This window comes from Caenorhabditis remanei, chromosome IV (genome assembly GCF_010183535.1).
Source record: "Caenorhabditis remanei strain PX506 chromosome IV, whole genome shotgun sequence".
Classification (NCBI taxonomy): domain Eukaryota; kingdom Metazoa; phylum Nematoda; class Chromadorea; order Rhabditida; family Rhabditidae; genus Caenorhabditis; species Caenorhabditis remanei.
The window spans coordinates 20,562,132-20,829,221 of NC_071331.1; the positions used below are offsets into that span (position 1 = coordinate 20,562,132).

Here is a 267,090-nt window from a genome sequence, read left to right on the forward strand (position 1 = left end):
ACTTTGGAACTGAGTTTTCAGAAAGAATACTGTGAAAACTAACTGAAAACAAGGATCTGGGGGTCAAATTGCTATAAAAACACAAAATTTGACCCATACTACCCCAAAATGCGAAAAAATTCAAAAAATGCAGAATTTCAAAAAAGTGGTGGTCGAGTGGTTAAGGTAGACACTACCAAAAATACTACCAAGGTTCGAACCCCATCGGTGGCAAAACTTTTTTGCTTTATTTGAAATTATTGGAAATGAGTCTGAAAATAGTAAAAATTATCTTAAATTCAGGTCTGGTTAGTTTTCAGCTTAAAAAATCAACATTGAAATGTTGAAGCAAAAAAACTCGCATAGAAATAATTTAAACAGGTCCGAAAATGACAAAAACATGAAATTCAACTTTTATCACCCTTAAAACACAAAAAAAACTTTAAAAATGGTTTTTCCATAAAAATTTCAAAAAGTGGTGGTCGAGTGGTTAAGGTAGACACTACCCAAAAATACTACCAAGGTTCGAACCCCATTGGAGGCAAATTTTTTTTGATTTTTTTGAAATTATTGGAAATGAGTCTGAAAATGCTAAAAACTATCTGAATCTCAATTCTTTATAGTTTTCAGCCATTTTTTTATGGTATTGAAGTCTAAAACTTGCCTAGAAATGATTTTATCAAGTCCAAAAATGTCAGAAACGTGAAATTTAACCCTTATTCTAAAATACAAAAAAATTTCGAAAAATGCAGAAATTTCTTAAAATTTTCTAAAAAGTGGTTGCCGTGTGGATGAGGTAGACAGGTGACCTATCAAAAAAACAACCAGGGTTCAATTCCTTCAGTGGTCAATCCTTTTTTTGCTTTTTTTGTAATTACAGAAAATGAGTCTAGGAGTATGTAAAACCTATTTCAATTCGATTTGAGTCAAGAAAACGTAAAATGCTCAAAATCTAGGGAAACATCACCGGAAAACTCCAATTTTTCAGCTCTAAAAACGCGTCAAACGTCACGCCAGCCTGTGCCATGCATTAGATTCAAATTTTTTTAAAGAAGGAGGGTGCCCGGGGGCAAAAAGGGTAGCAGGTTGCATGGCATGGGGATGATGAAGAGCACATGTCTCACATAGAGAGATTTTCAAGTGATCTCGGGCGGTTTCAAATTGAAAATAATGTGAGAGAGTATGGAAAACAGAGAGACGCAGAGATAACAGTGTAAAATATCTGAGGGTTCAGGGGTATAGGGGGGACCACACTAACTGAACAGTTGGCATATCTCTTCAGTGAGAGAAGAAGAAAAGAGTAGGAGGAGGCAAGAGGGATGCACTATTTATCACCCACTTGCCATTATGCGTCAAAGGCGCGCCAGCTGAGAAATTTTTAGAATTTTTGTAATTGGATCTTTCCCCCTCCCTTTCACCTTGAAAATCAGAAAATCACCCGAAAGCGCGCGCTGCTGTACGCCCTGGCGACAATTTTAATTTGTTGCACTGGTGGTCGAGTGGCTAACAACTCGGCTTTTGGATAAATGGGTATCAGGTTCAATTCTCACCGAGCTTATTTTTCTTTTTTCTTCTTTTGCTTTAAGTTTTAACTGATTTCTGATGGATGATCAGTCGTGTTAGAGTAATTTTCAATGTTCCAGATGTGTGAAAATCGAGAAAAAGCATAAACATTCAGAAAAATCACCGAAAAATGTGGAAAACCCTCGAAAATCCAAAAGTCTAGCTTTAAGGAGCCCCATAAGAATGAGTTGTAGGTCAAACCTGAGCATTTAAAAGCCATCTGACTCAAGCCACGCCCCCTACTCTCTCCGCTTTTTTGAGATTCGAAGGGGGCGGGGCCTGGTAGGCCTTTTTATGATTTTTATAGATTTTTCCTGAAGATTTTCTAGTTTTCTACGATTTCAGCAAGATTTTTAAGCATAGCAAGTGAAAAATGCAAAAAAAAAAGAACTGTTGAAATTTTTTTTTCGAAATCTGAAATTTTTTTTAAGTAGCTCAAATTTTTTCCACTAAAACCAATTTCATCTGATTTTTTTCTGGTTTTTTCTATCAATTTACTCTCGAATTCCCACGTTTTCTCCAATTAAAACCTCCTCCTTCTCCCGGCCGCCGTCCTCTCCGCTCTTCTCCGCCGGAGTCAGCAAACGCGCTCCATTGAGAACGCTCTATTTGCGAAGGGGAAACACCGAGATTTGGGGACTTTTATGGTTTTTTGTACGTTTTTAGCGAGTTTTTCGTGGTTTTTGATAAAAAAAATTGAGGAAAATCACGATAAAATGACGAAAACAATGGTATTTTATCAATTTTCCATGTTTTCCGGTGGATTTTAGTTGGATTTGCGGTTTTAAGGAAGACTATAGAGTTTTTATCGATTTTGTGCGAATTTATGAGTTTTTCGGGGTTTTTTCAAAAAAATAAAACTGAAAATCAGCAGTAAATCGTATAAACCAGTCAAACAAAGATTTGTCAAACTTTTTTCTCCAATTTTGGTGATTTTCAGCAGTTTTTTGAGGACTCAACACTGAAAAATAGTAAAAGCTAATTTTTCTACTAATTTTTCCTTTTTAATCGCAGAAAATCGATGAATTTTCAGCAGTTTCAGTGAATTTCAGCACTTTCAGCTAATTGTGGTACGGTACGCAAACCGTAACCCGCTGAAAACTTTTATACACGCCTTGTGTACTTTTAATGCATTAAACTTGACGACAATTATTTTAAAATCATCTTTGGAGATTTTTTGAAAGTTTTCACTCGAATTTTCCCATTTTCCCTCAATTTTCCCACCGGAAATACCAAATTTCACTCGAAAATCTCGATTTTCTCATCAAAATCATCGTTATCTCATCAATTTCCCGTCAAAAAGCGATTCGTTTCGCCCCGAAAAGCGGGCAATTAAAATGCGCACCGGAAATACTCAATTTTTATCGCTTTTTCCTCTTTTTATTCAAATTTTTTCACGATTTTCAGGAAGACGAATGGATCGGGCCGGTTCGAGCAAAGTAGGGAAACATTTTTTTCGGGGAAAATCGAAAAAACAATAATTTTTTGATTTTTTAGAATCCAGATGACCCTGGAAGGGCGTTCGATGAGAATCAGGCGAAGAAGGTGCCAGATGAGACGCCGCCGAGAAAAAGGGAGAGAAAGAATGAAGATGTAAGGGACACAATGTGTGGAGAAATATCAAAAATTCTGATTTTTCGAAATTTTTTTCAAATAAAATCTGATTTTCAACTTTTCAGCTCAAAAACTGGCAGAAAACGGTCAAAATTTGAAGATTTAAGCTTGCTAACCAAGTTTTTAGCTGAAAAAAGAATTAGAACCCGAAATTTCTGACTGTGGAAATACAAATATTCTGATTTTTCGAAATTTTTTTCAAAAAAATCTGATTTTCAGCTACAAAAAACACTTTTTCTGGCTCAAAAACGGGCGGAATACTCGTTTTTGTCGTCGAAAATTGGAGTTTTTAGCCTGCTAACCAAGTTTTTAGCTTAAGTTTTCCCTTTTCACTGGAAAAGTCATTTGGGACACTATTTTCAGCCATTTAACCCAATTTTAGGCATCGAAACCATGTTTTTCTTTATGAATCAATACAAAAGTGACTTTTTTGGCTGAAAAAAGAGTAAAAACTCAAAATTTCTGTCAAAAATCATTAAATCGAGAAAATTCTGGTCTGAAATCAGTTTTTGAGCATTAATTTCAGCATTTTTACCCAATTTTTAACGAAAATTCTTTGAAAAGTGACAGTTTTTATGTAAAAGTATAGTTTTCGGCTCAAAAAACCAATTTTTACGCTGAAAATTCTATTTCGAACTTGTTTTTCAGCTAAAAAGTGGATTTCCAGTTGAAAAATCATGTTTTTACCTCAAAATTCGCTGAAAACCTGTATTTTGACCAAAAATTGGCACTTTTTGTCATAAAAACATTGTTTTTGGCTGAAAAAAGAATTAGAACCCGAAATTTCTGACTGTGGAAATACAAATATGCTGATTTTTCGAAATTTTTTTCAAAAAAATCTGATTTTCTGCTACAAAAAACACTTTTTCTGGCTCAAAAACGAGCGGAATACTCGTTTTTGTCGTCGAAAATTGGAGATTTTAGCCTGCTAACCAAGTTTTTAGCATTAATTTACCCTTTTCACTGAAAAAGTCATTTGGGACACTATTTTCAGCTTTTTAACCCATTTTTAGGCGTCAAAACCATATTTCTCTTAATTTTTTAATCTCTTTGTCATATAAACACCGTTTTTGACTGCAAAAAGAGTCAAAACTGGAAAATCTAGCCAAAAATCAATTTTAATATAATTTTCAACCTTTTTATCTCAATTTAACCTTTAAAATCGCATTTTTTGTCGAAAATTCTTTGAAAAGTGATCATTTTTATCGTAAAAACCGTCAAAAATCAATGCTGATTTGCAGAATTTTAAAAATTCTGACTTAAAATCAATTTTTGAGCTGAAAACCCGTTCTCCAGCTAGCTTACCACTGAAAAAGTGGATTTCCAGTTTAAAAATCAAGTTTTTTTTACCTGAAAACCTGTATTTTGACCAAAAATTCACATTTTTGTGAAAAAACTCAAAATTTGGAACATTCTGGCGCGAAAAATTCACTGAAAAGTGACATTTTTGGTATAAAAACACTATTTTTGGCTGAAAAAGATGAAAAAAAAACAGTTTTTTGTCGAAAACCGGAATAACCAATTTTCGAGCTCAAAAGTCCCCCCGAGAGTAGTTTTTTAGCTAAAAATCAGATTTTTTATTGAAAATTCCCATTTTTTCACTCAAAATCGTACTAATCTCTTTGGGAATGTCAAAAAATGAGCTTTTTGGCTCAGAATCTATGAAAAACGTGATTTTTCGTCGAAAATTCGCTGAAATGTGTACTTTTTGACACAAATGTGAAAAAAAACCGCCGATTTTCGACCTTAAAATAGGTTTTTACGCTAAAAATCCTCTTTCCGACTAGATTTTCGGCTGAAAAAGTGGATTTTCAAAAACTATACTTTTACATAAAAACTGTCAATTTTCAGAGAATTTTCGTTAAAAATAGGGTAAAAATGCTGAAACTAAAGCTCAAAAACTGATTTCAGACCAGAATTTTCTCGATTTATTGATTTTTGACAGAAATTTTGAGTTTTTACTTTTTTTCAGCCAAAAACAATGTTTTCATTGATAAAAATGCCAATTTTGAAGCTTGAAATTGGATTAAATGGCTGAAAATGATATCCTAAATGATATTTACTGTTAAGAAGCTGAATTGAAGCTAAAAACCAGGTTAGAAAGGTGAAATTTGCAATTTTCGACCGTTTTTTGCTAGTTTTTCAGCTGAAAAAGTGGATTTCCAGTTGAAAATCATGTTTTTTACCCCAAAATTTGCTAAAATGATAAAAAATTCCCCATTTTTTCACTCAAAATACCCCTTACCATACTTGCAACGGGCCGGGCCGGGCCGTGACGAGAATTTCCAAGGCCCGGCCCGGCTGAAAAATTTGAACTGAAATTTTGAACGAAAATTTGAATTTTTTTTGATTTTTTTCCCAAAAATGTCGAATTTTTGACTATACTTCAGAATTCAATCAAAAGATAGTTATGCATCAAAAAATTGAAGTTTTTAATGTAAAATTTCAAAAAATTTGGTAAAAAATAGGTACCTTTTTTTTGAAGCCGGGTCTTCGGGCCTTGCCGGGCCTTGAAAATTCTCTACCGGCCCGGCCCGGGCCGGGCCGGGCCGTAAATTTGCAAGTATGCCCCTTACTAATCTCTTTTGGAAGCTTTTGAAGGATATTCCGGAAGATTCGGATGACGAAGACAATCGAGCAGACATTGGCGGATCAAGAAACTATCCAACGGCATTATGGAATAGACTGAAGAATCCACCCAACAATAGACCAACTATCGATGTGTGGGAATTCAAAATGGTAATGAAAAAGAGAGGAAATTGGAGGAAAAATGACAATTTTAACCTAAAATTGCCTAAAATAACAAGTTTTGAGCAGTTTTTGCCATCAAAATGCTTAAAAATAGCGTTTAAACTCAGAAAATACATGAAAATGGAGAAATTTGATGGTGTTTTGATGAAAACGGACTCAAATTGGTCTGAAAACGCTATTTTTGGGTTTTAACGCTATTTTAAGCCATTTTGATGAGAAAAACTCTTCATTTTGAGCATTTTTTGACAAAAATCGTGTTGAAAGTTCCTGAAAATTGTCATTTTAGCTCCGGGACATTCCGCAACGAATTTTAGCGCTAGTTTAGCATAAAATTGCTCAAAATGAAGAGTTTTGAACAGGTTTTGCTACCAAAATGCTCAAAATAGCGCTGGCGTGACGTTTGGCGCGTTTTTAGAGCTGAAAATTGGGTTTTCGGGTGGTTTTAGCTTAGATAATGAGCATTTTCCATTTTCTTGACTCAAATCGAATGAAAATCGGTTTTTAGATACTCCTAGACTCATTTTCTGTAATTACAAAAAAAGCAAAAAGGATTGATCACTGGAGGAATTGAACCCTGGTTGTTTTTTTGATAGGTCACCTGTCTACCTCAACCACTCGGCCACCACTTTTTTGAAAATTTTAAGAAAATTATGCACTTTTGAATTTTTTTGTATTATAGGAGTAATAAAAGTTGAATTTCATGTTTTTGGCGTCCTTGTGACTGATGAAACCTTTTCTAGGCCAGTTTTAGACCTCAAAACTTTAAAATTTGAATTTTTAACTGAAAACTAGAAATTCAGATAGTTTTTTAACATTTCCAGACTCATTTCCAATAACTTCAAAAAAGCAAAAAAGATTTACCACCAAGAGGGTTTGAACCCTGGTTGTTATTTTGATAGGTCACCTGTCTACCTCAACCACTCGGCCACCACTTTTTTTGAAAATTAAGAAAATTCTGCTTTTTTGTCGAATGTTTTGTGTTTTAGTGGTATTTTGAGGGTTTTTGACACTTTTGGATTTGAAAAAACCATTTCTAGGCAAGTTTTATGCTTCAATACTTTGAAAACTAGCTGAAAACTAGCCATATCTGAAATTCAGATAGTTTTTAACATTTTCAGACTCATTTCCAATCATATCAAATTAAGCAAAAAAGTTTTGTCACCAAGAGGGTTTGAACCCTGGTTGTTATTTTGATAGGTCACCTGTCTACCTCAACCACTCGGCCACCACTTTTTTAAAAGAAAATTTAAAGAAATTTCTGGATTTTTCGAATTTTTTCAGTATTTTAGGAGTAATAAGAGTTGAATTTCATGTTTTTGACTTTTCTGGGCCAGTTTTAGACATGTTTTCGGAAAGACGTTTTTTTGTTGATTTTTCGGATAAAATTTCTGGTGGTCCCCTTTCTGACTTCTTAAACAATACATTATCTGAAAGTTTGAGTCGAAATTCTTCATTTTTCCTGAAGTTTCCACCCAAAAACTATAATTTTCACAATTTTCAGGACGGAGAAGTGGTCACGATGACGTTTACATGTGATGGAGAGAAGTATCCAATGTATTTCACACCGAGAAGTGCTATGTGAGTTTCTCGAGATGAAAGAGGCTGGAATTGGTGTTGAAACTCTGAATTTTCAGCTACAATTATGAATTTCTGGCAGATATTCTGATTTGAACACAATTTTCATGTTTTTTGAGCTCAAAAACTCAATTTTTACACATTTTGAAGTTCAAATTCGAAATTTTCAGCCAAGAAACCGTTTTTTTAGCTGAAAAACTCGATATTATCCCTTGGAAATCGAATTTTTCAACTAAAAAAACCATACTTGCAACGGGCCGGGCCGGGCCGTGACGAGAATTTCCAAGGCCCGGCCCGGCCCGGCCCGAAGGCCCGGCTGAAAAATTTGAACTGAAATTTTGAACGAAAATTTGAATTTTTTTGAATTTTTTTGATTTTTTTCCCAAAAATGTCGAATTTTTGACTATACTTCAGAATCCAATCAAAAGATAGTTATGCATCAAAAAATTGAAGTTTTTAATGTAAAATTTCAAAAAATTTGGTAAAAAATGGGTACCTTTTTTTGAAGCCGGGCCTTCGGGCCGGGCCGGGCCGGGCCTTGAAAATTCTCTACCGGCCCGGGCCTTCGGGCCTTGCCGGGCCGGGCCGTAAATTTGCAAGTATGAAAAAAACAGTAGTTGTCAAGGCCCGGGCAAATTGGCGCGAAAGGCAAATTTTCAAATTTTTTGAATTTTTTTCAAATGTTTTCACGAAAAAGTCAAATTTTCGACTACCATTCAGAATTAGAAGAAATTCTGAAAAATCATCAAAAATTGAAAAAATTTCGGAAAAAAACTGGAAAAAAGGTCATTTTTGAAGCCGGACCTTGACAACTATGTAAAAAACGGTTTTTGGGCTGAAAAATGCATTTTCAGCCTCAAAAAATCTGAAATTTTCTCTCTTTCAGTGACTACCAAATGCGTTCCGGCTACTGGATTCCCCGTCACAATCCAATGTTCGCCGCGTTGAGAACTCGAATCTATTCACTTCCAAAGAATACAACATTCAATCGACTTGTTTTCTCTGTTAGTAGAGTTGGAACGGATGAAAATGACTGAAAAATGACAATTTTTGGCTCAAAAATCGTAAAAACGACTGAAAAATGACAATTTTTGAGTCAAAAATCATTAAAAAGACCGAAAATGACCAAAAAATGGGAATTTTCGGCTCAAAAATCGTGAAAAATATTTGAAAAAAAAGCAGTTTTTGGCTCAAAAGTCATGAAAAATGACTGAAAATAGCTGAAAATAGTCGATTTTCAGCTCTAAAACTTCACAAAATTGTCAGAATTCAGATTTTTTCACAATTTTATAAAGTTTTGGAGCTGAAAACCGAGAATTTCAGATATTTTCAGTCATTTTTCATGATTTTTGAGCCAAAAACTGTCATTTTCAGCGATTTTCAGCCAAAAACTTATTCAAATTCTCAATTTCAGAACACTCCTGAATGCGAGGCCGAAGATTGTCTTATCGAATTCATGTTTATCAAAAAATGGACGTGTAAACAGGTAAGAGAACACGCGTCAAAGGTGCGCCAGAAATTGGATTTTCGTCCAAAAACACAAAGTTTCAAACGCGCCATTGGTGCCACAGCCTGTGATCTCGAGAAAACGCGTCCCCGACACCCCAGACAACTCTTTTTGTGCTCCGAAACGCGCCAAAGGTGCCCCAGTCTGTGATTTCGAGAAAACGCGTCTCCGACACCCCAGCCAACTCTTTTTGTGCTTCGAAACGCGCCAGAGGTGCCCCAGCCGATTTTTTCTAAAATCTCGTTTTATTGAGTCCGGAAGAAAAAATGCGTCTACGGTGCGCCAGTTTCTAGTTTTTTAAACCAAAATTTCTCCAAAAATCTTGAAATGCGCGGCTCAGGCGCCCCAGCTACTCTCCAAATGAGTCGAAATTTTGTCATTTTTGTGCTCTAAAATCTATTTTTTCTTCTCGAATTATGCGTTTTTACATAGTTTGGGTCACTTTTTGTGCTTCGAAACCTATAAAAGCTCCCATAATCCAAAAAACGCGCCAGCGGTGCCCCAGCCATATTCCAAATCCCATTTTATTGAGTCTGGAGGAAGAAAAACGCGTCTTCGGCGCGCCAGACTGTCGTCGATTCAGTTTTGAGAATGCGCCAGAGGTGCCCCAGACACCTTTTCAATCAAAAATTCAAAACGCGGCTCAGGCGCCCCAGCTACTCTTCAAATAAGTTGAAATTTCGTTACTTTTGTGCTCTCTAAAATCTATTTTGAACTCTAATAAACGCGCGTCAGAGGTGCCCCAGACTCAACTGTTTTAGGCGTTTTTACATGCGAAAAACGCGCCTCAGGCGCCCCAGACTCTGTCCAATTTACCAAAAAACCCCAATTTTATTCAAAATTTTTTGAATTTTCCAATTTTTTTTTCCATTTTTTCCATTTTCAGTTGGAATACACTATTTGTACGGAATTCAATCAACCTCAACACCTTCGTAAACTCGTCCATATGTTTAAACCAATGGATATTACTGTAACTCTTAACTTTGGTCCATACAGCCCACCGAATCATCCGAATCACGGAGAAGTCGCTGTTCACAATCATTTGGCCGCTTGTTTCGATACAACTGTCGAATTGGAAAAAGATTTCCGTGTGGATTGTGCGAATGCGTTGAATGGTTAGTGAGAAATGACTGAAAATTGATAAAAATTGGCTTAAAATGTGGATTTCGAGCTGAAATTTATGAAAAATCGACTGAAAAGTGGATTCTGGAATGGAAATTCATGAAAAATCGGCTGAAAATAGATTTTGAGCTTAAATTAAAAAAAAAAGGTTGAAAATATGAATTTTGACCCAAAATCGATGAAAATCGGCTGAAAATCTGCACTTTGATCTAAAATCTATAAAAATTGATGAAAATTGGCGGTTTCCTGCTGAAATCTGGAAATTTTATAAATTTTCGAGTGTAGGTTTATCAAAATCCAATGAAAAATTCAAATTTTTGAACGCGTCTGAGTGAAGATTTGTCAAAAATCCATTGATTTTGAGCTAAAATAAGCCAGAATAATTTTTAAACGCGTCCGAGGCACGCCAGATGAGAAAACTGAACATTCTCTGAGTTTCAGCTCTGAATTACGATATTTCGGACTATTTTCAGCGAAAAATTGCAGAAATCAAACAGAAAATATGTTAACTTCAGATTGATATGTCTCAAAACCGAAATCATTAAAATTGATAGGAAATGGCTCAATTTATTCAGAAATCACAGTTTTTTTGCAATTTTGAGTGAATTCTGCACTAATATTGACTGAAAATGAAGATTAATTGATAAATCTAGAGACATATAGGGACATTTGGAGCTGAAAATGACACTTTTCGTTATTAAAAACTGAAATTTTCATGAAAATTCGGAAATTCCAGCCCTAATTGCCCCTAATTACCCCACCACCCAATTATAAACCGTTTCGTTAAGAGGTTACAGAACAACAAAAGAAGGAATTACAACATTTATATGGAGAGGCGGGTCGTGGAAAAGCATTCGGAGTTCAAATGCTTCGAACACTCACTGCACTTCGGAAGTTCGTTGTGATGATGGCCGATAAGAAAATGGCACAGACGAAGGGATTGAGCGTCAGAAAATTCATTGTCAAGTGAGTTTTCAGTGCGAAAAACGCGGAAAAATCATGTTTTTAAGCTATTTTTGACTGTTTTCCAGTTAAAAACGCAAAAAATTGACTGAAAATGCTGAAAAATGGCTGAAATTTGAGTTTTTTGGGTCAAAAATGACCTGAAAATCGCATTTTCAACCTTTTTTCCACTAGAAAATGACTGAAACTGCAGTAAAAATTGATGGAATTCAAGTTTTTAGCTGAAATTGAATGCTTTTGGCAGAATTTATATGTGAATTTCAGTCAGAAATGTGATATTTCAACTCAAAAATGCCTTTTTTGAGTGATTTTTGGCAATTTTTCCGTCATTTCATACTTGAAAATCGAAAAAATTGGGAAAAATTTGACTGAAAATGCTGAAAAATGGCTGAAATTTGAGTTTTTTGACTCAAATCGAGCTGAAAATTGCTTTTTCAGTCTTTTTTTCTTACAGAAAATGACTGAAAATGCTGAAAAATAGCTAAAATTCTGGATTTTTGATCCGAAATTGAGTGTTTTCGGCAGAATTTTATATAAATTTCAGTCAGAAATGTGAAACGAAACGATTTTCGAGTATGAAATCACTAAAAAAAATGGATTTTTGAATTGAAATTTCACATTTCTGACTGAAATTTTTATAAAATTCTGCTGAAAACACTCAATTTCAGCTCGTAAAATCCAGAATTCCATCGATTTTTAATGCATTTTCAGCCATTTTCTGGTGGAAAAAAGGTTGAAAATGCGATTTTCAGATCATTTTTGACCCAAACAATTCAAATTTCATCAAATTTTCAGCATTTTCAGTCAATTTTTTTCTAAACTGTTTCAAAAATGCCCCAAAAATCACTGCTTTCCCTCTATTTTCAACGATTTTTTCCAACTAAAAACGCGCCGCAGGCACCCCAGTCTCTGTCCAATAATTCTTGATTTTCAGTGGTCCAACTCATGACAAATTGTGTCCAAAACTGCAAATGCTATTCAAAGACGAAGGAATGGAAGAGGGAAATAAAAAACGAATCGCCTATGCGAATGGAGATAAGGTACGCGTCCAAAGGCACGCCAGACACCGGAATTTGAAAAATCTTGTTTTTAGGCTCAAATTTTGATTCAGAAACTGCTTTTTTTTAACTTTAAACGCGCCAAAGGCGCCCCAGATTCTCAAAAGCGCCAGAGGCACGCCAGATTTACTGAAAATCTCATCAGCGCGCCGCAGGTGCACCAGCTTTCGGAAAACACCGATTTCTATGATAAAAAATTGATTTTTGGTCGATTTTCCACCTAAAACAATTCAATTTTCCCTCCAAATCCGTGATTTTTGTCAATTTTTCCGTCATTCTGTACTTGAAAATCGGGAAAAATCGGGAAAAATTGACTGAAAAAGCTGAAAAATAGCTGAAATTTGAGTTTTTTGGGTCAAAAATCAAGCTGAAAGTGATTTAAAAAAGCGCCAGCGGCACGCCAGTTTCACTGAAAATCTCACTGATTTCTGTTATAAAACTCGGTTTTCAGTCAATTTTCCACCTAAAATCATTCAATTTTCCCTTCAATTTTGATGAAAAGCGCGCCGCAGGTGCACCAGCCTTTGCAAAAAACTGATTTTTCACGGATTTATATGACAAAAAAGTGATTTTTAATCGATTTTCCACCGAAAATCATATAATTTTCCCTTCAATTCTGATGAAAAACGCGCCAAAGGCACGCCAGATGAGTTAGTTGAATAATCTCGTTTTTCGGCTCAAAATTTGATTCAAAAACTGAATTTTTTGATTTGAAACGCGTCGGAGGCGCCCCAGATTCTCAAAAGCGCCAGAGGCACGCCAGATTCACTGAAAATCTCATCAGCGCGCCGTAGGTGCACCAGCCTTCGCAAAAAACTGATTTCTATTATAAAAACTCGGTTTTCAGTCGATTTTCCACCCAAAATCATTCAATTTTCTCTCCAATTCTGATGAAAAACGCGCTAAAGGTGCGCCAGATTCCCTGAAAATCTCATCAGCGCGCCGGAGGCACGCCAGCCTTAAAAAAAAAAAACTCATTTTTCACGGATTTCTATGATAAAAAATCGGTTTTTAGTTGGTTCCCAGTGGATTTCCACCCAAAATCATTCAATTTTCCCTCCAATTCGTGATTTTTGTCAATTTTTCTGTCATTTCGTACTTGAAAATCGGGAAAAATAGGAAAAAATTGACTGAAAATGCTGAAAATAGGTGAAATTTGGGTCTTTGACTCAAAAATCAAGGCTTTATCTGAAAAGTTTAAAAAAAGCACCAAAGGCACGCCAGATTAACTGAAAATCTCATCAGCGCGCCGTAGGTGCCCCAGCTTCGCAAAAGATTGATTTCGATTATAAAAACTCGGTTTTCCACCCAAAATCATTCAATTTTCTCTCCAATTCTGATGAAAAACGCGCTAAAGGTGCGCCAGATTTACTGAAAATCTCATCAGCGCGCCGGAGGCACGCCAGCCTTCAAAAAAAAACTCATTTTTCACGGATTTCTATGATAAAAAGTCGATTTTCCAGTAGATTTCCACCCAAAATCTATCAATTTTGCAGATATTTGTGTGTGTTCGAAGTGAGATGCGTCGTGCTTATAAATATACGTTGGCAATGCCTGCGACCGCATTCAAAATGCACATTGGAAACGATCAGCTGCTCACTTTCACCAAAACAGTCGGAACTTTTCATTGTCTTTTCCGAACGAATGTCGACGAGAGAGGAGTTGTTCAGTTGATATCGGTAAGAAAGAAAACTCGAGAAAAATAGGGAAAAATTGATTGAAAACGCTGAAAAATGGCTGAAATTTGAGTTTTTTTGGGTCGATAATGAGCTAAAAATCGCATTTTCTTCTAGAAAATGACTGAAAATGCAGCTGAAATTGAATGTTTTTTGCAGAATTTTATATAAATTCCAGTCAGAAAAGTGAAGTTTCAACTCAAAAATCCATTTTTGAGTGTTTTTTGGCAAATTTTCCGTCATTTCGTACTCTAAAATCGAGAAAAATTGGAAAAAATTGACTGAAAATGCTGAAAAGTAGCTGAAATTTAAGTTTTTTGGGTCAAAAATGATCTGAAAATCGTATTTTCAACCTTTTTTCCACTAGAAAATGACTGAAAATGCTGCAAAATATAGCTGAAATTCTGAGTTTTCAGCAGAATTTTATAAAAATTTCAGTCAGAAATGTGAAATTTCAACTCATTTGGCAATTTTTCCGTCATTTCGTACTCTAAAATCAAGAAAAATTGTAAAAAATTGACTGAAAATGCTGAAAAATGATTGAAATTTGGGTTTTTTGTGTTAAAAATCGCATTTTCAACCTTTCTTCCTCCAGAAAATGACTGAAAATTCATTAAAAATAGCTAAAATTCTGGATTTTTGAGCTGAAATTCTGATTTTTCGACAGAATTTTATATAAATTTCAGTTAGAAATGTGAAACGAAACGATTTTCGAGTATGAAATTACTCAAAAAATGTGTTTTTGAAATGAAATTTCACATTTCTGACTGAAATTTATATAAAATTCTGCTGAAAACTCAGAATTTCAGCTCAAAAATCCAGAATTTCAGTTATTTTTAATGAATTTTCAGTCATTTTCTGTAAGAAAAAAGGCTGAAAATGCGATTTTCCGCTCATTTTCGCCCCAAAAACTCAAATTTCAGCTATTTTTCATCATTTTCAGTCAATTTTTTCTTATTTTTTTAAATCAAAAAATGCATTTTTGAGTGATTTTTGCCAATTTTTCCGTCACTTTATTCTCGAAAATCGAGAAAATGATGAAAAATTTCACTTTTTTGCTTCAAAAATTCAATTTTTCTCAATTTTCTTCCATTTTTTCAGGAATGGCAACGTGGCGATCGCTCATTCGACGACGTTCAACTCCATTTGGATAAAGTGATCGAAACGAATTTCGTTGATCATTTGGGGGCGGATCATCAGGATCCGAAACGAATTAAAATTCGACGAGTGATGTATGTGCAGGCTGAAATTGAGCTGAAAATTTCAGCAAAAAGTGCAAAAATTTTTGATTTTTGAGTGATTTTCAAAGGAAAAATTAGCGAAAATCGGCTTTTAAATTAACAAAAATCAAAATTTTCTGCATTTTGTCGTCAATTATGGTGCATTCGGCGTTTGTTGAGAGCGGGAATTCAAAAATTTTGTTTTTTTTCATGGTTTTTTAGCCGAAATATAAGTTATTGCGATCTAAAAACCATGAAAATGAACCAAAATTTCAAATTCCCGCTCGCCAAGTTTCGTAAACACCGAATACGCCTTATCTGACGACAAAATGCAGAAAATTTCGATTTTTGTAAATTTTGAGCTGATTTTCGCATGGTTTTTCTCTGAAAATCACTCGAAAATCGAAATTTTCTGCATTTTGTCGTCAAATATGGTGCATTCAGTGTTTACGAAACTTGTGCGAGCGGGAATTTGAAATTTTTATGGCATAAAACCGTGAAAATTAATCAAAATTTCAAATTCCCGCTCCGCAAACACCGAATACACCATATTTGACGACAAAATGCAGCAAATTTTAGATTTTATCAATTTAAACCAATGTCAACCGAAATTAGCCGATTTTCACATACTTTTTTCTTCTGAAAATAACTCAAAAATCAAAAAAAATTCAAATTTTTTTTCGCAAAAATCAAAATTTTCCCTATTTTTTCGTTTCAGGAACGGCAAAAAGCTGACAATGTACATCGAACGTGAACGTCTCGCCACTCGTCATCTCTCTCTTCGTGTCATTGAGACGAAATAATTGTCAAATCTCGCAAAAATTTAATTTATTTTCATTTTATTATTATGATTAACCTCAAACAAATTGCCTTTTTTGTCTCATTTTGCGCCTTATTTATCGATTTTTATTATAATTTGATCATTTTTTGTATGGATAAACTATCAAATAGGACTTTTTTCTGCCAGAATACTCAAGGCTCAAAAAATGCAATAAAATCAACAAAAAACAAACAACTCAAATTTAAAAGACCGCCAAAAACCGCAAATGCGTCAACTGACTTGCTGGCGTACTTCTTGTGCATCGTGTTGACGCGTTTCCGGATACCGACGTCGTGTTTTTCTCATCATTTTCTTCGTCATTTTCCAGTCGTTTTTCCCCGTTTTTTCTCATTTTTTATTGGTTTTTATTGATTTTTATTGATTTCCTGTGGTTTTTCTATCAATTTCACATCAGAAATTGCAGGTTTTCACCCAAAAATCGACTCAAAATGAGCAGAAAGTGAGTTCCCATAGAAACCGCCGCCTAGAAATCAATATTTTAATTGTAGCATTCGCACTTTCCGTGATATCGGCGGTGATAATGACGGTCCGGATAGCGACGATTCGGGAGCCGACGTCGAGCGTGGACCGCCGCAAGAATTTTATGCTGGAAGGTAGGAAATCTGGAATTTTAGATGGTTTTGAGTGAAAAACACCAATAAACAGTTGAAAAATTGAGTTTTTGAAGCGAAAATCGATAAAATTTGAAAATTTGAGTCCAGAGTATGAGAAATATTTATTTTTTGCTTTTTTAAAAAATTTTCCAGAAATTTTTTTTCAATTTTTTTTCATGTTTTCTGGGATGAAATATCTGATTTTATCCACTAAACGCACTCCAGAAACCGGAAAGACTCAGTTGTACGACTGTTATCCAAGAAATCGATTTTTTGAATTTTCTAGAACATTTTTTCAATATTTTAGCAATTTTCTAGGTTTTCTAGAGCTGAAATTATTGATTTTACTTTTTTTACTCACTAAAAACACACAGAAAGTAAGTTTTATGGCCATTTGCAGAAATTTCTGCTATGAACACACCAGCAAGTGGGTAGGCCATAAATCTCTGAAATTTTATCTGGTTTTAAACAAAAAGGGTCATCATGTGGGCTAAAAACTTGGAAATAGAGTTTTTTAAGTGGAAATTGATAAAAATGACAAAATTTCGCTCTGGAATTTAGGAATTAGTGATTTTTGGAATTTTCCACTCCAGACATCAAAAAATGTCAGTTTTATGGTAATTTCCAGAGTTTTTTTTTTGAAATTTTGAGATTTTTCGTCATTTTCAGTGAAAAAAATGCAGAATACTTACGAAATCGCCAATTTTGAGCGATTTTAAGCAGCAAAGTTGCAAAAATATACAATTTTTGTCACAGATTCTTGATTATTAGTTGGAAATGACAGTTCAGATCAAAATTTTTGTAAAAATAGCTGATTTTTAGTGTTTTCATCATTTTTGAGCTTGAAAATACACGAAAAATGGAGTAAAAAGGAGTATTTTGTGCCAAAAAATTTATGAAAAACCTTTTTTTTTTTTGAAAATTCCCCAAAAAAACCAGGAATTTCCAGCGGACAAGCGGTGCAAGGACCACGTGGACCACGTGGCGGAGCATCTGGAGCCGAAGATCATATTCGGAGAATTCTTCAGGCCGCACAGGCTGGACTACCAGAAGAAGATGTCAGAGGACCCGGACAAAAGGAGAAAGTGGTGAGGATATGGCGAAAAAATGAAAAAATAGGGTTTTTTCGCACTAAAAAACGTTGAAAAACCGGATTTTTGCATCAAAAAAAAGGAGAAAAATTGGATTTTTGCCTTAAAAAATGCAGAAAACCCGATTTTTTGCCTTAAAAAACGCTGAAAAACCGCATTTTGCATCGAAAAAAACGGAGAAAATTGGATTTTTCACTAAAAAACGGTGGAAACCCGGATTTTTGCCTTAAAAAACGCAGAAAAATAGAATTTTTTCGCTCAAAATCGCTCTTAATCTGCACATTTTCAGACTCTGACTCTCCATTTGTGGACAGACGGTCTCTCAATTGAAGACGGACCACTGATGCCACGTCACGACCAGGCGACTATTGAATTCTTGGAAATCGTTGGGAGAGGGTAAGGAAACATCAAAAATTTCAGGTTTTAGTGTCAAATCTGGCGGAAAATGAGGATTTTGAGCAAAAAAGAGCTTTGTTTGGCTCAAAATCTATGGAAAACGTGATTTTCAGTCGAAAATTCACTCAAATCGTTCTTTTTTTGCTCTGAAATCACCATTTCGACTATTTTCGGCTGAAAAATTGAGTTCTGTGAATCAAAACTCTGATTTTATTCTGAAATCTCATGCAGTCAGAAGTTTTGGGCTGAAGTTATAGTCTTCCAGTGGTTAAAATCGTTTCTTTAGGGTATTTTAAGCTGAAATTTAAGTTTTTCAGCCCCAAATACCTCAATGAAGACACACCAAAGAAACACCAAATTTTTATAATTTTCTAGTCAAAAAACTCAAAAAGTGCGTCTAAAACATCATTTTTGGGTGAAAAACCGTGTTTTTCGATAATTTTTTTGAAATTTTCAGAGGAATTCCGCCATCACTGCTGCAACAATACGCGGGAAAAGACATTGATTTCAATGTGGATCGTCGTCACGAACCATTTCAACAACCAAAATTGAAACCATTCGGAGGAAACGGCGTCCGTCTTGGAAATGTCGTTCCAGTCGTTGTGGGCGGAGCTTCTTCTTCAGTCACTCCGCCTGTCGCAACTTCTGGACCGACGTCAGCTGAGGAAGAGGCGAAACGGTTGGAGGATGCGAAGAAAGAGTTGAATACTGATTTGGCTGAACCCACTACTAATGTAAGGGAGGCATATGGATGGAAATGACTGAAAATTCTAGAAAAATGCTTTTAAAAAATGCTAAAGTTTGAAGTTTTTAGGTCAAAAATGAGCTGAAAATCTCATTTTCAATCTAGAAAATGACTGAAAATTTTTGAGGAACATTGCCATTCGGAGCCTGCTATTTTTGAGGAAAAATGGCTTGAAATCTCTATATTCAGAGCAATTCAGATTTAGAGACCAAAAAATCGGACATTGTCGGATGAAATTGTCAGTTTCCGCTGTATTTTCGAGAAAATTTTAATTTTTCAGTGAAATTTTGGATTTTTGATTGAATGAGTATAAAATTCTGAACTAACAAAGGATGTTTTTCAAAAGTAGAGATTTTCAGACGAACTTTTCAGCTAGAAATCAGAATTCAAGACTGAAAATGAAGTTTCTAGCTGAAATTTTGGTTTTTCGGTTAGAAAATTGTCTAAAAACTCGAAATTCTACTCAAAAAACTGGTTTTTCATCTGTAAAATTAACTTTTTGGTAATTTCAGATTCAAATCCGTCTGCCGAACAATCAGCGTCTCGTCGGCGTCTTCAACCATTCGCACAATTTGGAGGCTGTTCGTAGCTTCATTTGCACGTAAGCTTGATAAAAAATATTGGATTTTGGCTGAAAATTGACTGAAAAGTAGCTCAAAATCGCATTTTCAGCCTTTTTTTACTTAAAAATGACTGAAAATGCATTGAACATCGCTGAAATCAAATTTCACCTATTTTTCTGCATTTTCAGTCAATTTTTGAACGAAAAATTGTTTTCCAGCCACTTTCAGCCCACATAACCTAACTTATAATGATTATTAGGTAGTTAGGTAATGTGGGCAAAAAATGGCAGAAAATCGATATTCCGTTCAAAAATTGACTGAAAATGCAGAAAAATAGCTGAAATTTGAGTTTTTGACTTTAAAATCGACATTTTCAGTCATTTTTTGAGTAGAAAAAGGCTGAAAATGCGATTTTGAGCTGAAATTTTTTCAAAAATCAGTGTTTTTTCGGTAATTTTCAGCCAAAATTATAATATAATCTAAAAATTCCTATAATTTTGCAGTGCTCGCCCCGAAATGATCTACGCACCGTTCGAATTGATGTCCGCCTATCCGCCAAAAGTGCTCATCGACGAGGAGCAGACACTCAAAGAGGCCAATCTTCTCAATTCGGTCATCGCCGTCAAAATTTTGCCTGCCAATTGATTTTTATCGTGTTTTTTTCATGTTTTTTGAGAGATTTTGAGTTGAAAAATGGGGAAATTCTGGTGGAAATTGACTAAAATCGTAAAATTCGGTATTTTTATGCCTAATTTCAGTCTGAAAACTCTTGTTTTCAATTTTCACCCGATTTTCTCTCTTTTTTTCACTCAAAATCCATGTAAATCGACTCAAAATACTCTCCAAAAAATCTCTTTCTGAAAATAATTGTAAATTGCCTAATTAATTGGCCTAATTATTTCATTTATTTCATCTTCCAATTCCAGCACCAAGTTTTTCTCCCATTGAATTCTCCGTTTCCTCTTTAAAAATCACTTGTGAATCACCACGCCGCATAAAATTTATTGGTTTTGTGTTAAATTTCAAGAATTTTTGGTTTTTTTTGTGAGTTTCAACACTCTATTATATCTTTTTTATACTGATTTTCAGGTTTTTGGAATGGAAAATTGTTGAGTTTTGGATCACAGAAATTTAGATTTTATTTATAAAATATCTAGTTTTCGGCTGATATTTCTTAGCAAAAGCTGAAATTCTGAACGAAATATTCCATTTTTATATCGAAATTTCTGGTTTTTCAAGAGAAAATACGAAAATCGTCATCAGAGTCGCGGATTTCTATTTTTTTTTATCACATGCGCTGTTCTAATCGGAAAATTTCATTTTCGTGTTGAAAAACAGGTTTTTGATAAAAATTTTGATTTTTTAAAATGGTTTTTGAACGATTTTCAGCTGAAATGTTCATTTTTACTATTGAATTCTGACTTCGAGCTGAAAAATCCTGCAAAAAACTATATTTTGGAACAAAAACTTCCTTTTCAGTTCAAATACGATTTTTAAATTAAAAATTACTTTCTTGGCTGAAAATCCGGTTTCTAGCGGGTTTTCTGATGATTTTCTATCTGAAAATAGTACTTATCTATCCAAAAACTCGATTTTTATCTAATTTTTCAGTTTAAAAATCGAAAAAATCATATTTTTCCCCACAAAACTCTCAATCGGTTTCAGATGTCTCTGAAAGCGTGGCTGGGAATCGACAAAATCCAAAAATTCGGACAAATCGTCAAGGAGATTGGCGGTGTCAAGGCAGTCCTTCGTAAACGTTACTTGTGAGTGGTGGAGGAGAGACGCTGGCGTGACGCGAGGCGCGTTTTTAGAGAATTAGTGAAAATTTTGAAATTCCGGCTCAAAACCAATGATTCTCATTGTCTGGCGTGCCTTTGACGCATTTTCAAAATAGTTTCGACTCGAAATTTATGAATGTATAAGGTCATGTGCGTCTTCGATGCGATTTCTTGGAGGCTGGCGCGCCTTTGACGCGTTTTCAGTGAATTTTATCTTTGAGATCGAAAATGCAATAAAAATACAAAGTCTGGCGCGCCTTCGACGTTTTTTTAACGTTGATTTTCTATCAGAGTCTGGCGCGCGTTTGACGCGTTTTCTGTGAATTTTGTGATTTTATCGTTGAAATGCGACTGAAAACATGCGATTTTCACAACGAATTCCGAATTCCGAAGAGCTGGCGCGCGTTTGGCGCGTTCTTGAAATAGTTTAAACTCGAAAATCATGACATCCTTCCATGTATAGAGTCTGGCGCGCCTTTGACGCGTTTTCTGGGAAAAAATTATCCAAAAAACTGGTTTTTCACCCAAAAATGATGTTTTAGGCGCACTTTTTGATATTTTTGACTAGAGGATTGTCAAAATGAGGTGTTTTTTGTTATTTACAGCGTCAGGCGCGCCTTTGGCGCGTTTTCAGAGAAATTTGACTGAAAATATTAAAACGCTTCCGAAATCTGGCGCGCCTTAGACGCCTTTTTCCCGTTGATTTCGAATTAAAACAATCGTGAAGTTTAGCGTCTTTTCTACAGTCAGGCGCGCCTTCGACGCGTTTTCTGAGAAATTTTTAAGTAAAAAACTGCGGTTTTTTCCCAAAAATGATATTTTCGTATTATCTGGCGCGCCGTAAGCGCGTTTTTTGATCTTTTTGACTAGAAAACTATCAAAATTGAGTGTTTCTTGCAATTTACAGTGTCAGGAGCGCCTTTGACGCGTTTTCTGAGAAATTTGACTGAAAATACTGAAATTTGTCATTCATTTTCAGGATGGACGTAACCCGTGTTGGAACACTCGTCGGATCCGATAAATTCGGCAATCGTTACTACGAGAATAACGAATATTTTGTGCCACGTAATCGTTGGGTCGAGTTTCCCGATAAAGTTTGGCTCGACTATGATGCGACTCAGGTGCCACCAGAGTGGTGAGTGACAGAATTGGCTGAAAATGGGATGAAAATTGCATACTTGTCAAATGAGGGGCCGGCCCCCGGGCCCGGCCCCTAAAAAGCCCGGCCCGGCCCGGCCCCTGGGGCCGGGCCGGGCCGGGCCTGAAAAGCTTCGGCCCGGGCCCGGCCCCTCAGGCCCCTCTTTTCAGGGATATGAGATTTTTGAGAAAAATTTTCAAATTTTTTCCACAAATTCAATTTTTCATGGGGAAAAATTTCCCAATTTACTCGTTTTTTATAGTTTTTTCATCATGATTTAGTATATTTTTCGAAAGATGAGCTGAATTTTTCAGCGAGACGCCTCCGGCAATGGAAAACTTGAAGGTGTAAATAGGTAAAATCTGATTTTTTCCCAGAATAATCTGTGTGTCTTCGTGAGTTCATTTTCATAACGAAAAAATATGAAAATTCGGTCGAAACCCCGCTGAGATCGAGCGGCGAAACAGTTTGGGCAATTAAATTAAACAATTAAAAAATGGCGAAAGTAATTATATTATAAAACTTGAAAAAAAATCTTTGAAAATTTTCTTTAGATATGAATATGAACTCAGACACACATGCATTATTCTATGAAAAAAATCAAAGTTGAACTTAGTCCAACTTTGCTCAAATTCGAAAAAAATTTTGAAAAAAATTTGAAAAAAAAAATTCCCTCCAAAAGAGGGGCCTGAGGGGCCGGGCCGGGCCGGCCATGGCCGGGCCGGGCTTGGGCCGGGCCGGGCCGGGCCTGAAGTTTTGGAAAAAAAGCCCGGCCCGGCCCGGCCCGGCCCGGCCCTTGACAAGTATGGAAAATTGGCACTATTTAACAGAAATATGTGAAAAATGACCGAAAAATCGGTCAAATTTCAGTGTGAAATGGTATAAACTAGCAGATTTTAGTGATTTTCATCAAATCTCACATGGAAATTGGGAAAATTGCAGAAAAATTGCACTGTTTGTAGTCATTTTTGACAAAATTTGATGAAATTTGGCAGAATTCCGTAATTTTCGAAGAGAGTTTGCCCGAAATTCGCATTTTTGACGGTTTTAAACAAATTTACATCGAAAGTTGCCGAAAATTGCTGAAAAACAAAATTTCAGATGTATTTTATACAATTCTTGGCCATTTTTACCTATTTTGTATTGGTTTTGTACCAAATAACCCAAAAAACTACGTCAATTTTACTCAGAAAATGCCTATTTTAACTCATTTTTTCCCGTTTCTCCATCAAAAATCCGTCCAAAATTTGAAAAAAAAACCGACGAAGTTGTCTAAAATTGTCTAAAAACCAAGAAAAATTAATCGCGGACTAGTTTTCCAAACATTTGGTTTTCTAGGCCACCAAATGAGAAACTAGTCCCCGGGCAGTTTTTAAGCAGACTTGCAACGGGCCGGGCCGGGCCGGAAGTAAAATTTCTAGGGCCCGGCCCGGCCCGGTCGGCCCGGAAGTTCAGTATTGAAAAAAATTCAAAATTTTTTTCGAAAATTTCCCGATTTTTTTTGAAAAATATTTCTTAAGAACAACCAGTGGTGGGCGCGGAGTGAAATTAGTGACTCTCCCCGTGGCGGCAGCGGCCACAGCGCGGGGGGAAGAGAGTGCGAGAGAGCGCGCCTCACCATTGCCGACAGCGAGAGACGCAGACATTTCTCCTCCCCCCGTGGATTTTGGAGTGAAGCTCACTAGGGAAGGATCCAGAGTCGAGATGGAGTTACAGGTCGAGATATATATCAGTAGAACGAAAATTTTGCGCTGATTTCAAATCTGTATTCTGTTTTTGCTGAACGATCTCGTGTAAAAAGTTATTCGTGTTTTTGTGGCTTCTTAGTGCAAAAATGGGCATTTTCAAGACTCCCAAAATTAACGTTTTTCTGATTTTTTTCAAATTTTTTTGTGTGGCACGTATGAGTACGGATAGAAAGATGATTTTTGCATAGTTTGATTTCAGAATTTATTTTCAGAAAAATTTTTGTGAAGTTTCTTAAAATTTCAAAAATGACACATCTACAAAAAATTTGTCTGAAAGTTTTCTAAAGTTCCAACACAAACAATACAATTTACATGATTGGAACTGCACGTACAACACAAAAAATTTTGAAAAAAACATGAAAAGCGTTAATTTTGGGAGTCTTGAAAATGCTCATTTTTGCACTGAGAATCCACAAAAACGCGAATAACTTTTTACACGAGATCGTTTAGCAAAATTGGAATACAGATTTGAAATCAGCGCAAAATTTCCGATCTACTGATACATATCTCGACCTGTAACTCCATCTCGACTCTGGATCCTTCCCTAGTCAGCTTCACTCGCGCCCACCACTGAGAACAACTTTTTGTAGGTTTCGAAGGTTGTTGAAAAATATACTTGAGGAAAAATATGAACAATTTTCAGAAAATAAATTGTTCGACAAAAAATTGTAGAGGAAAAAGTTCAAAAATTCAAATCCGGGCCAAAACCGGAATTTTGCAAGTCTGTTTTTAAGGGGTTTTAAAGTCGTTTTCTGTGGAAATTTTGCACTGAAAAGCAGATTTTCATCTCGTCTGGCGCACCTTTGACGCGTTTTCTTTAATTTCCTGCAAAAAAACTATAACACCTTTTTTCAAATGACGCAGGGACTAGCTTTGGTTTTCTAGGCCACCAGGTGGAAAACTAGTCCCCCGACTAAAATATTTGAGTTTTTCATTATTTTTTAATAAAAATGACTTGAATCATAGATAAATCGTCTGAATTTTCAGGCACTCGTGGCTCCACCACATCACCGACGACGCTCCATCGGTGAAGCCGCCACCAACTCAGAGTTTCGTGTTGGATCACAAGGAGAACACAACTCTCGACGCGTGAGTTTCCCCCCCGACTGGCGCACCTCTGACGCGGCGCTTTCTTGAAATTTGGTTTCCCAGACTCTTTACTCACTGGTTTTTCTGTAATTTCGGATCTGAAAACCTGTATTTTCAATTAGAAAACCCACAAAAACCCCTGAAAACCGAGAAAAATGAGTCGGGGACTAGTTTTCCTAAAATTTAGATTTCTAGGCCACCATGTGAAAAACTAGTCCCTCAACAATTTTTGAGTGATTTTTTTCCCATTTTTCTGAAAAAATCACTGGAAATCTGTTATTTTCACGTTTTCACCAGGAAAAATGCAGAAAAAATAGTGAAAACTGTCAAAAATGAGTCGAGGACTAGTTTTCTTCGAAATTTGGATTTCTAGGCCACCAAATGGAAAACTCGTCCCCAATTGTTTTTTTTTAAGTAGAAAACAATTAAAAACACAAAAAATCCTGTTCAAAATCACCAAAAACCATAAAAAATGAGTCGGGGACTAGTTTTCCTAAAATTTGGATTTCTAGGCCACCAGGTGAAAAACTAGTCCGCGCCTTTCTGCTAATTTTCATAACACTTGATGGCCTAACTTTCCAATTTTTGGGGTTTCTAGGCCACCAATCATAAAACTAGTCCCCGATATATTCTCATCTAATCTCATCCCATTTTCAGCGACAAAAAATACATCCCATACTCGACGACTCGTACCAAAGTACAAGGATGGACTCCCGGACAGAAGCCACAATTCGATTGAATAAATAAGCTCCGCCCACTTCTAGACTGTTCTGTGTCGCCTTCTCCAACTTATTCGAAATCCTAGTAGATGTTTTTGGTTTCTTCTATTGATTGATGTAAAATGAATCCGTTTTTCAGCGATTTTTCCTTTTCTTTTTTTTTTTTTGAAAAATGGGATTTTCAGACCTTTTTTCGTATATTTTTGATATTTTTTAAACGTTTTTAAAATTATTTTGTCGATTTCAGATGTCCGACGGCAAGAAGAGTGTTCTGATGGTTTGTCTCGGTAAGAAAATAGAGGAAAATCGGTGGAAAACGAGTGGAATTGGCCCGGGGACTAGTTTTCCCGAAATTTGGGTTTCTAGGCCACGAGATGGAAAACTAGTCCCCCGACCTTTCACTCGTATTTTTTCAAGTTTTGGATCAAAAAACCACAAGAAAACCAGAGAGAATCATCAAAAACAAGCAAATTTGGCCCGGGGACTAGTTTTGGTTTTCTAGGCCACCACTTATAAAACTAGTCCCCCGACTCGTTTCTCATATTTTTTTGAATTAAAACAAGAAAAACTCTATTCCGAACAAAAATATCACTGAAAACTCGTCCAAAATTGGAAAAGTTAATAAAAATTTGAATTCTCTAACTTTTTTTTCCATTTTTTTGCAATTTTTTTTGCATTTTAGTCTAAAAATCAGATTTCTCAGGTGCTAATCAACCGACAACCGTGAAAAAACCATCAAAAACCATTGGAAACCAATGAAAATAGGCCGGGGACGAGTTTTTTCAAAATTTGGTTTTCTAGGCCACCAAGTGAAAAACTAGTCCCCGGACTGTTTTTTTCTTGTTTAATAGGTGAATAATTATGAAAAATGCAATTATCAACAATAAAAATCTCAAAAACTATCAAAAATGACCAGAGCACAGTCTCCCAAACCCCGAAAAACAACTGCAAGCGAAAGTTCTCAGTGGAGCGCAAAGGACGCGCGCTACAGTAGTCAAATTTAAAAAAAATTAATTTTTCAACTGAAAATTTTGATTTTATTCAAATTACGAACAATAAAGGAAAGAAAAAGTGAAAATTGTCCATAACAAAAGACGGAAAAGGCAAAAGCAACATTTCGGAAAAAAGAAAACTATTTTTGGAACGAAAATAAAGGCGCTGATACAGATCGAAGTTTTGGCCTGAGAAATCAGTTTTTTCATTATTTCTCGAAACTTATTTGGCAAAAAAGTGACCCATCCGTCAGAAATGAAGATCTATTTATTGCGGATTTTTTGAGCTATAATTGAGATGGAAACGTCAAGAAATGGAGAGCTGGATACAGTTTGAAGTCGAGAATTCGCCAAAAAATTTTCAGTTGAAAATGGTGTTTTCTTTAAAAAATTATCAAATACAACACTCAAAAGACATAAAATCATGGTTTTTAGAAAAATAATTGTTTTTCCTTGATGTATTCATCACATTAACCTTTATTGAAGTGACTTGTTCATCTTTAGCTTTACGCTAAAAATTAAAAAATTCACTTTTAGACCTGCAAATTTCTCAAATTTTTCGTTTCGTGAGTGAAGATCGAAATTTTCCTTGCAGTTCTTACTCGGACTTTGGGAGACCGTGCAGAGGACTAGTTTTTCCAAAATTTGGATTTCTAGGCCACTAGGTGGAAAACTAGTCCCCTCCTTTTCACATTTTTTTTGAGGTTTTTCTTGTTGAAAATCGCATTTTTCATGATTTCTTATCTATGAAATAAGAAAAACCAGCCCGGGGACTAGTTTTTCACTTGGTGGCCTAGAAATCCAAATTTTGGAAAAACTAGTACCCGGGTCATTTTTGACAGTTTTTGATAGTTTTTTAAGGGTTTTCTTGTTGAAAATTGCATTTTCATCCTTTTTTACCTATTAAACAAGAAAAAACAGCCGGGGGACTAGTTTTTCGACACGTGGCCTAGAAAACCAAATTGTGGGAAAGCTAGTCCCCGGACTATTTTTGACCGTTTCTGATGGTATTTTGAGTCAATAATGTAATTTTATGGGTTTTCGCATCGTTTTTCATCGAAATTCTGAATTTCCAGGCAATATCTGTCGTTCTCCGATCGCCGAAGCGGTCTTCATCGACTGTCTAAAAAAGCGTGGAATCGAGGGGGCGTGGCTTGTCGACAGTAGTGCAATCATCGGATATCATACTGGAAAAGGACCGGATAGTCGGGCGATGGGAGCACTCCGAAAGTATGGAATCAACGATTATCAACATAGGGCGAGAGTTGTGAGTCCGGGGAGTGGAAAAATTGGAAACATTTGAGTGGGGGACTAGTTTTGGGTTTCTAGGCCATCAGGTGAAAAACTAGTCCCCGAGCTGTTTTTCCATGTTTCATAGGTGAAAAACCATGAAAAATGCATTTTTCAGCAAGAAAAACCTCAAAAACTGTCAAAAATGACACGGGGACTAGTTTCTCTAAAATTTGGTTTTCTAGGCCATGTCTTGCAAAACTAGTCCCTCTGAGTGGTATTACCCAAAAAACAAGAAAAAACTGTTTTCAGCTGCTTGAAAACCACAAAATTGAAAAAAAGCGGATAAAATTAGCTCGGGGACTAGTTTTCCACTTGGTGGCCTAGAAAACCAAATTTCGGAAAACTAGTCCCCGGGTTGTTTTTTGAGAGTTTTTGCAGTTTTTTGGGATTTTTTGATGTTTCAGAACGTTCTGGAACTGTTTTTCAACGAAAAAACCACTAGTTTTCTCGAAATTTGGTTTTCTAGGCCACCAAGTGGAAAACTAGTCCCTCAACAATTTTTGAGTGATTTTTTTCAATTTTAACGGAAAAATCACTGGAAACCTGTTATTTTCATGTTTTCACGGAGAAAAATGCAGAAAAAATCGTGAAAACTGTCAAAAATGAGTCGGGGACTAGTTTTCTACGAAATTTGGATTTCTAGGCCACCAAATGGAAAATTCGTTCCCCGTTGTTTTTTTTAGGTGAAAACCATCAAAAAAACAAAAAATCCTGTTCAAAATCACCAAAAACCAGAAGTTTTTGCCCGGGGACTAGTTTTGGGTTGCTAGGCCACCAGGTGAAAAACTAGTCCCCCGACTCAAATTTTCCAGTTTTTCGTTATTTTTTAGCGAAAAATGACTGAAATCATTGAAAAATGATGAAAAACTCAAATATTTGAGGGGGACTAGTTTTCCATTTGGTGGCCCAGAAAACCAAAACTAGTCCCCGACTCAAATTTTCAAGTTTTTCATGTTTTTTAAGTCATTTTTTTAGTCATTTTTCAGCCTTTTTCGACCGTAAATCTGATTTTTCAGACCACTCCGGATGACATCCGCCGTTTCGACTACATCTTCGGAATGGACGATTCGAATATCGAAGATCTTCGAGAAATCGAACAAAAAGTGCCAAAATCGGAGCGTCGTGCTGAAATTCTGATGTTGGGAAAACAGGATCCTCGAGGGAAATCAGAAGTACCCGATCCGTATTACGAATCGGGAAGCGCGCAATTCGATGAGGTCCTTCAGCAGTGTGTCAAATGTTGTGAAGCGTTTTTGGATAAGATTCTGAAATAAATGAATTTTTGAAGGTTTTGGCAAAATTTCAGCGAAAATTTGAGATTTCTGGCGAAAATTTGAGGTTTTTAGACGAAAAATTACGAATTTAGAGTTCCACTGGCGTACCTTTGGCGCGTTTTTCATTTTTGACCATTTTGATGGTTTTAGGCTAATTTCTTTGATATTTTACCACTTTTTCAGTTTTCTGGACCGTCTCAGAATCATTGAATCCGTTTTCAGTGAAAATTTGAGGTTTTTAGACGAAAAATTACGAATTTTGAGTTCCATGTCTTCGTGGCCTAACTTTGGTGGCCTAGAAACCCGAATCTCATCTACCAAATAATAATTTCAATTTGATATTCGAAGTCTCCATGCAATTTCCAAAGTTTTGAGCCCCATATTGACATATTTCTGAAAAAATGAAAAAATGGAAAATTTTGGTACCGTTTTTGGCTCAAATTTCAAAGTTTTCAGAATCGGGTCAATATGGGGCTCAAAATTTTGGAATTTTTAAGGAGAATTCAAATATTCTATTAGTGGGTGGCCTAGGAACCCAGAATTTAGTTTTTTTAGGCCACCAAATTGAAAATAGGCAGATTTTGATGCATTTTTTTCGAAATTTTGATTAAAAAAAAGATCGATTTTGAGCCAAACACTTTCAACTGGCGTGCATTTGGCGCGTTTTTCAGTGTTGGTCTGTTTTTGGATTTTTTGAAAGTCTGGCGTGCGTTCGACGCGTGAACAGTGTCAAAGTCATGGTTTGATAGATTTTAAGCCTAACCTGGCGTGCCTTTGACGCGTTTTTTCCAGTTTTCTTGTAATTTCACGCATTTTCAGCGCTTTTCACTCATCTAAACAAGATTTCTGGAATTTTTCAAATTCTGTCTGGCGCGCCTGGCACTCGTTTTTCAGTAAACTTCTGAAAACCTCAATTTTTCCAGAAAATTCTCCCATTTTTGATATTATTTTGTCTGAAATTGCATAAATTGTGTATCTATAATTTTCGTAATAAACTTTTCTGTGTAAAAAATTTATTCTTTCTGATTTTTTTCGGAAAAAACTTGTTGAATTCACGGGTTTCTATACTACTGTATATCTACAACTGTCATAATTTCAGATTTTTCGAAAATTCATCTCTAATTTCAGCCAAAACAATGGCCACGCCCACTGCCACTGCCACATCCTACGTGATGTATATAATCCTTCGTCGTGATCTCCAAACGAAACTTCAATGGCCGCTGGGAGCGGTTTGTACACAGGCGGCTCATGCCGCTTCTGCCGCTATGTGGATTTTTAGGTAGCTCTCAAAAATTGGCTCGAAATTCAAAAAATTCCAGAAAAATCCATCAAAAATGAACTATTCTAGCTTATTTCCAGTTTGGTGGCCTAGAAAACCGAATTCTGGGTTTCTAGGCCACATATCTGAATTCTCCCTGAAATTTCCGAAATTTTGAGCCCCATATTGACCCAATTCTGAAAACTTTGAAATTTGAGTCCAAAACGGTACCAAAAATTATTTTTTTCAGAAATATGTCAATATGGGGCTCAAAATTTTGGAAATTTTATGGAAAATTCGAATATTTGATTGAAATTCTTATTTGGTGGCATAGGAACCCAGAATTTGGATTTCTAGGCCACCAAATTGAAAATCGGCTAAAATTGACAGATTTTGATGAATTGTTCTGAACAGAACTCAAAAACCACTAAAATATCTGAATTCTCCTTGTAATGTCCGAAATTTTGAGCCCCATATTGACCCAATTCTGAAAACTTTGAAATTTGAGTTCAAAGGTACCAAAAATTCATCTTGTCAGAAATATGTCAATATGGGGGCTCAAAATTTTGGAAATTTTATGGAGAATTTGAATATTCAGATAGTTTTTAGGTTCCGTGGCCTAGGAACCTAAAATTTGGATTTCTAGGCCACCAAATGGAAAATCGGCTAAAATTGGCAGATTTTGATGAATTTTTTGGACAGAATCAAAAAACCAGTGGAATATCTGAATTCTCCTCAAAATTTCCGAAATTTTGAGCCCCATATTGATTCAATTCTGAAAACTGTGAATTTGGGCCCAAAACGGTACCAAAAATTATTGTTTTTTCATTTTTTCAGAAATATGTCAATATGGGGCTCAAAATTTTGGAAATTGCACGGAGAATTCGAATACCTGATTGAAATTCTTATCGGGTGGCCTAGTTACCCAGAATTTGGATTTCTAGGCCACCAAATTGAACATAGGCTAAAATTGGAAGATTTTGATGAATTTTTCTGTACAGAATCCAAAAACCACAGGAATTTCTGAATTCTCCTTGTAATTTCCGAAATTTTGAGCCCCATATAGACCCAATTCTGAAAACTTTGAAATTTGAGCCAAAGACGGTACCAAAAATTACTATTTTTCATTTTTTCAGAAATATGTCAATATGGGGCTCAAAACTTTGGAAATTTTATGGAGAATTCAAATATGTGATTGAAATTCTTATTTGGTGGCCGAGTTTAGAGTTTCTAGGCCACCAAAGTAATGCCATTTATCAATTTTCTCCAAAAATCGCCATTTTTCGTCTAAAAACCTCAAATTTTCACTGAAATTTGTCCAAAATCTCAAAATTTCCTTCCAGAAACGATCCGAACACTGAAATCTACACAAGCGACTTGGATAAAATGCATAAAGTCACACTTGGAGTGAGTTTGAATAATTAAAAATGAGTTTTAATCGACAATTTTCCAGGTAGATTCCGAAGAGGAGATCAAAAAAGTGACCGAGAAACTGATCGCCCGAAAAGTTGATCACAAAGTGTGGATTGAAGACGATATTCCAGTTTGTATCGCACTGAAACCGTATCCCAAAGAGGAAGTCAAAAATGCGTTGAAGGGATTGAAATTGTTTTAGAATTGGGAATAAATTATTGAGTTTTTTGTTGATCTTTCCGATTTTTGCATTCGAGCCAATAAATTATTGCATAATTTTCAAAAAAAAAACCGATTTTCAGAAAAATGAATATAATTTTTTTGGCAGAAAACATTTTCTAATAACAATAGCTGGAAATGTACTTGAGAATGCTCTGAAACTGTCTAAATTCAAAAAAAAAAATTTCTTACCAAATATGATCTGAAAACCATAGTTGTCAAGGCCAGGCCCGGGCAAATTGGCGCGAAAGTGCGCCCCACCGCAAACGAGAGAGTATCGGCGAGAGACGCAGAGTTTTTTCAGGCGCGAAACGAATGTTCGCCATTTTTGATCTATTTTTGCACAATTTTCTCTAGGAAAATGGCAAATTTTCAATTAAAACTTGTGAAAATAGATCAAAAATGGTGAAAATCTGTTTCGCGCCAGAAAAAAACGCTGTTACTTGCGGCATTCGCCGGCAAGCCGGCGCCGCTTATTTTCACGTTAATTGCATGAAAAGCAAGTTCATTTCCAAAACTTGCTTCCATCGCCGGTCTTCATTTCTAAACCGGCGTCAAACGCCGCTTTTTTGAGTATAAACTATACTGAAAATGAATGAAAATTATAAAAACCGGCGTTAAACGCCGGTTTTAAAAATTGTATTTGCCGCAATCGCCGGTTTCATTTCTGGCGTGGGCGACAATCGACGGAAATGAAACCGGCGATTGCCGCCCGAAAACGCCTGTTTTAACAGCCCTAGTCTCTCGCCGATACTCTCTCGTTTGCAGCGGGGCGCAGTTGTAACGAAATTGCTCTGCTAATATAACTTTGAACGTGTGCTACGGTGTCAAGAATTGTCATTTATTGCCAGTTTTTGTATAACATGTAGATCAAAAGTAGTATTTTATTTTTATAGTTGACTACTTCTTTGCTTGTTTCCTTCAAATACCCTGTCCCTTCATGTATTCCCCTTTTTTTTAAATCGTTTTTGAGATGAAGAATCATGCCACGAACAGCATCCTAAAAATTGATCTTTTTAGATTTTGTAAAAACGATTTTTTTCAAATTACCTTTTTTAAGAAAAAGAATATGCAGTTGTAACATACGAATGACCCCAGTTCCTGAAAATTTATTTTTTTAGTGGTAAAAACTATAAACTTTCACCTTTTCCATTTCTTGATACGCAGCTGTGTTGATGATGATGAAGAAGATATGAAAAAAAAAATGTTTTAGAGAAAAAACTTGAAAAATTACTTACCGGGGGCCCCCTCCCCGTAGAATAGCTGTGTAGATGATTCTGTAGATGATTATATTTCATTATTGTAGTTGAATGATCTTGTGCAACGTCTGTTCCCACACACCGGAATGTTTAGCAAGTTTTATAATTTTGACATTTACAACATGAAACGCAAACCAACGCGTCAAGGTTTAGAAGATGGTGAACCAGCACCAAAAGAAACTGGCTCTTGATCCATCTTCCACTTTCTCATTTGTTTTCTTTCGGTATCCCTGCATATACTTGATTCCTCCAAATTCCCTCCAAATATTGTTCATTATCCCCTTTTTTTTAAATCCTTTTTGAGATGAAGCCACGAACAGCATCCTGAAAATTGATTATCATTCTTATATATAAAAGACAAGTGGTGTTTGTCTGTTTGTCTGAGGCACTGTCCGCAGCGGTTTTGGAAAGAGAAGAGAAACTTAGTCAGCGGGCAAAACCGAACTGGCGTGCTTTGGACAACGACTGCCGCTTTAGACCACTCGGCCATGCGGGCACATTTGAAAGTCAATGACCACGTGAATGAAGAGAGACCAGCCGGCTCAACCGCCGAAGGCGGGGGAGACAGGCTGGTTTTTAGATATTGTAAAAACTATTTTTTTTCAAATTACTTTTTTTTAAGAAGACAGGCAGGGTAGTGATGAACCAAGTATCTGAAAATTGATTATTTTAGTGGGAAAAAAGCAAATAACTTTCACCTTTTTCCATTTCTTGATACGCAGCTGTGTTGATGATGATGAAGAAGAAGATTTGAAAAAAAATGTTTTAGAGAAAAAACTTGAAAAATTACTTACCGGAGGCCCCCTCCCCGTAGCTGCATATTGATGAATAGGGACGAATAGAGACGAATATGTGGTGGGGGGGGATTTTTTTTTTGTTTAAAAAAAAATTTTTTTTGGAGGACTGCGACTATCCTAAAAATATAAAACATTATTTCTACCACCCCGCAGTGGTCTTACCCATCAGTCCTAGAAATATGACTGTTTCCGGTGGGATTAGGGACCCCGGGTTTTCAAGAAGAAAAAAAAGACGGTCTATACGAAAAAAAAAAGATTTTTTTGGCATTTTTTCAGCAAAATGTGATTTTATATGTTTTTGACGCTTAGATTTATTTTTTCTAAAAAATGGTTGAAATTTTTTGAAAAAACGGTGAAAATCGATAGAAAAAACGTCTTGTTAAAATTCGAAAAAAAAAATTATATTCAAATTTTTGCCGCGGTGGTGTTTGCGGATTTGTTAACCGTAATCACGACTTTTTGCGCGGTTAATCAAAAATTGATTTTTTTTCATACCTGAAAAAAGGAAAAAAATACAAATTTTTGCATTTTTGTGTGTTTTTTATTTAAAAAAATTTAAAGCTAGATTGGGAATACTAAACGCATACAGAAAAAGCAAGATATTGTTGGGAAAAAGCAAGATTGGGAATACTAAAAGCATACGGATAAAACGAGACACAATTGGGAGGTAAAAAAAAAGAGTGGACAAAGGCGATGGTTAAAAAAAAAGGTTTTTTGAAAGAAGAGCTTGGGGAGGTAATAAAAGAAGAGTTACATTACATTTTTAGACTTGGAAAGAGGGCTAAGAAAATGGGTTAGTTGCGAAAAATGGTGAAAAAATAAGTTTTTAAAAAAAAAGTCTTTTTAGCATTCTTCGTTCGCGCCAACGATGACGTCATCCTCGTTGAGTAGGGGGTTCCTCGAAGCCATCCACTTCCATGTCTTCAGTGGTGCTCGTAGGCTGAAAAAATAAAAAGTTTTGATTTTTTGAAAAAATATTTGAAAAAATATTACCTCATCTGCTTCTTCTCCAACTACTTCTTCTTCTTCTTCTTCTTCTTCTTTTTCTTCACACTTTGTTTCCTTCAACCCTGTCCAACCATGTATTCCCCCTTTTTTTTGCCCTTTTGAAAATGAAGCGACCTCCTCGAACCATCACCTGAAAATTAATTTTTTTAGATTTTGTAAAATTGGTATTTTAAAATTACATTTTTTTGTGGTTAAGAAGCAAATAACTTTCACCTTTTCCATTTCTTGATACGTGAAGCTGCCCACTGCCAATGGAGGAGAAGAAGAGGAAGATTTGAAAAAAAGAAAAAATGTTTTTATAGAAAACAGTTGAAAAATTACTTACCGGGGAGGGCCCTCCCCGCAGAATAAATGTGTGGATGATTAGATGGTTGCACTGAGTAGATGATGGCATTGAGTAGATGATGGGGGGTAGGGGGTTTTTTTGTTTTTTTGTTTTTTTTTGGGACCCGGTGGAGGCAACTAGCCTAAAAAATATAAAACATTATTTCTACCACCCCGCAGTGGTCTTACCCATCAGTCCTAGAAATATGACTGTTTCCGGTGGGATTAGGGGCCCCGGGTTTTCAAGAAGAAAAACAAGACGGTCTTGGGGTCTCTCTAATACTACGCCGTGTCTCGAGACAAAGTGGTCGGCCACAGTTTTCCTCGCACCGGGGGGGCCGAACAAAAAGTGGGCACTAGAAAAAAGTTAGATTTTAAGAAAAAAAAGAGGGGAAAACTACCTATGGGGGCTGATGGCCAAATGTCCCCGGAGTACCGCCTTCCTATAGAGGAGGTACACTTGTACCTCCCCTAATCTGGCGAGACGGCGGTTAATGTCCTCTATAGCTCCGTCACGCCAGCGGGGCGCATGGATGTCAAGGAGTGCGGAGAGCATGTTCTAAAATAAAAAAGGTTCGAAACAACTAGAAAAATTTTAGAATGGACCTATTCTGGGGTAGCAAAAAATAGTTTTTTTTGCTATTCAGAAAGTAGAAAAAAAAGCAAAAAACTCCTGGTTTGGAGCTTGACCTTCTCTAGGCCATGTGTAGATTTACGGGAGCATTTTTTGTGATTTTTTCAGCAAAGTTCGGAAAAAAACATCAATAAAATCACGAATTCAGTTCAAAAGTAACGATAAAGTACATGGATGCTGAAAACATCACAAGACATTCTCTTGTAAATCTACACATGGCCTAGAAAAGGTCAAGCAAAAAATACCTCCAAACCACTTTCTGAATAGCAAAAAATAAGGAAAAAACTATTTTTTACTACCCCAGAATAGGTCCATATTGTGATTTTTCACGGTATTGAAGCCGGTATTTACCAGAGTTGTGAGGAAGTGAAACTTCAAAAAAAAGTTCATGAAATTAGTGTTTGGCTGAACAAAAAGCCCATTTTCTGTCCTGACTCCTTTTCAATGTATTTCTGCGAAAAGTATATATTCTTCCAAAATTCCACGGACTGGCAGAAGTCGGAATTCCGCACAACTCTGGTATTTACCTTTGTTCAAAACGGTATATCTTGGTTCCCTGTAGAGATATCGAAAAGTTGTTAACTAACAAAATATAGTTCGTATTTTATAGAATATAATGTCAGTTTATAAAAATATTGTATCTATAAAGCAAATCGAGATACTAGGCTTCAAACTTTTGCTACTAATGGGTGCACCTCTACTGTCAACATTGCTCCAAATCCATTAAAAGTTACATTTTTAGCAAATTCAATGTGTTGAGAGCTTTCAGTACAGTACCCACACGCCTAGGTTCTGACTATATTGGGTCCCATCACGAAAACTACAGTAACCTCCAACTTTCGTGGCCAGACCCAACATAGGCTGAATTCAAAAATTCGACTGAATATTTCAAAATATTTTAAACTTTTTAATACTCACCTTTTTTCAATAAAATAAATAAAATAAAAAATAAATACAGTAGTAATAAAATAGTTTAGAATTCAATAATAATCATAATACAAGAAGGGACAGCCATGTCCGGGAGGCCGTCTAATACATCTATAATAATGAGGAATCCGCAGGATACCTCGACACTTTATAAACCGAAGTGGGCGTGGCCTCGCGGACACAGTGGGGGGTCCAATGATATTTGGGAGGAGGTCTGACCACATGTGTCCCCCCGCCGAAAAGAGAAATCTCTACATCGATAGACGCCTTTTTGATTTATCTGTTTACGAAGCGATCGACCACTTTTGACAAGATACCGCCCAATTATATTGAGATGTCATATATTTGGTCTAGAATTCAGAGTTTTGCATGAAAGTGAAGATTTCTTATCCGGATATCGGAAGTCGGAAGTGAAAAAACGCCCGGAAGTCGGAAGTTGGAAATCGGAAGTCGGAAGTGGGAATTAGATTTTTTTCGCAAATATTCAAAAACTCCAAAAGAAAAGATCATAAAATTGGCGAAAATCAGTGTAAAATTAGTTTTTGGCTGAAGAAAAGCCTGTTTTCTTTAATTTTAGACCATTTTTCCATGTATTTCTGCGAAATTTACTTTTCCGAAATCCCACAATTTTTTAATGACGGAAGTCGGAAGTAAACATCCGAAAACGGAAGTCGGAAGTCGGAATGGAAAAAATGCCCGGAAGTCGGAAACCAGAGTACAGTGTCGAATGGAGAGAGAATCAAGAATTAGTTTTCGACGGGAACATTGGGAAATTCGCTTCCAAAATATGTAACTGTACACCAGAGTTATGCGGAATTCCGAGTTCCGACTTCCGTCATTTCCAAATTTAGGAAGTATTCATTTCGCAGAAATACATGGAAAAATGGTCTAAAAGGACACAAAATAGGCTTTTCCTTAGCCTAATTTTCCTTCTTGAAATTTTAAACTTTTTGCGAAAAAATCTACTTTTGTTTTAGAAAAAAACAATTCCGCACAACTCAGGAAGGGATGTAGTGTTTTGGATAATAATAACAAATGCAGTAGGAAAATCTTTATTAGCCCGGCCCGCGGCACATTAACGAATAGCCATCCGGCACATAGTAGGTCACGGACATAGAACTCGCCGAGATCTACATTTTGGTATATTTTTCAGCTCATAAAATTGAGTTTAAAGCGAGTTACGCGCCGGCACGTGTCGGCCCGTTTCGGCCCGGTTGACAAGTATGCTTTAAAAAAAGGCCATAAATAATGCGACACTTGCAGTTTTTAGTTGAAAATGGTCAACTTTGTGACTGTGACACGACCTCCCTGATATGTAGTCTCACAATATTGATTGTTTATGGAGTGTATAGATCACTAATATATCTTCATTTTTGTAGTTGACAACTTTTTTGTACGGGCACATCCTAAGAAGTTATCAATCGTCAAAGAAATTTTTCACAATTTTCGCCATTTTTCAGTGCTAAAAGGGGAAATTTTCGAGCAGTTTGCATTGACTGCCTGTAGATTCTTCGGATGTGTCCGTACAAAAAAGTTGTCAACTACAAAAATGAAGCTCTATTTGTGATCTACACACTCCATAAACAATCAATATTGTGAGACTACAGTGCGTCCAATAATGATAGGACCCCCCTAGATTTGAGGTTCCAGACAGAACCAGAACAGATACAAAAATTTGTGATGACCATTCGATTCAGGGTACAAAGAAACCCCAGGGGCCCGATTTTCATGATTCTACCATTTTTCTTATAAGCGTACCAGCAAAAAGTCATTTTTTCATCCGTCCAATAATGATAGGACCACTTCGAAATCGAATTTTCAGTTGATTTTCAAGATTTTTTTCTCGGAAAACTTTTAAAATCGATCAAAACATACTGTTCCTAATATTTTCAAATGATTCCATTATAGTTTTGATGTTTTCAACCCCAAACACAAATGTTTGTCATCTTCGAATTTTCACTCATCTGAAAAAATCACTGTTTACCAGTGATTTTTCACCGAGAAGGATAAAATCACCGAGAACCCTGAGGATAAGTTTTCAGAAAAAGAATATCTTCGCGAATCCATTGTTCATTTTTATCATGAATGACTTGATTTACTTTGCCGGAGAGTTTCAGAATGATACATGACCTGTGATAAGAGATACAGGTCTCGAAGTTCTGAAACAGTGATTTTTTCTGATGAGTGAAAATTCGAAGATGACAAACATTTGTGTTTGGGGTTGAAAACATCAAAACTATAATGGAATCATTTGAAAATATTAGGAACAGTATGTTTTGATCGATTTAAAAAGTTTTCCGAGAAAAAAATTCTTGAAAATCAACTGAAAATTCGATTTTCGAGGTGGTCCTATCATTATTGGACGGCTGAAAAATGACTTTTTGATGGTACGCTTATAAGATAAGTGGTAGAATCATGAAAATATGGCCCCTGGGGTTTCTTTGTACCCTGAATCGAATGGTCATCACAGATTTTTTGTATCTGCTCTGGTTCTGTCTGGAACCCCAAAATCTAGGGGGGTCCTATCATTATTGGACGCACTGTATCAGGGAGGCCGTCTCACACCCACAAAGTCGACCATTTTTAACTAAAAACTGCAAGTGTCGCATTCTTCATGGCCAGTACTGTATGTGTTCAGCAAATTGAAACGGTGTGAATGAGTATAATCATGCTCCGTTTTGGATAATTTAGAAAATGTTTAGGGTTGCGGCTGCGGAGGTAGGCCTCCTCATCGTGTGTTAGTAATCCAAAATCGTTACTGCGTGTCTCTGGTCAGGACCATCCACACAGGTAGACAGATTACAATCTTCCTTAGACACTATTTGCACTCAGAACCATCTCTTCCCCCTCCTTCTACTCTTTATTTATTTATCTTCCCTTGGACCACCACTCTCGACGTCTTCCCTGTGTCCCCCCTACTCACACAGTCCCCCGTCCTCTCGTGTATTATTATCGATTTCTCTCCGTCATAGTCATTCTCAAAAATGGAATTCCCATTGCTCCGCATCTCATTTGTCCCTCTTCAAGAGGTATTCAAAGCGATGCATCCATTCGAAATGTAAGTAAGCACTGTACTTGCGAACCGGGTTGGCGCGTAACTCACTCCAAATTGAATTTTATGAGCTGAAAAATATACCAAAATGTAGATCTCAGCGTGTTCTATGTCTGTGACATACTACGGGTCAAATGGCGAATCGTGAATGTTCCGCGGGCCGGGAAAATGTGCAGGAAAACGCGAAAATGGCATAAAAAAACTTTCTAGCCCGGTCCGAGGCACATTGACCTATTGCCATCCAGTTCGCAGTCAAACACGAATCAGGGCTGTGCGACAGTGTTGTTGGGAATTCCGACTTCCGACTTTCGGGTGTTTTTTACTTTCGACTTCCGACTTCCGACTTCCGGATAAGAAAATTTTCACTTCCCAACATCTCTGCTGTGCGACAAAACTTTTCCAAAAAATTATCGAAAAACTTTTTTTCCAAAATTTCGCTCCGAAAAACCGAAAAAAAATTTCAAGAAAATTGTCTGAAAAAAATTAGTTTTTCAAATGCAAAAGTCTTGAATGTTGTATGAAAACTGTGAATATTTCAAGGACAGACCACCAGAAACATGTTTTTGATCAGAAAATTAGAAAAAATTTCAGAAAAATCACAATTTTTGTTACTTATTTTTTTGACAATATCAGAAGAAATTTTCAAAATTTTTTGTCCGAAATTTTTTTTCGAAACGTTTGCTCCGAAAAATGTTTCGCCTCAAGATTTTTCGCACAGCCCTGGTCCGTGTCCGACTACGAGCTGGATGGCAATAGGCCAATGTGCCACGGACCGGTCTAGAAAGTTTTTTGGCGATTTTCACGTTTTTGGAACTTTTTTCCAGGCTCGCTGCGTATTAGCAACTTGTCATCCGGCCCATAGTAGGTCGCAGACATAGAACTCGTCAAGATCTACAATTTCGTTTAGTTTTCAGCTCATAAAACTCAGTTTAAAGGCGTTTTGTGGTCAGTTATGATATTTTCAAATCACAATGTATGCGTTTCGGCGAGTTCATTTTCATACTTTAAAAATTTTTTTAATTCGGTGCACAACCCGCTGAAAAAGAGCGTCGGAAAGTTGGGTCATTGAGATGGCCGAAGAAAATTGGGCGCCGTGACCTAGAAATTCGACTTCGAAAAAAAAAAATTCATTTAGGTAAAGCGTGTTTTTTCAGTATGCTGCTATTTTGATAGTTTTTAGTGTTTCTCTATCAATATTTGCCGTATTCTATCGAATTTATTGACGAATATAACAAAAATGATTTTTCTAGGTCACGGCGCCCAATTTTCTTCGGCCATTTCACTGACCAAACTTTCCGGCGCTCGTTCTCACAGGGGTTTGGACTAACAAGGGAACCTTTTAAGTGGACCATAATGCCATCAAAAATGGTCTATACAAATCGAAAGAGGATGTTTGAAAACCTAGAAATCAACTTTCAAAAGTTGCTTACGTGACCTGTAAGTGTCTGAAATCTCGACCTGAAAATTGACCAATTTTACCATTGATTTGCTGTATCTTTTACCACGTTTGTAAAGACTACGGCGACAATATAAAAACGTGTTCGAGTGGCGCAGGTGGTTAGCGTTTAGGCGGAGGAATGTTTTGCCCTGGTTCGACCCCTGCACCATTTTTTCTTTTTTCTTGTTGATTTTTCCCACTTTTTTTATTGGAATCTATCATATGAGTTTTTTGTACCACCATCAACGTGATTCCCTTCTGAATCCATTTCAAATGATGATTATAAGAAATTTCTGACAGATGAAAGTGCTGAAATTTATGATTTATGATAGATTCCAATAAATCATTGAAAAATGTGGGAAAAATCAATAAGAAAAAAGAAAAAATGGTGCAGGGGTCGAACCAGGGCAAAACATTCCTCCGCCTAAACGCTAACCACCTGCGCCACTCGAACACGTTTTTATACTGTCACCGTAGTCTTTACAAACGTGGTAAAAGATACAGCAAATCAATGGTAAAATTGGTCAATTTTCAGGTCGAGATTTCAGCCACTTATAGGTCACGTAAGCAACTTTTGAAGGTTGATTTCTAGGTTTTCAAACATCCTCTTTCGACCTGTATAGATCGTTTTTGTTGGCATTAGGTCCCACTTAAAAGGTTCCCTTGTAAATCAAAAAATCCTTGAAGTATGAAAATCAACTTGCCGAAACGAATACAGTACTGGCTATAAATAATGCGACACTTGCAGTTTTTAGTTAAAAATGGTCGACTTTGTGGGTGTGAGACGGCCTCCCTGATAGTTTCACAATATTGATTGTTTATGGAATGTATAAATCACAAATAGAGCTTCATTTTTGTAGTTGACAACTTTTTTGTACGGGCACATCCGAAGAAGTTACAGGCAGTCAATGTAAACAACTCAAAAATCTTTCCTTTTAACACTGAAAAGAGTAACAATTGCGAGAAATTACTTTGACGATTGATAACTTCTTAGGATGTGCTCGTACAAAAAAGTTGTCAACTACAAAAATGGAGCTCTATTTGTGATCTATACACTCTACAAACAATCAATATTGTGAGACTATCAGGAAGGCCGTCTTACACTCACAAAGTTGACCATTTTCAACTAAAAACTGCAAGTGTCGCATTATTTATAGCCAGTACTGCAATAATCATATTTTAACTCTCAAAATAGTCCAATTTATAGTAGTATTAGTGTTTTTCGTGACGGTGAGCATTAGAATTCATTACGTAGTGTACATTATGATATTAAAATATCATAACTGACCTCAGTACATTTTTAAGCACCGCCCGTCCCCTGAATGAAAGTTTTTCAGCATAAACTTCTCCCTGATCTCGAAACGAACCAAAGGGCTAACAAAGCAAATGACATTCCTATCGAGATATTCTATCCAACTTGGTTTTGATAAGGAAATAGACATAGTTATTGATGGAAATGGAAAGAAAAAGACGGGATTCTTTTATATAATCACATCAGATGAGGCAGCGAATGGAAAAATGGAAGAAAATGAGTGGCCTCAAGAAAAGAGCTACGAGAGATTCAGCTTCAAATATTCGGAGAATGGTCAAATAGAAGAATGGAAGTTGTGGATGGGCAGAGTTGCGGAGATATTCAATATGGAATCGATGAAAACATTAGCAATGTATACTGACATGTATGATATGGAATCGATAGTGGATTGTCTGAAAACTCACGTGAAATCGATTGAAATGTGTTCAATGTCTGAGAAGGAAGGTGGCAGGACGAATGGAGAACATGTTGCTCAGTTTATGAATAACATTATTATCAAAAAGGAATTACATCTCTTCTTGTCTCCGTTGAATAACGATTTCGATGCGAGAATTCCGAAGAATCTGAAAATGATCTCTATAAAAGACGCGAAATGGGTTGGATATGAGAAACTTCTGGAAATTGATTGTCGGAAATTGGTTCTCGATGAAAGTCTTTTAACAAGTGAAGAGTGGAATTCGTTCATCAAGAAATGGATGGCAATGGAGACTCATTTGAATCTGCAATTCTTAGAATTCTATCTCACGTCAATTGAAGAATTTAGACGACTCGTGCTTCATGATATACCGCACGAAGTGATAGATGAAGAAGTCTCGAGAAGATTGATAGGGTAAGTTGATATGTTTTTAGAATACCATATTTGCAAACAGGGCCGACACAGGCCGGCGCGTAACTCGCTTCAAACTCAATATTCTGAGCTGAAAAATATACCAAAATGTAGATCTCGACCAGAGATGTTGGGAAGTGAAAATTTTCTTATCCGGAAGTCGGAAGTCGGAAGTTGGAAGTGATTTTCCTTATCCGGAAGTCGGAAGTTGGAAGTGATTTTCCTTATCCGGAAGTCGGAAGTCGGAAGTCGGAAGTCGGCAGTCGGAAGTAGATTTTTTCGCAAAGATTCAAAAACTCCTAGAAAAAGTTCATAAAATTCGCGAAAATTAGTGGAAAATTAGTTTTTGGCTGAAGAAAAGTCTATTTTCTGTCCTTTTAGACCATTTTTCCATGTATTTCTGCGAAATTTGCTTTTCCGAAATTCCACCGTATGGAATGACGGAAGTCGGAAGTGAAATTTCTTATCCGGAAGTCGGAAGTCGGAAGTCGGAAGTCGGAATTCCCAACAACACTGATCTCGACGAGGTTCTATGACACTGACCTACTATGGACCGGACGGCTATTCGTTAATGTGCCGTGGCTAGAATGGCTTTTTTGGCCATTTTGGCGTTTTTTGGTACTTTTTCCCGGCCTATTAACGAATAGCCATCAGTGTTGTCAGGGCTCTTTTTTACTTCCAACTTTCGACTTTCGGATAAGAAATCTTACTTCCGACTTCCGACTTCCAATGGGCTATCAGAAATGTCGGGAAGTGAAAATTTTCTTATCAGGAAGTCGGAAGTCGGAAGTAAGATCTCTTATCCGGAAGTCGGAAGTAGGAAGTAGGAAGTAGATTTTTTCGCAAAAGTTCAAAAACTCCAAGAGAAAAGATGATAAAAGATGATGGGAGAATCAGTGAAAATTTAGTTTTTGACAGAAAAAAGTCTATTTTCTGTCCTTTTAGACCATTTTTCCATGTATTTCTGCGAAATTTGCTTTTCCGAAATTCCACCGTTATGGAATGACGGAAGTCGGAAGTGAAATTTCTTATCCGGAAGTCGGAAGTGAAATTTCTTATCCGGAAGTCGGAAGTCGGAAGTCGGAAGTCGGAAGTCGGAATTCCCAACAACACTGATCTCGACGAGGTTCTATGACACTGACCTACTATGGACCGGACGGCTATTCGTTAATGTGCCGTGGCTAGAATGGCTTTTTTGGCCATTTTGGCGTTTTTTGGTACTTTTTCCCGGCCTATTAACGAATAGCCATCAGTGTTGTCAGGGCTCTTTTTTACTTCCAACTTTCGACTTTCGGATAAGAAATCTTACTTCCGACTTCCGACTTCCAATGGGCTATCAGAAATGTCGGGAAGTGAAAATTTTCTTATCAGGAAGTCGGAAGTCGGAAGTAAGATCTCTTATCCGGAAGTCGGAAGTCGGAAGTAGGAAGTAGATTTTTTCGCAAAAGTTCAAAAACTCCAAGAGAAAAGATGATAAAAGATGATGGGAGAATCAGTGAAAATTTAGTTTTTGACAGAAAAAAGTTTATTTTCTGTCCTTTTAGACCATTTTTCCATGTATTTCTGCGATATGTACCATTCGTAAATTCCACTTTCCTTATCCGGAAATCGGAAGTCGGAAGTAAGATTTCTTATCCGAAAGTCGGAAGTTGAAAGTAAAAAAGAGCCCGGAAGTCGGAATTCCTGACAACACTGATGGCTATTCGTTAATAGGCCGGGAAAAAGTGCCAAAAAACGCGAAAATGGCCAAAAAAGCCATTCTAGCCCTGCCCACGGCACATTAACGAATAGCCATTCGACCCGTATAATATCAGTGACATAGTACTCGTCGAGATCTACATTTTGGGATATTTTTCAGCTCATAACATTCATTTTGAAGCGAGTTACGCGCTGGCCCGTTTCGGCCCGTGTCGGCCCGGTTTGCAAGTATTTAGAATACTGTAATCTTGACTTTATTATTTCAGTACTCGGTCTAAGAAGACATTGATAAAAGGAGGAACAGATATCAAACGGATCGATGGGAAAACGGCGACATTCTATCAGGGTTATGGTGATGGAATATTGATGAGCACTCATTGAATCTCTTGGAATGAGCAAAACTGGATTTTCGAAACTTTTAACAAATGATTTTTCAAACTATTTCCATTATTTATATCGAGATTTCATGAATGGCTTATTGTACATTCTATGGTTTTACAATAATCTAAATCCTTTATTTTTTTGATAATAAATTTTACATTTATCAAGTCTAGAACTCCTAATTTTTTGTAGATGAATACGGTTATTTCTGCCCTGCTATGATGTAAGTCCCTCCACAAATCCTAAAAATAAGGACTGGCTTAACTGATATTTCGAATCCAGATTTTTTGGAATTTTAGTTTAAAATTCATCTGAAACTCACTGATTTTTCCGCAAAATATGAAATATCATACAGTACTGGCCATAAAGAATGCGACACTTGCAGTTTTTAGTTGTTCACAATATTGATTGTTTTATAGAGTGTATATAGATCACAAATAGAGTGTTGTTTTTGTAGTTGACAACTTTTTTGTACGAGCGCAACCTAAGAATCTACAGGCAGTCAATGCAAACCATAGTTGTCCGGAATCCGGATTCCGGAAATTCCGGATTCCGGAATTCAGGGTTTTTTTGACATTCCGGTTCCGGTTCCGGATTCCGGAAAATGAAATTTTTCATTCCGATTCCGGATTCCGGTTTTTTGAATTTTTTCTCCGGAATCCTGAAGTTTAAATTTAAAAATTTTTTTTGAGTTTTAAAGACAACTGCATTTCAGTTTTGAACCTCAAAAGTAGTTTTAAACTTTATATATCATTAACAACACTCGAAAAAATGACTTGGCCTTGCAAATTTATCGAATCATTCCGGATTCCGAAATTCCGGAATTCCGGGTTTTTTCGTCATTCCGGTTCCGGTTCCGGATTCCGGATTCCGGTATTTGAAAAACTTCATTCCGGTTCCGGATTCCGGATTCCGGAAAATGAAAATTTTGATTCCGGTTCCGGATTCCGGGATCCGGTTTTTCGAAAAATGGCATTCCGTACAACTATGATGCAAACTGCTCGAAAATTTCCCCTTTTAGCACTGAAAAATGGCGAAAATTGTGAAAAAAATCTTTGACTGCCTGTAACTTCTTAGGAAGTGCCCGTACAAAAAAATAGTCAACTACAAAAATGAAGCTCTATTTGTGATCTATACACTCCACAAACAATCCATATTGTGAGACTATCAGGGAGGCCGTCTTACACTCACAAAGTTGACCATTTTCAACTGAAAACTGTAAGCGTCGCATTCTTTAAGGGCAGTACTGTATATGTACACCATTTGAAAACTTTAGTAGACATTTTTCAAAAAACATTGTAACCGTTGACTAGTCATTAATAAAGATGTCAATTGAATCATTTGTTACTGTTGTCCATTTGATGATCTACAAACTGCTCTCCGGATTCCGCAAGTGACAATAACAGTGAGACTTTGGAGAATTTGTTCATTTCAAACAATCAAATTGATTGAAACAACACAGATTGCTGTTTTATTCAGTCATAGATTCCATTTAAAACAATTATGGAAAAATGGAGATTTATTGTTTACTGGCGTTTTTCAATGATTCATTTATTATGCCTAGTCGCAAAAACGGAATTTGTAGTTGATATGAAGAAAGGAAATTGAAAAATAAGAGTGATTCAACATTTCTGATTTCTAATGACGAATTGTTACATCATTTGTTTATGAGAAGTGCAAAAACATCAAAGCTCTGAATTTACCGTAAATACTGTATTATAACGGCACCTGTAATAGAACGGCACCTGTATTATAACGGCACCCCATCTATACTCAGAATTCATGAATATGATTATCCCGGTGCTTTTTCTTGGTTCTGATTAGAAGGTACGTGATTAGCAAAGTTTAGAGCAAATAGAACTCCAAAAAAGTTTTTTCCGGTTAATTTTAATGAGTTTCTGAAACCACAAATTTTCTCTTGAAGACAATTGAAAAATATAACGGCATGTCGTTATAATACAGTATTTACGGTAACATATCAGTTGAAATATGTGGATAGTGTTGGCAATAGATATTGTGTCATGATTTAACCGTCGAAAGCATTGAATCTCCAGGTGTCACATTTTTGCGACGACAGAACATGAAATCTGAAAGTTTGAAGAAGTTTTAGTGACGAGTAGGGGGATTAAAGATAAACATCCGGATCTGAAAACGAATTTCCATCATGTTCAGGCGGAACACCGGGTTTTTGGTGGTTTTTTGAAATTTAACTTTTGGAATAACCAATTTTTTGATGTTCGTAACCTATTAAACATGAAAAACACCTCGGGACTAGTTTTTTCGACGCGTGGCCTAAAAAACCATACTTGCAAATTTACGGCCCGGCCCGAAGGCCCGGCTTCAAAATAAAGATACCTATTTTTCACCAAATTTTTTGAATTTTTTTGAAATTTTACATTAAAAATTTCAATGTCTTGATGAATAACTATCTTTTGATTGGATTCTGAAGTATAGTCCAAATTTCGACATTTTTGGAAAAAATTCAAAATTTCGTTCAAAATTTCAGTTCAAATTTTTCGGCCGGGCCTTGGGAATTCTTGTCACGGCCCGGCCCGTTGCAAGTATGTAAAAAACCGAATTTTGAAAAAAATCCCTTGTTTTTGATGGGTTTCTGTGTGTTTGCATAGTTTTTTTCATTGAAATTTTAAATTTTCAGTCAATTTATGCAAAACGAGGACTACATTTTCACCTGGTGGCCTAGGAAACCAATTTTTTGGAAAACTAGTCCCGTGACCGTTTTGATGCTTTTAAAGGTTTTTTCCAGACTTGTCGAAAATCGGCCCGGTCGGCCTGGATTCAAAAGTGGGTGCCCATTTTTTACTAAAATTTTTTGAAATTTTTCAAAAAAATAGAGTGAAAATGCTAAAATTATCATAAATATTCACGTATCGGCTGAATTTTAAAGTTTTGGTCAAAAACTATACTTTTTCTAAAAAAAAGCTCAAAAAATGTTTCAAAACGGGCCGAGCCGGGCCGGGCCGGCCCGTGACAAGTCTGCTATTCACTCTGTTAAACCACAAACGATCACAAGCGTTCATATTCACCAGTAACTGCTTGTTTGTAGCTTTTGACAATGAAAATAGTGGGCAAAGGATTCAAAGCCGGATACATTGCAATACTAAAATTGAGAATTTCTCCCAGAACTTCAGTGGAAGAATTGATAAAAATGGAGAAATAGATAGCAGTTGCTGGAATATGCATCGACTGGAATAATAGTTTGAAAAACAAGAGCATTGAATAGTTGAGATTGAAGATTTTTGTACTTTTGAGAGACAGATGTCACTCTCATCAATTCCTTCATTGTTTCATAACCTTTCAATCCGAAATATAACATTGTGGAAAACGAGAGAATCTGGAAAAAATCAGCAAGAGTTTCAGATTAATCATTTCAAAATAAAACTGACAATGAGTGTCAAAACAATACCAGTCCCTTCGAACGCAATCCAGTTGATATAAACTTCTCCATTTCTATTCGTCAAATAATAAAACGGTCCTCCATAATATAAATCTTCGAACTTTGTTCCATTTTTCTTTGTGGGCAGATAAAAATCTCTAAAAAAAAGAAGATCCCTTGATACTTTATAATCAGATTTTCATCAAACTTTACGAATCGATCTGAATCTTCTGTTGCTGCAAATATACCAGCCCCTGCATAAATCCATATTCCTGCATTTAAAATGGGAAACAACAGCCAGAGAATTAGTTTCCAATTGCTGAATGAATCGAGTAATTCACTACTGAAATTATGGTTTTTTCTTTTAATAGTCTGCAATTAAAGCCGTATATTTAAACTTTGTAATTGCCAGGTATCGGTAAATGAAATGAACAGCGAGCAGAGAAATTGACAGACCATAGAATCCAATGAAAACAACTGGAACAATGAAAATTATTTGAATCTAGTTTTTGAATTAGGACTGAAGTCTTTTTTTAGATTATGATACTAACTGCACTGACTCAAAAGGAGCTTTGGTGGATAAGATTTTCCCCCGGGACCGTGTAGTCCTCTCGGACAAGAACTTTCCACCATTTATATCAAAAAAATAGGAAAAACTACAGAAAATTGTTGGAAAAAATAGCTTTGAATTGGCTACACTGACCAAACATCTAAAAAAATTGTCAGTGTACTTTTGTCACTGTATTATTTTTGTTAGTGTAACATTAGAACGCGTCGAAGAGTTTTTAGAGTTTTTCTTATAACTGATCGGGAATTGCTAATTTTCTCCATACAAATTGAAAAAAAACACCAAAGTTTGTTTAAAAAAGTAAGGAAACGAGGAGAAATTGAACAAAAAATCTTGTCCGAGAGGACTACACGGCCACATGAAAAAAAAACTCTTCCACCTACCCTTCAGCCAGGGATGTGCGCAACGGAAATCGGAAATTCCGAAATTTCCGACTTTTTTCGGGACTGTTTTCCGTCGGAAATTTCCGATTTCAGAGAAATTTTTCCGGAAAAAAACTTTTTTTTCGAAATTTCCGTAATTCCATATATTTTCATGATGATAAAAAAGAGAATTTGTGCGGAATCGAATTTACAAAAATTTTAGTTTTTTCTGCATTTTTATTGGATTTTGACTATGAAAAGTTTGAAAAGCCGAGTTTCCAAAATTTCCGGAATTTCCGAAAAGAATAATTCGGAAAAGTTCCGAGTTTCCAAAATTTCCGAAATATTCATTTCCGCACATCCCTGCCTTCAGGTGAACGGGAATGGTACCGATTTCATTCCCAAATTTTTTTCATTCCCAAATTTTTTTCATTCCCAAATTTTTTTCATTCCCAAATTTTTTTCATCAATGATTGGTTGGCAAGAGGGAATCAAGTTAAAAAGAGAATAGGAATCGTCAACATGGATGTGGAGGATATCTTTCAACATTTAAAGAAAGTGGGTGTATCCGTGAGCTGGTAGCGGAGTTAAGAGAACAACGGGAATCCGACAGAAGAGCTGCTAGAAGAGCTGTTAGGAAAGAAAGGCAGGAGATCAAACGTCGTATTAGGTCACAGAAGAAAAAATGGGAGATGGTGCAAGAGGAGCTTCAAATTGCTAGGAAACGTAAGATGAGAAGTCAAAGAAAAACCAGGAAGTTATATAGAAGAAAGATGAAGAAAGCAAAAGATCGACATTGGCTAAAGTTTCGGGAATTGAAGTACAAGTTCGTGTTTTGTACTCGAGTAATAATGCGGCCGCCAATCTTGTGTGTTTCACCTGATATCAATCGTGTAAGGTCCTTGCTTGTTACTTTCGAAACTTCTTTTAAAGCAAGAAACAAGAAAAGGAAATACAGTAAATGAAGGAAGTTCACGTTTTTAAGGATAACGGACACGGACATATTGAACTCTCAACTCTTAATTTTCACGTACCTTGCGTGCGTATTCAAAATAAATAAATAAATAAATAAAATATGCGTGAATAATAAAATTTCATAAAATTGTCTGAAGTTTTTGACTGCATTATTCGAATTTCTCACGTATTTTCCGAAATTTTGAGCCCCATATTGGCCTATTTTCAAAACTTTTGATTTTTGGACTAATTTTGGGCCAAAAATAGTCAAAAATCGAAGTTACCCAAAATATGTCAATATGGGGCTCAAAATTACAGAAAACATGTGATTAATTCGAATAATGTGGGCAAAAACTTTGAAAAATGCATTTGTTGTGACTTTTTCGAGAATTGAAATTTTCTTTGAAATTTTTTTACAAAAAAAAAACATTTGAGACTGCTCTACAGGGGTATAAACTCAATATTCTCAATTTTCATTTTTGTTTGTAAGATTTCGAGCCCATATCGACCGGATTCCGAAATTTTTGAGTTTTTACCGTAATATACCGTAATACCGTACCCCCTGTGTCAAAACTTCCCCCAAAATAAAAATTCAGCCAAAATATGTCAATATGGGGCTCAAAATTCTGGAAATTTCGTGGAGATCTTGAGAAATTACGTTATGCGCCTCAAAAAACTAGTCTATAAGCCATTTTCAGAAAAACATAAAATTTCAGATTTATCGTAATCTGAAAAAAAAAACGACTTCAGTCCTCAAAGTTCTCTACCGTCCAGAAAAATGGATAATGTGACGGGAAACACAGACTCTTTTGTGTTTGTTATAATCAAAAAAGCGGAATCTTTTGTGAAAACATCCTGAAAATCACGCGAATTGTATCAAAGCAGTTATTTTTCAATCACTTACTGGTTTCTCTGCAACATACGCGATAGCATATGTCAGCTCCAAAAATGCAATATAAATCATGAGGTGTTTATAGGCGCCAATTGATTTCGGAGATTTTGTGATAATTAGAATAATTAACAATGTATTAATTGAGATTGCAAAAAATGCAGAAATATCAAGTGTCCAAGACTTGATTTTATTGATTAGTTTTGCATCAAAGTGCATTATGACGGTGAGTTGTTCGTTCTAGACAAATAATACTACAAATTCAAAGAGAATATTAAGTCTTTACTAGCTATTATGAATTCAAATTTTTCAGTGCTAGGAAAATCGCCACGTCTTCTTGCGGCGGCCACGCCCATTTCTTGTGGCAATGCTCCAACATTGAATCATTGAAATGGGAGTGGGCGTGACCGTCGCGAGAGGGCGAGCTTTTCTGAAAAATTTGAACTCATCACAAAAACCACGAGAAAGACAAAGCAACGCAGGGACAGACGGCAGTGAGTCTAGAAACTCAAACGACTTGTTTAGAAGAGTGGTTAAAACAAGGGGACATTAACTAAGGAAAGATCCCGGGTCGAGATGAAGTTACAGATCGAGATATACAGTGCTGGCAATAAATAATGCGACACTTGCAGTTTTTAGTTGAAAATGGTCAACTTTGTGAGTGTAAGACGGCCTCCCTGATAGTATCACAATATCGATTGTTTATGGGGTGTATAGATCACAAGTAGAGCTTCATTTTTGTAGTTGACAACTTTTTTGCACGAGCACATCCTAAGAAGTTATCAATCGTCAAAGTAATTTCTCGCAATTGTTGCTCTTTTCAGTGTTAAAAGGAAATATTTTTGAGTTGTTTTCATTGACTGCCTGTAACTTCTTAGGATGTGCTCGTACAAAAAAGTTGTCAACTACAAAATTGAAGCTCTATTTGTGATTTATACATTCCATAAACAATCAATATTGTGAGAACTATCAGGGAGACCCTGTCGCAGTCACAAAGTTGACCATTTCCACGATTTTGTGATAATTAGAACAATCAACAATGTATTAATTGAGATTTCGAAAAATGCAGAAATATCAAGTGTCCAAGTCTTGATTTTATTGAGGAGTTTTGCATTGATTTGTTTATAAATGAGAGACGATGAGTTTCTTGACGAATATTGTGTAATAAAGAGAAGAAGCTCTCTGTAATCATGCGGAAATAACCAAAAAATTAATTTCCTTAGGATGTCATGTGCTTTTCGCTCAGTGGGCGCAATCTTTTTCAGATAATAAAATAGAAAAAAACACATTTTAATTAAATCAAGGCATAGTTGTCGGCTCCAACCAGACATTTCGAAACCGCAAGGGCAAATGGACTTGGAATGTTCAGTTATTTATTTTTGATTAAATACAAAGTGTGAAACAATACAACTTGTTTTCAAAAAATTAGGCAGATGGAATCTCTGGAAGAGTTGGAACTTCTGGAAGAGTTGGAAGTTCAATTGGAATCTCTGGAACACTTGGGACTGGAACTTCTGGAAGTTCTGGAAGTGGAACAGGAAGTTGAGTCTTGAGAGAATCCAATAGGTCAGTGATTTGTTTGATAATCTCTCCAAGGGGCTGAAATAACACATTTGTAGAGTATATACAGTACCAGACCAGACAAAAAAGGTATCAACTTTGGCTGTTTTCAGTGGAAAATGACCAACTTTGAGAGTGTGCTATAGTAATTCTGAATGTCACACCATGAACATTTTTAATGAATCATATAGATTGAACGTAGAGCTCCATTTTTGTAGTTGACAACTTTTTCGTACGGACACTCCCTAGAGAGTTATGGTCATTTTAAGACGACAGCTCAAAAATCACACTAATTTGCACTGAAGTTGGTCGATTTGAAGGAGAAATTACTTTGTCGATATGTAACTTGCTAGGGAGTGTCCGTACGAAAAAGTTGTCAACTACAAAAATGAAGTTCTACTCTTATTCTGTGTGATCCATTAAAAGTTTTCTTGGTATAACATTTAGAATTACTATGACACACTCTCAAAGTTGGTCATTTTCCACTGAAAAAGGCAAAACTTAATATACTTTTGGGCGGTACTGTAGGCACAAATATAAGACATACACTTAGAAGACTTCCTCCGATATCTCCTGGAATTGGAAGAGCTGAAGTCAAGGCGAAAGAGACAACGACGGCAAAGACAACCTTGTAGAACATTGATTCTGAAAATATTAGTTAAATTAGAGGAGTCAGGTGTAGAAAATGTAGAAACCAGAGAAATTTTGATGACTTTTTGCTGAAACCAACTCACTATTATATACTATCTCGTTGATTTTTGGTGGCATTTATTGAATTAAAACTTCCGTCTATTTTTCCAGATAAAAATATGTTTTTTTACATTTCGATTCAATTCAGCGGCTCCTTCTCATAAAATTCTCCAAAACAGGCAATAGCGGAACAGAGAACTCTTTCGAGTGTTCCGTGTTATTGAGTTATGCAAATTATGCGGAAGAGGAACATTTCAAAGATCGCATAATGTTCCTGTGGTAAAAAAAACAAAATGTTCACATAATATTTCTTTGTCCAGTTGGAAGAATTGAAACATGAGCTTATTTTTCAGGCTTCAAAAATCTCAATAACACGGAACACTCGAACTGAATTTGAGAGTTTTCTGTTCCGCTATTGTGTGTTTTGGAGAGTTTTATGAGAAGGAGCCGCTGAATTGAATCGAAATGTAAAAAAACATATTTTTATCTGGAAAAATAGACGGAAGTTTTAATTCAATAAATGCCACCAAAAATCAACGAGAAAGTATATAATAGTGAGTTAGTTTCAGCAAAAAGTCATCAACTCCAGATTTTTCTACATTTTCTACACCTTACTCAAAATTGAACCACTATTTTCAGAATCATGTTCTACAAGGTTGTCTTTGCCGTCGTTGTCTCGTTCGCCTTGACTTCAGCTCTTCCAATTCCAGGAGATATCGGAGGAAGTCTTCCAAGTGTATGTCTTATATTTGTACTTATTCTCTACAAATGTATTATTTCAGCCACTTGGAGAGATTATCAAGCAAATCACTGACCTGTTGGATTCCCTCAAGACTCAACTTCCTGTTCCACTTCCAGAACTTCCAGAAGTTCCTGTCCCAAGTGTTCCAGAGATTCCAATTGAACTTCCAACTATCCCTGAGGTTCCAACTCTTCCAGAACTTCCAGCTGTTCCAGAGATTCCATCTGCCTAATTTCTTGAAAACAAGTTGTATTGTTTCACACTTTATATTTAATCAAAAATAAATAACTGAACATTCCAAGTTCATTTGCCCCCTTGCGGTTTGACAAACATTGTCTCCCGGAGTTGGAAATGGGGGAAAACAGAAGAAAATAAATCCGAAATATGAAAAATAGAACGGGGACTAGTTTTTCACTAGATGGCCTAGAAAACCAAATTTGGAGAAAGTTATTTCCCATACTTTTTTTATGGTATTTTCAAGGTTTTTCCTGTTGAAAATCACATTTTTCATGATTTTTTACCTATGAAACAAGAAAAAACAACCCGGGGACTAGTTTTCCACGTGATGGCCTAGAAAACCGAAATTTCGGAAAACTAGTCCCTGGGTCATTTTTGACAGTTTTTTTTTTGGTTTTTTCGGGTGTTTTCTGTTGAAAGCCGCATTTTCATGATTTTTTACCCATGAAACAAGAAAAACCAGTCCGGGGACTAGTTTTCCACCTGGTGGCCTAGAAAACCAAATATCAGAAAACTAGTCCCTTGTTGTTTTTTGTGGTTTTTGACAGTTTTTGGTGGTTTTTCAAGGTTTTTCTTGCTGAAAATCGCATTTTTCGTGATTTCTTACCTATGAAATGAGAAAAACCAGTCCGGGGACTAGTTTTCCACGTGATGGCCTAGAAAACCAAATTTGGAGAAAGTTATTTCCCATACTTTTTTTATGGTATTTTCAAGGTTTTTCCTGTTGAAAATCACATTTTTCATGATTTTTTACCTATGAAACAAGAAAAAACAACCCGGGGACTAGTTTTCCACGTGATGGCCTAGAAAACCGAAATTTCGGAAAACTAGTCCCTGGGTCATTTTTGACAGTTTTTTTTTTGGTTTTTTCGGGTGTTTTCTGTTGAAAGCCGCATTTTCATGATTTTTTACCCATGAAACAAGAAAACCAGTCCGGGGACTAGTTTTCCACCTGGTGGCCTAGAAAACCAAATATCAGAAAACTAGTCCCTTGTTGTTTTTTGTGGTTTTTGACAGTTTTTGGTGGTTTTTCAAGGTTTTTCTTGCTGAAAATCGCATTTTTCGTGATTTCTTACCTATGAAATGAGAAAAACCAGTCCGGGGACTAGTTTTCCACGTGATGGCCTAGAAAACCAAAATTTGGGAAACTAGTCCCCGTGCTGTTTTTGACAGTTTTTGGTGGTTTTTCAAGGTTTTTCTTGCTGAAAATTGCATTTTTCATGATTTTTTACCTACGAAACATGAAAACCAGTCCGGGGACTAGTTTTCCACCTGGTGGCCTAGAAAACCAAAATTTGGAAAACTAGTCCGCGGGCCATTTTTTAACAGTTTTTTGGTGGTTTTTCGAGATTTTTTCGAGGAATTTTGCATTTTTCTTCCTTTTAGTTCTACAAAAAAATAATAAACAGCTTGAGTGGCCTGGGAATGATGACCTAGAAAACCAAATTTTGAGAAAACTAGTCCTCTGCCACCTTTCGTTGTTTTTGTCCATTTTTGATGATTTTTTGTGTCAAAAATATATTTTTTTGTTTTTTTTTGTTGTATTTTTTACGATTTTAATATGTTAAACATGAAAAACAGCCGGAGGACTAGTTTTCCATTTGGTGGCCTAAAAAACCAAATTTCGGAAAACTAGTCCCCCGTACTATTTTTGACAGTTTTTGGTGGGTTTTGATGGTTTTTTTGATGGTTTGGGGTGGTTTTTAACGATTTTCCAACTGAAAATCTAAATTTTTCGAGTTATTTGCAAAAAAGATTGGTTTATTTATTTTTTGAAAGTTTCCATCTCCCCCCCTCCAATATTCTCTAAAAGTATACCCATCGCAAACTCTCCTCCTCTTTATTTTCTTTTTTTGTTCTCTTTTTCTCTGCGTCTCTCGCCCTCTCCACACTCTCTCGCTCTCCCTCTCTTTTCTCCATTCGATGTCTCTGTCTGTCGTCTCTCCCCTCCACGTACTCTCTCGCATCTCGTGTTTTCTTTCTCTCTCTTTTCTCTGCACTCTCTCCGTCTCCCACACTATTTCTCCGAGACACGCGCTTTGGACGGCCGGACGACCAAAGCGCTCTCCAACACAGCCCTCCTGCTGATCATATGTTTTCTTTCCCCCGTTTTCTCGTGTTTTCCGCGCTTCTCACCGCCCGTTTTTACCGGTTTTTTGGCTCCAAATTTTGTGGATTACTGTAGCTACAGTACCCCCAATACCTTGGGTAGTTTCTGTAAAAATTTGGAGAAAATCGGATGAGTTTGAAGGGTTTTAAGACGTGTTTTAGTGAAAATAAGAGGTGTTTTTTGATCTTTGAGCTACAGTAACCCAGACTACAGTAATCCAGGGGTACTGTAGTTTGTGGTACTGTAACCCAGTATACTGTAGCTAGCTTTCTGCAAAGTTTGGTGAGATTTGAAACATTTCAAGGCGCTTCGCGATGTCTCTGAAGTGAAAAAGTCGATAAATGCCTAGGATCGGGTTACGGTAGTTTTGGATCCTAGGAGAAATGTGGGTACAGTAACCCGTGGTACTGTAGAGAGACAATGAATCGTGTCTGTCTATGAAGAGTCTTTAAAATTTCAAAATTTCGAAGTTTCAATAATTTTTTAATTTTTTTAATGTTTTGGATCCAGGATCCAGGATCGGATTACTGTAGTTTTGGATCATGTGGTTACTGTAGCTACAGTAACCCACTTTTCCAAATTGTTGATCTGAGCAATCTTTTGGTCAAATTACGTCATTTTTGAGTGTTATTCCTCGAGTTGTTGTTTACTTTTTCACGTTTCGTAGTATTTGTAGTCTGGATTACTGTAGCTTAGGGGGGTACGGTAGGATGGTGGGACAGTAGTGGATTACTGTACCTTATGAGAAATTTTTGAATTGGGTTACGGTAGTTTTGAAATTTTTTTTGGGATTTTTGAATCCTGGATCTAGGCTCTGGGATCCAGGATCGGGTTACTGTAGGTGATCCTAGTTTTCAAATTTTAGCTTGTTTTCAGCGGTTTTTTTCGGATTTTTTTGGATTTTTTGGATTTTTTCAGCCAAATAAGTGAATTTCAGCACAATTGCCGCGTCACGCCCGCTTCCCCTTTCTTCTCAAGAACGTCGTCCCGAAATGAGTTCCGGGATACCACAAAAGGAGGAGCCAATCATATCTCCGTCGGCTAATACCAGTGGAAAACGACGAATTGAGATGGATGTTAAGAAATTGTATGACAGAGAAAACGATAACCTTCCTTTTTACAACACAGACATCGAAAAAACCGGATTTTTAAAGCGATTTTTTTGCAGAAAATCGACCGAAAATTAACAATTTCAATGAAAAAACTATTAAAAAACACGAAAATCACATTTTTGACACAAAAAAAACCATCAAAAACCGTCAAAACCGACAAAAAATAGTCCGGGGACTAGTTTTTTCAAAATTTGGTTTTCTAGGCCACGTGATGAAAAACTAGTCTCCGGGCTGTTTTTTCTTGTTTAATAGGTTAAAAATAATGAAAAATGCAATTTTCAGCAAGAAAAACCTTTAAAAACTATTAAAAACTGTCAAAAATGACCCGGGGACTAGTTTTTTTCAAAATTTGGTTTTCAAGGCCATCAAATGGAAAACTAGTCCCCGGACTGGTTTTTCTTATTTCATGGGTAAGAAATCACGAAAAATGCGATTTTCAGCAAGAAAAACCTCAAAAAATCATCAAAAACTGTCAAAAATGACCCGGGGACTAGTTTTTCTAAATTTGGTTTTTTAGGCCATGTCTTGCAAAACTAGTCCCCGTAGTGGTAAAACCCAAAAAACAAGAAAAAACTGTTTTCAGACAGTTTTTTCGAGTAAAAATCACATTTTAGGACATTTTTCAGAGAAAATTCTGGAAAAAAACTTTATTTTGCAGGATTGTAAAAAAGCATGATGTGCAAATGATGAACAACGTCAACGAGTTTGTCGTCAAGTTTCATGGCCCAAAAGATTGTGAGTGCACGAGAATTACAGAGAAATTTCAGAGGTTTTCCAAAAAAAAATTTCAAAAAAAAATTTCGAAAAAATTTTTGCAGAAAAAAAAGTTTAAAATTTTCCAGCTGTGTACGAGGACGGTGTGTGGAAGATTCGTGTCGAGTTGCCCGACAAATATCCGTTTAAATCTCCATCGATCGGTTTTTTGAATAAAATATTCCACCCGAATATCGACGAGGCTTCCGGAACAGTCTGTTTAGATGTCATTAATCAGGTATGGTGGACATCCGGACACACAGAAAATGGGATGGATGAATAGCTCTGGAAATTTTGAATATTCTAAATAAAGAAATTTTGAAAAAAGTTAATTCTGGACCCCTCTAGGGTGGCTAGACGTGGATAAATGCCAATGTCCGCGGTCACAGGGAGGGCATCAACGTACCGAGAGCACTTTTTTCAAAATTTCTTAATTTTTTCAAAATTTCTCAATTTTGTCAAATTCGGACAGATAGAAAATTAGATGGTTGGATGCCCCTAAAAATTCTCTACATTCTAGCAAAAAAAAATTTCAAAAAAAGTGAATTCTGGACCCCTCTAGAGCGGCTAGAAGTGGTAAAATGCCAATGTCCGCGGTCACAGGGAGGGCTTTAACGTATCGAGAGCACTTTTTTCAAAAATTTCAAAAATTTGAAAATTTTTTCTCAAAATGTCCCAAAACATGTAAATTTTGAATCCGACCCATTATTCCAGGCGTGGACCGCCCTGTACGACTTGTCCAACATCTTCGAAGTGTTCCTCCCCCAACTGCTACAGTACCCCAACGCAGCGGATCCGTTGAATGGTGAGGCGGCGAGGATGTATATGCATCGGCGAGAAGAATACGATCGAGTTGTTAGAGGTTCGTTTTTTCCGTTTTTTTGTTTAAAACCATCTTTTTACAACGCAGACACAGAAAAAACATGATTTTTTGACGATTTTTTGCAAAAAATCAGAAAATCAACCGAAAATTTGGAATTTCAATGAAAAAAAAACAATGAAAAACACCAAAAATCACATTTTTGACACAAAAAACCTTCAAAAAGTAACAAAACCATCAAAAAATAGTCCGGGGACTAGTTTTCCCAAAATTTGGTTTTCTAGGCCACGTGTCGAAAAACTAGTCCACCGGCTGTTTTTTCTTGTTTTACAGGTGAAAAATCATGAAAAATGCGATTTTCAACAAGAAAAACCTCAAAAAACTATCAAAAACTGTCAAAAATGACCCGGGGACTAGTTTTCTTAAATTTGGTTTTCTAGGCCACCAAGTGAAAAACTAGTCCCCGGACTGGTTTTTCTTATTTCATAGGCTAAAAATCATGAAAAATGCAATTTTCAGCAAGAAAAACCTTCGAAAAACCATTAAAATTGTCAAAAAAGACCCGGGGACTAGTTTTTCCAAAATTTGGTTTTCTAGGCCACGTGTCGAAAAACTAGTCACCCGACTGTTCTTTCTTGTTTAATTGGTTAAAAATCATGAAAAATGCGATTTTCAGCAAGAAAAACCTCAAAAAACTATCAAAAACTGTCAAAACGACGGGTTTTAGGAGTTTTTCAGGACTTTCAGATTTATTCGCGGTGACCTAGAAACCCAAATCGATGGAAAGTTAGGCCATGTGATGTATTCATGGAAAGAGGAGATTCTGAAGATTCTGGAAAATATAATTTTCACTAAAAAATATTTCATCAAGTTAATATATTGACCACTCAATAGTAGGAGAAGAGACACAATAGATAGAATGGTGGCCTAGAAACCCAAATTGCAATATTTCTAGGTCATGTAATATATTAATCGAAAGCTGAAACTTATGGCTACATCATGCATTTTACGGTTTTTGAAAATCATAATTTTTGAAAAAGTTACACTCATTTGAAGTTGGATGTCTCATTTCCACAATTTTTTGCCAATTCTCAACAGTGGCCTAGAAAACCAATTTTAGACATTTCTAGGCCATGTGATATATTAATCGAAAGCTGAAAATCAGGGCTATCCGATGGTTGTTCTGAAACTTGAAAATTGTCGACTCTCAAAATATATACACCACTTTTACACATTCGATGCTCCAACATGTCTGACTGACATGTGTGCACACATATGACCAACCAGCTGAAAACGTCGTAAAATTTATTTATTTTTTTCTCTATTCGTATCAATTGATAAGAAATCATCTGTCTTCTTCTGATAAGAAAAAGTAATCGTGATGATGCAATATATTTTTTGATGACAGATTTTTGGGCGCCAAAAAATTTTTTTTTGAGAAAACTTTTTTTTGGAAAAAAAGATAATCTATGAGAAGCGTCATATGAAAAGGGGCTTAGAGAAGAGTCAAAAACCGAAAAAAAAGAAGAAAAAACAGGAAAAATCGGCGGGGGACTAGTTTTGGTTTTCTAGGCCACAGAAAATTTAGCATTTCAACTTAAAAACAATGGAAAAACACAAAAAATCATATTTTTGACAGAAAAAACCCTCAAAAACGGTCAAACCCAACAAAAAATCGTCCGGGGACTAGTTTTCCCAAAATTTGGTTTTCTAGGCCACGTGTCGAAAAACTAGTCCTCGGGCTGTTTTTTCTTGTTTAATAGGTTAAAAATCATGAAAAATGCGATTTTTAACAAAAAAAACCTCAAAAAACTATCAAAAACTGTCAAAATCACCCGGGGACTAGTTTTCCACTCGGTGGCCTAGAAACCCAAAATTCGTGAAAACTAGTCCCCGGGCTGTTTTTGAGATTTTTGGTGGTTTTCTGTGGTTTTTCAATGTTCTGGAACGTTCTGAAACAGTTTTTCAACAAAAAACGTGGAAAAACATCAAAAATGAGTCGGGGACTAGTTTTGGTTTTCTAGGCCAAGTGATCAAAAACTAGTCCCCGACATAAACTTGACATTTTTACACTTCTCAACACTAAATATAGCCATTTTCAGACGATTTGGGTTTCTAGGCCACCGATTGGAAAACTAGTCCCCCAAGCATAAATTTTCGAATTTTCACTCAATTTTAAACATTTTCTTTTTCAGAATACGTCGCCCGTTTCGCCACGGAAAAAAAAACCGTCCGTCGACCCGTCGACACCTCCGAAAACCGACGAACCCGTCGCGTCGACGTCTTCTGATTCGTCGGATGAGCTGACGGAAGACGATGATTTTTCACTGAGTTCCCTTTCGGAATTCGATGAAAATGATCTCGCCGATTTTGACTCGTTTGAGCCCGACGAGGACGCTATTACAGTGGAACGGATGGAAATGTAGAAAAAATTTGAACTTTCTAACTTTTTTTCCATTTTTTTGTAATTTTTTAGTGAAAAATCGGATTTTTCAGGTGCTAATCCACCGGAAACCGTTAAAAAACCATCAAAAACCATCAAAAACCATCAAAAAACCATTGAAAACCAATGAAAATAGGCCGGGGACTAGTTTTCCCAAAATTTGGTTTTCTAGGCCACCAAGTGAAAAACTAGTCCCCGGACTGGTTTTAGTGGTTTTTCACGGTTTTTAGTGGTTTTAAACGGTTTTGAAGTCATTCTTCATAACAATTTTGCATTTTTTAGTTGTAAAAATCCGGTTTTTCCATGTGAACCTCCACTTTTTCTATTTTTTGTGACTTTTTTGAAATTTTAATTGAAAAATCGGATTTTTCAGGTGCTAATCAACCGAAAACCGAGAAAAAATCATCAAAAACCATTGAAAACCAATGAAAATCACCCGGGGACGAGTTTTTTCAAATTTTGGTTTTCTAGGCCACCAAGTGAAAAACTAGTCCCCGGGTTGTTTTTGAGGGTTTTTAGTGGTTTTCGATCGAAATTTTGCATTTTTCAACTAAAAAAAGAAGGATTTTCCATGAAAAATGCCCGATTTTTCTAATTTTTCTATTTTTTTTTTCTATTTTTTCTCTTCCGAAATACCCAAATTTGACCTCAACGCCCCGCCCCCATTCTTCATTTCACAATTCAGGACCTCTTTCCTATTTTCTTTTGTAATTTTCAAATTTCAAATTTCCCGTCTGGAAAATTTTTGCATTTCTCATATCTTTTCCCGTCCCGCCCGTTTCGTTTATTCATTTCCTATGTGCCCCCGTTTTTCGCGTTTTTCACCATGTTTAGCATTAGGAATGTCTGAAATAACTGTACATACATGCTCTCATCTCCCCGCTCTCGCTGCCTTTGCACTTTTCACCCCGATTTTCTGTATTTTTGTGTGTAAAAACCTCAGTTTTTTGTGTTTTCCTTGTATTTTCCGCTAGTTTTGTACATAATGAAGCTTTTTTCCAAAAAAAAACGAAGAAAAACGAAGAAAAACGGTGGGATTTGATCTACAACTGAATTATTTACACAGTGGGGTACGGTCAACAATGGCCTAGTTGTGCATTGGACGCAAACACCGCGGGCTGCGTACAATGTGCGCGATTTGACGCGCAATAAAGTTTTCAATGAATAATCAAATTTTCAACTCGTTTTTCATCAATTTTAGGCGATTTTTCTCGATTTTTTTTGATTTATAACATAAAAAATCTCAAATTATTCAATTTTTCACATTAAAATTCTCGAAAATTCACCGATAACCCGCTAAAAACTCAATTTGTGTGCTGCAGGGTAAAAATGGCGTCGGACGACGAGGAAGACTTCAAACAATTGCAAATTTCGCAGAATCGAAAGCATAAAAAAGCGGGAGGATGGCAGCAATTGGGTCTAGATCACTCAATCTTCAAAGCTATCGAAAAGAAGGGATTCAATCAGCCGACACCCATTCAAGTAGGCGATTTTTCGATCGGAAAATCGATATTGGCGCGAAAAGTGGAAAATCTTCGATTAAATGACGAAAATAGGGTGAAAAATCGTGGAAAATCACATTTTTCACCTAAAAATCATCAAAAAATCTCGAAAAATTAACTTTTCCAGCCAAAAATTATTGTTCTTGGCTGTAATTGTAATTTTTCCAGCTTTTGACGTTTTTTAGTGTTTATACTGTTAAATTTTATTGAAATTATCAGAAATTTTATGAAAAACTCATCTAAATTCATAAAAATAGCAAAAAAATTGTAAAAATTCGAATTTTCAGCAAAAAATTGGCTGAAATTCGAAAATTTTCGAAATTCAGTAAAATCTGCGAAATTTGAGCTGAAATACACAAAAATCAGCTAAAAAATATTATTGAATTGCATAAAAATGACAAAAAATGAAAAAAAATTGAAAAAAAAAAAAATTTTTGAAAAATTTTGGATTTTTAACTTAAAACATCTGAAATATAATTTTAGCTTAAAAATCACGTTTTTCGCAGTAAAAACTGTCGGAAATCTCTTTTTTCCGGTTTAAATCGATAAATTTGGGAAAAAACAGTTTACACCATTCCAAGCTCAAAAACGATGATTTTTAAAGTTTTTTGTTGGAAAACTGTTTCAGAACGTTCTGAAATACCGAAAAACACAAAAAACTGCAAAAAACCGGAAAAAACAACCCGGGGACTAGTTTTTTACACATTTTGGATTTCTAGGCCATCAAGTGGAAAACTAGTCCCCGGGTTATTTTTATCGACTTTTTTGCAGTTTTTTTCAGCGTAAATGCGTTTTTTTTCAGCCGTATCCGCCCAGAAATCTGGTTTTTTTGTTGAAAACCAAGATTTTGTTCAAAATATCGTGAAAAATACCATTTGCAGCCTGGAAAAACCCTCTGAAAACCCGATTTCTCTATATTTTTCAGCCTAAAACACCGTAATTCCTATATTAACTTTAATTTCAGCGAAAAACGATTCCATGCATAATGGACGGAAAAGATGTCGTCGCCATGTCACGTACCGGTTCGGGTAAAACCGCCGCCTTCGTGATTCCGATGCTTCAGAAGTTGAAGGGAAGAGATACGAAGGGAATTCGGGCGTTGATGGTATCACCAACACGAGAATTGGCACTTCAAACATTCAAAGTTGTCAAAGAGGTGAGAAATCGCTGAAAATTCGGCTGAAATCGGTTAAAATGGCGAATTTTTAGTCGAAAACTGGATTTTTCAGGTGCTAATCAACCGGAAACCGTTGTAAAACCATCAAAAACCATTAAAAACCATTAAAAATAACCCGGGGACTAGTTTTTAAAAATTTTGGTTTTCTAGGCCACCAAGTGAAAAACTAGTCCCCGGACTGGTTTTTGTGGTTTTTAGCGGTTTTTAGTGGTTTTTAAACGGGTTTGAAGTCATTTTTCATAGAAATTTTGCATTTTTGAGTTGTAAAAATCCGGTTTTTTCCATGAGAACCTCCACTTTTCTATTTTTTGTGACTTTTTTGAAATTTTAATCGAAAAATCGGATTTGTCAGATGCTAACAACCGGAAACCGTTAAAAAACCATTAAAAACCAATGAAAATGACCCAGGGACTAGTTTTTACCAGAATTTGGTTTTCTAGGCCACCAAGTGAAAAACTAGTCCCCGGGCGGTTTTTTGTCAATTTTTTGAGTTTTAAAGTGATTTTGTACTGATTTCAGCCAATTCTAGCTGTAAACCTTGAGTTTTTAATATATTTTAAACCAGAATTAGGGCTTTCTAGGCCACCAGCTGGAATACTAGTCCCCCCAACCGGTTTCAGATTTTTTTTTCTATGCTCTGAAGCGAATTTTATCAATTTTCATCACAAAAACAGCAATTTTAGCTGAGATCAATCAAAAAATTAAGAAAATTTACTGAAAATGAGCTGGGGGACTAGTTTGGCTTTCTAGGCCACCAGCTGGAAAACTAGTCCACCAATTCAGTTTTGGATGGAAAATCGAAGGAAAACGGTCGAAAAATCACCAAAAATTGATTAAAAACGACTAAAACAGGCCCGGGGACTAACTTTCTCCAAATTTGGTTTTCTAGGCCATCAAATGGAAAACTAGTCCCCAGACCTAATTTTTCTGAGGTTTTTGCTGGTTTTGAGGTAAAAAACTTGAATTTTCTTGATTTTCCTTGCCAAAATCCGAGTTTTCAGCCATTTTTTTCCTGAATTTTATTGAAAAAATCTTAATTTTCTCTGGTTTTTTTCAGCTCGGCCGCTTCACCGGACTCCGTTGTGCGTGTCTCGTCGGAGGAGATGTTCTTGAGGATCAATTTTCGACGATTCATGAGAATCCTGATATGTAAGTTGCGGATTTTGTGATTTTTTTAGGTGAAAAATGCTCAAATTTGGCTCAATTTCGACCAATTTAAGCTGAAAATTCGGATTTTGGCATGAAAAATCGTGAAAATCCGAGTTTTTTACCCCAAAAACGGCTAAAAACGGCTAAAATTAGGTCGGGGGACTACTGTTCCACTTGATGGCCTAGAAATTCAAATTTGGAGAAAGTTAGTCCCCGGGTCTTTTTTAGCCGTTTTTGATCAATTGTTTTGGTTTCTCGACTGATTTTTGACGTTTTTCGCTGATTTGGGCACCTTTTTTTGATAAAAATCGCAATTTTTTCAAAAAATTTTCAAATTTTCAGTCTTCTCGCCACACCGGGACGTCTTCTCCACGTCATCGTCGAAATGGATCTCCGTCTTTCATTCGTTAATTATGTTGTATTCGATGAGGCTGATCGTCTATTCGAAATGGGTTTTCAGGATCAATTGACTGTTAGTTTTGGCGGGAAAATTTGAATTTTGAGTAAAAAAAAAAAGAGTTTTTCGACTGAAAATTTGAATTTTGAGCCGAAAATTGAGTTTTTTGACTGAAAATTCATTTAAAATCTCAATTTTCACCTCAAAAACAACCCGGGGACTAGTTTTCCACTTGATGGCCTAGAAAACCAAATTGGGAAAAGTTAGTCCCCGGGTCGGTTTTAGTCGTTTTTGATCAATTTTTGGTGATTTTTTAATCGATTTTTTCACAGGAAACACTGAAACGTATCCCTGAAAGTCGTCAAACTCTTCTTTTCTCCGCCACACTGCCGAAAATGTTGGTCGATTTCGCGAAAGCTGGTCTGACTGATCCAATGTTGGGTAAGTGGCTTAAAAATTGATGAAAAACAATCAGAAATCGTGAAAATTCGAGGTTTTTACACCAAAAACGACGAAAATTGGGTCGGGGACTAGTTTTCCACTTGATGGCCTAGAAATCCAATTTTGGAGAAAGCTAGTCCCCGACTAATTTTTGACAGTTTTCATGATTTTTGAGCTTCTTTCGGTTGAAAAACTGTTCCAAAACGTTCTGAAACATCGAACAACAACAAAAATCTGCAAAAAGTCGACAAAACAAACCCAAGGACTAGTTTTTACACATTTTGGTTTTCTAGGCCACCAGGTGGGAAACTAGTCCCCCGGCTATTTTTATCGGTTTTTATCAATTTTTCGATTTTCGACTCATATTTCACGTTTTTCGCCGATTTCCCATCCAAAACTGATTTGGTGAACTAGTTTTCCATCTGGTGGCCTAGAAAACCAAAACTAGTCCCCCGAACCAAATTAGTTCATTTTCGGTCAATTTCCATGATTTTTATTCAATTTTTGAGTATTTTCCGTGTTTCAGACAGGTTTTTGCCTAAAAATCTCTTTTTTTTCAGTCCGCCTCGATGTAGACGAGAAAGTGAGTGAGAAACTGTCGATGGTATTCTGTATGTGTCGTCCCGAGGAGAAATTGTTCGCTTTGCTCCATTTGTGCAGGTAAGACGATGTAAAGTGACTGAAAAACGATTTTTTAACAAAAAAAACCATCAAAAACGGGCAATAACAACAAAAAGCAGTCGGGGACGAGTTTTTTCAAATTTCGGTTTTTCTAGGTGTTTTTCTTGTTTCACGTGAAAAAATCATGAAAAATGCGATTTTCAGCAAGAAAAACCTCAAAAAAACCACCCAAAACTATCAAAAATGACCCAGGGACTAGTTTTCTTAAATTTGGTTTTCTAGGCCACCGATTGGAAAACTAGTCCCTCGGAGTGATACAGCCCAAAAACAAGTTTTTGATCCCTTGAAAACAAAAAACTGGAAAAAGTCTATGAAAATAGACCGGGGACTAGTTTTCCACTTGGTGGCCTAGAAAACCAAATTTAGGAAAACTAGTCCCCGGGCCATTTTTAACAGTTTTGCTGACTTTTTGAGGTTTACGTTGTTAGAAATCGCATTTTTTCATGATTTTTCACCTATGAAACAAGAAAAAACAGCCCGTGGACTACTTTTTTGACACGTGGCCTAGAAAACCAAATTTTGAAAAAACTAGTCCCCGGCCCAAATTTTTCGGTTTTACTCGATTTTGAGTGTTTTAAAGAGCGAATTCTAGTCATTTTACCCCATAAAATCCATAATTTTCCAGACGTATGGACCGTGAGAACAAGCAGACGGTCGTATTCTGTGCCACAATGAAACACGTCGAGTACGTCGTCGGAATTCTTCATCGTGCCGGAATCGACTGCTCATTCGTGTATTCTCAGTTGGATGCGACCGCCCGTAAACAGAATATTCAAAAGTTTCACGAGAAACAGAATAATATTCTCGTTGTGACGGACGTCGCCGCTCGTGGAGTCGATATTCCGCTGTTGGATACGGTAAGGAAGATGAAGAAATCGAATTCTGATGGCCTAGAAACCCAAAAAATGTGCGAAAAAACCATCAAAAACCGTAAAAATCGGTTCGGGGACTAGTTTTTTTGGATCGTGGCCTAGAAAACCAAAATTTGAAAAACTAGTCCCTCGGTCATTTTTTACAGTTTTGATGGTTTTTTGTGATTTTTCTTGTTGAAAATCGTATTTTTCATGATTATTCACCTATGAAACAAGAAAAAACAGCGTGGGGACTAGTTTTAGACCCGGTGGCCTAGAAAACCAAATTGTGGAAAACTAGTCCCCGACTCATTTTTCAATGTTATTGATGATTTCAGAGGTTTTTAGTTTAAAATACGTTCTGAAACATCAAAAAACCGCAAAAAACCACAAAAAAAACACAAAAAACAGCCCGTGGACTAGTTTTTGCGAATTTGGGTTTCTAGGCCACGTGTCGAAAAACTAGTCCCCGGTCTATTTTTATCGACTTTTTGCAGTTTTTTGTGGTTTTCAGAGGTGAAAACCCAGTTTTTGAGTTATACCACTCCGAGGGACTAGTTTTCCAAGACATGGCCTAGGAAACCAAATTTTGGGAAAACTAGTCCCCGTGTCATTTTTGATAGATTTGGGTGGTTTTTTGACGTTTTTCTTGATGAAAATAGCATTTTTCATGATTTTTTTCATGTGAAACAAGAAAAAACAGCCTGGGGACTAGTTTTTCGACACGTGGCCTAGAAAACCAAATTTTGGGAAAGCTAGTCCCCGGACTATTTTTTGTTGTTTTTGTCCATTTTTGATGGTTTTTTGGGTCAAAAATGCCATTTTCAATGGTTTTTTCACTGTTTTCCCTCGATTTTTCTGCTAAAAACCCCTTTTTTTTCAGGTGATCAACTTGCATTTCCCATCAAAAGCCAAACTATTCGTGCATCGTGTCGGTCGTGTCGCCCGTGCCGGTCGTTCTGGAACTGCAATCTCTCTGATTGCAAACGATGAGTTACCGTATCTCACGGATTTATTCATGTTTTTGGGAAAACCCATCAATTTTGCATCGGACGCATCGGAATACAAGGGTTAGTGGTGGGAAAACATGCAAAATTTCAATCGAAAACGGCTTGAAAACCACGAAAAACCATTAAAAACCCTCAAAAACCGCCCGGGGACTAGTTTTTCACTTGGTGGCCTAGAAAACCAAATTTCGAAAAAACTCGTCCCCGGGTCATTTTTATTGGTTTTTTTATGGTTTTTTCACGGTTTCCGGTTATTTAGCACCTGAAAAATCCGATTTTTCGCATAAAATTCCAAAAAAGTCACAAAAAATAGAAAAAGTGGAAGTTCTCATAGATAAAACGGATTTTTACAATTCAAAAATGCAAAATTTTTATGAAAAATGATTTCAAAACTGTTAAAAACCATTAAAACCACTAAAAACTACAAAAACAGCCCGGGGACTAGTTTTTCACTTGGTGGCCTAGAAAACCAAATTTTGAAAAAACTCGTCCCTGGGTCATTTTTATTGGTTTTTAATGGTTTTTGTTTGTTTTTCACGGTTTTCGGTTAATTAGCACTCGAAAAAATCCTATTTTTCAATTTTCAGAAGACGAAACACTCATCGGACGTGTTCCCGATAGCATTGTCAGTTTGGAAACGGAATTTTTCAATTCAATTCATGATAATAATGAGGAAATGGTACTGTAACTGGGGAAAATACCCCATTAAGAAATCCTCTCATTTTCAGCTTGATTTACGTCAAAAAGCGACGAATGCAATGATGAAATACACGAGAACTCGTCAACCACCGTCAGCCGAGTCGGCGAGACGTGTCAAACAGGATATTCGGTAAATGGGGGGAAAAATTGAAAAAAAAATCGAGAAAAATGGGTTAAAATTGAGTTATTCAGTCGAAAATTGCAGGTTTTTAAAGTCGAAGTTCCATTTTTTGACATTTTTTTGAAATTTCAATTGAAAAATTAGATTTTTCAGATGCTGAATGACCGAAAACCGCGAAAAAAAACCATCGAAAACCATTAAAAACCAATAAAAATGACCCGGGGACTAGTTTTTTCAAATTTCGGTTTTCTAGGCCACCAAGTGAAAAACTAGTCCCCGGGCTGTTTTTAGTGGTTTTTAGTGGTTTTTAGTGGTTTCGAAGTCAATTTCGATTGAAATTTTGCGCCGAAAAGCAGCATCTCGTCTGGCGCACCTTTGACGCGTTTCTAAATTTTTGAAGGAAAAATTGCTGTTCTGGAGCAAAAATTGTTGAAAATTAGTTTTTTTCAGTTTCTGGCGCACCTTCAACGCGTTTCAGGATAGATTTTCTGCAAAAAAGCGCACAAAACTCAGAAATTCGACCGCCTGCCGTACCTTTGACGCGTTTTTTGAAAGCTTTTTTTTTGTAAAAATCATGTTGTTTATCAAAAGTTGAAGGTTTTCGGGCTGAAAATCACTTTTTGAGTCGTCTGGCGCACCTTCGGCGCGTTTCATAATAGATTTTCTGCAAAATTACATGAAAAAGCGCACAGAACTCAAAAATCTGATTGTCTGGCGCACCTTTGGCGCGTTTTGTGGAATCTTTGTATGCAAAAACTATAGAAAAACAAAGAATTTCAACACATTTTCATCCTGCTGCTGGTGCGCATTTGACGTGTTTTTGTAAGATTTTCAGCCCAAATTATTGAAAAGATACGGTATCCTTTAAAACGCGCCTAAGGCGCACCAGAGAGGTCACTAAATAATGCAAAACTGTGTGTCTGTTAATGTGTCCAGGTGTCCGGATGTACAGAGACTAGTCTGGGGCACCTTTGACGCGTTTTTCAAATTGTCAAAAACGCGTCAACGGCGCGCCAGACTTTGTGAAATTCTGGAGTCTGGCGCGTCTGCGACGCGTTTTTTGTCAGATTTTCACCGAAAATGGAGATTTTCTATTGAAAATCTTCACAAATTCTCTGTTTTTTTTTCAGAACGGATTCGGTCGAATGTGCTCCACATCCATTCCTGAAAGCAGAAGGAGACAAACAAAGTCACGATATTCTCAATCGACTTTCACAGTATAAAAGTCGAAATGTGAGTTTTTTGAATGAAACAAATCACATGTTCAGCTTTTTTAACTGAAAAATATGGTATTTTCAGCCATTTTTTACTTAAAAAATCTTATTTTTAGCTAATTTTGACTGAAAAAATCGAATTTTCAGCTTTTTAAACTTAAAAATTCACATTTTGCAGTTATTTTTCACCCCTAAAGTGACATTTTCAGCTAATTTCACTCTGAAAATCACCAACTATATTTTTCTCTTTTTTAAAAAACTATTTTTGGACGGAAAAATCGTATTTTAAACCGAGAAATAGGAGTTTAGACCGAAAAAATCGGTTTTTTGACTGAAAAACCGTACTTTTTGCCTGAAAATTGTATTTTTAAGTGAAAAAACCGTACTTTTTCGTCAGGCTCCAAAATATCACAAAGTCTGGCGCGCCGTTGACGCGTTTTTGACAATTTGAAACGCGTCAAAGGTGCCCCAGACTAGTCTCTGTACATCCGGACATCTGGGCACATTAACAGACACAATTTAGAATTATTTAGTGACGTCTGGTGCGCCTTAGACGCGTTTTTTGGACTGAAAATCCGACAAAAACACGTCAAAGGCGCACCAGCAGCAGGATGAAAATCTTGAAATTCTTTGTTTTTCTATAGTTTTTGCATACAAAGATTCCAAAAAACGCGTCAAAGGTGCGCCAGACAATCGGATTTTTGAGTTCTGTGCGCTTTTTCATGTAATTTTGGCTGAAAATCTATTATGAAACGCGTCAAAGGTGCCCCAGACGACTGACAATCGGATTTTTGAGTGAAAAATTACATTTTTTAACGAAAAAATTACATTTTCAACTATTTTTTTTCTCAAAAAATCACATTTTCAGCAAATTTTCATCCCTAAAACCTCTGAAATTTTCAGACAATCTTCGAAATGAACAAATCGCAAAAATCGCAAGCTCTTGCCGTAATGCAAGCGAAACGTAAAGCCCATGAACCGCGTATTTCTACAGTAACCGAAGAGAAACGAAAACAAAAAGAGGAGAGAGAGCAGAGAGACGCAGAGAAATCAGTGGAAGGAGAGAGAGAGCAAGGAGACGCAGACATTATCGGAGTGGATGAAGGAGAGCTGGAAGCTGTCTTCGGAACGGTCATCGGATCGACGAAACATAATGAGACGTCAGAAGAGAAGAAGAAACAGAAGTCTTCTGGAGGAGGAAAGAGAGTCGATAGGGCTGAGCAGATGAGACATGAGAGGGTAAGGAAATGGCAGAAAATTCCGTCAAAAATGAGCATTTTTGACTGAAAATAACAGAAAAAATCGTTAAAATTCGGTCGAAAATGAAGATTTTTGACTGAAAATGTCTGAAAAATTAGCGTTTTTGACTGAAAAATGGCAAAAAAAAAGGGATTTTTGACTGAAAATGACAGAAAAAAAAGTGGGAAAATTCTGTCAAAAATGGGTATTTTTCAGACTTGTCAAAAATCGGGCCGGCCCGGGCCGGGCCGAGATTTTTCTTGAGTTTGGCCCGGCGGGCCAAAATTTTTCCTGATTTCAAAAAATGGGAACCCGCTTTTACCAAATTTTATTTGAAATTTTTCGAAAAAATAGAGTAAAAATGCTTAAATTATCATACATATTCACATTTTTCATAAAATTTTCAAAAAAAAAAATCAAAAACTCAACATGTTTCAAAAGAGCTTGGCCGGGCCGGGCCGGGCCGGGCCGAGATTCTTCCTGAGTTTGGCCCGGCCCGGCCCGGCCCGTGACAAGTCTGGTATTTTTGACCACTGGCGCACCTTCGACGTGTTTTTTTCTGAAAAATCCAGTTTCCTTAATAAAACATCTTCGAAAACTCTGGTGCACCTTAGGCGTGTTTTGCCGGAATTTTTCTTGTGAGAAATTACTGCAAATACATCAAATATGTTGGCGTACCTTCGACGATTTTTGAGCGAATTTCTTGAAATTTTCTAAAAATAAAAAAAACTTGTTTTTGAATGAAAGTTTTTAAAAATCCGGGCAAAAACGAGTTGAAAAGGAATTTCCCGTCGAACTGGCGTGCCATTGACGCGTTTTTATGGAGAAAGAGCTAAAAATGGATCAAAAACTAGTTGAAAGTCAATCTGGGGTGCCATTGACGCGTTTTCTGATTTCAAAACGCGTCAAAGGTGCGTCAAAGGTGACTTCAAAACCGTTAAAAACCATTAAAAACCCTGAAAAACCGCCCGGGGACTAGTTTTTCACTTGGTGGCCTAGAAAACCAAATTTTGAGAAAACTAGTCCCCGGGTCATTTTCATTGGTTTTTGATGGTTTTTTCACGATTTCCGGTTATTTAGCACTCGGAAAATCCGATTTTTCGATTAAAATCTCAATTTTCTTCTTGCAGGAAAAGCACTACGTTCCATATCAATCATCGGATCACGTGTCCGAAAGACAATTGGCTTTGGATAAAGTTGATTTCGCGAGACAAGCCGAAGGTGCATCTGTCGATATCATTATGGACGACGATAGAGGAATGTACAATCAGAAACATGGTCAGAGATGGGATCGTCGACTGAAAAAATACGTTGGATTAAGTGGAAATGAGCCGGCGAATAAAAAGATTCGAACGGAAGACGGTACATGGCTTCCGGCGAGTTATAAGACTGGAAAATATGAAGAATGGAAACAGAAACAGAAGATTGGATTCAATCAGAAGGGAGCAGAGGGAGAAGGAGACGCAGACGAACAGGATTACGGTAGAAAGAGAAAGTGGAAAATGGAGACGAGCAAGGGAGGACCCAAACACTCGGAACTCAAGAATAAGGACCAGATTCTTAAGGTTTGTTTTGCGAATTTAATGAAAAAATCCCAAAAAATTAAGTTTTTCCACCGAAAAACGGCAAAAAACGACGAAAATTGGGTCGGGGACTAGTTTTCCAAAATTTGGTTTTCTAGGCCACGTGTCGAAAAACTAGTCCCCGGGTCGTTTTTTCTAGTTTCACTGGTAAAAAATCATGAAAAATGGGATTTTCAACAGGAAAAGCATCAAAAAAGATTTTTTGAGAAAAAGTATGATTTTTGACTGAAAATACATTGTTTTATGGTCGAAATTGTCTTTTTCAGCTTAAAAATAACATGTTTTAGTATTTTTAGACCACAAAACTGGAATTTTCAGTCTGAACTCACTTCAACAAGAGAAAATCCAATTTCCAGCTCAAAAAATAACATTTTTCATGTAAAAACATTGATTTTCAGCGGAAAATCGTCGAGTTTGAAAATTTTTGACCAAAAACCGAAAAATTCAAGAAAAAAAAAATTTCAAAAAAACTGTCTGAAAAATGAGTTTTTCGGAGGCGAAAACCTTGAATTTGTATGAAAACTGTAAGTATTTCATAGAAAGACCCCCAAAAATCTGTTTTTGAGTACAAAATTAGAAAAAATGAGAAAAAAAAACTAAAAATCGCTATTTTTGTTACTTAATTTTTGAAAACCGGTCAAAACCACGTTTTCTCATTAAAAAAGAAGGCTGAATCGAGTTTTTCGACACAAAATTACAAGGAAAATAGATTTTTGACTAGAAATTGCAATTTCCAGCAGCTGAATATAGAAAATGCTGATTTTCTTCTGTCTGGCGCACTTTTTACGCGTTGGACTTGTTCGGTAGAGAAAATTGCGGAAAAAAAGAGCGACATGAACCGAATTTTAATAATAAATTGCAATTTTTTTGACTAAAATTGCGTTTGCTGAATAAAAGTCTGGAAATTCGGCTTCAAATCACACAGAAAACAGCGAACCAATGACAGCTGGCGCATCTCGAACGCGTTTTCATAATTAGGTCTTTTATGAGATTTTTGTGAAAAATTTTGTACGAAAATTCGATTTTTCCCCCCCAGAAAATCGTTTTTTCAGCCCAAAAAGTCAAATTTTTATGCTGAAAATCGTCGAAAAATCCGTTTTTCAGCCCAAAAATCTCCATTTTTTCAGGGTCGCCGTAAACAAGAGAAACTCGAAAACTACATGGAGCATCGTCGTCAATCGAATATCAAAAAGAAGGCGTCGCTGGGCGGAGCCTCGTCGAGAGGGGGCGGAGCCTCAAGAGGGGGCGGAGCTTCGAGAGGCGGTGGATTCAGAGGAGGGCGTGGCGGAGGAATGGGCGGAGCCAGAGGGGGCGGAGCTTCCCGCGGAGGCGGAAAATTCGGAAAAAGACGTTGAAGGCTGGCGTGCCTTTGACGCGTTTTTGTTAATTATTAATTTGTTGATTTTTGTTAGACTCCGCCCACTTTTAAATTGTTTTTTTTGTTGTTGTTAAAAATGAACTATTTTTCGGTTTTTGGCGGATTTTTAGGCGATTTTACTGTAATTTTTACAGTTTTTATACCTTTTTTCTGTATTTTTTGACCAATTTTTCTTTTTTTCAGGAAAATAATTGATTTTCAGACTCAAAAAAGGCCTACAGAATAGATGAACTACGATGAATCGAATGCTTCATACGCAATCAGAACCGCAGACGTCGTTTGGGGTAAGAATTTTGACTAGAAAAATAGAGAAATATATTGATTACGTCATATTTGCAGATTTTTGACCGATTTTCATCAGATTTTCGATAAAAAATCTGTTAAAAAACTGTAAAAATCACACTTTTTCCATCGAAAATTGAAATTCTAGTCTAAAAATCTGATTTTTTAGGAGCTAATTAACCGGAAACCGTTAAAAAACCATCAAAAACCATTGGAAACCAATGAAAATCACCCGGGGACGAGTTTTTTCAAATTTTGGTTTTCTAGGCCACCAAGTGAAAAACTAGTCCCCGGGTGGCTGTTGAGGGTTTTTAATGACTTTTGGTGGTTTCGAATTCGTTTTCGATTAAAATTTTGCACTAAAAAGCAGATTTTCATCTCGTCTGGCGCACTTTTGACGCGTTTTCTTAAATTTTTTATCAAAATTGCTGCTCTGGAGCAAAAATTTTCAGCGAAAATTCTGATTTTTCGATAAAATCTCGTGATTTTCAGTGCATTTGCCGCAAAATTGAGACAAAAATCATCAAAATCCGTATGGAATTGAAGATTTTGGCTAAAAATAGCGAAATTTTGTTATTTTTTGATCAAAAACTCAGTTTTCTCTGGAAATTTCTAGTCAAAATTTCATATTTTCGCGTTTTTATCTAGAAAACTGACAGAAATTGCTTAAAAAGTAGAGAAATTCAATTAAAAATCAGAGTATTTGCCAGAAATCAAGTTTAAAACACGTCTAGCGCACCTTTGGCGCGTTTTCAGTCAAAAATATGCATTTTAGACGTATTTCAACTCTAAATTTTCAGTTTGAAAGTTTTCTGGCGCACCTCCGACGCGTTATTTAATTTTTAGTGAAAAATACGAATTTTAGCTCAAAAATCCTCAAAATTTAGTTAAAAATGAGATTTTCGGACTGAAATTGGCAGTAATCTACAATTTTCAGTCAAAAATTGGTGATTTCGATCTCTAGAAGTTGAAATCTCATATTTCCCTATTTTTGATCGTTTTCATCGAATTTTAAGCCAAAAAATTGACTAAAAAGAGCGAAAATAAGTGATTTTTCGGAAAAAAAAAACAGATTTCAACTCAAAAATTGGATTTTTTCCGATTTTTAGCCGAAAATCTTGATTTTTGTGGGAAAATGAAGTTAAAAACCACTAAAAACCCTCAGAAACAGCCCGGGGATTAGTTTTTCACTTGGTGGCCTAGAAAACCAAATTTTGAAAAAAACTCGTCCCCAGGTCATTTTTATTGGTTTCACGGTTTCCGGTTGATTAGCATCTGAAAAATCCGATTTTTCGCTTAAAATTTCAGAAAATTAACGAAAATTATCTCTAATTTTGCAGTCATCATCTCAACATATGCAACAACAGAGACAACAACAACAACAGCAACATAATCCTCATCAGAATCAACATCAACAACTCATAAATCATATACTTCACGCCACGTATGCCGATGGAAATGGAGCAGGATTTCTGAATCCAGCTCAGCAGAAGGTAGACACCACCACATCTTTTGGACTGAAAATTAGAGAAAAATGGTGATTTTTGAGTGAAAAGAGTGATTTTCTGATCGAAAATCCATCATTTTGGGGTAAAAAATCGGCTTTTTCAGCTCAAAAATGAGTATTTTTAGACCTCAAAACGGGAATTTTCAGTCAAAACTCACTTTAACAAGAGAAAATCAAATTTACAGTTCAAATAGTACAACAATATAGATTTTCTGCTGAAAACTGTCGATTTTTTGCCGATATGTCATATTTTTGAGTGAAAAATAACAGATTTATCGGGTTTTTGGTTGAAAATGAGCAAGAAATACCGTAATCTCAGCTGAAAATCGTCAAAAATACATCTGGCGTACGTTAGGCGCGTTCTGACTCGAATTCTTTTTAGAATTCTCGAAAAATGAGAGAATTTCGAACAGAAAATCGTGAAAACAGAGTCTGGCGCACCTTCAGCGCGTTTTGGAACCCAAAGTGTTCAAAAATACAACTGGCGCACCTTAGGCGCGTTCTGACTCGAATTCTTTTAAAAAACTTCGAAAAATGAGAGAATTTCGAACTGAAAATCGTGAAAACGGTGTCTGGCGCACCTTCAGCGCGTTTTGACGAAGCGTTTCTTGAGGAATCACTGGAAACCGTTCTTCTGGTGCACCTTAGACGCGTTTTTGTTTGAAAAACTGCAGTTTTAAAGTTGGCTGAAAATGAGCGCCAAAATTAAGATTTTTGAGCTGAAAGTTGCCAGAAACTTATCTGTCGCACCTTAGACGCGTTTTTACTGAAAAACTGGAAAAACTTCATTTTCTCAAAAAATTTTGACTCAAAAATCTAATTTTTAGCAGTAGAGAACGCAAATTTCAGGACTAAAATCTCATTTTTGTCTTAAATTAGAAGTTTTTTCATGGTTTCCGATCCGAAATCGACGATTTTCAGCCGAAAATGTGATTTTCTCTTAATAAAGCTAGTTTTGACTGAAAATTCCAGTTTTGAGGTCAAAAAATACTCATTTTTGAGCTGAAAAAGCCGAATTTTACCCCAAAATGATGGATTTTCTATGAGAAAACCCACTTTTTTCACTCAAACATCACCGTTTTTTCCAGAAAAATCTAGTTTTTAATCAAAAAAGTTCCTCACTAAACCTAATAGTTCCCCAAACAGTTTCAGTTTGATTTCCTTCCGAATCTTCAAGGACATCCGCCTCATTTAATGCAAAACGGAGGCGGACTCAATGGAAATCAACAGAGAAATGGAGGAAACCAACCGAATGGCGGCGGAACGAATAATGGAGTGAATACGCCGAAAAAGAATAAGAAGGGACAAGGACCCGGAAGGAGGCCTGCTCTTGATGCTAATGTAAGGCTGAAAATAGGCTGAAAATATGTCAAAAAACGAGTTTTTTGCATAGAAATTGTCTTAAACATGCTGAAAATCGAATCAGAACCATATAGAAACTTGAAAAATCGAGAAAACGCGTCCTAGGCGCGCCAGATTTCCAGCTGATTCGGTTTATGACGCGCCAGAGGTACGCCAGACACAAAATTAGCTTGGTATGGAAAACGAGTCAAAGGCGCGCCAGTTGTTTGGATTTGACGTTTTCTGGATCAAAACGCGCCCGAGGTGCCCCAGATTGACTTTTTAATCGAAAAAAAACTGAATTTAGTCAGAAATTCGTTAGCAGAACGCGCCGAAAGTGCGCCGCACAATTAAAAAAAAAGTCAATCTGGAGCTCCTTATGCGCGTTTTGATCCAGAAAATGTAAAAAATCCAAAAACTGGCGTGCCTCTAACTCGTTTTTCATATCAAAACTGAGCAATGATTGTGTCTGGCGTACCTCTGACGCGTCAGAAACCGAATTCTGGCGCGCCTAGGACGCGTTTCCACACAAAAATTCGCAAAAACTACCGATTTTCGGGAATTTTCCACCCGAAAACCACCTCTGGGGCACCCTAGACGCTTTTTGATTCAGAAAATGTAAAAATCCAAAAACTGGCACGCCTCCGGCTCGTTTTTCAAAACTTAGATAATTGGCGCGTCAGAGATCGAATCAGCTGGAAATCTGGCGCGCCTAGGACGCGTTTTCCACACAAAAATCCCCAAAAACCGCCGATTTTCGTCAATTTTCCACCAAAAAATCCCACAAATTTTGATTTTTCAGGGAATGCCAAAAGAGCGTCCATTCGTGTGTCCCCGTTCGGATTGTCAAAAGAGATTCTGTCGAAATGATCATTTACAAAGACATATGAGAATTCATACGGGACAACGACTATTTCAGTGTCGAACGTGTCTCCGTTCGTTCTCTCGTTCTGATCATTTGGCAAAACACGAGAGAACTCATTCAGCCGATAAACCGTATAGTTGTTTGACGTGTGCACGACGATTTCATAAACACGAGGAAAAGAAGAAGCATGAGGAGGTAATTATGAGTGGAAATTTTGATGGAAATTAGTCGAAAAATCATCAAAAAATGACTGAAATGAGAATAAAATGACTGAAAATAGTCAAAAATTGACTGAAATTGGGCAAAAAATGACGGATTTGGACCCAAAAGTGTCGTCTGGCGCAACTTCAGCGCGTTTTGACGGAATTTTTCTTGAAAAATTGGTGAAATTCATCAAGAAATGTAATTAGAGGAAATTAGTCGAGAAATCATCAAAAAATGGCTTAGGCTTAAAATGAGCTAAAAATCGTTAAAAGTGTCGTCTGGCGCACCTTCAGCGCGTTTTGACGGAATTTTTCCCTAAAAATTTTGGAAAATGAAGAATTTTGAACAGAAAGCCGTAACAACGGAGTCTGGCGCACCTGAGACGCGTTTTTACGGAACATTTCTTGAGAAATAGTGAAAATCATCAGAAAATCTTGAATTTCGACCATCTGGTGCACCTTCGACGCGTTTTTCTGAAAAACCCAATCTTCTCAATAAAATATTATCGAAAAACAGTAAAATTGGCTGAAAATTATCAAAAAATGTAGTAATCCGAGCAAAAAAATCGTCAAAAACACATCTGGCGCACCATAGGCGCGTTTTTGTTTGAAAAAATGGTAATTTTCTCAATAATACGCCTTTCGAAGCAAGTCAATTGTCTTATAATGAACCAAAATTGAGATTTTTGAGATGAAAGTCGTCAGAAACTCATCTGGCGTACCTTGAGCGCGTTTTCGCTCCGAAAACCACATCCGGAAATCGGCTGGCGCGCCTTGCGGCGCTTTTATTGTATCGAAAATTGTGGCAAACACTCAGTTGCTAGTAGATCATTTGCTATTTTCCCGTTTGCTATTGAGTCTCACTTGCTATAGAGGATCACTTGCTATATTGGACTCACTTGCTATGAAATTTCAAAATTTCAAAGTCTCATTTGCTATTAAAAGTCTCACTAGCTATTCGAAATCTCACTTGCTATTTTTTTGGCTCATTTGCTATTTGCAGGGTGATTTTTCCAGTTTTCGATTTTTGTCGGCGCTTGTTCCACACTTGCAAGCTTGTTATTATTGTGACTTCTGCATGTTTCGAGCTCACATGGAATGTATTTTGACTGCCCCACCCCTAAAGTACCTATTTTTTTTGCTTATTCGATGAGTTTTGCCAAGAAAAAATGAGTCACAATGAATTTTACTGTGACGTAACCTCGTTTTTGAAAAATTAAATTTTTTCGAAAAATTTTTTTTCATAAATTTTTTGGTTATTTTCCCGGTTTGTTCAGAAAATGAGTTAGTAACATAACTGTAGCAGATTTCATGTAGTTTTTGACCAAAATATGAAACTTGTGAAAAAATTTTTGGTCCTGAAAAAGGTGAAAATGTGATTTATCATAGAACTCTGTAATTTTGCTTACAAGCTCAATTAATTGAATTTCGGTTTCGATCTATGATTTCATCAATGTATAAATATTTTGTTCGAAACCACCGAGGAATATTAGAAAATAAGGTGGACTAGCCCCTTAAACATAAAAAATGTATTCTGTTAATCGAACAAGTCTCCTCTCAGTGAGGAGGCACTAGCGAGGTGTCGAGAGGAAGTCAAAGAAAAAGTTTGAGACGATGGTACAGGCTCAGAAATTGAGCAAAAGTTTTGAAACTTTGTGCATGAACAGATCAATCCTTGTACTTTAATTTTGTAGTTGGCTGTTTTTTTATGCAGGTCTTCCCTGGACTGTTGTACTATATTGAACGTGACTGAGTCTCTATGAGCTACAGTAACCCAGGGAGGGGTCATACAAAAAAGTGATCAACTAAGAAAATGATATGCTAGGTTTGAGCATTTTACTCACAAAATTTCATGTTTACCGGTCCATTTTTGAGCTCAGGGCTAGTTGTCGATCAACAAAAATGTATAGAGAAATAGTCGTTTCTCACTTCATAGATCGAAACCGAAATTCAATTAATTGAGCAAAATTACTGAGTTCTATGATAAATCACATTATCACCTTTTTCAGGACCAAAATTTTTTTTCACAAGTTTCATATTTTGGTCAAAAACTACATGAAATCTGCTACAATTATGTTACTAACTCATTTTCTGAACAAACCGGGAAAATAACCAAAAAATTTAAGAAAATAAATTTTCGAAAAAATTTAATTTTTCAAAAACGAGGTTACGTCACAGTAAAATTCATTGTGACTCACTTTTTTCTTGGCAAAACTCATCGAATAAGCAAAAAAAATAGGTACTTTAGGGGTGGGGCAGTCAAAATACATTCCATGTGAGCTCGAAACATGCAGAAGTCACAATAATAACAAGCTTGCAAGTGTGGAACAAGCGCCGACAAAAATCGAAAACTGGAAAAATCACCCTGCAAATAGCAAATGAGCCAAAAAAATAGCAAGTGAGATTTCGAATAGCTAGTGAGACTTTTAATAGCAAATGAGACTTTGAAATTTTGAAATTTCATAGCAAGTGAGTCCAATATAGCAAGTGATCCTCTATAGCAAGTGAGACTCAATAGCAAACGGGAAAATAGCAAATGATCTACTAGCAACTGAGTGTTTGCCGAAAATTGTTTGGTTTCCTAAAAAATCGAAGACTTCTAGTCCAACTTTATCTGGCGCACGTTCAGCGCGTTTTGACTTGAAAGCTGCACAGAAAATGGCGTAATTCGTTGAAAAATCATAATTTTTTTTGCCGAAACTAGTCATGGGGCACCTTCAGCGCGTTTTCAGTAAGAAAATTGCTTAAAAATCAGGATTTTTGCCAGAAATCAAGTCGAAAATATCGTCAGGCGCGTCTTTGACGCGTTTCAGACGTATTTCAGCTCTAAATTTTCAGTTTGAAAGTTGTCTGGCGCACCTCCAACGCGTTATCTAATAAATTTTTTGAAAAGTTTCAGAAATGTCAGCATAAATCAGAAGAACAACAAGGCGCCGGTGGAAATCGTCAACAATTGAATGTGATGGGCGGTGGAGCGCATATGTATCAGAATCCGGTGAGTTTTTTTTGATCTACTCGTTTTTAATCGTTTTTTCCGGCGGGAATTTCAGACATTGCAAGTGCGCTCTATTGGACTTTTTAAAAAACGCGCCAAAGGTGCCCCTTTTTTGCCGATTTCCGACAAAAAACGATGATTTTTCAACGAAAAAATAAATTAGTTAACGCGTCGAAGGTGCGCCAGATTTTTGATAAAAACTGTGGTTTTTTATTGAAATTCTTTAATTTAGAGCGATTTTTGTAAGTTTTCTTCCTGAAAACGCGCCAAAGGTGCCCCTGACTAGTTTTATCCCGATTTCCGACAAAAAACGATGATTTTTCAGCGAAAAAAAAAAATTAGATAACGCGTCGAAGGTGCGCCAGACAACTTTCAAACTGAGCATTTTGAATCGAAATACGTCTGAATTGCATCATAGTTAAAAAAAACCATTTTTGACAGAAAACGCGTCAAAGGTGCGCCAGATTTTCGGTAAAAACTGTGATTTTTTATTAAAATTTTTTAATTTTAAAGCGATTTTTGTTAGTTTTCTTCCTGAAAACGCGCCAAAGGTGCCCCTTTTTCAACGAATTTTTTTAATGAATTTTTTTAGTCAAAACGCGTCAAAGGTGCGCCAGTGTTCAATAGAGCGTACTTGCTTTTTGTCTGAAATTCTCTCGTTTTTGATGATGGCTGAATGTTGTTGTAATTTATATATATATATTTGCTTTTTTGATTGATTTGAGAATGATTTTTCTTTCTTTTTTTTTGATTTCTTTGGTATTGTGTTGTGTTGACATTTCCTCTTTTTTTTCGGTTTTCTCCGGGTGATTTTTGTGATTTGTGATGATGAGAGTATTCGTGGCTTAACCCCCCAAATTCCATTAATTTTCAGCTAAAATGAGATGGAAAATCTGGAAAAAACCCCCAGAAATAGCAAAAATACGCGGAAAAATTCGCGAAAATTCACGAAAATCGACACTTTTTGGGGATTTTTGTGTGAAAACGCGTCCTAGGTGCGCCAGATTTCCAGCTAATTCGCTTTCGGACGCGCCAGAGGTACGCCAGACACAAGATTCACTTAGTTTTGGTCTGAAAAACGAGCCAGAGGCACGCCAGAAGGATTTTTCTAAATCAAAAAGCGCCTAAGGTGCCCCAGATTGACTTGTTTTTTTAAAATTGTCTGGCGCACTTTCGGCGCGTTCTTGTAACGAATTTCTGACTAAATTCAGTTCTTTTTCGATTAAAAACTCAATCTGGGGCACCTCAGGCGCTTTTTGATCCAGAAAATTTCAAAAAAATCCAAGAACTGGCGTGCCTCTGACTCGTTTTTCAGACCAAGTTTTGTGTCTGGCGTACCTCTGGCGCGTCAGAAACCGAATTAGCTGGATATTTTTTTTGCTTTTTTTGAGCGGTTTTTGCAAACAAAAACGCGCTAATAGTGCGCCAGATAAGATTTTAGACAATCTGTATTTCACAGTGTTCAAAATCTTATCTGGCGCACCTTCAGCGCGTTTTTCTTTACCAAAATCGCCCAATCTAACCAAATAAACACTGAACTCTCGGATTTTGCGATGATGAAAAGTTTGTCTGGCGCACTTTCGGCGCGTTCTGTACACGGATTTCTAAGATTTCTTTGATTTCAAAGTATTTTCAAAACAAAAAACTGAGTTTTTAAGATCTAACTGAAAAAAGTCAATCTGGGGCACCCTAAACGCTTTTTTGATTCTGAAAATGTTAAAAAATCCAAAAACTGGCGCGCCTCCGGCTCGTTTTTCATACCAAGCTAGTTTTGTGTCTGGCGTACCTCTGGCGCGTCAGAAAAGGAATTATCTGGAAATCTGGCGCGCCTAGGACGCGTTTTCACACAAAAATCCCCCAAAAACTGCCGATTTTCCATTAAAAAAACCGCAAGAATCTATAAAAAGTCACTCTGGGGCACCGTAGGCGCGTTTTGGTCCAGAAAATTTCAAACTTCTATATGTCTGGCGCACCTAGGACGCGGTTTTCACACAAAAATCTTCAAAAAATGCCGATTTTCAGAAATTTTCCACCCGAAAACCACCTCTCTGGGACACCGTAGACGCTTTTTTGATTCAGAAAATGTCAAAAAATCCAAGAACTGGCGTACCTCTGACGCGCCAGTAACCGAATTAGCCTGATATCTGGCGCGCCAAAGACGCGTTTTCTCGATTTTTCAAGTCTATATGATTCTGATTCGATCTAGACGCTTTTTTGCTTCAGAAAATGTCAAAAAATCCAAAAACTGGCGCGCCTCCGGCTCGTTTTTCCTTGATTTTAGCTGAAAATTCTTGCCTGAATACCCGTCGCTTCTCCTTCTATCATCCCTGTAATTCGAATGAATGTACCAACACAATCCGTCTATCTAATTCTCTCATCTCATTTCAATTTCAAAAATGCAAATATATATATTCAGCAACAGAATCCATCCACTCAATCATCTCAATTCACATCATCATCATCAGCTCATTTCAATCGTATTGTAGATGATATTGAACGCTTCAATGCAATCGCCGAACTCCAACAACTTGATGATGATACAATCGACGACGACGGCTCCATTTAATAATCAGAAGACACCGAATCCACTTGAGATTCGATCACTCATCGCGCCGAATCGCCAATCTTAGACGGTACATTTTGACCGGAAAAATGGAAAAATTGACTGAAAATTGGCTGAAAGTGCAGTTTTTCGAGTCAAAAACGGCTGAAAATCGATTTTTTTCGGCTAAAAAATGACTTAAAATCGAAATACTGTATCTGGCGTACGTTTGACGCGTTTTTAGAAAAACACTGTATCTGGCGCGCCTTTGACGCGTTTTCCCAGCGACATCCGCTCAGAAACTGCGCAAAAAGATCCAGAAGCAAATTCAATCTGTCTGGCGCGTCGTCGCCGCGCCAGACGTTTTTTCATTTTTTTCCAAAAATGCTTAAAAATGCGGATTTTCATCTGCCTGGCGCACTTTTGACGTGTTTTTTCCTGAATTTCTTCACAAAAACTCAGTTTTCACTGACCATTCAAATCTGGCGCGACTTTGACGCGTTTTTCCAGCGAATTCCGCTCAGAAACTGCTCAAAAAGCTTCAGTTTCAACCTGTCTGGCGCGTCGTGGGCGCGCTTTCCCACAATTTTCATAGCTAATAGTCAAAAAATTACGATTTCCAGAGCAGAAGAACTATAAAAATGCGAAATTTCAGCGCGCCTGGCGCACTTTTGACGCGTTTTTTTTTGAAAAACTTAGTTATCACCTGCCACAGATCCAAGTTTCAGCCATTCTATTTTTGATTGAAAAAACCAAAACTTGTCTGAAAAATGGACGAAAATTGAGTTTTTCAACTCTAATTGTAAATCACAAGGAAAATCGATTTTTCTCCGAATAATTGATTTTCTGACTAGAAATTTTTAAAAAAGCGGGTTTTTTTCATATTTTTTCTGTCTGGCGCACTTTTTGACGCGTCCAAGGCACGCCAGACGGTTTTCAGACATGTTTTTCGGAAATCAATTGAGGTTTTCCGTGCGAAAACGCGCTCAAGGTACGCCAGACACGATTTTGACGATTTTCAGCAGCAAACATGTTTAAAAATGTCTGGCGCACTTTTGACGCGTTTTTTTCTTCGAAATTTCTCTTGAAAAACTCGGTTAACACTGCCAGAACTCCAAGTTCCAGTCATCCTTCAAAGCTGGCGCGCCTTTGACGCGTTTTTTGTTCTAGAAAATCATCAGAAAAATATAGCTAAAATCTGGCGTACCTTTAACGCGTTGAAGATTAAAACTCGAACATTTTCGGTAGAAAATTGCCAAAAATAATCAAAAGTGACGTTGTCTGGCGCACTTTTGGCGCGTTTTTAACATCTATCAGGGTTTGAAGCGGATTTTGGAGCAAAAGATGAGCAAAAGTGAGATATTTTGAGTACCTGGCGCACCTTTGACGCGTCGTTGTCTGGCGCACTTTTGACGCGTTTTCATTGAAAATACAGTTCAACGCTTTCGATGAGGATTTTAGACCAAAAAAGGCAAATTTTGAGTCATCTGGCGCACCTTTGACGCGTGTTTCCCTAAAAATTAGCAAAAATTGGTATATTTTCAGCTCTCCTCGCAACGCCTACAGTAATCCCATCAAAACTACAGTAATCTCATACACAACTCTATGTACAGTATCCCCATACAGTATCCCCCATTGCATTGTGTCTTATATGTATCGACTCCGCCCCCCTACCTACAGTACCCTCCTACAGTACCCCTCTGAATCCAAAAATTCTCAAATTCCACTTAAGATTTCTGCGTCTCTCTCTCTCTCTCTCTCTCTTTGTGTTTCCCCCCTCGCCACGTGTAATCTCTCAATTTCTCACAATTTCTGAAACTACAGTAACCCAGGAGGTTACTGTAGTTATCTGCTGCTAAGCCCCGCCCCCACCCACCTACAGTATACCCATTTTCAAACACCGTTTGTGCCTTTTCTTCAATTGCTTCTGTATTTCTTGTTAATTGACTATTAAATCCCGCCCCCAATTACGTTAATTGATTGCATAATTGTTTCCACTAATTCTGGCATTACAGTAACCCCTTGAATCTACAGTACCCCCCCCCCCCTCCCACCCAAAAAGATCCTGGATTGGGGTACGGTAGGAAAACATTTTTTGGAATTTAGTGATTTTTAAGCAAAAATTGATGGAAACCCCAATTTTTCCACCCAAAATTGAGTTTTTTAAGTGAAAAATCAATGTTTTTCTCTAAATTTGAGTTTTTCCTTCAAAAAACCGATTTTTACTGAAAAATCCAAAATTTCTCGAATTTTTCCGCTCAAAATGACTGAAAATCTAGTTTTTCCAACGAAAATTCGAATTTTAAGCTGAAAAATCAAATTTTCCAGTTTTTCTGCTCGAAAATCGCTAAAAATCGGCATTTTTTCAGCTGAAAAACCCATTTTTTGGAACGCAAAATTGAGGTTTTATTTGTAAATTTGACTTTTCGGCTCAAAATTTCAGTTTTTTGACCGAAAATTCAACTTTTTACAAGAAAAACCCAAGAAGTCGAATTTTCCAGCTCAAAATTACTGAAAATTCGAGTTTTAGGCTGAAAATCTCAATTTTTACAGTTTTTCAGCACGAAAATCTCTAAAAATCCAAATTTTCCTCATTTTTTTCCTACCGTACCTCTCCCTAAACCCCGCCCCCATGTACTTAATCACTTTCTTCTCTTCCAAATTTTCCTCATTTTCGATGGCATTTTCCTCCTGAAATCAAACATGAATCGAGTATTCTCACCTTCCTATAAGTGCTAAAAACGTCTGAAATTTGTGTGCTTTTTCTCTGTTTCTAACCGCCAAAATACAACCTATTTCACTTAAAATTTGTAATTTTCAGCCAATTTTTTTTTTCAAATTTTTGAAATTTTTTTGAGATTTTCTGAAATTGTTAAAGAAATTAGCTGAAAATTGCTTTTTTGAAAAGATTAATTAATTTCGACAAATAATGAATAAATTAATTGAATATTCACATATATATAGACAATTGCTGAAATTTTTTTTTCAGCCAAAAATTTTTTTTTCAAAAAATCAATAATTTTCAGTGATCAATTGGTGTCGGAGAGTGCTCCAATACGCTTTCCACTCGGCTTTTCGTGTTGTCATATGCTCGGAGTTCATCTGGAAATAATTTTTTAACTTTTTGAAAAAAAATTTTTTTTTCGAAATTTTCAGATTTTTTTCAGCCAAATTTCAGACATACATGACTCGGAACCATCGGAGCCATCGAATTCATTGGTGGAGTTGGGGCGGTGGGAAGGGTGATTGTGGAGATGTCGGATTCTTTCTGGAAAAAATGAGTTTTTTAGGCTGAAAATCTGATTTTTGACTTTTTTAATTGAAAAAAAATGAGAAAAATGTTCATTTTCAATGTTTTCGATGGATTTTTGAGTGAAAAATAGTAGAATTTGGTCAAAAATTGATTAAAATTACTGCAGTTTTTCGACTGAAAGTCCCTATTTTCCGAGTCAAAAAATGTCTGAAAATTGAGTTTCCGACTAGAATTTGCGATTTCCAGCACCAAAAGAACTATAAAAATGCGAAATTTCAGCTGTCTGGCGCACTTTTGACGCGTTTTTTAGAGCAAAAATGACCAAAATTGGGAAATTTTGATTATCAAATCATATGTTTTGTGACAGAACTCCAAGTTCCAGCCATCATTCAAATCTGGCGCGCCTTTGACGCGTTTTTCCAGCGAATTCCGCTCAGAAACTGCTCTGTCTGGCGCGTCGTGGCCGCGCTCTTTTCAACAATTTTCATAGTAAATAGTCAAAAAATTACGATTTCCAGCCAGAAGAACTATAAAAATGCGAAATTTCAGCTGTGTCTGGCGTACGTTTGACGCGTTTTTTGGAGTAAAAGTGACCAATTTTTGAATTTTCTGATTTTTGACTTTTTTAATTGAAAAAAAAATGAGAAAAATGTTCGTTTTCAATGTTTTCGATGGATTTTTGAATGAAAAATAGTAGAATTTGGTCAAAAATTGATTAAAATTACGATTTTCGAGTATTTTTCTCCTGGAAAAACACAATTTTTCGACCCAAAATTGAGTTTTTAATTGAAGAATCCAATTTTCGGCTCAAAAACTCAATTTTTAATTCAAATTCTTTCAAAATATCGGGTTTAGAGCTCAAAATTACTGAAAATCCAGTTTTTATCTATAGAAATTCGAAGTTTAGGCTGAAAAATCTCGAATTTTCCGTTTTTTTTCATTAAAAACTCGCTCTTTGGCTCGAAAAGTTGGATTTTTCGAATAAATATCTCTTTGGATACGTAGAATTTCAAAATTCAGCCGAAAAATTGGGTAAAAATGCGGTTTTAGTGGTTAAAATTGGGTTTTTTTGCAAAAAAAGGAAAAAATCTAGTTTTATCAATTTTTAGCGTGAACGGAGTATAACGATCTGAAAATACGTAAGTAGGCCTCTCTAAATCTGGAAATCTGAAGAAATTTTGTGAAAAAATCTTTTTTTTTCACTTTTTCACCTAAAATTCGTATTTTTCACTGCTTTTCCTGTTTTTTTTCCAATAAAAACTCTCATTTTCACCTTTTCGATAGCTTTTCTCTGCTCAGCCGACTTCCACGCAGGTCCGAAAATCGCCGCGTCGTGAGACGTCTCTTTTTTCGATTTTTGGTCCTAAAAACTCAATTTTTCCATGAAAATTATCGATTTTTCTCACTTTTTTCGCCGTCGTTCCACTTTTGAATGTTCCCACTTGAAATCCGCCTTCTTCAATCTCCTCAATCGCTTTAGTCCTCGCCAAATGCTCCGCCGGCGTCATTTCTTCGTATTTCTGTGATTTTTGGGCGGAAAAATTCGAAAAATCAGAAATTCCAGACGAACGGGCGGTCTCCAGATTGTGACGCATCTTTTCCTTCATTTTTGACACTTCCTAAAGCGAATAAGTAGTTTTTTTCGAATTTTTCCGATTTCTTACACTAGAATGATCTTTTTGAGATCGATGCCGGTCACGATCACGATCCCGACGGTCCTTATCATATCGACTGCTGGAAAATCGATTTTTCAGTCAAAAAATTTCAGAAAACGGTTGAAAACTCACGGAGAACGAGGCATTTTAGTTTTGAATGCGAAATAAATAGTTTGCGCGTCAAATTAAATGCCGTGTACGCAATTGTACGCAATCGGGAAATGCGTCAAGGGGAGGGTTGGCGTGTTTCTCGTTTTTTAGACTTTTTCGATAAAAACGTGATTTTTAGATGATTTTCAAAAATCCATTCTCGGTGCTTGCTAAATGGGACCACTGGCTACATTTTAAGTACAAAAACCTCGCTGGTCGTTCGATACGAATAGCTGCATGCTCGTTTGAAATTTCAAAATCCTAATTGTTGAATGAATTTCTGCGAAAATGGTTTTAATAACTTCAAAAGGACGCGGTTTTCAACAACAAGCAGATTTGAAGGAATATTATTTGTTTTATTAAAAAAAAATAAAAATAAAAATAGGAAGAACACATTTGTCGGTAGGATTTAGATAGAAAGAAATTCTTTGAGCTGAGAAACAGAGCTGCGCGGAAGTAAAATTTTCAAAAAAGGAAGTCGGAAGAAGGAAATGAAAAAAGGGCAGAAGTCGGAAGTAATTTTTTCAAAACGGATGTCGAAAGCTATTTTTAGGAACATACAAACAACACGCGTCGGAGCATCGTAAATTGATGGCAATTGACGGAATTCCGCACAGCTCTGCTGAGCACAGCTCTATCACTAAAAAAAATTATGTCATGACAGGAATTCCGTTTCCAAAACGCATGCGTCTCCTGCGAAGTTCGTTCGTAATTTCATCAATCTCTTCTTGGATTTCCACGATTATTTGATTATTCTCTTTTACTGTCCTCATCTTTTCCTCCAATGCTCTTCTCCGTTGTAACATGTTCAGAAGCTCATATTCACGAGCATACGGTTCATCGTCAAAAAAAATGCGCTTATCAATAGACCAGGTATGAATGAAAAAATGTGTCAAACCCCAAAATATACTCAGTATTTGCCTTTTTCGGTTTGCCGGTGAATTCACTGCGCTGAAAACGAATACGTTTTAGTGGAGACTGGACTGACACAAACTTACAGCAGAATGTTCCACGACTTTTCACGTTTTGATTGCAATACAACTAAGTCGTTGAACAGAACTTCGTCTGTTATTATTAATTGCTCATCTCTTTCAATTTGAATTCTATCGAATAAGTCGTTTTCAGAATTCGCCCAGAATAAAAGAAGTTTGTTGATGTCGACAACAGTTAATTTGTTCTTTCCAAGTTGGATCATACAATTTTCATTCTTGACTGAGAGAAGATGTTCCAGACGAATCCAACGAGCATCACAATAACGGACATCAGTGTACTGGAAGAGCTGTAATAATGTTGGTTCAAACTCAGTTTCAAAATTCCACCCACCGTCTGCGTATCACTCATTAGCATACTCTCTCGCATAGTATTTAGATAAATCAGGAAATGTTTTGAGATTTTCTGACATTTACACCATCAGAAAGTCATAAAAATCAAAATTTTCTTTCTGTTCAGAAAAAGTTTTGCGACCTCGAAAGTTGGAAACCCAGCTGAAGTAACACCGAAAAACTCAGTTTCTTCGGAAAGACTGATCATTCTTATCAGAGCTGTGGTAAAATTTTTGAAAAGGGAAGAAGGAAGAAGGAAGAAGGAAGTGAAAGGAAGTGAAAAAAGGCCCGGAAGAAGGAACTTGGGTTCCGAACCGGGAAATCGGAAGTTAATTTTGAAAATGACAAATTTGAGGAAACTTTTTTCTACTCATCTCTGAAAACGAATTCTGATGTTGTTTCATACAAAATTCCGTCAAAAACCACCAAAATTCCGCCAAAATTCCGTCGAAAATTATAAAATTTTAGTAAACTTTTCAACGGAAGAAGGAACAAGGAAGAAGGAAGTGAAAAAAGGCCCGGAAGAAGGAAGTCGAAGGAAGGAATTCCGGTGGGCAAAACTGGACGGACGCGCTTTGGAGTACGACCGGCGCTTTAGACCACTCGGCCATGCGGCACATTTAAAAAGGGGTGGGTACCAGAGTTGCATGGAAGTGAAAATTTCTTATCCGGAAGTCGGAAGCGATTTCCTTATCCGGAAGTCGGAAGTCGGAAGTGAATTTCCTTAACCGGAAGTCGGAAGTCGGAAGGGAAAAAACGCCCGGAAGTCGGAAGTTGGAAGTCGGAAGTCGGAAGTCGGAAGTCGGAATTACATGTTTTCTCAAACTTTCAAAAACTACAAGAGAAAAGATTATAAAATTGGCGGAAATCAGTGGAAAATTCATTTAGATGAACCGCCGAAGACGGGGCAGACAGGCTGATTTTGCATACAATACCACGAATACGAAATAATAGAGTATGAAAATTCACAAAATTATACAAAAAGTCTTCCTCTACACTAAATGGATATGCATTCTGAGGAAGCATTTCAGGAAATCGAGATATTGAAGCTTTTATGTGCCCGAAAAGGTAAAAATGTGACTTTTTTGTTGAGAGTTACTGTAGGCAATGCAAACGTGCCCTACGGCTAATTTTCTTCTTTTTTTGATGCTGTGTACCGTGAAAAATTGAGAAATGCAGAAAAATAGAGATATTTCACAAGAGAGAATTTTGGTGGAGCGCGGTTGCCAATACCGTTCAAGAATGATACTAGCACATCACTCTTTTCATTACCCCGCACTCTGTCAGAATTAAAGAAAATTGCGGGTAGAGAGACGTAGAGAAAAATAATATTTTTCAAGAGGCTTCCGGTAGGGCGCAGTTATGACAACAGTTCCGCGCTAATACATAAGTACTCTGTTTGAATGCAGATCGACCGGGCCGGACCGGAATACGACAGGTACAGTAGCGAGCATAAGTGAGTATACCTCCATACTTTCATATGTATCTCAGCTGAAACAAGTCCGTTTTGCATAAACTTTTTTTTCAAAAATAGCTGAAATATTCAGTAAAATTGACATACGTTTTTTGTCCGAAGTGATCAACTGATTTTTAAGATTATCGATTTTTCCTGATCTTGATTTCAAAATCCGAAAAAAAACTTTTTATTTTTGAACTGGACTCTATGATTTTTTGAGTTAAAAATGTTGAGCAACGTTCATAAAAATAAAATATGCTGTTAGAATGCTTCTGTGCATCTTGATCACCGTGCTACAACTCCAGAAGTCCAAAGTGGTATGCTTGGCTAAATTGTCATAACTCATCGAAAAATGGTTCAATTTGGTTGAAAATTGCGAGAAAAGATGCGTAATATGTTTAGTAACAATCTTATAATTAGAAATAATGTTTTTGAGAAAAATTTTGGTTTCCAACTTTTGCCCAATTTTTTATGTTTTTTGATTATAAAACAGTAACAATTTGCGAGTTTGAGTTGAATTTTACATGAAACATCAAATTTAAATTTTCATTAATTTAATTACAGCAGTTTCAAAAAACTTATGTCAATTTTACTGGATACTTCAGCTATTTTTAAAAAAAGTTTATGCAAAACGGACTTGTTCCAGCTGAGATACATATGAAAGTATGGAGGTATACTCACTTATGCTCGCTACTGTATGTGGTTTACTAGTGTGGTCAAACTAACATTCGGGTGGTAGTAGTCTTCTGGAATTTGCCCTGTGACTATATCCAAATCTTGATCTTCCCTGTCAAAGTCCATCACAGCATCCAGTTCATCTTTTTCAAATTTTCCTCCGTTCAAACATAACACTTCAAATTTTTGAAATTCCGAAATCGCCAATATCTCTCCAGCTGTAGAATTCAGTCCGGCCGAGACAATGTCCAATGTGTATGGACCACACTGGAACATGTTGTTAATCCGGATGAATAGTTGACGTGTGTTTTCGAGAATTGTTGATCTTTCAGACAACCTGAACAACTTGATATCAGAGTTGTTGGGAAGTAAACTCGGAAGTTAGACGGAAATGAGTTTTATTTCGACAATTCGAAACAAACTTCAAAAATATGAAGTTAATATGTTGTATTGATAGTATTACTACCCTTCGAGCATAAAAAATTCCGAAATTTTTCTTATCCCCTACCAGTAGACCCGAAAAAGTCTTCACTTCCGACTTCCGACTTCCGGGTTTCAAATTCGGCTGCTTTTTCGGGTCTACTGGTAGGGGATAAGAAAAATTTCAGAATTTTTTATGCTCGATGGGTAGTAAAACCATCAATACAACATATTAACTTCATGTTTTTGAAGTTCGTTTCATATTGTCGAAATAAAACTCACTTCCGTCTAACTTCCGAGTTTACTTCCCAACAACTCTGCTTGATATCATATTATATGTCTCTCAAAACCAGGGTTGGGAAATCCCGGGCTGGCCCGGCCCGGATTCAAAAAATGTGCACAATTTTTTCACATGTTTTTCGAAATTTTCATTGAAAAGTAATCAAAATTCTCCAAAATTCTCGTACTCTTCAGTTTTTATCGATATTCCAAAACATAGTCGAAAATTCGACTTTTTTGCAAAAAAAATTCAAATGCCCGGCACGGAATTTCCCAACCGTGCTCAAACCCCTGCAAAAACAAATTTAAATCAAGAGCATTTGCGACAACCCTGCAGTTGTATAACTCCTTCGGTGCTACCCGTGTTAAAAACTTGTCAACTACAAAAGTGAAGCTCTAGATTTTACAACACTTCAAACACTCACCATGACTTCAATTCTTGTTTCATCACTTTCGGTGAATTGGTAAGGTTTCGAGTTGAGGCCCCACAACAAATTATCAATTTTGGATTGAACAAAGAAATCGCCGTGTTTTCACCATTGAAAAAAATCGTTGCCTCTTTAATCCGGATATAAGACATTTTTACTAGGGATTCCATATACTTTGAGGTGATGGCTGTTTTTATTCTGGAGAAAGGAAATAAGAAAAATTACGACAGTTCCCATATTAAAATATCAAAAGACTCACATTTCATCAATTTCCATGGATCTAATCACATTTTTCAGAGGTAAAAAAGGTAGTTTTCTTAATGGGAAAGGCCGGGGTACCTGGTTCGCAATCATTACGATTATTGCGTAGAGAAAATCAATAAGTGCGAAGAGGAGGGCGACGTGGGCTGTGGACTCTCAACACAGGGTTTTGTGTGCGCAGTGGCCACTGGTCCCTACACCTCCAAAATCCTGAGGAGCTTTGTGACGTCGATCTGTCAACAAGGCGTACTATCCGTGCACTGACGCATTAGCGGTGTCTCTGCGTCTCTCGTTTTTACTCAGTCTTTCGCGTATTACAGCATTTCATTTTTTTTTTGATTTTTCGCCTTTTTAATGAAATTTATCAAAACCCTGTGTTGAGAGGCCACAGCCCACGTCGCCCTCCTCTTCGCACTTATAGATTTTCTCTCCCGGAAAGCAATAATCGTAATGATTGCGAACCCAGTACCCCGGACTTTCCCATTAAGAAAACTACCTTTTTTTTCTCTGAAAAATGTGATTAAATCCATGGAAATTGATGAAATGTGAGTCTTTTGCAATGTGTGCTGGCGAAACTTTTTTTTCGAAATATTTAAAATTCGAAATATCTTTCGAAAGATTTTCCGAAAGATCTTTCGGAAATCTCACGAAAAAATTTCGAAAGAGAGAGTTGTCGCCAAGTTTCGAAATTCAAATTTCATGAATTTTTAGTTATTCTTCCCAACTAAAAACACTGAACTGACACGATAAGTAGCGGAAAACGCACAAATATTCCTTGAAACTTTTTGAGATAATCTACCTCATGGTAAGTTATGGTGACGTTTTATCAACCACTTCGTGCGGCAGAATGCCATAAATGCGATGAGGAAACGGCTCTGGAAAAGAAGAACTCTTAAAAAACTGATGCGAACAATTAGAACAATGAAATAGGTAGTGAAGCGTGAAAAAAAAAGAAAAGTGACTTTTCTCAGTTAAAAAATTTAGGGTTCGATGCAAGTAAAGGAACAGCGTGTCTTGCAACAAAAAAGAGCAGTTCTATCTCTCTAGACTCATGTACCATAGTTGTACGGAATGCCATTTTCCGAAAAACCGGAATCCGGAATCCGGAACCGGAATGAAAATTTTCATTTTCCGGAATCCGGAACCGGAACCGGAATGTCAAAAAAAAACCCGGAATTCCGGAATCCGGAATTTCCGGATTCCGGATTCCGGACAACTATGTCATGGACCCATGAATGTTTCAGGGACTCCATCCACCCGTCTGATATCAATTTGCCCGATGTTAACCGTTTTTTTTTGATTAATAGAGTCTTTTATGCTAAAAATACAATAAAGCACGTCTCCCTAAGTCTATAATGGTTGTTTTATTGGAATTGACAAATTGGGAATGAAATACAGACAATTAAAACGATTTAATGAACACTCATCCAAAAATTATCAAATTGCGTGAAAAATGTTGCCGTCCTTCCATCGATTCGCCGGATGTCGATCCCTCCGTTTATCTCATCAGTTCGATTTAGAAAACTGAAATTAAATGGAACATTTCAGAGGAATTTGAAATCTCTGTTCTCTATGTTGTGAATATAATCAAAATTATTATGAACTTACTTTTTCAATACTCGTTTGACTCCTCCATCCACTACTTCATGTGGTATATCATGCAATACGAGTGCTCTGAATTCTTCCAAATGTTTGCGACTGAGTTCCAAGCATTCCAGATTCTGATTTGTTTCCATTGCTATCCATTTCTTGAGAAACGAATTCCATTCTTCATTTGTGATTCGATCACTTCTCAGAATTACATGCTTACTATCTATCTCCAGTAGTCTCTCATATCCAATCCATTGCGAGTTGCCGATATATAATTCTTTCAGATGTTTTGGAATTTTCCCATCAAAATAATAGTTTTTATGTGTAACAATGAAAATAATTTATTGTTAATTGTAATATTATTTAAGAAATAAGCAAAGTTCTCTTCTACGTTGTTTTCTTTATCCCATTGGAATAGGCTGCATCTGTTCACTGATTTTACGTTAGTCTTCAAAAAATCAATAATCGAAATGTTTTGATCTGCGAATGCATCCAAAACCATGAATAAATTATTAATTGTCTGCTTCTTGAATATTTCCAATACATGCTTACACAACTGCTTCCATTCGTTCACTGGATCTTTCGAATACTTGAATATTCTGCGAGTAATACATCGACTATATTTACTCTGCTCAATCTTTCCATCCATTTGTTTGTCTGATGTCATGAGATAACTACATGCCACCAGATAATTAGTTCCATTAATAGATATTCCCAATGTTTTCTCTATATAAAGGCTGATAGCATATTTTGAATAGAAGGTCATATTTTTTGCTACTGTTTTTGTCCGTTTGGAAATCATTGAGAAGTTGATTCTGAAAGAGATGCTTTTTTAAAAACGACTATAAGTTTTCCCTTTTTTCACCATCTGAGATGATATTATCCCTGACTTACATTTCGATTGGATCCATTGCTTTGAGTACTTCTTCAATAGCAAGAAACGGTAGACGGAGTATTGGGAACTCATTATTTCTACGGTTGCTAATCATTTTTATTCTGAAAATCTTAAAGTTTCTACCAAGAGTCTGACTATGAACTTACATTGAGTGCATTCCCTTAGATACTTCTTCCATTGCTCGAAACGGTATACGGAGAATTGACAATTGTTTTAAAGGTTTCATTCTGCAGGAGCAATCAATAGACGAAGGGGAAAGAGGGACAATGAATGAGTAGGGATGAGTGGTGGCAGGAGGCGGAGGAATGTTCGAGAAGGTTCTGAGTGGCCAGGGGGTTTTGGGAAACTAAACAATAAGAACAGCTGATTTACTAATTACCTGAGGATATGTGGAATTATTAGGTGTTAATTCACGATCTTGAGCATTAAGCCTGGTCCATTGCCATACTTACACATGATGTACCATAATCTACTCAAACAAAGAAATAATATTGAAATGAGCACTAACAACTGTGTGAAACGTAAACCGTGACTGGAAGTGCCCTCTCAAACTCCGCCTGATGACCTGACGATAAGGATCGCTTTTCATTCTATGCATGAAGCATGTGTGAATGCATGTGTGAAGAGGACGCTGTCGGAATTGGTCGTATCTTGAACATTCACTCTCTTGTAAACTGGCTTGGCGAATCCCAATCATACTCTAAGTTTGACAAAGGACTACCGTCTCCCAACAAGTCCCGGCACGGCTTTTCCCGACAAGGTGATAATGCTGATTTGTATTTGTGCTGAATAAAAAATTCCTCTTTCCGGGTATCAACGCAGAAGCCATCTTATTCCTGTTATAGAAATGATAGGTGGTTATTGGCAGTTAATTAGTATGATTATGAGTTTATTGCAGATGAAAAACGTGAATTATTGCATTGTGATTAAAAAATTGGGAGCACTGATATGATAGATAGAAAAGATTCAATGAATACTCATAACGAAACGCTCCACCAACAACATTCGGTAAACGAAGAATGTTGCAGTTTTTCCATCGATTCGTCTGATATCGATCCCTTATCTTATCTCTGCCTTTCTATTTAGAAAACTGAAAATAAATGGAAAATTTCAGGGGAAATGCAATGGGAATATTGATATTTTCTGCTTCACAAAAGGTGTAATTTCTGTTTTCGATGTCTTGAATAGACTTGAAAACATTATAATCTCACATATTCAAGACTCGTTTGACTCCTTCATCCACTACTTCATGCGGTTGTCATGCAAAATACGAGTGCTGTGAATGTGAATACGTAATGTCACTGTGCCATATGTTTAGGCCCATTAACCCGGAACTCTATTTCTTCATCAATGTCAATTCGAAATGAATATATTACCGGAAAATAGCGCTCGAAATGGGGCGTCCCACTTTTTTCCGGTAATTTCGGAAAACTGTCAGTTTTTGTCGGAGAATAGTGAAACTTTCACAGAATCGGAAGACATAGCTGGGGACCCGATTCCCAAAGTCTCAAAAATATACGTTTATTTTCAACCGTTTTATGACAATCCGGGACGCGCGGGACGGGGACGCGGGACGTCCCAACTCGTCCCATTTCGAGCGCTACCGGAAAATGCATTTATCATGAAATATAGGTTATTGGTGATTCGGTTTAATCGACGATTTAGAGTCTAGAAAAACAACAACTTTATTCAGAAAAATAACTTTTGGTACACAAATAGAGGGGAACAGAGGTTGTATGTATTTTGAGAAATGGAAAGTGAAATCTTTGAAAAGGCACATGAAAAACTCTGATAAGAGAACCACTTTGAAAAGTAGTCAGTTCAGAAAAGACATACCAACAGACAAAATGACAACGAGATAGAAAACAGGGTTAGTGAATACACATCACGAAACTGTCTCCAAATCCAGAACGAAGCACCAAGAATGTGGCAGTCTTCCCGTCGATACGGTGAATGTCGATCCCTCCTTTTTTCTTTTGAGTTTGATTGTAGCGGCTGAAAACACATTAAAATGGAAGAGATATCTAACCTCTATTATTCATTCGTTCATTTAGGGGACGGATGTAGGAAATATGGCCTATTGAGTAAGGAAAAATAACATTATCCACTTAATTCCTTCAGATTTTTTGGAATTTTCCCATCGAAATAATAGTTTTTAATGTGTAGGCAAGAGGCTAACTTATTATTAATTGTAATATTATTAAGGAGATATGCGAAATTCTCATCTACGTTGATTTCTTCATCCAATTGGTATAGAAAGCATTCGTCCACTGATTTCACATTAGCTTTTAAAAAATCAATAATCGAAATGTTTTGATCTGCGAATGCATCCATGTGCATTGATAAAACATCGATAGTCTGCTTCTTGAATATATCCAATACATGTTTACACAACTGTTTCCATTCATCCACCGGATTCTTTGAATAATTATGTACCTCTCGTTCAATGTGACCATTATATTCATTTTCCTCAATCTTTCTATTAATTTTTTCGTCTGATGTCATTACATAAGTGCATGATATTTTCTCATTAGTTCCATACAGCCCAATGTTCAGCGTGAAATTTCCAACAGAAAGATGAATTGAATATTTCGAATAGAAGCTCATCAATTTTGCTACTGCTCTGGTCCGCTTGCTAATCATTGAGAAATTGATTCTAAAATAGATTATTGGTTAAGTTTTTCTTTTCTTTTCACAATTCGGAAAAGTTTCAGTGACTTACATTTCGTTTGGATGCATCGTTTTGAAGATTCCTTCGATGGCGAGAAGCGGGAGACCGAGGATTGGGAATTTAATATTTCTATGATTGCTAATCATTTTCATTCTGAAAGGGACTGTTTTGTTTCTTTCTTTTTAACCTGGTATCATAAAATATCAATCAACAGTAGAGTCTGACTATGAACTTACATTGAGTGAATTCCCTTAGATACTTCTTCCATTGCTCGAGACGGTAGACGGAGTATCGGCAATTGCTGTGGAGGTTTTATTCTATAAGAGCCATCGATAAACGAGAAAAATGAGAATGGAGGACAATGAATGAGTATGAATAAGGCAATGAGTGAAGGTGAGGAGGGAAGAATGTTCGATAAGGATGTGAGTGACCAAGCTTTTCTGGGAAACTAAACAATAAGAACAACTGGTCAACCTATAGTAGAGGCGTAATGACTACACTCTCTAACTACTGAGATACACAAATAGAGACAGGTGTTACTAACTGTTCATAGAATAATGTATGTGTGTCTGTGACTTTATTTTCATATCGAGGAAATTGTTTCATTCGCTTTGAAACCCGCTGAGAGCTCAAACATTCTTCAAAAAAAGTACGTCAAATAGAGACAGATGTTCTTGGTTTTGTCAAATCCCATATCAACCAGTAACCCAGGAAAATCACGTTATTGTCAATGGATTAGTACAATGCATTTCAGGAGTTTCATGATAGACAACGTAAAATGTTTTCCTGAAATCAATAAGCCAGGCCAGTACCTGGACCGCACTTTCGCCAAGCCTCCCATAAGTCTTGGCCTGCTTTTACGTAACACTTGTGGGAGATGAGCGCCTAGACTTGTGGGAGGCTCGTGCTAGACTTGGCGACACTTGCCGAGACAGATATTCTTTGTACTTATTAACTTTCCTATTGGTCATGTAATTCGACAGTGTAGCTAACACACATTCACACCCATTATGACCAATATTTGACATTTCCATTGCAATCTATCTTGAGAAGAATCTTCTCGAACGTCGACCAGTTGGGTAGACCAGTTGTTCTTATTGTTTAGTTTCCCAGAACCCTTGGTCGTTCACATCTTTCTCGAACATTCTTCCCTTCTTCCACCGCCTATTGCCCCTCAGTACTACTCACCAACCCTTCCCTCATCAGTTAGAAGACTTCATCCCCGACTCTTGTTGTTGTAGGGATCCAGAAAGCTAGTTGTTAAGACTTCATCGGAAAACACGGTAGAACTGCAGAGAGTGAATAATCAAGAGACGATTTCATCTTCCTTATATGCACAGAATGTAGAGCAGATCCTTATCGTCAGGTCATCAGGTTGATACTCAAGGTCGTGCTTTGTGTCGCGTTGTCGAATTAACACCTATAAATTCCACGCATCCTCACGTAATTAGTTAGACCAGTTGCTCCTATTGTTTAGTTTCCCAGAACCCCTTGGTCACCTAGATCCTTTTCGAAGGTTCTTCCTCCTCCTCATCACACATTGCCTGATTCCTCCTCATCCGTTGTCTTCTCTTTCTTCTAGTCGATCGATTGCTCCTCCAAAATGAAACCTCTAAAGCAATTGCCAATTCTCCGTCTACCATTTCGAGCAATGGAAGAAGTTTCTAAAGGAATGCACTCTATGTAAGTTCATAGTCAGAACCTACAGTTAATATAATCTTTATGATTTTCAGAATAAAAATGATTAGCGACCGTAGAAAAAAGACGTTCCCGATACTCCGTCTACCGTTTCTTGCCATCGAAGAAATCTTCAAAGTGATGGATCCAATCGAAATGTAAGTCACTAAAACTTTCTCAAAAGGTGAAAAAGGATATCTGTTTCAGAATCAACCTCTCAATGACGTCCAAACGAGCCAAAGCAGTAACAGAAAAGATGACCTTCTATTCGAAATATTCCGTTCAACTTTGTGTAGATAAAACAATGGGAATAACAATACTTGGCACTAATAATCTGGTGTCATGCCTTTATCTAATGACATCATACAAGCAAAAACTTGAAAAAACTGTGGAAGAAGAACGTGATGGGTTCATTTTCCGGAAGGTATTCAAGTATTCGAAGGATCCGGTGGATGAATGGAAACAGTTGTGCAAATATGTATTGGAAATATTCAATAAAGAGACAATCGATGTTTTAACAGTGTTTATAGATGTATTCGTAGATCAAAACGTTTCGATTATTGATTTTTTGAAGACTAATGTGAAATCAGTGAACGACTGCAATGTGTATCAGTGGGAAGATGAGAATGACGTAGATGAACACGCCGCAGATCTCCTAGCAAATATCACAGTTGCCAATGAGCTAAATTTTCATCTACACATCAAAAACGACAATTTTGATGGGAAAATTCCAAAAAATTTGAGGGAGTTATTCATTAAACATGCGGAATGGATTGAATATGAGAAACTGTTGGAAATAGATAGTGTCCAAGTGATTATTGGAACACATCAAATTTCAAACAAGGAGTGGAATTCGTTCTTTAAAAAATGGATTGCAATGGAAACTCATTTGTATCTGGAATTATTGGCATTTGATTTCAAGCCAATTGAAGAATTCAGAGCACTTGTATTATATGATATACCACATGAAGTGGTGGATGAAGGAGTCAAACGAACCCTGATAACGTGAGTTGATAAGGATTAAGTCTAACCTTTTTGTACGATATCATGAGCTCTTACAGTCTGAGAAAGTTTTAAGAAAGGCATAACAATCTAAATGTTCCTGGTGCTATTCCCATAAAATATTCAATATATTTTCAGTTATCGTGATGAAAAGACAGAGATAAACGGAGGAATCGACATCCGACGTATTGATGGGAAGACGGCAACATTCATCGCACACTCTAATAGTTTTTCGATGAGTGTTCAATGAGCTTTTTCTTTTTTTTAAATTAAAACTTGCTTCCATGTGCACTCCTATCTCTCACCTTGTTTTATTCTCATCTTTTTGTATCCCACCCTTTGCCCTACCCTCGCGGGCGCCAAAGACTTCCCCTCCCCCACCAGTATATGAGGCCAAGCGCAAGCTTATTCAAATTCAATTTCCGTATCCCTAACTTGTTTCCTTTTCCTGTTTTACTTTGCTATTCCCTTTTCCCTCAGCGCCACTTTCATCTGTACGCTTCTCTAATAGTATTATAAATCTTCAATAAACTTCAATTCTGCACACCCAGAAAGATCTGGTTAATTTCAATATGGTTAGAAAATAAATTTCAGAAGCTTATGAATTATGGAAAACGTAAAATGTTTTATTAAAATTGATATAATGGGAATGACAGATATTTAAAATACAGACATAGTCAATTAAAGCGATTTAATGATGAACACTCTTCATGAAAACATTATCTTGCACGAAGAATGTGGCAGTCCTTCCATCAACACGTTGGATGTCGACACCTCCGGTTATCCCTATTCTTTCATTACAATGACTTAAAAAACAATGGAACATTTCAGAGGAAGTTGCAATTTCTGTTCTCTACATTTTGAATAAAATTGAAAACATTATAAACTCACGTTTTCAATGACTACTTCGTCCACCGCTTCATGTGGTATATCGTACAATACGAGAGCTCTGAGTTCTCTGAAACTCTATAACCGAGTTCCAAGAATTTCAGATTCAAATGCGTCTCCACTGCTATGTCCGCAATACTCTGTCCGCAATATTAGTTACATCTCTCTCTATTTGTGTATCTCACGTAGTGTAGCCATTACGCATCTACTCAAGGTAGACCAGCTTTTCTCGTTGTTTAGTTTCCCAGAACCCCGTAGTCGATCAGAATCTTCTCGAACATTCCTCCGCCTCCTGCCATCACAAATTGCCTCATTCATACTCATTCGTTGTCCCATATTATCTTTCTTCTCGTTTATCGATAGCTCCTGTAGAATGAACCCTACAAAACCGTTCTCAATTCTCCGTCTACCGTTTCGAGCAATGGAAGAAGTATATAAGGGAATGGTTTCAATGTAAGCCCAGAGTCAAACTCTACAGCTGTTAGAAATTGTATGATTTTCAGAATAAAAATGATTAGGAATCATAGAAAAAAGACGTTCCCGATACTCCGTCTCCCGTTTCATGTCATCGAAGAAATCCTCAAAACGATGGATCCAATCGAAATGTAAGTCTCGTATAGTATCTTTCCAGATAGTGGAAGAATAGAATATCTTTCAGAATCAACTTCTCAATAATTAACAAACGGACCAGAGCAGTAGCGAAGGTGATAAACTTCTATTCGGAATACTCAATTAATTTTTTTGTTGAAAATTTCACGCTAAAAATTTGGCTTAATGGAACTGACAATCTATCATCATGCCAGTATATAATGACATCAGACACGCAAATGGATAAAAAGGTTGAGGAGAGGGAAACGAATGGCTACGTTAGACGGAAGGTATATAATTATTCAAAGGATCCAATAGAAGAATGAAAACAGTTGAGTACACATATATTGGAAACATTCAAGAAGCAGACAATCGACGTTTTATCCATGCAAATGGATACAGATAGAGACCACAATGTTTCACTTATTGAGTTTTTTCCTATTATGTTTTCAAATCTTAGTTTTCAATTTCAGAGTATCGCTGTCTTTTTGCTCCCGGAAAACTCACTCTGTAATAAAAACACAACAAAAGGCGCCATTCAATGGACGTCTCTGTGTGTCAGAATTCCACAGCAATTTGTCATTCTGTACATTTCGAAATCGCGATTGTGTGTTGAGTGTCTGCGATTGTTCGTTTTTTCCCAATACTGAGAGAAGTAATTATATTAAAATGATCGGACAGTACGTTCCAGTTGAAGTACACCGTTCGGATGGAAATCTTGTCTTATACTGGGGAACACAGCGGATGGATTGAAAGATATAACTGACTATGTGACCAATCTATTCAATAATGATGTGTCAGAGGTCTGTGTATCTGACGATTTATTCAAAATGATTGAATGGGTGAACAGTAGACAAAAGACACCATTGAAAAAAGTGGTTGCCTGGGTTGCTTGCCCAGCAGAAAATAAAATTATATACCTCGTGAGGGACTGCGATTGCTTAGATATCTGGCATGGGCAATGGGTGACAATCGATAACCTATTAACAATGGATGGAATTGATATTATTCTGAAATCATCCACTCTGACTAGTAGTGATGTGAATGTCTTTCTGAAGCACTGGCTGTCTGGAGGGTGTCCTCGATTGAAACTATTCCGCGCTAGAATTGATTCTGTAGATATCTTACAAGTACTTGATGGTCTCATGCATAACGCCGTTTTTGTGGAGGATCGTCGTAACTACACCAGGTAATACAAAGTTTGATATATCAGTAGTTTCTCATAATTTCCTATTTCAGCCCATTTGGATACAACAGAACTTTGTCATTTGGATATGACACCAAACGTGCGGATGGTGTGACAGCTACAGTATGCGAACAGGGGAATGGAACTTTGGCTATTGCTGTTTGGCCAGAGACCACTTATAATTATAATTAAACGTTTTTTTTTAAATTTTGTTCCCTCCGTTTTGTTTATCCAACTACCTATGTTCAACTACAGTGGCAGCCACTTAAACTTTTTTCAATGTCTACCGTCTTATAATTTGTTTAAACAAGAATTGATCACGAATTTCACCAAATTATTATTATTAATGAAGATGATATGTTAAATCCAGAAATGACGATAGTGGTTTTTTGGGTAGGTTGTCAAATGTCATCCATCTACAATTGCCGATGGTTTTGCAATCAATTTTTCTAAAACTCACATTTGGAACACTACCCAGACGAAAAGCGTTCTGGGAAGATCAGAAGAACACAAATGATTTGAACAATGAGCTATTCGTTCAAGGATGGGAAGATGAGATATGAGACTGCGGGAAGCAAACAGAATGTGAGTGACATGGGAAAACTACAGTAGTCCATCTGTCTTACCACGTCATTCACACTCTGCTCTCTCTCCTATTCATCCATTTTCTCCAATTCAATCTCACCACGACTTCCCTCCCAGAATGACGTCTTCCTTCTCTTTCTTTCGTTTGCTCTTTTGGATAATCTCCGTTTTCTTCCAAACAATCAAATCATTGCTCATCCCGAACATTCCGTTACCCCCACCTCACTTCCCTCTTCTCCATGTCCCATACCTTCCGTTAGGCAGAATTATCGATTTTATGGATCCTGATGCATTGTGAGTTTCTTCTTATTATAATTTCAAATCTTAGTTTTCAATTTCAGAGTATCACTGTCTTTTTGCTCCCGGAAAACTCACTCTGTAATAAAAACACAACGAAGAGCACCATTCGATGGACGTCTCTGTGTTTCAGGATACGACAACAATTTATCATTCCGTACACTTCAAAATCGCAATTGTGTGTTGAGTGTAAGTAGTAGCTACGCATTCGTTACAAGTATGGAAAGAGAAGAAATGGAATACGTGAGAATGAACAGGCTGTATGTTGGAGTGTACCGTTCGAATGGAAATCTTGTGCTACGCTGGTATGGTGATACAACGGATGGATTGAAAGAGACCACCGATTATGTGACCAATCTATTCAATATTGATGTATCAGAAGTCTGTGTATTTAAAGATGCAATCAAAATGATTGAATGGGTAAACAGAAGACTGAAAACACCATTGAAAAAAGTGGTTTACACGAACTGGGGTGGCATTCCATCGGAAAAAGAATTGATTTATCTTCTGAGGGATTGTACAACTTTATCTGAAATAAGCATTCACTCAGAGGCTCCACTCAATTTCCGCTTCTCCAAAAAGTTCCGTAGAATCGATTACTTAGATATCTGGTACGGACCATGGGTGACAATTGACAACCTATTGACAATGGATGGGATCGAAATTGCTCTGGAGAATTCTACCCTCACTAACACTGATTTGAATCTCTTTCTGAAGCACTGGCTGTCTGGAGGGTGTCCTCGATTGAAACTATTTTGGGCCACGACTGGTTCCATCAATATCTTTCAAGTGCTCGCTGGGTTACTGCATAACGCTGTTTTTGTAGAGGATCATCGTGAGTATGCCAGGTGAAAATTCAATGTGTTTTAATTATGACAATTTCTGAATTCCAGCCCCTTCGGACACAAATGGACTTTGTGGGATGGTTATGACATTCGACGTGCGGATGGTGTGACTGCTACTGTATGTTATCAGCAGACTGGAATCTTGGTTATTGCTGTTTGGCCAGACACAGCTTATAATTATAACTGAACGTTCTTCATTTTGTTCTTTCTGTTCCGTTTATCTAATTGTACTCAAAAGACCTCTACCTTTCTCAAGGGTAATCAAAAATTTTGTAATTTATATTTCATGAAAATTTTGCCTATTTCCTAATTAATATAATAATATTACAATTAAAAATAAGTTAAACTCTTTTCTACACATTAAGAACTATTACTTCGATGGGAAACTTCCAAAAAATCTGCAGCATTTATCTATCTGACTAGCGTCCCCCGCCTCCCGGCGGGCTCCGCAGTACTCGGCTGCGCCTCGTGTGCGGTGCTTAGCAAGTTTTAAATTCAAAAATTAGCTTGCTCGATTTGAAGAAAAATGGAGAAAAATGGAAGAACGACCAGCTTTTGAATTCAGAACAGACACAACCGACTGATCCTATTTTACATACTTGCAAAATATCGGCCCGGCCCGGCTCGGCCCGTCGGCCCGGTAGAGAAAGTTGCAATCTCAAGGAGTCAAAAAATGAGCACAATTTTTTCACATCATTTTTCGAAATTTTTTAAAATTTTCATCAAAAATAGTCAAAAATCCTATGTACACTTGAGTTTTATCGATATGTAAAACATAGTCGAAAATTCAACTTTTTTGCGAAAAAATCAAAAAAATTTCGAAAAAATTCAAATTTTCAAATTTTTGTACTGTGACCCGGGCCGACCGGGCCGGGCGGGTGAAAATTCTCAAATCGGCCCGGCCCGGCCCGGCCCGTCGCAAGTATGCTATTTTACCCGTATTCGATCAGAACATTCGAAATTTTTACAATATTTCCTTTCATATTCATTTAGAAAGTTCATTCAAAAAACAAAAAAACAAAAACGAATAAGAAGGTTTCGAACCCCCACCCCACCGATTCTCACCCCCGCCCTCTTCCACTACGCCACTTGTGCACAGAAAAACGTGGTCATGGAGAGAATAGAAAAGAGGGGAGCTCCTCGCAGCTGTACAATGACACATACAATGACAAAATGGTCAGTGTATTCGATAAAAATGTCAGTGGAGATTCAGGTTTCTCCACAGAATTGTCCGGTGTCAATATTTTTTTATCGGACTTTTTGGTTCCATTAGATCTCCAAAAGTTTAGATCGGTGTCAAAAATTCAGAGCGATTCAGTGAATCCAGTTCCCAGGACAGCGAATGGAAAAAATCCCCACATGACCGAAAAACCACGAAAATCACAAAATCCGGTTTTCTGAAAGCTTTATCAGCTAAAAGTATCTTGAATTTTACATGTATCGATAGAGATTTTTTTTCTACACATTTTCTTTTTTTCGGATCCTGAAAATTTTCAAAACTGAGCGAGTTACAGCCGGTCAAAGTTTTGCGCAGAAAAAGGGGGATCGATCGATAATTGCTCATTTTTTGACTGTTTTTTGAGTATAACTCGAATGCATCATTTCCAATTTGAAATCTGTTTTTTTCTCCATCTTTTCCATGTCAAGTTTCATAACTGTACCAAATTTCAAAGCTCTCGGTTCAATACAACTCGAGATATCGAGAGGAAAGTGAACAATTCGAGAAAAAAAGTTGTCCCCCATCTTTTATGGCCATAAATCATATTTTTCCAGATTTCCAGATAATTTTTACATGTCTCGATAGCCAGATGTTCAGAGATCTTAAGTCCAGAATATCCCCCCGAAATGTTCAAAACTGGCGCCGTACGAAGCAGGAAAAGGCAAAAATTGTGAATTTCTCAAGCCATTTTTTTGAGTGAAAAAAGTTGCTCTTACTTTTGTGCTCATAACTTTTCCGCGAATGCTCCAAACCCACCCCCTGGCGGTCGCCACCGGCGCCCCAAGTTTTTGTATCTCCATGAAAAAGAATTTTTTGAAAAAGTTGAGCACAAAGAGAGTTATTAAGAAAAATGAGTGCGGACGTTTTTGTCGACATTTCTGTCGACATTTTTTTACCACAAGCTCCGCCCACTCCAAATCGGCACGAAGAGGGGCCGATTTAAGAAGAGGGGCCGACTAGCGTCCCCCGCCTCCCGGCGGGCTCCGCTAGAAGGGGCTTCGCCCCTTGCGCAGTGCTCAGCAAGCTTTAAATTTTTGTTCTACGACCATTTTGAAGCAAGTTATAAGCATTTTTCTATTTTAAGTGACCCAAGCAAGCAGTAAGTGAAGAGCTTTCGAATGGTAGTAAAATGAATGTTCTACGACAATTTTGAGCCGAGTTAAAAAAAACAAAAAAATTAGACCAGACAGAAACTCGAACCAAAAACCGCCCCAGCAACGCACCACAACACTGCCACTGAGCCACACACTCGCTGGTGTGTAGCCACCCAAATGGCGTTTAAGTGGTGGGAAGAGGCACGCTTGCTCCGACTCGACCAGTCGTCTCCTTTCAAAAATGTTCTTCGAAGTTTGGGACTCTATAACTCGGGTCAAAATCAATATTTTTTAAATCTGTTTTTTTCTCCCCTTAGATCATTTTTCTGGCTAACACATATCAAAAAACCATATTAGCCGGACAGAAGACACTCCAGAGCTAAGCGATATAAGCGAAAAACACGTTTTCTCCACAGCTCAGTTCCCACTGAACAGTTTTGGCTGAAACTTTGTATTCCATTAGATAATTCCGATTTGACCAACATATCAAAAAATCAGAACAACTTTAGTACAAAAAATTTTCAGGACAGCCAAAACAGTCCGGTGGAAGCCGACTTCAGCAAGGCGTTTTTTTTCGTTTTTCTGCAGACCACCGGCCGTACCGGGCGGGGGGTGGTTCAAAACAAGAATTTGACGTGAAAAAGTGATTTCTCGTCTAATTTTACATCTAGTTACCAATTTATATGAAAAAATATCGGGTAGAACTCGAGATAATCGAGGTGAAGCAAAAAAACCGAAAAATCAAAAAACCGAAAATTTTCTCAAAATTAAAAGTTGCCTCCATTCTATCGATTATAACTCGTTTAGAAGTATGGAATCTCGATTAGGGGGTTCTTAATAAAAAAATGGCCACAAAATTTGCTATCGATTAAAAAAAAGAAATCAAAATTTCATCGAGAATCGGAAAAGTTATTAATGGCGCAATTTGGGTATAAAATCTTGACATTTTTTTGTCGCTTTTTTCGCCTATTTCTGAGCATAACTCTGCTCTTTTCCACTCCAGAAATATGGAATTTGGCAAAAAGCAAGAAAAAGATATTAGCTAAGCAGCTAAAAAAAAATTATCGGAAAATATGAAGTTTGAACAAAGCTACACCGGCAAAACTGAAAAACAAAATTATCTACACGCGCTTAAGCCCCGCCCACTTTTTTTGGCCCAGCCATACCTACTACCCATTGGGAAAGAAGGTCGTGGAAACTCGCAATGAATTGGATATGACAAACTGTTGCAAATAGATAGAAAAGGGTCCTGGGAAGTAATTGGATCTCGGTAGAGGAATGGAATTCATTCTTCAAAAAATGGATTGCAATGGAAACAAATTTGAATCTGGAATGCTTGCAACTCAGTCGCAAACATTTGGAGACATTCAGAGAACTCGTATTGCATGATATACCACATGAAGTGGTGGATGGAGGGGTCAAACGAGTAATGAAAACGTGAGTTCATAATTAGAGACCGCAACATTTTTTTCAAACTCAATTTTTCATTAAAATTTCCATCCTGGCCTGTTCTTCAGGTAAATGGAAGTACATTCCCAAATTTTTTTCTGATAATATTCACTCTCTCCGAAGTTACAGGACCTTTTAGTCAGCCATGGTTTCTACTGAATTTCTCTTGGGGAATTCTTTTGTTTTCCTGACCACGCAAAAAATATTTTCTGTTTTCACGTTCAATCCGTCGAATTTTTGTAAAATTTGGGAAAGTTCGAACCAGAAACCGTTTGATTAAAAACCCAGCGTCTTATCCACTGAACTAAATGAGTACAAATGTGACGCTGATAATAGGAAAATATATTTTTGACGTGATTTTTAAAAATTGAAGTAAATTATTTGAAGGATTTTCAGCTTATTTCGAGATAAAACATCAAATATCTAAAGTTCTACAATACGGATTTTTTAATTTCTAAGTGGATCCAGATCGAAATTTTGCGTAGATTCTGATTCCGTCGAAAAACGAAGCGAGTCTGACTTGCATTAACCTGAACTGTCGATAAAACTACTTTTCTTTTTGAGCCTGTTGTCTTCCGACACCGAAAAAAACCACATTTTACGAATCAACGGCTTTCAAAATTTTGGCCCCAGGTACCTGAAGAGATGTCTAAGAAGAATATGTCAGAAAATAGATCGGTTATCACTGTAAATTTTTGAAGTGATGCCTCGAAGTTCAGCTGGCTCCCAAAAAAATTCGACAACACGAAAATTTAATTTTCTTTCAAAACCTATTAGAGTATGTCAAGAACTACTAGAAACAGTAAAAAAACAATGCGAGTCTGACCTAGAACAACCTAAACGTGACATTTTACTGAAAAAAGCAAAATGTTTTTTTCAGTTTTCTGAGAAAACTAAACATTTGGGTGAAACGAAAGTGTGTTCATCGGATTCTACGTACTCGATTACATAGGGGTCAAAAGTTTTCATTCTGTTTTAGCGTTCTGGGCTCTCAGGGCAGACCGCCAAACATTTCAATACCCTCCTCATGACGCCCCAAGAGAAGAAAATGAAAAACTCCGCCCACGTTCATTGCGGTCCCTATTCATAATGTTTTCAATTCGCCACCAGACATTTCGCCACCAGACGTTTCGCCACCAAAAAATGGAGAATTTCCTAAGCTTTATAGGGAAAAACACTTACCACTAGTACGTTTGATTAGGCTAATTAAAATGATGTATTTTTTCCCTATAAAGCTTTGGGAATTCTCCATTTTTTGGTGGCGAAATGTCTGGTGGCGAAATGTCCCGGAGCCTTCAATTCTATTCACTCATCTCGAAAACAGAATTTATAACTTTCTTTGATATGTTCCTTTTGTTTTCAGTTTTCTGAATACAAGCACAGAGGTAAGTGGAGGCATCGACATCCGACGTGTTGATGGAAAGACGGCAACATTCTTCGTACAAGATAATATTTTTGTGATGAGTGTTCATTAGACTATGTCTGTATTCTTAATACCTGTCATTCACAATATATCAATTTTAATAAAACAATTTCTGTTTTCTACAATCCTCCTGAAATTCGTTTTCCAACCACATTATTTAATCAGATCTTTCTGTGTGTGCAGAAGTAATGTTTATGTGTATTTAGCACTACCCTTCTGAGTGAAACTAACAACACGTTTGGAATCTTCTATTTTTCAGAATCCAATAAGCTAAATAATGGCCAACTTATGAGATTTTAAATGTCTGAGATATCCAAACAGGCAATGAAGCTGACAACCCTAGTGAATAGTCATTCCTACCGATTCAATCTAGACTCATGTACCCACGGAGAAGATGGCTGACGCAAAATGTTTTATTAGAATTGATAAACTGGAAATAACTGATATCAAACAACAGACAATGAAAAATGAAAAATTTAGATTTAATGAACACTCATCGCAAGAAATTCCATCTGAAATACGAAGAATGTTGCCGTCTTTCCATCAACACGTCGGATGTCGATCCCTCCGGTTATCTCTATGTGACTGTTTAGATAACTGAAAATAAATGAAACGTGTTAGAGGAATTTGTAATTTTTGTTCTCGAGGAACAGAATTGAAACAAATTCTCAACTTACCCATTGATGGTTCTTTTGACTTCCCCATCCACCACTTCATGTGGTATATCGTGTAATACGAGTGCTCTGAACTCTTCGATATCTCTATAATCGAATTGCAAGTATTCGAGATTTGAATGAGTCTCCACAGCTATCCATTTCTTGATGAACAAATTCCATTGTTCATTCGAGATTCGATTCTTTTCAATTATAACATTCTTACAGTCTATTTCCAGTAGTCTCTCATATCCAACCCATTGAGAATTTTCGATACGTAATTCCTTCAGATTTTTTGGAATTTTCCCGTCGAAATTGACGTTTTTAATGTCCAGATAAGAATATAACTCATTGTTGACTTTTAAATTGTTGAGAAGATATGCGGCGGGTTCATCTACATTATTCCTGTCTTCCGACTGAAACAGATTGCAATCGTTCACTGATTTCCAATTAGTCTTCAAAAAATCAATAATCGAAACGTTCTGATCTACTAATGCATCCAAAGTTATTGATAAAATATCGATTGTCTGTTTCTTGAATAATTCCATAACACATTTACAAAACTGTTGCCATTTCTCTATCAGGTTATCAGAGAATTTCCATACGAATAACTGATTCCAACCATCCCAAGTATTTTCCCCAACTTTTTCATCCATTTCTTCTTTTGATGTGAACATGTAATAGCATGCTGTCATATATTTAGGCTCATGAACCCAGACTTCTAGTTCTTCACCGATAATAAGTTGAATTAAGTGCGTTGAATAGGAGGTCATCTGCATTGCTACTGCTTTTGTCCGTTTGGAAATCATTGATAAGTTGATTCTGAAAGATCTCATAAGTTAGAGAGTTGATTCAAATGATATACTTGAGCTAATCAAAACCTTGCGCTGTTAACATTCTATTAAACTTGACTATTAAAACTTACTTTTCAAATGGATCCATCGCTTTGAAAACATCTTGAAGTGGAACAAATGGGAGACGGAGAATCGGGAATGGTTTTGGTGGGTCCATTTTGGAGGATCAATCGATCGACGAGTAATGGGAGAATGAGAGAGAGAGAGAGTGAATGAGGAGAAATCTGGGGAATGGGGGTAGAATGTTCGAGAAGATTCTGAGCGACCAAGGGGTTCTGGGAAACTAAACAATACAACTGGTCTACCTCTGCGTGATGGCTACACTGTCTAACTACGTGAGATACTCAAATAAAGACAGATGGTCTTGATCTAGTCGAACACCAACCAATCGCCCAGAAATATGTTGTTGTGGATTCTAGAAGGTCTTTTTGCTTTTATAGGAAAGATAGATAGTTATTGGCAGTTAATTGGTACGGTTATGAGTTCATTGCTGATGGAAAACGTAAATTGTTTTGTTATAATTGATGAACACAAATAAACAAATAGTGACAGATGGGAATTTTCTTTGTAAAAAAAATATTCAGATGTGCCAGATGGTCGAGAACTATCTGGCCTAACTTTCTCTTTGTCATCTACTGATTGATAGATTTTTCATCAAATGTCTGTTAGGGGTGATTCGATTCAATCGAAAATTTAAAGCCGAGGGAAATGACAACTTTATTCAGAATGTAACTTTTGGTAAACGAATAGAGGAAAACAGAGGTTGTATGTATTTTCAGAAATGGAAAGTTAAAACTTTGAAAAGGAACACAAACAGTCACATTGAAGTGAATCGTGAAAAGAGAAAGAATCAGTGAATACACATCCAGAAACTTCCTTCCCATATAGAATGACGCACGAAGAATGTGGCAGTCTTCCCGTCGATTCGTCGAATGTCGATCCCTCCGTTCATCTTTTGTGTCTGATTGTAGTGGCTGGAAACGTATTAACATGGAAGTTATATCTAAACTCTATGATGGCCTATTGAGTAATGAAAAAGAATAGTATCCACTCACCATGGCACAATTCTGGAAACTTCTTCACTAACCACTTCATATGGTATATCATGCAACACACGATCTCTAAATTCTTCCAAATCTGTGTAATCGAGTTCCAAGAATACCAAATTCTGATTCGTTTCCATTGCTATCCATTTCTTGAGGAATAAATTCCATTCTTTATTTGAAATTTCATCATTTTCTAGTGTCACATGCTTACAATCTATCTCCAACAGTCTCTCATATCCAATCCATTTCGAGTTTTCGATATGTATTTCCTTCAGATTTTTTGGAATTTTCCCATCAAAGTGCTTGTTTTTAATGTTTAACAAAGACAATAAATTGGCATTAATTGTGATATTATCCAGGAAATAAGCAGTATGCTCATCCACGTTCTTCTCTTGACGCGTTTGGTACAGATGGCAATCGTTCACTGATTTCCAATTAGTCTTCAAAAAATCAATAATCGACACGTTTTGATCTACGAATGCATCCATAGTCATTCTTAAAACGTCGATTGTCTGCTTTTTGAATATTTCCAATACATGCTTACTCAATTGTTTCCATTCCTCTATTGGATTATCAGAGTATTTCCATACGAGCAGCTCATTCCTATCATCCCAGTCACGATCCTCAACTTTTCCATTCTTTTCTTTATTTGATGTGAATATGTGAAAACATGCTGTCATATATTTAGGCCCAACAACCGAGACTTGTGGTTCTTCATCATAGTTAATTTGAATTGAATATTTCGAATAAAAGCTCATATTCTTTGCTATTCCTTTGGTCCGTTTGCTAATCATCGAGAACTTTATTCTGAAAGAGATTAATGTGAGAATTCAATAAATTACACTTTTCCTTTTTTAGACAATATTAGAAGTTTCCACTACCCATAGATTCTGACCATGAACTGCTAACTTACATTTCAAAAGGATCCATCGCTTTGAATACTTCTTCAATTGCGAGAAACGGTAGACGGAGTATCGGGAACTGTTTCGAAGCGTCCATTTTGAAGAAGCAAATCGATAGAATGAGAGAATGGGAGAAAATGAATGAGTAGGAGTGAGGGGCAATAGTCGATGGAAGGAGGAAGAGGAATGTTCGAGAAGAATCTGAGCGACCGGGTTCTGGGAAACCAAACAATAAGAACAGGTCGTGAGTAGATGCGTAATGCTACGTCTAATTTAGTGAGATACACAAATAGAGGCAGCTGTAGACGTCTTCTGGTGTCGCTTAGTGTAGTTGGTCTACATTGAGAGAGGACCTATCTATTTGTCAAAAGCAAGCATTTGCGAGCATGAAACGAGGCGAACATCTGTTCCAGACAATCCGAGACGAGACTTGCAAGAACTTCCATGGTTGGTCAGTAGCACAACTGCGAGGCAACTTACGCTTGGAATTCTCTACCTATCACTGGTTCCGCTGTCTGAGTATCTCCCGAGTGGTCGTTCAGAACTAAATATGAATCACGAAACTCAGAACACAAAATTTTAGAATCGTCTTTTTCTACAAGATGTTGAGCAACTTCCCAGTTGATATGATTTTTTGAACTTTTATAGCTTTGTAGTTGTAGCTTTCCGCTAATTTCTGGTCTAGAGGATAACAAGTCTGTGACCCTGTCTATGACCTACTACGGTTCGGATGCCGCGTGCCGTGTGTATTAGCTACACGGTCTAATTCCACGAGCTGAACTAATAGAGCCAAATGGTGTCCCCATCGTGTATAAGAATTTGATTTGATTTCGTTATAGATAGAGAACGTGAAATGCTTTATTGTAAGTGATAAATGTTAAAAATATTGAAAATCAGACATAATCAATCGAAAAGATTTAATGAATACTCATGGCGAAACGCTTCACCGACGACACTCGGTGAACGAAGAATGTGGCAGTCTTTCCATCGATTCGTCTGATATCGATCCCTCCTCTTATTTTTTTAGTTTTACTGCGTCTGCTGAAAACAAATAAGAAATATAATAATGTTTTACAAAAAATTGAATTCTCGAGTTTGTGAATTGAAACAAATTCTCAACTTACGTTTTCAATACTCGTTTGACTCCTCTATCCACTACTTCATGCGGTATACCATACAACACATGATGTCTGAATACATTTAGTTCTCTATGATCGAGTTCCAAATATTCCAGATTTTGATTCGTTTCCATTGCAATCCATTTCTGGAGGAATACATTCCATTCCATATCCCAGATCAAGTTTTTTCCCAGAATCACACTTTTACAATCTATTTCCATCAGTCTATCAAATCTAACCCATTTCGAGTTGTAGATAGATAACTTTTTTAGTTTTTTTAAAAGTTTCCCATGGAACTTCTCGTTCTCATAGTAAACATTGGAGTGAAACTCAGAATTAATTGTTATATTATCGAGGAGATAAGCGGTATGCTTATCTACATTGATCTTTTTATCTTGTTGATATAGACTGCATTTGTCCACTGATTTCACATTAGTATTCAAAAAATCAATAATCGAAACGTTGTGATCTACAAATGCATCCATTGTCATTTCCAAAACGTCGATTGTCTGCTTTTTGAATATTTCCAGTACGTGTTGACACAACTGTTTCCATTCATTCACCGAGTAATCCAAATATTTGAATACATTCCGATTAAGGTGCCGGCCACAGTCAGTCTCTACAACTCTCCCATCCATTTCTTTATTTGATGTCATGACATAAGAGCATGAGATCTCACTCTTTGTTCCAAGAAACCTGATTTCCAGCGTTTCATGTATATGAAGTTCTATCGAATATCTCGGACAGACGCTCATCTGCATTGTTATCCCTTTTGACCGCTTGCTAATCATCGAGAAGTTGATTCTGAAAGAGATTGTTCAATAAGTGATGAGGAAACACAAAACACTTCACTTCTTTTTAGGTTTTCACAATTTGAGAAGGTTTTAATGTCCACTATCTATAGATTCTGACTATAAATAGCTAACTTACATTTCAAACGGGTGCATCGCTTTGAAAACTTCTTCAATTGCAAGAAACGGTAGACGGAGAATAGGGAATGGTTTCGGAAGATCCATTTTAGAGGAGCAAATCGATAGACAAATAATGGTAGGATGGGGGGACAATGAATGAGTAGGAATGAGTGGTGGAAAGAGGATGAGGAATGTTCGAGAAGTTTCTGAGTGGCTAAGGGGTTCTGAGAAACTAAACAATAAGAACAACTGGTCTTACTGGGGTAGATGCGTAATGGCTACACTGCCTAATTACGTGAGATCTACAAATAGAGGCAGATGTAAACGTCCTTGTGATGCCGCTTAGTGTAGTTGGTCTACACAGAGAAAAACCTATCGACCGGCCAAAATGAACCCTCCTCCGCTACAGATATAAATGATAACTACAGCTTTTTAGTAGATGACAAAATGTGAGCAGACATGAAATATTCGATTTTCTCCCGCATTAAATAGAGAATAGTTGAAAGAGATCGAGACCTAATGACACTGTTGCACTAACTAGGGAATGATCCAGACATAATTTGGAGATCTGGGTCGAATTATACATGAATGGAAAGCTGAGAACGTGCTTTTTTCGAATATGTGTTCAAATTTTGCAGAACGATTTCTTGAAAAAAGTTATGCAGGCTTTTGTGAGATTTCAGTACTGAAAATTGAAACTTTGAAGTTACGTAAATCATCAAAAAAGTGATTTCTGCGGGATTGAAATGCGCGAAAATATGTTTTGAACGATGGGGAACATTTAGGAGGAGGAAGTACGTTCGAGAAGATTCTGAGCGACCAAGGGGTTCTGGGAAAACAATGAGAACACCTGGTTAGAGTAGATTCTGTATCTATTTGTGTATCACACATAGTGTGGCCATAACGCACAGGACCAGTTGCTTGAACGTCCTTCCTTCCTCTCCATCACTATTTTTTACACATTCATTGTCCCTCATCACCCCCTTCTCGTCTACCGATTTGCTCCACCAAAATGGACCCTCCTAAACCATTCCCAATCCTCCGTTTACCGTTTCTAGCAATTGAAGAAGTTTTCAAAGCTATGCACCCACTTGAGATGTAAGTTGTCCAGTGCTAAAACTACATCACTCTTCTTTTTCTTCAGCATAAATTTCTCTCTAATTTCTAACTGGACCAAACAAATTACAAAGAGTATGAACTTCTATCCGGAATATAGTGTAGCACTTGATATTAATAAAATCCTGAAGATAGCCATTCGTGGAACTGATAATATAGTATCAGGCATTTATAAAATGACGTCGAAAAAAATTTGGATGGAGTAATTGGGTATGTGGTTGGTGGCTTTAAGCTAACAGTGTTCAAGTACTCAAAAGATCCAATAGAGGGATGGAAACAGTTGAGTATATATGTATTGGACATATTCAACAAGCAGACAATCGACACTTTAACAGTGGATATGGATGAGTTCGTAGACTACAACGTTTCGATGATCGATTTTTTGAAGACTAATGAGATATCAGTGAACAAATGTAGTCTATTCCACTGGTATAGTAATATCAACATAGATAAACACGCCGCATATCTCCTGGAGAATATTAAAATCAACAATGAGTTCAATTTTTATCTACACATTAAAAACGTCAATTTGGATTTAAAAATTCCAAAAGGTCTTACGAAATTGAAAATGATCAATACGAATTGGATTGGATATAAGCAACTACTGGAAATAGATAGTGTCACAGTTGATGTGTATAAAAATCGAATTTCGTATAATGACTGGAACCTTTTCTTTAAGAAATGGATATCCATGGAGACTAATTTGAATCTGGAACTATTGGACTTTGTATTCGAATCAATGAAAGAATTCAAAGATGGTGTTTTGTTCGATATACCGTACGAAGTGGTTGACAGAGGAGTCAAAAGAGACATAAAGACGTGAGTTGATAAGGCATTTGATAACTTCAAGTCTCAATCATTTCCTAGTTAGCCTGAAATTCACCATATATTTTCAGTAGATCCGGTATTTCAAGAGAGTAAACGGAGGAATCGACATTAAACGTATCGATGGGAAGACTGCCACATTCTCCATTCATCCTACTGAATTGTGGGACGATTGTTTCATGATTATTCACTGATTTCAGTTATCAGATATCTCGTTATTCTACCTCATCATCTTAATCTGTCGTTCTTCAATAAAAGTTATAATTTTCTAGCAAATTTGATCCGTTTCTTGGCTTCTGTTAAATACTTCAAATATTACGGCTCCGCCACCAAAAATCCATTTTTAGGCCGCGATGAAAGTTTATTCCATAACGCAAAAACTGGGTAAACCTTGGTTTTTCACCGTTCTTCAATTTTATTGGTTGCTTTTCTTTATACATAGTACGATGTTTTTAATTGCTATCGTCTTTTCCGACAACATACTTTTATGTAGCTTTTGTTGAGGAGGTTTATAGTGCTGGTGGACCCAAACCACCTCAATGAGTGAGAGGGACAGTGACTTAGGAAACAAGACAACATTTAATACAAATGGTTTATCGTACTCCCAAAGGTCGAGCACCTTGGTTAGAGAGTTCTTGGATCCGGTGCTATTGTTGCAGTTGTTGGAAGCACGTCCTCTTGATGGTGTAGAATTTCCGGTAGGCGAGTAACTTCTGACGGTTGATCGGTGGATGGCTAACTTCCGATACTAATTGATTGCAAATCAATAGCTTACATCGACAGTGACACGTAGCATTATTTCCACGACAGCTTTCCACTAATTTTCGAGCTAGAAACTAAAAAGACGTGACTCAGTCTGTGTTCTACTACGGTTCGGATGCCGTGTACAGGGCTACACGGTCTAATTACATGAACAGAACTAGTAGAGTCAAATGGTGTTCACATCTTGTAAAAACTATTTTATGATAGAAAACGTGAAATGTTTTATTGTGAGTGATAAATGTTGGAAAACAAATCAGGCATAGCCAATTGAAAAGATTTAATTAATACTCATCGCGAAACGCTTCCCAAGAAGTATGAAATCAGTGTTTTTCAGTAAAAAAATAGGTAACTGTCCAAGAATTCTGACTTTTTGAAGAGAAATGACAATTTTCATTGACGTAAAATGTTTTATTGGGATTGATAAATTGGAAATAGTCAATTAAAGCAATTTAATGAATACACATCGCAAAATATTCAATTTCAAACGCACGGTGCGCGAAGAACGTGGCAGTCTTTCCATCGATTCGTCTGATGTCGATTCCTCCGGATATCTCTTCAGTTTCATTGCGTCTGCTGAAAATAAATAGGAAATATTGAAGTGTTTTGCAAAAAATTGAATTCTCGAGTTGAAGGCAGAGACTAAATTTGATAGAGTGAAACTTACGTTTTCAAGATTCGTTTAACTGCTCCATCCACCACTTCATGTGGTATGTCATACAATACAAGTGCTCTGAATTTGTCGATTTCTCTATAATCGAGTTTCAAGTGTTCCAAGTTTTGATTTGTATCCATTGTCATCCATTTCTTGATGAACGAATTCCATTGTTTATCCGAGATTCGATTCTTCTCAAGGATCACACTTTTACAGTCTATTTTCAACAGTCTCTCATATCCAACCCATTTTGAATTGTAAATACGCAACTCTTGCAGATTTTTTGGAATGTTTCCATTGAAGTCGTCGTTATTGTATACATCGAGACCTAACTCAGAAATAATTTTTATTTTGTCCAGGAGATACGCGGTGTGCTTATCTACATTGATCTGTTTATCCCTTTGGTATAGATTGCATTCGTCTACTGATATCTCATTTGCTTTCAAAAAATCAATAATCGATATCTTTTGGTGTACGAATCCGGTCAAAGTCATCGTTAAAACGTCGATCGCCTGCTTCTTAAATAACTCCCTGACATATTTGAACAAGTGTTTCCATTCATCAACCGGATCATACTTGAATACCCTCCGAGTAATGTATCGACCAAATGATTTCTCCATAATCTTTCCATCCATGTATTCGTTTGATGTCATTACATAAAAGCATGAGACCACATCATTCGTTCCATGAAGCCTTATTTCCAGCCTTTCATGTATATAAAGTTCGAGTTTATATTTTGGATAGAAGCTCATATGTATTGCTATTCCTTTTGTCCGTTTGGAAATCATTGAGAAGTTGATTCTGAAAGAGATTACTCGATAAGTAACGTGAAAACACAGAAAACTTCACTTTTCTTCCTTTTTCACACTTCAAAAAAGCTTCAGTGACTTACATTTCGATTGGATCCATTGCTTTGAAAACTTCTTCGATGACAAGAAACGGTAGACGGAGGATTGGGAATGTATTGGGAGGGTCCATTTTGGAGGAGCAAATCGATTGACGAGTGAGGGACAATGAGTGAAAATGAATGAGTAAGAGTGAGGGACAATAGGCGATAGAAGGAGGAGGAAGAACGTTCGATCTGAGCGACTAAGGGGTTCTGGGAAACTAAGAGATAAGGACAAATGGTCCACCCAACTGTTCCACGTTCGAGAAGATTCTTCTCAAGATTAGATGGCTATGGGAATGCCAAATATTGGTCTTACTGGGTGTGGATGTGTGTTAGCTACACTATCGAATTACGTGAGCTGTGGGAAAGTGAATGAATACAAAGAATGTGTGTGATGGAAGGAGGAGGGAAGAAGGTCCGAGAAGACACTGTTGACTTACGAGAGCTATAGGAGAGTGAATGAGAACGTTCGAGAAGATTCTGAGCGACCAAGGGGTTCTGGGAAACCAAACAACAAAAACAACAGGTCTACCTTGAGTAGAGGCGTAATGGCTACAATATCTTACCATACTTTTTTTGGCCAAAAATAACATTTTTTCGCCTGTTTTGGAACCAAAAACGGAATGTGTAAGGTAATTTAAGCATTTTTGTCATAAATTTAAAAATATTTTGAAAAATAGGTACCCATTTTTAAATACAGGGGCAATTTTTGGGAAGTCTGGGTCAGAAAAAGTGAGGTACACAAATAGAGACAAATGGTATCAATTTTTGCGGACAGAAGTTGTGTCAGATGGGCGAGAACTATCTGGCCTAACTTTCTCTTTGTCCTCTGCTGTAAAATATATTCATTATATTTGATTGACCATTAAAAGGCTTGAGAAATACAAACTTTATTCAGAAAAATAACTTTTGGTACACGAATAGAGGGAACAGATGTTGTATGTATTTTGAAAAGTGAGCAGTGAAAACTTTGAACAGGCACACAAAGAATGGAATAAAAGCGTGAATAAAAAAAGAATCAGTGGATACACATCAAGAGACGTCCATACCATATATGGCCAAACACAAAGAATGTGGCAGTCTTCCCGTCGATACGTCGAATGTCGATGCCTCCGTTTAGCTCTTTAGTACAATTGCGTCTGCTGAAAATAAATGAGAAATATTTAAGTGTTTTAGAACAAAATAAACTCTCGAGCAGGGTTCTCAACCGAAGGTAAAACCGATGAAAAACCGATTTTTTTTAACCGATGAAAATCGTTTCTCTCTCCGAAGAATTTTAACCGATTTCTCAAAAACTAAAATCGGTAGCAAATCGATCAACAATCGGAGAAGAATCGATTTTCTTCGATTGTGTTTTGAAAAAAACCGTTCGGTTTCGGTTTTTATCGGTTTAGAAACCGATTAAAAAACCGATTATTCTTCGATTTTTACCGATTTTCATCGGTTTTTCTGAAAATTCAAACACTAGGGCGGTTTGTCACGTTTCGATTACTTCACACGTTTTTTTCTATTTTTAAAGAAAATTTGAACAAAAATGAGAAAATATCTATTTTTACGTAAACTTTCAGAAAAACCTTGAACTTTCAGAAAAACCGATGAAAATCGGTAAAAATCGAAGAATAATCGGTTTTTTAATCGGTTTCTAAACCGAACAAAATCGGTTTTTTTCAAAACAATCAAAGAAAATCGAATTTTAACCGATTTTTCCCTGGAGAAAAACCGATTTCTTTTTTTAAAAACCGGCTCATATTTTCACCGATTTTTTAATCAATAACCGATTTTAATCGGTTTTGAAGTATCGGTTGAGCACCCTGCTCTCGAGTACAGTGAAGAAAATTTTAAAAAAATTCTTCACTTACGAAGGTTCTTTTGACTCCTCCGTCCACCATTTCATGGGGTATATCATGCAATACGAGTGCTCTGAATTCTTCAAAATTTCTATAAATGAATTGTAAGAATTCCAGATTTAAATGAGTCTCCATTGCAATCCATTCCTTGAAAAACAAATTCCATTGTTTATTCGTGATTAGATTCTTCTCAAGAACCACACTTTTACAATCTATTTCCAACAGTCTCTCATATTCAATCCATTCCGAATTCGCGATAAGTAAGTCCTCCAGATTTTTTGGAAATTTTCCATTGAAATTGATATTTTTAATGTATACTTCGTAACATAACTGAGAATTAATTTGTATATTATCAAGGAGATGGGCAGTATGCTCATCTACATTGATCTCTCTATTCTTTTGAGATACAGTGCATTTGTTCACTGACTTCAAATTGGCTTTCAAAAAATCAATAATTGAAACGTTTTGTTCTACGAATGCATCCATAGTAATTCTTAAATTGTTGATCGACTGTTTCTTGAATATTTCCAATACATATTTACAAAACTGTTTCCATTCATTTACGGGATCTCTCGAATACTTGAATACCTTTCGTGAAATTAATGGAACCGGTAATATGCTCCCAAAACATTATTTTTCCTCAATCTTTCCATCCATTTCTTTATCTGATGTCATTACATAAACGACTATATTTCTTGTTCCAAGAAACCAGACATAGTCAATTGAAACGATTTAATGAACACTCATCACAAAACCATTATATTGCGTGAAGAATGTTGCCGTCTTTCCATCGATACGTCGGATATCGATCCCCCCGCTTATCTCTTGAGTTTGATTGAAGCGACTGAAAATGAATATGAAGTATTGAAATTCTTTAAAAAACGTTGAATTCTCGAGTTTGTGAAATGAAAACATTATGAACTCACGTTTTCAATACTCGTTTGACTCCAACATCCTTTACTTCATGCGGTATATCATGCAATACGAGTGCTCTGAATGTCTCCAAATGTTTGTGACTGAGTTGCAAACATTCCAGATTGAAATCCGTTTTCATTGCTATCCATTTCTTGAGGAATAAATTCCAGTCTTTTTCCCAGATCCTATCATTTTTCAGGATCACACTTTTACAATCAATTTCCAACAGTTTCACATATCCAATCCATCGCGAGTCGTTGATATATAATTCCTTCAAGTTTTTAGGAATTTTCCCATCAAAAAAATATGTTTTGTGTAGCCAAGTCTCTAAACTATTGCTAATTGTAACATTATTCAGTAGATAAGCGACATTCTCATCTACGTTGTTTTGTTGATCCAGTTGGTAAATGAAGCAATCGTCCACTAGTTTTGCAGTAAAGAAATTAATAATTGAAATGTGGTCTACGAATGCATCCATTTGCATTGATAGATAGTTAATCGTTTGCTTCTTGAATATATCCAATACATGTGTACTCAATTGTTTCCATTCCTTCACTGGATCCTTAGAATATTTATATACTTTCTGTATAATGTTACCATTCTGTTCCTTTTCCTCACTTTTTTCATTCATTTTTATGTCTGATGCCATTACATAAATGTATGATACCATCTCTTTAGTTCCATAAAGCCTGACATCCAGAGTTTCATTTATATAAAAATCTATAGAATATTTCGAAAAGAAGCTCATCGATTTCGCTACTGTTCTGGTACGTTTGCTAATCATTGAGAAGTTGATTCTGAAAGATGTTCTATTTTCCTAAAATCTAGGATGATATTATATTTCTGACTTACATTTCGATTAGATCCATCGTTTTGAAGATTTCTTCGATGGCAAGAAACGGTAGACGGAGGATTGGGAATTTATTATCTCTTCGATTGCTAATCATTTTTATTCTGAAAATTATACAATTTCTATCAACAGTAGAGTTTGACTATGAACTTACATTGAGTGCATTCCCTTAGATACTTCTTCCATTGCTCGAAACGGTATACGGAGAATCGGCAATTTCTTTAGAGATTTCATTCTGCAAGAGCAATCGATTGACGAGAAGAAAGAGAATGGAGGACAATGAATGAGTATCAGTAAGGCAATGAGTGACGGGAGGAGGAGAGAAGAATGTTCGAGAGGGATCTGAGTGACCAAGGAGTTCAGGGAACTTAAATAATATGAACAACTGGTTTAACTGGGGTAGACGCGTAATGCGTGAGATACACAAATAGAGGCAGATGTAAACGTCTTCTGCTGTCTCTTAGTGTTGTTGGTCTACATAAAAAAGAACCTACCGATTTCCCAAAATGGACCTTCCTCTGCCAACAGATATACATGACAATTACAACTTCTTAGTAGAAGACAAAATGCGAGCAGAATCCATCACACTTGTTAAACCATAAACCGTTATGCGCTCAATAAGGATTTATACTATAAGAGAGGCTTAAAGATAAAAGTGGCGCTGAGGGAGAAGGGAATAACAGAGAGTAAATAGAAACTGGAAAAGAAAATTAGGTAGGGGTATGGATATTGGTCTTGAGTGAGCTTCCGCTCAGTCTTATATACTGGTTTGAGAAGGGGATGTCATTGAAGTTAGCGGGCGTAAGGCAAAGGATGGGTGGTCAAATGTTGAGACAATAATAATGTGTGAGAGATGGGAGTGCGCATGGAGACGCAGACAAATTATAATTATCAAAAAGAAAAGTTTAGTGAACACTCATCGAAAAACCAGTATAATGATCGAAGAATGTTGCCGTCTTTCCATCGATTCGTCTGATGTCGATCCCTCCGGTTACCTCTCGAGTGTTATTAAAATTGCTGAAAACAAATAGAACATTTCAGACGAAAAGCATATATATTTTTGTGCTTTACAAAAATTTTCATTTTTGTTCTCGAGGTTGTGAATAGAATTGAAAAACATTATGAACTTACATTTTCAATACTCGTTTGACTCCTAAGTCTACCACTTCATGCGGTATGTCATGCAATACGAGTGTTCTGAACTGTTCGACATTTCTATAATCGAGTTCTAAGTATTCCAGATTCACATGAGTCTTCATTTCTATCCATATCTTGAAGAACAGATTCCATTGTTCATCCGAAATCTTATTGTCTTTCAGGGTCACAGTTTTAGAATCTATTTCAAGCAGTCTTTTGAATCCAATCCATTCCGAATTTATGATATATAATTCCTTAAGATTTTTTGGAATTCTCCCATCAAAGTTGACGTTATTAACGTACACATCGGAAAATAACACAGAATTAATTGTTATATTATTGAGGAAATAAGCGGTATGCTTATATACATTGATCTTGATATCCGTTTGAAATAGCCAGCATCCGTCCACTGACTTCACATTAGCTTTTAAAAAATCAATTATTGAAACGTTTTGTTCTGGAAATGCATCCATTTGCATTGATACAGCGTCGATCGACTGCTTCTTGAATATCTCTCTGACATATTTGAACAACAGTTTCCATTCCTCTACTGGATCCTTCGAATACTTGTATAGCTTCCGTATAATGTAACCATTATGTTCCGCATCATCACTTTTTCCTTCCATTTTTTTGTCTGATGTCATTACATAAGTGCATGATACCAGATCTTTAGTTCCATAAATCATGATATCCAGAGTTTTATTTATATAAAGATCTATTGAATACTTTGGAGAGAAGCTCATCTGCTTTGCTATTCCTTTAGCACGTTTGGAAATCATAGAGAAGTTGATTCTTAAAAAGGTTGTTCAATAAATGCTGGGTAAAAACAAATTTTTTTTAACAATTTGAGAAAGTTTTAATGACTTACATTTCGAATGGGTGCATCGTTTTGAAAACTTCTTCAATTGCTAGAAACGGTAGACGGAGTATCGTGAACGGTTTCGAAGGGTCCATTTTGGTGGAGCAAATCGATAGAAAAGACGAGTGATGAAGGAGAATGAATGGGTCGGGGTGAGGGGCAATACGTTGGAGAGAGGAAGAAGAATATTCGAGAAGATTCTGAGTGACAGAGGGGTTCTGGGAAACTGAATAATAAGAACAACTGGTCTCACTGGGATAGACGCGTAATGGCTACATTGTCTAATTATAGGAGATACACAAATAGAGCCAGGTTTCTTTCTGGCAGTGCCGTTGGTCTACATAGAGAGGGACCTATCAATTTGCCGACGCTTTTCCGACAACAGATTTACATGACAATTACAGATTTTAAGTTAAGGAAGACACTGTTTTTTAGTTAAGGAAGACACCTAAAGACACTGTCGCACTAAATTTATGAATTTTCTAAACTTTTGGCAGTTTTTGAAATAAAAATGGGCAAACATTTTATAAGAATCTATCATATTATAAGAGAAGCATACAGATAAAAGTGGCGCTGGAGGAGAGGGAGTAACAAAGAGTAAGTAAAACAGGGAAAGGAAATAAGGTAGGGGAACGGAGACTGGCCTTGAATGAGTGACTAGTGCGGGAAGGTAAAGTCATTGGCGCCCGCGGGCACAGAATGGGAAACAAAATGGTGTGATCATAACAATGGAGAGAAATAGCATGAAGACAAGTTATAATGATCAAAAAAAAGTTTAGTGAACACTCATCGAAAAACCAGTATAATGCACGAAGAATGTTGCAGTCTTTCCATCGATTCGTCGGATGTCGATCCCTCCGCTGATCTCTTTAGTTTCATCGTGTATGCTGAAAATGAATAAGAAATTTCAGAGGAAAAGAACTTGGAACATTTCGTACTTTACAAAAGTTCTAATTTTTGTTCTCGAGGCTGTGAATAGAATTGGAGATATTATGAACTTACATTTTCAATACTCGTTTGACTCCTAAGTCAACCACTTCATGCGGAATATCATTCAATACGAGTGCTCTGAACTGTTCGATATTTCTATAATCGAGTTCCAAGTATTGCAGATTTAAATGAGTATCCATTGCAATCCATTTCTTGAAAAACACATTCCATTGTTCATCCGAGATTAAATTTCTTTTCAGAACCACACTTTCAGAATCTATTTCCAGTAGTCTCTCAAATCCAATCCATTGCGAGTTGTAGATACATAAATGCTGCAGATATTTTGGAATTTTCCCATCGAAGTCATAGTTTTCAGTGTATAGATAATGGGTTAACTCAGAAATTATTTTTATATTATCGAGGAGATAAGCAGTATGCTTATCTACGTTATTTATATAATTCGTCTGAAACAAATAGCATAAGTCTACTGATTTCATATTGACTTTCAAGTATTCAATTATTGAAACGTTTTGTCCCAGAAATGAATCCATAGTGATTCTTAAAACGTCGATTGTCTGCTTCTTGAATATCTCACTGACATGTTTGAACAACTGTTTCCATTCCTCTACTGGATCCTTCGAATACTTAAATACCCTTCGTATAATGCAACCGTCAGATTCATCTTCTTCAATCTTTCCATCCATTTTTATATCTGATGTCATTGCATAAAACCATGATACCATATCCCCTGTTCCACAAAACATGATATCCAGAGTTTCATTTATAAAAAGTCCCATTGAATATTTCGGAAAGAAACTCATCTGCTTTGCTATTCCTTTGGTCCGTTTGCTAATTATTGAGAAGTTTATTCTGTAAGAGAATGTTGGATAGGTGATGTGTAAACAGAAACAACTTCACATCTCTTCCTTATTCACAATTTGAGAAGGTTTTAGTGTCCACTGCCTATATATTCTGACTATCAACAGCTCACTTACATTTCGATTGGATCCAACGCTTTTATTACTTCTTCAATTGCGAGAAACAGAAGACGGAGAATTGGGAATGGTTTCGGAGGGTTCATTTTAGAGGAGCAATCGATAGATGGGAGGCAGGGAGACAATGAATAGGTCGGGTCGGAGTGAGAGGGCAATATGGAAGGATGAAGACTGTTCGAGAAAATTCTGAGTGACTAAGGAGTTCTGGGAAACCAAACAATGAGAACAACTGATCTACCGATGCGTAATAGCTACACTGTTCAATTAGATGAGATACACAAATAGAGGCAGATGTAAACGTCTTCTGCTGTATCTTAGTGTAGTTGGTCTACATAGAGGGTCCTATCGATTTGCCAAAATGTACGCTCTTATGCCAACAGATATACATGATAATTGCGGTTTTTAGTAGAAGACAAAATATGAGTATCCATCAATTTTCTCCCGCATTGAGCAGAGAATAGTTGGAAGAGATTGAGACCTTTTCCCACTGTTCCACTAAATTCATAAGTTCCTCCTTTCATCGAAAATCTTAAATTTCAGTGTTTTTACATAGAATTCACTGGCACAGTTGTTGTCGGTATGCACTTATCATGGTGTCTATTTTCTAATTTTTTTTTGCAATTTTCAAAATAAAAAAGCGAAAGTTTACGTTTTAAGAAAAAAACTAATTTTAATATGGGTTAATAAGTGAGACGCACGCACAGAGTAAAGTTTACGTGTATTTAGCTCACGCCATAAACCGTCATGTGCTAAATAAAGATTTATCATACTATAAGAAAAGCTTAGAGAAAGTGGCGCCGGGGGAAATGGGAGTAACAAAGAGTAAGTAAAACAGGAAAAGGAAACAAGTTAGGTGTCGTGGAATTAATAGGTCTTAATTCACGACCTTGAGTATTAAGCCTGGTCCATTGCCAGATTTACACAATTTACTCAAAACATAATAAATAATAAAATGAACACTAACAACTGCGTGAAACGTGAACCGTGATCAACCATACTGCAACCAATGCTGTTCTGAACGTGCTCTCCTAAACTCAACCTGGTGACCTTACGATAAGGATCTGCTCTACATTCTGTGCATAAAAGGAAGAGGAAGCCGTCAGAAGTCGTCGTCTCTCGATCATTCACTCTCCGATGTCCTACCGTGTCTGCCGAAGGAAACTTGGAGAATGGCTGGGTGGATCTCTACATGGAGTGCCGGCGGATGAAGCTCACAAGCTTGGATCGTGGTCAAATCCAACACCTTCACCGCCAACTACGGCAGCTCTGGAGAAGCCTAACTTCAAGAGAACTCTTTCTGGTATTCATGATGATAAAGTTGTTAGTTTTCTCCTCTTTCTGTTACTCTCATATACTAAGTTTGACACGGGCCCACCGTCCCTCAAAGGTGTCATTTCATTAGGGGTACGAAGATTAAGCCTCGAATGAGCTTGTATACGGGAAAGAAATGTTATTGGCGCCCGCGGGCAAAGGATGGGAAACAAAATGATATCATGAAAATGGGGAGAAATAGGAATGAGCATAGGGACAAGTTATAATGATCAAAAGTAGAATTCAATGAACACTCATCATAAAACCATTATCATGCGTGAAGAATGTTGCCGTTTTTCCATCAACACGTCGGATGTCTATCCCCCCGCTTATCTCTTTAGTTTGATTGAAGCGACTGAAAAGAAATTTTGAAATGCTTTACAAAAACGTTGAATTCTCGAGTTTGTGAAATGAAAACATTAAATACAACTCACGTTTTCAATACTCGTTTGACCCCTCCATCCACCACTTTATGCGGTATATCATGCAATACGAGTGCTCTGAATGTCTCCAAATGTTTGTGACTGAGTTGCAAACATTCCAGATTGAAATTCGTTTTCATTGCTATCCATTTCTTGAGGAATAAATTCCAATATTTTTCCCAGATCCTATCATTTTTCAGTATCACATTTTTACAATCAATTTCCAACAGTTTCTCATATCCAATCCATCGCGAGTCGTTGATATATAATTCCTTCAAGTTTTTAGGAATTTTCCCATTGAAAAAATATGTTTTAATGTGTAGCCAAGTCTCTAAACTATTGCTAATTGTAACATTATTCAGGAGATAAGCGACATTCTCATCTACGTTGTTTTGTTGATCCAGCTGGTAAATGAAGCAATCGTCCACTCGTTTTGCAGTAGCTTTAAAAAAATTAATAATTGAAATGTGGTCTACGAATGCATCCATTTGCATTGATAAAGAGTTAATCGTTTGCTTCTTGAATATATCCAATACAAGTGTACTCAATTGTTTCCATTCCTTCACTGGATCCTTCGAATATTTATATACTTTCCGTATAATGATACCATTCTGTTTCTTTTTCTCACTTTTTCCATTCATTTTTATGTCTGATGTCATTACATAAATGTATGATACCATCTCTTTAGTTCCATAAAGCCTGACATCCAGAGTTTCATTTATATAAAAATCTATAGAATATTTCGAAAAGAAGCTCATCGATTTCGCTACTGTTCTGGTACGTTTGCTAATCATTGAGAAGTTGATTCTGAAAGATGTTCTATTTTCTTAAAATCTAGGATGATATTATATTTCTGACTTACATTTCGATTAGATCCATCGTTTTGAAGATTTCTTCAATGGCAAGAAACGGGAGACAGAGGATTGGGAATTTATTATCTCTACGATTGCTAATCAATTTCATTCTGAAAATCATGAAATTTCTATCAACTGTATGGCCTGACTATGAACTTACATTGAGTGCATTCCCTTAGATACTTGCTCCATTGCTCGGAACGGTAGACGGAGAATAGGCAATTGCTTTAGAGGTTTCATTCTGCAGGAGCAATCGATAGACGAGAAAAAACAGAATGGAGAACAACAAATAAGTAGGAATCAGGCAGAGTGATGAAAGGAGGAGGGAGAATGTTTGGGAAGATTCTGAGTGACAGAAGGGTTCTGGGAAACCAAACAATAAGACCAACTGGTCTACCTTCTGCCTTTGTATGTGTATATCACGCATTAAGCCCAGTAAGGCAAGAAACAGTAAGAACAACAACTGGCCGCGTTCGAGAAGATCAGTTGTTCTTACTGTTTACTTTCCCAGAACCCCCTCTATCGCTCAGAATCTTTTCGAACGTTCATCCCTCCTTCTTCCACCTTCCCACTCATCCGTTGTCTCTCATCTCCCCTTCTCAATTATCGATTTGCTCCTCCAAAAAGAACCCTCCCAATCCATTCCCAATCCTCTGTCTACCGTTTCAAGCTATTGAAGAACTTTTCAAAACGATGGATCCTTTCGAAATATAAGTCTCTGAAACTTTCTCAAAATGTGAATAAGATAGAACATTGATGTTTTTTGTATTTCCACAGAACTTATTGAACAATCTCTACCAGAATCAACTTTTTAATAATTTCCAAACGAGTACTGAATCGTGTTCATTTTGCATAAAACAGCGCTGACTAGGGAAGGTCATGGACTCGGTCTGGAGTTATGGGTCGTGACCTATATCATTCGAAAACTGAGAAAATGCTGATTCCAAACATATATTCAGTTTTTGCCCTCGAGGCCTGGTATTCAAGAAAAACAAGGTCAAAGTTTGGAAAAATGACAAATTATTGTCTTTCTGACACGCGAGAAATGTTTTGAAATTTTTTAGCGATTTTTGCGCGTTAAAAAAACAATAATTTGTCCTTTTTCCGAACTTTGACCTTGTTTTCCTTGAATACCATGCCTCGAGGGCAAAAAATGAATTTATGTTTGGAATCAGCGCTTTCTCAGCTTTCGAATGATATAGGTCACGACCCATAACTCCAGACCGAGTCCATGACCTTCCCTAGTGAGGGGAGAAAAAGAAAAACAAAGAGTAAGAAAAACAGGAAATGAAAAAGTTAGGGGAGGGAGGGGGGAAGTCATAGACGTCTGCGGGCGTTGGGCAAATGGTAATTATCAAAAAGAATAGTTCAATGAACACTCATCAAAAAACCATCATATTGGACGAAGAAAGTTGCCGTCCGTCCATCGATTCGTCTGATGTCGATTCCTCCGCTTATCTCTTCAGTTTCATCATCATAACTGAAAATAGATTGAATATTTCAAGGGAAAAGCATCGGCATCTTTAGATTTTCATGCTTCACAAAAAATCGTCATATCTTATTATGATATCTTACAAAAAGGTGACACTTAATCATTATCAACTCACGTTATCAGGGTTCGTTTGACTTTTTCATCCACCACTTCATGCGGTATATCATGCAATACAAACAATCTGAGAACTTCCACTGATTTGAATTCAAATGCCAATAATTCCAGATTCAAATGAGTCTCCATTGCCATCCATTTTTTGAAGAACAAATTCAATTCCTTGTTTGAGATCCGATTTGTTCCAAAAGATACTTGGGCACTATTTATTTCCAACAGTTTATCATATCCAACCCAGTCCGCTTTTTTAATATGTAATTCTTTCAGGTTTTTTGGAATTTTCATATCGAAATCGACGTTTTTGGTGTCTAGATCAGAACGTAACTCATTGTTAATTTTGATATTTTCTAGAAGATAAGCGGCGTGTTCATCTACGTCATTTTCTTCTTCCCACTGATCCAGATTGCATCCGTTTACTGATTTCACATTAGTTTTCAAAAAATCAATAATCGAAACGTTTTGATCTACGAATACATCTAAAGCCACTCCTAAAACATCGATCGTCTGCCTTTTGAATATATCCAATACATATTTACACACTTGTTTCCATTCCTCAACTGGATCTTTCGAATACTTGTATACTTTCCGTTGAATGAAACCATTATTTTCATATTCCTCAACCATTCCATTCATTCTTTCATTTGAAGTCATTAGATAAATGCATGATACCAGACCATTAGTTCCATTAATTGCTATTGCCATTGTTTCACCTATACCAAGACCGATTGCATATTTCGAATAGAAGGTTATATTTGTTGTCACTGCTTTTGCTCGTTTGGAAATCATTGAAAAGTTAATTCTGGAAGAGATTACCCAATAAGTGATGTGTAAACACAGAAAGTTTCACTTCACTTCTTTTTTCAAAATCTGAGATAATACTATACATGACTTACATTTCAATTGGATGCATCGTTTTGAAGATTTCTTTGATGACAAGAAACGGTAGACGGAGGATTGGAAATTTATCACTTCTACGGTTGCTAATCATGTTTATTCTGAAAACCATAAAACTTCTATCAACTGTAGAATCCTACTATAAACTTACATTGAGTGCAATGCTTTAGATACTTGTTCCATTGCTCGAAACGGTAGACGGAGAATTGGCAATAGTAGATTCATTCTGTAGGAGCAATCGATAGAAGAGAAGAAAGAGAATGGAGGACAATGAATGAGTAAAAATAAGGTAATGAGTGATGGAATGAGTAGGAAGACTGTTCAAGAAGATTCTGAGCGACAGAAGGGTTCTGGGAATCTTAACAATAAAAACAACTGGTCTTACTGGAGTACCGTAGTGGGTACATGGTCTAACCAGACTTTTCCGGGCCAAATTTTGGAAAGTCTGGGTCTAACAAAGAGAGGTATACAATAGAGATGGTACTAATAATTACGAACAGAATAGGCAGATGTGTCAGATGGTCGAGAAACTACCACCTGGCCTAATTTTCTCTCTGTTCTCTGCTGTAAAATACATGTATTTTATTTGATCGACAATTTAAAGGCTAGAGAAATAACAACTTTATTCAGGAAAATAACCTTCAAAAACGGCCAAACGCGAAGCAGTGGTATAAATTTGAAGACTATAGCCTATAGAAGTAACAACTTTATTTAGGAAAATAACTTTTGGTAAACGAATAGAGGGGAACAGAGGTTGTATGTTTTTTCAGAAGAAAAGCGTGAATAGAAAAAGAATCAGTGAATACACATCAAGAAACTTCCATGCCATCCAGGGCCAAACATAAATAGTGTGGCAGTCTTTCCGTCGATACGTCGAATGTCGATGCCTCCGTTTAGCTCCTGAATACAATTGCGTCGGCTGAAAATAAATGTGAAATAGTGAAGTGTTTTAAAACAAAATAAACTCTCGAGTTGAGTAAAGAGAATTGAATCAGATTCTCCACTTACGTCTTGAAGGTTCTTTTGACTCCTTCATCCACCACTTCATGCGGAATGTCATGCAATACGAGTGCTCTGAATTCTTCGAAATTTCTATAAATGAGTTGAAAGTATACAAGATGTAAATAAGTCTCCATTGCAATCCATTTCTTGATGAACAAATTCCATTCTTTGTTTGAGATCCGATTTGTTCCAAGAATTACTTGGACACTGTCTATTTCCAACAGTTTATCATATCCAATCCATTCCGAATTCTTGATATGTAAGTCCTCCAGATTTTTTGGAAATTTTCCATTGAAATTGATATTTTTAATGTATACGTCGGTACATAACACAGAATTAATTTGTATATTATCAAGGAGATAAGCAGTGTGCTCATCTACATTGATCTCTCTATTCATTTGAGATACAGTTCATTTGTCCACTGACTTCAAATTGGCTTTCAAAAAATCAATAATCGAAACGTTGTGATCTACAAATTCATCCAAAGTCATTCTTAAAACGTCGATTGTCTGTTTCTTGAATATTTCCAATACATATTTACACAACTGTTTCCATTCATCTACGGGATCTTTCGAATACTTGAATACCTTTCGTGAAATTAATGGAACCGGAAATATGCTCCCAAATCATTGTTTTTCCTCAATCTTTCCATCCATTTCTTTATCTGCTGTCATTACATAAAGGACCACATTTCTTGTTCCAAAAAACCGGATTTCAAGAGTTTCTTTTATATGAAGATCTATTTTATAATTCGGATAAAATCTCATCTGTTTTGCAATTCCTTTTGTCCGTTTGCTAATCATTGAGAAGTTGATTCTGAAAGTGATTATTTGTAAAGTGATGTGTAAACAGAAAAGCTTCACTTCTCTTTCTTTTTCACAATTTGAGGTTTTAGTGACTTACATTTCTATTGGGTGCATCGCTTTGAAAACTTCTTCAATAGCTAGAAACGGAAGACGGAGTATCGGAAATGGCTTCGGAGGGTCCATTTTAAAGGAGCAGATAGACGTGAAATGGAATTATAAGAAAGAGAGTGAATGAGTGGTGTAGGGAAGAACGTTCGAGAAAATTCTTCTCGAGATTAGATTGCTAACTGAGAATGTTTGTGAAGGATCTGAGAGGCAGAGGGATTTTGGGAAACTAATGTAGGTAGCGTAATGGCACAGTAAGGCCAACTGTTCTTATTGTATGTTTTCCCAGAAGCCCTCGGTCACTCATATCTTTCTTGAACGTTCTTCCTCCTCCTTCCACCACACATATTCTTTGTACTCACTTTCCTATAGCACATTCATCCCCAGTAAGACCAATAATTGGCATTCCCATAGCAAGCTAATTTCGAGAATTCGTTTCACTCACTCCTACTCATTCTCTCTGTCTCTCTCTCATTGCCCTCATTTCTATTCATTCATTGTCTCCCTCATCCTTCCATTACTCGTCGATCGATTGATCCTCCAAAATGGACCCTCCCAATCCATTCCCGATTCTCCGTCTCCCATTTGTTCCAATTCAAGAAGTATTCAAAGCGATGGATCCATTCGATATGTAAGTTTGAAAGTCAAGTTTTGATACAATGTTAACTACGCAAGTTTTCTATTTGCTCAACTCATATCCAGCTCATGAAATTCTTCAGAATCAACTTCTCAATGATTTCCAAACGATCAAAAGGAATAACAAAGCAGATGACCTTCTATTCAAAATATTCAATTCAACTTAGTATCGGTGAAGAACTAGAAGTCACAATTACGGGGCCTAAATATATGACACAATGCTATTACATTTTCACATCAAAGGAAGAAATGAGTGGAAAAGTTGAGGACAATGCTTTTCAAGGTTGGAATGAGATATTAGTATGGAAATACTCAAACAATCTAGTGGAAGATTGGAAGCAGTTAAGCAAATATGTATTGGAAATATTCAAAAAGCAGACAATCGACCTTTTCTCAATGATGTTGGATACATTCAAAGATCATAACGTTTCGATTATTGATTTTGTAAAATCTAATGCGAAATCAGTAGACGATTGCCATATGTTTCAGGCGGAAGATAAAAATAACGTAGATGAACACGCCGCATATGTCCTAGAGAATATGAAAATTACTTTTGAGTTATTGCTTTGTTTACACATCAAAAGCGATGATTTCATTTCGAAAATTCCGAAAGATCTAAAAAAATTTACTATCCTCGAGTCGCAATGGGTTCGATATGAGAGATTGCTGGAAATAGATTGTAAAAGTGTGGTCCTAGAAGATGATCAAATCTCAGATGAAGAATGGAATTTGTTCATCAAGAAATGGATAGAAATGGAAACAAATCAGAACCTGAAATACTTGGAAATCGATCATAAAGAACTAGATGTATTCAGAGATCGTGTGTTGCATGATATACCATATAAAGAGATTGATGGAGAAGTCAAAAGAACCTTCACGACGTAAGTGGAGAATTTGTTTCAATTCCTTCGGGTATTCAACTTTTATTATCCATTTCCAGCAATATCAATGAAACTCTAGAGATAAGCGGAGGAATCGACATGCAACGTATCGATGGAAAAACGGCTACATTCGCCGTATCCTTCTCGACGCAGCGTACTGCTATGATTATTCATTAAATCTTTTCAATTGATTGTGACTCATTTTTGTTATATCGTTCATTTATCACATACAATAAAACATTTATTTTAAAGTGAAACCGAGGAGATCTCTGCAATCTGGCACAGTTTTCAATTCTGTCCATAATAAATTGTGTTTCACTTATTATGTGTGTCGCAATTAAAGAGTATGGTTTATGTGTATTTAGCTTAAACCATAAGCCATTATGCGGGTAACTACGGATTTATGATACTATAAGAGAAGCTTACAGACGAACGTGGAGATGGGGAAAAGGAGAATAACAAAGAGTAAGTAAAACAGGAAAAAGAGACAAGGTAGGGGTGCTGAAATTGGCCTTGTATGAGCTTGCGCATGGCCTGATATACTAGAGGATGAAGGGTCTCATGGTGAGAGATAGGAGTGTATGGAGTAAGGAGACACATAAAAGTTATTATGATGAAAAAAAAACTTCAGTGAACACTCATCGAAAATCCATAAGATTGCTCGATGAATGTTGCCGTTTTTCATCGATTCGTCTGATGTCGACCCCTCCGCTTATCTCTCTCGGACTACCATGACTACTGAAAATAAATAGAAAATTACAAAGGAAAAGCACCCGTAATGTTTAGATTTGGATGCTTCAAATAACTTTAAACCTCTATTCTTGCGTTTGTCAAGATTCAGCCATTATCAACTCACCTTATCAGGGTCCGTTTAACTCCTCCATCCACCACTTCATGCGGTATATCATGTAATACGTGATTTCTAAATCTAACTAGTTCTCTGTTATCGAGTTGCAGGCATTCCAGATTCAACTGAGCCTCCATCGTTACCCATTTCTTGATAAACGAATTCCATTCTTTATTCAAAATCCGATCATTTCTCAGGATCACATTTTTACAATCGATATCAACCAGCCTCTCAAATCCAATCCAATGCGAGTTGAAGATATATAACTCCTTTAAATTATTTGGAATTTGCCCATTAAAATCGTCGTTATTAATGTATATATCAAAATATAACTCGCTATTAATTTGTATATTACCGAGGAAATAAGCGGTATGCTTCTCTACATTGATCGCTTTATCCTTTTGAGATAGACTGCAGCTGTTTACTGATTTCACACTTGTCTTCAAAAAATCAATAACTGGAACGTTCTGATCTACGAATGCATCCATAGTCGTTGTTAAAATGTCGATTGTCTGCCTGTTGAATATTTCCAATACATATATACACAACTGTTTCCATTCCTCAACTGGATCATTTGTATATTTGACAACGCTCCGTAAAATGTTACCATAACTTTCATCTTTCTCAGTTTTTCCATCCATTTGTTTGTCTGATGTCATTAGATAAGTACATGCTACCAGATTATTGATTCCCTCAATTGATATTCCCATTGTTTTATTTATATAAAGACAGATCGTATATTTCGAACAGAAGCTCATATTTTTTGTTACTGCTTTGGCTCGTTTGGAAGTCATTGAGAAGTTGATTCTGAAAAATATTGTTCAATAAGTTATGTAGAAATACAAATAACACCACTGTTCTATCTTTTATTACAATTTGGAAAAATTTTAGTGACTTACATTTCGATTGGATCCATCGTTTTGAATATTTCTTGAATGCCAAGAAACGGTAGACGGAGGATTGGGAATTTATTGTTTATACGGTTTCTAATCATTTTTATTCTGAAAATCATAAAATGCCTATCAACTAAATGTAAAGTCTGATTATGAACTTACATTGAGTGCAATCCCTTATATACTTCTTCCATTGCTCGAAACGGTAGGCGGAAAATATGGGTTAGCGGTGGATTGTTCATTCTGCAGGAGCAATCGATTGACGAAAAAAAAGAGAATGGAGGACAACGAATGAGTAGGAATGAGGCAATGTGTGATGGGGGGAAAATGGTTTCTGGGAAAGTAAACGATAAGAACTATTGATCTTACCAATTACATGAGGTCGGGGAGTTGCCGTTGGCAAGGTACCCTCATAACCCTGTAGTTCTCCGAGTCCTCACAATAAATACGCAACGACACTCCGCCAAAGTCTCACGCGCCTACCGTAACCTCAGCGCGTCAGTTCACGTGGACACGTGTACGCCCCGTGGCGACAAGTAGTTTTCTGAAGTCGGTTGACTTTCAGAGTTAGTTCTAGTTTTAGCGTTGGTGTTTTGACTTTTGTTTCGTAAGTTTTACGCTCTCTTATTCTAATTCCTTGCAATAAAGTAGATTATTGTAAGAAACTGTGTTAATTGTCGTCTTTATTTATCCGGAACCGATCACCCCGTATTTATACGCGGGCAACTGGGGAATTAATAGGTGTTAATTCAGAACTGAGCTTGGTCCATTGCCAGACTTACAAAAGATTCTAGAATTCCAACCAATCACTCTGAAATATCTAGTTGTTGCCGATGGATTTGTAACGAATGGTTTAAATGCGTTCGCTAACTTTCGTTAGCGGGGGATCATGTTCTGTGGTATGATTATCCATGAATAGATTGATCAATCTTTACTATGACGTGGCGGTATGATTACTAAGACCGCTGTAAGAAGATAACTGAGAAAGAGGGGTGTTTTCTGTGTAAAGTAACGACAATTGGTAAGTGTGAGATGAAAAATTTTACGGATATTCTGTCACATACCAATTAGTACCATCTGTCTTTACTTGTGTATCTCACGTAGTTAGAAAGTGAGAGGTAAACCAGCTGTTTTTATTGTTTATTTCCCAGAACCCTTTGGTCACTCAGATTCTTCTCGAACAGTCTTTCCACCACTCATTCCTACTCTCTCTTTCACTCTCATCCTTCCATTACTCGTCTATCGATTTGCTCCTCCCAAATGGACCCTCCAAAAGCATTCCCGATTCTCCGCCTCTCATTTGTTCCGATTCAAGAAATATTCAAAGCGATGAATCCATTCGAAATGTAAGTTTTGTCAACTTTTGTTACAAAGTTAACATCGCGAGGTTTTCATTATTTCAAGTTAATAATTAGAATCGAATTCCTGAATTCATAAGATCTTTCAGAGTCAACTTCTCCATGATATCTAGACGGGCAAAAGCGGTAACAATGCAGATGACCTTCTATTCGAAATATTCAATACAAATTCTTATCGGTAAAGAACTTGAAGTCACGGTTGTGGGTCCTAAGTATATGACACAATGCTTTTACATAATCACATCAAAGGAAGAAAAAAGTGGAAAAATTGCGGAAAATATTTGGAATGATTGGAAACAGCTACTTGTATGGAAATACTCGAATAATCTAGTAGAGGAATGGAAGCAGTTGTGTATATATGTATTGGAAATATTTAAAAAACAAACAATCCGCGTGTTTTCAATAGCTTTAGATGCATACGTAGATCAGAACGTTTCAATTATTGATTTTTTGAAGACTAATGTGAAATCAGTGAACGGATGCAATCTGGATCAGTGGGAAGGAGAAAATGATGTAGATGAACATGCAGCATATGTCCTAGAGAATATCCAAATTACTTTTGAGTTGTTGCTTTGCTTACACATCAAAAGCAATGATTTCATTTTGAAAATTCCAAAAGAACTGATGGAATTAACTATGATCAAGTCGCAATGGGTTGGATATGACAAACTATTGGAAATAGATTTTAAGAGTGTGATCCTTAAGGAAAATGAAATGTCGGATGAACAATGGAACTTGTATTTCAAGAAATGGATAACAATGGAGACTCATTTGAATCTGGAACATTTGGAACTCGATTATAGAGATATCGAAGAGTTCAGAGCACTCGTATTGCATGATATTCCGCATGAAGTGGTGGATAGAGGAGTCAAACGAATCTTGAAAACGTAAGTTGAGAATTCGTTTCTACTTTTTTCACTCAATTCGAAACTTCAACTTTTTGTAAAAAATTTGAATGTTACTCGTTTATTTTTAGTTATTGTGATGTAAAGATAGAGGTAAGCGGAGGAATTGACATCAGACGGATCGATGGAAAAACTGCCACATTTTTCTTCGTTAGTTGGGCATTTCAAACGGTGAACTTTGCGATGAGTATTCATTGAATCATTTCTATCTATCATAAAGATCTAATTTTTAATCTATTATACACGCTTATCCATCACAATAATAAAAATATTTTTTATCACCAATAAACTCATAGAATAACTGCCCAATAACGACTTATCTTTTCTAAAGGAAAAGCAAGCGCCTATGTTTTTTCTTTCGACAATTTTTTTATTCTCACAGTCAGATTGTATATAATTACCAGATATTCCATTATTCTACCTCATCATTCAAATCTTTCGTCCCTAAATAAAAGTTATACATTTTTTCAAAGCTTTCATCAATCATCGAATGAGTCTAAAAAGCAAGCAAATGACAAGTGAGTTCAAGAGAAAATTAATGCCAGAAAGAGATCGAAACCATTTAATAGTGAGCATAGACTAGATTTATACTTTCATGTGTTACTCTACTAAATCGTGTCCGTTTTGCATAAAACGGCGCAGTAGGGAAAAAATTAATAAAAAAGAATAAGAAAAACAGGAAAAGAAAAAGTTAGGGGTCTGATGAGGGAGGGGGGAAGTCATAGAAGCCTGCGGGCGTTGGGCAAATGGTAATTATCAAAAAGAATAGTTCAATGAACACTCATCAAAAAGCCATCATATTGGGCGAAGAAAGTTGCCGTCCTTCCATCGATTCGTCGAATGTCGATTCCTCCGCTTATCTCTTTAGTTTCATCACGATAACTGAAAATAGATTGAGTATTTCAAGGAAAAAGCATCGAGATCTTTAGATATTCATGCTTCACAAAAATCGTCATATCCAATTATGATATCTTACAAAAAGTTGACACTTAATCATTATCAACTCACACTATCAGATTTCGTTTGACTCCTTCGTCTACCACTTCATGTGGTATATCATGCAATACAAACAATCTGAGATCTTCCAGTGATTTGAATGCAAATGCCAATAATTCCAGATTCAAATGAGTCTCCATTGCCATCCATTTTTTGAAGAACAAATTCCAGTCCTTGTTTGAGATCCGATTTGTTCCAAGAACTACTCGGACACTGTCTATTTCCAACAGTTCATCATATCCAATCCAGTCCGCTTTTTTAATATAAAATTCTTTCAGGTTTTTTGGAATTTTCATATCGAAATTGACGTTTTTGGTGTCTAGATTAGATTGAAACTTATTGTTAACTTTGATATTTTCTAGGAGATAAGCGGCGTGTTCATCTACATCATTTTCTTCTTCCAACTGAAGCACATTGCATCCGTTCACTGATTTCACATTAGTATTCAAAAAATCAATAATCGAAACGTTTTGATCTACGAATACATCCATAGTCATTGATAAAACATCGATCGCCTGTCTTTTGAATATATCCAATATATATTTACACAACTGTTTCCATTCCTCTACTGGATCTTTCGAATAATTATATACTTTCCGTTCAATGAAACCATTATTTTCATATTCCCCAACCTTTCCATCCATTCTTTCATTTGAAGTCAATAGATAAATGCATGACACCAGATTTTTAGTTCCATTAATTGCAATTGCCATTGTTTCCTCTATACCAAGACCGATAGCATATTTCGAATAGAAGGTCATCTTTTTTGTTATTGCTTTGGCCCGTTTGGAAGTCATTGAGAAGTTGATTCTGGAAGAGATTACTTACATACATTATGTTGAAATACAAAACACATCACTTCTCTTTGTTTTTTACAATTACAAAAGGTTTTAGTGACTCACATTTCGATTGGATCCATCGCTTTGAAAACTTCTTCAATAGCTAGAAACGGTAGACGGAGGATTGGGAACGGTTTGGGAGGGTTCATTTTGGAGGAGCAAATCGATAGAAAAGACGGGTGATCAAAAATAATGAATGAGCCGGAGTGAGGGGCAATACGATGGAAGGAGGGAGAAGAATATTCGAGAAGGATTTGAGTGACAGAGGGGTTTCTGGGAAGGCAAACAATAAGAACAGTCTACCTATGCATTATGGCTACACTGTCTACTTACGTGAGATACGTAAATAGAGACAGGTGGTACTAATCAGTATGGACAGAAAAGTGTGTCAGATGGCCAAGATCTCCTGGCCTAACTTTATCTGTCCTCGGCTGAAATATGCCTTCATGGATCATGAACAAAGAGAGGTTTGGGAATTTATTATTTCTACGATTGGAGGATTGGGAATTTATCATTTCTACGATTGTTCTATCAACTGTAGAGTCTGACTATGAACTTACATTGAGTGCATTCCCTTAGATACTTCTTCCATTGCTCGAAACGGTAGACGAAGAATCGGCAATTGTTTGAGAGGTTTCATTCTGCAGGAGCTATTGATCGACGCGAAAAAAGAGAATGGAGGACAACAAATGAGTAGGAATGAGGCAATGAGTGATGAGGAAGAGGAGGAAAACGTTCGAGAAGGATCTAGGTGACCAAAGGGTTGGGAAAACAAACAATAAGAACAACTGGTCTAACTAATTACGTAAGGATACGTGGAATAAATAGGTGTTAATTCACGACTCGACACTACGCACGACAGTGAGTATCAACCTGATGACTTCACGATAAGGATCTGCTCTACATTCTGTGCATAAAAGGAAAAGGAAGCCGTCAGAAGTCGTCGATCATTCACCCTTTGTAGATCTACCGTGACTACTGATAAAACCATGGCAACTGGCTAGGCAAATCCCTACACGGAGTGCCGGCAGGTGAAGTCCTCTAGCTCGGATGACAGACATATTCAGCACCTTCACCGCCTAATACGGCAGCTCTGGAAAAGTCTAACTACAAGTGGAAGAGCTTTTTTGGTCATTCCTGTTAATAAAGTTGAGAGAGGTTTTCTCTTTCTGTTACTCTCATACTGTAAATTTCACACGGGTCCACCGTCCCCCGACAAGTCCCGGTTCGGCTTTTTCAAGACAAGTTTGCTTCAGAATAACGAGATCTCAGACTTTTTTAAATGTTGATTTGTATTTGTGCTGAATGAAACAATCCTCTTTCCGGGAAAAAACGCAGAAGTCATCTTATTTCATTTATAGAAAAGATAAGTGGTTACTGGTAGTTAATTAGTGCAGGTATTTTGTGAGTTTATTGGTGATGGAAAACGTGAATTGCTTTATTGTGATTTCATTTTTTGTGGCTTTATAGATAGAAAAGATTCAATGAATACTCATAGCTAAACTCTCTGTCCAAAATTCACGGTACACGAAGAATGTTGCCGTCTTTCCATCGATTCGTCGGATGTCGATCCCTCCATTTATCTCTGTGCTTCTATTTCGAACACTGAAAACAAATGGAACATTTCACAGGAAATTGTAGTTTCTGTTCTCTGTGTTGTGAATAGAATTGAAAAACATTATGAACTCACGTTTTCAAGATTCGTTTGACCCCTTCACCCACCACTTCATGCGGTATATCATGCAATACGAGTGCTCTGAATGTTTCCAAATGTTTGTGACTGAGTTGCAAGCATTCCAGATTCTGATTTGTTTCCATTGCTATCCATTTTTTGAAGAATGAGTTCCATTCCTCTACCGAGATCCAATTCCTTCCCAGGGTCACACTTTTACAATCAATTTCCAACAGTTTCTCAAATCCAATCCATTCCGAATTCATGAAATATAATCCCTCTAGATTTTTTGGAATTTTCCCATCGAAAAAATATGTTTTAATGTGTAGCCAAGTTTCTAAATTATACCTAATTGTAATAGTATTCAGGAGATAAGCGACATTCTCATCTACGTTGTTTTGTTCCCATTGGTATAGGTAGCAATCGTTCACTGATATCTCATTTGTTTTCAAAAAATCAATAATTGAAACGTTTTGATCTACGAATGCATCTATTTGCATTGATAAATAGTTAATCGTTTGCTTCTTGAATATATCCAATACAAGTGTACTCAATTGTTTCCAGTCCTCTACTGGATTCTTTGAATAATTATATACTTTCCGTTCAATGCAACCATTCTGTTCTTTCTCCTCACATTTTCCATTCATTTTTTTGTCTGATGTCATGACATATGATACCACATCCTTTCTTCCATCAAGCCTGATTTCCGGCGCATTGTGTATGTAGAGATCTATTGAATATTTCGTATAGAATCTTATCAATTTTGCTACTGTTCTGGTTCGTTTGCTAATCATTGAGAAATTGATTCTGAAACGGATTATATTTTCTCACAATTTGGAATGATATTTCATTTCTGACTTACATTTCGATTGGATCCATCGTTTTGAAGATTTCTTCGATGGCAAGAAACGGGAGCCGGAGTATCGGGAATGTGTTATCTCTACGGTTGCTAACCATTTTTATTCTGAAAGAGACATACAATGTCTATCAACTGTAGTATCTGGTTATGAACTTACATTGAGTGCATTCTCTTAGAAACTTCTTCCATTGCTCGAAAAGGTAGACGGAGTATCGGTAATTGCTTTAGAGGTTTCATTCTGCAGGAGCAATCGATCGACGATAAGAAAGAGAATGGAGGACAAAGGATAAGGCAATTACTGATGGAAGGAGGAAGAAGAACGTTCGAGAAGATTCCGAGTGGCCAAGGGTTTCTGGGAAACCAAACAATAAGTACAACTGGCCTACTCAACTGACCCTCGTTCGAGAAGATTCTTCTCAAGATTAGATGGCCATGGGAATGTCAAATATTGGTTTTACTCATACTTGTCACGGGCCGGGCCGGGCCAAAATCAGGAAAAAACTCGGCCCGTTTTGAAACATTTTTGAAAATTTTTTTTGGAAATTTTTTTTTTGGAAATTTTTTGAAAACAAAAGAAGTTTTCGAATAAAACTTCAAAATTCAATAAAAAGGTAAATATGTATGATAATTTAAGCATTTTTACTTCTAATTTTCGAAAAATTTCAGAAAATTGTGTTACAAAATGAGTGTTGAATTACGTGAACTATGAATGTGCACGAAGACTTTGTGAAACAGAAGGAGTGAAGAAAGTTCGAGAAGTTTCGTATTTTTCAAGTCGTTCAATCATAGTCTGAATCAATTCTCCGCTAACAGACAATTCATAACAAATCTTCCAGCAGACAACATAAAAAGTGAGACCAAGGAAATCTCGGACATTTGGCACTGTTGCTGTTCATAATAGTTTGAACCATCTGTCTCTATTTGTGTATCTCCCGTAGAGTAGCTGTCGTCTTTTTTACAACATTTAAAGCAACTTCCAGAGTTTTCGGGGTTTTTGAACTTCCATCGCTTTGTGGTTGTTGCTTTCCGCTAATTTTTGGGCTACAGGCTAAAAAATCTGTGACACTGTCTGTGACCTATGAAGGTTCGGATGGGCAATTATTCTCGAGCCGGGATTAATAGCTTTACGGTCTAATTACGTGACCAGAAATAGTAGAGGCAAATTATGTCACCATCTTGTCACCACCTATGTCACCACCACAACTATTTTATTTATTATTTTTTTCATATAAATTTTTTTTTTGATATAAAACGTGAAATGTTTTTTTATGAGTCATAAATGTTGGAAAATGTTGAAAATGATGCATAATACATTTAAACGTTTCAATGAATACTCATCGCAAAAAATTGGATTCGAGATGTATGGTACACAAAGAATGTGGCAGTTTTCCCATCAATTCGTCTGATGTCGATCCCTCCGCTGATCTCTTTAGTTTTATTGCGCCTGCTGAAAATGAACAGGAATTATTGAAATGTTTTACAAAAAGTTGAATTCTCTAGTTAAGAGAATTGAAACAAATTCTCAACTTACGTTTTTAAGACTCGTCTGACTCCTCTATCCACCACTTCATGTGGTATATCATGCAATACGAGCTCTTGGAATTCTTTGATTTCTCTATAGTCAAGTTCCAAGTATTCCACATTTTGATTCGTTTCCATCACTCTCCATTTCTTGACGAATACATTCCATTCCTTATTTGAAATTGGATTATTCTTAAGAATCACACTTTTACAATCTATTTCCAACAGTCTTTCATATTCAATCCATTTCGAGTTGTAGATACGCAACTCCTGCAGACTTTTTGGAATTTTTGGATTGAAATCGTCGTTATTAATGTATGCATCGTAGCATAACTCAGAATTAATTTTTACATTATCGAGAAGATAAGCAGTATGCTTATCTACATTGATCTGTTCATCCCTTTGGTATAGACTGCATCTGTCTACTGACTTAACATTACTCTTCAAGAAATCAATAATCGAAACGTTTTGATCTACAAATGTCGTCAAAGTCATTGTTAAAACGTCAATCGCCTGCTTCCTGAATATTTCCATAACATATTTGAACCACTGTTTCCATTCATCAATCGGGTCATACTTGAATACCTTTCGTATAATGTATCGACCCCATTCCTTCTCCTCAATCTTTCCATCCATTTCTTTATCTGATGTCATGACATAAAAAGATGAGACCACATCCTTTGTTCCATGGAGTCTGATTTCCGGCATTTCATGCACATAAAGTTCTATAGCATAGTTCGGATAGAAGCTCATACGTTTTCCAATTTCTTTGGTTCGTTTGGAAATCATTGAGAAGTTTATTCTAAAAGAGAATGTTTGGATAGGCGATGTGTAAACAGAAACAACTTCACTTCCCTTCTTTCTTACAATTCGAGAAGGTTTTAGTGACTTACATTTCGATTGGATCCATCGCTTTGAAAACTTCTTCAATGGCTAGAAACGGTAGACGGAGTATCGGAAATGGTTTCGGTGGGCTCATTTTGAAGAGCAATCGAGCAACGTAAAATAGTAGAATGAGAAAGAGAGAAAGAGTGAATGAGTATGAATAAGGCAATGACGGGGAGGAGGAAAGGAAGATCATTCGAGAAGATTCTGAGCGACCAATGAGTTCTGGGAAACTGAACAATAAGAACAACCTGTCTTACTGGGGTAGATGCGTAATAGTTACACTGTCTAATTAGGTGAGATACACAAATAGAGCCAGATGTAAACGTCTTTCTGGTAGTTTAGTTGGTCTACATAGAGAGAGAGAGAGAGAGAGAGAGACCTATCGATCTGACAAAATGTACAATTTTCCGCCAACAGATACAAGACAATTACAGATTTTAGACCACATGCACTGAAGAAATATATTTCTCTATAATCGAGTTCCAAGTATTCCAGATTTAAATGAGTCTCCATTACGATCCATTTCTTGAAAAATGAATTTAAATTTTTATCTAAAATCCAATTATTTTTCAGGACCACACTTTTACAATCTATTTCCAACAGTTTGTCATATCCAATCCAATGCGAGTTGTGGATAGACAATTCCTGCAGACTTTTTGGAATTTTCCCATTGAAGTTCTTGTTTTTTATGTTTACCAGAGAAAGTAACATGACATTAATTGTGATATTATTCAGAAGATAAGCGGTATGATCATCCACGTTCTTCTCTAGTAGTTTCTTCTCTGAAGGGTGAGTTATGAAGAGAAATACCAGCACACACCAATCATGTTAACAATACACAGTGGCTATTAAGCACGAAGACTCGTTTCTAGAAAAAGTCTGTTAGCGTGTGTCCACAAGAGAAATTAATTAATTTTTTGAACAATAATAGCATTTGACAAAACGAAACGTTGAAGTTTGACTCTGTGTCGCGCGCTACGCCTTCAAGCGTAACGGAGAAAAAGGTGATCTTCGTCGTGGCTTGTTGTGACACTTGTTCGTTCGTATGTTCAGTAGCACAGACTTCTAGAACTAGAAATTCAGATGGTGAAGAGCTCAGATGTTGCTCTCAATGTCTCATCAATGAAAACTATATAGATTAGTTAAATACCGAACTTCATGAAATTATTGACAAAGCATGAACTATTATACTTATCAACCACCTTGTAATAACTAATCTGATGGTCTTTTTTTCTTTTTTGCACACCCAAAAAGAAAAAAATGAAATCGTAAAATATCGTAAATGAATTTCAGGAGGATTATGGAAAACGTAAAATGTTTTATTGGAATTGATAAATTAGGAATGACAGATATTAAAGGTACAGACTCAGCCAATTAAAACGATTTAATGAATACTCATGATAAAATATTCCATTTCAAACGCACGGTGCGCAAAGAATGTGGCAGTCTTTCCATCGATTCGTCTGATATCGATTCCTCCGCTTATCGCTTGAGTTTGATTGAAGCGACTGAAAATAAATTATGAAAGTTGAAGTGTTTTACAAAATTTTAATTCTCGAGGTTGTGAACAGCAAACATTATGAACTCACATCTTCAATACTCGTTTGACTCTTCCATCCACTACTTCATGCGGTATATCATACAACACATGAATTCTAAATATATCTTGATATCTGTTATCGAGTTCCAAATATTCCAGATTTTGATTCGTTTCCATTGATATCCATTTCTTGAGAAACAAATTCCATTCTTCATTCGTGATTCGATTATTTCTCAGGACTACATGCTTGCAATCTATATCAAGCAGTTTCTCATATCCAATCCAATGCGAGTTGGGGAGATATAATTTCTTTGGAGTTTTTGGAAATTTCCCATCGAAATTGTAGTTTTTAATGTGAAGATGCAAATTTAACTCATCATTAACTTTTAAATTATCGAGAAGATATGCGGTGTGTCCATCTACGTCATTCTTTTCATCCGATTGAAACAGATTGCATCTGTCCACTGATTTCACATTAATCTTCAAAAGATCAATAATCGAAACGTTTTGATCTACGAATGAATCCATATAAACTGTTAAAGCGTCGATTGTCTGCTTCTTGAATAGCTCCAATACATGTTTACACAACTGTTTCCATTCCTCTATTGGATCCGTCGAATACTTGAATACCGTCCGTATAATGCGACCGTTATATTTATATTCTTCCGTTTTTCCATCCATTTTTTTGTCTGATGTCATTTCATAAGTACATGACACAAAGTTATTAGTTCCATTAAGGCTAATTCTTAACAAGAGTTTATTAACAGAAAGATGAATTGAGTATTTTGAATAGAACGTCATCAATTTCGCCACTGCTTTGGTTCGTTTGTTAATCATTAAGAAGTTGATTCTGAAACAGATTTTATTTTTTGCAATCTTTTATGTTATTATAACTCACTTACATTTCGATTGGATTCATAGTTTTGAAGATTTCTTCAATGGCAAGAAACGGTAGACGGAGGATTGGGAATTTATTACATCTACGGTTGCTAATCATTTTTATTCTGAAAAAGACTGTTTTATTAAATTCTTTTTAATCTGGTATCATAAAGTTTCTATCAAATCGACGAGAAAAAAGAGAATGGAGGACAATGAATTCGTATGAATGAGGCGATGAGCGACCAAGGGGTTCTATGAAACTAAACAATAAGAACAACTGGTCTACCCAACCGACGTTTGATAAGATACTTCTCAAGATTAGATTGGAGAATGTCAACCATTGGTCTTACTGCGGCAGCCCGCGTGTGTTACTTACACTGTCGAATTACGTGAGCTAAAGGAAAGTGAATGAGTACAAAGAATATGTGTGATGGAAGAAGGAGGGAGAGCGTTCGAGAAGGTCCTTGACAAGATCAGCAAGCCTATAAAAGTCAATCATTGGTCTACCTGTACAGAGGGTTCTGTTGGTTCCACGATCACACGAGTTACACAAAAAGAGGTAGATGATCTCGATCTTGTAAACTAAGGACCCGTAAGATCTCGTTTTTGCCAATGGATTAGTACAATGCATTTCAAGGAGTTCGTGAAAAAACTAAATGTTTCTTTATCATAAATACATTTTATATCTAGACAGCTTATGAAATCATTTAAAAAGTTGATACATTTCTCTTTTTATCGATGTTTTTTGAATCACCTATCATGATATCTATTTTCTCAATTTTGAGCAATATTTGAAAGGAAAAGAGCACTAAATAAGGATTTATTATAGTGTAAGAGAAATATACAGAGTAAGTAAAACAGGAAACGGAAACAAGTTAAGGGTACGGAGATTGCTTATAATGATCAAAAACAAGAGTTCAGTTAACACTCATCGAAAAAACATTATATTGAACAAAGAATGTCGCCGTCTTTCCATCGATTCGTCGGATGTCGATCCCTCCATTTATCTCATCAGTTTCATCAGGAAAGCTGAAAATAAATGGAAAAATTCATGAAAGAGTGTGACTCATATCTAGACAGCTCATGATATTGTACAGAATGGTTGGACTTAATCATTACCAACTCACATTATCAGGTTTCGTTCGACCCCTTCGTCCACCACTTCGTGTGGTATATCATGCAATACGAGTTCTCTGAATCCATCTAGTTCTCTATAATCGAATTGCAAGTATTCCAGATTCTGATTTGTTTCCATTGTTATCCATTTCTTAAGGAACATATTCCATTCTTCATTCGTGATTTGATTATTTCTCAGGGATACATGCTCACAATCTATTTTCAGCAGTTTCTCATATCCAATCCAATGCGAGTTTAGGATATGTAATTCCTTAAGATTTTTTGGAATTTTCCCATCGAAATTGACGTTTTTAGTGTCTAGATAAAAATTCAACTCATTGTTAACTTTAAAATTACTGAGAAGATATGCGGCGTGATCATCTACATCATGCTCTTCTTCCCACTGAAACAGATAACATAAGTCTACTGATTTCACATTTGTTCTCAAAAAATCTATGATCGAAATGTTTTGATCTACCAATGCATCCATATGCAGTGTTAATACATCGATTGTCAGTTTCTTGAATATTTCCAATATATGTTTACTCAATTGTTTCCATTCCTCTATTGGATCCGTCGAATACTTGTATATCCTCCGTACAATGTAGCCATCACATCCATATTCCTCAATTTTTCCCTCCATTTGTTTGTCTGATGTCATTAGATAAGTACATGACACCAGACGATTAGTTCCATGCATTTCTATTACCAATGTTTCATCTATACAAAGACGGATAAAATATTTCGGACAGAAACTCATCTGCTTTGTTATTGCTTTTGCTCGTTTGCTTATAATTGAGAAGTTGATTCTGGAAGAGTTTACTCAATAAGGTCCGTAGAAATACAAAAAAAACATCACTGTTCTAACTTTTTTACAATTTGAGAAGGTTAAGTGACTTACATTTCAAATGGGACCATCGCTTTGAAAACTTCTTCAAGAGCTAGAAACGGTAGACGGAGAATTGGGAACGGTTTTAGAATGTCCATTTTGGAGGAACAATCGATAGACGAGTAATGGGAGGATGAGGGAGAGTGAATGAGTAGGAGTGAGGGCAATAGGCAATGGAAGGAGGAGGAAGAATGTTCGAGAACGATCTGGGTGACAGAGGGATTCTGGGAAACTAAATAATAAAGACTTCTGGTACTGTGCGTAACGACTACACTGTCTAATTTCGTGAGATACGCAAATAGAGACAGATGGTCTTGATCTTGTCAAACCCCAGGCCAACCAGAAACCCAACGAAATCTTTTTGTTGCCAATGGATTAGTACAATCTATTTCAGGAGTTCATGATTGACAACATAAACCGTTTTACTAAAATTAATTAACCAGTCGATTCACGTCGACTAAACCTCCTTCTCAATATTACCCTTTCTGAGTGAAACTAACAACACGTTTGGAATCCTCTATTTTTCAGAATCCAATGATTTCAAATATCCTCCACGTCGTTACTCTTTAGAAAACGTCCTTATCTTTTTATAAATCATTCTGGAAACAAATGATCCGGTTGGAATCCTTTAAAACCTTTCACGTCCCCACATTAGGGCTTCCATCGGGACAGGTTAAAATTCGGAGCCCCCTAAAGCCCTACTCCACATTGATTCGAGAAGATTAATTCGAGAGTAAGATACCAAATATCAAGCCAGATCGGATGTGGCGAAATGAATAACGTTTGAGATTTTCGTTGTGGCGCGAACAGCATGGCCTATCCTAATGACCGTCTTACCCTGAGGTCACACGTGGCAAGAAGATCTGCCAATATAAGAAGTAGAGAAATCTTAGTTGTTGATTCTTACCATGTAAATAAATGGTTTTATAATTCCCTTCTCCGCCACCAAATGACATAACAATTTTAAATGTTTGAGGCATCCAAACAGACAATGAAGCTGATAGATTTAGTGAATAGTCAATACTATCGATTCAATCAAAGACTCATATACCGATCAAGAAAATTTCAGTGACTCCACACAATAAAGAACGTGTCCCTAGGTCCATACAATTTACAATCCAAACAACAGAATGGTTGAGTTAAAATAGTTTATTGAAGTTTATAAGTTGGAAATAACATATAAAAGTCAGACACAATAAATTAAAACGATTCAATGAATACTCATCGCAAGATATTGGCTATAAAATGGACGGTAAACGAAGAATGTTGCAGTCTTTCCATCGATTCGTCTGATGTCGATGCCTCCGCTTATTTCTTCAGTTTTATTGTCTGTACTGAAAATAAAAAAGATATATTGAATTGTTTTACAAAACGTTGAATTTTCAGGTTTGTGAAGAGAGTTGGAACAATTTTTAACTTACACCCTAACGGTTCTTTTGACTGCTTCATCCACCACTTCATGAGGTATATCATGTAATACGAGTGCTCGGAATTCTTCTAAATCTCTATGATCGAGATGCAAGTATTCGAGATTCAAATGAGTTTCCATTGTTATCCATTTCTTGAGGAATATATTCCATTGTTCATCCGAGATTCGATTCTCCTCAAGGATCACACTTTTACAATCTATTTCCATCAGTCTCTCATATCCAATCCATTGCGAGTTGTGGATATATAATTCCTTCAGATTTTTTGGAATTTTCCCATCAAAGTAATAGTTTTTAATGTATAGCCGAGAGTCTAACATGTTATTAATAGTGATATTATTCAGGAGATAAGCGAAATCCTCTTCCACGTTGTATTGTTGATCCCATTGGTATAGGTAGCATTCGTTCACTGATTTCACATTGGTTTTCAAAAAATCAATAAACGAAACGCTATGGTCTACATCTGCATCCATTTGCATTGTTAAAACGTCGATTGTCTGTTTCTTGAATGTTTCCAATAGATTTATACAGAATTGTTTCCATTCCTCAACTAAATGCAATTTTACATTAAAAAATTCAATTTTTTGATGCATAACTAGCTTTTGATTGAATTCTGAAGTATAGTCAAAAATTCGACGTTTTTGGGAAAAAATTCAAAATTTTGTTCAAAATTTTAGTTCAAATTTTTTCAGCCGGGCCGTTGCAAGTATGGTCTAATGTAACCATTATTGCACTTCTCCTCACCTTTTCCATTTATTTTTTCGTCTGATGTCATTACATAAGTGCATGACACACTCTCTTTAGTTCCATAAAGCCCAATGTACAGCGTGGAATTTTCAAAAAAAAGATGAATTGAATATTTCGAATAAAAGCTCATCAATTTTGCTACTGCTCTGGTCCGTTTGCTAATCATTGAGAAATTAGTTCTGAAAAAAATTCTAATTTTTTCACAAACTGGAATGATATGCCATTTTTGACTTACATTTCAATTGGATCCATCGTTTTGAAGATTTCTTCAATTGCTAGAAACGGGAGACGGAGGATTGGAAATTTCTTTTTTCTACGGTTTCTAATCATGTTTATTCTGAAAGAGACATAACATTTCTATCAACTGTAGAGTCTGACTATGAACTTACATTGAGTGCATTCCCTTATATACTTCTTCCACTGCTCGAAACGGTAGACGGAGAATTGGCAATTGCTTTGGAGGTTTTATTCTATAGGAGCAATCGATAAACGAGAAAAAATTGAATGGAGGACAACGAATGAGTAGGAATCAGGCAATGTGTGGTGATGAAGAGGAAGAATGTTCGAGAAGATTCTGAGTGACCAGGGGGTTCTGGGAAACCAAACAAGAAGAACAACTGGTCTACCTTGAGTAGGTGCGTAATAGCTAACACTGTCTAATTACGTGAGATACACAAATAGAGACAGATTTTAGACGTCTTCTGGTAGTGTTGTTTGTCTACAAAGAGGGGCCTATTGATTTGCCAAAATGGACGCTCTTCCGACAACAGATATACGTGACAATTTGGAAGAGATCGAGACCTAATGACACTGTTCCTCTAAATTCCTCTTTTCATCGGAAAACTTCATTTTCAGTTTTTTAAATGCATATAACCAGCTCTCGCTGAAGCAGGTTTTATCGGAACATCGTTGCAGCTGAAATACTCAACGTGGTGCCTATTTAAAGAAATGTTAAATCAATTTTCGAAATGAAAAAAGCGCTAAATAAGAAATTATTATACTATAAGGAAAGCTTACAGATAAAAGTGGCGCTGGGAAAAAAGGGAATAACAGAGAGTAAATAAAACAGGAAAAGCAAGTTAAGGGTACGGAGGTTGGCCTTGAGTGAGCTTACGCTCGGTGTTAAATACTGACGCGGGAGGGAAAGTGACGCCCGTGATCGTAGAATGGGAGGTCAAATGATGAGATAATAACAATGTGTGAGAGATGGGAGTGCGCATTAGAGTGAGAATCAGTGAACACTCATCGAAAAACCATCATATTGGACGAAGAAAGTTGCCGTCCTTCCATCGATTCGTCTGATATCGACTCCTCCGCTTATCTCTTCAGTTTCATCACGATCACTGAAAATAAATGGAAATTTTCAAGGGAGAAGCATTGGGATCTTTAAATTTTCATGCTTCACAAAAAATCGTGATATTTTATTATGATATCTTACAAAAAGGTGACACTTAATCATTATCAACTCACGTTATCAGGGTTCGTTTGACTGCTTCATCCACCACTTCATGCGGTATGTCATGCAATACAAACAATCTGAGATCTTCCAGTGATTTGAATTCAAATGCCAATAATTCCAGATTCAAATGAGTCTCCATTGCCATCCATTTTTTGAAGAACGAATTCAATTCCTTGTTTGAAATTCGATTTGTTCCAAAAGATACTTGGGCACTATCTATCTCCAACAGTTTATCATATCCAATCCAGTCCGCTTTTTTAATATGTAATTCTTTCAGGTTTTTTGGAATTTTCATATCGAAATCGACGTTTTTGGTGTCTAGATCAGAACGTAACTCATTGTTAATTTTGATATTTTCTAGAAGATAAGCGGCGTGTTCATCTACGTCATTTTCTTCTTCCCACTGATCCAGATTGCATCCGTTTACTGATTTCACATTAGTTTTCAAAAAATCAATAATCGAAACGTTTTGATCTACGAATACATCTAAAGCCACTCCTAAAACATCGATCGTCTGCCTTTTGAATATATCCAATACATATTTACACACTTGTTTCCATTCCTCAACTGGATCTTTCGAATACTTGTATACTTTCCGTTGAATGAAACCATTATTTTCATATTCCTCAACCATTCCATCCATTTTTTCATTTGAAGTCATTAGATAAATGCATGACACCAGATCATTAGTTCCTTTAATTGCTATTGCCATTGTTTCACCTATACCAAGACCGATAGCATATTTCGAATAGAAGGTCATATTTGTTGTCACTGCTTTTGCTCGTTTGGAAATCATTGAAAAGTTAATTCTGGAAGAGATTACCCAATAAGTGATGTGTAAACACAGAAAGTTTCACTTCACTTCTTTTTTCAAAATCTGAGATAATACTATACATGACTTACATTTCGATTGGATGCATCGCTTTGAAGATTTCTTCAATTGCTAGAAACGGTAGACGGAGGATTGGGAATGTATTACTTCTACGGTTGCTAATCATGTTTATTCTGAAAACCATAAAACTTCTATCAACTGTAGAATCCGACTATGAACTTACATTGAGTGCAATGCTTTAGATACTTCTTCCATTGCTCGAAACGGTAGACGGAGAATCGGTAATTCGTTTTGAGGGTTCATTGTGCAAGAGCAAACGATCGACGAGAAGAAAAAAAAGGGAGAACAATGAATGAGTAGGAATAAATTGTAAAGAGGAGGAGAAAGAATGTTCGAGAAGATTCTGAGCAACTAAGGGGTTCTGGGAAACTAAACATAAGAACAACTGGTCTAACTAATTACGTGAAGATACGTAGAATTAATAGGTGTTAATTCGACAACGCGACACGAAGCACGGCCTTGAGTATCAACCTGATGACTTCACGATAAGGATCTGCTCTACATTCTGTGCATAAAAGGAAAAGGAAGCCGGCAGAAGTCGTCGATCATTCACCGTTTGTAGTTCTACCGTGTCTACCGGAAGAGGCTTGGCGGATCCCTACAACAAAGAGTTCCGGCGGGTGAAGTCCTCTAGATCAGATCCCAAACAAAATCCAGCAGCTTCCCATTCAACTGCGGAAGCTCTGGAGAAATCTAACAACAAGATCAAGAGATCTTTAGGTCATTCATGTTTAAAAAATTGATAGAGTTTTCCTCTTTCTGTTACTCTCATACTCTTAGTTTGACACGGGCTCACCGTCTCCCAACAAGTCCCGGTTCGGCTTTTTCAAACCGCTGATGATGAAACGCGGGCCAAACGCGGGCGAAGAACGAAATTAGGACCAAACGTGGGCCTAATTTCATCCCACGCGGCTCAAAGCGGTTTTAAGGATGAAACGCGAGTGAGATGCGGGCGTCCTCATTTTTGGGGGGATCTCAAAAGCGCCGAGGATGAAACGAGGATAAAATGTGGATGAGTTGGCACTCATTCATTTTCAATTTTTATTTCAATTTCTTCGATTGTTTCGTTTTTCGTGTAAGATTTTTTGCTTTTTCATTAAAAAATAACTGAATTTCAGTGAACTAAATTCAAAAACGTCTATCAATCGGAATGAATTAAGGAACTACGTTATTCAAAAGTCATAGAGGTGAGTTTCGTTTCGAAAACTGAAAATTATTGGTGATGGAAAACGTGAATTGGTTCATTGTGAGTGGCAAATAATGGAAAATAAAGAAAATGAATTGAAACATTTCAATGAATACTCATAGCGAAACGATTCGTCGAATATTCACGGTAAACGAAAAATGTGGCAGTCTTTCCATCGATTCGTTTGATGTCGATGCCTCCACTTATTTCTTGAGTCGCATTACCTCTGCTTTCGGTTATTTCTTGAGTTCTATTGCGTCTGCTGAAAAGGAATAAGAAATATTGAAATGTCTTACAAGAAGATTCTCGTGTTGAGTGTAGAGAGTAGAAACAAATTCTCAACTTACGTTTTCATGACTCGTTTGACCCCTTCATCCACCATTTCATGCGGTATATCATGCAGTACATGATCTCTAAATTCTCCGATTTCTATATAATCGAGTTCCAAGTGTTCTAGATTCTGATTTGTTTCCATTGCTATCCATTTTTTGAAGAACAAATTCCATTCTTTGTCCGAGATTAGATTATACTCAAGGATCACACTTTTACAATCTATCTCCAGTAGTCTCTCATATTCAATCCATTGCGAATTTTTAATTAATAATTCCTTCAGATTTTTTGGAATTTTCCCATCGAAATTGTCACTTTTAATGTCTACATAAGAATTTAACTCATCGTTAACTTTTAAATTATCTAGAAGATATGTGGCGTGTTCATCTACGTCATTCTCTTCTTCGGAATGAAACAGATCGCAGTCGTTCACTGATTTCACAATAGTCTTCAAAAAATCAATAATCGAAATGTTTTGATCTGCGAATGCATCCATGGTCATTGATAAAACATCGATTGTCTCTTTCTTGAATATCTCCAATACATGTTTACACAATTGTTTCCATTCATTCACCGGATCTTCAAAATAATGAGATACCCGTTTCTCAATTTTTCCATCAATTCGTTTGTTTTCCGAAACTTGTCCATTCATTTCTTCATCTATTGTGAATATGTATAAGCATTGTGTCATATATTTAGGCCCAAGAATCCGGAGCTCTAGTTCTTCATCAACTTCAATTTGAATTGAATATTTTGAATAGAAAGTCATCTGCTTTGTTACTGCTTTTGTCCGTTTGGAAATCATTGAAAAGTTTATTCTAAAAGATCTCATGAGTAGGGGACTCGATACAAATGATATACTTGAACAAAGCAAAAAAGCGCGCTGTATCAAAACTTGACTGTTAAGACTTACATTTCGAATGGATCCATCGCTTTGAATATTTCTTGAAGGGGAACAAATGGGAGACGAAGTATCGGAAATAGTTTAGGAGGGTCCATTGTGGAGGAGCAAATCGATAGACGAAAAGAGAGAACGAGAGGGAGACAATGAATGACTAAGAGTGAGGGCAATAGACGATGCAAGGAGGAGAAATAATGTTCGAGAAGGATATGAGTCACAGAGGGGTTCTGGGAAACTAAACAACAAGAACAGCTGGTCTACTTTGAATAGATGCGTAATGGCTACACTACGTAAGATACAAAGAGACAGATGGTACTAATTATTATGGGACAGATTAGGCAACTGTGTCAGATCTACTCAGGTCTCTAAATCTGCTGAAATTATTTAATGACTAGAAAAAGTAACACTTTATTCAGAAACTTAAAAAACAAGAAAACGAACCGTAAAAAAGAATCAGTGAATACTTATCAAGTCGTTTTTTCTTCATGCTAAAGCAAAAAACAGTCTTTCCTTCGATACGATAAATGTCAATGCCTCCTCTAGTTTTTTACTCTGAAAATAAATAATACAAAGTGACTATTAAGTACTGACTATGAGACTAGTGTTTCTCGAAAAAGTCTGATGGTGCGTGTCCACAACAGAAGCTAATTATCTTTTAAAAAACAATAATATCTTTTGACAAAAAGAAATGCTGAAGCCTGAATCCTTGGTCGCGCGTTACGTTTTCAGGCGCATCGAAGAAAAGAAAATCTTCGCAACGATGTGTTGTGACATTTGATCATTTGTATGTTCAGTAGCACAGACTTCTAGAACTAGAAATTCAGATAGAGAGGAGCTCAGATATTGCTCTCAGTAATGCAAACTATAAAGAATAGTTATATAAAAATAATAGAGAACTGTACTTCATGCTAGTAAATTATTGACCAAACATGATATACTTATCAACCATCTTGTAATAACTAATAGAGGCAGATGGTCCCGATCTTCTTTCATTTTCTGCACACCCAGAAAAATCTGGTTAATGGCAATACAGTGAGATTACATAAAACGTAAAATGTTTTATTGGAATTGATAATTTGGGAATGACAGAATATTAAAAATACAGAGACAGTCAATTAAAATGATTTAATGAACCCTCATAGCAAAACGATTCATTCCAAATATTCGGCACACGCAGAGTGTTGCAGTTTTTCCATCGATTCGTCGAATGTCGATTCCTCCGTTGAATTCTTGATTTTGATTGAAGCGACTGAAAATAAAAAAATTCTCGAGTTAGTGAATTAAAAACATTATGAACTCACGTTTTCAAGATTCGTTTGACTCCATCATCCACTACTTCATGCGGAATATCATACAACACATGAATTCGGAATATATCTAGGTTTCTGTTATCGAGTTCCATGTATTCCAAATTCTGATTTGTTTCCATTGCTATCCATTTCTTGATGAATAAATTCCATTCTTCTTCCCAGATCCGATCATTTGTCAGGACTACATGCTTGCAATCTATATCAAGCAGTTTCTCATATCCAATCCAATGCGAGTTGGGGAGATATAATTCATTCAGATTTTTTGGAATTTTCCCATTGAAATTGTCGTTTTTAATTTTTAGATAAAAATATAACTCATTGCTAACTTTTAATTTATCGAGAAAATATGCGGCGTGTTCGTCTACGTCATTCTCGTCTTCCGAATGCCACAGATTGCATTTTTCTACTGAGTTCACGTTTGTTCTCAAAAAATCAATAATTGAAACGTTGTGATCTACGAATGCATCCATAGTCATTGTTAAACGGTCGATCGACTGCTTCTTGAATATTTCCAATACATGCTTACACAACTGTTTCCATTCCTCTACTGGATCTTTAGAATACTTGAATGCCTTCCGTGTAATGAAACGATTACGTTTATCTTCTTCAGTTTTTCCGTCCATTTGTTTGTCTGATGTCATTTCATAAACACATGATACCCGATTTTTAGTTCCATTAATTGCTATTCCCAATGTTGTGTCTATAAAAACACATATAACATATTTTGAATTGAAGACCATCGCTTTTGTAACTATTTTGGCTCGTTTGGAAGTCATTGAGAAGTTGATTCTGGAAGAGATTGTTCAATAAGTTATGTTGAAATACAAAACACATCACTGTTCTATTTTTTTCACAATTTGAAAAAGTTTTAATGACTTACATTTCGAATGGATCCATCGCTTTGAAGATTTCTTCGATGGCAAGAAACGGTAGACGGAGGATTGGAAATTTATTACTTCTACGGTTGCTAATCATGTTTATTCTGAAATAGACATAAAATCTCTGTCAACTGTAGAGTCTGACTATAAACTTACATTGAGTGCAATGCTTTAGATACTTGTTCCATTGCTCGAAACGGTAGACGGAATATCGGCAATAGAAGATTCATTCTGTAGGAGTAATCGATTGACGAGAGGAAAGAGAATGGAGGACAATGAATAAGTAGAAATAAGGTAATGAGTGATGGAAGAAGGAGGGAGAATGTTCGAGAAGATTCTGAGCGACCAAGGGGTTCTGGGAAACTAAACAATAAGAACAACTGGTCCACGTTCGAGAAGATTCTTCTCAAGATTAGATTGCTATGGGAATGTCAAATATTGGTCCTACTGGGAGTGGATGCGTAATGGTTACACTGTCGAATTAAGAGAGCTATAGGAAAGTGAATGAGAACAAAAAAGGTATGTGATGGAAGGAGTAGGAAGACTGTTCGAGAAGATTCTGAGCGACAGAGGGGGTTCTGGGAAACTTAACAATAAGAACAACTGGTCTTACTGGAGTACCGTAATGGATACATGGTATAACCAGACTTTTCCGGCCCAAACCAAAATTTTTCTCGTCCCGAAACCGGGCCAATTTTTGGCAAGTCTGGGTCTAACAAAGTGAGGTACACAAATAGAGAAAGATGGTACAAATAATTACGAACAGAATAGGCAGATGTGTCAGATGGTCGAGAAACTGGCCTAATTTTCTATCTGTCCTCTGTTTTAAAATACATGTATTTTATTTGATCGACAATTTAAAGGCTAGAGAAATAACAACTTTATTCAGGAAAATAACCTTCAACAGCGGCCAAACGCGAAGCAGTGGTATAAATTTGAAGACTATAGCCTATAGAAGTAACAACTTTATTTAGGAAAATAACTTTTGGTAAACGAATAGGAATAAAAAAGAATCAGTGAACACACATCAAGAAACTTCCATGCAATCCAGGGCCAAACACAAAGAGTGTGGCAGTCTTCCCATCGTGACGTCGAATGTCGATGCCTCCGTTTAGCTCTCGAATACAATTGCGTCGGCTGAAAATAAATAAGAAATATTTAAGTGTTTTGAAACAAGATAAATTCTCGAGTTGAGTAAAGAGAATTCTCCACTTACGTCTTGAAAGTTCTTTTGACTGCTTCATCCACCACTTCATGAGGAATGTCATGCAATACAAGTGCTCTGAAATTTTCAACATTTCTATAAATGAGTTGCAAGTATACAAGATTTAAATGAGTCTCCATTGCAATCCATTTTTTGATAAACAAATTCCATTGTTCATCCGAGATTCGATTATTGTCAAAAATCACACTTTTACAATCTATTTCCAACAGACTCTCATATCCAATCCATTCCGAATTCTTGATATGTAAGTCCTCCAGATTTTTTGGAAATTTTCCATTGAATTTGATACTTTTAATGTATACTTCGGTACATAACTCAGAATTAATTTGTATATTATCGAGGAGATAAGCAGTATGCTCATCTACATTGATCTCTCTATTCCATTGAGATACAGTGCATCTGTCCACTGACTTCGAATTGGCTTTCAAAAAATCAATAATTGAAACATTATGATCTACGAATGCATCCATAGTCATTAATAAATCATTAATTGTATGCTTCTTGAATATTTCCAATACATATTTACCAAACAGTTTCCATTCATCCACGGGATCTTTCGAATACTTGAATACCTTTCGAAAAATTAATGGAACCGGAAATATGCTCCGACCAATTTCATTCTCCTCAATCTTTCCATCCATTTCTTTATCTGATGTCATTACATAAGCGGCCATATTTCTTGTTCCAAAAAACCAGATTTCAAGAGTTTCTTTTATATGAATATCTATTTTATATCTCGGATAGAAACTCATCTGCTTTGCAATTCCTTTTGTCCGTTTGCTAATCATTGAGAAGTTTATTCTGAAAGTGATTATTTGTAAAGTGATGTGTAAACAGAAAAGCTTCACTTCTTTTTCTTTTTCATAATTTGAGAAGGTTGACTTACATCTCAAATGGGTGCATCGCTTTGAAAGCTTCTCCAATTGCTAGAAACGGTAGACGGAGTATTGGGAATGGTTTGGCTGGGTCCATTTTGGAGGCGAGAATCGATAAACGAGAAGAGGTGATGAGGGACAATGAATGAGTGGGGAAGTGAAGAACGTTCAAGAAGGATCTGAGCGACCAATGGGTTCTGGGAAACCAAACAATAAGAACAACTGGTCTGCCCAACTGGCCTACATTCGAGAAGATTTTTATCAAGATTAGATTGCTATGGGAATGTCAAATATTGGTCTTACTGGATATGGATGCGTAAGATTAGCTAGCCTATATGAGAAAGTCAATCATTGGTCTACAGAGGGTTGTGTTGTCTTCACGATAACAAAAATAGAGGCAAACATATTTAATGAATACTCATCGCGAAACGATCGAAATCCGAAAAAACTTGGTAGACGAAGAAAGTCGCGGACTTTCCATCGAGACGTGTAATATCAATCCCTCCGTTTATTTCTTCCATTTCATAACAACTGAAAATGAATTGAAAATTTGAAAGGAGGTTGTAATTTCTGTTCACGAGGTTCTGAATAGAACTAAACATTATGACCTTACGTTTTCATTACTCGTTCGACCCCTTCATGTTTTAACTTGGAAGATACGTTGCGATTTGAATAAACTGATCAGAAAATATAAGACCTCCAATTGAAGTATCGAATAGTTTTCTATTCGAACTTTGACGAACAACAGAGAATGAGAAGATATCATTTGAACTGGATGTCGAGAGGACCAAAGATTCATCAGAGGATTGAGTTTCTCTTGGAAAATCAACCGGAGGTTCGTATCTGGAAGAGTTAATGAATAAAGTATTTCTTGATTAATAAGGACTCACCTTCCATCGATTCCAATATTCACATTCAGAACACTTCCAATTGTTTTCGTTGTCAGTTTAATTTCAGTTGAATCAGCTCCCCATGGATTCGATGGACCATTGTTCTTTCTCAGATTGTATGTTGTTCCTTGTTGTGAATCTAGTTTGTATCCAACACCGTCTTTAAAATAACACCATGGAGCATTCTTCTGAAAAGTCATTAGTTTACAATTTCAATTCAAAAAAGAAGTTGACAAACTCCAGAATCATCTTCTTTCCAGATGCATCCTCTTGCTTCACAAGCCCCTTGATTTCCATTTGGTTCAGGAAGACAATCGAATCGAGGGCCAGCAATTGAAGAGGATATTAAAGCAAATAAGAGAAGTATGGTAAGTTTACCCATAGTTCTGAAAAATTAATTGATATGAACCATTTTAAAACTTTTCAATTCTGTAAAGAAAAGAAGAAGAATGAGAAAAAAGAAAATTTCAATACGTGTGATGATTTTTGAAACACCAATACACTCAAGTGTCAACGAGAACGAAATGTTTCTCCAGGTCGTCAGGTATCACACGATAATTGTCCAAATGATAACGGAAAACGTGGCATAGGTCACTGATAGGAAGAAACGGAAAGGTATGCAAACATTAAGTGGCTAGAAAATACATGTGCACAATGTGCAACAGTCTAGAATGTATTCGAATGGAATTCCAGTAAATTCACGTGATTCCTTATATAAAACGCCTTTTTTCGTTGATGACAAGATACTAGAACTGTACAGAAACGGGATTTCTTCTCGTTATTTTCAGGATCCAGGGAGGATTTGAAAAAAAAGAAATCAATAAAAACAAAAACAAATGTTTTCATCATGTGTTCAATGGCTATTTGACAGCTGACCTTAGATTTTCCAAGGGATCAGAGAAATCAGATAAGAAACAACTATACTTGTATCAATGATTGTCACTTTTATAAATGACGGAATGGTGTAGAGAGAACAAAGTATATTGGGAGCATTTTCAGAGTTGATCATTGAGATCATGATTCCGAAAAAAATACCGTATTCTGATTGAAGCGCCCCTCCAATAAAACAGCACTCGGATGACTACTTTGAAAAATAGAAGCGCATCCGCTACACCTGGAGGGAATACGGTATGTTTAATTCTATGAATATTCTCTGAACGTTGAGATCAGATAGGCTTGTAAAGAATGAATAAAGTGAAAAAAATTCAAAGAATTCTTCGACAATTCCTATCGAGTGAATCTGCAGTACGACACCGCGGTTCACAATGTAACATTAACCTGATGTTCTCATCCAACCCGAACTTTTTTCGAACCTCACTATTTTTAGTTAGAAAGTGTTTTTTAGTTAGAAAGTGCTTCATGTGGAATATCATGCAACACACGATCTCTGAATCTATCTAGTTTTCTGTTATCAAGTTCCACGTATTCCAGATTTTGATTTGTTTCCATTGCTATCCATTTCTTAAAGAACGAATTCAATTGTTCATTCGAGATCCAATCATATTCCAGGTACAAGCTTTTACAATCTATTTCCAACAGTCTCTCAAATCCAAACCATTGCGAGTTGCTGATATTTAATTCCTTCAGATCTTTTGGAATTTTCCCATTGAAATTGTCGTTGTTAATGTATACATCAAAAGATAACTCAGAATCAATTTTTATATTATCGAGGAGATAAGCGGTATGCTTTTCTACATTGATCTCTTTATCCCTCTGATCAAGACTGCATTTGTCCACTGATTTCACATTTTTTCTCAAAAAATCAATAATCGAAATGTTTTGTCCTGGAAATGCATCCATTGTCATTGATAAATAGTCGATTGTCTGTTTCTTGAATATATCCAATACATGTTTACACAACTGTTTCCATTCATCCACCGGATACTTTGAATACTTGTATACCTTCCGTAAAATTTCTCGACCCCATTCAATCTTCTCAATCTTTCCATCCATTTTTTCATCTGATGTCATGACATATGAGACCACATCCTTTGTTCTATGGAGTCTGATTTGCAGTTTATTGTCTATATAAAGCTCTATCGCATATCTCGAATAGAAAGTCGTCTGCTTTACAATTTTTTTGGTCCGTTTATTGATCATCGAGAAGTTGATTCTGAAAGATTTATCTTCCTTTTTTACAGTTCGAGAAGGTTTTTAGTGATTTACGTTTCGATCGGATCCATCGCTTTGAATACTTCTTGAATAGCTAGAAACGGTAGACGGAGGATTGGGAACGGTTTCGGAGGGTCCATTTTGGAGGGGCAAATCGATAGACGAGAAGGGACAACGAGGGAGACAATGAATGCGTGGGAATGAGGGGCAATAGGCGATGGAAGGAGGAGGAAATAAACAATAAGAACAACTGGTCGACAAGTAATGGTAACACTACGTGAGATGCACAAATATAGACAGATGGTCTTGATCTTGTTAAACACCGACCAATAACCCAGAAAGATCTTTTCGTGGGATTCTAGAAAGTCTGATTATTATTATTGATGAACACAAATCGGCAAAAAAACAGATGGGAATATTCTTTGTGGAATGAATAGGCAGATGTGCCAGATGGTGTGTCCTCTGCTGAAAGATGCGTTTATTCTATTTGATTGATCATTTGAAGGCTTGAGAAATAACAACTTTATTCAGAAAAAAAAATTTGGTACACAAATAGATAAGAATAGAGTTTTCCTGTATTTGGAGCAGTGAAAAGTGAAAACTTTGAAAAGAAACACAAACAGTCACATAGAACTTAAATAAAGATTAGCGAGGTGAAGCGTCAAATAGGAAATAAGAATCAGTGAATACACATCAAGAGATATCGAAAACGACACACGAAGAATGTGGCAGTCTTCCCGTCGATACGTCGAATATCGATCCCTCCGCTTATCTTTTGTGTCTGATTGTAGCGGCTGAAAACGCATTAAAATGGAAATAATATATGGAAAAAGAACATTATCCACTCACCATGGCACAATTCTGGAAACTTCTTCACTAATCACTTCATATGGTATATCATGCAACACATGATCTCTGAATGTCCCCAATTCTTTGTGACTGAGTTGCAAGTATTTCAGATTCTGATTTGTTTCCATTGCTATCCATTTCTTGAGGAATAAATTCCATTCTTTATTTGAAATTTCATCATTTTCTAGTGTCACATGCTTACTATCTATCTCCAGCAGTTTCTCATATCCAATCCATTTCGAGCAATTTATATATAAATTCTGCAGGTGTTTTGGAATTTTCCCATTAAAGTTCTTGTCCTTAATGTTTAAAAAAGAAGATAACTCGGCATTAACTGTTAGATTTTCTAGCAAATACGCAAACTGCTCATCCACGTTCTTCTCTTCACGTGTCTGGTATAACATGCATATGTCTACTAATATCTCATTAGTCTTTATAAAATCAATAATCGAAACGTTGTGATCAACGAATTCATCCATAGTCATTGATAACATGTTGATTGATTTCCTCTTGAATAATTCCAATACATATTTACACATCAGTTTCCATCTCTTTACTGCATCTCTAGCATAACAATATACCCTCCGTATAATGTAACCATCACTTCCATGTTCCACAATTTTTCCATCCATTTTTCTTCTTTCTGATGTCACATCATAAGTACATATTACCGGACCATTTGATCCAATAATTTCTATTCCCAACGTTTTAAATACATAAAAGCGGATAGTATATTTCGAATAGAACGCCATCTTTTCTGTTACTGCTTTTGTCCGTTTAGTGATCATTGAGAAGTTTATTCTGAAAGAGATTATTTGAGAATGATATGGAAATAGAAAAGTTTCACTTCTTCTTCTTTTTCACAATTTGAAACAGTTTTAGTGACTTACATTTCGATTGGGTGCATCGCTTTGAATACTTCTTCAATAGCTAGAAACGGTAGACGGAGTATTGGGAACGGCTTTGGAGGGTCCATTTTGGAGGGGCAAATCGATTGACGAGAAATTATAGGATGCGGAACAATAAATGGGTAGGGAAGAGGGACAATTAGTAATGGAGAGGAGGAGGAAGATTTAGTAATGGAGAGGAGGAGCAAGGTGTTCTGGGAAATCAAACAATAAGGACAACTGGTCCACGTTCGAGAAGATTCTTCTCGAGATTAGATTGCTATGGGAATGTCAAATATTGGTCTTACTGGGTGTGGATGCGTGATGGCTACAGTGTCGAATTACACGACATATAGGAAAGTGAATGTGTACGAACAATTAGTATCACCCGTCGCTATGTGTGCATCTCACGTAGATAGACGATGTAGCCATAACGTATCTGTTCAAGGTAGACCAGTTGTTCTTATTGTTTGATTTCCCAGAACCCCTTGGTCACTCAGAATCATCCACATCACACATTGCCTTATTTATACTCATACATTGCCCTCCTTTCTTTTTCTTTCGTCTATTCATAGCTCCTACAGAATGAAACCTCTCCGTCTACCGTTTCGAGCAATGGAAGAAGTATGTGACGATTGGGGGTTCTGGCTCGCACTAACTGGAGGGACACTTTGTAGTGAAACCGAATATGACTCGATACCTCAAACTTGGGTAATTAAACCTTTATTAAAAGATAAAAGATAAGCTCTCGCCTCTGCTTTTATACTGGGCAGAGGCGGAGCCAAACAGAAAGTGTGTGGGTGAAGGAATTCAATTAAAACAGATAGAAAGAATGATTCAAGACTAAAAGCCTATGAATCATATTGGATGGGAGCGGGGAAAAGAAAGTGGGAGATGTACAAAGTATATCGAGTACACTCCCGGCTTTCAGAAAGAGAAAAGAGAGAGAGAGATAGTTACAATGATGAATTATCTTGTGGTTGAGCCATTCCGACGACGAAGTGGATGTAGTTGACTTTTGTCCAATTGTTTTCTTCTGTCCTGGCGGTATCATTGAACTGAATATCTCTCTGTGAAGAGAGAGGCTCCCGGCCGCAAAAGTGATTGGGTTGCGGATCCTTGATATCTCTGACCTTGCTGGTAACAGAGCGTTGTCCGGAACGATGGCCTGTCTCTTCTCGTTTGCAAATGAGGAGGTGGTGGTGATGCGACGATATTGTTGTCCGCAATTGTTGTTCCATCAATGGACGGCGTTGTCCTGTTGATGAGGTGATGGTGTTCTTCTGGAAGAAGGGAACCTTGTGTTCCATCTTCTTGGTTGGTCTTGATTGTCGTCCTATTGGTGGAGCGACAGGTCTTCTGAATGAGTAAAGAAACAGCTGAGTTTGGACCCAACTCCACTCTGTCCTTCGGGTTACGAAATGTTGTTTTCGTTTTTCGGATGACGTCCTTTCTTTGTCCAATTGTCCTTGATTGAACGGATCGTCGATGAGTGTCCAAAATGCTCGAGGATCTGTCGGTGTCCCAGCAGCATGATGACGAGAGGTGAAGTTTGAAGATGAGTTTGTGGGCTGCATCTTCCTTCTGACTGTTCTGTTCCTTGTGAACACAGCCTTAGGTGATCTTCCTTCGACAAGTCCTTCTTCCGACATCTTTGGAATACAGACTTGACGATCCCACAGCCAGATTGATGTACTATCCTTCACTGACCATGGGAATAAAACTTCAACAAAAACTTTATTGAAAGATTTGTTAAAGATTTATTAAAAGATAAAAGATAAGCTCTCGCCTCTGCTTTTATACTGGGCAGAGGCGGAGCCAAACAGAAAGTGTGTGGGTGAAGGAATTCAATTAAAACAGATAGAAAGAATGATTCAAGACTAAAAGCCTATGAATCATATTGGATGGGAGCGGGGAAAAGAAAGTGGGAGATGTACAAAGTATATCGAGTACAAAGTATATAAGGGAATTCGCTCAATGTGAGTTCATAGTCAGACCCTACAAAAGATAGAAATGCTAAGTCTCTTTCAGAATAAAAATGATTAGCAACCGTAGAGATAACACATTCCCGATACTCCGGCTCCCGTTTCTTCCCATCAAAGAAATATTCAAAGCAATGGATCCAAGCGAAATGTAAGTCACTAAAACTTTCTCAAAATGTGAAGTAGGATAAAACAGTGATGTGTTTTGTATTTCTACATAATTCATTGAGTAACATCTTCCAGAATCAACTTCTCAATGACTTCTAAACGGGCCAAATCACTCATTGTCCATCATTCCTACTTATTCATTGACCCTCGTTCTCTCCTCTCGTCTATCGACTGCTCCTCCAAAATGGACCGTCCCAAACCATTCCCAATCCTCCGTCTACCGTTTCTAGCTATTGAAGAAGTATTCAAAGCGATGAATCCAATTGAAATGTAAGTCAGGTGCTCATATATTTAATATTTTGGATTCCCACATAACTTATTGAACAATTTCTTTCAGAATCAACTTCTCAATGATTAACAAACGGGCCAAAGGAATAGCAAAGCATATGAGCTTCTGTTCAAAATATAAAATAGAATTTAATATACATGCAACGCTGGGAATCAGATTTTTTGGAACAAAGAATCTGGTCTCATTCTCGTATTTAAAGACGTCAATGAAAATGGATGAGAAGATTGAGGACGAAGAATGCGGTGTTTTACGGAAGGTAAAGAAGTATTCGAAGAATTCGATGGTGGAATGGAAACAGCTGTGTAAACTTGTATTGTAAATCTTCCAAAAAAGGCAATCAACAAGTTATCAATGCAAATGGATGAATACGTAGATCACAACATTTCGATTATTGATTTTTTGAAGACTAATGTAAAATCAGTGAACAAATGCAGTCTATATCAAAGGGATAAAACGATCAATGTAAATAAACATACCGCTTATCTTCTCGATAATATAAAAATCAATTCTGAATTGTATTCCTATGTATTCACTAAGAACGAGAATTTCAATGCGAAAATTCCCAAAAATCTGAAGGAATTATATATCAAAAATTCGGAATGGATCAGGTATGAGAGACTGCTTGACATAGATTGTAAAAGTGTGACCCTAGAGAAGACTCTACTCACAAATAATGAATGGAATATGTTCCTTAAGAAATGGATAGCAATGGAAACAAATCAGAATTTGGAATATTTGGAAATCGATAACATAAGCCTAAACTATTTCACGGGTTCTGTGTTGAATGGTATACCATATGAAGTGGTAGATAAAGCAGTCAAACGAAGCCTCAAGAGGTAAGTTGGGCATTTGTTTCTACTCTCTTCCCTCTACTTGAGAGTTTAACTTTTTGTAAAACGTTTCAGTGTTACCTATTTATTTTCAGTTATTGTGGTGTAAAGACAGAGGTAACCGGAGGAATCGACATCAGACGAATTGATGGAAAAACTGGAACATTCTTCTACATGTATCGGCCATTAAAGGTGAACTTGGCAATGAGTATTCATTGAATTGTTTTAATTTATTGTGTCAAATTTTTTATATCTGTTATCTGTTACTGCCTTATTTATCAATTGCAATAAAAAAATTTAATCTGAAAAGTCCATGAATCCATTGGCAGCAACTAGATATTTCAGGGTCACTGGTTGGAGTTTGACAGGGTCAAAAACATCTGTCTCTATTTGTGTATCTCACGTATTGTGTAGCCATTACGCATCGGTAGACCAGTTGTCCTTATTGTTTATTTTCCCAGAACCCCTTGCTCGCTCAGATCTTTCTTTCTTCCTCTTTCTTTCACCAGTCATTTCCCCTCATTTCTATTCATTAATTGTCTCCCTCATCCTACCATTACTCGTCTATCGATTTGCTCCTCCAAAATGGACCCTCCGAAACCATTCCCAATCCTCCGTCTACCATTTGTTTCAATTCAAGAAGTATTCAAAGCAATGGATACATTCGAAATGTAAGTCTTAACTTTTGATACAATGTTAACAGTGCGAGGTTTTGATTTTCTCAAGTAGATAATTTGAATTAAATTCCAAACTTATGAGATTTTTCAGAATCAACTTCTCAATGGTTTCCAAACGGACAAAAGGAATAGCAAAGCATATGACCTTCTATTCGAAATACTCAATTCAATTTAGCATTGGTCAAGAACTTGAAGTCATGGTTATGGGGCCTAAATATATGACACAATGCTTTTACTTATTCACAACAAATCAAGAAATGAATGGAAAAGTCGTGGACAATAATTTTGAAGGTTGGAATGAGATATTAGTATGGAAATACTCGGATAATCCAATAGAGGAATGGAAACAGTTGTGTATATATGTATTGGAAATATTCAAAAAACAGACAATCGTCCTTTTTTCAATAATTTTGGATACATATGTAGAGCAAAACGTTTCGATTATTGATTTTTTGATGACTAATGTGAAATCAGTGGAAAAATGTCATCTGTTTCATGCGGAAGAAAGGAATGATGTAGATGAACACGCCGCATATGTCCTAGAGAATATCAAAATTACTTTTGAGTTATTGCTCTGCTTACACATTAAAATCGATGATTTCATTTCGAAAATTCCAAAAGATTTGAAGAAATTAACTATCCTCGAGTCGAAATCGGTTGGATATGAGAGACTTTTGGAAATCGATTGTAAAAGTGTGGTCCTAAAAGATGATCAAATCACGAATGAACAATGGAATTCATTCTTCAAGAAATGGATAGCAATGGAAACAAATCAGAATCTGGAATACTTGGAACTAAAATACAGAGAATTGGGGACATTCAGGGACCATGTGTTGGATGATATACCGCATGAAGAGGTGGATGAAGGAGTCAAACGAGTCTTGAAAACGTAAGTGGAGAATTTGTTTCAACTCTCTTTACCCAACTCGAAAATTTATCTTGTTGTAAAACACTTCAATATTTTTTTTTCAGCAGTAGAAATGCGACTCAAGAGATAAACGGAGGCATTGACATTCGACGTATCGATGGAAAAACTGCCACATTCTTCGTGTACCGTGTATTTTCAACGGATCGTTTTGCGATGAGTATTCACTGAAATGTTTTAATTTTTCATACTCCTTTTCGTTATTTTCAATAATTCATCACTCACAATAAAACACTTAAAGTTTCAGCATGAAACGTGAAGTTCTGCTAATTGAAAAGTCGTCACAAATTTTTTGTACCTACCAATACTGGTTCTGTCTGGAACCCCGAAATCTGAGGGTCCTATTAATGTTGGACGCAGTGTATAAAAACATATCTCGAAAAAGGGAAAGTCATATACTTATACGCCGCCCTGTAGTTGTATTATTTCAAGTCGTTCAATCATAGACTGAATCAACTCTCCACTAGCAGACAATTCATTATAAAAGTGTCTTTAGCAAATGACAGGAAAAGTGAGAACGAGGAGACTTATTCTGTTCATATTATAAATTCACGACACTGCGCCGCATGGCTTTAAAGGCGCATCTAATTTGTTCAAAATGGTCCCAAAGCGAAAAACATTATTTGTATATATTTTTAGACTTTCAAAGCTCGAAAATACGGTATTTGATCATTTTCAACTACGAGACCGTTCCGCAAAATTTCTAATAAATTAGATGCGCCTTTAAAGCCATGTTGTGAATTTATAATAATAATTGGTTAGAGACAAGAAGGTGTGATGGGCAATAGGCGATGGAGTGAGGAGGAAGAAAGTGTTCGAGAAGATTCTGAGCGACCAAGGGGTTCTGGGAAACCAAACAATGAGAGCAACTGGGCTACCTTGAGGAGATGCGTAATGACTAAATTACGTAAAATACACAAACAGAGACATATACACATACAAATTATAATGATGAAAATGAAAAGTTCAGTGAACACTCATTGAACAATAATCATATAGCAAGAAGAACGTTGCCGTTTTTCCATCGATTCGTTTGATGTCGACACCTCCGCTAATCTCTCGAGTTACATCGCGATAACTGAAAATGAATGGAAAATCACAAAGGAAAAGCAATGGGATCGTTTAGATTTTTACTAGTCAAGCTGGCGAACTGAAAAATTGTGAGATTCTTATCTAGACAGCTCAGGATATCGTAACAATAGATTAGGCTTAATCATTATCAACTCACGTTTTCAATACTCGTTTGACTCCTCCATCCACTACTTCATGCGGTATATCATGCAATACGAGTGATCTGAATTCTTCCAGTGATTTGATTTCAAAGTACATTAATTCCAAATTCAATTGAGTTTCCATCGCAATCCATTTCTTAAAAAACAAATTCCAGTCCTTGTTTGAGATCCGATTTGTTACAAGAATCACTTGGACACTATCTATTTCCAACAACTTCTCATATCCAATCCAATCCCCATTTTCGATATATAATTCTTTCTGATTTTTTGGAAATTTTCCATTGAAATTGACGTTTTTAATGCGTAGCAAAAAATTTAACTCATTGTTAACTTTTAAATTATTGAGAAGATATGCGGCGTGTTCGTCTACGTCATTTTTTTCTTCCGACTGATCCAGATTGCATATGTCTACTGATTGTACATTAGTCTTCAAAAAATCAATAATCGAAACGTTTTGATCTACGAATACATCCATAGTCATCGATAAATTGTCTATCGACTGTTTCTTGAATATTTCCAATACATGTTTACACAACAATTTCCATTCCTCTACTGGATCCGTCGAATACTTTAATATTCTCCGTAAATTGTAGTAACTACTACCTTCACCTTCCACAGTGTTTTCCTCCATTGTCCTTAGATAAAGACACAATTTCACATTATTAGTTCCATGAATTTCTATTCCCAGTGTTTCATCTATACAAAGACAAATAGCATATCTCGGATAGAAACTCATCTGCTTTGATATTCTTTTTGTCCGTTTCGAAATCACTGAGAAGATGAATCTGAAAGAGGTTGTTTGATAAGTGATGTGTGAACAGAAACAAACTTCACTTTTCTTCTTTTTTCACAATTCGAGAAGGTTTCATTGTCCTCTAGCTGTAGTTTCTGACTATGAACAGCTAACTTACATTTCATATGGGTGCATCGCTTTAAAAACGTCTTCAATTGCAAGAAACGGTAGACGGAGAATTGGGAATGGTTTCGGAGAGTCCATTTTGGAGGAACAAATCAATAGACGAGTAATGGGAGGATGAGTAGGAGTGAGGGACAATAGGCGATCAAAAGAGGATGAGGAATGTTCTAGAAGGATCTGAGCTACCAAGGGGTTGTGGGAAATCAAACGTGTGAACGTCTTACTACTAATGTGGGTGGTCTACATAATGAGAGGACCTATCGATTTGCCAAAAGCGAACATTAGCAAACACGAAACGAGGCAAACATCTGTTCAAAACAATCCGAGACGAGACTTCTCTATTTGCGCAGCTCTTGTAATCAGACCACCTTGTTAGGCAGTGTAACTATTGTTTAGTTTCCCAGAACCCCTTGGTCGCTTATATCCTTCTCGAACATTCCTCATCCTCCTTCGATCACTCACTGCCAATTGTCCTATATTCCTACTCATTCATTGTCTCCCATCCTCCCATTACTCGTCTATCGATTGCACTTCCAAAATGAACCCTCCAAAACCGTTCCCAATCCTCCGTCTACCGTTTCTCGCAATTGAAGAAGTTTTCAAAGCGATGCATGCATTCGAAATGTAAGTTGTACAGTGTCAAAACAACAGTACCCTTCATTTTATTTCCAGCATAAATTTCTCGCTAATCTCTAACAGGACCAAACAAATTACGAAGATGATGACCGTCTGTCCGAAATATTCAGTTGCACTTGATATTGATAGAAACCTGCAAATAGACATTCGTGCAACTAATGAGACAATATCATGCATTTATGTAATGACATCAGAAGAAAACATAGACGGAGAAACTGAAGAAATAGATGAGGATGGTTGTATTAATCGGAAAATATGTAAATATTCAAAGGATCCTGTAGAAGAATGGAAGCAGTTGAGTGTATATGTATTGGAAATATTTAAAACACAGACGGTCGATGTTTTCACAATGTATATGGATTTATTTGTAGATCAAAACAAATCAATTATCGATTTTTTGAAAACTAATGTGAAATCAATAGACGAATGTATCCTATCTCAAAGGAAAAATGAAATAAACGTAGATGAGGATTTCGCTTATCTCTTGGATAATTTGAAAATCAATGATATGTTATATTCTATGTTAAACATTAAAGACGATAACTTCGATGGAAAAATCCCAAGAAATCTGAAGCACTTAGTTATGGAAGACGCTTTTTGGGTTGGATATGAAAAGATACTGGAAATAGATAGTGTCTCAGTTAATGTTCATAAAAATCGAATCTCGTATAAGGACTGGAATTTATTCATTAAGAAATGGATGGCAATGGAAACTCATTTGAATCTGGAATTATGGGACTTTTGTTTCGAATCAATGGAAGAATTCAGAGTACTAGCATTGCATGATATACCTCACGAAGTTGTCGACGAAAATGTCAAGCGTACTTTGAAGATGTAAGTTGATCAAGGGTTTATCGGAACTTTCTTGAGTATATCATGAGCTTGACCTTAAACTCATCATTCATTTTCAGTTGTTTCGATAGTCCGAAAGAGATAAACGGAGGGATTGATATCAAACGCATCGATGGAAAGACTGCAACATTCTCAGTTCATCATACTGAATGGGGAGACAATTTCTTCATGTTTGTTCATTGATTTCAATTACCAGATATTCTACCTATCTACTCTATCTTTCAAATCATTTACCCCGGAATAAAAGGTTCTTTCTTTCAAAAGCGTACTCCCATTGATTATTTTTGAAAAGGAGTCAAATGAGAACCGGGTCCATATTTAAGATATTTACCAGCATTGAGAATAGAAAAGTCAGGTAAAAAATATATTGAAACCATACTTCTATTTTACACACACTGATGGGAGAGGGTGACCTCAAGTCACTATCCTTCCTATACCGGCAAATAAATTATTGCAATCATACACTGAATGTACCTAAAACTGACAGAAAATTAGTTTTTTACACAATAAACTTATAGAATAACTGTACTGACAATTACGACTTATCTTTTCTATGACAGGAATAATATGTTCTCTGTGTTTCTACTCGGAAAGATGACTGTGTCAATCAGAACTTAAAGGTGTGAGGTCAACTCTGATGTTTTCATAGAATAATGTATGTGCATCTGTGAGAGTAAGATTTATATGTACCAGTCGGTTTACGTCGCCTTACGGCGATTAAACCTCCTTCTCAACACCACTCTTCTGGGAGTTACAGTGGGTCGCAATTGATCCGGAAACAAACGACACGTTTGGAATCCTCTCTTTTTTCCGAATCCGATGGTATCAAAAAATCGTTCACTTCGTCACTTTTTAGAAAACGGCCCGTATTTTTTATGACGTGTATCAATCTAGAAACGGAGAGCACGTTTGGAATCATCTATTGTTTCTGAATCCGATGATATCAAAAAATATTTCACGTCGTGACAGGGTTTCGAACATGCTTACTGTAGTTAACGTTGCTTAACTTGCCAAATCGGACGCTGCGACTCACCCACCTGATCCATGCTGCCCAAGGGAAACGACGCTTTGCCGATCGTCTCTCCCCCTTATTCTGCTGTCGATTCCAACATGCTTTATCACTGTTTCTGATTCAAAAGACGTCATTTTGAGAATTTTGAAAAATAAAATGAGCATCATTAAGAGAAAATTTCTGATCTTTTGGTCCAAGTTCAAAAAAAATCGGCTCAGTAGGAAAGGCGGTAGGATCGGCGACAGACAAACAAACATACAGCCGTTTGCGTTAGTTAATAGTAAATATTTAGCTTAACCATAAACCGTTATACGCTAAATAATGATGTATAATAATATAAGAAACATTTTCCAGATAAAAGTGGCGCTGGGGAAAAAGGGAATAACAAAGAGTAAGTAAAACTGGAAAAGGAAACAAGTTGGGGATACGGAGATTTGTTTCGAATAAGCTTGAGCTCGGCTTTATATACAGGTGCGGGGATGGGAAGTCATTGGAGCCAGAGGACGTAAGGCTAAGGATGGAAGGTCAAACAATAACAATGTGTGTGAGATGGGAGTACGGATGGAGACAAGTGATAATAAACAGAAAGAAAAGCTCAGTGAACAATCATCTCAAAACCAGTATATTGCACGAAGCATGTTGCCGTCTTGCCATCGATTCGTTTGATGTCGAAACCTCCGCTTCTCTCCATTTTTTTATCCCGATAGCTGGAAATAGAAGAAAATTCTCAAGGGATAAAGACCGGGAACGTCTTTATGATGATCCATCCAAGCATTGGGACTACCGTAAAAACTGTATTTGAGGTGCCCCTCTAATAGTGGTGCCCCCCGTCAGACTCTTTGAACAATAGAGGTGCACCCTCTAATTGAGGTGCCCCTCTAATACAGTTGTCCTCCAGCGATTTACAATTTTATCTAATTTCATCATTAACTGACTCCGAACTGTTCTCTCACATTACTATTTCAGCATTTTTGGGGTCAAAACGTAGTTTTCTATAAAAACTCAGAATTTTCTTCGTTTTTTACGTAAAAATTCGATGAATTCGGCATAAAAAACTAATGAAATCAAACAAATTCAAGAGATAGTTGGGTATCGAGGTCGGGCGAATTCGTTGACGGAAAATAGAGTTGCACCCTCTATTTGAATTGCCCCTCTAATAGAGTTGCCCTCCGACGGACCCGTTGAACAATAAAGTTGCATGCACCTCAAATACAGTTTTTTACGGTATATAGTCTGTGGTCTTGCTAAAAAACACCTGTTTTATAGGGTGATCTGTTAAAATTATCCACTTGGTGAACTCAAATTTCTGTCCTATTTTGAAACTTTAAATTTGTCAGCTGAAGTCACAAAACTTTAAACATTTTCTCGCGTTTGTCAACAGAAGGTGTTAGTTTAATATTAGTAGAACTGGAGAAATAAAAAATGGTAATACTTATACCTAGACAGCTCAAGATATCGTACAACAAGATTAGACTTAGCCATTATCAACTCACGTTATCAAGGTTCGTTTGACTCCTTCGTCTACCACTTCATGCGGAATATCATCCAATACGAGTTCTCTGAAATCTTTGAATGATTTTAATTCAAACTCCAATAATTCCAGATTCAAATGAGTCTCCATTGTCATCCATTTCTTAAGGAACATATTCCACTCTTCATTCGTGATTCGATCATTCATCAAGAATACATGCCTACTATCTATCTCCAGAAGTCTATCATATCCAATCCATTCTGCATTTTGAATAAATAATTGCTTCAGATTTTTTGGCATTGTCTCATCGAAGTTCTTGTTCTTAATGTGAAGAAAAGAGCTTAACTCATTGTTAACTTTGATATTTTTTAGGAGATATGAGGTGTGTTCATCTACGTCATTCTCTTCTTCCGACTGAAGCAGATAACATTTGTCTACTGATTTCACATTAGTATTCAAAAAATCAATAATCGAAACGTTTTGATCTACGAATGCATCCATAGTCATTCTTAAAACGCCGATTGTTTGCTTCTTGAATATTTCCAATACATATATACACAACAGTTTCCATTCCTCTACTGGATCCGTCGAATACTTGAATATTCTCCGTAAATTGTAACTATTACCTACACCTTCCACAGTGTTTTCCTCCACTTCTTTGCCTGATGCTATTAGATAAAGACGTAAAATCAAATTATTAGTTCGACGAATTTCTATTCCCATTTTTTCATCTATACAAAGTTCAATTGAATATTTTGAATAAAAGGTCATCTGCTTTGTTACTGCTTTTGCTCGTTTGGAAATTATCGAGAAGATCAATCTGAAAGACATCATTTGAAAAGTGATGTGTAAACAGAAAAAAGCTCCACTTCTCTTCTTTTCTCACAATTCGAGAAGGTTGAATCGTCCACTAGCTATACATTCTGACTAAGAACAGGTCACTTACATTTCGATTGGGTGCATCGCTTTGAATATTTCTTCAATAGCTAGAAACGGTAGACGGAGTATCGGAAATGATTTCGGAGGGTCCATCCTGGAGGAGAAATCGATAGACGAGTAATGGGAGGATGAGGGAGAGTAAATTAGTAGGAATGAGGGCAATAGGCGATCAAAGGAGGAGGAAGGATCTGAGTGATAGAAGGGTTGTGGGAATCTAAACAGTAAGAACAACTGGTCTACCCAACTGGTCCACCTTCGAAAGGACAATGAATGGAGTAGTAGTGATGGGGGAACAGGCAATGGAAGGAGGATGAGGAATGTTCGAGAAGATTCTGAGCGACCAAGGGGTTCTGGGAAGGCAAACAATAAGAACAGCTGGTCTACCTTGAGTAGATTCTATCTCTATTTGTGTATCTCACGTAGTGTGGCCATTACAAACAGGACCAGTTGCTCAAACGTCCTTCCTTCCTCTCCATCCCTCATTCTTACTCCTCCCATTACTCGCCTATCGATTTGCTCCTCCAGCATGGACCCTCCGGAACCGTTCCCTATACTCCGTCTACCGTTTCTGGCTATTGAAGAAGTATTCAATGCGATGTACCCATTCGAAATGTAAGTTGTCTAATGTCAAAACTACAGTACTCTTCATCTCCATAGTTTTTTTTCAGCATAAACTTCTCTCTTATCTCTAACAGGACCAAACAAATTACAAAGAGCATGAACTTCTATAATGAATATTCAGTTGCACTTGAAATTCATAAAAACCTGAAAATAGCAATTCGTGGAACTGATAATATAGTATCATGCATTTATGAAATGACGTCAAAAAAGTGTTGGAAGGAGTAATTGGGCATGTGGTTGGTCGCATTGAGGAAACAGTGTTCAAGTATTCGAAGGATCCGATAGAGGAATGGAAACAGTTGTGTATATATATATTGGAATTATTTAAGAAGCAGAAAATAGACGTTTTAACAGTGTATATGGATTGTTTTGTAGATCACAACGTTTCGATTATTGATTTTTTAAAGAATAATGAGGTCTCAGTGAACGAATGTTTACTAGACCAATGGGATAGAAAGATCAACGGAGATGAACATGCCGCATATCTTCTCAATAATTTAACAATTAACAATGAGTTAAATTCTTATCTATACATCAAAAACGACAATTTTGATGGAAAAATTCCAAAAGGTCTTAAGAAATTAGAAATGGTCGAGTCGTATTGGATTGGATATGAGAAACTACTGGAAATAGATAGTGTCATAGTTGATATTTGGAAACATCGAATTTCGTATAAGGACTGGAATATGTTCCTTAAGAAATGGATAGCCATGGAGACTCATTTGAATCTCGAATCATGGGACTTTGCTTTGAAATCAATAGAAGAATTCAGATGTCGTGTTTTGTTTGATATACCGTATGAAGTGGTTGACGAAGGAGCCAAGCGGACTTTGACCATGTAAGTTGATATTACGCTCGAGCATTTAACATGAGCTTACTAGGGAAGGCCTCCAGGTGATTGTGGAGTTACTGGACGTGACCTATGTCATTGGAAAGCTGAGAAAACGCTGATTTCAAATATATATTCAGTTTTTGCCCTCGAGGCCTGTTATTCGAGAAAACGAGGTCAAAGTTTGGGCCGTTGACGTGTTAAAAATATTCGCAGAGTGGTAAGGTAATGACTTGTCAACGGTCCAAACTTTGACCTCGTTTTTCTCGAATACCAGGCCTCGAGGGCAACAATTGAATATATATTTGGAATCAGTGTCTTCTCAGCTTTCCAATGACATAGGTCACGCCCCGTAACTCCACACTTACTCGGTTGTCTTCCCTTGTTAGCCTGAACTTCGTCATTCATTTTCAGGAGTTACGGTAGTCCAAGAGAGATAAACGGAGGGATTGATATCAAACGAATCGATGGAAGAACTGCCACATTCTGCGTTCTTCTTACTGAATGGGGGGATAATTTCTTTATGTTTACTCATTGATTTTGATTTCTTCACCTCACTATTCTATCGTATAAATTTGGCTGAAAACGATTATCGAATGAAACTGAAAAGCAAGCAAATTTCAATTGCCTCCCGCATTGAGCAGAGAAAAGTTGGAAGAGAATCTGGTTTTTCCAGACTTGTCAAAAATCGGGACGGCCCGGGCCGAGATTTTTCTTGACCGGGCCGGGCCGGGCCGAAATTTTTTTTGGCCCGTATTCAAAACTGTGTACCCATTTTTACCAATTTTTTTTTTGAAATTTTTCGAAAAAAAGAGTAAAAAAGTTTAAATTAGCATATGTATTCACATTTTGATTCAATTTTAAATGTTTGTTCGAAAACTATACTTTTTTCAAAAAAGTTCAAAAAATTTCCAAAAATTTCCAAAAAAAGTTCAAAAACACAAAATGTTTCTAAAAAATGTTTCAAAACGGGCCGAGCGGGCCGGGCCGAGATTTTTCCTGATTTTGGCCCGGCCCGTGACAGGTCTGGGTTTTTCATATGAAAGATAATTATTTTTATGCTACAAAAATTATTTCAAACACTTTTTGAATTTGAATTTCCCCACTCGTCTGGCGTACCTTAAGCGCATTTTCTTGAAATTTCTGAAACCTTCTTGTTGATCTCCGACCATGAACCAAAAGCAAAGAAAACACTCGGTAATCCCTCCATAAAACTCTGCGTCTCTCATTTCCTTCACACTATTTCCCTCCCTGCTCACCCCCTAAGGCGAGTTTTCATCAGAAGAAGACCCCCCGAATTCTGAAGCAGAAGAAGACGTTGACCAGAAAAGAAAAGAAGAGAAACTTTTTTTCATTTCAATCTCCCCTCCTCTTTTATATCCCAAATCTATCCCTTCTTTCAATTCGGAAACTTTTTGTCACTTTTTTCTGTCACATTTTGTTTTACGCGCGGCTTCTTTTTTTGAGTGCAGTGACGTCATCTGGATTCTTCAAACTCTAATTTTTGGATTTTTAGTTTTTTGAAAACAAATCGTTGTTGCTTTTAAATAGTGGTGGCTATAACTCTTACAACTTTGACTGTTTTCAGTGGTTACTGGTTGTCCCACAAAGTAAATTATGTATAAACCATACAGAACTAAGGTAGAGCTTCATTTTTGTAGTTAACAACTTTTTCGCACGGACACTCCCTAGAGAGTTATGGTCTTTTTAAAGGGACAGCTTAAAAATCTCTCTATTTTGCACTGAAATAGGACGATTTGAGGTGAAAAATTACTTTATCGTTGTATAACTTGCTACAAAGTGCTCGTACAAAAAAGTTGTCAACTACGAAAATGAAGCTCCAGATTTAATATACATACCTACCAAATCCGACATCATAAAAGTGTGGCCACCACAATTTTGGAATAATTTTAAACCTTTGAAGCCTATGATTGATCAAGTTCGATTTTCCCGTATTGGACTTAAATGAATCTTAAAAACATAAATTTTTGCTAATTCTAAGAATTTTCTTGTCCTGAAAACTGAATTTTTACACTAAATTGTTTTAACAAAGCCGAATTAAATCAGGACATTATGGTGTTAATGAAATTGTATATTGTTTAAAAAATTGTAATTTACACTTCTGTTAATTTAGAAATGTTTTTGGCACAATTTCCGGCACAAAATATCATTTTTCATACATGTCAAGGCCCGGCCCGACTCGATTTTTCATCGAAAATGTGAAAATTTTTAATAATTTTTCAGATGTTCTTCTAATTCTGAATGAATAGTCGAAAATGTGACTTTTCCACCAAAAAAATCCGAAATTCGTAAAAAAAAACTGAATTTTGAATTTTGGCGCCAAGTCCTCGAGTCTTACTAGGGAAGGATCCTGAGTCAAGATGGAGTTACAGGTTGAGATATATATCACTGGAACCGAAATTTTGCGCTGATTTCAAATCTGTATTCTAATTTTGCTAAACGATCTCGTGAAAAAAGTTATTCGCGTTTTTGTGGCTTCTCAGTGCAAAAATGAGCATTTTCAAGACTCCCAAAATTAACGTTTTTCTTATTTTTTTCTATTTTTTTTTGTGTTGTACGTGCAGTTCCAATAATGTTGATTGTATTATTCGTGTTGGAACATCAGAAAATTTTCAGACAAATTTTTTGTAGATGCGTCATTTTTGAAAATTTAAAAAACGTCACAAAAATTTTTCTGAAAATAAATTCTGAAATCAAACTATGCCAAAACCATCTTCACATCCGTAGTCATACGTACAAAACGAAAAAATTTGAAAAAAATGAGAGAAACGTTATTTTTGGGAGTCTTGAAAATGCTCATATTTGCACTGGGAAGCCACAAAATCGCAAATAACTTTTTTCACAGAATCGTTCTGCAGAAACAGAATACAGATTTGAAATCAGCGCAAAATTTCGATTCTAGTGATATATATCTTGACATGTAACTCCATCTTGACTCGGGATCCTTCCCTAGTTAATTTCGCTGACACGACCCGGCCCGGGATTCTCAAGTATTCAACTTTTCTTTTTTTTTCCATACTCTGACGTTGTGGTGACAAGAAAAGGTATTTTTAAAAATCGGGGCTTATTTTTTGGAAAAAAACCTTTCACGCTTGATTTTCATAGATTTTCACTATAAAAAATTTCAATTTTTTCAACATTTTTAATTCTCGTAAATGCAGTTGTTTTTTTTTCCATAATTGACGTCACAAAGTCCCCCATCTCAAAAATAATCTTTGAAAGTGACTGCAACTTGATCTCTTTTGAACAACTGCTCCTCCTTCAGGGTCTCTCTGCCCTGAGGGACTCAGTCTCTCAGAGAAAAGAAAAAAAATAGTGAATGTTCATTGAGAGTGTGGTCAACTAACAAACTTTTTCCCCCTCGTACCCTGCTCTGCTCATCAAAAAAAGAGACTACATGTTTCAGAGAAAAAGAAAAAAGGAGCGGTCCCAAATGTGTGAAACTTGTCGAAATTGTCGAATTCTCACGGGAATTACATACATTTCGCACTTTTTTTTGTTTCTTGTTGGATTGGAAAGGTGCCATTTTGGTTAATTTCATTGGTTTTTTGGGTTTTTTTGGGGGGGGAAATGAATGAGAATTGGAGTGTCAGGCGTGCCTTTGACGCGTTTTTCATAGTTTTCTTGAAATCGAGACTTACTGAATGTATTCATCATGAAAATTATATGGTTTATTGTCAATTTGAAAGCTATTTTACAACTTAAAAATTTATATTAGCCGAAATTTCGACTTGGCATAATTTTGGGGCGGTCTGAAACTTTGCAACAGAGTTGCGCGGAATTCCGACTTCCGACTTCCGGGCTGTTTTTCACTTCCGACTTCCGGATTCCGACTTCCGTTTTGAAAATTTTACTTCCGACTTCCGGCTTCCTACTTCCGTTTTAGAAAAAAACCACTTCCGCGCAACTCTGCTTTGAAACTTGATATCTTTGTTTCAGCAGGTCCCAGAATTCTCAGGTTTTCTGAAAAACACTCATTTTCCCACAAAATTCCATTTTAAGAATATAATTTGAAAAAAACGTCATGGGATTATTCATGACATGCAGGTTTTCCAAAAATTTAACTGAAAACTAATTTTGGCGTTGTTTTCATACAAAACTTATTCAAAAACTACCTTCAGCCAAAATTTTAGTCGAAAATTCAAAGTCCACAATTTTTGTGAATCCCTTTTTCACTTGAAATTTATTTTATTTTGACCAATTTCGAGACATCTGGACATCTGGACACACAGACAGATTCTCTATATCTCAAATATCGAAATTTTCTGGACATCCGGACACACAGGAAACACAGAGGAACAATCTGGGCTCAAAATTGTAAAAATCGGTTTTTTGCCTATTTCTTGCTTGTTTGGGGGATATCCTGAAAGCCGGAAATCAGCATTTGAGTGAATTTCTAGATATCTGGACATCCGGACACACAGACAAACAATCTGGGGCCATTTTCATGCAATTTTCACACATTTCACCTACCTGAAATGTCATTTTTTGGCGGAAAAAACGTTTTTTTTTTCGATAAAAATTGTCAAAATTTTAGTCGCAGTCACTCAGAAATGTTGTACCAAAACGTCCTAGAATGCTCAAAAATTTTTCTTGAAAATGTCTCTCTTTTTTTTACAGAAAAGCCATCTTTTTGAACACTTTTCCCCTAAAACATTAAAAATATTCCGATTTTTTCAAAATTAATTTTTTCAAAAAACTGTCAATTTCTGTCCCATGTACTAATCCTTTTTCTCTATTGTTTCCAACTTTTTCCGTGCGTAATTACAGTGTGAAACGTGCGTAATTGATGACGCAAGACATGTGATTCCCAATTCTCTTTTCGGAATCGGCGCTGATTCTTATCTTCAGAAAAATTTCCCGATAAAGGCAACAAACAAAGGGAAAAATACAACGTCTCTACCGATTTTTGACCAATTTTCTATTGACTGGCGTGTCTTCGGCGCGCTCTTAAACTATTTTAAGACTTTGATTTTCCTTTGACATTATTGACTTAAATCCTTAAATCTTCTGGATTTCTGACGTCCCAATTGTGGGTCTTCTATTCAGTCTATATATGTTTTCTGATGCCCGAAAAAAAAAGTTGTTGAGGAGCATTTTTTTGCCGTGTGCTCTCCCCCGTCCCGCCCGACTAAAAAATATTTACTTAATATGTGCGCACATCTGAATAGACGACGACGGAGGAGGAGACCACGTGTCCCCGGACAGAAGATTTACCTTTTTTGGATATTATTTTTTGGGTTGAATTTCGAGAAAGTAGGAATAATTCTATGTTTTTCGAAAAAAAAAAGTGATTTTTGAATTTGGAATTTAGGAGTCAATTCTATGTTTTTCGAAAAAAAAAAGTGATTTTTGAATTTGGAATTTAGGAGTCATGAGGTTAAGTGTAGACTTACGATGCATTTGTTGATTTACGGAAATTTTTTTTACCTGTGGGTTCACGGGGTAGATTTTACGTCAGATGGCTATGGCATTAACATTTTCAGCTAAATTTTCCAGTTTTCAGTTGAAATTTGCCGATTTTTTGGTACTTTTGAGAGAAAAACCATATTTTCGGGCTAAAAATGTGTATTTTTTCTCAAATTTTTCAATTTTTACATACATCTGTATCAAATTACGGGAATAGTTTTCCAGTGTGGATTTACGGGGTAGATTTACGACAGATGGATTTTACTGGAATGGGATAAAATAACGGTGGATTATAACTTGATTTACAAAGATAAAGCTGTTGTAAATTTGCAGTGCTATGGGACTTGTGTAGATTTACGAAACCATTTTGTGTAGATTTACGACTGTGCACGTATGAAACGTGTTTGTGTACATTTACGGTAGTATGTTTGTGGTTTTACGGGGTTCCCGCGATCTTATAAGGTAGATTTACGGAAGATGTAGATTTACGGACCTTACAGTAACCGGTCTACGTGTGAGTTTACGTGAGGGGTGTAGATTTACGAATTACGGGCTCTGCACAGTTCTTACAACTGCGCTCCACCGAAATGCCCTTGAAAATGTCTCTTTTTCTCTGAGTCTCTCAATTTCGCACACAATTTTCTGCGGTTTCGGTAGAGCGCGGTTGTAAGAAGCGTGCCGTGCTGATTTTTACATTTTTTACTCAGAAAATATTTTCAAATCCTAATACCCATAATTTTCAATATATGTAATGCCAAAGTGTTTTCTCAGTAAGCACATATAAATGTTATGTTGTTGTTATTTATCGGAATGAAATTCAGGCGGGGTGGGGGCTAATCTCTTCATATTTTTCATATTTCCCCCTTCATATGCTCGAATGAACACCTTCTGACTGACTTCTCCACCTTTTTTTGGTCACAAGGTGGTTTTTTTTGAGTTTAGTTACTTCATACTTACTAATTTTGAAAAATATTTGCTCATTGTGGCGTTTCAGGCCGTTTTTGAGGTTTCTGAGAAATTTTTTAAAAGGAAATTTGAAAACTTGGGAAAGATTTTTTTCATTTTTCAATCTGAAATTCCTGGCATCCATCTTCTACTGTTCTGTATCATTCACTATATACACTCTACTTATAATAATGCTTCTAAAAAATTGGAAACAATTCAAAAGTGCCTTTTTCCACATCGTCATTGCCGACTCTATTTGCAAGTTTCACAAAACGCGTCAAAGGTGCGCCAGCGATTTCAAATTCTGACTGTAGGTACCTGACTAGTATAGTTATTGTATCATTTAATTAAATACCAAAAAATGCGCCGAAGGCGCGCCAGATAGGACAATCCGGGAACTTTTAGAAAAACGCGCCGAAGGTGCGCCAGCGGTGTAGTTTTTTGGTGTTTCAGAGCGTTTTTGAGTAAAAACACTACTTTTTAAGCGTTTTCTGAGATTTCTGAGTAAAAAATAGTTATAGAAAATGCGCCAAAAGCGCGCCTGATAGGTCTACCTCAAAGTTTCAAAAACGCGCCGAAGGTGCGCCAGCGGTGTGATTTTTATGGTGATGCATCATGTCTGAAATTTTGGCGCTTTGGTGGTTTATTGTATATTTGTTATTTTCTGCATTTCGGCAATGCCTACATTGCGTGAAAAATCACCCGGGAGACGCAGAGAAACGAGAGTGTCTCGTTGTCTGCGTCTCTCTCGCCCTCTCTTTTTGCGGCTTCTAACCTTTGAAACGGTGTAACTCCTCAGGGTAAAATCCAATCAAAAAATAGTCAACTACAAAAATGTAGATCATGAAATTTTGCACATTTTTTTAGTTGATAACTTTTTGATAGCTATCAGCCTTGCAGAGATATGTCGTTGAAGAAAAGTGAATTTTTCTCCCCCTCAACCTTTGCTCTACGCCTCCTTGAATCTCAAAAAACTTTTTTTTCGTGTTCTTTGCAATTCCTCTTTCCTGCATACACATTCACATTCACATTTTCACATTCATCCTCTCGTTTTTCTGTTTTTATTTGATTCTTCTTATTTCTTCTCCTTTTCCTTTTCCTATTTTCTTGTCCTCTTCCTTGTCTTCTTCCCCTCTTTTTCTTTTTTGTTGATGCTCTTTTCCGATGTTCTGTCTAAGCCGAAGTCCTTTACTAGCTATATGTGCATTTTTGTTATTATGAGTATAATGGTTTTTCCAGAAAAAAAAGAGGATGTCAATTGACAGAGGACGTGCCGGCACAATGGAGCGAAGACAACGTCTTCATGATTTGGTGGATTTGAGAGAGGAGTTGAGAGATCTACAGGCTAATTTGGTACGTGTGTTGGGTTACTGTAGATTACTGTAGCTTCGAAAAGGTTACTGTAGCGATTTGAGATGTTAAAATTTGAAATTTTGGGTTTCAAACGTTATTTTACTTCGCAAAAAGTTTTTTTGTTGAATTTTCAGCCTACCATAATGTCATTTTTCAATCTGAAATTTCTGATATCCTTCTTCTATTGTTCTGTATCATTTATTATATACCAGCCTGGCTGCCGGCCGCCTTTCTTTCTCATTTCTCAAAATTTGCGGACATTGGGACAGATGGACAAACCCCACATGCGTTTTATATATAAGAATGATACTCTATTAGCCGAGCAAATTCGTTACAACTTCGCCCCACCGCAAACGAGAGAGTATCGGCGAGAGACGCAGATTTTTTTTCTGGCGCCAACAATTATTTTCACAGTTTTTGACCTATTTTCACTATTTTTCGAAAGTTTTTATGTAATTTGTTCTTAAAAACAGCGAAAATAGGTCAAAAATGGTAAAAATATTTGTTCGCGCGAGAAAAAATTCTGCGTCTCTCACCGATAATCTCTCGTTTGCGGTGGGGCGCAGTTGTAAGAGGGGGTGGGCCGCTAATACTTATAATAATGCTTCTGAAAAATTGGAAAGAATTCAAAAGTGCCTTTTTCCACATCGTCATTGCAGACTATCTATTTGTAAGTTTCACAAAACGCGTCAAAGGTGCGCCAGAGATGTCAAATCTTGGCTGGAGGTACCCGACTAGCACAGTTATCATATCATCTTTTTCAAAACCAGGAAAATGCGCCCAAGGCGCGCCAGATAGCACACTATTGAAACTTTTAGAAAACGCGCCGAAGGCACGCCAGGTTTTTATTATATTAGAGACACTAGTCAGGTACCCGCAGCCAAAATTTAAAATTGCTGGCGCACCTTTGACGCGTTTTGTGTGAACTTACAAATAGATAGTCGGCAATGACGATTTGGAAAAAGACACTTTTGAATTCTTTCCAATTTTTCAGAAGCATTATTATAAGTAGAGTATATATAGTGAATGAAGCAAAACAGTTGAAAAAGGATACCAGGAAATTGAAAAATAACATTGTGATAGGCTGAAAATTCAAGAAAAAAAACTTTTTGCGGAGTAAAATAACGTTTGAAACCCAAAATTTCAAATTTTGCAATTTAAAAAAGCTACTGTAACCTTTTGGAGATACAGTAATCTACAGTAACCCATTATAAGTAGAGTATATTTAATAAATGATACGGAACAGTAGAAAAAGGATACCTAAAATTTCAGATTGCAAAATGTCATGAAAATTTCTGAAAACATTTTTTCATAATTTTTTTTCCAGGAGCACGAAGAACTGCGATTCGCGGACGCCGTGAAACAACGTTCATCTATAATGAACAAGAACGATCCCCAAGAGGGTGATTCAGAAGACGAGGACCACTTTTTGGAGAGTCTTCGGTTGACCGAGGAGAGCATTGTGAGTTTTAATAAAAAATCTGAAAATTTGGATCTGAAAATTCCAAAAATTTCAGCACCACCACCGTCAAAAAATCATGGAGATTCAGGGCAAAATAATCGATAAGAAGGAGAGTATTCTGAGTCTGGAGATTCTTGTGAAACTTGAAGAAAATCGATAATCTGCTGCCGCCGTTTTGGATGGTTTTCGGGTTCTCTTAATTTTTCTTTTTTTTACTTTAAAATTTAAAAATTTTTAATTATTTTCTTTTTTTCAATAAATCCATTTCCCTATCACAAACCACAATTTCCACCAGCACAATCTATAATTTCAGATGATTTTCAGAGATTTTCAGACAAATGACTCATTTTAGGCGCCTACTGGGAATATACTAATGGCAGGGAGGGGAAAAATAGAAAAATACCAATTAATCTGGTTCTAGCACATTCTTTTCAAGACAGGTTTTTTTTCAGATTCTGACTGTACACATATCATTTTTTGGTCGAGTCCTGCTGGAAATTTTTTCTAGTAAAAAAATACAGTAATCCTAGCTACATACCATTCTGGGGTACTGTAGCTATACGGAAGGGGTATGGTAGTCAAAGTTACTGTAGTAGGAGGCGGTAGATGTAAAAATTTTTCCGGGTTACTGTACCTAGGATCCAAATTTTATGGTTTTAGGATCCGGGTTACTGTGCCTAGAATCCAAATTTTTTGTTTTTGGGATACGGGTTACTGTACCTAGGATCCAAATGGTTTGTTTTGAGCATCCGGGTTACTGTACCTAGGATCCAAATTTTATGGTTTTAGGATCCGGGTTACTGTGCCTAGAATCCAAATTTTTTGTTTTTGGGATACGGGTTACTGTACCTAGGATCCAAATGGTTTGTTTTGAGCATCCGGGTTACTGTACCTAGGATCCAAATTTTATGGTTTTAGGATCCGGGTTACTGTGCCTAGAATCCAAATTTTTTGTTTTATGGATCTGGGTTACTGTACCTAGAATCCAAATGTTATGTTTTTGAGATCCGGGTTACTGTATCCAGGATCCAAATGGTTTGTTTTGAGCATCCGGGTTACTGTACCTAGGATCCAAATTTTCAGTTTTTAGGATCTGGGTTACCGTACCCAGAAGAGATACAGTAAACCTTCGTGTCAAATCTACAGTAATCCGGAGTACTGTACTTTTTCAAAGTCACTGCACTCAATGTTTTCTCAGAGAGGGTTACTGTAACCTATAGTAAAAAAAATCTTTAGAAAATTCGAATTCAAGTGTTTTCGATTTCTTATGGATCTACCCACGAAGAAAACTTGTACCATTTAATGCAATTTAATTCTATTCACGAATGCAATTTAATTCATTTTTTGCATTTTTGTTCCATAAAAATGCATTATTTTGCGTTCGTGGGTAGGCAAGTTTTCTTCGTGGGTAGATCCATTACAGTATTCCAGGGTTCCAGTATTTTTCCTGAGTTTCGGTACTGTTGGTTACTGTAGTTCCGACCTACGCAGCTGAAAAAATCGTCGTATCACAACGCCCATCTAAAGGTCACATTGACTCAGAAAATATCTGAAATTTTTTTATATTACGCGTGTTTTTTTGTCTGCAAAATGCTCAAGGTGCAGGTGAAAATAGTTCCAGACACTCTGATAACACTAAAAGGGTATAATGACTACAAAATGAGAAGAGTTTTAATTTGAAAGTATAAATTGAAGGATATATGAGTCAATTTGGTTTTTTTCTTTAACATTTTACAAACCCGTTTTTAGTTTTCTGAAGAGACTACTGTACTCTACCATTTTAAGCAATTGCACCAAGAGGTTACTGTAGCTACAAAATTAGCATCGGGTACTGTAGTTTTCGATTATAGCTTGCATGGCTGAGTAACCGTTATTAGGATTAGGTTACTGCTGGATTACCGTACCTTGCCTTAAACTGCAGGTACTGTACTTAGGCTAAATTATGCACAGCATATTACCACGGTACCACAGTACCTTGAGCGCATACCGTAAGAAATTTTTTATTTTTTCGATTTTTCGAGACCCGTTTTCTTTAGCATTTTTAGATCTAGCTACCGTACCCCCGCAAAACTGTAATTTTAGTACTACTACTGTACTTAGCTGGGATACTGTACTTTCAGGTTGTTTAAGAAAAAAATTGAAAACTTGTGATCTATCCGGAAACTGTGAGTGTTTCTATATTTGTTTCTTACTATATATAGGGTTACTGTACACGGAATCGGGGTACTGTAGCCAGCCATGACAAGGTTACTGTAGTCTAGGCTACAGTACTTTAAGCGCTGCGTTCATAAAATGTACCTTTGTTTTCCATTCAATTTTTTATAACTTTATTATTGTTTTCACTTTTTTTTCGTTTTTTGCTGCTTTTTTTGGTAAAAACTTATATATTCATCTGTTTTTCCTCTGTAATTTTACCCTGCTGTTCCACTCCGTCTGATATTTTCTTGGTCTGTCTAGGTAAGTGCAACAAAAAGTACGAAATATGAATATAAAAGTCTTGGGGATTTTGGATCAATTGGTTCAATATTTTCGAGACGGAACCGTGATATTTTGAGTATTACGTATTGTGACATTTATGAAGAGGTGGGGGAATTGATGTTTCAAATTGTGGGCTTTGAGCAGTTTATGTCGTCAAAGTACTTGGAATACCGACTACAGTAGTTAGTTTTTTGAGAATACGGTTTTCTAAACATTAAGTAGATGTATTGTTACTGTACCTGCTCATCTAACTTCTTTACAGCTCGGCTATAACTAGTGATTATTTAAAGTCGGGCAATAAAATTTCGGCTGAATTTAAAAACTATGGAATGACCCTGGCGTATTTTGGGTATTTGAAATAAGAGCTATATGGGTATATAGTTCAATATTTGAAGATTTCAAAATTCTTTCCATTTTTGCAGAGCGCCTCGAGCAATCGAGCAAAATGAGCTCTACGTTTAAAGGGGGACTGAGGTATTACCAAAAAATAGAGATTTTTATATGAATCTACTCAGAATTTTGCGGAAAAGAGAAAAGTCTCTTGGAGCCAGGTCTGAAAATTCGTCTGAAACAAATTATGAGGCCTCGAAGTGTCAAAAAGGGCCTCTCGAAGTGAAGATTTGCCTTATATTTTAAAGTATAATTCTCTCGCCGTGAACATGAAACAATTTTGAACTAAAAGGCAAATCTTCACTTCGAGAGGCCCTTTTTTGACACTTTGAGGCCTCATAATTCGTTTCAGACGAATTTTCGGACCTGGCTCCATGAGACTTTTCTCTTTCCCGCAAAATTCTGAGTCGATTCATATTAAAAAATCTCGATTTTTGGAATACCGCAGTCCCCTTTAACCATCGGAAACTCGACTTTAAAGTTTCGATTTTTAATACTGAAATCTTACAAATAACGTTTTTCACGAAATCGTTTTGCAAAATTGGAATACAGATTTGAAAAGAGCGCGTTCTTAGCTTTTCATCGATATATAGTTTGACCCACATCTCCGAAATACGTCATGTGCAGATACAGTAAGATAGCACTATAGTCAATTTTAAACATCCTCAACTACATTCAAATTAAGCTACCATAACACATCTTTATTCCCGGATCTAAAAAAAAGTTGTCTAGACTCTGAGAATTCACGAACACTTTGAAATTGTCTATTTTTGCAAAAAATGTTATTGTTCGACATCAAACATTATAATTGTCACCTAGGGATAAAAATTGTCATAGTCTGGTACATAAAACTCAAATTTTCATATTTCTCGATTTAAGCATAAAACACTGCAAGATATATAAAAACTGTTGTGTTTTAAAATTTTTTTATAAAAATTCAGTATAAATATATAAATAGAAGTGCTAGAAGCTTCTGAAAGGTACAGTAGCCATTTACTTTTTTCAATCCTACTGTATGGTTACTGTAGCAACTGACTTCAGATACTGTCACCGATGATTTCGCCCCCATTTTGCACCTGAAAACCAAAAAATTTTATCACCTGTCAAATTTTTGTCAGTCAGGAAGACTTTTTTTCTTTTTTCTGTGACTTTTGTTGTTTTTTCAGTTACCTAAAGCCTAGAGCTCTTTGATCTGATTGCTCCCCTCTGTGAACTTCCTGATAATGAAATTCCGGCGACAAAAATTAGTGTGGGAACACAATCAGGTCTACACCAGAGAACACATTTTACTAATAATTTTAGCAAACATTTAAATCCCCTTAACCTACCGTACTTCAAAAAATAAACTTGACCTAAAAAATTGTTTTCCGATTTTTCAGACAATGTCATTTTTCAATCTGAAATTCCTGATATCCTTCTTCTACTGTTCCGTTTCATTCACTATATATACTCTACTTATAATAATGCTTCTGAAAAATTGGAAAGAATTCAAAAGTGCCTTTTTCCACATCGTCATTGCCGACTATCTATTTGTAAGTTACACAAAACGCGTCAAAGGTGCGCCAGCGATTTCAAATTTTGGCTGGGGGTACCTAACTAGTGTAGTTATAATATCATCTGTGGGAATACCCAGAAAAAAACGCCGTAGGGGCGCCAGCTAGTACAATCCGGAAACTTTTAGAAAAACGCGCCAAAGATGCGCCAGACATTTTGGTTTTTTGGGTGTTTCAGAGGGTTTTCGAGCTATTTGCCTCTATTTTTTGCGTAATAATTTTTTAAAACGCCAACACATTTATTCATGCAAATAAAGTATCTACAGTAACCCGGCCAGGCCGTTTTTAGAAAACGCGCCGAAGGCACCCCTGACTTTTTGTATTTTTGGTAATTTAGAGTGTTTTTCAGGATTTTGACTCAAATTTTTTGCTTAATCAAGTTTTGAAACAGTCTAGCGCGCCTCCGACACGCCAGCCACCTTTTCCTGATTCCAGAACCTTCTAACATGGCTGAATTCAATGATAACCCTCCGCCTACCGAATGGAACTTGCAAAACATGCATCATGTCTGAAATTTTTGGCGCTTTGGGCAAAGATAATCAGTATACCGGTGGTTTTTTGTATATTTGTTATTTTCTGCATTTCGGCAATGCCTATTTTCAATATTCGATGGTTACGTTGATGTCGTTGAACAGGATGATGAGCATATTTGCGTATTTTGTGAATGAAAAAGTAAAAATCAAATTTTTCATAAAATTTCCGAAATTTTGAGCCCCATATTGACCGTTTTTTAAATATTTCGAAATTTTGGGCCGAAATGGGCCCGAAATAAGGCTCAAAACTTAACATAGTCAAAATTAGGTCAATATGGGGCTCAAAATTTCACAAATTTTACTGTAATTTTGACGAAAAAATTTTAGATCTGGCAATTCCTGTTCCCCATCTCCCTAGCTACCGTAATCCTATGCGCCGTGTACTTCACTCGGACTATTCTGGAAACTAATCCGTATTATGTGTATAATGAAGCACTAGATATGTATAGTATTACGGCGGACTCTGTAAGTGTCATTTGACTTACAGTAATCTGCAGTAACCCAAAGAGTTTAGAATATCCTCCCAGCCTATTCCAATGTTATCAACTTCATGGCTATCGCTGTCGTCTCCTCAATTCTTCTCAATACAGTATCCGTGATTAAACTCAAGCTTATGACTCAAAATTTATCGACAATTGAAAGAAACTTGCTGTTCTCTACTATAGCGTCATCAGTGATACAGTGTGCTGCAGCGGGGAATACGGCATGTCTCGGATATTTTTGAAGAATGAACATTTCAGCAAAATTGTTGTTCTATTTGGAATCTCTGTAAAATTTGGTGAATTTTGAGCCCCATATCGGCCTACTTTTGACTGTTTTGGTTTTCGGGCCTTATTCCGGGCCCATTTTGGCAAAAATTTCAAAAAATTTCAAATATGGTCAATATGGGGCTCAAAATTTTGGAAATGTCATGACAAACTTGATTTCAGCAGTTATTTTCTGTAGAAATGAAGTTTTCATTCAAAATCCGATCCGAAACAAAATTTTGAGAAATTTTGAAATATTAAAATTTTATGAAAATAATGTTTTTAGGGGAAACCAACAACATATTCAAAATTGTCGTAAAATTTCTTTCCAACATTTTGAACCCCATAATGGCCCATTTCTGGCATTTTCAATTTTCGGGTCTTATTTTTGACCCTTTTTGGTCAAAATCTCAAAATTCACTAAAAATAGGCAATATGGAGCTCAAAATTTTGGAAATTTTACAAAAAAAATTATTTCAGCAATCATTATCCGTGAAAATGAAACTTTCATTCTAAAACCGGTCTAAAATGAATTTTTCAAAACTTTTGAAAAACGAAAATTTTGTGAAAACAGCGTTTTTAAGGGAAACCAATAACATTTTTAGAATCTCCGTAAATTTTCCAAAATTTTGAGCCCTATATCGGTCTATTTTTGACTATTTTAGTTTTCGGGTCTTATTTTTGACCCTTTATGGTCAAAATCTCAAAATTCACTAAAAATAGTCAAAATGGGGCTCAAAATTTTGCATTTTTTGTGTAGAATTCAAATATCATACTCATTTCTCATAGAAATCCTTTTTAGTTCCTCCTCCAACTCGACCGAAGCCGCACTACCGTACTCGGCCAACTCGGACAACTGTTACTCCCATTTTTCAGCGATTTTTTGACAATCAGTCAACCGTATATACTGATTTTTTTGAGTTCTAAGGTACCTACAGTAATTTTTCTTTTAATTAAAAAAATTAATTTTAAAATCTTAAAGGTCCGCCTGGAAATGCTGAAAATGTATTTTCCAAAGTTCAAAGCCGTCAAAGTGAACTCAATTATAGTTAAGACTCAAGGTAGGTCAAAAAAGTGGGCGGGGCCTCCTGAATTTTTTTATTTTTTTAGGATCAAGGACTTCTCAAGTGCAGAGGATATAATTTTTTAAGGGGAAATTTTTTTTTGAAATTTTTTTGAAAATTTTTTTTTCACTAATAAAGATAAGATATTTGATCTACTATTCGTACGTCATTAAATTTTTGCACTAACATCTTTCCCCCAAGCGGAAACATTTCCTTGTCTACCACAGCGTGTAGGTACCTCCCTCGAGAAAAAAAATATTTTTGATCTACAACTTTATTTTTATTTTTTGAGTCATATAGGTATGTATCTGAAAAAAGCACCTGCTGAAAATGGAACCTCCCCCCCCCCACTCATAAAAATTTTCAGCCAAAAAAAATTTTTTTCAATTTTTCTTTTTTTTTTGTCTGTCTATTCAAAAAATTTTCCTTCTGATTTCTCACCCCGCCCACTTTTTGAATTTCATTTTTTGGAAATTGCACTTCTCATGTTATACTTCTCCTTCCCTGGCCGTCTGAAATTTCAAAAATTTTTCAAAAAAAATGTTTTCAGAATTTTTCATGTCATTTTTCAATCTGAAATTCTTGGTATCCTTTTTCTACTGTTCCGTTTCATTTATAATATATACTCTACTTATAATAATGCTTTTGAAAAATTGGAAAGAATTCAAAAGTGCCTTTTTCCACATCGTCATTGCTGATTATCTATTTGTAAGTTCACACAAAACGCGTCAAAGGTGCGCCAGCGACTTCAAATCTCGGTTGGGGGTACCTGACTAGCACAGCTATCATGTCTTCTGTAGAAATACCCAGAAAAATGCGCCAAAGGCTCACCAGATAGATACAATTTTGGAACTTTTAGAAAAACGCGCCGAAGGTGCGCCAGCGGTGTAGTTTTTTTTGGTGTTTCAGCGCGTTTTTGACTCAAATTTTTTGATCGATCTTATTTTAAAACACCCTCAGCCAACCCAGAAGCGCCTCCGACACGCCATCCACCTTTTCCTGATTCCAGAACCTTCTAACATGGCTGAATTCAATGATAACCCTCCGGCTACCGAATGGAACTTGCAAAACATGCATCATGTCTGAAATTTTCGGCGCTTTGGGAAAAGATAATCAGTATACCGGTGGTTTTTTGTATATTTGTTATCTTCTGCATTTCGGCAATGCCTATTTTCAATATGGAATGATTACGATGATGTCAGTGAACAGGGCGACCAGTATATTCTTTTATTTTATTAATGAGAAGGTGGGTTTTAGGGGGAATAGTGTTGAAATGGGTGGATTTGAGTGAAAAATTTGAAAAAAGCGAGAAAAATCGACTAGACGCAGAGAAACGAGAGTTTCTCGTTGTCTGCGTCTCTCTCCCTCTCTTTCTCATGGAGGAATCAAATCTTTGAAGCGTCGTAACTCCTCGGGATAGAATCCAATCAAAAAATAATCAACTGCAAAAATGTAGATCATAAAATTTTGCACAATTTATTAGTTAACAACTTTTTGATAGCTCTTAGCCTTGCAGAGATATAGGCGGTTGAATTTTGGATGTGAGAGAGAAGGAGGGCGCAGACGACGAGACACCCTAGCTTCTCTGCGTCTCTCCACGTGAAAACTACAGCAAGAAAGCGCTAACTTGGTTTAATTTTTTCCACAAAGTATACAGTTTTGGGAGAGTACAGTAGGAGTTTTTCCGGTAGATCAAATTTTGATTTTTGTGATTTTTGCAAGAATCACTTTTTCTGACATGTCATGGTTTACGCTCTGATAACCTCAAATTTGATCAGAAACCAAAAAATTACAAAGTAGATCATATGAAAATCATACGGAAATCCAAAACTCATCTGGCGCTCAATTGGCGCGTTTTTCAAATTTTTCCAAAAAAATATTCAGATCTGGAAAATCCTATTCCCGATCCTACTCGCTCTTGTCATTGTGGTTACTGTATTTGGGACGCGGACTATTTTGGCTACAGTACCCTATTACACGTTCAATGAGGCGCTGGACATGTATACGATCAAGTCAGATTCGGTAAGTGTCAGTTACAGTAATCCTGGATCCTGGATCTGGGGTCTAGGATCTAGGATCCATCATCTAGGAGCGGGCTACAGTAACCCGATCCTAAATTTTTTGGCTAGGTTACAGTAGCCCTATTTCAGCTACAGTACCCCTTTCCTTGTCCCTCTAGGATCCAGCTACAGTACCCTCAATCCTATTATTCCAGAACATTCTTCCCGCCTACTACAACGTGATCTACTTCATGGCCTTTTCAGTTTCCCTATCCGTTTTTCTCAATGTGATATCTGTAATTCGTCTCAAAATCATACAACACAAAATATCCACTGTTGAACGGAACCTCCTATTGGTCACCATTTTTTCATCGATTATTCAGTGTTTTGCCGCAGGGAATACGGTAGGTTTTGGTCAAAGTTGAAAATGAGTGTGATATTTGGATTCAAAAAAACGAGAGCTTTCAGAAAAGTACCCACAAGCCTAGGTTTTGAGCAATTTGGGTCTCGACACGAAAACTACAGTACCCTTCCCCGTAAATCGTGTCGAGACCCGAATTACCTCAAACATAGGCTTGTGGGTACTTTTTTAAAAGCTCTTGACCTCCTGAATTCAAAAATCACATTTTTAGCCTTTAGGAACCTGCCAGAAAAGATTTTGAACTCAATTAAAAGATATATTTTGCAGTTCGTCCTCCAACTCGACCCAACGCGTACCACTCTGGCTGGACAGGCCGCCCAAGTTATCCTACCATTTGCCAGTGACTTTTTGACTATTTCTCAACCCTATGTACTCATTTTTTTGAGCTCAAAGGTATTTTACTTTTAAAAATTTTACCTTTTTTTGAAATTAAATAATTGAATTTCAGGTTCGCTCTGGTTTTATCCGAATGTACCTCAAAAGATATGCTAAGCAATTCAACGGAATGGCTTTCACCAAGACTAATGGTGAGTCCGGGTTACTGTAGTTTTCCCGTCGAGACCCAAAATTCAAAATTAGTTTCATATTTGAATTCAGGTAGTCGAGAGCTTTCAGAAAAGTACCCACAAGCCTAGATTTTGAGCAATTTGGGTCTCGACACGATTTACGGGGGTTACTGTAGCTTTCGTGGTGGGACCCAATGTGCACGGAACCATGGCTTGTGGGTACTTTTCTGAAAGCTTAGAACGAGCTGAATCTGAAAAATTTGACATTAAAATTTTTTGACTGCAAGAAAAAATTTTTCAGCCAAATTTTTTTTTACAGGATTCAAATCTGGTGTAGCCTCCCGCTCAACGTCTCAAGTCACTCGGTTCTAAATTTTTTTTTCTTTTCTTTTTTTTCTGTAAATTTAGACTTTTATGATTTGCTTTAAATTAAAAAATTCTGAAAAAAAATTGCAAAAAAAAATTTATTCGAGAAAAATGGGCTATAATGCAAAAAAATCGATTTTTTCAATTATTTTGGAGAATTTTTTGAAAGCAAAAATGGGAAAAATTATAGTTGAGGTTCGGGAAAAGAATATACACAAGTTACAGTGGTACATACAATTTTTGTACAAAAAAAATTTTTTAGATTTTTTTTTTGGAAAATTTTAAAAAATCTAAGCGGTTTGCTATTGGGTGATAAATGTACAAAAAAGGCAATTTACAGAATTATTTTCAAATTTTAAGAATTTCAGAATTCGGAAAAAAAGTTTTTAGGCACGTTGCCGAAGTTGAGCACGATGTTGGCTTCTCTTCTGAAGCCAATCGTCAGATGTCGATGGTTTGAACGATTTTTTTGGGATTGTTGGTTCTGAAAATTGGATGACTAGGGTACTGTAGGATTACTGTAGAAATTTGCGAATTTTTGAGCTAAAAATCATAAGAATCGGGTCAAAATTCACAATTTTAGACCGGTTTTTGTGATTTTTGGCCTAAAAATTCAAAAATTGTTTTGGCTTACTGTAAGTAGGAATCTTGCATGGAAGTGGTGCTTTGTACGCGATATGTTTCCGGCGTGGAGTGAATTTTGGAAGTTGGCGGGTATGACACTGATCGGTGGGTTTTAAGGCGCTTCTCATTGATTGGCTCGCTTTCTGAAAATTTAGAAATTTAAATTTTGTCTGTCTGTGTGTCGAGATGTCCATGAAACCACGATTTTTGGAATCAGGGAGTCGGGAGCTTTTAGAAAAGTACCCACAAGCCCAGGTTTGGGACAATTTGGGTCTCGACACGATTTACGGGGGTTACTGTAGTTTTCGTGGTGGGACCCAAGGCGCTCAGAAGCTAGGCTTGTGGGTACTTTTCTAAAAGCTCTCAGTATTTTGAATCTGGATAAAACAATGAAAACTTGGAAAATGTGGGTCTAGGTGAGAAAAAAATGTTTCAACGTTTTCTTGGGTTCCTACGCAAAGTTTTCTGATTTTTATTATAATATTCGAATTTAGCTTGCCAAGAGCTTTCAGAAAAGTACCCACAAGCCTAAGTTCCGTGCAGATTGGGTCTCACCACGAAAACTACAGTAACCCCCCGTAAATCGTGCCGAGACTCGATTTCAACCGAATATAGGCTTGTGGGTACTTTTCTGAAAGCTCTCGACGCCCTGAATACAAATTTTTTATTTTCAGCCATTTCCTGCCACTCACCTTCCCACAAATATCATATTTCTCTGTGGTGATCACCGGTTTCGACTTCTTGAAGTTTCCCATTCCTCTCTTCTTCTCCGTATAAGTGAATCCACGTGGCATTACAGTATAATTTGGCGACGTATTGTAGATCACAGACGGCAAATTCTTCTGACACGTCCATTTCGATTGATTGACGTGGACGAAGCACGGCTGATGACGTGGCACCTGAGTTTTTCGGACACGGCGTGGCGAGAATGGAGCCGGAGGGACCGGGGCGAGGGCTCGACACTGAGCCCGTGATCTAGCATGAATCTGGGAGATATTGTGTTGGTAGTTGAGCCAAACGTCGAAATCTACTTTGATTTTTGGGAATTCTTTTGGGATTTGCGAGATTTTCACTGGTTGGAAATGAGGAGCATCGGATTGTCTTCTCCAGTTGTATGATCTGTTGGTGAGCATCTCCAAGACTTCGTAGCATTTAAGTTGAGGTGCTCTCTTGGTTTCACGCTGGAGGATGTTCTCGAGAAGGCGGAGACTGTTGCGGTCGGACTGGAAAATTGGAAATGTGCAAAACAGATTGAAAAACCGGATTCAGCTCGTCGAGAGCTTTCAGAAAAGTACCCACAAGCCTGGGTTCCGTGCAGGTTGGGTCCCACCGCGAAAACTACAGTAACCACCAAAAATGGGTTACTGTAGTTTTCGTGGTGGGACCCAATCGACACGGAACCTAGCCTTGTGGGTAATTTTTTGAAAGCTCTTGACGCCTTGAATCTAGATAAAACAATGAAAACTTGGAAAATTTGGGTTTGGTTGAGAAAAATTGCTTCAAGTTTTGCTTGGGTTTTTTCAATTCAAAGCACAATTTTTCAGATTTTTATTGTAATATTCGAATTCAGCTCGTTGAGAGCTTTTAGAAAAGTACCCACAAGCCTAGGTTCCGTGCAGGTTGGGTCTCACCACGAAAACTACAGTAACCCTCAAAAATGAGTTACTGTAGTTTTCGTGTCAAGACCCGAATCGCACTAAACCTAGACTTGTGGGTACTTTTCTAAAAGCTCTCGACGCCCTGAATTCAAAATTTTCAACTATTTCATCTCCTTACCCTCTGTTTTCTTCTCCATTTCCTCAACTCGGCACTCTCCTCCTCAATCTTAGTGATCCATTCATTCATCGATGGATAGCTCTGCAGGCTATCAATCATATGAAGATCAGATTGGACACCATGACTGAGACGATGATTCTGGTAGGTCAGAATCCACGAAGTGAAGATGTCAGCCAATGGGAATATCATAAAGAACATGATGACGGCGAGAAGCATACGGCAGACACGACGAGACTCGATGGGGTCTGCTGGAAGAAAAAATTGGGGTTTTGGGGATTCAGTGAAGCCTACTGTAGCAGGAAAAATACAGAAAGTTGAGACTAGAAGCTCAAAATTTAAGATTTTCATGGGATTTTGAAGGTTTTTGGCTTAAAAGTTAGACAATTCAATGACGGATAAACTTGGTCTTAAAAATTATTATAATATTCGAATTCAGCTCGTCAAGAACTTTCAGAGAAGTACCCACAAGCCTAGGTTTGAAGCAAATTGGGTCTCACCACGAAAACTACAGTAACCCTTCCCCGTACATCGTGTCGAGACCCGAATCGCTCCAAACCTATGCTTGTGGGTACTTTTCTGAAAGCTCCTGCTCCGCCGAGTTCAAAAATTTTAAAATTTTAGTGATAATTATGAAACTGAAAAAGATACAGTAGTAATAAACGGTGTCTAGTTTAGGAAAAGTTTCGAAAAACTTTTCTTTTTTTTTGCTTCTCGCAGGTATTTTTGATAGTTTTAGTGTTTTTTAATCAATATTTGCCGTACTCCATAGAATTTATTGCAGACTACAAGAAAAATGATAGAAAAAACTGTCAATATTAACAAAAAAAAGTTAATTTTTCGATTAAAAAATTTCGAATTTCTCTATCGATTTTTTTTTGGTTTTCAGCTGTTTTTACATTCAAAAATTGAATTTTCTCAAATTTTTTAACCTAAACACTTAGAAACCCTCTATCATGGTCCTCTCTAAGCCGATTTTTTTGATTTTAGGCTCAAAATAACCGCCAAATTCAAATCTATCGCAATTTTCATACCTAAAACGGTTAAAAACCGCCGATTTTTTCGATTTTCGGCTCAAAAAAACCGTAAAATTCAAATCTATCGCAATATTCATACCTTGAACCTCTTCATCCAACCAGTAATCCTGTTCCTTGCACGCTCTAATCGCCTCCTCCGTCTCCATATCATCAGTTTCAGCAATGATTTCTTCAACAATCTCCTCCTCATCACTCAAATCAGAATCCTCCGAATCGATGACGTCGTCGTCTTCAGATTCTTCAACTTCAGATTCCTCTTGAATCGCAATCTCTCCCTCTTCAACAATATCATCTTCCTCTTGTTCAATATCAGATTCTTCCTCCTCAGATTCTGAATCCACGGAGACGTCAGAGTCTTCAGAATCCTCGGAATCTGAATCCAACGACTTCTCTGATGCGGTGTCCTCATCCTCATCAGAAGTGATGGGCTCTTCGACAATCGGCTCAGCGGTCTCAAGCTCCGCCCCCTCGTTGTCAGTGGAGTTCAAAGAGAAGTCATCGTCAAGGCGGTCTTCTGGAAATTTTACGGTTAATGGGTTACTGTAGGATTACTGTACCTTCTACAAGAGACCACGAATCGGTGGACGTCTCACTGTCACGACGTTCTCGTCGGGACAACATTATTATGCGTTTTGGTGGGTGAAATTATCCAATTGATCTGAAAATCTAGAATTTGGGGGACATCGGGACAAACAGATGGACAGAAAGAGGAGAGAAAAGTGACATCAGTGTGTGTCTGTGTTCAAAAATCGTGTTTTCTTGTTGTAAATCAAGAAATCATTAATGACAGTCAACAGTCAACAGTTCAAATGTTCTGTCTTGTTGTTGATGGCATTGAATAAGGTTACGAGGAAACAGATTACAGAATATTGATATTTTTGTGGAGGTGAGTAGCGGGAAAATGATGAAAATGTGAAATTCGGATTCAGGGCGTCGAAAGCTTTCAGAAAAGTACCCACAAGCCTATATTCGGTTGAAGTTGGGTGTCGACACGATTTACGGGGGGTACTGTAGTTTTCGTGGTGGGACCCGAATCGCTCAAAACCTAGGCTTGTGGGTACTTTTCTGAAAGCTCTTGGAAAGCCAAACTTAAATATTATAATCAAAATCAGCAAGATTGTGTCTTAAATTAGAAGAAAACCCTATGAAACTTTGAACTAGTTTGTTTTCCCAATTAGACTCACATTTTCCAAATTTTCATTGTTTTATCTAGATTCAAGAGGTCGAATGCTTTCAGAAAAGTACCCACAAGCCTAGGTTTTGACAAACTTGGGTCCTACCACGAAAACTACAGTACCCCTAATACGTAAATCGTGTCGAGACCCAAATTGCTCCCAACCTTGGCTTGTGGGTACTTTTCTAAAAGCTCTTGACTCCCTAAATCCAAAAATCACAGTTTCATAGATTTCCCGACACAGAGACAGACAAAATCTCTGGTTCAAGTGATAAAGGGTTTTGGAAATATACATAGGCTTAAGAGTTGTAACAAAACCTAGTCTTAACAGTCTCAAAATGTCAATTTCAGAGAAGAAACTGGAAATTTCCTGTTTGGAGAGCGGGTTTTTAAGCTAAAAATTCGATTTTTTCTATCCTAACAATCTGAAATTCTCAATTTCAGCTGGAACTCCGCAAAGTGATGCTCCGTCGAGCCCAGATCAACGGAATGAATGATTCGACGGGAATTTAAAAAGAGTAACTGTGAAAATGATCTACACGAAATGTCCCACATTTTGGTATAAAAATCATATCCCAAGTCCCCTAAGGGTGCCCAAAGTCCAAAAAAATCAAATTGAAAAGTGAAAATAGAAAAAAACCCAATCAGAGAGATAAGAATCATTGAAAAAAGACAAAAAACCTCGGCGTCTTTTGGTCATTTATAACATTTTGACTCGGTTCAAAAATTCATAGTGTAATACTGCGCAGTTTCTCTTCTCTTCACTCTCCACCTCCAGATGCCAAGGGGTCATATGATGAAGAGAAGAAGGGAAAGGTCACTTTTGTCTTCTTCTTTCTCTTCAGAGACAGTGCGAAAGAGAAATGGAATAGAATTAGACAGGTTTATGCCATTGGAAGCAGTAGAAAAAGAAGAAGGGGGAGACGCTTCATGTCTGCCATATGGGTCACATGGGAAGAGAAATCAGATGATTTCAAATGAGAAGGTCATGACAATGGAACTGTTTGGTTGGAAGAAGCTGAGGGGGAAGGAACAAAGGGATGGAAACTATTGCAACATGTTCTAGTAAAATGAAATAGGAGCGGGATTCGTGAAGCAGAGAGAAATAATTTTTGATGGATGGGGGTTATCATACACAAAAAGGACGAATTTTTGATAGTTTGAACAATTTCTCTAGGTGAAATGGTTGCAGAGATATGGTAGATTGAAGAAACTAATTAACAGATGATTACTCCGAAATTCAGCATATTGGACCGGAAACACTATGTTACCCGTTCGTGATGATTCTGTTTTTAGTTTTTAAGGAAAGTCTTTGGAGACGCCACTTTCAAACGAACGAAAAATTTGGTTATAGGTATTTTCGACCACGACGAGTCCACGAGTCCATTTCTGTAGTCAAAACCTGCTAAATATGTCTTCGAGCCGAGTTATGAGCTCTCAAACTTTTCATATGGTTAATCCTGTCTGCATGTAATTCCAAATCGACAAGTAGTATACGCTAGATATTCTAATTTTTGCAATGTACAAACACAGGTAAACCGTTGGGGAACATAAATGAAACCGCTTGATGATGCATATATGGCCGATAAGAAAATTAATGTGAAAAAGCTTGTCCATATGAAAAGTTCGAGAGCTCATAACTCGGCTCGCAGAGACATTTAGCAGGTTTTGAGTGCAGAAAGGAACTCTCCGTTGTCGAAACTGCCTATGACCAAATTTATAGGCCGTTTGAAAGTGGCGTCTCCAAAGACTTCCCTTGTTAGTTGATTCAGTTAAAAATATCTTTAAACAGTTAAAAACGCTGAAAATTGTGCCAAATATACCAAAATGTAGATCTCAACGAGTTTTATGTCCGTGACTTACTAAGATCCGGATGGCTACTTGTTAATGTGCCGTGGGCTTGGCTAAAGTTAAAAACATGAAGATCGTCAAAAAAATCATTCTAGCTCGGACCGCTGAAAACTGCCAAACAAGATTGTGCGATTTAACTTGGTCACTGTAGTTTCGTCACTGAACCCCAGAATTCGGATTTCAGAAAAAATTGAAGAATTTAATATCAATTTCAGTGTTTCTGGTCTATTAGAGTGGATACGGTAGCTGTATGATAACTTATAATTATAACATCTTTAAAGTCCCCCGACAGTTCCGGTGACACGAGGGTTTAGCACTCACATTGACTACTCAGGTGGGTTGGGTTCCTCGTGACTAACGATTTATTTTTCATATAGTTGGTGGCATTATGTTGTAAAACAAAAGCAGGGGGTTTAACTATTGAATAAGTCCGAGTCAGATGTTTGTTACGCAAAGAATTCAGTGTATAAAAAAAGATTGGAGCCACATTACGAAGGGAAGTTGCTAGTGAAAATACAAATTTCTCAAATCGAACTAATCATCATAAAATTCCCCATTTTTTTTCAATTAAAAACTAAATTTATAGCTAAAAAATCTTAATTTGGGATCTAATCAGTCAACTGCGATTCAAAACCAGTGACTAGTTCTAAGAAAAGGATGAAATACTTCAAAAGAGACATAAAAAATGCAAAATTCTAAAACTACAAACTACAAAGTTAATCAAAACGAAATTTTTTGTATTTTGTTAAAAAAGAAATCATATTTTCAGGTGACCTTCGACCCTATCCAAGACTCACTAATATAAAATCACGTTTCAGAACTTGAGGGGTCGGGAGATATGCGCCTTTTGGGCCGCTGTATTACTAGCTTATATAGCTTTAAAAATTGCTTTACGAAATACATATATAATCTACATGAAATTTTCTACATTTTGGTATAAACATCGTATTTCTACATTTGCTGGTTCCAAAGTTACACCTCTACAAACCTTGGCATGCCCAAAAAACGCTAATCAACCTTTAAAGACCCATAACTCCCTCAAAACTAATTATATCAAAAAACTATAAACTACAAAATTTATCTGCATACAATTTGCTACATTTTGGTATAAAAACCATATTTGTACGCCTGCTGGCTCCAAAGTTAGATCCTACAAAATAACTTTCCGGAAACAAGCCTAAACTACAAACTACAAAAATTCGTTTGTATCTCAGAAGCCATGAGCGCTACAAACAAATGGTTAACTACAAAAATGATCTACATAAAATTTGCTACAATTTTTTCTAAACTTAATTACACTAAATTACAAAAAAAAGCGATAACCTTTTCAAAAAAAAAAACAGGGTGTCTTCTGCTGCCTACTCTTGTTGATTGGCCACTACTATTGGACACCTCCCGCCCGCCAACTGGTACCCTCTCTGTGTCTTTTTTAAATAGAGGGGGACCGGAGGGGGGCAGTCATAGATCAAAACATAAACAACTGGAAAGTGAGAGAGGGGAGAGACGCAGACGACTCCCTCATGATGATGAGGGGGAAAGGGGAATAAAAAAGTGTATTTTTGTCATATGACACCTTTTTTGAGTTGACACAGAAGAGAAATGGATATTATAAAGGAAATTTGAAATACTTTAGTAGCAAAATCCAAAGTTGTCAACGTCAAGGCCCGGAAAATTGGCGCCAAATTCAAAAATTCATTTTTTTTTCGAATTTTTTTCGCGAAAAAGTCAAATTTTTGACTATCACTCAGAATTAGAAGAAATTCTGAAAAAGCATAAAAAATGGTCACATTTTTGATGAAAAATTTCAAAAATTTCAAAAAAAAATTGGGAAAAAATAATCATTTTTTGAAGCCGGGCCTTCGGGCCGGGCCAAGCCTTGAAAATTTCCACCGGCCCGGTCCGGCCCGGGCCTTGACAACTATGGAATCTTTATCAAATTATCTACAATTTGGTATAAAAATCAACATATTAGCACTTCAACTTTATGAGCTACACTCCACTGAACTTTCAGGTTCAAGTCTCAAAGTGGGACTGCAACTAGAAAACGGTTTATCTGAAAACTGAAAGGTGCTATAAGAATTTGGTTAATCACAAAAATGATAAGCACAAAATTTCCTACATTTTGGTATAAAAATCATATTTCTACGTCTGCTGGTTCCAAAGTTACGCCTCTACAAAAAAAAAATGCTCTTAAAGCGCTAACCATCCTTTAAAGACCCATAACTTCCTCAAAACTAATTTTATCAAAAAACTACAAACTACAAAGTTGATCTACGTAAAATTTCCTACATTTTGTTATAAAAATCATCTCCGTAGCACTCCAACTCCTAGAGATATGAACACTACAACTTGCACCTCGAAACACAGGAAGTACAAACCTAAAGTACTTCCTCCCATCTCTCTCCGAACAAACCAACAAACGCCAGAAACCTTCAAGTAACAAAAAAACCAAGAGAGAAGGTAAAAAGGGCTCTCGAACCGGTCGCGGGCATATACAGGAGAGGGCGCCCTCTCTCTGTAAACATGCGACAAGTGAGAGAGTGTGGGAGTGGGAGAGACGCAGAGTGAGAGAAAGATGCCGAATGGCAAAAGTCATGTGATTTTAGACTTTGTGTTAACTATATGTGAATGACTGTTTCTGTTTCAGTTGGCAGAGGGGAATTTTTGAACTTTGGAAGAGGAGGACTCAAAAGTGGGCGGAGCTAAAGAGCTGGAAATGGATCAACTGAAAATTTTCTTTTCAAAAAAAAATGTTTTTCGACATTTTTTCAGTTTTTTATCGAAAGTGTGAAGATTTTTGATGATTTTTAAGAATTTCTTCTAATTGTCGAAAAATTGACTTTTTCGCGAAAAAAAAATTCAATAAATTTTTAAATTTTGAATATTGGCGGGTCCTTAATTTTGCTAACAGGAAAATTTTGATTGCAAAATTAATTTGGATGAAATTTTCTACATTTTGATATAAAAACCAAATTTTTATAACAACAGAGTCCGGAGATACAGGCTATTGAAGGAGTGCAAAAGCTAAGGGATATGGCAACGATTAGAAAATGAGCGCTAACTTGGAAATCTGGAATCCAATCAAAAAACAACAAACTACAAAAATAATCCACATAAAATTTCCTACATTTTGGTATAAAAATCATATTTCTAAGTCTGCTGGTTCCGAAGTTACACCTCTACAAACCTAGGCATGCGCTTAAAACGCAAATCACCCTTTAAAGACTCATAGCTCCCTCAAAACTAATTATATCAAAAAACTACAAACTACAAAAATAATCTACGTAAAATTTCCTACATTTTGGTATAAATTTCACCTCCCGCTCATTCCAACTCAAAAAGTTATGCGCATTTAAAATTTTGTCCAGCAAAAAAGCTTAGTGCTCATACCTCTCGGACCTGAGTACCTATCTGATACCTTTCTAAAAACCGTTAACTAAAAAAAAATTTCAGCATTTGAACCGTCTGACCCACACTCTGGGGTCTGAAACCACCCGAAAATCGGATTTCCGTTTTTTCAGCGCCGCCGGAAGTTTTTCTAGTCAAAACAAGCAAAAAACGGACCATCAAACAAGGAAAAAAGACGAAAGGAATTGAAGGAAAGAAAAAAAACTCGAGGGGGGTCTCCCCCTCCTCCAGCTCTTTCTCTCTCCATCTCTTTTTCTCGTATTCCCTGTGGCAAGTCAGCTGAGAGAAATAGAAATAACCGGGCCCCGAAAGAAATGAGCCATCTCAAATTGTCTGCGTCTCCACTCGTCCTCATCTCTATCTCCCCCATCGGGTTGAATGTGACGTACCCGCGAGGAAATAGTGTAGATGGGTGGAGAGACGCAGACAGTCCCCCCGCTAGAAGATGCAATTGTTTCAATGGATCGAGGCACCTCCTGGCGCGGAGCGGGGGGACGGGATCGAAAATCGGAAAGAAAAGAGAGAGTCAGCTGAGAGGATTAGTCGCGTAGATTACACCTATTGATATACCTGAGGAAATCTACACCGGAAAAAAGGAAACTCAAAAAATGAAGGGAAAATTTTCCAGGGTCTAGGGGTGAGTACTGAAATCGTATGCGCTCCACTAGACATTGGCCGCAAATTCAAATTTTAATTTTTTTTCAATTCGACCTTAAGCATTACGTTTTGATACGCAGCTTAATCGACCACTTTTCGAGCCGATTTATGCCAGTTTTCGCACATTTTTGGCCAATTCTTCGAATAAAACAATTAAAATGTTTAAATTAAAAATTTGTTATGAATTTCGCGCTACAATTTTTTGCAGGCTTCAGCGGAGCGCGTTCAATTTCAGTACTCATCGCGAGACCCTGTGGGAAAACACAAATTTAAGTGAAAAATTTGAATTCCCGCGTGACCAGATACTACAGTACCCCTACTGGCTGAAAACCCGTCAAAATAAAAAATTAGCCAAGATTTTTTCGGTAGAATTGACAAATTTTCCACATTTATAGACTTGAAAACCATGGAAAACCAGCTAAAAACAGATAAAACAGTTTTTCCACTCGAGATCCACAACTTGAGAATTCGACATGCGCCTTTAAGAAAGTACCGTAACCTGAAAAATGTGAAAAGCGTTGAAAATATGGAACTTTTTGCATTTTTCGAAACTTTTTTGTGATGAATAAATCAGAAAATATTTTCGAATTTTTACTGGGAAAAATGATATCAAAAAAAGTTCTGAAAAACAGCCGAAAACCTCCAAAAATTTTTGAAACCCTTTACACAATTTCTGCCATGCGCCTTTAAAAATGTACCGTACCTTCACTTTTTGTAAAAACTCATTTATTCACCATTTTTCTCAATTTTCATGGGAAATGCAAAATTAAATCAATATATTTCAGTTTCCGGTTTTGTTTTGTAATTTTCCCCCAGAAAATTCATCAAAAACAATATTAAAGTACCCAAAAATCAGCAAAAAACGTTTCCCCTCGAAACCCGCTAAACAATTTCCGCCATGCGCCTTTAAAGATTACTGTAGAATTCGATTTTTTTTTTTTTGCATTTTTCCACCTCATTTTCCACCAAATTTCATGTAAATTCGGCGCGTAAAAGTGCAAAAATATTAATTTTATTCAATTTTTCCGATTTTCAGACTGTCCACTACCCGCCAATCACATCAAACTGTCAGTTTTATAGCTGTCCATCACTTTTTTTTTCTTTTTTTTTCGCTCTTCCACGGAAAAATATCAACTTCTCTTGAAATGTTTTCCTTATTTTCCTCTATTTTCCTCTATTTTAAAAAGGGAATGTTAGTACACGTTGACCTAGTGAAATTTTCGAAATTTCGCAACGTTTTGACTCCTAAAAGTGGGCGGAGTCTTACTTTGTCCTCCAAAACGACTGAAATGTTGTTTTTGAATTTTTCTTTTTGTTTTATAACTTTTTTTCAACAAATGTTCCGTAAAATAATTTTAAAATAAAAAAATCGCAAATTCCGATTTTTTGGGTTTTAGTTGAAGAAATAGAGTTTTTTGGCATTAATCGATCTAGAAAACTTAGAAAAGTGATTTTCTGAGTTCCGACAGTTGCGTAATCAAGAAAGTATCAAGTTTCTGTCATTTTGTGCTCTTTTTTGCAGAAAAAAGAGTTCAAAAAGATGAAAAATTATTTGTTCTTTTATATTTTGCTAATGTTTTCTAAAACTTGAAGATTTTAATTGAAAAACTCTGAAAAAGCCTAATTTCTCTGAAAAAAATGTAGTAAATTCTAGTTTAGCGGATTTTTAGTGCCAAAATCTTAAAAAAATGAGTTTTTACACGGAAATTCAGAGTTTTTCACTCAAAAAATGGGTTTTCTGACTCAAAACATTAGAATTTTTAATAAAAATAGCATTTTTGATGTCAGAACATAATTTCTGACTGCGACGTAATTCGACACCTGAAACGGCTCGTCCGAGAGGAGTACACGGCCGGCGGCCTAGGAAATGCACACGCGGTAATTTGAATTACAATTTTTGAGAGTACTTTTTTTTAAAAAGAAAAATACGATTTTAATTGAAATTTCGGAGGGAATGAAATATTTTCTGGTAAAAATTTCGAATTATCATGTAAAAAAATCAATTTTTGAAAAAAAAAATTTCGGTTAGTCGAAGGATTGCGGACTGAAGTAAACCTATGATGATGAGATACATAGTTGTCATAGTTGTCCGGATTCCGGAAATTCCGGATTCCGGAATTACGGGTTTTTTTGACATTCCGGTTCCGGATTCCGGATTCCGGAAACTGAAAAATCGCATTCCGTACAACTCTGATATTTGTGTTGGCTATTCGGAAAATGGAGTCTATCCAGACCAGGCTTGGTAATTCTCCTACTTCTTTTTCCGAAACAATTTAGATTCTCCGACCAAGCCTGATCTAGACACAGCGTCAATGTAATGACAGTGTAGCTATAATGAAGATCTATTGCAAGTGAGTATCAATCTAGATATGGGCGCCATCAGTATATTTTTTTTTTGAAGTTTTTCACTGTTTTCTTAAAGTTTAGTGATATATATCTCGATGAAAAACTGAGAACGTGCTCTTTTCAAATCTGTATTTCAATTTCGCAGAACGATTTCTTTGAAAAAAATTATTCGGATTTTTGTGAGATTTCAGTACTAAAAAATTTTAAATCTTCCAAAAAGTGGATAAGGGATTGAAATGAACCAGAGTTTGTTTCAAACGGCGGGAGAAGTTTCAGCCGTTTTTTGGAGAAAAAACTGTTCCGGCGAATTAAGAAGTTTTTGGTGCATAACCGGACAAGAATTGTTTTCGAATTCTTTTTCAAAAATCGGATATCCGAAATTTTCTCCAACTTTTTTTTCTCGCAGAATCAGAGAATTTCGGATAATTTCTCAGAGAAAAAAATCGGAGAATAGGAGAAGTCGAATATCCGATTCTCCGACTCTGACCAAGCCTGGTCTAGATAGACCCCATTTTCCGAATAGCCAACACAAATATGTATCTCATTGTCATAAATTTACTTCAGACCGCAGTCCTTTGACTAACCGAAAAAAAAATTTTTTTTTTAATTTTCAAAAATTGATTTTTTTTACATGATAATCCTTCATTCGAAATTTTTACCAGAAAATATTTCATTCCCTCCGAAACTTCAATTAAAATCGTATTTTTCTTTTTAAAAGAAAGAAGTACTCTCAAAAATTGGAATTCAAATTACCGCGTGTGCATTTCCTAGGCCGCCGGCCGTGTACTCCTCTCGGACGAGCCGTTTCAGGTGTCGAATTACGTCGCAGTTAATTTCTGCCACGACAAAGTGTATTTTCACCAGAAAATGACGATTTTCAGGCTAAACCTCATTTTGTGACTGTAAAACTCCGGTTTACAGTCAAAATGAATGTTAACTTCTGTAAAATTGACTTTTATTCCGTTAAATAATGTTGAAAATTTACTTTTCTGATAAGAAATCGCGTTTTTTTTCAATTAATTCCATTTAAATTTACCGCTAAAAATTGAAGGAGTCCAATACAGCGCATTTGCCTACTTCCCTGTTTTTCTATCAAAAAATCACCGGAAACTGGTTTTTCACATCGGAAAATAGGATTTTGTACGTTTTATATGCAAAAAGCTTAATTTTCAGCTTCTGGTCATCAGTTTCATTTTTTTTCCACAAAGAAGCGACCAAGGCACGCCAGACTCCAAATCTGCTCATTCTCATCTAAAAAACGTGCCAAAGGCGCCCCAACTCATTTCTGTTCGATTTTGGTGCCAAAACTCGGAATTTCTGAGGATTTTCAAGCTAAAATGACGGGATTTTCGAGTTTTTCGCTTAAAAATAAGCATTTATAGCATAAAATTGATTGGAAACCAAAAAAAGCACTTTTTCGCCTCAAAAACCCCCTGAAATTACCCATTTTCGCCATGTGATTCTCCCATGTTTCGATCCAAAATTCGACTGTTATGTTTTTAGATCAAAAAAATGCAATTGTATTGAAAATTCGAATGTTTTGAGCCGGAAAACTCGTTTTTTGAGTGAAAAATCTGAATTTCTCTGTGAAAAATCATTTTTTGAGATTTTGACACTAAAAGTTCGCTTTTTTCGGCATAAAAGCTACCAAGGCACGCCAGACTCAGAATCTGTTCATTCTCATCTTAAAAACGCGCTAAAGACACCCTTATGTGCTTGAGAACGCGCCAACGGTGCACCAGATTGATTTTCCTATCTGAATACGCGCCAAAGGCACCCCAACTCATTTCCGTTCGATTTTGAGGCGAAAACCCGGAATTTTTGATGATTTCTTATTCTAAAAATGACGGGATTTTTGAGTTTTTTGCTTAAAATAAGCATTTATAGCATAAAATTGACTGGAAACCCAATTTTTAGGCATAAAAATGTCCAATTTTTTCACAAAATCTTACTTTCTGAGCCAATAGTTCATGTACTCCAAAAAAGCGCCGAAAAAGCCCAATTTTCCTCCCAAATTAGCACTTTATTCAGAAAATTTCGAAATTTCTCATTTTCGCCCGAAAACGCGTTCAAGACGCACCAGACATTGAAATTCGAGGAAACTGGCGTGCCTATGACGCGTTTTTGATCAAATTTGTGAATTTTCGATGAAAGTTTCGTATGAAAAACGCGTCAAAGGCACGCCAGACTTCAAAAAAGCACTTTTCAGCCTCAAAAACCCCCTGAAATTACCCGTTTTCGCCATTTGATTCTCCAATGTTTCGATCCGAAATTCGACTGTTATGTTTTTTGATCAAAAATGCAATTGTATTGAAAATTCTAATGTTTTGAGCCGGAAAACTCGTTTTTTGAGTGAAAAATCTGAATTTCTCTGTGAAAAATCATTTTTGAGATTTTGACACTAAAAATCCGCTTTTTTTCGGCATAAAAGCGACCAAGGCACGCCAGACTCCGAATCTATTCATTCTCATCTTAAGAACGCGCTAAAGACGCCCTTATGTGCTTGAGAACGCGTCAACGGTGCGCCAGAATGATTTTCCTATCTGAATACGCGCCAAAGGCACCCCAACTCATTTCTGTTCGATTTTCGTGCAAAAACTCGGAATTTATGAGGATTTTGAAGCTAAAATGACGGGATTTTTGAGTTTTTTGCTTAAAATAAGCATTTATAGCATAAAATCGACTGGAAACCGATTTTTGGGCATAAAAACATAATTTTTCACTCAAAAAAGCACTTTTTCGCCTCAAAAACACCCTGAAATTACCCATTTTCACCATGTGATTCTCCCATGTTTCGATCCGAAATTCGACTGCAAATAAACATATTTTCAATTCGATTCATGAGTGGGGTGTCCCGTGTGTTGGTGTCTTCTGTTCTCTTACGCTCTCTCTCCACTCTCTCCGTTCCACGTGCTCTCTCGTCGTGTTCTCTCTGGGTCTCTTGTTATTCAGTACTCTCTCTCTTCGTACCGCTCGTTGTCCGTCTCTCTTCCCGTTTTCCGCCGTCGTAGTCAAAGCAAGAGCGACTTATTATTCTCTCTCTTTCTCTATCGGTTCTCTCTCTCTCGATTCGGAAGAAATTTTGTAGTTCTGACCGTCGTGTTTTATTATTTTCACTCACACAGTTTTATTATCAGTTTTTTGGGAGGTTGAAAATAAACTGAAAATGACGAAAAACTAACTGAAAATATGATTTTTGAGCGTCGAAATAGAAAACGCGTCAAAAGTGCGCCAGATTCGATTTTTGGAGTTTTGAGATTGAATTTCGATTGAAAATGTTGAAAATCAGGAATTTTAATCACAAAAAGGCGACCAAGGCACGCCAGACTCCGAATTTACTCATTTTCATCTTAAGAACGCGCTAAAGACGCCCTTATGTACTTGAGAACGCGCCGACGGTGCACCGGATTGATTTTCCTATCTGAATACGCGCCAAAGGCACCCCAACTCATTTCTGTTCGATTTTGGTGCAAAAACTCGGAATTTCTGAGGATTTTGTGGCTAAAATGACGGGATTTTCAAGTTTTTCGCTTAAAAATCATCATTTATAACATAAAATTGCAGAAACTCAAATTCATGATGCTTTTAGTGCTAAAATAGCGGGGAATCTCAAGAATGATGATTTTTAAGCGAAAAACTCGGAAATCCCGTCATTTTAGCTTTAAAATCTTCAGAAATTACGAGTTTTTGCACTAAAATCGAACAGAAATGAGTTGGGGTGCCTTTGGCGCGTATTCAGATAGGAAAATCTAAATCATTCTGGCGCACTGTTGGCGCGTTTTTAAGATGAGAATAAGCAGATTCGGAGTCTGGCGTGCCTTGGTCGCTTTTTTGTATCTAAAATTTTTGATTTTCAACATTTTCAGTCGAAATTCAATCTCAAAACTCCAAAAATCGAATCTGGCGCACTTTTGACGCGTTTTTTGATACGAAATTTCTAAAAATTTTACATTTTTATGCCAAAAAAAACGTATTTTAGTGCCAAAATCTCAAAAAATGACTTTTCACCGAGAAATTCAGGGTTTTCACTCAAAAAAATGGGGTTTCTGGCTCAAAACATTCGAATTTTTTAATGAAGCGCATTTGGCTACTTCCCCGTTTTTCTATCAAAAAATTACCGAAAACTGGTTTTCCACATCGGAAAATAGGATTTTTAGAGAGTTTGCTCAATTTTCCGGTCTCATGTGTTGATGTCCTCATTTTCAGCGTTGTTTCAACCACAAATGCAGCTTTAAGTCTGAAAATGACTTTCTACATCAAAATTAGCCGTTTTCTGGCACAGAATTTCAGTCGCTACTGCAATTACTGGTCAGCAGACTCGTTGTTACTGAAAACCAGAGTTTTTATTTCGAAAATTCTCATTTTCATGTCAAAAATACACTTTTTCATGCCAGAAATTATGTTTTTAACTCAAAAATTCTAGTGTTTTGAGCTAGAAAATCCATTTTTTTGAGTGAAAAACCCTGAATTTTCGTGTGAAAACTAATTTTTTGAACTTTTTCCTCTAAAAATTCGTTTTTTGAGTCATCATTCGACTAAATTCAGACTGTTTTTGTTTGAAAATGGCTGAAAAAACAAAAATGAGAATTTCCACTCGTTGTTCCATCTATTTTCAGTTTCTTCTTTGGTCTTCGTCATGTTTTCGGAAAACTGAGTGCTTCTGAGTCATATATTGAAAAACCGACAGAAAATACCATTTTTCTGTACTATTTTTTCGTTAGAAATAGGTTTCCCGAATAATTTCCTGAAAAATTACTTTTTTGACTAGAAAAAAACGCGTCTAAGGCGCGCCAGATAGTCGGAAAACCCAGTTTTCTGCAATTTCTTATCTAAAAAAGGGATTTCCGACGCAAAAATCAATCAAAATCACTAAAAATGCGTCAAAGGTGCCCCAGATTTTGAAACCTGTTATTTTCGTTATTTATTGTCAAAACAAACTTTCTTGACATTCGGTGTTTGCGGACCTAAGTTCCCGCGCTTAAAATAAGCCACGCCCTCTTTCCGTTGTCTCGGCTATGATATTAGTCGAACTCCCCGATCTTTTCTATGTATATAGCCGAGACAAGGGACAGAGGGCGCGGCTTATTTTAAGCTCGGGAACTTAGGTCCGCAAACACCGAATGTCAAGAAAGTTTGTTTTGACAATAGAAGTCTCGAAAACTACAATTGGCGTGCCTTTAGCGCGTTTTGAAACGTTTCAGGGTTGGGCACCTTTGACGCATTTTTGATTGATTTTCGCTTCGGAAATCTCGTTTTTAGATAGGAAATTGCAGGAAATTCAGAAGTAAAGACTACTGGCGCGCTTTTAACGCGTTTTTCTCATCAAAATGGGAATTTTTGCGAAAAGATTCGAAAAACTTAAGCTTTCGCCTATTTCCAACGAAAAACCGTACAGAAAAATGGAAATCTGGGGCACCTTTGACGCGTTTCAGCCATTTTTCGTCGATTTTTCTCGAATTTCACGTCGTTTTCGCCCATTTTTGCTCAATTTTCACTATTTTTCAGCGCGAATCAAACTGACATCAAAAATGGAGTTAGATCATCATCAAGTGGATCCACTCCATCCATCAGACGACGTTCTGATTCAGAATTCGGGACAAGTCGAAGAGATTCACTCACTTCCAGCCACTCCACAAGCTGTTCGAATCGTCGAAGTCGTCGAAGAAGTTGATCATTCTTTCGAGTTGAACACAGAACTACTCGAACAGATTCTTTTGAATCCGAAAGTTGCTGATAAAAAGGTACGAAAAATTGGGAGAAATTTTTAGTCATTCTTGCTGAAAATTACTCGAAAATTTGTATATAACTGTTATTTTAGACTCATCGATCAAATTTTAGACTTTCTTCTGATCAGAATGTGTGAAATTTTGAGGAAGATTGATCAATAAATAGAAAATTACCGAAAAATCTGTTTGGAATGAAAAACAATTCCAGTCTGGAGCACATTCTACGCCTTTTTAACTCAAAAAACAACGGAATAGTCTTCTAGGCCTTCTAGTGTGTCTTCCACGCGTTTTTGAACTATTAGAACAATCTGGCGTGCCTCAGACGCGTTTTCTGTTGAAAATTCGGAAAACTGTCAATTGGGTTGCCTGAGACGTGTTTTTGAGCTATTTTCACTATCTGGCGCACCTGGGACGCATTTTTAAGCAAAATAGGCTATCTGTCAGCTATTTTTAGATCAAACCGGGCTGGATTTCAGTGAAAAGAGTTCGTTTTGATCGAAATGGTTTAAAATGTCAGAAAAGCATCCAAAAAATCGAGAAAAAATAGGTTCAACACATAAAAAACTGATCAAAATCGAAAATCAAAGTAGTTTTCACTAAAAATTGAATCAAAATCTTTTAAAACTCGGAAATTGAGCGAAAATCAATCCGCTTGAATTTCAGATATTCAGTACAGAAAACTGGATTTTTTGCTGCATTTCAGTCGAAAACGCTCTGTTTTCACTCAGAAAACTTGAAAATTGCTGAAAATCCCCAATTTTCAACCCAAAATCCCATTAAAATAACTCATCTGTTCAAGGTTGCCGTAATCGGTGTCGCCGGAGCCTACCGTAAGGGAAAATCGTTCCTTCTCAACTTCTTTCTTCGCTATTTGACATGGAGATCGAAGGCTGATAAGGTTATGGGAGGTGAGTTGATCAAACGTTTTTTTTCTGCATTTCGTGAAAAAAAAAACTGCCAAAAAATCGAAAAATTTGTGAATTTTGATTAAAAAACAGTCAAATCCGGCTGCTTTTTTGAAAAAATTGGGATAAATGGACGCTAGCGCACGTTTAGCGCGTAGTTTTGTAGTTCGAAATTGTCTGGCGCGCCTTCAGACGCTTTTTTAATTAAAAAAAAAATGAAAAAAATGGCGCATCTTTGACGCGTTATCGACTGGTTAGAACAATCTGACGCGCCTAAGGCGCGTTCCTCATTTCAAAATCGATAAAGCTGAAACCTGGCGTGCCGCAGACGCGTTTTTGAGCGGTTAGAACAATCTGGCGCGCCTAAGACGCGTTTTCTGCCTAAAGAGTAGAATATTCAAGTCTGGGGCACCTGTGACGCGTTTAGGGTGGTTAGAACAATCTGGCGCACCTCCAGCGCGTTTTTCCTTTCAAAAATTCACAAAAAATATTGATGATTGGCGCACCTCTGACGCGTTTTCGGATCAAAATCCGGAAAATTGACAGCTGGGGTGCCTGAGACGCGTTTTTATCTTAAAATAACGGAAAACCGTCCTCTGGTGTGTCTTTGACGAGCTTTTTTTCTCGTTTCTTACAATTTGGACCGGTTTGGCGCACCTTTGACGCGTGTTTAACGCAAGAAAGCAGAAAACTGTCAACTGGAATTCCTGAGACGCATTTCTGACCAATATAGACTATCTGGCGCATCTTTGGCGCGCTTTCTGTTCAAAAACGAGAAAACTGAAGTCTGGGGGGCCTGAGACGCGTTTTGTGCAACTTCCAAATTATCAGACCGCGTTTTATGCCAATCTAAACTGTATGGCACGCCTTAGACGCGTTTTTCTTAAATATTTATGCGAAAATTTGGATTTTAAATACAATTTTTTTGCAGAAATCGACTTGGAGAACTCTCAATGGATGTCGCCGAATTCCCCGTTATCCGGATTCTCATGGCGTGGTGGAAGTGAGAGAGATACGAATGGAATATTGATTTGGAGTGAACCATTTCTGATGAAAGACAAGAACGGAGAGGAGATTGCAGTCCTTTTAATGGACACTCAAGGAGCATTCGACTCACAATCGACTGTCAAGGATTGTGCCACAATCTTTGCGTTGTCTACGATGATTTCTAGTGTTCAGGTGGGGCGAAATTGGGGGGAAAATCGAGAAAAAAACGAAAAAATTCATGAAAATCCCGTTTTCCCGAGGTTTTTGGCCTCAAAATGAATATTTTTATATAAACGCGTCGCAGGCGCGCCATTTCTGCCCGAAAACGCGTTCTAGGCGCACCAGACATTGAAAATCGAGTTTATTAATGTCGAACGCGCCAACGGTGCGCCAGATAGCTCATTTCCAGTACGCCGCATTCAGAAACGCGTCTGAGGCGCGCCAGGAAGTTCGGAATTTCCCATTTCTACCCCGAAAACGCGTTCTAGGCGCACCAGACATTGAAAATCGAGTTTATTAAGGTCGAACGTGCCAACGGTGCGCCAGATAGCTCTTAAACGCGTCTGAGGCGCGCCAGGTGCATCTGATAGTGGAGCAATCTGGCGTGCCCATAGTTGTCAAGGCCCGGCCCGGGCCGGGCCGGGCCGGGCCTTGTCGGCGAAATCAGGGCCCGGCCCGGCCCGAAGGCCCGGGCAAATTGGCGCGAAAGTCAAATTTTCAAATTTTTTCAAATTTTTTGAATTTTTTTGAATTTTTTCGCGAAAAAGTCAAATTTTCGACTATCAGTCAGAATTAGAAGAAATTCTGAAAAATAGTCAAAAATGGTCACATTTCCGATAAAAATTGAAAAAATTTCGAAAAAAAAATTGGGAAAAAAAGGGTCATTTTTTGAAGCCGGGCCTTCGGGCCGGGCCGGGCCTTGAAAATTTTCTACCGGCCAGGCCCGGCCCGGCCCGGCCCGGCCCGGCCCGGCCCGGGCCTTCGGGCCTTGCCGGGCCTTGCCGGGCCGGCCCGGGCCTTGACAACTATGGGCGTGCCTATGTGTTGAAGCAAGGAAAAACGCGCCAAAAGTGCGCCAGATTTGGTTTTTTGGAGTTTTGAGATCGAATTTCGATTAAAAAACATTGGAAATCAAAAATTTACGTCCAAACGAATTCCCACAATTCATAATTCTCCGCACCCCAGGTATTCCAGTAATATTGTTTTCTGGGGAGGGTTTTCTATTAGCACGGTACACTTCTCACAACCGCGCTCTACGGAAATCGAAGAAAATTGTGGTCGAAATTGAGAGACTCAGAGAAAAAGAGACATTTTTCAAGGGCGTTTCGGTGGAGCGCAGTTGTATGAACTGTGTCGAAATAATATGTTAAATTTTTTTCCAAATATGGGCTAAAAAATTCTGACACAGGTAATTTTCACTTTTTTGACGAGAAAAACGCGTGAAAGGCACGCCAGAAAGACGATTTTCCTGCAATTTCTTATTCAGTTCATTTATTTCATTCCTCAAGTTTATTCATTATTGGATTTACAATACATTCAATACATTCACAAGTAAAGGGATACTACTTCTATAAAGAAAGTTCCCGAATTAATATCAATTATTGCAAAACGGCTTGTCCGACAATGGAACTAGCCTTCTGAGTGGTAGCTTCTCCTTCCGCCTTCTTATCCTTTTCCATTTGTCTCTCTGCCGCAAGTTCTTGTTCCACTTGTTCATTGAACGCCAAGAACATCGCCTGCTGTTCCTTCAACTCTTCATCCCTTCCCAATTTGTAATCCCAATTCAGCTTATGAGCGACGGCCATTTCAAGCCAATACGATTGGCGGGTCGTCTGGATTGCGTGCCAACGAGCATTTTTCAATAGTTTAAGTCGATCGACCCATGTGCCCGATTGATCAAGGATAACGTCTTCGGAGACAGTATGAATTCCGATGAATGTCATTGTACGCCCGATTCCACTCGAGCAGTGAACCACCACTGGGCTCTGGAAACGTGCTGGGATCTGCAAAAAAAGATGATTTCCGTTGAATTGAGCCCAAATTTTGGAGCAATTTGAAAATTTCGGACCGGTGACCTAGAAAATGCGTTTTCTAGGCCACCAAACCAAAATGATCAGAGATGGTTCGAAATAAGCCGATATGGGGCTCAAAACTCGTCAAATCTGATAAAGATTCTGAATGTGACATCTATTTCGAACTTGGTGACCTAAGATCCTCGGGATGAGTTTTCTAGGCCACCGAAAAAAATTTTTGGCGCTTGTCTTTAATGAAATAGATTATATTTCCTTTCAAAGCCCAAAAGTCCAACAGGAAATGCCTAAATCCGCTAAAATCAGTCCGTGGCCTTAAAACTCAAATTTTTGGATTTCTAGGCCACCGAGTCTCAAAACATGGAAATGCTCCAAAATATCTCAATATGGGGCTCAAAACTTTAGAAATTTCATAAGGATTCTAAATTTGAAAATAGTTATTACCCATTTGCTTTCGAGTTTCTTCATCAACTTATACAGAGCCTCGTGTTCTCCTCTCGGCGGACACTTTTGATCTTTCCAGCCAATGTGTTGGTAGTGGGTGATGGTGCGCTTTTTGAGTTTGTTGCTGAAAGTAAAGAAACAATTTCTGCATTAAAACTTTTCCGAGTCTTTTCTTACGTCGTATCCCTAATCATCATTCGTCGAACAATGATTTCTTTGAATTCCATGAAGATTCCCGGCTCGGCGAGCAGCGAGATCTCATATCTTCCGCATTTTTTGGGTTTGTCAACCGCAACCGGATAGTATTCAGCCGACTGGACCGAACCTGAAAATTTAGAATTTTTTGCGGAAAATTCTGAAAGGGAGGAAACTCACCGCCCTCAACGCAACGACACAGCATCACCACTTCGTTGCAGCGCTCTTTCACGACCATGTGCCAAAAGTCTTCTGTCGTGTCGTCGTGATTCTTGGATTTGTCGGTTGGCGCCTGTAAAATTTCGGAAAAATTCGAGAACATATCGAAAATCCGGGTTAGAAAAAAGGAGAGCGTAGAAATATATGGGGAAAAACTTTCTCAAATTTCTATGTTTGCATGTTTTTTCCAAAAAATTCGGTAAAATGGTAAAATTCCGAAGAAAACTGAGATTACATTGCTTTTTCTAACTCAAATTCTCTTTTTTTTAACTCGGAATCAAAAAAATTCAGAAATTTTAAAATCCGAAAAAGTCCATTATTCATCATACTCAAGTTTCTTTGTTCTATTTCATTTTGTTTATTTCTCCCAAAACATTTCGAAAAATTCAGAAATTTCGAAAATTCGGGGTAAATCCCAGAAAAGAAGTAAAAAAAGAAGGTTTTTTTTTCTGAAATCGGGTAAGAAAAATGGGAATTTCAGTTAAAAACTCCTCCTTCTTACCCAAAAAATGTTCTTTCCCTTACCCGGATTTTCGGGAAACCGTACCTGACAAGCGATGAACCTCTTCCCATTTCTCGATTTGACGAAGTTCGCGTGAATCGCCATCTTCTTGTCGTCTTTCATCAGTTTTTTCAGTGCGGTCTCCGGGTTACACAGGATTTCGGGATTTCTAAAAATAAGTTGAAGAGGAGGTATGTTTCTACACAACTGCCAACTAACCGATGCTTTCTTTCGGGCAGATAAGCATACGATTGCCTCTTCATCTGTTCTATTAATTTTTCTGTCTCGATGGCAATTTCGTTCAAATACCCGTCGTGGCAAAACCGACCATTCTTCGCACTCAGATATCTTCGTCTATTGATCCAGTGTCTCAGATCATCTTTGGGGGCTCTTATCATTACATACGCAAAGGCTGATACGGCGAAAGCTAAAGCGACAATAAGTGCAATGAGAACTCCGTTTAATATTCTTCTGAAAAATGGGTATTTGATTTGGAAAAAGAAGAAAAAGAATAGAAAAAATGCGGGTGTTCTTCTCTTTATAACCCAGATTTCAACGAAAATTAAAATCCGGGCATATATGTGTCTAAAGTCTGGAGAATCGGTTTAAAAAAGAGTTCGAGGTAAACATTTCTGAAATTCCAGACTAAAAGAAAAAGTTGAAAAATAAGATTAAACTCACTCGGTTGTTGCTGACGGCTCCGTTTGCTCTCCCAAACGTTTATTATCATAGTTACTCGAATCTCTGTCCACATAGGAGACCTCTGGTGTTGCTTTCCCAGAACGGGGAGGAGGAGCTCGTGTCGGTTCGATAGAAAACTTGACCAAGAAATCGTAGAGAGACTTGAGAGCATTTGGAACCTTCTGGAAGTGAGAGACGTGACTTGAGAATGTGAGATCCAACGATTCCAGATGTTGCAACGTCTTCTTGATCTTCTCCAACTCGGCAGGTGCCTTTGTCGATGAAATGAGTGCATCCAGTGCCTCAATCTTGGCCTTCACATCGATCTTCACATCTTTCATCGCCTCGAGATTTGTCTTCATCGCGGTACCGTAATCCTCGAATGTCTTGATCTCAGCCAACTTCAGACTCGTACTAATTGTATCGATTGACTTGCTGGATGCTTTCAGATCGGTTATAAACTTGTTATGGTCTCCCCATAAAGTTTTGATCCTCGTCTGCTCTTTACCTTGCTTCATAGCTTCAATCTGTATCTGAACGGGCGCATCAAACTTATCAAGCTCTCCAGATGACACCAACGTCTTAAAGTCATTAGCATGGGACAACAGAGCCACAGACTGTCCGATTTCTCCAGAAGACTTCAGCGATTCAGGCCATTTGTTGATTTCCGTTGTGATCTTTTTGGCATACTTCTTCATCGAATCCGGAATCGAGCCAAGGGACTTCAACTCATTTTTCACCGAAGCAACTGTCGATGCCAAGTTTTCCACGTTTTGAATTGTAGCCGAGTCGATACCACTGAGTTTTCGCGTCACACCGATTGCCTTCTCAAACTTCTCGAACTTATCATTCAGTTTCTGAAGACATGCGTGCATTTCACCCTCTTCCTTAAAGCCATCAGTACTAATAGCATCTTTCTGGGAAGTTATATTTTTGACATCTGCCTTCAGAGCCTTTTTATCGATGTTGAACCCATTTTTGACGCCAGCAATCAGTTCCTTGAACTTCTTCAATGTGTCCGTTGTCTTGATTCTCTTCATCACTGCTGGTATTTCCGCAGGCGATGTTGTAGCATTTTTGATGTCCTAAAATTTAGATGTTTACCGTAACGTACAATGAAATATAATCTTACCTTGAATCCGAGGAACTTTATAAAAGCATTCATATCCTTCTGATGTTGATCGATATTGATTCTTTTCACAGCTGCAGCCAATTCAGCAAACACTTTTCCCACTGCTACTATCTTCTCGATCACTTTTTTTCCTTTTTCGTAGTTGGCTGGACCGATTTTTTCGGACTTCTCCATACACGTAGCGATATCCGAGAAAATATTCACCAACTCTGCTGACTTCTGAGGCATCTTTGACACTTCTTGCAAGACGTTTTTCAAGTAGGCAATGGATCTTGGATTGTTGTTTGTGGAAACAGGCTTCAACTTATCATCAATATGAAGTACTTGATATATTACATTCAAAAGTGTTTGTATACCATCAGCCAATCGTGAAGTTGATATTGAATTGCCCGTAAACTCCTCAATCCACGGATCCCGAATTTCCAAAGCCAATTTTTTCAGGTCTCTGATACCGTTGTGGAATCCAGATGTGTAAATTTGCTTATTGAAGTCAGGAATGATTCTGGAGTGTACCAGAGAACTTAGACCTTTGATTTCTGGTTCGACTGGTTTCGAGATCAGATCGGTGAGCTGCTGGAAATTGTTTCCAAGAGCTTTATGTATGCTTGAAACCGTAGGGGCCTCGAGTTCGTATCGAATGCTGATGAGCTCGATCATGGTTCCGAATGGTGCAAAAGCTGAGTGACTGTCTATCAGAATCGTGTTATCTGTGAAGATTTTTGCAATTTTTTGGACTTCTTTAAGCTTCCCAATAGCAGTTCCAAAAAAACCGGGAAGAGCAATGAATTTACTGAGGTAAATATGCTTCAAATCGTCTAATTGAGGCTTTTCTTTGATTTTCAGTTCTTCGATGTCTTTCAGCTTCGATAAAATATCATTGAGAGCCGTATCAGCTTCCTCAAAGACATCAAAGTCAAAGCTTTTCTCATAGTTTCCGAGAGCCGTGAAGTATGCCTCTTTCTGAGTAAGATTAGTGACACCTTTGACTGCTTCTGACTTTTTCCTCAATTCGTTCCATCCCAATCCAGCGTTTTCCAATTCAATGGTTGACTTATCCAGAGAGGTCGGCAATTTTTCCATCTTTCCAGTCAACTCCTTCACCAAATCCACATTGAATCCAACGACATCCGAGACCTTGAGTGTTCCAAAGTTCAGTAATTCAGCAACAACGTCCTCAATCTTGATGGATCCATCCATAAGACCAGATTGGAGAGCGATTCCATTGGATATTCTTGCCAGGGTTGAGGATTTGTCGATGAGTTCTTTCAGCTTGTCGGGAATAGGAGCTGTAAATCATAAATTGTTCGAAAGTCTGTCTGTGTGTCTGTTCATTCTCACCATTTCTCTTAGCTCGCAAGAATTCTCTAGAACTATTCAAGTCGAAAGGATCGTCGTTCTCGATTGAGTCGGAAGAGTTGTTGTCGTCACTGCTACCGTAGACTGAAAATTGAAATAAGGTGCTGAAAATGCGCGCTCCATTGCTAATCGACATACCATGTTGAACTATTAGTTCTTTGAATGCATCAAGATATGATGGAACATGAGAGTTGTTGTTTGAAGATAGGGAATGGTTGATCGGGGCTGAAAATGACAATGTGAATTCAATCCAGGGAAAAAATTTTTAAAAGTCGTGTCAAAAACCGACAAAAGCCAACGAAAAGAGTAAAACCGTGGCAGAAGAAGCCCGTAAATCTACACTTGTTGTCTTACTGTAAAATTTTTTACTCTACATTTTACTTACAACTGTTCAGCAAATCAACACCACTGCTCGTAAACCCACATCGACCTCAGTAAACCCACATTTAACCCCGTAAATCTACACGAACAATTTGTAAATCGAAAACAGAACCTTCACCCTATAAATCCACAACGCTATCCGTAAATCTTCACCACTAACTTTTTCTTGTAGATTTACGAGCTTACCCCCGTAAATCCACCCCCATCCAATAACTCACCACAATCTGAATTCACCAGAAGCAATCCGCATATCACCATCCGAGTTAACAATCGTCCGATGATAGTTATCATCATTTTCTTGTTGCACACCAACGATTGCAATCAATAAAATTGTATCGATTGATTTTTAATGGGGGGTGGAGAGGTCAGTAGGGCAGTGGATTATTTCAAGGGAACGGGAAGAAAAGGGTGCCACGTGGGATATTTGTTGGTGGAATTTTTCCCAAAGTTGACCTCTGACCTTCCATGTGGATGAAAAATGTTTTTTTTTCGAAAATGTTACAAATTTTTCCGCGTGGTTTTTATAAGAAACGAGACGAACGGACTTGACTGGAATCTCAGAGAATTTTTTGAAGCGAAATTAACTTGTAGTCATGTATTTGAATACATATATTACCCATCCGCCGATGGCTGACCACTCGCTCAAAGTTCTACCCTCCTTTTTATGCTACTCTCCTTTTTATGCTACCCTCCTTTTTATTCTACCCTCCTTTTTATTCTACCCTCCTTTTTATACTACCCTCCTTTTCATATTTATTCTCATTCCCCGTTTCCTATGTATCATGTCATCCCTATTTTCTACTCGAGACTGTCTCGTGAGGGATTGTTTCTAGTCTTTTATAATCTATATGGTTTCCTTTTAGTCACAATAAATTTAATTTAAATTTAATTTAAGTTCGGCCCGGGGTCGCGGAGTGGGTCTCGTTGCGGAATTTCGATTTACGACCGCTCTCGACCGTGCTTTATCCATAAAAAAGTTTTATACTACGGTAGTCGCGTCGAGACCCACTCCGCGACCCCGGGCCGAACTTTAAACGAGTGGTCAGCCACCGACGGATGGGTAATATACACCTTATTTGTCTCTAGCGGAAATCCTCAGGCAATGGCGCCAATAAGATGATTTCCAGCTTGTCAAATGCTCACGTAGAGTCTCGACTATCCTATGCAGATGCGCTCTATTGTCAACGGGGGTACACATTTTCGTTGCGGTGAACTTTAGAACTTTCTGTGCATACCGTGGTGAACATTGGAATTTATTCGACGTTGAAAAATAAATTCTAATGTTCACCACGGTATGCACAGAAAGTTCTAAAGTACATCGCAACGACAATGGGTACCCCCGTTGGCTATAGAGCGCATCTGCATAGGTTAGTCGGGACTCTACGTGAATACTGAAAATCGCAGAAAGTCCATTTTCAGACAAATCTTCGCCTGAAAATGGCTCAAAAACTCAAAATTTTCAAATATATATAACCGATTTATTATTTGACATCAGAAATAACATGGCACAGGGAGGAAACAGAAATACGAATGTCGGTATAGACCAGTGTGAGGTAACCGGAAGGATTCGGTAAACTTACCGGAAAATATTACCGAGAGTTATCGTTCCGAATAGTTGTTTACCGCTAAAATACCGGTAAACAGCTACTTTTTTGTAGTTTTTGGCTGCCTGGTGAGTGTTTTCTATCTTAAATTCTTTTTCCAAATATGGGCTAAAAATTCTCACACAAAAAACACAAATTCATTTATTTCATACCTCAAGTTTATTCATTATTGGATTTACAATACATTCAATACATTCACAAGTAAAGGGATACTACTTCTATAAAGAAAGTTCCCGAATTAATATCAATTATTGCAAAACGGCTTGTCCGACAATGGAACTAGCCTTCTGAGTGGTAGCTTCTCCTTCCGCCTTCTTATCCTTTTCCATTTGTCTCTCTGCCGCAAGTTCTTGTTCCTCAAAGGCCAAGAACATTGCCTGCTGTTCCTTCAACTCCTCATCCATTCCCAATTTGTAATCCCAATTCAGCTTATGAGCGACGGCCATTTTAAGCCAATACGATTGGTGGATCGTCTGGATTGCGTGCCAACGAGCATGTCTCAGGTGTTTAAGTCGATTGACCCATGCGATCGACGTATCTTTGATTACGTCTTCAGTGACGGTATGAATTCCGATAAATGTCATTGTACGCCCGATTCCAGTCGAGCAGTGAACCACCACTGGGCTCTGGAAACGTGCTGGGATCTGCAAAAAACGTTTTTTCAAAATTGTTTCTTTCAAGGAGAGATTTTTCGGGGTAGAACGAAATTTCCGTTGATGCGTATTAATATTTTGAAAATATAAAATTAAACAGGATGCCGACAAATATTCAGAAAATCTGAATCTTTCAAGAAATCGGAGTGGCTTCGCCGAAATTCTACATTCTCGAAACCCCATGGAATCACAGAGGTCAAAGGAAATGAATATTCGCGTGGCAACCGTAAAACCTAATCCACATCATGAAACTCAACCCTTTATAAGATTGAACTCATTGATAAAGTTTAGTTCTAAGTTTGCTTTTGGCAACGAATAAACGCTCTTTGACTTGTAAGTTTTAGTTGTGTTCTTAGTTCTCGAAGTCTGTTTCTGTCCTAACCGATAGAAATAGATAACTTGGGGGCCGAACCAAATTAGTTGTATTAGCAGAAGTCAGACGCTGGTGAAGGTGATAAGACCTGACCCGAGCTCCTTCGCTATTAGAACTATTTCCTCTCGTTGACTAAAAATCAGCGAACGTACTGTTCCTGTCTCGGAGATCGAAGATCGAAGAGTCGGAAAAAAAAAAACGGTGAGACCGTGGTGAGATACTTTGGTGTGATATTGGTGAGACGGTGGTGAGAAACGGTGATGTCGTTCAGTACGGAGAGAATTAAAGAGAGAAGCTCGAGTGTTACTTCTTCCGAGAAGTCATGGGCTGTCCAAATGAACGAGGTGAGACTGAAGGAGAGACGCAAGTTGGTGAAGGGATTCACTGACTTTTTGGAGTCTTCGGGTCGTATGGAGAGTGATATGTATGAGGCACTCAAGGCGGCGTGCAAAGGCAATGAGAGACAGTCAGAAGTGCTTGTAGAGCCGGTGAAAAAGTACTGTCATGAGTTGCGAGAACGATTTGAAGAGCTTGGCGGAGAGAGATGGCCGCTAGAGATTATTGGAGTAATGAGGGAAAATGGAGTGGAAACGGTAGAAGAGTTGCGTGAACTCTGTGAGAAAGGTGTAGAAATGGTGCCAGGTGGCATCGTGGAGAATGCCAAAAAGGCCCAGGATGAGTTGGCATTGTTACAAGATGCTTGGAATGAGGAGAGAGAGACGTTGTTTAGAGAATTGAACAAGCTGAAAGAGGAGAAGAGATTGGCTGAGGAGGCTGTCTCGAAATACAAAAAGACGCTAAAGGAGGAGCGTGAGGCAAGTAGCGAGTTGAGAGGACTGCTCAGAAAGCAGCAAAGTGAGCTTAAGAAGGCTGGACAGGCCCGTGATACTAAGGAAGTTCCGGTGCCCTCGAGGTTGGAGGTGGTCAGAAAGTGGTCCCCAAGGGATTCGGATGACGAATTCTCGATGCATGGCAGGCGTGGTGACCGGAAAACTGTAGGGGAGAGAAGAGATAGTGGAGCGAAAATGAAATGCTTCACTTGTGGAGGAATTGGACATGGTTCCTGGCAATGTTTATCGAAAAGAGTCGATAAAGTGCAGATCCAGGAGGGGACTGTCGAGAATGCTGGGGTGGAAACCGTGGAAATGGTGGAGATGTTGGGACAACGGAGACGGGTTGTCATTGATAGTGGGGCAGTCGTATCGGTGATATCGACTACTGCTTATGAGAGGTTGAAGGCGGGGTGTCGTGACTGGGAAAAGGAAGTTGAAGTGTTCGGAAAGCCGACATTCACAGTTTTGAATGCGTCAAACTCTAAGATGAGAGTCAGGGGGCAGATCAAAATTCCCATGGTGGTCAGAGGGCGGAAAGTGAGAGTAGTTTTCCAGTTGGTTGACAATTGGGTGGAGAGGATACTGATAGGAACTAATGCTTTTGAGAGCATTGGCGTTGAGCTGAAATGGAAAGATCCATATGGTTTGGTGAATGCCGAAGAGAACTCGGCAGAAGTACAGTTCATTGGAGGTGAGAAGAAACTGGAGAGACCAGGAGAGAAACTTCGGAAGGTTCCGACGGAGGTATCAGAGATACAGTGCAAGAGCGTTGCCGTGCGTGGAGAGAGGGGGAGAAGGGCAAGCACGGGTGACGTGGGAGAGGTGTTCAAGTCGGAAGGGGAGGAGAAGGAAAGAAAGAAGGTGAAGATTCGGGCGAGTGTGGCGGTCATCGGACCTAGATTGGAGGCGAGGGGGCCAGGTGTTCTCGAGTATCGTAATAAGACGATAACGGGGTGGACTCAGAAGTTCGATTGGGGAGAAGTGAAGGAGGCAGTGGTGCTTGTTGAGTACACTGATAAGGAGGATGAGAACAGCAAGAGAGTTGAGTTCGTAAAATCAGTTGCGAAGGAAGTGGAGAAAGTCTGGATGACGCCGAGAAGTCTACAATGTGAACTCGGGGACGTCGACAAGGTGGCCAAACAGTGGAAGGAATGGCTGAAGACATCAGCGAACGTGGAAGTTGTGGATCCGTTGATGCCCGTCGGAAATCACAAGACACCGTTGATCTTGGAGAAATGGCATCGGAAGTCGCTGGATGGTCTACAGAAGTACTTGCACAATGCGTTGCCGAGCCATTCAGTCAGATGTCAGTGGGAGAAGAACACAGACAGAAGACCACAATCTGGATTGAAGAAAGACCTCGGAAAAGGATGCCCGATCGCCGAGAGGAGGGGGAAGTGGCTTCGCCGAAATTCTACATTCTCGAAACCCCATGGAATCACAGAGGTCAAAGGAAATGAATATTCGCGTGGCAACCGTAAAACCTAATCCACATCATGAAACTCAACCCTTTATAAGATTGAACTCATTGATAAAGTTTAGTTCTAAGTTTGCTTTTGGCAACGAATAAACGCTCTTTGACTTGTAAGTTTTAGTTGTGTTCTTAGTTCTCGAAGTCTGTTTCTGTCCTAACCGATAGAAATAGATAACTTCGGCAACAAAATTCGAAAAAGTAGCGAACTCTTAAAAACGTTAAAAACCGATATTTAAAAGTCGTCGGGTGGCCTAGAAACACAAATTTTAAGATTTCTATGCCATCAACCTCGAAATGCTCCAAAATATCTCAATATGGGGCTCAAAACTTTAGAAATTTCATAAGGATTCTAAATTTGAAAATAGTTATTACCCATTTGCTTTCGAGTTTCTTCATCAACTTATACAGAGCCTCGTGTTCTCCTCTCGGCGGACACTTTTGATCTTTCCAGCCAATGTGTTGGTAGTGGGTGATGGTGCGCTTTTTGAGTTTGTTGCTGAAAGTAAAGAAACAATTTCTGCATTAAAACTTTTCCGAGTCTTCTCTTACGTCGTATCCCTAATCATCATTCGTCGAACAATGATTTCTTTGAATTCCATGAAGATTCCCGGCTCGGCGAGCAGCGAGATCTCATATCTTCCGCATTTTTTGGGTTTGTCAATCGCTACCGGATAGTATTCAGCCGACTGGACCGAACCTGAAAATTTAGAATTTTTTGCGGAAAATTCTGAAAGGGAGGAAACTCACCGCCCTCAACGCAACGACACAGCATCACCACTTCGTTGCAGCGCTCTTTCACGACCATGTGCCAAAAGTCTTCTGTCGTGTCGTCGTGATTCTTGGATTTGTCGGTTGGCGCCTGTAAAATTTCGGAAAAATTCGAGAACATATCGAAAATCCGGGTTAGAAAAGAGGAGAGCGTAGAAAAGTATGGGGAAAAACTTTCTCAAATTTCTATGTTTTCATGTTTTTTCCAAAAAATTCGGTAAAATGGTAAAATTCCAAAGAAAACTGAGATTACATTGCTTTTTCTAACTCAAATTCTCTTTTTTTTTAAACTCGGAATCAAAAAAATTCAGAAATTTTAAAATCCGAAAAAGTCCATTACTCATCATACTCAAGTTTCTTTGTTCTATTTCATTTTGGTTATTTCTTCCAAAACATTTCGAAAAATTCAGAAATTTCGAAAATGCGGGGTAAATCTCAGAAAAGAAGGTTTTTTTTTCTGAAATCGGGTAAGAAAAATGGGAATTTCAGTTAAAAACTCCTCCTTCTTACCCAAAAAATGTTCTTTCCCTTACCCGGATTTTCGGGAAACCGTACCTGACAAGCGATGAACCTCTTCCCATTTCTCGATTTGACGAAGTTCGCGTGAATCGGCATCTTCTTGTCATCTTTCATCAGTTTTTTCAGTGCTGTCTCCGGGTTACACAGGATTTCGGGATTTCTGAAAATAAGAGAACAAGTTGGAATGTTTCTACACAATAATCAACCAACCGATGCTTTCTTTTGGGCAGATAAGCATACGATTGCCTCTTCATCTGTTCTATTAATTTTTCTGTCTCGATGGCAATTTCGTTCAAACGCTCGTTGTGGTAAACCCGACCATTCTTCGGAAACCGTTGTCCTTTGATCCAGTGTCTCAGATCATCTTTGGAGGTTCTTATCATTACATACGCAAAGGCTGATACGGCGAAAATTAAAGCGACAGTAAGTACAATGAGGACTCCGTATAATATTCTTCTGAAAATGGGTATTTGATTTGGAAAAAGAAGAAAAAGAATAGAAAAATTGCGGGTGTTCTTCTCTTTATAACCCAGATTTCAACGAAAATTAAAATCCGGGCATATATCTGTCTAAAGTCTGGAGAATCGGTTTGAAAAAAAGTTCGAGGTAAATATTTCTGAAATTCCAGACTAAAAATCACCTATCAATGGGGTAAGAAAAAGTTGAAAAATAAAATTAAAGGCGTATTGTCGTCTGTTGTGATGTTTTCATATCATAATGTATGAGTTTCGGCGAGTTCATTTTCATAGTTCAAGAATTTTTTAATTCGGTCACAACCCGCTGAGAGCGAGCGCCGGAAAGTTTGGTCATTGAGAAGGCCGAAGAAAATTGGTGGCCGTGGCCTAGAAATTCGACTTCGGCAGCGTTGATTTTTTAAATTTTGACGGTATTTTCGATTATTTTTGTTGTATTTCTTCAATAAATGCGATAGAAAACGGCAAATATTGATAGAAAAACACTAAAAACTACCGAAAATAACGCCAGAAATAGCAGAATACTGAAAAAAAACAACTTTACAGAAGTACAATTTCTAGAAAATTCTCGCTGGCCAAACTTTCCGTTGTTTTTTTCAGTATTCTGCTATTTCTGGCGTTATTTTCGGTAGTTTTTAGTGTTTTTCTATCAATATTTGCCGTTTTCTATCGAAATTATTGAAGAAATACAACAAAAATAATCGAAAATACCGTTTAAATTTAAAAAATCAACGCTGCCGAAGTCGAATTTCTAGGCCACGGCCACCAATTTTCTTCGGCCTTCTCAATGACCAAACTTTCCGGCGCTCGCTCTCAGCGGGTTGTGACCGAATTAAAAAATTCTTGAACTATGAAAATGAACTCGCCGAAACTCATACATTATGATATGAAAACATCACAACAGACGACAATACGCCTTTGAACTCACGCGTTTGTTGCTTCCTCCTCTATTCCCTCTTCGAAACGTTTATTATCATTGTCACTCGAATCTCTGTCCACATAGAAGACCTGTGGTGTTGCTTTCCCAGAACGGGGAGGAGGAGCTCGTGTCGGTTCGATGGAAAACTTCACCAAGAAATCGTAGAGAGACTTGAGAGCATTTGGAACCTTCTGGAAGTGGGAGACGTGACTTGAGAATGCGAGATCCAACGATTCCAGATGTTGCAACGTCTTCTTGATCTTCTCCAACTCGGCAGGTGTCTTTGTCAATGAAATGAGAGCATCCAATGCCTCAATCTTTTCCTTCACATCGATCTTCACATCTTTCATCGCCTCGAGACTTTTCTTCATCGCGGTACCGTAATCCTCGAATGTCTTGATCTCAGCCAACTTCAGACTCGTACTAATTGTATCGATTGACTTGCTGGATGCTTTCAGATCGGTTATAAACTTGTTATGGTCTCCCCATAAAGTTTTGATCCTCGTCTGCTCTTTACCTTGCTTCATAGCTTCAATCTGTGTCTGAACTGGCGTATCAAACTTATCAAGCTCTCCAGATGACATCAACGTCTTAAAGTCATTAGCATGGGACAATAGAGCCACAGACTGTCCGATGGCTCCAGAAGACTTCAGTGATTCAGGCCATTTGTTGATTTCCGTTGTGATCTTTTTGGCATACTTCTTCATCGAATCCGGAATCGAGCCAAGGGACTTCAACTCATTTTTCACCGAAGCAACTGTCGATGCCAAGTTTTCCACGTTTTGAATTGTAGCCGAGTCGATACCACTGAGTTTTCGCGTCACACCGATTGCCTTCTCAAACTTCTCGAACTTATCATTCAGTTTCTGAAGACATGCGTGCATTTCACCCTCTTCCTTAAAGCCATCAGTACTAATAGCATCTTTCTGGGAAGTTATATTTTTGACATCTGCCTTCAGAGCCTTTTTATCGATGTTGAACCCATTTTTGACGCCAGCAATCAGTTCCTTGAACTTCTTCAATGTGTCCGTTGTCTTGATTCTCTTCATCACTGCTGGTATTTCCGCAGGCGATGTTGTAGCATTTTTGATGTCCTAAAATTTAGATGTTTACCGTAACGTACAATGAAATATAATCTTACCTTGAATCCGAGGAACTTTATAAAAGCATTCATATCCTTCTGATGTTGATCGATATTGATTCTTTTCACAGCTGCAGCCAATTCAGCAAACACTTTTCCCACTGCTACAATCTTCTCGATCACTTTTTTTCCTTTTTCGTAGTTGGCTGGACCGATTTTTTCGGACTTCTCCATACACGTAGCGATATCCGAGAAAATATTCACCAACTCTGCTGACTTCTGAGGCATCTTTGACACTTCTTGCAAGACGTTTTTCAAGTAGGAAATGGATCTTGGATTGTTGTTTGTGGAAACCGGCTTCAACTTATCATCAATATGAAGTACTTGATATATTACATTCAAGAATGTTTGTATACCATCAGCCAATCGTGAAGTTGATATTGCATTGCCCGTAAACTCCTCAATCCACGGATCCCGAATTTCCAAAGCCAATTTTTTCAGGTCTCTGACACCGTTGTGGAATCCAGATGTGTAAATTTGCTTATTGAAGTCAGGAATGATTCTGGAGTGTACCAGAGAACTCAGACCTTTGATTTCTGGTTCGATTGGTTTCGAGATGAGATCGGTGAGCTGCTGGAAATTGTTTCCAAGAGCTTTATGTATGTTTGAAACCGCAGGGGCCTCGAGTTCATATCGGATTTTGATGAGATCGATCATGGTTCCGAATGGAGCAAACGCGGAGTGACTGTCTATCAGAATTTTGTTGTCCTCGAAGGATTTAGAAGTTGCTTGAACTTCATTGAGTTTACTAACAGCAATTTCCAAATAATCGGGGAGAGGATTAAAGTTACCAGTGTGATAACTCTTCAAAACTATTGGTTCAGGCTTTTCTTCAATTTCCAGTTCTTCGATTTCTTTCAGCTTCACTAAAATGTTATCGAGAGCCTTATCAACTTTTCCAAAGACATCAAATTTGAAGATGCGTTCATAGTTTTCGAGAGCATTAAAGTATGCATCTTTCTGAGGTAGATCAATCACACCTTTGACTGCTTCCGACTTTTTCCTCAATTCGTTCCATCCCAATCCAGCGTTTTCCAATTCTATGGTTGATTTATCCAGAGAGGTCGGCAATTTTTCCATCTTTCCAGCCAACTCCTTCACCAAATCCACATTGAATCCAACGACATCCGAGACCTTGAGTGTTCCAAAGTTCAACAGTTCAGCAACAACGTCCTCAATCTTGATAGAACCATCCATAAGACCAGATTGGAGAGCGATTCCATTGGATATTCTTGCCAGGGTTGAGGATTTGTCGATGAGTTCTTTCAGCTTGTCGGGAGGTGGAGCTGAAAATCGAAAATTGTTCGAAAGTCTGTCTATGTGTCTGTTTATCCTTACCATTTCTCTTAGGTCGCAAGAATTCTCTAGAACTATTCAAGTCGAAAAGATAGTCGTTCTCGATTGGGCCGGGAGAGTTGTTGTCGTCACTGCTACCGTAGACTGAAAATAGAAATAAGGTGTTGAAAATACGCTCCATTGCTAATCGACATACCATGTTGAACTATTAGCTCTTTGAATGCATCAAGATATGATGGAACATGAGAGTTGTTGTTTGAATATAGGGAATGGTTGATCGGGGCTGAAATTAACATGAAATATAGGAAAAAGTAGGCGGTGTAGTGGCAGGAAACCCGTAAATCTATCCTTGTTGATTTACGGTAAAACTTTTTTCCCTCGTAAATCTATATCAAAGTCCGTAAACCCACAAAGACTTCCGTAAATCTACATCTGACCACGTAAATCTACGCCTTCTTTTTACAAATCTAAATCGATCCTTGTAAATCGATTGTTAACCCCGCGTATCCACAATTTGTCGTGTAACTCCACATTTTGCCTAGTAAATCTTAACAACTGTTCAGTAAATCAACACCACTCGTAAACCCACATTTAACTCCGTAAATCTACACGAACAATTTGTAAATCGAAAAGAACTCTCCGTGAATACACTTTCCACCCCGTAAATCAACACCAGAATTCTCAAAACATCTGAGCTTGTGATTCTACAGTAACCCGAACTTCTGCCAAAACTATACTTTAAAAGATTTGGTAGTTTTAGAGAACCTTCCCCCTGTAAATCCACAGCGCCCTCCGTAAATCTACACCACTAACTTTTTCGTGTAGATTTACGAGCTTACCCCCGTAAATCCACCCCACCCAATAGCTCACCACAATCAGAATGCACCAAAAGCAATCCGCATATCACCATGCAAGGTAACAATCGTCCGATGATAGTTATCATCATTTTCTTGTTGCACACCAACGACTGCAATCAATATAATTGTATCGATTGAATTTTGATGGCGGTAGGAGAGGTCAGTAGGGCAGTGGATTATTTCAATGGAACGGGAAGAAAGGGTCGCCACGTTGGATATTTGTTGGCAGAATTTGTTTTTTTAATTTGAAAGTCGACCTTCCACGTGGATGAAAATTTTCCAACTTTTCACATGGCAGTCTCCCAAATACTTTTTTTCGAAAATGGTCACTTTCTAGTTTGATGATCACTATGAGGCCAGGACTACTGCATGCAGTCGCGCTCTATTGACAAGATTCTGACACCGGTGTCTTTGGCGTGTTTTCAGACAGAAACATCAACACTGGCGCACCGTTTGCGCGTTTCAAGGATATTTTTATGAAATTTATCTGAGAATCACCGAATCACAAAGTTATTTGCCGTCGGTATGATCTGGGGCGTCTTAGGCGTGTTTTCAGATTGCAAATTATCAGATCCGGTGTCTGGCGTGCCTTCGACGCCAGTTTTAGACATAAATGTTTGATTTTGACAGAATTTTTTTTTGATTTCCAACGGTGTTCCTATCAAAATTCGATCCCAAAACTCCAAAAATCAAATCTGGCGCATCTTTGGCGCGTTTTTTGATACGAATCTTCCGCCGAAAAGTTCACTATTTCGATCAAAAACGCGTCATAGGGACGCCAGATCCAATTGAACTGGAACTGGCGCGCCTAAGACGCGTTTCTGAATACGTTGGGCTGAAAATGAGTTATCTGATGCTCCTGGGACGCGTCCCATTTCAAAAAATCAAACGTTTTGATTGAAAATTTATATATTTTCTCGATTTCTGGGCAGAAATGAGAAATTCTGAACTTCCTGGCGCGCCAGCGACGCGTTTACATCGAAAACATCCATTTGAGATTGCAAAAACCGGAAAAAACGACACGTTTTATGTATTTTTGAATAAATCGGCAGAAAAGCATTAAAAGCTGCAAAAAACAACCCAGGGACTAGTTTCTAGAACTTTTGGTTTTCTAGGCCACCAAATGAAAAACTAGTCCCCGGGCCATTTTTATTGATTTTTTGCAGTTTTTGAGGTTTTCAAGCGGCCAAAAACAGTTTTTTTTGGGTTATACCACTCCGAGGGACTAGTTTTCCAATCAGTGGCCTAGAAATCGAAATTTAGGAAAACTAGCCCCCTGGTGATTTTTGATAGTTTTTGATAGATTTTCGAGGTTTTTTTTTGTTAAAAATCGCATTTTTCATTCTGTTTTTTCCATGAAACATGGAAAAATAGCTCGTGGCCTAGAAAATCTTGAATTTTCCTCTAAAAAACTCTGTAATTTTGCAGATCTACAATCTGTCTCAAAACATTCAAGAAGACGACTTGCAACACCTTCAACTCTTCACAGAATACGGTCGTTTGGCACTCGAAGATTCCGCCGCCAAACCGTTCCAATCGTTGCTATTCCTGGTCCGTGATTGGTCGTTCCCTTATGAAGCGGAATTCGGATTTCAAGGGGGTCAACGAGTATTGGATAGACGGCTGGAAGTGTCAGAGAAACAGCATGCCGAGTTACAACAACTCAGACAACACATTCGATCGTGTTTCGAGGATATTCGATGCTTTTTGATGCCACATCCTGGACTCAAAGTGGCGACCAACCCGAATTTCGATGGAAAACTTGTTGGTAAGCAGGGAAATTAACGGATTTTGGGAGAAAATTGTCTGAAAATAGACTGAAAATACCTCACTCAGGCAACTCAATATCAATCTAATTAGACGCGGCAGCAGTTAGATTAGCTTGAATGTTGGCATGATTAGATTAGTGCCGCGTCTAATTAGATTGATGAGCAATCTTGTAAGATTAATGCGCCGTCTCATTAGATTAGGGTGAAATCTTGTGTAACTTGTGATAACATTTGAAAATTCTTTAGGTAAAAAAGAAATAGTAAGTTTATTCAAATAAAAAACAAGAGTTTTTACAATAGAAAAGTACAAAAAATATAACACGGGGTAACAGCGATAAACCTCAAATTCCTCTCGTAAATCGACACCGAGAGAGATGCGTTGCGTGCGCGTCGCGGCTCCCTTTCAAGTGATAAGCCGCGAAGCTCGTTTTTCTTCGAAAAAGCTCAATTTTTTCATTTTTTTCTCGTTTAAAACCGATTTTTCGTATATTTACTTTGTTTTTCGTTCGAAAATAATATTACAGAACCGAAAAAATCTATTTTCAGTCAACTAATGCAGCGAAAAATGGACAAAATCAGCCTACAAGTGAAGAGGAACTTTTCAGGTTATTTTTTCCACGTATTATTTTCGTTTAGACAGTTTTTCCGTAGAGTCATGAATTAAACTTTCAGATTTCTTCATCTACGTCTTGTCAGCAGCTGAAATTGTGAATTTTCGGCTCGAATTCACCTCTAAAACGCTTCTTCGATATTCAGTGTAAATTTTTCATTATTTCTCAAATGTTGCTTTGTTTTTATACTATTTTAATAAAATTGATGCTGTTCGAAAGTTTTTTTTGATGTAAACGTCACCAGTTGTGAGTATTCTCATAATTTTCCTTGTATGAAATCTTATTGAAATTCTTCGTCTTTCTCCTATTTTTTAGTGCCTATATATTCAAAATGGCTGTTAATAAAACAGTAAAAAGTAATTCTAGTTAAGTTTAACTTTTTCTTCAAAAGAAACGCCTTTTTATTATGTTTTAGTGAAGGAAAGGAGTTTTTTCATCGCTCCCAGCGCCGTCGGCCGCGTCGCGGCTTATTTCGTCCGAGGCGACGCGGCTCTCGTATCAACGGAGCGCGCTTTCGCGAGGTTCATCGCTGTTACCCAGTGATATAACACAAAATGAAAATTGAAAATTAGTCGAAAATCCATTGCACGTGGTAAATGACCAAGTTGTTCTCTGTCCGGCTGCTGTCCATTGTCGTCCACTCGGCGAATTTTGCTGTAAAATAAACGAAACTATCAAAAACTGTTCAATTTCTGAACTCACAAAAGAATCTTCGTTCGAAGCTTATATGGAGAGCGCTGATGTTGAAGAAGTAGACAATTACACCTGAGCAAGGAACTATTATTCACAGTTAATTGTAAAAGAAACAATTCGCTTACCAAAGAATTTATCCACTATTTCATCGCAATTTTGCCTTTTCTTCCAAACCAGATGGAAGTTTGGAAGACTGAAGAGTGCAGTTGAAGACTTGGAGAGCCATAGAAACCGAAAAATACAATTTTCAATAGTGGAAAATAGTGAAAAAGTCGGTAAAATCGCAAACGAAATTAGTTCGCAACGGTTTCAGACTTTCGAGACATAAATAGAGAATTAAAACTTAGAAAAAAAAAACATTAAAATAAAAATTGAAAGAAATTTTGCGCGTTTTGTACTGACTTATTCGTGGATCCTGGCGCGAACGAAGTGTGCGCAAGCAAAATCCACTAATCTAATGAGATTGCGATTAGATTGATGCGGTTCTAGGATTAGACTAATATTGAGTTGCCTGAGCATTTCAGAAGAAATTGATTGAAAATTGATGATTTTCAGCCAAAAAAACATTGAATTCTAAGCATTTTCAGTTTTTTGCCGGAAACTTATAAAAAATCTGAATTTTGGAGCCATTTTTCGGTTTTTTCAGCTGAAAATTTGCAATTTTCAAACATTTTTCTCAGATTTTCTTCTGAAATCAATTCATTTTCAGTCCATTTACAGACAATGTTTTTTTCAAAATCAGTCATATTCTCTCCTTGAGAAATCGTTTATTCATAAAAATCTCAATTTCGAGCTGAAAATCATGGTTTTCAGCCAAAAACTCATTGAATTTCAATCATTTTCAGAAATTTTATAAAAATCTGAGTTTTGTTGTCATTTTTCGGTTTTTCAGCTCAAAATCATCAATTTTGAATAAACTTTTTGCGGTATTCCAAGTTGTAATTCATTTCAGATGAAAATGAGAAAAAAAGTCAATTACAACTAGGAAAACCGCAAAAAGTTTATTCAAAATTAATGATTTTGAGCAGAAAAACCGAAAAATGACACCAAAACTCAGATTTTTATAAAATTTCTGAAAATGATTGAAATTCAATGAGTTTTTGGCTGAAAACCATGATTTTCATCTCGAAATTGAGATTTTTTTGAATAAACGATTTCTCGAGTAGAGACAATGACTGATTTTGAAAGAAACATTGTCTGAAAATGGGCTGAAAATGAATTGATTTCAGGAGAAAATCGGATAAAAAAAAGTTTGAAAATTGCTGATTTTGAGCTTAAAAACCGAAAAAAGACAACAAAACTCAGATTTTTACAAGTTTCCGGCAAAAAATCTGAAAATGATTAAAGTTGAATGTTTTTTGGCGGAAAATTATCATTTTTAGATAATTTTGAGCTCGAATTTGAAGTTTTTAGATTACAAATTATCAGAAAACTCCAAATTTAAAGTGGTTTTCACTTAAAAACTGTAGAAAACCAGCCTGTCTCCCCCGCCTTCGGCGGTTGAGCCGGCTGGTCTCTCTTCATTCACGTGGTCATTGATTCCCGAATGTGCCCGCATGGCTGAGTGGTCTAAAGCGGCAGTCGCTTTCCAAAGCACGCCAGTTCGGTTTGCTGGCTCAGTTTCTCTTCTCTTTCCAAAATCGTTGCGGACATCGCCTCAGACAACGCCCAATTGTCATTCTTATATATAAGAATGATAACAGATTTTCAGAATTTTTCTAGCCAAACACTGCAAATCACTGTTTTTGACCTGAAAAAGCTGAAAAAAGGCTCAAATTTTCACAAAAATCAAAAATTCAAATTTTAGCGATTTTTAGCTTTTTTTCAGTCAGAAATGAGCGGTTTTCTGAAGTTTTTCGTCCCGATTTTGTATTTTCTTTTTTAAAAAAAGTTACACTGAAATCCTATAATTTTAAGCAAAATTTTCAATTTTTATCGGTAAAAATTCAGTTTTGAGTCGAAAAATTGAAAATGTAGCTCAAAATTACTGGTTTTATGTCTTTTCTCGCTCCAAATTCTTATTTGCGGACATCCGGACAAACAGATTTCCAAAATTCCGGGTTTTTGTCAAAAATCCAGAAAAATGGTCATTTGAAGCCAATTTTCCGCTATTTCGGACATCCGGACACCCTGGGCACACAGACAGGCATCATTGCAATTTCCAACCAATTCTCCACCAAATCCATTCAAATTTGCAGACATCGAAACGGAATTCCAACAACAACTCGGCGTAATGATTCCACGTCTTTTGGATTCTCACGCGTTGGTTCATAAGGAGATTAACGGACAGAAGATGACGTGTCGCGAGTTATTGGAGTACTTCAAGGCCTACATGCGCATTTTCAAGGGTATTAAAGAATTTTGACTGAAAATTTGGAGAAAATCGGTTGAAAATGAGCAAGATTGGGTCTAGGCGGCAAAATATCGGTATTTTGTCCAATTTTGTCAGTTTTTTGTCGATTTTTCGAGTTTCAGATTGATTTTAACCGGATTTTTGAGAAAAATTGAGTCTAGGCACCAATATCCGCGACCAGAAGGAGGGGATCGGCGAGGTGTTCCGATGGTTTCGATAAAACTCATAAATTTCAAGTTTGAGCTCATTTTCAGCCGATTTTTTCCTTTTTTTTACCTCTTATGAGATTTCCACTTGAAAAATAAGTTTTTTTTTGGTTTCAGAAAGCATTTTTAATGCTTAAAATTGAACATTTTGATTTCCTGCTCATTTTCATCGGGTTTTCTCGTGTTTTTCGTCTCGGAGCAATCTTTACTAGATTCCACTAAATTTTTTTTATTAAATATCCGAGAAAAATCGACTAAAAATGAGCTAAATCGGCAATGTCCGCAATCAGAAGGAGGGAAACCGTTGACTGAAAATTGAGTTCAAATTTCAAAATTTTGGCTCATTCTAAGCCGGTTTTTGTCCATTTCATCGCATTTTTCCTGATTTCCCCTCCCCAAATTCCAGGCCAAGACCTTCCGGAGCCAAAATCCATGCTAATGGCCACCGCCGAAGCCAACAATCTCGCTGCCGTCGCCTCGGCTCGTGCCGTTTATCAACGTGAAATGGAGGAAGTCTGCGGAGGAGATACTCCATACATGTCCACAAATGAACTACTCGAACAACACGAACGCGTCAAATCCGTCGCCATTCGCGAATTCAGAAACGCCCGAAAAATGGGCGGAGTCGAGTTTTCGCTCCAATTTTTGGATCGGTTGGAGAGCGATCTGCAGGTGAGGAGAGAGGAGTGGCTGGCGTGACGTTTGACGCGTTTTTTGTGGGGGGGAATTAGATGGAAGTTAGAGAATTTCAGACTCGTTGAGTTGAAACTCGTATTCACAAAATCTGGCGCGCCTTTGACGCTTTTCTTCAAATTTTCCATCTAAAACCATAAAACGCCGCGTGTCTGGCGTACCGTTGACGCGTTTCCAGAAAAACTGAATTTTAAGCTTAAAACCAGCAATTTTCAATTAAAAATCCGAGATTTTACTAGTCTGGCGCACCTTTTACGCGTTTTTTGACTCCAAAATGTCAAAAACTGAAATTACCAGGCTGGCGCGCCATTGGCGCTTTTCGTTGAGCAAAAATTCAGAAAATTGTAGGATCTGGCGCTCCTTTGACGCGTTTAAAAAGTTTTTTAGAGGAAAACTTTCTACAATTGACGGTTTGTACCGAATTTAAAAAAAAAAAAATAGAAATTTCATATCTGGCGGTGCGCCGTTTGACGCGTTTTTGAGAAAAATTTTTTTAAAGATTTTCAGATTTTTTCGCTGGAATTTTCTCGTTTTTCTCGCATTTTGGACCACCAGACCAAATTCTGACGCACAGATCCCACACTTTACCAAAATTTAAATCATCTGGCGCACCTTTGGCGCGCGTTTTACCACTCAAATTTCTTAAAAATCGAATTTTCAGCTGAAAATCTTGGAACCCGCTGTTTTCACATTAAAAAATTCCAAATCTTTAAAAGTCTGGGGCACCTTTTACGCGTTTTTCGATTCCAAGATGTCAAGTTTCTAGGCTGGCGCGTCTGTGGCGCTTTACATGAATTCTTTTAAAATGTGAAAAAAATTGAAAAAAGTCAGAAAATTGTAGAAACTGGCGCACCTTTAACGCGTTTTACCACTCAAATTTCTTGAATTTCATCTTCAGGAATCGTACGAAAACTATCTGAAAGTGAATAACGGAAAGAATTTGTTCAAATCGATGCGTACACCGACAGTTCTCGTCACTTTGATGATCATTGACTACATCTTCCAAGAATTCTTCCAGTTGATCGGTTTGGATGTGATTGCTGGTGAGTTTTTGACTGAAAATCCCCTTAAAAATGACGGTTTTTGACTGAAAAAATGGTGAAAAACCCTCAAAAATGACGGTTTTTGCGCAAAAATAAGCTGAAATCGCTTAAAAATTACGTTTTTTCCCCTAAATTTTGCTGAAAATCCGCTGAAAATCACATTTTCCAGGACTCTGCTCATCGGTATTGTGCATTGTGATCGGTGCTCTCGGCGTGTGGGCGTACTCTCGTTATTCTGGACATTTGCGTGAGGCTGGTGGATATGTGAGTTGGAAAATTGCAGTTTTTTGCTGGAAAAAGGCCTGAAAATGGGCCTAAAATTATGAAAAATCACTTGAATTCACTAAAAACAGGCTGAAATTGTTTCAAAACGGTTATAGACAGTTTTAAGGCGACTTCAGACCTGTTTTGAGGCCGTTTTAGGCCTCCTGAGGTCAGTTTTTTAGTAAAATTACTGAAAAGTCCATTTTCAAACAAATTTCAAAAAATTTGGTTGAAAATGCCATCAATAAGTTGATTTATAGCCTTCTAAAATGCTGAAAATCGCAGAAATACCTATTTTCAGACAAATTTTTTGGCTGAAAATGGCTCAAAAACTCAAATTTTGCAAAAATATAAATAACCGATTTATTATTTGACACCAAAGAAATAGCAGGGAACAGTGAGGAAAGAGAGAAATACAGATATAGGTATAGACATATATACATAGTGAGATTTCAGCCAAAAAAAGTTTCAGCCAAATTTTTTTTTTCAAAAATTTCAAAAAAATATTTACTAATTTCGTTTAATCTGAAGGTGGAAAAATTCTGGGAAAATTTGAGCCATTTTAAGCGAAAAAATAACAATTTTAAGATTTTGGGTTACTGTAGCTGGATCCAGGATCCAAAACTCTAGATCCAGGATTCCGGGTACAGTAGTAGAGTACATGGAAAGTTGTAAATCAAAATTCCAATGGAACTCTTGGATTGGGTTACTGTACCAGGATCCCAAATATTGGGATTTTGGGTTACTGTAGCTGGATCCAGGATCCAAAACTCTAGATCCAGGATTCCGGGTACAGTAGTAGAGTACATGGAAAGTTGTAAATCAAAATTCCAATGGAACTCTTGGATTGGGTTACTGTACCAGGATCCCAAATATTGGGATTTTGGGTTACTGTAGCTGGATCCAGGATCCAAAACTCTAGATCCAGGATTCCGGGTACAGTAGTAGAGTACATGGAAAGTTGTAAATCAAAATTCCAATGGAACTCTTGGATTGGGTTACTGTACCAGGATCCCAAATATTGGGATTTTGGGTTACTGTAGCTGGATCCAGGATCCAAAACTCTAGATCCAGGATTCCGGGTACAGTAGTAGAGTACATGGAAAGTTGTAAATCAAAATTCCAATGGAACTCTTGGATTGGGTTACTGTACCAGGATCCCAAATATTGGGATTTTGGGTTACTGTAGCTGGATCCTGATCATGGATATATAAAAAAATTACTTTTCTTGTTTAATATGAATTACAAATTAGGCCCATTCAGGCCCTTTTAAGGCCTTTTCCCCTCTCCAAATCCAATTTTCCCAGGTTGACGACGCTGTGACGTACGTGTGGACCAACTTCATCTCTCCAAACGCCAATCATCTCGGACCACTGGGCGGAGCGATTCAAATGGGCGAAGCGATGACTGGAAATCGGACTGCAAATGCCACGTCATCGGATGGCATCAAAAAGAGACAATAATTTCAATTTTTCTCGTTTTTCACTCTAATTTTCGTATCAAAAATCATCAATTTTCACATAATTTTCTTTTTTTGTAAGCCACGCCCCCTTTTCCCTTTTTCTAACCATTTTCCGCCTTAAAAATGACCAATTTCTACCGTAAAATCTTCCTTTCTTCCCTCTTTTCCCAATTTATTTCTATTGTGTGTGTATTTAGAGCAGTTTTCCCTTTTTCCCTTCTTTTCTATCAAGCCCCGCCCACTTTTTGCAGTTCTTGTGCTAAATTTTTGTATTTCAGGGGTAAAACTTGTCTTGAGTCGATTTAAACCATTCAAAACCCATTTTCAAGTCGACATTTTCAGACAGAATTCTAGTCTGGAACGCTGGAAATCGCATATATACATAAATTTCAGAAAGTTTGGCTGAAAATGGCACATTTAAGTCGATTTTCAATCTGAAAAGGGTGAAAATTGCATAAATACTCATTCAAGCCCATTTTCAGTCAAATTTCAAAAAGTTTGGCTTAAAATGGCACCAATAAGTCGATTTTCAGCTTGTTAAATTCTGAAAATCAGAAAAAGTCCATTTTCAGACAAATTTTTGGCTGAAAAACTCCAAATTTTCAAAAAATATATAACCGATTTATTATTTGACATCAAAGAAATAGCAGGGCACAGTGAGGAAAGAGAAATACAGATATAGGTATAGACATATATACATAGTGAGAAAAAATTTCAGCCAAAATTTTTCAGTCAAAATTTTTTTTTCAAAAATTTCAAAAAAAAAAGTTTAGTATTCTCGTTTAATCTGAATTTCACGTTTAATTCCAGACGACGTGGAGTTCCACGCCGATGACGTGGCGTATTCATGCCACGTCCTCACGTGGAAATCATAGACCAAGACGTCGTTCATTTGACACGTATTCGATGTGTAGAATAGGGTCATCCATCTGTCGAGATACATGGCTGTGTTCTGAAATTATGGGCAGGTTGGGGTTACTGTAGGGTTACGGTAGGCAATGGAAAACATTTGGGAAAATTTGAGCCGTTTTAAGCGAAAAAACAACAATTTTAAGATTTTGGGTTACTGTAGCTGGATCCTAGACTCTAGATCCAGGATCCGGACCCGGGGGTACTGTAGTAGAGTACAGGGAAAGTTGTAGATCATAAATCCAATGAAAATCTAGGATCGGGTTACTGTACCTACATCCAGAATTTTAGGATCCAGGCTACTGTAGCCACTAGGATTACTGTAACTCACCCTAACCGACTCGACAATCTTCAGCAACTCGGAAATCCGGGCGATTCGCTTCTCCGGATCGGGAATTTGTCGTTTTATGTATTTTCGTAGTAATCCACAGTATTTTAGACGGTAGCATCGGATACGGTACATGTCAGATGACGTGTGCGACGTGGAAGATTCTGGAAATGGAAAAAGTTATTAAGAAGAAAAATTTTGATCCAGGATCCAGGTTACGGTAGTTGCTTGGATCCAGGATCCAGGTACAGTAACTCTACTACGGATTACTGTACTCCAATTCTGGCTACTGCCGGTTACTGTAGTTGACTCAGATCCAGGATCCCGCAACTTCCAAAAATTTGGATCCAGCTACAGTAACCCGATCCTACATTTTTCTTCAAAAAATGATTCTGGGTTACTGTAGCCACGCCTCCTGACCACCGTACACTCACCACTAAACAGCATAATATACTTGAGAAGCACGATTTCCTCCATCGAAATATCCAACGAATCCATGGGTTCCATAATTTCCGAAACTGCGCGGTGCACAGAAATTTTGGCTTCAGTGGACAATCTGAAATAGTATGGGATTACTGTAGGTATCAAGGGGTACTGTAACCCAAAAATTTTCAGGGATCGGGTTACGGTAGTTGGATCCTATTTTTTTGGATCCTGGATCCAGGATCAAAAATTTTTTTTTTGAGGATTACTGTAACTCACTTCGAAATTTGTGCAAACCACTCGACGGAGCATGGTGGGGGTACTGTACCGTCTTCTGAAGACTTCTCAAATTGATCCCTCTGGATTCTCAGAAATCCGTAAAAACTTGTCAAACATGCGATCGATAAAAAGTTCTCAGCGATGAGCAATGTCTGAAAAAGAAATTTATCTGGCGCACCTTTGGCGCGTTTCCCTACCTGTTCTTGTCTTGAAAAATGGCGGAGATCCTCGTTGACACAAGTCCATTCGAGGAAATGGTTAACATTTCGACACCAGAAGAGTTTCATGTTGGTCTTGGGGTCCTCCAGGAACTCCTTACGAATGTAGTCCATCTGAAAATGAGATTGGTTACAGTAAGATTGGAAAACTACAGTAACCCGGATCCTGGATCGGGAAGTTAAGATCCAGGCACAGTGAGCTACAGTACCCCTCAAACATAGTAGTAACCGGATCTCAAGACTTTGTGGCTACAGTAACCCGCTCAAAGGGTGTAGGATACAACTACAGTAACCCGGATCCACAAAATTTTGGAGTCAGGTACAGTAACCCGGATCCTGGATCGGGAGAATAGTGTCCAGGAACAGTAACCTGATTACGATACCTCAGATATCGGAACCGAACCGAAGGACTTTGTGGCTACAGTAACCCGCTCCACAGGCGTAGGATCCATCTACAGTATCCCGGATCTACCATATTCCCCCTACAGTACCTCACAGTATAAAAGTCCAGTACGCCCAGATCCTGGATTCAGAAAATTTAGGATCCCGCTACAGTAACCCGGACTCACAAAATTTTGGAGTTAGGTACAGTAACCTGATTTCGATGCCTCAATTGTAGTAACCGCACCTTAGGACTTTGGGACTACAGTAACCTGCTCCAAAGGTGTAGAGTCCAATTACAGTACCCCCAGGTAGGATCCAACTACAGTAACCCGATCCTAATTTTTCATCTCATTTTAACACTACCGTAACCCTCCCTGCCTACAGTATCCCTTACCGGTATCTTTTCACAAATTGGCATCGGGAATTCCATAGCACTCGACATATCAATTCCAGCATTACACACTCGCAGAAATTGGTCGCCAAACCGAAGTGCCGCGTTGTTGTCACTGGATCTGAAATTATAAAAATATAGCTACAGTACCCACCTACAGTAACCCAATACCTCTCTAAATTTACAAAAGTCTGCAAAACCGACATTTCGTCGTTTCCGTAATTATGAATATCTATGCAAGAGATTATTTGATTCGAGCAATCTTGGAGGGACGTCTGAAAAAAGTCTGTCTGTGTGTCTGTGTGTGTGTGTCCGGATGTCCACAAAAACTTACAGATGGTTGTGAGTTCTCGTCAAAGTACCCCACGACAAATCCTTCTCTTCTAACCATTGGCCCCGGTGGATAGTCACAATTTCTCATGTCGCGGAGACGACCGACCTCTGAAAGTTAGTTCGCGTCAAAGGTGCGCCAGATAAGCATTTTTTAAATATAATTTTATAAGAAAATGTTAAGAATAAAATTATCTAATTAATGATGTAAAAACCATAAAAATTGGTTGAAAAAGCGCGGAGTTGCGGTGGGTGAAACATTAGGATTTTTTTTTGGTTTTCAGATAGCTTAAGTTTTTTAAAAGCTCTGTATCTCAAAAACGTAAAACGCTATCAAAAAATAATTAACTACAAAAATGTTACCCATAAACTAAGCTACATTTTAGTATATAAATATTTAAAATTGTGCGAAAACTTATTGAGTTACAATGCTTTAAAAATAAGTAATATTAAAAAAAAATTGTTTTTAACTTTATCCAAAAAACCGCTTATATCTCAACAACCGCCACATCTATCAAAAAATGGTCAACTACAAAAATGATCTACATAAAATTTCCAACAATTCTGATTAAAAATAATCAGTGCCTCTACTCACCTTCAGGACTCATATGCGCCTTTAAACAAAGCTGAAATCGGCAAGCCCTGCATTTTGCTCGTTTCCCTGCATTCATTGGACATTGACCGCCTCGCTCGCATACAAATCCTTTTTTCGATTGGACCGTCCGTGAGAAGAATATCTTGCATCCGCCACATACAGTACCCCCGTAGTGTGACGTCGCACCCGCGTGACCACAAACTTCACAAAGTTTGATTTTCGGCAGAGCCGGCGGCTGAAAAAGGACACAATTTTGGGAAAAAGCGTCAAAGGTGCGCCAGGTGATTGAAATTTTGGTAAAAAGTGAGATCTACGCGTTAGATATTAGGACTAGTGGTGGAAAATACTTTTTGAAAAATTACAGAAAAAAATCTGAAAATCTGAAAAAACAATTTTTTTCAAAACGCGTCAAAGGTGCGCCAGATAGCCCAAAATACCTCAATTTTATGTTTTAATAGACCAGTTTGGCTTGGCGACCAAAAATTGAAATTGAACCAATTTTGAAAATTCAAAAATTTCAGCACAAAATTCTGAAAATCTGAAAATCTCAATTTTTATCAAAAACGCGTCAGAGGTGCGCCAGACACTAAAAATAAGTGAAAACTTAAAATTCGCGTCAAAATATAGCCTAGAATCCGTAAAATAGAAAAATATTGAACTCTTGAAAAATTTCTGAAAAAGTCTGAAAATCCGATATTTTTTTCGATTTTCAATTTTTCTAAAAAACGCGTCAAAGGTGCGCCAGACAGTCAAAATAAATAAAATTTTAGATTTCGCTCAAAAATTTAGTCTAGAAAACGCAAAAAAGAAAAATATATAATTTTTGAAAATTTTCAGAAAAAATACTGAATATTCTCAAAAACGCGTCAAAGGCACCCCAGACGCCTATTTTTTCTTATTTTCACTATTATTTCGAATAAACAAACGTCTAAAATCCCCAAAAACTGAAGAACCCAGAAAACGCGCCAAAGGCGCACCAGACTCTACCGAAATTCGCGATATCTGGCTCGAATTTCTCCAAATTTTCACAATTTTTAAAGGGATTCTTACCATTTTAAGTCTTCCGACAACCGAGGGACCAGGATCTGGATCGGGGGACGCAAGGGCACTGGACGGTGTGGTCTCCGGCGACGATTGGGACATTGGACCGAATTTTTGTGTTGGCGATTGAAAAAAGTCGTACGATGGCGGGGGATAGAAGACGTTGGGAGGATTCAGAAGAAATTCGTGTTTAGTATACTTGTGATGAAGTAACATATTGGTCAACATTATCCTGAAATTTCATATTTAAAGAGGGAGGGAGGGAGGGGGGGGGACCAAAAACAACAAACATATTTTTTTGATTAGCTATGAGATAAACGGATAATCTCAGGGGTAAGCACGGTTTTTGGACAGGATTGATCATTGGTGAGGGATCGGCGCAAAGGATGGGTTACTCGGGGGAGACACAGAGAAGCTAGAGTGTCTCGTTGTCTGCGTCTCTCAATTCGAAGAGAGAAGCTTTAAAGGGGGATAACTCAAGGGGGTGAATAGATTGAAAAATAATTTTTGTGAAAAAAATAATCTACGTAAAATTCTGTACATTTTTGTAGTTGACCACCTTTTGATAGCACCGCCCATTTTTAAGATATGAGCCCTAGAAGATAGCGAGAGACACAGAGAAGCTAGAGTGTCTCGTTGTTTGCGTCTCTCAATTCGAAGAGAAAAGCTTTGAAAAGGAATAACTCAAAGGGGTGAATAGATAAAAAAATGCTTCTTATTACAAAAATAATCAGCTTTAAAATATCTATAATTTCGTGTAAAAATCTTTAGAAAATATTCAGAAATTTTAGAGTTACAGCAATTTGAAATTTGAAAATGGAGAATCGGTTATATCTCAAAATTCACTGCACCTACAAAAAAGTTATTTACTACAAAACTGATCTCCATAAAATTTCCTAATCAACTGTAGTGTTTTCATAAAATTCGGTGCAAAGCGCGCTGAGATACAAACCATTAAATTCGGAGGAGAGATGCAGAGAAACGAGAGTGTCTCGTTGTCTGCGTCTCTTGATACAACTTTGAACGCTTATAACTCTATGGGGTTTGAGTGGTTTTTTGAGATTTTTCTATCAAAATGTAGGAAATTTCATGGAGATCATTTTGGTAGTAATAATTCTCAAGAAGCTAACAAATCCATAGAGATACGGTTGTTTTAAAGTCACTGTTTTTATCTTGGGTGGATCTCAAGACCCATTATGTTTACAACAATAAAATTTATACTATTAAACGTAAAATTTTACGTAGATCATTTTTGTAGTTGTCAACTTTTTTGTAGCTCATCAGGCTTTCGAGATAGCACGCCTCAAAGTTGAGCTAGAGACGCAGACAACGAGACACTCTCGTTTCTCTGCGTCTCTCCCCAACTTTGATTGCGTATATTTCAAGACCCAAAAGGTTTTTAAAAATTAAAAATACATCATTAAAAGCAATATTTCACGTAGATCATTTTTGTAGTGGACAACTTTTTTGTAGCTCGTCAGGCTTTCGAGATAACGCGCCTCAAAGTTGCGCTGGAGACGCAGACAGCCAGACACTCTCGCTTCTCTGCGTCTCTCCCCAACTTTGATTGCTTGTATTTCAAGACCCAAGAGGGTTATAATAATTGAAAATACATCATTAAAACCAAAATTTTACGTAGATTATTTTTGTAGTTGATCACTTTTTTGTAGCTCGTCAGGCTTTCGAGATAACGCGCCTCAAAGTTGCGCTGGAGACGCAGACAGCCAGACACTCTCGTTTCTCTGCGTCTCTCTCTATCTTCCAGAACCTTCCTTCTTACTCGAAGTAATGAGAGACTAATCCCGATTCAAATCGTACGATTAAGAATTCCTGAATTTCAGGAAATGATCAAAATCAAAAAAAAAACATCTGACCGTCAATGCATCAATGATTACAAACGGATCATGACACCGAAACACTCAGAAATTTCGAAAAAAATAAAAAATAAAGTGAGTGGGTTAAGTAAGTGAGATTAATTAGGTCATCATACGGTGTTGTTTATTTACTTTTTTGATTTGATCTACACTAATTATTAAGATTTCTTCGAAAAACGGATTATGGTAGTGTCGGCAGTCGGCGGTCAGGGGTGACAATCTGACAGACAGAACATCAATGATCAAATGATGTGTCGGGTGGAATGAGGAGGAGGATGGAACAGAAAGAAAGGGGTCCTAGGTATGGGGGACTGAAGCCAAAAAAAATAACACAAAATTTCAGACAAATATCTGAAAATTTTAATTTTCTCAACAAAAAACGCGTCAAAGGTGCGCCAGATAGTCCAAACTGCTTAAATTTATGTTGATATCATAGTTGTCCGGAATCCGGATTCCGGAAATTCCGGATTCCGGAATTCCGGGTTTTTTTGGCATTCCGGTTCCGGATTCCGGAAAATGAAAATTTTCATTCCGGTTCCGGTTCCGGATTCCGGAAAATGAAAATTTTCATTCCGGTTCCGGATTCCGGATTCCGGAAAATGAAATTTTTCATTCCGATTCCGGATTCCGGATTCCGGTTTTTTGAATTTTTTTTCCGGAATCCTGAAGTTTAAATTTTAAAATTTTTTTTGAGTTTAAAAGACAACTTTAGTAATTCCTTTTCAGTTTTGAACCTCAAAAGTAGTTTTAAACTTTATATATCATTAAAAACACTCAAAAAATGACTTGGCCTTGCAAATTTATCGAATCATTCCGGATTCCGGATTCCGAGAAATTCCGGAATTCCGGGTTTTTTCGTCATTCCGGTTCCGGATTCCGGGTTTTTTCGTCATTCCGGTTCCGGATTCCGGGTTCCAAAAAATTAAAATTTTGATTCCGGTTCCGGATTCCGGATTCCGGTTTTTCGGAAAATGGTATTCCGTACAACTATGGTTGATATACACAAGCTGGTTTGGCCATCTAAAAAAATAGATAAAATTTTGAAAATTCAAAAAAAAATTCAAAAAATTTCAGCACAATAATCTAAAATTTTCAAATTTCTCAAAAAACGCGTCAAAGGTGCGCCAGGGAGTCAAATTCACTTTAAAATTTGAAAAACTTTAAAAAAAATAAGTCAAAATATAGTCTATAAGCAAAAAAGAAAGAAAAATGAATTTTTGAAAAAAGAAAAATTTCAGAAAAAAATCTGAAAACCCGAAATTTTTTCGATGTTCAATTTTTTCAAAAAACGCGTTAAAGGTGCGCCAGACAGTCAAATCAACTTTAAAATCAAAAGTTGCGCCAAAATTTAGTCTAGAATTGAGAAAAAAAGGAAAAATGAAAAACTTGAAAAATTTCTCAAAAAAATCTGAAAATTCCAAAAACCTGAAAACGCGTCAAAGGCACCCCAGCCACATTTTTAGTAAAAAAAAAGTGTGTTTTTAAACGGAATTCGAGAAGTTTTTGAGGCAAAAATCAGGATTAGGCTAGTTTTTTTTAGCTGTTTCAATAGGAAAAAAATGGAATTCATTTTGAAAAAAAAAATTTTTTTTTTGAAAAAGTCCAAAAAAGGTTTCTAGAATGTTCTCCAATTTTCCAAAACTTCCTTTTCTATCTCCTAGTACATAAAAATTCTGATCTTTTGATTCCCAATCCCATCCCGCTCATCCTTATTTTACGTCATTCGTCGGGGGGCTCTGTGAGGTCTGAGAACTGGCTGGCGTGTCGTTGACGCGTTTTTTGTCAAAGGGATGGTCTCTGTTGGATAGTGCTAGTACATACCAATCTAGTCTGGCGCACCTTCAGCGCGTTTTCCAACAATCCTAGTGATACAGGAGCTGACTAGCGTCATAACTACAAATCTAGTCTGGCGCACCTTCAGCGCGTTTTTTTTGTTTTGAGTGTGATCATTGAAATTTCAAACATTTTAAGCCTAGGCGGATGGATTTTATTTTAAAGTTTTCATCAGGGGGTGTCTAATGGAAGATCATCTTTCGATTCCTGGTGTGATCATTCGGATTTTGGGAAAACGCGTTGAAGGTGCGCCAGATAGAGAAGGAAAATGGAAAATTGGAGGTTTCTAGCGAATTTTATAGCAAAATTTTATTTTTAAAAACGATTTTTTAGAAAAACAAAGTCGTCAATGGTACGCCAGACATTCAAATTTACTTTTAAATCAAAATTTGCGTCAAAATATAGTCTGGAAGCAAAAAAACAATGCATTTTTTAAAAATTTCTAAGAAAAATCTGAAAACCCGTTTTTCTAGTCAACAGCGCTGCAAAAAAGCTACCGTATCTCGGTCAGATTCGTGATGGGACCCATGAAAATAAAATTTTTGAATTCTACGCGTCAAGCCGGTTTAAATGAGTATAATCATGACTATATTCTGAATTTTTCAATTTTTTGGGTCATTTTTTGAGTCATTTTCTGAAAATTTTCAAATATAGGCATGATTATACTCGTTTGAAAGGTCTTGACTCGCTGATTCTGAAAATATACGTTTCATGGGTCACGCCGCGAATCCGACAGAGTTACGGTAGAATTTGTAGTTTGAAAATTTTCGAAAAGTTCTGATAATCTGTAACTTTATCAATTTTTGTGCTACAAGCACGGAAAAAATTAAAATGTGCATTTTTTGACCTTTTTAGATCAAAAAGCTGTTCAAAATCCTATGAATCTGCTCAAACCCTATACCAATACCTAAACAATCCTTGGCTAGCCACCCACCTCCAAAAACGCGTCAAAGGCGCGCCAGTGTCGAAATTCAAAAGTTATTATTCCAAGTAACACGAGTCCTGCTCTTTTTATACCTTCCTCACAAAAATTAATTGTTTTGACAAAACTTGTGTATGAGAAAAGTCTCACACACAAAGGACACTGTTTTTCCAGACCAACTTTTGTCAAGTTTACGTAAATAATTCTGGGAATACTCAGGTGGAAATCTCCGCCGAACGAAAAAAATTGACAGGAAAAATCACGAAAAATTGGGGTGGAATAATAATAATAATCAAATTAATTGTTTATTCTGATCCCAATATATAGGTCAAGTTTACGCATGGGAGCAGGGGTACGGTAGGTCTGTAAAAATGACGAAAAGGGCAACGGGCGGTACAAACTCTTTTTTTATTATTAAGATCTTTGTCAAAATTTTTATTTTTCAGATTAAATTGCGTCATTAGGCAGTGCAAGTCAGTGATCTCATTTTTCTCCTGGCGCGCCGTTGGCGCGGTTATGGAAAAGGTTTAAAATTTTAATAGGCGTACCTTTGACGCGTTTTCCTTTTACTGATTATTAAAAAAGTTCAAGCACTTAGAGGAAGAAATACGGATTTTATTAAGTTATGTGTGTCTAGTGGAAGATCATTTTTAGATCTGATGATCTAATGATCGTTATGATAAGAATAAGCGTCAAAGGTGCGCCAGATTTTAGAGAAAGGGAAGTACCGTAAAACCTATAATAGAGGCGCACCAAGAGTTTGGAGCATCCAATCTCGGCTGTCTTTAAAGATATGAAACTTTTTTCGACTGAAGAAATTTTCTATTAATATTAAGCTATATTTTGTCAATTAGCAGTTTTTTGATATCTCCCTAGAGAACTTAGTTTTAGGATGAGGTTTTTGGTCTGTGCAAAAGTTTTAGTTCCAAAAAAAACCTGATGTTCAGAAAAAGCATTAGATCAAGAATATTCTAGCGTACCTTGTGAAAATGAGGTTTTCATTTGTAAAACGATTGTGAGACAAAAATTGGAATCAAGCGATGTTAAATTACCCTAAACGCTGTAATAAAAGTATCCTTATAATTGAAGTACAGTAGCAGCGTGCATTTGAAAAAAATAGAATGAACTTTTCCCACTTTCTTCAATGACAGAGTTACAGAAAAGTGGAGAAAAGGCTATGGGCAACTCCTTGTTGATACAAACAAGATGTCTCGCCCATTCAAAATAGACAGATCTGTGCTATCGAAAAATAGAAGTGGACCCTCTTATAAAAGTACCCCTGAGTGCACCTTCTTAGTTTTTTATTAGAAGTAAAATAGATGCACTTCTATTACAGGTTTTACGGTAGCTGACTTTTATCTTTACCGAGTGGTTGAGGCATTAGTGAACCCTCTGTAAGAAAGGTACAGTAAGAATTGACGGCTCTATTCCAGTTTAAATGTCCTTTCGGATCCCAAATATGTTCAAAAATGTTTAAATGTCCCTTAAAACATTTAGACGTCCCATTAAATATTGAGACGTCCCTTGAAGTCCGAAAATTTGGTTTTAAATAATTAGACGTCCCACAAAACATTTAAACGTCCCAAAAAATGTTTAGACGTCCCTTCAACACTAAAAGTCACTGAAAGTGTTCAAGGGACGTCTAAATATTTTATGGGACGTCAAAATCTTCAGATCTGTATTTTGGGACTTCAAGGGACGTCTAAACATTTTACGGGACGTTTAAACGTTTTTTGGGACGTTTAAAAAAAATTAGAGTGCGAAAGGACGTTTAAGTGTTTCAAGAAACGTCTAAGTGTTTTAAGGGACGTTTGAGTTTTTAAAGGACATCTAAACTGGAATAGAGCCGAATTGACTTGTTAAAACTATAAAAATATGCAAAATATATAACAATCAACCAACCTGATCGCGCCAAAACTCAAATTATATCTAATCCATCCTTCTTTTTTGACCACCTCCTCACACAATACCAGGAATACACTTTTAATTTCAACCAAGGAAGCCCCGGCACAAATCTAAAGCTTAACAAAACAAAGTTTATTAACCAGAAAACTCAGGCCCCGCCCCCTTAGATCAAATAAGAAGCTGATCAAATGATGATTAGATGGAAAACCTTGCAATGCTACTGATGTGTCTGTTGTTTATTAAAAAATACATTTATCCCTTTTTCACAAGAGAAAAAGTGTGTCGATATACATATATTATTTGCACCAAAATTTGCCCCAAAAGAGAGGGAAAATTATGGAATGTGTGTAGTTTGAAATTTGAGTGCAGATGGAGAATGAGGGATAAGCTAGTATTAGTCACTGCTTCTTCGTTCGACCACCAAATGTATAATTTTGTGGAAAAAGCTGAGAAGAGGGAAATGACGGAAAATGGTGGGAAACTGAGGTGGGAGTTGACGTAGAAAGTTGGGAAAATGATGAAAAATTTGGTATCGCTGAAGTAAAAATTAAAAAATTAAGTTTTGCAATTTTTAGTAGAATAGAAGTACCGAAAGTTCCCAAAAGTTACATCAAACCGATTTTCAGTTAAAATGACTCTTTCAACCAAAATTCGGAAAAATTCCCGGTCAATTTCGCAGTGGGACCCACGAAAATGGAATTTTTGAAAAAAAATCTGAAAATTCTGAAAAATCCGTTTTTCTATTCAACCGCGTTGCAAAAAAGCTACCGTATCTCAGTCAGATTCGCGGTAGGACCCATGAAAATAGAATTTTTGAAATCAACGCGTCAAGCCGGTTTGAATGAGTATAATCATGTCTATATTCCGATTTTTTCATTTTTTGAGTCATTTTTTGAGTCATTTCCTGAAAATTATAAAATATAGGCATGATTATACTTGTTTGAAAGAATTTGACACCCTGATTCTAAAAATATAAATTTTACAGGTCACGCCGCAAATTTGACAGAGTTACGGTAGAATTTGTAGTTTGAATATTTTCGAAAAGTTTCGAAAATATGTAACTTCATCAATTTTTGTGCTACAAGCATAAAATTAGGCTTAAAATGTGCATTTTTCGACGGATTTGATCAAAAATTGTGCAATATCTTTAGAATCCGCTTGAAACTTCTACCAAGACCTAAAATTGAAAAACTCCTCCAACTGAATTGAACATTAATTTCTGAAACAACCTTCACTAATTCTCGTGGGAATTTCAGAACTCAAAAAACTATTCTGGAAATTCCTTCCGCTTCTGAAACACCACCACACCTTTCTAAAAGCGTGTAAGAAAAAATTTAATAGAATTTTTAATAATTTTTTCTTCGCGCCAATCTACTTTTGATATATTTTATGATATTACACCTGCACATACATGTTTATCTTTTCTTTTTGGAAAGAAGAAAGACTAAGAAATCACGTTTTCGTATACATATATGTTTCTATTATTATGTGAGAAAAAAAAATAATAGAAGAAAAATAAAAGAATATCAAAACGTTTAGAAGAAGAAACTTTGTTATAGACGCATATGTTAAAACTTGCTCTAATCATCATTTCAGAGTCAAAATTGTCTTTTTCAGATCAAAGATGACATATTTGACTCATACTTGTAAGGATAATGACCTAACACAGGGAATACTGATAATGACATATTTTTCAGCTCATAATACTCAGTTTGAAGCGAGTTACCAGCCGGCCCGGGTCGGCCCGTTTTGACCTGGCTTGCAAGTATGGGGAATACTGATAATGACCTGGAATACTCGCTTTGCGTACACTAGAGATGTCTGGCGAATCTCGAAAACTGAAACTCTCTAGTTGAAAACTGTCTGAAATTGTCGTTTTTGTTAAAACTGATAGCTTTGCTGTTAAGGCCATACTTGTAAACCGGGTCCGGGAAAAAGTGCCAAAAAACGCGAAAATGGCCAAAAAAGCCATTCTAACCCGGCCCGCGGCACACCAACGAATAGCCATCCGGCCCGTAGCAGGTCACGGACATAGTACTCGTCGAGATCTACATTTTGGTATATTTTTCAGCTCATAATATTGAGTTTGACGCGAGTTACGCGCCGGCCCGGGTCGGCCCGTTTCGGCCTGGCTTGCAAGTATGTATTTGACTGTTTTTAGACCTCAAACTGAAATGTTCAGTCAAAACTCATTTCAAAAAGTACAAAAATACAAATTTTCAGCTTAAAACCGTCGATTTTGGGTCGAAAGCCATACATTTTTGAGTTGAAAATTACAATTTCAGGCTTTCATAATGTAACTACTGTTAATGCTGAAAATACGCAATTTTTGTGGCGATTACTACCGTAACCCATGATGGATTGTGTGTATTGTTATCTCACGCCAGCAATGGTTCGGAGCACATAAATTTAGTTTAAAATTCTGAATTTCCAGTCGGAAACTTTTTTGTTGCCCGGAATAGAATTAGCAAAGTTATTTCCTCCAGTTTCTCACCAGAAAATATCAATTTTTGCCATTTTTCAAGGGGAAACATTTCGAATGTAATATTTTTGTCACCACTTAATACCAGGTTACTCCAAACCAAAAAGCTATAATTAAATTGCTGACTACATACACACAATTAGATCAAGTCCCCCGTAATTATACATGTTTTGTGATAGTGATCCTTTGATTTATGTATATCGAAAAGGACATCGGGGCACACAGACAGACAGACAGACTTATTTCAGAGAAAGCAGAAAAAAAAAGATTATTTATCTTATAAGAGGAGGAAATGATGATGACTAATCTAGCTCGTCTAAGAAGCGGATATCGGAAGCAAAATGAGGAAATCCGGATAAATGGATTTAGCGACAGACATCAGTTAGAATAATCTCACGGTTGGTTTTGAGAAACGGAGATCAAAAATTTCCCAAAAATCTTTTCCGAGAGAACTACACGGGGGTCTCGCGGAAAAACTCATGAACCTACGCTGGAGAACGAGAATTATAGCGTTTACAGCGATTAGTAAGTCAATATTAAAAGTTTCTTACAATTTTCTTAATTATCTTTCTTAATCACCTACAATTAAACAAATATGACACTTTAACCCTCCAATTTGGACATCCGGACTCCCCGGACACACAAACAGACATCTACAAGTCAACACCAACTCTAGAGCTTCTTTGAAAATCAAGTCACACGACACATCAGAGAAGAAGAAAAATGAAGAAAAAATAACACCGATTTTCTTCTTCCTCGTGGGGAAAAATAAGAGGGAAAGGTGACTAATCCCCCCACCTCTGGAAAGAAAAAGTGGTGGAAAAAAATAACAAGCAGAAATCAGAAAATTTTGATAAGCGACCGACAATTTTTTGTAGTGATTAGTGATATTGAAGGAGAGATTTCGGGTTTTTGGTTTTCATTCATTCAGACTCGAGGGAGAAAAGGTAAAAATATACACATCGAAGCTTATAACACAGAGAACACTGATAATGATAATGACATAACACAGGGAATACCATACTTGCAAACCGGGCCAAAACAGGCCGACACGGGCCGGCTCGTAACTCGCTTCAAACTGAGTATTATGAGCTGAAAAATATACCAAAATGTAGATCTCGACGAGTTCTATGTCGGTGACCTACTACGATGGCTATTCGTTAATGTGCCGCGGGCCGGGCTAGAATGGCTTTTTTGGCCATTTTCGCGTTTTTTGGCACTTTTTCCCGGCCCGCGGCACATTAACGAATAGCCATCGTAGTAGGTCACCGACATAGAACTCACTGAGATCTACATTTTGGTATATTTTTCAGCTCATAATACTCAGTTTGAAGCGAGTTACAAGCCGGCCCGAGTCGGCCCGTTTTGTCCCCGTTTGCAAGTATGGGGAATACTGATGATGACCTGGAATACTCGCATTGAGTACACTAGAGATGTCTGAGCCTCTCTAGTTGAAAATTGTCTGAAATTGTCGTTTTTTGGTAAAAACTTTGCTGTTAATGCAGGCTATACACGGTGATGCGATGGTTGCAATGCATTCTCCAGTGAACCTGGGAGAGACATCGTGTGCACCATTGAAAAACCTCTGATCTTTGTACCTACTTGTGATGTGTACGTTTTAATTTCAATCACGACAACTGGTAAACTTGGCACAGTGCTTGGTACCAGAGTTGAGCGGAATTCGGTTTTTGAAATGGCAGAAGAAGACAATTTTGGGTTCATTTTGTTGTAAAAATTTTGCGACCATGATATCCTCTAACCGGAAAGAAATCTTAAAGGAACGACATACGAACAAATTCTTGACAATAAATGAAAGAAGGCGGAAGGATGAATACCGTAATGCTTATGATAGATAGAAAACCTCTAATAGTCAGTCATAAGGAAACAATTAGACTTCTGAAGAATGAAAATCTAAAATATTTACAGTATTGTCATTTCAAGGAAGCATTTATTTTGTTTTGTGTTCGCACCTGACCAACCATTGGCCATCTGTGACAACTCAACAGATTCTCAAAAATCGTCATTTTCAACTAACTAGGGAAGGCCCTCGAACTGGAGTTACTACCACCCGTCAGGATGGTAATGAATTGCCAGGGGTCCAAACTTTGACCTCGTTTTTCTTGAATACTAGGCCTCGAGGGCAAAAACTGAATATATATTTAGAATCAGCGTTTTTTTTTCAGCTTTCCAATGATATAGGTCACGCCCCATAACTCCAGACCGAGTCGAGGACCTTCCCTAGTAAACACGGAAATTGCTCCAACCTTTATGACCAATACTGTAATGGTCATGTCAAAAGTTAACAAGATTTTAAGATTTTGAGCTCAAAAAACGGTGAAATTCGCGTTTGAGCCAAATCTTACGAAAATATAACATTTCTTTCCCCAAAAAATGTAAAAAACTAGCATTCTGACTGCATTTCTGACCGGAAATGTGTATATGCCTTATAGGAAATGACACCAGTGCTTACTCGGCCGAGACAGGTCGTAGATCCGCATGAAAATTTTCGTAATGAACGGGTTGGAGGTCAGAAACATCAAAAAACATGGAAATTGATAAGCCGGGCTTTGAAAAGTCACCAAAAGTTAAAATGGCTGATTTCTGAGCTTTTCAACTTTTAAGAGTAATTACCTGCTCGTCTTAAAATGACCATAACTGTTCAGGGAGGGCCTGTACAAAAAAGTGGTCAACTACAAAAATGTAGCCCGTGATTTTCTCTATACAACTAATAAACACATTATGATTTTTGAAGGAACACGGGACCCCATGACACCCTTTGAAAATGAGATCAAATGATCAAATCTTTTTGTTTATCAAAAAACCACTTTGGCACAAATCAGAGATGCTATGATTATATAGTCAAGTTGAGAAAACCAAACTAATGTGTAGTTATTCAAACTAAAACACGCCTATTATTCAATTCTGTTCTGAAATTGAATGTTTGGTTTTCAGTGTATGGCTGAACAGAAAATTTAGAATAAATGAAGTAGGGCTACGTGATTTTTTTCATTTTTTCAAGAAGAAGTTTATTTTCAACATGTAACTTTCGACATACTTCCTGAAAAAGTTTGAAAATGGGAAGACTGAAAAATTGAGGAGAAAAAACCAGGTGAAAAAAATCAGAAAAAATGAAAGACCACTAAAAGAAGTGTGATCTTACGAAAAAGCAGGAACAAGTGATTCTACTCAAAAAATACCTGAAATTTCTGAAATTTCG

General features: G+C 37.0%; 55 protein-coding genes across 55 annotated transcripts; 24 read left to right on the plus strand and 31 right to left on the minus strand.

Annotated features, from left to right (window-relative positions):
• Positions 1 to 2,957: 2,957 nt before the first annotated feature.
• Positions 2,958 to 15,831, plus strand: GCK72_015401 (uncharacterized protein; the record flags this gene model as incomplete). The annotated part of the gene is made up of 12 exons (XM_053730842.1): positions 2,958 to 2,981; positions 3,040 to 3,135; positions 5,758 to 5,895; positions 7,409 to 7,485; positions 8,369 to 8,486; positions 8,897 to 8,968; positions 9,876 to 10,104; positions 10,909 to 11,077; positions 12,009 to 12,114; positions 13,629 to 13,811; positions 14,910 to 15,040; positions 15,747 to 15,831. The coding sequence occupies 12 exons, from the start codon at positions 2,958 to 2,960 to the stop codon at positions 15,829 to 15,831; spliced, it is 1,428 nt and encodes a 475-aa protein (XP_053585614.1).
• A 466-nt stretch (positions 15,832 to 16,297) lies between these two features.
• Positions 16,298 to 19,902, plus strand: GCK72_015402 (uncharacterized protein; the record flags this gene model as incomplete). The annotated part of the gene is made up of 7 exons (XM_053730843.1): positions 16,298 to 16,308; positions 16,358 to 16,462; positions 17,412 to 17,550; positions 17,843 to 17,949; positions 18,407 to 18,683; positions 19,207 to 19,295; positions 19,761 to 19,902. 7 exons carry the CDS (start codon positions 16,298 to 16,300, stop codon positions 19,900 to 19,902), a joined length of 870 nt encoding a protein of 289 aa, XP_053585615.1.
• A 1,020-nt stretch (positions 19,903 to 20,922) lies between these two features.
• Positions 20,923 to 25,752, plus strand: GCK72_015403 (uncharacterized protein; the record flags this gene model as incomplete). Its single annotated transcript, XM_003090623.2, has 4 exons — positions 20,923 to 21,023; positions 22,018 to 22,173; positions 24,912 to 25,013; positions 25,671 to 25,752. 4 exons carry the CDS (start codon positions 20,923 to 20,925, stop codon positions 25,750 to 25,752), a joined length of 441 nt encoding a protein of 146 aa, XP_003090671.2.
• Positions 25,753 to 25,979: 227 nt separating this feature from the next.
• GCK72_015404 (uncharacterized protein) lies at positions 25,980 to 29,291 on the plus strand (the record flags this gene model as incomplete). Its single annotated transcript, XM_053730844.1, has 3 exons — positions 25,980 to 26,019; positions 27,801 to 27,991; positions 29,034 to 29,291. 3 exons carry the CDS (start codon positions 25,980 to 25,982, stop codon positions 29,289 to 29,291), a joined length of 489 nt encoding a protein of 162 aa, XP_053585616.1.
• A 1,136-nt stretch (positions 29,292 to 30,427) lies between these two features.
• GCK72_015405 (uncharacterized protein) lies at positions 30,428 to 32,164 on the plus strand (the record flags this gene model as incomplete). The annotated part of the gene is made up of 3 exons (XM_003090625.2): positions 30,428 to 30,570; positions 31,893 to 31,956; positions 32,003 to 32,164. 3 exons carry the CDS (start codon positions 30,428 to 30,430, stop codon positions 32,162 to 32,164), a joined length of 369 nt encoding a protein of 122 aa, XP_003090673.1.
• Positions 32,165 to 43,006: 10,842 nt separating this feature from the next.
• GCK72_015406 (uncharacterized protein) lies at positions 43,007 to 45,837 on the plus strand (the record flags this gene model as incomplete). The annotated part of the gene is made up of 2 exons (XM_003090652.2): positions 43,007 to 43,761; positions 45,723 to 45,837. 2 exons carry the CDS (start codon positions 43,007 to 43,009, stop codon positions 45,835 to 45,837), a joined length of 870 nt encoding a protein of 289 aa, XP_003090700.2.
• A 7,592-nt stretch (positions 45,838 to 53,429) lies between these two features.
• Positions 53,430 to 54,332, minus strand: GCK72_015407 (uncharacterized protein; the record flags this gene model as incomplete). Its single annotated transcript, XM_053730845.1, has 3 exons — positions 53,430 to 53,603; positions 54,112 to 54,209; positions 54,299 to 54,332. The coding sequence occupies 3 exons, from the start codon at positions 54,330 to 54,332 to the stop codon at positions 53,430 to 53,432; spliced, it is 306 nt and encodes a 101-aa protein (XP_053585617.1).
• A 565-nt stretch (positions 54,333 to 54,897) lies between these two features.
• On the plus strand, positions 54,898 to 55,228 carry GCK72_015408 (uncharacterized protein; the record flags this gene model as incomplete). The annotated part of the gene is made up of 2 exons (XM_053730846.1): positions 54,898 to 54,990; positions 55,037 to 55,228. The coding sequence occupies 2 exons, from the start codon at positions 54,898 to 54,900 to the stop codon at positions 55,226 to 55,228; spliced, it is 285 nt and encodes a 94-aa protein (XP_053585618.1).
• Positions 55,229 to 58,335: 3,107 nt separating this feature from the next.
• Positions 58,336 to 62,318, plus strand: GCK72_015409 (uncharacterized protein; the record flags this gene model as incomplete). The annotated part of the gene is made up of 5 exons (XM_053730847.1): positions 58,336 to 58,430; positions 59,114 to 59,190; positions 59,298 to 59,446; positions 59,923 to 60,070; positions 62,224 to 62,318. The coding sequence occupies 5 exons, from the start codon at positions 58,336 to 58,338 to the stop codon at positions 62,316 to 62,318; spliced, it is 564 nt and encodes a 187-aa protein (XP_053585619.1).
• Positions 62,319 to 63,800: 1,482 nt separating this feature from the next.
• Positions 63,801 to 75,887, plus strand: GCK72_015410 (uncharacterized protein; the record flags this gene model as incomplete). The annotated part of the gene is made up of 14 exons (XM_053730848.1): positions 63,801 to 63,953; positions 64,938 to 65,129; positions 66,208 to 66,299; positions 66,642 to 66,771; positions 67,029 to 67,137; positions 67,698 to 67,797; positions 68,444 to 68,675; positions 69,553 to 69,739; positions 70,264 to 70,355; positions 70,405 to 70,505; positions 71,627 to 71,729; positions 72,614 to 72,949; positions 74,080 to 74,514; positions 75,660 to 75,887. The coding sequence occupies 14 exons, from the start codon at positions 63,801 to 63,803 to the stop codon at positions 75,885 to 75,887; spliced, it is 2,490 nt and encodes an 829-aa protein (XP_053585620.1).
• A 259-nt stretch (positions 75,888 to 76,146) lies between these two features.
• On the plus strand, positions 76,147 to 85,669 carry GCK72_015411 (uncharacterized protein; the record flags this gene model as incomplete). Its single annotated transcript, XM_053730849.1, has 6 exons — positions 76,147 to 76,194; positions 77,533 to 77,685; positions 78,852 to 79,040; positions 79,843 to 80,100; positions 83,008 to 83,103; positions 85,520 to 85,669. 6 exons carry the CDS (start codon positions 76,147 to 76,149, stop codon positions 85,667 to 85,669), a joined length of 894 nt encoding a protein of 297 aa, XP_053585621.1.
• Positions 85,670 to 88,657: 2,988 nt separating this feature from the next.
• On the minus strand, positions 88,658 to 90,699 carry GCK72_015412 (uncharacterized protein; the record flags this gene model as incomplete). The annotated part of the gene is made up of 6 exons (XM_053730850.1): positions 88,658 to 88,747; positions 88,830 to 88,913; positions 90,172 to 90,261; positions 90,305 to 90,517; positions 90,563 to 90,632; positions 90,686 to 90,699. 6 exons carry the CDS (start codon positions 90,697 to 90,699, stop codon positions 88,658 to 88,660), a joined length of 561 nt encoding a protein of 186 aa, XP_053585622.1.
• A 654-nt stretch (positions 90,700 to 91,353) lies between these two features.
• On the minus strand, positions 91,354 to 95,559 carry GCK72_015413 (uncharacterized protein; the record flags this gene model as incomplete). The annotated part of the gene is made up of 5 exons (XM_053730851.1): positions 91,354 to 91,654; positions 91,702 to 91,982; positions 94,208 to 94,493; positions 95,281 to 95,481; positions 95,543 to 95,559. 5 exons carry the CDS (start codon positions 95,557 to 95,559, stop codon positions 91,354 to 91,356), a joined length of 1,086 nt encoding a protein of 361 aa, XP_053585623.1.
• Positions 95,560 to 96,956: 1,397 nt separating this feature from the next.
• GCK72_015414 (uncharacterized protein) lies at positions 96,957 to 98,255 on the minus strand (the record flags this gene model as incomplete). Its single annotated transcript, XM_053730852.1, has 4 exons — positions 96,957 to 97,068; positions 97,153 to 97,335; positions 98,029 to 98,130; positions 98,176 to 98,255. 4 exons carry the CDS (start codon positions 98,253 to 98,255, stop codon positions 96,957 to 96,959), a joined length of 477 nt encoding a protein of 158 aa, XP_053585624.1.
• Positions 98,256 to 102,303: 4,048 nt separating this feature from the next.
• GCK72_015415 (uncharacterized protein) lies at positions 102,304 to 103,629 on the plus strand (the record flags this gene model as incomplete). Its single annotated transcript, XM_053730853.1, has 4 exons — positions 102,304 to 102,383; positions 102,434 to 102,535; positions 102,585 to 103,382; positions 103,518 to 103,629. The coding sequence occupies 4 exons, from the start codon at positions 102,304 to 102,306 to the stop codon at positions 103,627 to 103,629; spliced, it is 1,092 nt and encodes a 363-aa protein (XP_053585625.1).
• A 2,056-nt stretch (positions 103,630 to 105,685) lies between these two features.
• On the plus strand, positions 105,686 to 106,233 carry GCK72_015416 (uncharacterized protein; the record flags this gene model as incomplete). The annotated part of the gene is made up of 2 exons (XM_053730854.1): positions 105,686 to 106,044; positions 106,095 to 106,233. The coding sequence occupies 2 exons, from the start codon at positions 105,686 to 105,688 to the stop codon at positions 106,231 to 106,233; spliced, it is 498 nt and encodes a 165-aa protein (XP_053585626.1).
• Positions 106,234 to 106,744: 511 nt separating this feature from the next.
• GCK72_015417 (uncharacterized protein) lies at positions 106,745 to 107,955 on the plus strand (the record flags this gene model as incomplete). The annotated part of the gene is made up of 3 exons (XM_003091929.2): positions 106,745 to 106,920; positions 106,968 to 107,771; positions 107,817 to 107,955. The coding sequence occupies 3 exons, from the start codon at positions 106,745 to 106,747 to the stop codon at positions 107,953 to 107,955; spliced, it is 1,119 nt and encodes a 372-aa protein (XP_003091977.2).
• A 7,355-nt stretch (positions 107,956 to 115,310) lies between these two features.
• On the minus strand, positions 115,311 to 116,505 carry GCK72_015418 (uncharacterized protein; the record flags this gene model as incomplete). Its single annotated transcript, XM_003093527.2, has 3 exons — positions 115,311 to 115,434; positions 115,516 to 116,313; positions 116,420 to 116,505. 3 exons carry the CDS (start codon positions 116,503 to 116,505, stop codon positions 115,311 to 115,313), a joined length of 1,008 nt encoding a protein of 335 aa, XP_003093575.2.
• An 820-nt stretch (positions 116,506 to 117,325) lies between these two features.
• On the minus strand, positions 117,326 to 118,542 carry GCK72_015419 (uncharacterized protein; the record flags this gene model as incomplete). Its single annotated transcript, XM_003093501.2, has 3 exons — positions 117,326 to 117,449; positions 117,533 to 118,330; positions 118,457 to 118,542. The coding sequence occupies 3 exons, from the start codon at positions 118,540 to 118,542 to the stop codon at positions 117,326 to 117,328; spliced, it is 1,008 nt and encodes a 335-aa protein (XP_003093549.2).
• Positions 118,543 to 119,893: 1,351 nt separating this feature from the next.
• Positions 119,894 to 120,376, plus strand: GCK72_015420 (uncharacterized protein; the record flags this gene model as incomplete). Its single annotated transcript, XM_053730855.1, has 1 exon — positions 119,894 to 120,376. One exon carries the CDS (start codon positions 119,894 to 119,896, stop codon positions 120,374 to 120,376), a length of 483 nt encoding a protein of 160 aa, XP_053585627.1.
• A 1,213-nt stretch (positions 120,377 to 121,589) lies between these two features.
• Positions 121,590 to 122,770, minus strand: GCK72_015421 (uncharacterized protein; the record flags this gene model as incomplete). Its single annotated transcript, XM_003087453.2, has 3 exons — positions 121,590 to 121,713; positions 121,805 to 122,593; positions 122,685 to 122,770. 3 exons carry the CDS (start codon positions 122,768 to 122,770, stop codon positions 121,590 to 121,592), a joined length of 999 nt encoding a protein of 332 aa, XP_003087501.2.
• Positions 122,771 to 125,260: 2,490 nt separating this feature from the next.
• Positions 125,261 to 128,384, minus strand: GCK72_015422 (uncharacterized protein; the record flags this gene model as incomplete). Its single annotated transcript, XM_053730856.1, has 7 exons — positions 125,261 to 125,372; positions 125,455 to 125,998; positions 126,041 to 126,240; positions 126,296 to 126,397; positions 126,448 to 126,528; positions 127,425 to 128,222; positions 128,299 to 128,384. 7 exons carry the CDS (start codon positions 128,382 to 128,384, stop codon positions 125,261 to 125,263), a joined length of 1,923 nt encoding a protein of 640 aa, XP_053585628.1.
• Positions 128,385 to 129,064: 680 nt separating this feature from the next.
• On the minus strand, positions 129,065 to 130,300 carry GCK72_015423 (uncharacterized protein; the record flags this gene model as incomplete). Its single annotated transcript, XM_053730857.1, has 3 exons — positions 129,065 to 129,176; positions 129,292 to 130,089; positions 130,215 to 130,300. The coding sequence occupies 3 exons, from the start codon at positions 130,298 to 130,300 to the stop codon at positions 129,065 to 129,067; spliced, it is 996 nt and encodes a 331-aa protein (XP_053585629.1).
• Positions 130,301 to 130,582: 282 nt separating this feature from the next.
• Positions 130,583 to 133,041, minus strand: GCK72_015424 (uncharacterized protein; the record flags this gene model as incomplete). The annotated part of the gene is made up of 4 exons (XM_053730858.1): positions 130,583 to 130,742; positions 131,960 to 132,754; positions 132,810 to 132,911; positions 132,962 to 133,041. The coding sequence occupies 4 exons, from the start codon at positions 133,039 to 133,041 to the stop codon at positions 130,583 to 130,585; spliced, it is 1,137 nt and encodes a 378-aa protein (XP_053585630.1).
• Positions 133,042 to 134,169: 1,128 nt separating this feature from the next.
• On the minus strand, positions 134,170 to 135,526 carry GCK72_015425 (uncharacterized protein; the record flags this gene model as incomplete). Its single annotated transcript, XM_053730859.1, has 4 exons — positions 134,170 to 134,281; positions 134,409 to 135,206; positions 135,301 to 135,402; positions 135,453 to 135,526. 4 exons carry the CDS (start codon positions 135,524 to 135,526, stop codon positions 134,170 to 134,172), a joined length of 1,086 nt encoding a protein of 361 aa, XP_053585631.1.
• Positions 135,527 to 136,096: 570 nt separating this feature from the next.
• Positions 136,097 to 136,701, minus strand: GCK72_015426 (uncharacterized protein; the record flags this gene model as incomplete). Its single annotated transcript, XM_053730860.1, has 2 exons — positions 136,097 to 136,220; positions 136,310 to 136,701. 2 exons carry the CDS (start codon positions 136,699 to 136,701, stop codon positions 136,097 to 136,099), a joined length of 516 nt encoding a protein of 171 aa, XP_053585632.1.
• A 1,058-nt stretch (positions 136,702 to 137,759) lies between these two features.
• GCK72_015427 (uncharacterized protein) lies at positions 137,760 to 138,908 on the plus strand (the record flags this gene model as incomplete). The annotated part of the gene is made up of 3 exons (XM_003093500.2): positions 137,760 to 137,845; positions 137,934 to 138,731; positions 138,791 to 138,908. 3 exons carry the CDS (start codon positions 137,760 to 137,762, stop codon positions 138,906 to 138,908), a joined length of 1,002 nt encoding a protein of 333 aa, XP_003093548.2.
• A 461-nt stretch (positions 138,909 to 139,369) lies between these two features.
• Positions 139,370 to 140,713, minus strand: GCK72_015428 (uncharacterized protein; the record flags this gene model as incomplete). The annotated part of the gene is made up of 4 exons (XM_053730861.1): positions 139,370 to 139,469; positions 139,588 to 140,385; positions 140,478 to 140,579; positions 140,634 to 140,713. The coding sequence occupies 4 exons, from the start codon at positions 140,711 to 140,713 to the stop codon at positions 139,370 to 139,372; spliced, it is 1,080 nt and encodes a 359-aa protein (XP_053585633.1).
• Positions 140,714 to 141,731: 1,018 nt separating this feature from the next.
• On the plus strand, positions 141,732 to 142,932 carry GCK72_015429 (uncharacterized protein; the record flags this gene model as incomplete). Its single annotated transcript, XM_053730862.1, has 3 exons — positions 141,732 to 141,817; positions 141,919 to 142,716; positions 142,806 to 142,932. 3 exons carry the CDS (start codon positions 141,732 to 141,734, stop codon positions 142,930 to 142,932), a joined length of 1,011 nt encoding a protein of 336 aa, XP_053585634.1.
• Positions 142,933 to 143,504: 572 nt separating this feature from the next.
• GCK72_015430 (uncharacterized protein) lies at positions 143,505 to 144,718 on the minus strand (the record flags this gene model as incomplete). The annotated part of the gene is made up of 3 exons (XM_003091846.2): positions 143,505 to 143,616; positions 143,743 to 144,540; positions 144,633 to 144,718. 3 exons carry the CDS (start codon positions 144,716 to 144,718, stop codon positions 143,505 to 143,507), a joined length of 996 nt encoding a protein of 331 aa, XP_003091894.2.
• A 1,332-nt stretch (positions 144,719 to 146,050) lies between these two features.
• On the minus strand, positions 146,051 to 147,337 carry GCK72_015431 (uncharacterized protein; the record flags this gene model as incomplete). Its single annotated transcript, XM_003091852.2, has 4 exons — positions 146,051 to 146,174; positions 146,260 to 147,048; positions 147,104 to 147,205; positions 147,258 to 147,337. 4 exons carry the CDS (start codon positions 147,335 to 147,337, stop codon positions 146,051 to 146,053), a joined length of 1,095 nt encoding a protein of 364 aa, XP_003091900.2.
• A 1,086-nt stretch (positions 147,338 to 148,423) lies between these two features.
• GCK72_015432 (uncharacterized protein) lies at positions 148,424 to 149,600 on the minus strand (the record flags this gene model as incomplete). The annotated part of the gene is made up of 3 exons (XM_003089292.2): positions 148,424 to 148,547; positions 148,632 to 149,423; positions 149,515 to 149,600. 3 exons carry the CDS (start codon positions 149,598 to 149,600, stop codon positions 148,424 to 148,426), a joined length of 1,002 nt encoding a protein of 333 aa, XP_003089340.2.
• Positions 149,601 to 150,893: 1,293 nt separating this feature from the next.
• On the minus strand, positions 150,894 to 152,046 carry GCK72_015433 (uncharacterized protein; the record flags this gene model as incomplete). The annotated part of the gene is made up of 3 exons (XM_053730863.1): positions 150,894 to 151,017; positions 151,099 to 151,899; positions 151,952 to 152,046. 3 exons carry the CDS (start codon positions 152,044 to 152,046, stop codon positions 150,894 to 150,896), a joined length of 1,020 nt encoding a protein of 339 aa, XP_053585635.1.
• Positions 152,047 to 152,845: 799 nt separating this feature from the next.
• GCK72_015434 (uncharacterized protein) lies at positions 152,846 to 154,031 on the minus strand (the record flags this gene model as incomplete). The annotated part of the gene is made up of 4 exons (XM_053730864.1): positions 152,846 to 152,957; positions 153,056 to 153,447; positions 153,523 to 153,853; positions 153,946 to 154,031. 4 exons carry the CDS (start codon positions 154,029 to 154,031, stop codon positions 152,846 to 152,848), a joined length of 921 nt encoding a protein of 306 aa, XP_053585636.1.
• Positions 154,032 to 157,338: 3,307 nt separating this feature from the next.
• Positions 157,339 to 158,701, minus strand: GCK72_015435 (uncharacterized protein; the record flags this gene model as incomplete). The annotated part of the gene is made up of 4 exons (XM_053730865.1): positions 157,339 to 157,450; positions 157,578 to 158,375; positions 158,470 to 158,571; positions 158,622 to 158,701. 4 exons carry the CDS (start codon positions 158,699 to 158,701, stop codon positions 157,339 to 157,341), a joined length of 1,092 nt encoding a protein of 363 aa, XP_053585637.1.
• Positions 158,702 to 159,749: 1,048 nt separating this feature from the next.
• On the minus strand, positions 159,750 to 160,973 carry GCK72_015436 (uncharacterized protein; the record flags this gene model as incomplete). Its single annotated transcript, XM_053730866.1, has 3 exons — positions 159,750 to 159,906; positions 159,992 to 160,792; positions 160,888 to 160,973. 3 exons carry the CDS (start codon positions 160,971 to 160,973, stop codon positions 159,750 to 159,752), a joined length of 1,044 nt encoding a protein of 347 aa, XP_053585638.1.
• A 1,027-nt stretch (positions 160,974 to 162,000) lies between these two features.
• On the minus strand, positions 162,001 to 163,293 carry GCK72_015437 (uncharacterized protein; the record flags this gene model as incomplete). The annotated part of the gene is made up of 4 exons (XM_053730867.1): positions 162,001 to 162,124; positions 162,177 to 162,974; positions 163,066 to 163,167; positions 163,220 to 163,293. 4 exons carry the CDS (start codon positions 163,291 to 163,293, stop codon positions 162,001 to 162,003), a joined length of 1,098 nt encoding a protein of 365 aa, XP_053585639.1.
• Positions 163,294 to 164,076: 783 nt separating this feature from the next.
• Positions 164,077 to 165,260, minus strand: GCK72_015438 (uncharacterized protein; the record flags this gene model as incomplete). Its single annotated transcript, XM_003087020.2, has 3 exons — positions 164,077 to 164,200; positions 164,280 to 165,089; positions 165,175 to 165,260. 3 exons carry the CDS (start codon positions 165,258 to 165,260, stop codon positions 164,077 to 164,079), a joined length of 1,020 nt encoding a protein of 339 aa, XP_003087068.2.
• Positions 165,261 to 165,807: 547 nt separating this feature from the next.
• GCK72_015439 (uncharacterized protein) lies at positions 165,808 to 166,435 on the minus strand (the record flags this gene model as incomplete). Its single annotated transcript, XM_053730868.1, has 3 exons — positions 165,808 to 166,006; positions 166,054 to 166,241; positions 166,292 to 166,435. The coding sequence occupies 3 exons, from the start codon at positions 166,433 to 166,435 to the stop codon at positions 165,808 to 165,810; spliced, it is 531 nt and encodes a 176-aa protein (XP_053585640.1).
• Positions 166,436 to 167,394: 959 nt separating this feature from the next.
• GCK72_015440 (uncharacterized protein) lies at positions 167,395 to 169,990 on the minus strand (the record flags this gene model as incomplete). The annotated part of the gene is made up of 5 exons (XM_053730869.1): positions 167,395 to 168,166; positions 168,220 to 168,523; positions 168,877 to 168,959; positions 169,015 to 169,815; positions 169,905 to 169,990. The coding sequence occupies 5 exons, from the start codon at positions 169,988 to 169,990 to the stop codon at positions 167,395 to 167,397; spliced, it is 2,046 nt and encodes a 681-aa protein (XP_053585641.1).
• Positions 169,991 to 171,791: 1,801 nt separating this feature from the next.
• GCK72_015441 (uncharacterized protein) lies at positions 171,792 to 173,389 on the plus strand (the record flags this gene model as incomplete). Its single annotated transcript, XM_053730870.1, has 6 exons — positions 171,792 to 171,880; positions 171,933 to 172,034; positions 172,127 to 172,321; positions 172,389 to 172,655; positions 172,775 to 173,176; positions 173,266 to 173,389. 6 exons carry the CDS (start codon positions 171,792 to 171,794, stop codon positions 173,387 to 173,389), a joined length of 1,179 nt encoding a protein of 392 aa, XP_053585642.1.
• A 366-nt stretch (positions 173,390 to 173,755) lies between these two features.
• On the plus strand, positions 173,756 to 174,943 carry GCK72_015442 (uncharacterized protein; the record flags this gene model as incomplete). Its single annotated transcript, XM_003091862.2, has 3 exons — positions 173,756 to 173,841; positions 173,939 to 174,736; positions 174,820 to 174,943. The coding sequence occupies 3 exons, from the start codon at positions 173,756 to 173,758 to the stop codon at positions 174,941 to 174,943; spliced, it is 1,008 nt and encodes a 335-aa protein (XP_003091910.2).
• A 795-nt stretch (positions 174,944 to 175,738) lies between these two features.
• On the minus strand, positions 175,739 to 177,001 carry GCK72_015443 (uncharacterized protein; the record flags this gene model as incomplete). Its single annotated transcript, XM_053730871.1, has 3 exons — positions 175,739 to 175,850; positions 176,001 to 176,789; positions 176,916 to 177,001. 3 exons carry the CDS (start codon positions 176,999 to 177,001, stop codon positions 175,739 to 175,741), a joined length of 987 nt encoding a protein of 328 aa, XP_053585643.1.
• Positions 177,002 to 177,458: 457 nt separating this feature from the next.
• On the plus strand, positions 177,459 to 178,591 carry GCK72_015444 (uncharacterized protein; the record flags this gene model as incomplete). The annotated part of the gene is made up of 3 exons (XM_053730872.1): positions 177,459 to 177,544; positions 177,593 to 178,390; positions 178,468 to 178,591. The coding sequence occupies 3 exons, from the start codon at positions 177,459 to 177,461 to the stop codon at positions 178,589 to 178,591; spliced, it is 1,008 nt and encodes a 335-aa protein (XP_053585644.1).
• A 1,424-nt stretch (positions 178,592 to 180,015) lies between these two features.
• GCK72_015445 (uncharacterized protein) lies at positions 180,016 to 181,923 on the minus strand (the record flags this gene model as incomplete). The annotated part of the gene is made up of 3 exons (XM_053730873.1): positions 180,016 to 180,127; positions 180,914 to 181,711; positions 181,838 to 181,923. 3 exons carry the CDS (start codon positions 181,921 to 181,923, stop codon positions 180,016 to 180,018), a joined length of 996 nt encoding a protein of 331 aa, XP_053585645.1.
• An 8,983-nt stretch (positions 181,924 to 190,906) lies between these two features.
• On the plus strand, positions 190,907 to 192,630 carry GCK72_015446 (uncharacterized protein; the record flags this gene model as incomplete). The annotated part of the gene is made up of 3 exons (XM_003091859.2): positions 190,907 to 191,008; positions 192,336 to 192,470; positions 192,526 to 192,630. 3 exons carry the CDS (start codon positions 190,907 to 190,909, stop codon positions 192,628 to 192,630), a joined length of 342 nt encoding a protein of 113 aa, XP_003091907.2.
• Positions 192,631 to 196,801: 4,171 nt separating this feature from the next.
• On the plus strand, positions 196,802 to 198,148 carry GCK72_015447 (uncharacterized protein; the record flags this gene model as incomplete). The annotated part of the gene is made up of 3 exons (XM_053730874.1): positions 196,802 to 196,870; positions 197,752 to 197,889; positions 197,939 to 198,148. 3 exons carry the CDS (start codon positions 196,802 to 196,804, stop codon positions 198,146 to 198,148), a joined length of 417 nt encoding a protein of 138 aa, XP_053585646.1.
• A 2,106-nt stretch (positions 198,149 to 200,254) lies between these two features.
• On the plus strand, positions 200,255 to 207,648 carry GCK72_015448 (uncharacterized protein; the record flags this gene model as incomplete). Its single annotated transcript, XM_053730875.1, has 10 exons — positions 200,255 to 200,314; positions 201,119 to 201,256; positions 201,450 to 201,638; positions 201,923 to 202,048; positions 202,104 to 202,182; positions 202,896 to 202,981; positions 204,309 to 204,469; positions 204,981 to 205,219; positions 206,275 to 206,489; positions 207,580 to 207,648. The coding sequence occupies 10 exons, from the start codon at positions 200,255 to 200,257 to the stop codon at positions 207,646 to 207,648; spliced, it is 1,362 nt and encodes a 453-aa protein (XP_053585647.1).
• Positions 202,914 to 206,582, minus strand: GCK72_015449 (uncharacterized protein; the record flags this gene model as incomplete). The annotated part of the gene is made up of 6 exons (XM_053730876.1): positions 202,914 to 203,011; positions 203,162 to 203,294; positions 203,844 to 204,374; positions 204,928 to 205,175; positions 206,041 to 206,475; positions 206,519 to 206,582. 6 exons carry the CDS (start codon positions 206,580 to 206,582, stop codon positions 202,914 to 202,916), a joined length of 1,509 nt encoding a protein of 502 aa, XP_053585648.1.
• Positions 207,649 to 220,925: 13,277 nt separating the features above from the next.
• GCK72_015450 (uncharacterized protein) lies at positions 220,926 to 225,072 on the plus strand (the record flags this gene model as incomplete). Its single annotated transcript, XM_053730877.1, has 4 exons — positions 220,926 to 221,138; positions 221,923 to 222,031; positions 222,960 to 223,207; positions 224,887 to 225,072. 4 exons carry the CDS (start codon positions 220,926 to 220,928, stop codon positions 225,070 to 225,072), a joined length of 756 nt encoding a protein of 251 aa, XP_053585649.1.
• GCK72_015451 (uncharacterized protein) lies at positions 224,614 to 230,249 on the minus strand (the record flags this gene model as incomplete). Its single annotated transcript, XM_053730878.1, has 11 exons — positions 224,614 to 225,018; positions 225,490 to 225,613; positions 225,667 to 225,814; positions 225,865 to 225,976; positions 226,451 to 226,574; positions 226,625 to 226,876; positions 227,087 to 228,171; positions 228,219 to 229,504; positions 229,557 to 229,658; positions 229,713 to 229,799; positions 230,174 to 230,249. 11 exons carry the CDS (start codon positions 230,247 to 230,249, stop codon positions 224,614 to 224,616), a joined length of 3,801 nt encoding a protein of 1,266 aa, XP_053585650.1.
• A 1,558-nt stretch (positions 230,250 to 231,807) lies between these two features.
• Positions 231,808 to 232,143, minus strand: GCK72_015452 (uncharacterized protein; the record flags this gene model as incomplete). Its single annotated transcript, XM_053730879.1, has 1 exon — positions 231,808 to 232,143. The coding sequence occupies one exon, from the start codon at positions 232,141 to 232,143 to the stop codon at positions 231,808 to 231,810; it is 336 nt and encodes a 111-aa protein (XP_053585651.1).
• Positions 232,144 to 235,437: 3,294 nt separating this feature from the next.
• On the minus strand, positions 235,438 to 240,304 carry GCK72_015453 (uncharacterized protein; the record flags this gene model as incomplete). Its single annotated transcript, XM_053730880.1, has 8 exons — positions 235,438 to 235,589; positions 235,640 to 235,751; positions 236,216 to 236,339; positions 236,390 to 236,635; positions 237,581 to 238,665; positions 238,713 to 239,998; positions 240,051 to 240,152; positions 240,205 to 240,304. The coding sequence occupies 8 exons, from the start codon at positions 240,302 to 240,304 to the stop codon at positions 235,438 to 235,440; spliced, it is 3,207 nt and encodes a 1,068-aa protein (XP_053585652.1).
• Positions 240,305 to 241,009: 705 nt separating this feature from the next.
• Positions 241,010 to 249,960, plus strand: GCK72_015454 (uncharacterized protein; the record flags this gene model as incomplete). Its single annotated transcript, XM_053730881.1, has 7 exons — positions 241,010 to 241,024; positions 242,294 to 242,633; positions 246,137 to 246,286; positions 246,904 to 247,169; positions 248,089 to 248,233; positions 248,403 to 248,497; positions 249,805 to 249,960. 7 exons carry the CDS (start codon positions 241,010 to 241,012, stop codon positions 249,958 to 249,960), a joined length of 1,167 nt encoding a protein of 388 aa, XP_053585653.1.
• A 768-nt stretch (positions 249,961 to 250,728) lies between these two features.
• GCK72_015455 (uncharacterized protein) lies at positions 250,729 to 255,085 on the minus strand (the record flags this gene model as incomplete). The annotated part of the gene is made up of 10 exons (XM_053730882.1): positions 250,729 to 250,911; positions 251,200 to 251,360; positions 251,631 to 251,752; positions 251,899 to 252,050; positions 252,096 to 252,230; positions 252,895 to 253,012; positions 253,063 to 253,166; positions 253,226 to 253,332; positions 253,817 to 254,051; positions 254,867 to 255,085. The coding sequence occupies 10 exons, from the start codon at positions 255,083 to 255,085 to the stop codon at positions 250,729 to 250,731; spliced, it is 1,536 nt and encodes a 511-aa protein (XP_053585654.1).
• Between the last annotated feature and the right edge of the window lie 12,005 nt (positions 255,086 to 267,090).